Genomic DNA, 236,627 nt, shown 5'->3' on the forward strand with positions numbered 1-236,627 from the left:
AATTACTAGAAAAGTCTACATTACCCAAGGACAGAGACAGATCGGGTTAGTATAAATACCTGCTCATCTGCTGCAATACAGGACTGGGGCTGGTTTACACGCAGTTGGGATTTTGCTGTGTTGGTGCATAACCAGATTTAGAACTAGACCGACTTTGTGTGACATGCAGCACAAAGACACACGCACCTAAAAGCCGCATTTCCTTGGGCGTCTCTTGAAGTAGGAGTTTCTGCTTTAGGAGCTTCACAGGGCCCACAGGAAAAAAAAAAAAAAAAAGTAGCAGAATTTCAGCTGTGAAAATGAGAGATTTCACCCTGAATTAATTTCTTCACTGTCAGATTTCCTATCAAATTCACAGAGCAAGCAGCCTGGGAAAAGCCACTATGCAGAAACACGAGATCTACTGTAGGGCTGCACTTGTGTAGCTGAAATGTGGCGGCTCCTGCGCCAAGATCGCGCTTGTTACGCCCCGGGGCTGGGCAGCCTCACCCTCCGCACTGCTGCGACCAGGCTGCGCGCTCGGGCTGCTGCGCTCTGCAAACCAGGGAGTCACCCAAACCTCGTGGTCCAAAAAAACTCTTGCCAAAAACTAAAGTAAATAAAATGCCTCCAGGCAACAGTCAGTTTCCATGTAACCTCCTTTAAAGTTTTACAGGAAAAGGTTTTAAGACAATTGCAATAATTTTTGCAAACACCCACTTGCTGCCTGGCGCGCAGAGAGACCTGGAAACGGGGGCGTGAAAGTCAGTCAAAGTATTTATATTATTTCTAAAGCATCTCTATAGCAGTACTTCTAACGCAGGCAGCTGCATTCGTGTTTTTACATGACATTGCAAAGGCATAATCGGTCTGAAATCTAATTAGTTTACCACAGAAAACCGCACAACACTTATTTTAGTCCTGCATCCCTGTGAATGAAACGGTGACGAAGGAAACTTGCCCCCATGGGAAGGGAAAGATGGAAAACGCCAGAGCAGAGTACGCAAACTGCAAATAGGTGGAAACCCGAGATAAACTTGTCCGCAGCCTCTTCAGTTGTTCCTCGGGGTAAGTAACACAGCGAGCCTGTGTTGCTTTGCCCCGTTTTTAGAAAGACCTCGCCCCTTGTGTCCCCGGCCGCCTTCCCCCCCGGCGGGTGAACCCGGCTTCCCACCGCCTCGGGGCGACCCAACACCGCGACCGGGAGGACCTTGCGGTCCCCGGCCCGGGGACGAACTTACCGCTCCCGCCCGGAGCAGCCGCAGCCGCCACCGCCGCCACCGCCGCCGCCGCCACCGCCACCGCCGCCACCGCCGCCGCCGCCTCCTGGCCCGGCCCGGCCCGGCCCGGCCCGCGGCGCCGCTTATAAAACGGCGCGGCCGGTGGCTTCGGCGGTCGCGGGTCGCACCTGCCCGCCCGGCTCCCCCCGCCAGCCCAGGCAGCAGCGACCGCCCCTTTCCGGGCGGGCGGGCGGGAGGGTCATTAATCACGGAGCTGTCGGGGGGCGGCATCGGCTCACGCTTTCCCCAGACACCCCCCGGCACTGGCAGCGCGGGGAGACCCCGCCGCGCCCTTCGCACCCCACCCCCCCGCGCTGTGTTTTTTGGGCTACAGGGACGGTTTCGCTGGTGGGGAGCGATTCAGGCGCTGGGCTGGGAGCGCGGGCGGCGGCGTGTCCGAAGAGGGTCCCTGCCTCCCCCTCGGGGGTTCCCGGGGCGGGCGAGGCCCCGTCCCGCAGCGGCGGGGGGTGTGGGGGGGTCGCGGCTCCGGCGGGGACAGAGCGACGCGCGGGTCCAAACGCGGGTGGGAAACACGAGGGGGGAGAGGCGCGAGCCGGCGGGCAGAGGGGCGATCGAACAGTGAGCGGGGAGCAACGGAAAATCAGTAACGTTAATGAGAACGGGCAGTCAAAATAAATACCGGGGGTATAGGGTTAGCCCAGGAAAACATTTTAGACGAAGTCTGACCGCGCGATAACAGAGGAGCAATAAATCAAGCCCCGGGAGCGGCAAACAAACACCGTCTGGGCGATTCGTTACCGGGTTTGCAGCCAAGAAAAGTGAACCCTCAGTGATACCTGTGAGACCCGGGAAGGTGCGGTTTGGGGGCGCGAGGGACGAGCCCGGTGAGGGCGCGGCGGGAGGCAGCTGGGCTGGGGGAGCCGGGGGCACCCGCCTTCGGCCCGTCCCGCGGGGCTGCTGCGGCCTCCGCCGCTGCGCGGCCCCGGCCCCGGTTCCGACGCCATCTCCGACCCCGGCTCCGCCTTAAACCCATCCGGTGAGCGGCCGCTGCAGCCGCTGTCCCTCGCGGGCGGCACGAAGCGGCCGAGCTCGTCCCAGCGGAAGGCTCCGGTGCCGGCATTTCGCAGCCCGCTCTGAGGGGGACGAGGGGGAGCCGCCCGTGGGCGGGAGCCCCAGTCCGTCCACCCGTCCCCGCCGAGGCCCCACCGGCCTTTCTGCCCTCAGGCTGGTGCCCGTGGAGTCGCCTCCGCCAAGGTGACGAGGGCTGGACGGCAAAGGATGCTATCGGGCTGCTTTAAGGGAGATTAGTTTAGTCGCTGAAACTGAAACACTGCCTCAACATTCACCTTTGCCTAGCGCTGGCAGCTTCCATAGGGGTTTCCCTTCTTCCATCAGGAGCTACTCTGACAAAAGCTGCTCTGTCAGTATTTACAAGGCCATGATTACGGGCTTCACCTGCACCACGGACCATCCTTTAGCCTCCGGCCTGCAGCTCTCTGGAGGCATCTCCAAGCGGCCCTGTGGAACCAGCCTTGCATCCCGGCGCATGTTTCAGCTGTGAGGTTTCCAGGTCTGCCTCCAGCGCAAGTGAGCATTGCCCAAACCTTTCTCCAGCTAAAAAGTCCTAGAAATTCACTCGACAGACACATCTCTGCTCAGCCAGCCTCTGGGGTTTAAGCTTGCATTGAAAGCATCCTTGCTGATGCCATGGCATGATACAGCAGAACAGACCCCGGACTCTGGGGAGCAGGGAGAGTTGCCTTCCAGCCCCGGTTCCCCTGGGGCTCCTCTTCCATTCTGTAATTGCCAAACATGCGCTGACTGGGTCCAGCACACAAGTCTGGGGATCAGCATTCCCATACCCCAAGGAGGTATCCCAGGTCTGCCTGCCTGGGAAATGTCTGCTTCAAAAGCACATTTGACTATGGGACCTTCAGTCATGTTAACGTGGGTCTGTGGTAGACAGAGGACTTAAATGCAGGTGTCCCAATTGCCTGAGACTCCCAGCCACCCTAAATTAGTAGATCATGAGTGCTGTCCTCATCTTCTCTGCTCTAATGTAACTAAGGACACAAAGTTATGTATTCTTTTGACTTTCCCATTGTACACATGCTGAGTTCAGCCCCAGTGCAGGAAATGCAGCAGAAGGAGTTGGAAGAGAAGAGGTGGAACTCTGATCACCATCTTTTGACAACTCCAAATCCAGCTTGCTGCGGAGCATGGTTAGAGAGACTGTGGAGTGAGATTTGTGAGCAGGGTTTGGAGAGAGCACCTTGGCTGCTGACACTGTTACCAAAGAAGGAGTGCTTTAGATATATTTAAAAAAAACCCCAAACAGATACAAAGGTAGAGATAGTTGATCTTTACCTCTCAAGACTTTCTCCCACTGGAAGACTCCTCCTCCGTTGTAACCACAAAGAGATCCAGTGATTATTTTCTTCTATCAACCCACTATTTAAGTCTAAATCTTCACAAGCTGCCACAGCTGTTTCTTCTTCTTCTTTCCCAGATAAATGTCTGAGAATTACTTTCCTGCCTTACCTTCCACTGTGTATTTCAAATCTGAGAAATGCCAGAGTCACAGAAGAGCCAGATTTCCAGTGTGATTTAGGTAAGAAAAAGTTCTCCCAGAGACAGAGTGATGTTTTTCCAGGTACACTTTGCTCCCTTCATGTCAAATTATTTTCTGATTTTACAGCTACAATTCAGCATGAATATTCATGGTACTTCTTTCCAATTTGTTCATTTTCCTCCATCCCCATTTCTGTATAAGGATTTAAGAAGCATGTGTCTCTGCTGTTTAGGGGAACTGTGGCTCTGGGTGCTGCTGACAGGCCAGCAGAAATGTCGCTTGTCTGAGTAGAACAGTTGCGGCACGAAGCCACCCATGGGCCATGTCTGGTCAGGTTCCGCCAATTCCAGCTTGGGAGCAAATCAAAGGTGAGACATAGCCATGGGGGAGTCAAAATAGGTTGAAATTCAGAAGTTCGGCTTCATGGGGAAATCACAACATTTCACAGTGGGAGTGTACCACAAACCCAAACAAGTATTTTGAAAATTTCCAATTAAATACTTTTTTTTACTTGCTTCCAATGCCATGTTGTTAGTGTGTTGTAGGACTACAGCATATTCTGCAGTTATGTCAAATATGTTATACTGCAGTGTAGCAAAATAATTTTTACTGTATTTTCTAAATTACTCAACGTAGAACTTCTTAATACTGGAATACTAGAACACATCAGTGCCTCTCCAATACCTGTAAGAAAGATTTAACATTGAAAAAGAAAAGAAAACAAATATTTTTGATTTCATCTCTCCTTCCAAATTTGCTGATCAAAGTCGTTTAGCTTCCAAAAATGTCTTAATCAAAATTCCAATTTAAATTATAAAGTCTTTTGATGAAAATTTTCGTTAATAACCCTAAAACAATAAAAAAGTTTAAAATTTGCTCTCCAACCCCCCCCTTTAAAATTGTCCTCTCTCTAGATTTTTCCATCCAGAGTCATAAATCCAGATATTTAAAAATACATGTGAGGTTTTTTAAAATAACAAAATTCTCAGAGGCAAGTTGCGACAAGGTCACTTAAGCGAGTTTACTATTCCAGTCTCCCAGATGCCACCAAGAAGCAGACATCCACTTTTCTCAGTAATAATTACTTTAAAAATCTACCTAAAATAGATATCTGAATGGCTTCATTCTAGTGTGTGTACAGAAGTGTTAATGTATAATATTAAGACTTAGTCTTACATTATTTGGAAAGACTTAAGTCATTTTAAAGACTTAAATACTGAGATCCTGCCGTAATTCCATTTCACACCCACAGGTATTTAAGGAAATATTTCAAAACGATTCCATTCTAGATTTCAAGAAAGATGTCCAACTTGGAAGGGTCTCTGTTAGCTCAGCCACTCTCTCCCTAGTAGAAGAGAAAGGAAAACCAGGGTGAAGGCTGAGAGGCCCTGGAGATCTGGCTCATGGGTTCACCTCACTAGCAGGCACGTGAGAAGAGCCGTGTTGCAGCCAGCATGGGTGAGCAGGATTGGAGCTGGGCAGGGCAAGGGCTGGCTTTGCTGGAGATAATGTGTGAATATTTATGCATCAAATGACACCATGAATGATTGCATTCAAGGGGACTTGAAATGAAGGAGTTTAGAGCAGACCAAAGAATGGGACTGAACAGACACGTATGCAGCTGGGATGTAGCCAAACTATTACAGAATGTATGTGGTGTTTGACCCTGGCTAGATGCCAGGTGCCCAGCAAAGCTACTCTATCACACTCCCCCTCCTCAGCTGGACAGGGGAGAGAAAAATGTAACAGGCTCAGGGGTCAAGATAAGGACAGGGAGATCACTCAGCAATCACCGTCATGGACAAAAGACACTCAACTTGGGGAAATTAGCTTAATTTATTACCAATCAAATCAGAGAAGGGTAATGAGAAATAAAACCAAATCCTAGAACACCTTCCCCCCACCTGTCTGTTCTTCCTGGGCTCACCTTCACTCTGCATTTCTCTCCCTCCTCCCCCTGAGCAGTGCAGGGGGACAGAGAATGGGGGTTGTGGTCAGTTTGTCACACATTGTCTCTGCCACTCCTTCCTTCTCAGGGGCAGGACTCTTCACACTCTTCCCCTGCTCCAGCATGGGGTCCTTCCCAGGGGAGACAGTCCTCCATGAACTTTTCCAACGTGACTCCTTCCCATGGGCTGCAGTTCTTCACCAGCTGCTCCAGCGTGGGTCCCTTCCATGGGGTGCAGCCCCTCGGGAACAGACTGCTCCAGTGTAGGTACCCCGTGGGGTCACAAGCCGTGTCAGCAAACCTGCTCCAGCCTGGGCTCCTCTCTCAAGGGATCCACAGGTCCTGCCAGGAGCCTGCTCCAGCACGGGTTCCCATGGGGCCACAGCCTCCTTCGGGGGCATCCAACTGCTCCAGCGTGGAGTGCTCCATGGGCTGTAGACAGATATCTGCTCCACTGTTAACCTCCATGGGCTGCAGGGGGACAGCCTGCCTCAGCATGGTCTTCACCATGGGATGCAGGGGAATCGCTGCTCTGGCTCCTGGAGCATCTCCTCCACCTCCTTCTGCACTGACCTTGGTGTCTGCGGAAATGCTTCTCTCACATGTTCTCACTCCTCTCTTTGGCTGCTGTTGCACAGATTTTTTCCCCCATCTTAAATACGTTATCCCAGAGACACTACCACCATCACTGAGGGGCTCAGCCTTGGCCAGCAGTAGGTCCATCTGGAGCCGGCTGGCATTGGCTCTGTTGGACATGGGGGAAGCTTCTAGCAGCTTCTCACAGAAGCCACCCCTGTATCCCCCCCACTACCAAAATCTTGCCACGCAAGCCCAATACAATATAGAAAGTCAGAGGGAGATTAGATCCAGAGAAAGCGAGACCCCTTTGCTGTTTCAGCAGTGGAAGGTTTTGATAGGGGTTTGCTGGACGTGAGTTGCTTGGATGCAGGATTCTCTGTGTGAGACCCCATGGCCTATGCTGTACTGGGAATAATTCATTCAGGCCTCAAATGTTTTATTTATTGTACAATAAATTAAAATCTTATAACCAGAAATAGAATGTATGATAAATAAGTCACACTCCAGATGGCTTACACAGCATAACCCACACTGAGAAATACTAAAAAACTATTAAATGTTTTTAAATGGGTGTGTGCAAAGCGGAGGGGAGCATCAGGGTGGAAAGGCAATGCTATAAAAATCAGGAGTTGACTTTCTAATGTGCTGCACTGTGTCAGTAATCCAGCAGCTGCCACTTCAAACATGTTCACCAAAAGTATTGACATTCTTCTCTGGGAATTGTCTAAAGAAGAAGCGACTTTTTTAATGTATGCTTTTCTGTCTTCCTCGACCTGAACGTCATTGATGGTGACAGCTAAAACATGCTTGGTTAATATTATTTTTGGTAAGGGACTAATAATGAGAGCTACACATCAGGGCTTTATTTGTTTTGTATTTTCTTATTCTGATGGCAAATCACTCATTAGCTTCACCAGAAGCAAGTGGCACCTCAAGTTTATAATACCACTCATTTACTACCTTAGTTTTGGAAATACATTTCTTTTATGGTGAAGATAAATATCTTGTTCAAGGGGAGAATGCATGCAGGAGTTAAATTTATTTGAATTAGCTTTACCAAAGGGCAATATAATCTAAACAATAACAAAACACACAAAACATTGAATGTAAAAGGACAGATCCTGATTTCCTTATTCAGGAAAAATTCCTTTCTTATTTCAGAGAGGGTCTCAAGCATAAGATGCTGAGCTGACATCCATACAGAGAAACTCCATTAGGAAAGGTTTTATTCCAGGGGCAATTTGCAATCTGGGCTTTCCTTTTCTCATCTGTATGTTTGGCATTTTCCTATATCTGAAGTCTTGAGTGTTCATTTAATTACTTGAACTACAGCAAAGCAGCCAAACTCAAGTCCCAGTTGCTTAAAGCAGAATTTGAAGTAAAATTAACGTGTAATATTCCAAATCCAAAAATTAATCAGCAGAGGTATCATCAATCTTCTTGTGCCTTCTTTCCTAACTATGCCACTTTATTCACCAGAACATGGAAAAATCGAAATAATGGAAATTATTTTTTAGGACTACAGATCTCAAAAATCATATGCTAATAGCTCCTTTCTTCTTGAGATGCTTGGCTACTCAGGTCAAAAACTAGGAAAGATGCGGGCTAAAACCCACTCCTTTCTTGAGGAAGTTTAAGAACAAGGCAACCAGTTTAGTCTACCACACGCTGATGTTTTTATATGCTTTTAATACAAAGCATTGCTTCTAAATAAACAGGCAGACCCCTTATTTTTGTGAACGTTCTTAAAAGGCAGTGTTATGTTCAACATACTTCATTTTGTCTGGTTTTGAGATTACAAAGATGCAGATAATCTAGCCAAAGAAATGCCAGTACCTTTATTTGTAAGCTTTGAGGGGGAAAAAACCCAAAACAATAATGGCCAAATCTTCATATCCTGTAACTTCTGGCTTTTAAAATTCAACTTACGTCTGCTGTTATGTCAGACTCCTCCTCAACCTACATCAGAGAAGTCAGAGAAGACAGGTGAGATCTTCATGTCAGAACCACACCAAAGCCCCTATGTCTCCTGTCCTCATTAACACAACATTTCTACAAAAGTTATAAGCAGTGTTAGCAAAAGCTGCAGACGGACAAAACCAGTCCTTGCCTATGGCAAGGATATCGACTGATGCTGTGAAAGCCTTTTTCTTTGTCCTGGTGCCGAACCAGGGCCCGGACTAGTCTGAGTTGACATAATCTGATTCCTTTGTTAGAAAATCGACCAACTTTTTCCACACACAAAAGTGGGGGATACATTTTTTCCACACAGATTTATATCAAATACTGATAATTTCCAAGGTCCATAAGAAACAAAGTCTTAGTAATAATCAAAGCAATCTCTCATCTAAATGACATCAGATGAGACCCAGTCTTTTATTCCAAAGCATTTTTCTACAAACTATGTGTAACTGATTATACCCAGCTTTACTGGACATGCAAGTAGTGATTACTATGACAGTCTAATGTATTAACACTCCAAGAAAGGAAGATCTTATTGCTCCAAATCTCTTTTTGAATTGAAGTATTAGTCTATTACATGGATCATTTCACAGCTAGTTCTGACTTATCTTGGGTTTTACACAGCAATTAATTCTGCTCAGAATTAAGAGAACAAAAAGATGTAGTCAGTCATTGAGGTAGTCTCTGGTTACAGTGTTATTTGATTGAAGAGGTAAAGTTCAAATACACAGTTTTTTAGCAGTGAACTCCTAGAATCCTTCAAGGCCACATGACAAAGTAAAAACTCACTGGTTTGTTTTTTTTTTTTCTTCCTAACAAAGTAAAATTTGTTTGTTACAGTCACACTATATAACATTCATGACTTGGTGACTGTCAGTAAGCAGGTTCACATATTAACCGATTCGTCTCAGAGTTGTTAGTCAGGATAGCTACTTTGCACGGTACACCAAGATAAAAAATCGTAAGAAAACCAAGGGAGAGCCTTTTAAATCCCTTTATTTTCATCACCCTCTGAATTATAGTTGCATACTTTCCGATACTAACAGATCATGTGTCTGAATCCTCACCCTGAAAAATCAACGGGCGCATCTTGAACACTGACTCAATTTTTGGCTATTTATTTCCCTTTCTGCCCCAATCTCAAGACTTTTGGCTTCTGTGGCTTTTATAGTTGTATCACAGGCAGTTCTACGCACTGCTTTACACCTGCATATATAAAGAAATAATATAGCATTAAAGCAACTTACACCTTGCACTGTTTTTAATGTGAAAATTAAGAAAAATAGGAATTTTTCACTAGTTACTGATCTAAAGTTCAAATACGAACTTTAGATCAGTAGCTCAAACACTCTGTGTGTACACAGCCATTACAAAGTTTATGGCTCCATGCATACGTTCTCATTATGGTCAGAGCGGTACCAAGGGGAGGTGTTCAGGCACTGATGCCTTATTATTTTTTTCCCTTTTGGTACTTCCAACTGTCCTGGGTTTGGCTAGGGTAGGGTTAATTTTCACAAGAAGCTGCGAGGGGCACAGCCAGGACAGCCAGCCCAAACTAGCCGAGGAGTATTCCGTACCATACTGAAGCCATGCTCAGTATATAAAGGGGAGCGGCCGGGGGAGCATGCATGGCTGAGAAGGTGGGCGGCAGGGTGCAGGTGGTGAGCCATTGTGCTCTGTTCCATGTCACTTGCTGTATATATTATTTCATTAGTATCATTGTTGTTACCATTATTTCTTCTTTCCTTGTGTTGTTCCATTAAACTGTTCTTATCTCAACCCATGAGGCTTTACCTTTTTCTCCCGACTCTGTTCCCCACCCCACTGCAGTGGGGGGGGAGGGTGTGAGCGAGTGGCCGCATGGTGCTTTGTTGATGGCTGGGACTAAACCATGACACCAATACACCAAAAAGCTCCAACAGTACTGTGGATTGCTCCGAAAGCATCAGAACCTTTACTGGCAAGGCCTGCTCTCACACCTCCTAGGTCCTAGGAACAGGTTTTTTTGTGGGGAGAAATACTACCAGCAGTAGACATTAATCGATTCAGGAACCACTAAGATAAATCTGACATATCAAAGTCTTTGCAATTGGATAGGATGCGTCCCAGGGTACTGGAGGTGAATTTGAGGAGCTATAGCTGTAACTAAAGAATTAATGATTGGAATGCTGTCCTCCAAAATGCAGCATCTCATCTTGCTATATGAGGGCACAATGACCGCATTTTCACCTCAAGGTTGTTCGGGCAGCGGCATGCTGCATCTGGAGCCCGTGGCTGGTGTATTTGTCATGCCCACGCTCACAGTCTGCGGGTTGAAGATGTTGATCTTGAGGAAGTTGCTGGGTGCCAGCTGCTGAAGCCAGTTCAAGTGCCATCACCACTGCCCCTTGCTCGGTTTCATCAAAGTCCATACTTCAGTGATCTGAGTGATTCTTACTGTACTGTTGATATGACACACAGCAACTGCGGTAGTGATAACATACAGTGGCAGAGTTAGTTAGGAAATAACAATACAGTTTAATTCACTGGCTGTTCTTACACAAAATTAAATCCCCTTGACGTACGCATCAAACTTCCCCACCCTTCTGCATCACCCACCAAGTAGACGCAGGTCCTTGGGCAAAAGCAATCCCATGGATGGGTTTGCTTTTGCCAGAGGCAGGAATAGCCCAGACTGTCTTACCCAGCATATTCTTCATGTGCACTATGGGGACTTTATCCCCCACTACAGTAAGTAGGAGGTTTGATTGGGCAGGGCCAGCTCGATTGGCAGATCCTCTAGTGTTTACTAACCAGGCAGCTTCTGCTAAATGTGTATCCCAGTGCTTGAAGGTGTCGTGTGTCCCGTCCCCCCCCCCATTGCTCTCAGTGTGGTTTTTAGCAGACCATTGTATCGTTCAGTCTTCCCGGAGGCTGGTGCATGACAGGAGATGTGACACACCCACTCAATGCCATGCTCTTTGACCCAGGTGTCTATGAGGTTGTTTTGGAAATGAGTCCCATTGTCTGACTCAATTCTTTCTGGGGTGCCATGTCACCTTAAGATTTGCTTTTCAAGGCCCAGGATACCGTTCTGCACAGTGGCACAGGGCACGGCATGTATTTCCAGCCATCTGGTGGTTGCTTCCACCATTGTGAGCACATGGCACTTGCTTTGGTGTGTTTGTGGGAGCGTGATATAGTCAATCTGCCAGGCCTCCCAATATTTGCATTTCAGCCATCACCCTCCGTACCACAGGGTCTTCAATCACTTGGCTTGCTTGATCGCAGCACATGTTTCACATTCAGGGATAACCTGTGTGATAGCATTCTCAGTTAAATCCACCCCTCAATCCTGAGCCCATCTGTATGTTGCATCCCTTCCTTGATGGCCTGAGCTGTCATGGGCCCATAGAGCCATGAATAATTCACCCTTATATTGCCCATCCAGATCCACCTAAGCCACTCTAATCTTAGCAACCTGATCTACCTGCTGGTTGTTTTGGTGTTCTTCAGTGGCCCTGCTCTTGGGTACATGGGCATCTACATGAGGTACTTTCACAGCCAGATTCTCTACCCGAGCAGCAATATCTTGCCATAATTCAGCAGCCCAGATGGGTTTATGTCTGTGCTGCCAGTTGCTCTGCTTCCACTGCTGTAACCACCCCCACAGAGCATTTGCCACCACCCATGAGTCGGTATAGAGATAAAGCAGTGGCCACCTTTCTCGCTCAGCAATATCTAAAGCCAGTTGGATGGCTTTCACCTCTGACTCAATTCACCTTTTCATTCAGCAGCTTCAGTGACTTGTCATGCACAACTTCACACTGCGGCCTTCCACCTTCGATGTTTTCCCACAATGCAAGCGACAGGACCCATTGGTGAACAGGGCATACCGCTTCTCATTATCTGCTAGTTTATTACATGGTGGGGCCTCTTCAGCACGTGTCACTTCCTCCTCCGGCAACATTCTGAAATCTTTGCCTTCTGGCCAGTTTGTGATCACTTCAGAAATTCCTGGGTTGCCAGGGCTCCCTGTTCAAGCCCGTTGTGTTGTCAACGCCACCCACTTACTCCATGTGGCATCAGTTGCATGGTATGTAGAGGAGACTCTCCCTTTGAACATCCAGCCCAGCACCAGCAGCTGAGGTGCCAGGAGGAGCTCTGCTTCAGTACAAAACACTTCTAAGGCAGCCCGAACTCCTTCATAGGCTGCCAGTATCTCTTTTTCAGTTGGAACATAGCGGGCCTCAGATCCTCTGTATCCCTGACTCCCAAACCCTAAGGGTTGGTCTCAGGTCTCCCCAGATACTTTCTGCCAGAGACTCCAGGTAAGGCCATTTTCCCTGGCTGTGGTGTAGAGCACATTCCTAACATCTTGTCCTGTCCAGACTGGCCCAAGGGCTACTGCATGAAGAATCTCCCGTTTAATTTGTTCCAAGGCTTGTCCATTGTTCAGGGCCCCATCTGAAATCATTCTTCTTCCATGTCACTTGATAGAGAGGGCTTACAATCAGACTGTAGTCTGGGATATGCATCCTCCAAAAACCCACAATGCCTAAGAAAGCTTGTGTTTCCTTTTTACTGGTTGGTGGGGACACGGCTGCTATCTTGTTGATCACATCCATTGGGATCAGCGATGCCCATCTTGCCATTTTATTCCTAAAAACTGGATCCCCTGTGCAGGTCCCTTAAGCTAACTTTGTTTTATGGCAAAACTGACATTCAGAAGGATTTGAACTATTTTCTTCCCTTTCTTGAAAACTTCTGTTGTGTTGCCCCATACAATGATGTCATCAATGTATTGCAGGTGTTCTGGAGTTTGTATTGAAGTTCTAGCATGTCTGGCATGGCAGCACTCAGCAGTGGGGTGACTTAATTCAGGCCACGATAGTCTACTGTTAGTCTCCACACCCCATCAGATTTTTGCACTGGCCATATGGGGCTGTTAAAGGGTGAGTGAGTTTTGCTGATCACCCCTTGACTCTCCAGTTGACAAATCAGCTTATGGATGGGAATCAGAGAGTGTCGGTTGGCGCGATACTGCCACCGATGTACTGCCGTGGTAGCAATTGGCAGCTGTTGTTCTTCAACCTTCAGCAACCCGATCACAGAAGGGTCCTCCAAGAGACCAGGAAAAGTGGACAACTGTTCCATTTCCTCCATCTCCAAGGCAGCTATACCAAAGGCACACCGGTACCCTTTTGGGTCCTTTAAATACCCCCTCCTGAGGTAGTCTATGCCAAGGATTGACACTTAACTTCAAATTACATTTTAAATCTCCTGTAGAGAGAGCGCAAAGTTAATCCCAAAGTCTGAGTCACGTACACCATGTAGCTGCATGCCTGGAAGCATGAAATTCAGCACTGGGGGAAGTGGCAAGCACTGGGCAGGAGGCAACCATCACTAAATCGATATCTGGTGTTACGTGGATTGCTGGGAGGAGTGTGAGATGAGGCGGAGGCCACGTGGTCCCAGTCGCCCATTCTCTTTGCCCTGAACAAAAGGAGCCACTACCTCCGCCCATGCAGGTGTAAATTGACAGATTTTGTGGCATTAACTTAAGTGATAAGATTGTCTATAGTCATCCCCACCTGCATGTATAACCTGGTGATGTAATGTAAAAATCAGAGTATAAATATCACCCCAATTTTGGCCCCAAAATCAGGACAGGATCAACTCGGAACCATACCGACGACCGGACAGGTTGATGAATTCACTCCTTCTCCATCCCCCCACCTTGGGATGCCATGTGGGTAATATTATTTGCCTCAGCTAATGCTGAGAGATATACTTTTCCTCCCCGGCTGTATTTCACATTTTCTCCTCAGGTCCGTTTCTGTGCTTCCCTGAGTGTATCTTTGATTCTTGTTTGTTGCGACTTTACTGTCTCTTGTTCCACTGTATCCCTGTTATACAGGCTTGTCTGTTTGCCAAGCGGCTGGGCCTACAGCGGGCAAGTTGTTATTGTCGTTGGTGAGTATGTGTGCATATAGTGTGTGTTGTTGTTGTTATATTAGTGATAAACCTTGTGTTATACCTGTAGCTTTTAATTTATCACCGGCAATCCAAAAGAACCTGTAAATGGTGCTGTAAATAAACGATTACTATTTTGTCTCCCGATTTGCATCTGTCGCATATTTGGTGCCGGCCGCACAAGACCGGATTGACTTTCCCGTTTTCGCAACATCTCCCATGAAGGTATCTGTTCTAAAAAAACCTGAAAACACAGCATTATTTCTTTACTTTGTTATTTGATTAATACTTTGTGTATATAAAAGTGATTTTTATAATTTTGTAAATTCCACAATAAAAAATGTGCAATGCTAATGCAGCAGACTAAAAATGCTATGAAGTTTTGAGTTTTTATCTCAACAGTAGTCTGTAAAAGTACTGGCAACAAAGATCTAAGGATAGGAAAAAAGTAAACACTGTATACTGGATGTCTGTTTCATTTATCTAATAACTATTATAGTGAACACGTAACACCTGAAAAATAGATAGGAAAATATTTGAGTTTGCTTTTTGTTTATTTTACCATCCTAAAGTAGTACTTCACTCCTGATACAGTTTTGATGGAGCCATTTACAATGTGCAACTCACTCTAAAGTCACTGAATAGCTCTCTTTTTATATGCATTCTGTTTAAAATGTTATTGACCTACAGATTCGATGATCCATTAGGTTTCCAACCTAAATAATTCTAAACATTCATATATTTTATGTAGAAGATTTCAGTCAGGGTTTCAACGTTCTTGGAAGTGTATTACAGCCTGCAGATCCAGATGTGCCCCAGTAATTTTTTGACCTACTGCTGGCTAACAAGTGTCACATGCCATTTGGTCTTCTAAAGGTCTAGGAAATAGCACGTATCCCCTGGAAGAGGTAGCAGACTAATGCAAGCAAACGTGCTCCTGCCAGCTTGCCAATCAGCAGGCACATACCTCCCTACAAGAATGGATCTATATGATACCTGTTCTTCCAGACACATAGGAGTACATGCAGTGTAGCTGCCAATCTGCTCATCAGGAGATGCGCGATCTCTCTCAGCAATTTGAAAAAGTATTTATTCTTTTTAAGGGCACAGGGAGTCTATCAGTGCATGTGTTCTGTTAGTGTATTTTGGATCCTTTCTCTTTCCCAGTTTTGGGTACAGCCAGCAGCACAGAGAACTAGAGTTGGGAGGCATGGGCACGGCCAAAACGGGATGTCTTTTATCACTGTCTTTAGGACACTGATGTGGCAGCCTTAAGTACTGAGATTTGGCACACATTAAAACTACTTTTTTATTTTTAATTACCGCTACTGAAATTTAAGTTTAGACAGAAGATAATGCCATTTGTATATTGTCTTACATGTTTGTAATGACAGGGAAATGACAATTTTCCCTTCTAAACAGATTACGCATTATCATGGTCAGAGTCATTCAGCACCACATTCCCCAAGGTTGTAAACATGGATACAGAAAATACTGTGAGGGTACACATTATTGTAATGTTAATTATGGTCCTACAAAAGCACTTACACTCACCTTTGCAGGCAGTGCACATCCTCCAGAAAAAAAGAGAACCAGCCACTAAATTGGCTGAGTTTAGTGCTGAAACCTTACATGGGCCACAGTAACCAGTAACTGCTAATACCTGACCTCCATTCAAATGCCTCTGCTTCAGCCGCACTGTTTAATTTCAAAACTTCATCTCTTCATCCTTACAGTTTATCTAGCATTACAGTGACTCTTTTCATATCCTATATTATGGCTGAGCAATTCAATGGCACGTAAATTCCTTACATTTCTCTTCCGCGGCCTTCATCACTAATTGCCGATCGATACTTTCCAGACCTCACTGAGGAGATATTTACATTTTTCCTTCAACACCATTGCCAAAGAAAGGCAGGGAGATGGGCTATAGCTGCTGGAAAAGGCACTCCAGGTCTGTTCAAAACATGCTCTCAGCTCTGCCAAAGTGCTCCAGCAGGTGTCTCCAAGTATTGAATGCACCTAATTCTGAACAGTCAGAGTGCTTGTAGGCTTTTCAGTGGCTAAAACCAGCTCTAGGGTGCACGGCTAAAACTGCACTGGTTTGTATCTTAACTCTGTATTTCTCATTTTCCCAAAAGCCAAGGCTTAAAATATTTTTTACTTTAGAATTTTCAGAAGTTTGCTGAAATTGATATTCAGTAGGAGAACAAGATTTAGGTGACCTGGAAATAACATACTCCCCCCCCCCCAGCCCTCTCATATAAGAGAACTATATTCTGTAATACAAAATAAACCAGATGATTGTAAAAGTTATGTTTTGGGTATACAATCATTATAATCTCAGTATCAGTGCTCCCCCCAAAACCATCATATAATAGGCCTTAACAATTCTATTTATTATAATGCCAGTCAGATTCATATAAACAAAAGCCCAGTATACATGCGGAACAGGGACATTCTTACCTGTTATCAAATATACATTACTCTATATAGATTTCAGGCCACATGAGTCACCTCAATTCAAGACATTTATAAATATTCAATAAAAGAAACAAATAAATACAATGCTGGTAAGAGCACCTGCAGAAGAGCTTAGAAGAGGGAGAACTAACATTGCTCACTGCAAGTTTCTTCCATTTGCACTACAGCTTGAACTATGCAGGATGTGCATGGTGGCTAGGAGAGCGGCTTACAATTACTTGGCACAATCCAAGGTACTTATTATATGCTGACTGCATAATTTAAAATTATTACCATATTGCTAATCATGTAACATACATTGGAGAGAAAAAAGTGACTTTCTCACCAAATTCTGAATTTCTACCATATTGCTACAAATAACTACTACAATATTTAATTCCATAAGTAAGGAAATGTGGGCAGAAACTCCTGCTTACAGGTTGAGTTTACAACATCAAAATTTCAACAACTCCTCTACTCAGGGAAAATTAATAATAGTGTATCCCACTGGAAGGTACTAAGTATCTTTAAAATAGTTAAGTGATTTGCTTTCTTTTAATTACTTCCTGCCAGTATCCATAATTCTCTCTAAATGTTCAAAACAAACTTAAAATCCAATATAAAATTGATATTGTTTTTATATCATGAAAAAAGAAAGATTAATGACATATTTCAGTAATCTAGTAATAACTGGCTTCTTTCATTGTTCAAGTGGTATGTAATCCTCAGCGGATCTTAGATGTAGGTTAAAAAAGGTATTTAATGCCTGCTTTTCGGTTGCCAAGGTCAAACATCACTTAGCATGTATAGGGAAAAAGGAAACATCTGTTGGAATAATTTATTTGACTAACACAGAGGGTAGGACTAAAATTCACTTATTTCTTTGGTCTGATACTGAATTTCAGTGAAACAATACAGGTATTTGTTCAGTTTGACAAAATTTCCTTGCTTTATATGTGGTCATATTTATGCATATCCCTAATTACTGGAACTGGCAAGGGAATACTGTGATTTGTCATTATTTCATATCTGCATACACTCTGAGAATGAATATTTCTGTATTTTGAGTTATTTTTTGCCTTTCTAGTGTCAAAAGGGATTTCAACAGGGCCAGGATTGTACTCCAGCTTTTTAATACTGGGGAAATTTTTGTCAAGCAAAGCAGCTCAACAATTGGACAGCTTTTTTAACACAGTAGACTAGAATGAGAATGCTTTATCTCAAAGGAGAAAGCAGAAGATCTTACACTGAAGAAAACAACTTTTTCTTCACTGCTGCACACGCATGTTCCATCCTTTATTAGGACTAAGGGGAATTGCAAATGAAAAGCAAAACTGGGAGGAGTGGCTGACACACCAGACGGCTGTGCTGCCATTCAGCGAGACCTGGACAGGCTGGAGAGCTGGGCGAGGAGAAATTTAATGAAATACAACAAGGGCAAGTGTAGAGTCTTGCATGTGGGAAAGAACAACCCCATGTACCAGTACAGGTCGGGGACTGAGCTGTTAGAGAGCAGTGTAGGGGAAAAGGACCTGGGGGTCCTGGTGGGCAGCAGGATGACCATGAGCCAGCAATGTGCCCTCGTGGCCAAGAAGGCCAATGGCATCCTGGGCTGTATTAGAAGGGGTGTGGTCAGTAGGTCGAGAGAGGTTCTCCTCCCCCTCTACTCTGCCCTGGTGAGACCCCATCTGGAATAGTGTGCCCAGTTCTGGGCCCCTCAGTTCAAGAAGGACAGGGAACTGCTTGACAGAGTCCAGCGCAGAGCCACAAAGGTGATTAAGGGGGTGGAACATCTCCCTTATGATGAAAGGCTGAGGGAGCTGGGTCTCTTTAGCTTGGAGAAGAGAAGGCTGAGGGGTGACTTCATTAATACTTATAAATATGTAAAGGGCGAGTGTCAGGAGGATGGAGCCAGGCTCTTCTCGGTGATGTCCAATGACAGGACAAGGTGCAAGTTGGAGCATAGGAGGTTCCACATTAACATAAGGAAAAACTTTTTCACTGTGAGGGTGACAGAGCACTGGAACAGGCTGCCCAGAGAGGTTGTGGAGTCTCCTTCTCTGGAGACATACAAAACTCACCTGGATGTGTTCCTGTGTGACCTATTGTAGGTGGTCCTGCTCTGGCAGGGGGGTTGGACTAGATGATTTTCGAGGTCCCTTCCAACTCCCAACATTCTGTGATTCTGTGATTCAGTCAGGCCCAAAAGACAGAATGCTAATAAAGATGAAATGCAAGCTGACAGAACACTGAGCATGCAGACAAACTCATTTTACAATGGAATTAAAAAGAAAAAAATGCATGTTTGTATGGCATGAGTATTAGCCTGTACCCCTCTAAATTTCACAAACCTGGACTATTCACTGCAAAATAATAGTGTAGTAGTACTATTTTGTGATAACTAGTGCATTGTTCCTGCAGTTCTTGTTTTTAAACTTCTCCACTGCTATGTGCCTCCTGCAGCAGGAAAAAAATTCAAGAATGGCACATACAGGATGAGTCCAGTTTCTTTTTAGGTCAGAATATATCCATTGTCATATGAAGAACAAGAATGATACTTTGGAAGAAAGCAGCTCTGTGATTTGTAGTTCTTCTTCCTGTCTCAAGGGAATGGACGCTATTTTTAACCAGAACAAATAATCAATAGGAACAAAACTGTTGGAATGGAAAGTGGCAAGTTGTCAAGAATAAAATAAATTAAATGTTGCTCAGTTAAATTTACAAAAATACTAATAAATTATGATTTGAATGTAAAATAAAACACTTCATTCAGTAATACAGTTACAAAAGAATACCTGTATCAGTTGAATTTATTTATTTATCTACAGCATTGCATAAATGATGATTTTTTTTTGTTGGCCAGTACAGCTGATAAATAATAAAACAGTTACGTTAAAAGTAGCAGTAAAAATCTGGAAGGAGTGATATTAGGGCCCAAATACTGAACTAAACTATTGCTAGAGGTAAAACTGGAAAAAATATGGGTCCCAAACTGCAGATCCCTGTGAGCAGATTTTATTTCCACAGACAGTTGCATTAGAGTTCACAAGGCTGATTATATGAGTAAGGAATCCATATGCTAAACTCTGAATTGTTTAAATTCATCTAATATCTAAACATCTGTAAGGCACACACATCAGATTTTCTTTTTTTATTATCTTGGTGGTGTTGAGCTGATGGTACAGGAAAATGCTAATCAAGTATATGATACACTGGAACATGTCTACTAGCAGCAAGCTATAATGATGAAAAGTGATTGTTTCTACTTCTGCGTATTACTGTGTGCACAGGATCAACCTTCAGCAATGTTTTTGACAGTAACTGTACTTCCAAGAATTAACTTTGATATTGTTTTCCTTTGTGGAAGACTACAGTCAAATGCATATGACAGAAATTAGTAACACTGGAGTAAAGTTATTACTATTAGCTAACCTACTGATTGATAATCAGAAACTGAAATCTATTATCCTGTCCTTCAAAGAAATAAAGACAATAAATATAACATGGTTAAAAAAAACCCTGAAACTGATTTCAGATTAAATTCCTCCTTCGTGTACTCGTTTTCCAACTGATTCAGCAGGAGCTGTACAAGCAATAACCAACAGAACTAAGAGGAACACACCTGAGTTTTCACTGACTTATTTTTTTCCAAGATTCTTGGCAGAAGTTTTAACTTTGTGAATCTTGGACAAAACTAAAAAAATTTTTTTTTTTTTCCACAGAGTGACTGTAGTGGAAACGAAGACTAGGATAAGGTGATTCAAAGTCAGCTGTAGAAAACAAAGAAAAAAGGATTAATTCAATATCTATTTTAATATTCAGTATGATTGATCAAAGGTTACAATATACCTTGTATAGAAAACAGTGTAATAAGCCTTAGGGTAAAATGCCCCAAATCTGATAACTGAGAATGGAAAAGTTTGTATGAAAGTATGGAAAGTGCTGCAAACACTGATGAAAGGGGATATTAAAGCAGGTATTCCCATCCAGGTAGAGTTATTTGAAATGCAGTAAATTCAATTACATAGCACCTCCTTGTATCAATAGCTATTCAGAAGACAGAATATTACTTTCAGAAACATTGCTAGTCACATACGGCTTTCAAACACTGAGCAGACTGCAACTTTCTTGGGACTGAGGCTGACAGGCTGAGTGCTTTTCACTTCATGTCTTCAAAAATAACTGATCTTCCTGAGATTTCATGAATTAATAATTTGAGATAGTATGGCTATAAGAACATGTTCTTTCCCAAAGTTACATATCACTGATTATTTTCTGAAAGCAACAGCGTAACTCCCACCAATTTTCTTTTATAAATATGGTCATTCAAACCATTTTGAGTAATTTAAAGTCTAATGTCTGTTTCCAAATCCTGCAAGATGGCAAGACATGCTGTTAAATCATTTACGTTTTAATCTGCAGTCAACTCTATAACAACAACAACCTCCACTCCACCATTTTTTAAAAACCTCCAAGTTTATTTCAGGTTTTGCTTGAGTTTCAAAACTATTTTGTTTTCCTGCTTCAAGAACATGTTGCCTTTTCTTTTAGGTTTAAGGCTTTTTTCCCTCCAAGACTTTTTTTTCCCTTCCCAAATTTAAAACTTTTACCTTTGCTAGACAGGTATCTTGTGAAGGCCTTTAAAAGGACTGGCAATTTACACTGCTCAAATAAGTATTCACAAATAAATTGTAAGTGTCTGAGGTATGTCATCCCTATTTATTCTAGCATGCCCAACACTTTTTCTTTTTTCTTTTTTATATGGAAAGTAATCATAAGTATTTACAAGCATTCAAAGTGTACTAGCTACTCCTCTCCATAATTCTGGATGGGAGGAAAAAACCACCACATGAACTAGTGCTAAAATTAAATTTTATATTGGAAAAGTTCAATTTCTACTCCTGTGTTTTGGTCTCACCACCAATACAAACCTCATTCTTAGTATATTTACTGTTAGCTGCTATTTTATTGTTTCTACAATATTGCAAATAAGCATGAAATCATTGATTAGTTTGCTTACAAATATGTAGATAGGCTGCATGTTCATTTGTCATTCTTTCTTGGTTTGGGTTTTTTTTTTTGTTTCCTGGCAGCTTTGGAGGCTTTCCAATTCATTAGGAACTGTCTTTCCATTTCTTTAATTTCTTTCCCATCAAGGGACTCTGTCAAAGAGAAGAGAACATTTTCTGTGATACCCGAAGTTAACTAAAAGGCTGTACAAAGCTGTGTGTAAAGTGTACTGGTTCTATAGTTGCTCTCTTCAAATGTTTTTTGCTCTTTTTAGTCTTTTGGTAAAAAAAAAAATACCCAATACAGCTTGATATTCATATTCAAGCTGCAAGAGTGAGCTGAGACATCTTAATTACAAAAAAAAAAAGCATCTATTATTTTTATAACTTTCAAAGGAAATATATATATTTCACATTTAGTTAATGTTCAATGCCTTGTAGAAAGTTCTGAAGAAAAGCTAATGCTATTACACAAGATATAGATAGATGCAGAAATTCAGGTTAACAGAGAAACTGAATGTCCTAGCAATCAATGAATCCTACTGATCATGAAGACGCAGACACATTTGGATCTTTAAGGTTAACTTTACTCACTTAGGTGCCATAAAGCTTATGCTCTGTTTCCTTGGTTGCATCTGCATTTTTGAGTCAAACCAAACGAAACACCTTATTTGGACACAAATTTAGGTTGTGTTAGAACTGTCCTAAGGCACTGTTATTTTCATTGTGCAGATAGGCTTTTTCTTTCTCTTAATGTCCAATATTTTGTACTCAGAAAAAAGAAAAACAAATTCTGTAATTATAACTTTTAACATAATATACAAAAATGTAAAAAATGAGCAGATGTCATAAGAATCATGGAATGGTTGGGGTTGGAAGGGACCTTAAAGACCATCCAGTTCCAACCCTCTGCCATGGGCAGGAACACCTTCCACTAGATCACGCTGCTCCAAGCCCCATCCAGCCTGGCCTTGAACACTGCCAGGGAGGGGCAGCCACAGGTTCTCTGGGCAGCCTGTGCCAGTGCCTCACCACCCTCACAGTGAAGAACTTCTTCCTAATAGTTAATCTAAATTGATTCCCTTTCAGTTTGAAACCGTTACCCCTTGTCCTGTCACTACATGCCCTGATCAAGAGTCCCTCCTCACCTTTCCCATAGCCCCCTTTAAGTACTGGAAGGACACTAGAAGGTCTCCCTGGAGCTTTCTCTTCTCCAGGCTGAACAACCCTAACCCTCTCAGCCTGTCCTCACAGGGGACGTGCCCCAGCCCCCTGAGCATCTTCATGGGCCTCCTCTGGACCTGCTCCAACAGGTCCATGTCTGTCTTGCTCTGGGGGTCCCAGAGCTGGACACAGCACTGCAGGTGGGGTCTCACCAGAGTGGACGAGATGGGAAGAATCACCTCCCCTCACCAGCTGGCCACACTGCTTTTGATGCAGCTCAACATACGATTGGCTTTCTGGGCTGCAAGCGCACATTGCTGGCTCACATTCAGTTTTTCACCCACCAGCACCCCTAGGTCCTTCTCTGCAGGGCTGCTCTCGATCCACATACTGCCCCCAGCCTGTGTCTGTGCTTGGGATTGCCCCGACCCAGGTGCAGGACCTTGCACTTGGCCTTGTTGAACCTCATAAGTTTCACACAGGCCCACTTCTCAGGCTTGTCAAGGTCCCTCTGGATGGTCTCCCTTCCCTCCAGCATGCTGACTGCTTGGTGTCATCGGCAAACTTGCTGAGGGTGCGCTCAGTCCCACTGTCCCTGTCGCCAACAAAGATGTTAAACAGCGCCGGTCCCAGTACTGACCCTTAAGGAACACCACTTGTCACTGGTCTCCACTTGGACATCGAGGCATTGACTGTGACTCTTTGAGTGTGGTCCAGCCAGCCAATGCTTGTTTCTACAGTATGAATACTTATGTATAGAGGACCAAGTTGCTTCTTGTTATGCTAAAATTATCTCAAAATAATAATGCAAACTGCATCACAGTGAGGTTAAGATTAACAAGTACATTCATAACGTAAGTGTAAACTGCTTTTAAGGACAAATGTTGTATAACAAATTCAAACACGGTAAGGTATGACCTGTACAACTAAAACACCTAAGCAACTACGTCAGGCAGATACAGGAGTAGACTAAGTGTATGTTTGAAAGTCAGTTTCACAACATCTGGAATACAAACACAAAATGTCTTACTGTCTCATAACAATCTCATGAATCATCTATTATAAAACGAATTATTACTACTACTAAAAGCAAAAGTTAAGCAACACGGTTTGTGCAGTTGATTACATAAACAATTTTAGATACACTACCTGTACAAAAATTAAAAATTTATCATTTGACATAAATATCTATGGCAGTAATTGTGTTTGCATACATACTGCAATTCAAGAACAATTAACGTATCTGTTATTTTCTAAAACAGTGAGGGTTATGGGTGAGTTGGGGCTGGCTATTGGTTTTATTTTTTTACCTAAAGCTTGTGACTGTACTACAATCCTGTCCCTGTACTTTGGTTTGTGGCAGATGGGGTTTCCTGTAAGATCCATTCTGCGCAGCATTGTCCATTTGTTTAATACAACCTCCAAATCCTGCAATTGATACAAGAACAGAACATTGTGATTATTTTGACCCCTCCAGAGTAAAATTCAATAGTAATGTGATTTGTTCAGCCAGGCCCAAATCCTGCACACAGAAACAACTTCAGTGAGACTATTCATGTAGTAGTAACAGGCACATTAAGAATGTGCATTTTCAAATACAGTGGTGCACAGCATTCCCTGCATATATCATAATTGCACAGAAGAAATGCTGATGCAGTTGGAAAATTCTGGATTTTTAAGGACACATTAATGCTTTCAGCACCTAAAGCTGAGGAACTACCAGCCAAAAGATTTGTATGATATGTATTGTCTGTTAATGCAGCCCCATGGTCTCACAGAGCCCTTAGATTATCAATGTCTGATTAGATTTAGAAAAATTTGTGGAAGAATAAATACTTTACAGAGAAAGACCAGAATAATAAAAGCTAAAAATTGTGCAAACCACAGTAGACTGCGTCTCTTTTTATATATATGTAAAACTGTATTTTACATATATATAAACATACCAGAACTGTGGGTGGTCAGTTATCATATTGGCCCAAAAAGTGAAATTTTTTAAATACACCTTTCTGTGTCTGGGTTTCTGACTGGTTACTGAAGGGCAGTATGACCTAGATAGAACTTCTGTCTTTTAAATACAATAAATTCAAGTTAAAAGGATACAAAGCTTAGCAGATTGGTCCTTTCTTCTCAGATACCCTACTGTCTGAAATACTCTTTTCAAAATTTCACCTAACTCATTCTGGATAGGCTTACTTGTATGTGTGAAAAGCTTAAGGGATTCAAAGCAATCTGTATGAATACAAGAGGAGAGAGAATTTATGTTGTACAGTTGTAATAATTTGGGGAAAATATACTAATCACGATGTGACAGATTCTAAACTGCAAAGCCTGTAGAATTTTGTAGCTTGATGCCAATAATGAAGTATCTAGTGATGTAGATATCTCTTAGCTCTTTCAAATTTAGAAAATCACCTGGGTAATGCAAGGAGGGAGAAATCTGGTTTTGCAGGCTCTACTCCCTTGATAGAAACTACTCCTGGTAATATTCTATGGGTTATACAGTACAGGTTTAAAAAATCCCATGGAAAAGGAAGTGGCAGCACAGCCTCACACCTCCAAACCATATCATTTTTTTGTCTATTAATGTTGATGGTGATATCTTCTATCGTGCACTGTTATTCAGTGATGATAACGTCTTTTTCGAAAAATAGAGAGCAAAAGTCTGGTTCTGTGAGGAGCAAGACTGATAAAACAATGCAAGACACTGAGGACCAGTCCACATGAAGAAATGTTGATAAATCTCATAATGTTACACAGCAAAGCTTTAGCAGCATGTATCAGAATAGCAATATGATAACCCCCCAGTTTAGGTGCTAACAATCACAAACACAACAATTTATGGGAAAAATATTTTAGGCTAGGCTTATTAAAAAAGAAGTAGCATTTAGCAAGTGTATTTATTTATTCTTACCTGAGCATTCAGGCATTGTCACTGAAATCTGTAACGTGTTCTAGATTTCACTAGAAAGAACCTTTTCAAGTAACAGTTTTGCAACACAGAATTGTCTATTACTGAAATAACGTATATACAGTTTAACTCTGATGAATGTATACAAAGAGTCCTGTAGATTTTTGTTAGCTGTTACTTACTTGATAAATGACCCAGAACATGCTTACTCCAGTGTATGTTTATGTAAGAGCACACTAATTCTGTGCTGAAATATGATTACCCTTTCGATACGCTCTAGTTGTTCATTGCCTTCCTGTCTCTAATAAAGTGCTTTCACTTCCCAGCCTTCCCCCCCTGTACTAAAGGGACCAGACACTCTTCTGGGCAGTCTCCGTTTGATAAATGATCATGTCATGCTATCACTTTGAGGTCTGCTACAAAATACTGACGAGCAAATTATATTCCATTGGGGGGGGTGGAGAGGGGGAAGGGCAAGTGCCTTAGTAGGCAGCTGTAGTGCTGGCAGTAACATTCTTACCAATTAACGATGGCCATTTAAGAATTGGTATTTGACCAGTATGCTCCAGTTTTTATTGGAAACGTCTAGTCCAACTGCCCTAACTACATCTACAGACAGCAATTTGTCACCATTTTGATTACCTGTCATAATCTATTTGAGAAAATCTATACTTTTTCTCTTGTTCCTGACTCAATTCTGAAGTGAATGAATTCATCTTTTGTGATATCCTCTTGTCATAATCAATACCAGGCAGAGGTTGAATAAATTAAAGACTTAGGAATTACAGATTTTTTAGGTATTTCTAGCTATATTTTCTCTATCTATCCAAATACTCATGCAAGTCATAATCTTTCCAAAATGAATGTAATTAATAAATAATATTGTGGCTTTTTGTAAACAGGAATATTTGTGGGGTTTTTTTACTAGGCATAATGTTTTTTAAAAAGTCCCTTAGTATTCCAACGCAAATACACTGCAGCCTAGAAGTCCTTGTGAACCTGCCTAAAGTAAACCAGAAGCTCAATAGGATAAATAAATGAAGTAGCAAGCAATGGAAAACAAAGAAAAGCCAATTCTATTAAAATCAATTCTATTCTTGATAATTTACCCAAGACATGCTTTTTACATGTGGCAGCTAGTCATAGTAAGTTATTTTGCATGAATTGAGATAAAGTACTTAATTTTGTTCTGTTTGCTGTTCAGACTGCATTATATAAACTTCAGTCATGTGAAACAAGGTCATATGCCTTGATATCTGTTAATTATTCTAACAATGCCCTGAATTAGCCAGAACCTTAAGTGCTGGAATTTACTAGCCCTAATTTTCAACTACGCTGAAGTCAACATGGAATTGTTTAAAGGCAAGGGAGTATGGGTTTTCATAACATGAAAAAACTGAGATAAATCTTTAGCTATAAAATAATTATCCTAATTATACAAAAGTGAGAAAAGTCTACATGAGAAGATTGTATTTCTTGTATTTCTTATGCCTTTCACATTCCTCTCTTTTACAAAGACTCCACAATATTCCTGCTGCCATCTACACAGATCACTGCTGTTGACCAGCTCTGCTCAGCCGTGAGTAGCTCCTCTACAGCTTCTCTTCCCACTGGGTGAGGCAGAGCTGGGTACCGAGCCCTCTGACACTTCTCCGTCAGGCAGCACAGCCACCGTCTCTGATCAGTACCAGACATTCCTGGGGATGTTCTTGATGGCAGTGATGGGGAAGCAGGAGTGGGAAAACAGGGGACATCATAGAGCTTTTGGCATGAAAAAGAGGTGTACATCAGAATTTTGAAAACAGAGGGGAAAGAGGGAGGAGAATGGAGGCAGCTAGTGTGGGAATGAAAGAGCCTTTGCCGTGTATACGAAGTTCAGCCAGCAGAAGCAATTACATATACGTAAGGCATTTGCATACTCCCTAAAATTCTTTCAGCTATCACAGTTGTAGAAGAATGCAAGCCAAGGAATTATGAAATTCAGGGTTGCAAAAAAAAATGAAGCATACTCAAAACTTCCCTCAGCTATTTTTTTTTAAGTTACTGGATGTATAAGATTGTTCTCCTGCTAGACACTCACTGTAAGTTAAAGCCTCTTAAATAGAGCTAAAACTGACTTTTTTATATATATACATTGCATGGCCTACTGCTTTTTCAATAGTATTTTTAAATATTTATTTAAATAAGAATTTATATTAGTGATAAGCAAAGTCTACTAAAATGTAATCTCTAAAACACAGTAATTGTCACTGGAAAGCTGGATATCCAGCTGTATTACACTGTATGTTAGACACATTCAATATGGTCATTAATTTTACAGGTCTGCAAAGACATGAACAGAAATACCCTGTCCACTCCATATTTTCCAAACTTGGGAGACTGTTTAGAAAACACACAGGACAGTCAGTTTCAAAATTTACCACAGCGTGATGCAAGTGTAACTGATAGCAGCAGCAGCTAACTCAAATGCTAAGCACATAATTTTTCAAAAGCTGTGACTGGGTAACATGAAAATTGAAATGTCTAATTGTTTTGGGTAAATATTAACGCTGGTCTTCCTGATGATGAAATAATGCAATTTAATAACGATTAAATAATATATACACATTTACTGAATAACGCAGTCTTTTTGTCCTCTCCTTATTCTATTTCAGAAGATAATGTTTTTTCCTCCGAGACACTGAAAATGCTGTCTCTGAAGTAGCATCCTCATTCTATAAAATAACTGGTTCTTTGGCTATCACACTTTTCATCACAATGAAGTCTTTTTATATTTATAATAAAGAAAAAAAGACAAAAGAATCACTGTGATATGTTTTATTTAGAAAAGAAATAATTTTCAAAGGAGAAGCTTTGGAGACACTACCTATTTAAAAAAGCTTACTGTTATTTTGATATTACCAACACATTCCATATGGTTTTAATTACCCAGCAAAAGCCTCCATGAATTGTATTTCGATACAAATTCAGTCACAACTGCCAGCCAGAAACACAGTTGAAATACATTAATAATCCTCTAGTAAAAAAGAAATGCATCATTCAACATTTTTTAATATTAAAATGTAAAAAATTAAGAGTCCAAGTAAAGTATATTGACCTAGAGAATTGGTAGATTATGCACATAAAATCCTTATTAGTAAACAGAACTGCCAAGTTTAACGTAGAAGATAATAAGTGTTCTAAGAAGTAATAAGAATAGTTATTTTAATAATTACTAACCAATGAAAGTTAACTTTTCTAAGGAAATAGAACATATATGCAAACTGCTAATGAAAGAGTTGATTTTAATCAAGGCTTTGTCTTAGTGATTTGGGTTACGATTTAAGCCGATTCATTTTACTATTTATTAATAAAAATATAAATTTTAAAAAAAGCAGAACACTAATGCTAGATGATCTGATATCCAAGAAGCAGCTTTTATTTATTTAAAACAGAATTAAAAACTGCAAGTTAATTAAGAAACAACGGGCACATCATCTCTGCAAATTAAGCCACTGATATTCACTCAGACGGCCAAAACGTACACATCAACTCTACATTTTGGACATATTGTGTTATAGTTACAACTTCCATGCATTTATTACTCAGCTGACAGATGCATACACAATTGCCACCTTACTAGGATTAAAGGCCATTTGGACACCCTAGATAAACAGTCCTCCGTTTTTAATCTCAACAAGATTTTTGGATGAGAAAAGACAGCATGCTTGGAAAATCAGAGGTTCAGTAACTGCAGAAGTAAAGTTTATTTTTACTCACCTATTTAGTGATAAAGATGAATTTGACTAATTTCTTATCACCCATACTAAATAGAACAAATATTTATTTTAATACCTTCATATGTTCAAGTTGATTGTCAATTGCTCTAAGATAACAAAGATTTTCCAAAACTGCCAGTTCTTCTAATTCATCAATGTTGTTATTGCTGATATTCAACACAGACAAAGATTTCTGGAGGAAGAAAAGCAGAAAAAGAACATTTTTTTTCCATGTCATGCATGAGTCAAGTTGTACAGAAATTCTCTTAAAGAAATAACAAGCATATGAAACAGAAACATGCAAATACAACTACCACATACCTCACACATTTTATGTTGGCTTTCCCTCTTGTCCTAAAATGCTCTTTATTTTGGTTTTGATGTCAAATCAAAGTAAGATTATTTCTCAGTTATTTCAGGGATTCTTAGTAAACACAGGATTTTTGTTTTTCTCTAAATATGTTCAAATGCTTTCCAGAGTTCTCCAAGTGCTACTAACTCTACGTTTGAAGGATGAAAGTGTTGGCCTATGCTGTTTTTCTTTCAGGCTTGATCCCACAAACCTGTCAGTATACATACCTCTATGCCTTGTCCCTTCTTTGGAACTCTAGTGAGTCACAAAATGCACTTTGCCTTTTGTAACAGACAATAGAGAGATCTTTGCATTCTAGATAAAAAAGTTAATGTGTTTCAGGAGTTTATCTCAGGAAATACTTAATGTAGTTTCATACAAGAAGCTTGTACCTCTAGAAAATGATGTCTTGGATTACTTAGTCTCAAAACTAGGTCAAAAGTTTATGACATACACATGAACAAAAGAACTCACTTTTCAGTGAGCTCATCTTCACAAAAAAAGATGCTCAAGCCCTGACTACACATTGGGAGATACAGCAAGATGAATTAGTAAGATCCATTAGCAAATAAAGTCTATTTTTTTTTGACCGCTTCAACAATACATTTGATGTTTACTGAGCAATTAACGTGTTGAAAGAAAATTTCTAAAGATTACTTTCATGAAATCTTGACATACCACAACACAGAAAAATTGCAGAACTAAAACTGTGTTATTCTTAATATCCAGAAAAAAAGCTGTTTGCACCTTTTTTTTGCCATTGCATTCTCTAGAGAAATACAAAAGGCAGTAAATAAACTAATGTAACAATCGAATCAGAGAAATACTAACAAACTAATTCACTACAAACTAAATTGACTAAGACAACTAACAGTGATAACTTCTACCCTTTTTTTATCTTATTCACATTCTGTTGGTATAGGACATCCACACATTTGCTTACTTCCTCTCTCTCTTTGTTCTCATTTCCATCCTTCACAGAAAAATAAATGAAAAAGTAGAATCTGCTGGATTCCTTGCTTATATAAGAACTGGAACGGGAGTCCCTTGATAGAACTTGAAGAATGCCACCAATTGTCAGAAAAGGAAAACATAGTGATCTAGTCCTAATCACTTCTCTTAAAAATACTGATCTACTGATTAATGGCTCATTAAAATTCTCAGAATGCACTTACTGCCAGGGACCTAAGAGATCTTGGATCAAACAGAAGCTTTTCACCAAGAAGGAGATGCTGATTTTCAATGTGTAGCTCCCTTATTTTTTCTATTTTGTCCAAACCCTCTACTACAGTGATGCAGTTGCCCCCCAAATATCTGCAGAATAGAGCACAAAATAGATTTTATATCCTTTGAAAGTAAAAGCAAACACAAGGCCTCAATATATTAAAGGGGTTTTTAAGTATTATTGAATAATACTTAAAAATCATAATAGAAAAAGTAAATAACCTAGAATGCAAGTAGAACGTATCCAAGGGTTTTTTAAGTGGTTTTATATATTACTATTATTATTATTAAATGGCTGAAAAAATAATTTAAATGCAAACAAACATATTAAGATATGTCATTACTTATATCACAGAATACTTCATCAAACAAAATCATAAGAACTTATTTTTATTTGAAAAGCAAAATTTAAGAGCTGAAAGGACCTTAATGGCTACATATTGCTCTCTACAACTACCTGAGAGGAGGTTGTAGTGAGATGAGGGTCGGTCTCTTCTCCCAAGTAACAAGCGATAGGACAAGAGGAAATGGCCTCAAGTTGCTCCAGGGGATGTTTAGATTGGATATTAGGAAAAATTTCTTTACCGAAAGGGTAGTCAAACACTGGAACAGGCTGCCCAGGGGAGCGGTGGAGTCACCGTCCCTGGAGGCGTTCAAGAAATGTGTAGATGTGGCACTTTGGGACATGGTTTAGTGGGCATGGTGGTGTTAGCTCAACGGTTGGACTTGATGATCTCAGAGATCTATTCCATCCTAATGAGTCTATGATTCTATGGTATTTTTTTTTAATTTCTTAGTGTAGTAATTATTCTTTTACTAGTAAAGTAAATACATTATTTTCAACTTACAGTTTTTCAAGGTTTTTCAGTGATGAGAGATTTTCTATACATGAAATACAATTGTTCTGAAGGTAAAGGTGCGTTATATTTGAAGCAAAGTCCAAGTTCTGGATTTGTCCGATTTGGTTATCATATAAATATAGAACTCTAAGATTTTTGAACAAAGAGAGGTCACCCTGAAATAAACAATAACAAATTAATGCCACATAGAGTTCATTCACTGTCTGCTTCTGGAAGCTGTTGATTGTTTTTATATTGAAGTTCTGCTACATGATTTATACATTTTCACCTTTAACAAATACTTTTAACAACTATTTTTCCTAGAAAAACTGAGTTAGTGTCAGTAATCACCAGATTTAAGACTGAAAACTGTCATTTGTGCTGTAGAGAAGATGAAGACTACAGCCATCAGCAGCAGGTGCATCACATCCTGTGTGACTTCATTCCCTTCCCTGCCTCCATCAGGTGGATTTCAGAAAAGCGCTATTGTTAGTGCAGTTGCCTCCATCAAACCTCAGTGATGTAATGGAAACCAGTTCTTGGCAAAGGAATATCGATTTATACAAAAACTTGCACTTCAGTGTATTTTAACACACTTCCGAGTCTAAGATACCACACAAATGTCAAGTTTCTTTGAATGTATTCCTCTTAAATACCTGAAAGGTCACATGTTCTTATGAGGGTTTCTGTAAAACTTCTCTGTGGCATCTGATGAACCAGTCCTAACCAAGCGGACTGATCAAAGTAGTGACTTGCTATGGCCATGCACCTTCCTAGGGCTGAGTAAACCCATTTGCTTGCATGGATCTGTTCAGATAGAGCTGATCTTCTCAACTGAAATCACACTTTTAAAGCAGAAAATGACCTTACAAAACAATTCAGTTGTTCAGGGCTCAGCAATTCAAAATGTGCTCAGTATCTTGGGGGGATTTGAATTAACTCATGACTTCCTGAAACCTATACAAATTTCCTATTATTAAACTCAAAGGAAGGACTGGGTTAAGTTTGCAGGTTTAGTCTTTGAGAATTAAAAGGTCATGCATTATTTTTTAAATTAATAAGCCCCAGGGAGCAATTTTAAAAACAAATGTAGATGTTAACCTGATTAATTTGAAAAAGCCACTACGGCAGGCCAAATTTGTTAACCTTACTTGGCTTATACCCTGTTCTTGAACACCCTTTTCCTTTCTCAGACTTCCTCTGAAATCTAAGGAATAAATCACAGATAGATTGAAAAGATTGTACCGTGAGTTAAACTCTTTGTAAAATTCCCAAGACTAGAAAAATATCGCATTAACGAGAATAAAATAAGTGTTGCACTTAACAGTATGTAATGTCATTACTACTTCCTTTAAAAAAACATCTGATCTGCAAAACTACTAGTTCCTTACATCATCTTCTATTCCACAGTTGCATTTTTGTAAAGGTAACCATTGATAAACACAAGCCTTTAAGCAGAAAACAAAACTGCTGCTGAAATATGAACTTCGTCTTTTAACCTCGGACCTAAAGTCTCCAGAACACTACAGCTGGATTTCAACAGGGCTGCCAAAGCCCTGCCCCTACTGACCCAATAGCAACAGCCTGGCTATGTTCTATAGGAAAAGCATCAGGTCTAAATGATTAATTTAAAATATTCTCTTTCTTAAGTGGCTATACAGATAAGCAAGTGGAGTTATTTCCATTCTGGTCACTTCCTGAAAGCTCCTTTACAATGTAGCAACTGAATAAAATAATCAAAACACAAATTGTTTTGATTTTTTTTTTTTGAGAGCTGCAGATTTCTCTAAGAATTTGTGAAATACTGTGAAAAATACTTCACTTTTATGCTTCAGTTCATCTCTCTTGTGTAATTGCTTACATGGATTTTCTGTTTTAATTAATTAATAGCAAAAATAGTTAGCGTACTGATAATATCTTTCTTGTCTGCTACACAGATGATATACATTTCCACAGTTTCAGGTAAAATACTTCAATAAGATTTTTTACCCCATAAAGAAAACAGCGTCAGATTGATAATAAGAAACCCTACAGACTGCTGGAGTTACAAGCACCTGCTTTGATGTTTTATATGTAAAGTTACAGTTGAAAGATTGTTTTCACATTTCAAATGCCACACATTTAAAATCCATTTAAACACATTTATGGACAAGCAGCATTCCACACAATAACGGCAGGGAATGCTGAAGCATGTTTTCAAAAAGGTGTTATTAAGGCTTAATTGCAAGTCAACAGAAATGTTAAAGTGTAATATAGCTGTTATAAAACAGAAACTTGGCTTTCCTCGTTTGTCTCCCCAACTACAAACAACTCATCATAACAGTATCTACAAAACATTTGAGCAGCCAGGTTAAAAGGAATAAAGAAAAATAAATCTTACAATTGTATCTATACTTTTATCTGACAAATTCAGATGAGTTATTTTTCGCAGATACTGTCCAAAGTCCTCTTCATTGCGATTCTTGTGACCGACACTTTTAGCAATTAGGTCCATCGTTAGTTGAACCATAACTCTGTAACAGGCCAAACTGCTCTACTGCTTCTTTTACCAGAGTATTCCATGTGCTCGTGTAAGTAGTTCTAAAAAATGCCTTTAACAAAAAGGAAAATGTTATACTATTTGTATCCCAGATTGTCAACAAAGCTTACATGTATACTTCAGATTTGATGCTTCCCCACCAATTCCTTGTCGGCCATCAGTGACACGTTTATGTATAGCCTTTGCTGCTTATAAAAACTTACCCCTTTCTTGCTGTCATTTTTCCAAACTTTGATTTGTTGGTTCAGTGTTGGAAATGTTGTTTTCACCTTTTTGATACAGAAATATGAACACAATGGTCCACAGCAGAAGTAAGTCTCACACATAAATAACTAATTGATGGCAGCTCATAACCTAATTATTAGTAAAAAAACCTGCAGGTTTTACAGGCTGTGAGAAGTGGTATAAAGCAACAGTGCTCTTTATACCTTTGCAGAGCCCTTTTGCCATGCACACAAGTGCATGTGCATTTGTTCAGTGCAGTGAAAACCTGTGGGTTTTGCACTGAGGTATACTGTAGAGGCTCTCACAACAATACCAACTTGCTTTTTTAAACTCTGGCCATTGTTCCAAGTGAGCTCATAAATCGGGGAATGACAGGGAGAGAAGGCAGCAAGACACATTATTTCGAACTGGATGTGTAAATGGTCTGTGGATAAAAATACCCTAACAAATATAACTTAACGACTCCAAATACAAAGGTTGTTTTTTTAGCAAGTACATAATACAATGTACATTATGTATTTTAGCCAATAGGTAATACCCCCACATCAGTGCATCAAAACACTTGAGACAGCAAAAAGCATTCCCACACTAACACTTGTGCAGCCACATGAACCAGGGCACGGAGAACCCTCCTGGCCAGTACCACATCTATGAGAAACTGCAGAAAAGCAAAGATTGAAACGGTGAAGACAGAAAAAACTTCCTTACTTAGGAAGGAAACTCTCTTGTCTAAGCAAGGCTGAAGCTCAGAAGCTTGCCCTTATCAATGTGGGTTTTGTTTTCTGCCTTTTTTTCAGAAGGTGCGGGAAGAAGGAAAGCTGAAAGGACGTTGTTTTTACTGAGAAACGTTTCTTTCTTGCCTTTAAATAAAAATACCTTTCAGAGCCCCTTCTTACACCTTCTTCCAAAGCAAGCAGTAACGGCAAAGGAAAAGCCAGGCTGCCAGCGCAGGGGCTTTGTGTGAGGCAGATCCCCTCGATCCCCAGCTCCCGGAGCCGTGTGATTCCACACTACCGTCCCCGTCCCGCCCCGCCCCGCCCCGCACACAGCAGAGGGCCTCACGACGCCGGGGTCCAGCCGCCACCGGGTGCTGGGTGTCGGTGCCCGCGAGAGGAGAGCGACACACCAGGGACAAGCCCCGCTCCCAACGCCCACCCCCGCGGCCCGCCCCGCCCCCGCTCTCCCTTCACCTCCGGCCGCGGCCGCGGGACGGCAGGCAGAGAGGCGGCGCGAGCGCCGCCACCGCCCCTCGTTGCCACGGCAACCACCACGCCAACGGCCGCGAAGGCACAACGCTCCCGCCGCCGCCTGCGGCTCGCGCGTCGCCCACCCAATCAGCGTTGAGGAGAGAGCACAGGCCGGGAGGTGTGGGTATTAGGGGGGTGGGGTGTTGCATTTACGCCTGCGCAGCGCGGGTGAGTGGTCGGGGCCGTTCGACGCCTTCGGGGCGATGGCTGTGAGGAAAGGGTTGCTGGGCCTCACCGGTGGCCGTGCCTCCCCCGGCTAGAGCCCTTCTGTGCCCGCCAGGGTGAGCTTGGGCGGGTGGGGCGGGCGGGTGTTGCCTTTCACCCTGCGGTCGTGGGCCTGGCCACGCCTGTGAGGCGAAGGAGCGTCGCTGTGCCACAGGCCGGGGCACCGGCGCGTCCGGCAGCCAGGGCGGCCCCTTGGCGCGCCGGGGTCTGCCAGCCCGCCTCAGAGGGCTGTGGAAGAGGAAATGCAGCAGGGGCGTTTCCCAGAAGAAAACTTTGAACCCTGCAAACGGACTTTGAACGTTTCCCCTATGAAGAGTTCGTTGCCTTCACCTTAATGCTGTGTGTTCTTAAACTTTGTTTACCTCTAGGTTTTCCATCTGGCGTTACTTCTTCGTGCATGGCAGGCGTTCTTGTGAGCATGAATTACTGGCAAAACCAAAATTACGTGCTTCATTTCCTCCACGCCTAAATTAGAAAGGTTAATAGTTTACTAAATTGAATGTATTTACGGATACTGTATTTAACAGCATTATTCTATAAAAAAAGGTTAGCAAATGTTTAATAAATTTTTCCTATGATGAAACTATTCCAATTTGGAGTTGTTTGGTTGGGGTTTTTAAATAATTTTTATATCAACCTTTTTGGTGCATTTTAAAATGAATCAGTTAATAGCTGATGACACAAAATTGGGGGAAGTGGCTGATACACTAGAGGGTTGTGCTGCCATTCAGTGAATCTGGAAAGGCTGGAGAAACGGGGTGAGAGGAACATCATGAAGTTCAACAAAAGGAAGTGCAAAGCCCTGGCCCTGGGGAGGAACACCCCCAGGCACCAGCAGAGGCTGGGGGCCCACCAGCTGGAAAGCAGCTTGGTAGAGAAGGCCCTGGGAGTCCTGGTGGACACCAGTTTGGGCATGAACCACCCATGTGCTCTTGTGGCAAAGGCTAATGGGCTGCATTTAGGAGGAGTGGTGCCAGCAGGTGGAGGGAGGTGATCCTGCCCCTCTACTCAGCACTACCGAGGCAACGTTGCCTCGGGTACTCTGTCCAGGTCTGGGCTCCACAGTACACAAGAGAGAGGTGAACATACCAGAGAGAGTTCAGCTGAAGGCCATTAAGATGATTGAAGGACTGGAGCATCTCTCTTTTGAGGAGAGGATGAGAGAGCTGGGACTGTCCAGCTTGGAGAAGAGAAGGCTCAGTGGGGATCTTATCAATGTATGTGAACACCTGAAGGGAGGGTGCAAAGAGGACAGAGCCAGGCTCTTTCCAGTGGTGCCCGGTGCCAGGACCAGAGGCAACGGGCACACACTGATATACAGGGGGTTCCCTCTGAACGTCAGGAAACGCTTTTTCACTGTGAGGGTGACCGAGCACTGGCACAGGTTGCCCAAGGAGGCTGTGGAGTCTCCATACTTTGAGACGCTTAAGAGTCCTCTGGACATGTTCCTGGGCAATTGGCTGTAGGGGGCCGTGCGCGAGTGGGGATGCTGGACCAGATGACCTCCAGAGGTCCCTTCCCACCTTGACCGTTCTGTGATTCTATCAGTTAAGCACATGAAAAACTCACTAAAGTTAATAAAACTTTACATGTTATGTGCTTGCTGTGTTGAAACATAAAAGTGCATCAGCTGGCCTGTGACAAAATATATTGCTTCCAATGAAACCAAGATTAGGACTTTATTTCTCTCACAGGAAAAATGACACAAAATGTTGTTATGAGCAAGCATGTTCCACTTTGACCTTTGTTAGAAGTGCAGACAAGATATAAAGAATCCATCCTTCCAACCTCAAATTTCCTATATCCTTCTCTTTGAGGACATGAAAGATCATAAGATGTCCTTCTTTCTGTGGTGGAATCCAAACTGAGCATGCCCTGGAGCTGCTTGTTCTTGGAAATGTTTCTGTTAAAAAAGTATGTTAATATTCTAAAGTTAATTTTGGATTTAGTTTAGTTTATTCTCCCTCATGGCTGTAGATTTTGCAGGTGTCTAGGGCTGTCTGTTAGTAATTTGATTTAAAGGCACAAAAAGCTATGAGGAGTTTCAGAGAGAGTATTTATTCATTAAAATTTGAAATAGGATTCTCATCTGGTGGCACAGAGTCTTAAACACTCATCTGTGTACTCTCCTGGATGGCAGTAATTTGGCCAAGTACAAAAAGTCCTTGTCTTCAAAAAAGCTTTTGGAAATACCTGTGTAAGATCACTGATGGCTGTATTTCTTACAGTTCCAGGTTGGAACACTGACCTGAAATTTACTTCTAAGGACATAAAACACCTTAAGAGCCCCACTTGCATAACAAGCACTACCATGCATTTTGCATAGGGCTAGTTCTGCGCATATGGGTTCTATATGTGAGGTGTGTCACACAATGAACAGGACCATCCTGAGATGATACACTTCTAATTGTAAAACATTAAATTCAAGCCTAACAATTTCTGACAAACTTTTTCAGGGTCAAGTTTCAAACTTTTTATTTAGCCAAGCTTTTTCCTGAGCGTCTCTTGCCTTCCTCTTTTTGTGGCTAGACAGCCATATAAAAGGGAATCAACATAGTTGCTTCAGTATAGTTGCTTTAATATGTGAAACAACTTTTTCCACTGAATTTAGATTTGTTTGGGGTTTATGTTTTCAAAGGTAGCAAATATAAGGTTCTCAAAAACATGGTTGTATTTCTGTTCTGGAAGTGGTTTGGGTGGGACCAGTACATGGAATAATTATTTATGTAAAGCCTTAACCTTGTGCGCAGTGCTTCAGGTTCTTGGACTTGTTCTGTTGCATGACAACACCTCTCGATTTTTGATTTTATTTGAGCAGGATCTCATGCACGTGTGAGTAACAGATTAAGCATTCAAAGCTAAGATACTGCCCTGTGCTGGGGAAGCACTGAACTGGAGTTCTGTCCCTGCAGTGCCACCTTCTCACTGACCATGCACAGCTCATGTCTCATGCTATTGCTGTTTCTCTGGTTATACTTTATCCCTTCTTCTGTGATTGGATTAACAGCTATGCTCGTACAGACCGCTGAGCCCAACAGGACTGTGCAAGCCTAAGCAAAACCAGAGCTAAGGCAGAAAACCACTAATATGATTAAAATAAGATCGGTAACAGGCTGGCTGTTACAAAAGTTCATAACATTATTTCTGCAAATACAACTAAAATCAAGTTAAAATATGTCCAACACCAGACAAAACCTGATGCCCAATATGTATAATTATTATGATAAAACATTAAGATCTGTTATTAGTACAAAATTGTTATCATCATTAATATTATTGGAGGATGCCAAAAAGTGAAATGGCCTTTCTGCATCTCCCAGCTTTAAAATCTGTTCGAGCCTGGAAGTAAAGGTGAAGTTATTAGAAAACTATCTGTTTGTTAGGACAAGCATTTTAACTTTATAGTGTTTATAATGTTTTTTATGAACATTGTATCTTACCTCCAGCAGAAGCTATGATGTTGATTTGGGAAATGCAAAATTCTGTCTCCAAATATGAGCGATCAGAAATAATTAAAAATGCACTTTTACAATTTTCACCATAGAGAAAATAACAGCTTTCCAAATACTGCAGTGAAGTTTGACAGATGAACCAAGAAGAGAAAGTAAAAATTACTATATGCTGCTACTATTCAGAAATGGAAGAGGTACTGGTATCTCAGTGTTATTTTGTCAAACATTGTAGAAAGCAAATCCGAGTATTCCCACAGTCATTCTTCTTTGTTCTTAAATAGATGTAAGATGTTATTTACGTGTTTTTTGTCCCTGGCTCATGTTTTACCTAACTATTTGTGTTAAACCATTTTTGCCACTTTCAGAATTTTACCCAGTTGTCATAAGAAGATTTTTTAAAGTGGAAAAGGAGCATGTACCACAAAAATTTGGTATAATGAGGAGCTAGTTTGGAGTTTGTGTCACTGTATAGAATACGTATATCTTGTTTAAGTTGGAAGAGTATCTGCCATTTTAGTACCTCTAGGTTTCTCCAGTTACATGTCCAGCTTTGTGGAACTCAGACTGAAAATGCCTCCTTTAGAAACAGATTAAAAATACAAGCTTATTTCTAAGTTCAAATGATATAGCAAGTGAATTCAACGTCCTCAGATGGAGAAGAAAGTTCAGATGGTTGTAATTACTAAAGATTGCATGTCGTTAGATGCAGGCACTTAATTTCCTTTTATAATAAAGTAATGCCACTGCAGTTATATGCAAGCCCTAAGGTAATCGGGTCTAACGCAAACAGAGACATTCACACAGGAAATGATGGACAAATTACAGAGGAGTTGAATGCGTGTTTCAGTTGAAAATTAAAGAGTTCTTAAACCAATATATTTATAATCCCCTTAAAGGGCTTAGGCAATTCCTATCTGTGATGATCTAACCAGACAAACTACGCAAAACAGAGTAAACACTCTTTGCTAACAGCATTATTAAGAATGTCTATTTAAGGTGGTAACATCTGACAAACTGGAGGTGCAGGAAAATGGTAATACTTACACATCCATCTGTATGTTTAAAAGGCCAATGATCGATCTTACTATTTCATAGAGGAAAACAGACACTAGCTCTGGCAAAAACGCCTTGCTTAAGTGTATGCACTCCTGGTTTGTGAAAAGTCAGGAAGAAAACCCAGTTCTCCTGGGGTGCATGACCTGTCCACTGGACCATGCTACTTCCCAGAGTAATGTAGTTTTCAGAAAGCCCTGTATGAAGCAATTTTTCATAATTAAAACCAAACCAAATGTCACAGCAAATATTTCATATGTTAGAAGTTTCATCTGAGGGTCAAAATTAACTTTCCCAAATTACATATTTCCTTGTGGATATTATTCCAAGGCTCTGAAAAGTAAAACTACAGCTCATAAAAAATACACCCTGAGGAACAATATACTTCATTAATTCCTTAAAGGTTTAGCACAATTGTTTTTAACTCCAGAAAAATCCTTCAACTACCTGGAGACTCTCTGATGTCAGTTCTTCAGGATTTGACACAAGAAAAAAATTCTACGTGCATGCAATTAATCTTATATATTATCACTCCATATTTTAATCATTTTCACCTCTTAGGGACTTGCACCCTTAAAATGATGCTAGCTCAACTCTGCAGTATTTAAATTTTGTCTGGTTTTGTACTTTTGAAAGTATTTGTTTTTATCATTTTATCTTAACGTAGTTTATGGTATAATAATCAAAATCTTTCATATTGGGATTTAAAAAAATACTTTAACTATTGTATTTAAACATATTATGTTAACTATATGTTAGTAGTATAATGAGAGTCCAATTCTGAGTTGGACTTTTGGGGCATGGCAATAAAAATGGATAAAATAAATAGTGTGCTTATCAAAGAGAAAGTAACATGCCAACCTTATTTTAAAACACTGACCTAACATAAAAATATCTCCAAAATGTAGCAAAGGGGAGAAAAAAAAGTAAGATAATTAATGTTTAATTATATTTAGTACATTTTTAACCTTATAAATAAAACAGTAACATGTCAGTAATTAGCTTTACATCTTGGGTTCTTGGATTTTTAATATTCAACATTAAATAATCAACTGGCATTACACCTCATAATGAAGAGAGGAGGACTATAGAGATGCTGTATGCCTTGGAGCAGTGTATGCCGCCGCGCAGGAGTGATCCAGTACCCAAGTTCATGACAACCTTATACCTTCTAAAGCTACTCTATCTGCGGGAACAGCCTGCCTTGCTGAAGCTTCATGCAGCATGAGACAGGTTAAGGTAAAAACAAAACATCCAAAACCAGATGCAGTCGAAGCCTCTATAAAGGCACAAGTGATAGGAATGCAAGAAAATTACGCTTCATTTACTAAATAGAAAGTTTAAAAGAGTTCCTTCTACTTAATCTGAGCTCCTGTGCTCAAACTGCCACCAAAGGCAAGGGAAGCAAGAGGGTCCCATGTAAAATAGGGTCTGAACACAGACTTTGTGTGTCAAGATTATTGCTTAAAACAATTAGAGCTAATCCTTCAGAAAGGCTGTTTCCAGTAGACATCTAATCTAAGAGACCTAGGGAAACACTTAACGTCTAGTAACTCCCATTTTCCCTCTGAATAAGTGCTGAGTTTTCAGAAATCTGGGTGTTCAGTGGATGCAGAAAAAAATTGGCCCTAATAGCTTGATCACCTAATTTAGCTTTTTACGGTTTTGTTAAACACTATCCACGAACATTGCTACAGCAAATGCAATCAGAGTGAAGATGTTACATTTTACAGATCAGTTAAGAGTGTATCTACTGAATAGGCAATGTAATTGTTTGTGGGGGTCTTCAAAGCAAAATTTCGCTACCTTTAGTGTCTTGGCTACATATAAAATCTGAGAAATAGAAGTATTCCTGCTTTATATAACTAGATACCTCAGATATACCATATACACATAAATCTGAAATGTTTCTATTGCTGTTAGTTACTTTTAAAATAATCCAGGAATACAACTTTGCAAATTTCTGAAGCGCTCATTTTCAGTTCCAGATATATATATATATGGCAGTCGGATACAGCGCCGGCATAGGCAAGATAAATGAATAATGACGCATGCATGAGTCCTACATCTACACCTCATCATTCATGCATTAGTCCTGAAACCATCTCCTCCAGGGTACAGTCTTTAGAGAGCAAAACATTCTTCCCCATAGTCTGTGCAATTCAATGTTTGTCCTCCAATGTGTTTATTTTCAAAACTTCATCCTACAGCTGAGTTACTATCCTCTTTGCAGCATTCTGGATATTCAGAATATGAAACATTTTCTGAATTATAAAGACAACCCAAGCTTGAATTTTGTTCTAGACAGCACAATATTTTGCATTTGACTTTACTATCCCAAAGTACAGCAATACATGGTAAAATACAGTCAGTATCGCTAGGGTAAACTCCTCTCTGAAACGAGCACATCAGTCATATGAAACCCCAAAGAGTTCAAGGTATCTTGAAGTTTTCATCTGGTAACTTGGCTCTTCTGAGTAGTCAAATACCACAGTGATGGTGAGGAACTCCGAAAGAATCTCACAAAACTGTGCGAGCAAAGATGTGGCAGATGAGCTTCGATGTAGATCAATGCATCTTGGGAAAATCTGAACCACACCTGCACAATGCTTTCCAGAGTTGTACCTATCAATTCAAACTTCTGCAGTTTTTGAGATTTTTGAAATCATCAGCTTGATGTGCAGCAGCAACCAAATAAGCCACGGAAACACTAGGTGTCACCAGGAAGGGTACTGAGAACAAAGGAAAACGATTTTGCCTCTCTATAAAACTTTGGTGCACCCAAACCTTGAGTACAGTGCAGTTCTGGGCTCTGCATGTCAAGGACAAAGCAGGATGAGACATGTTATGAAGAGCAACTGTCTTGGTTTGAAAGACAGATGTCTGCTGAGGAAGGCAGGAACCTCCCTTGAAATGGAAAGTGCAACCCCCTTCCCTCCAAATTATTATAATTTTGAAATTAAGGGGCCTTCAGGCAAAGATATGGGGAATAGGAATAACAGTTCTTTACTAATAGATATGGATGGATAGATAGATAGATAGATAGATAGATAGATAGATAGATAGATAGATAGATAGATAACACGAGGCAGAAAAAACCAACCCACTGGTTTACACTGACAGAGTCAGAAATACAACCTGACACCCTGTTAGGGTGGCAGTAGCAGTCCGATCAGATGCTGGCTGCAGTCCTCCTGAAGCGATGGATGTAGTGCTGTGGAAGCAGCAATCAGGTAAAAGAGTCTGGTCTTCCTCCGAAGGTCCAGTGGTAGGTAGGTAGCTCTTGTCCTCTGGAACTCCAGTGGGGGGAAAAACTCCTCTGGGAATCCAGTGGAAGAAGGCTGCTAGGGTGTTCGAGATCTCAGTTTTTATTTAGCATGGACTGCTTGGCTCCTTCCCCCCGGGCGGAGCATCTCACCATGGGATGGGGAGTCGTGAGGCAGTTCCTTGATGGGCCATTAACAGGAGATAGCCCAGGAGCGAGTTATCGATGGGTCAGGCGATAAGGCATTGTTGTGCCCAGTAACAGGAGATAGTCCGGAGGGGGGAGGCAGGGAGCACCGCCCCACCTGGTCTCAACAGCTCATGAAGATGGTAATAGAATACTTTTTGGGCACATCTTACACTGTAACCTAGGACAGCAACTAAAATGATCAAGCAGGTAAAGTGGCAGCTTTGTAACAACAGCATGAAAAAGCTGACACTTCTCAATCTGGAGAGAAGGCTGAGGTGCCAATATGATAAAAGCTAATAAATTATAAAGGTGGAGGGTAAGGCAAACAAAACTTAATTTGCATGTGCCATGCTATTAGCTCTCTGTAAAAGCTACTAGATCCATTCAAAACAGGTAAAAGAGTGGCCAGGTTCACATGCTCCTCCCCAGCAGCACTCCTGCAGCTATGGTTAGAGATGGCCAACCACAGGGCGCTTCCCATAACCCCTCACCAACTCTTGCCTGCTTGCATTTTATGTAGACTGGAAGACCGGGCAACAGGTGAACAGAAAGAGAAGCCAGTCTCTCAGAGCTGCATTACTCCACTCACTAGATTTAAAAAAAAGCAAGAAAAATGATGTCTTTTTCCTGGTTCCGTACAGCAACAGAAGCACAACCATTCAATCCTCAGGCAAGAAACTAAATTTACAGGAGCTGCCACTCCAGTTCTTAGCAAACATTTGAAGAGAATGAGGTCTGATAGAACACTGAAGCATATTTGACTGTCTCAGTAACCACAGAACAAATGTGAAATGCTCTTCTTAAAGCCTGTGCACAACAAAGGCAAACTGGTACTCCAGCAGGAATTACAGCTTAGTCCTTGGTATTTCTTTGGATTTTGTTGAGATTAGAATGTAGAAACTGTTTAAAAATGCAACTTGCATACATGAGAAAGGTGAGCATACAGGACAACTTGAAAAAAGAAAAACAGAAGAACAGGAGAGGGAAGCAGTTCAAACACAATTCAGCATTTTCAGCATTCCATAATTTTAATGTCTGTTGGCAAATACTGTTAGATAAAGAAACTGATTGTGGTCACTGAATTAGATTTTTATTTATTAAAATGTCAAAGGCACTCAGAATTTTTGTATGCATGCTTGTCTCAGAAATCTAAATAAAGAAAACCTTGTACTGAATTCCTTCAGCTGTCAAAATAATGACCTGATATGTGGCACTCATTTGCATAAATTTAATTTCTAAATAAAAAGCGGGTGCAAACGAGGAAGAACAAAAATCACACATTTGTTGATATACAACATGTATGGTTCTCAAGAATACCTTTATTCCTAATATTTTTGAAGTCTCAAAACCATTTGGTAGAATTAAGGCATAGTTAATTACTGTTTATTACATACTGTTCCTTAATGATTCTCCATTGTTTAGGATACACTTGTGTGCATGTACATATGGGATGACTCCTTTGTGGTAATCACCTGCAACACATGGAATTCTGACCTCAGTAAAGGCAGAGTTTGGAATAACACTAGCATCAAAAATGGTTGATGAAAGACAAGCACGTTGTTATTTTGGTTCCTAGACCATCAGAAAGGATCCTAACAGGCCACACGTACAGCCACACTACATGTACAACTTCAAATTGAGTTGTAACACTATATGCTCAGCAAATAACAACACACGTAACTCAATGGACAACTGTTTATGTCAGCATTCATATTGCTATAGTTTATAAAACCACTTGGAATTTTGAAGCCAACTGTGACTAAAAACATTCAGTCTGAGCCTATGTGCACAAAATTTCAGCTCATTGCTTTCACAAATAAGGACAGTTTAAATACGCTAAATAGATGAGTATGAGATTAAACTATCATTTTATATTTCAGGTAGACACAAAATGTCCAAACCTTTTGGATCACGTTTTCCAAAGAGAATTCTATGAAGTGGCAACATAGGTTATATTTCCCAGTATGTATTTCTTTCACAAAAGCAGTGTACTTTGTGTAAACACATACTGAGTGAGACAATGGCTGTGCGCTAAAATTTAAAGTCTTGCAAACACCTGCAGGAGAAAACAGGTAGGAAAAGTTGCTGTGTCTTCCTTGAACTTAAAAGGTACTGCTGTGGGCTTATGTATGGTGCTTGCTTATACAGAAGTCTGTCGTTGCCATTTCGAAGAAAATGAATAGCTTTGAATATTAAAATAACACAGCTTTCTTCTCCTGCCTCCCCACCACTACTGCCATGCTGGAAGAAGCATAAAATTGTTCTATCAAACTGCACATCCGGTAATTATCTCAACTTTACCACCTCTGACTAAATATATTTTTCCTATACTGTTGGATGCTGCTGCTTTCAAACTCTTGCTGAATTTCTGCTTCAGGGTTTCTGCATTTCCCAGCTAAATGATAACTTTCCATTGTGGAATTTGCACCTTACCTTCAAATACACTGGAATCTATTTGGATGAAAAGCCCCAAATGAGTAATGGCTATTAACATTTCCAGACCAAAACAAAACCAAAACACACATCAAGGCAGAGTTAAGGTTGAAAAGGAGTATCAGTTACTTAAGGTATAAAGCATAATGGCATACTGTATAAAGCATAAATGATCCCAAAAGTAAACATTCCAAACCCCCCAGGAAACTCAGGATTAAGGATAAAAACTTAAAAGAAATCCAAACATCTTGAATTATTGAAATGCAGTATGAAAGCCTCCAAACCAAACTCAGATAAGTCCTGCAGCAGCACCATGTTGTAAGCCAGCAATTATGATTAATGCATTTTAGTATCTGTGGCCCTAAATCAGCCTAATGTGTATTTCAGAGATAATAATTTTTCATTATGTTCCTTTACATGCAACAAGTGACTATGACAAGCAATAGAAGGTGAACAGGAGAAAAATAATGGTATATAACCATATTATTAGTTTCACTACTCTGGAACTGGTTGTTACTTGACTCTGTAGAAATCTAAAATGTCCATCATAAGGGTGAAGCTACAAGCAAAGCACTGTTGTATCATGCGTGAATGTTTCATCACTGTGAGAAGAAACCATTTCTGGCTGGACCAGTACAACTAGATCAGGAAAGGCTCTGCTAGATTTAATAACTTGTTAAAAGATAAGCAAATGTGATTTCAATTCTTAAAATTAAACACAGAAATGAAAATCTGAGAAACAAACTTCTTACACCGTGTAGGTTACCTATCTAATCTAACTGAGTGGACAGAACTTCTCCAGAGAACAGTAAGAACGAGTAAGAGGAGATGAACATTTGCCAAAAAATGCAAACCCCAAAACACTCACTCATTTTCAAAATTGTTTTATTGCAGTTGGATAATAGAGATAAATACCTAAAGGCAAAATCCAGTAAGTCACATTTATTTTTCTTTTGGAACAATTCTCCAAACTGGTTATGTTTTATGATAAAGAACAAAAAGTTGTACTACATTTCAGAACATTTTGTCCTTTAAAACTGGTCAGACAGGTGGGAAATATTAAAGTACTACAAATTAAATGAACAATTTTCCACTCCAGCTTCATTTCCCAAATTGAACAAGTCCAAGCGAAAGAAACCATGACTTTTTCTGCTTTGGAGATGCATATCAGCTGGTGATCCACTTCAAGCTATATTAATTTGATTAAAAAGTTTATCCTTAATAACCTGAGACATCAATCCATGTATAGCTTCTATGGTGGTCTTGCAGCTGAAAAACAAGCATAAATTCAACGTTAGCCAAACACTGAACTGAACTGTCATTTTATTTGAAGTTATTCAGCTGTTTGGAAGTTCAGGGTGCCCATAACCCCATGAATCTTAACAACTGTCCAGAAAGGAAGAGTCACACACAGCAATTTAGCCATTGTTGCCAATGGCTTTTTGTTACTTAAAAAGCAAACTGACAAACACATACACACAAAGACCAATTCCAGAAAACTTCTCTGTCTGGCAATTTACAACGTCTTACACTAACGATACCAAGTAAGCCCTGTGGTCACCTGAACCAAAAAAACCCCACAACCCCAAAATCCCTGGGCGAATGGAGGTACCGGCTGTTATCAATACCTGAAGGCTCTCCCTGTTCTTTACCTTACCTCCTTTGCCCAACCCCAGGCCAGCAGTGCACAGTAACCATAGCTCCTCTGAGAAACTTTAGAGAACATGAAATGAAGAGTTTATAGAGCTAAGCAGTAATTAGTCAAAATATTAACATGTGCAAAACCCCTAAACAGCTGAGAACATGCCTATTGATCCAAGTTTCATCCACTGTACCTGGCTTAGGGGTGATGTAGTGTCAAACAAACAAAAATGTCTCAAAACAGAATATACAAATGCAAAAGATGAATCAGCCCTGAAGGCATAGAGAATAGAAACAAATAACTACTAGGCAGATATAAGGAAGCCTAGGCAAAGGAAGCTGGCTTGGAGCACAGTTTGGCTAATGCATACATACTCTTAGAAAATGGCTCTTAGCGATGTGTACATACAGTAACAGAAGATATCATATAGCCAAGCGTCAGCACCTTTATGCTAATGTCTTATGGTACTGTTTTTCCTACCAACAATCCTTTAGCAAACTTTGTAACCTTATTTCTTGAAAGTAATTTAGGTGCTACTGAATCAATGGTCCTGGGTGTCTGCATGAGTCTTCTACTGTTTTTTCTCTTTTCTTAGGAAAGCTTATCAGTTGAAATACGCATCTATAAGTGTTACAGTCCATTTTGTGAACTACAGTAGCCTCTGTTACACAGGAAAGCATAACTGACGACAACAACAATCCCATCCAGTCTTACAATTTATAAACTAACTATTCATGATGACTGAATAGAAAAGCCTCTAGAAACACTGCAAGAAATAATACAGTAGGATGATCAGAGAAGGGTTTATTTCTTAGAGTAACTGTAAGCATGAGAGTAATGTGAAAATAAGATGTGGTCAGTATTATGGGACACCAGACAACGATCAAAATCAAGGCAAACTTGTCAGCAACTCCATCCTTCTCATGCCTTTAAAGCATTGCTATTTTAACTGTTTCACTACAGGAACTGGGAGGTATCCCTTAACTTGGCTGTTGTGAGTTAGCCTTAACTCCATTGCAAATGTATTCTGCAACTGAAATGGTCTAAATGAGTATTAACTTCTATAAAGTCAACCCCCACAACTCGATCCTGTTTGCTAGAAAACTCGTAAGAGCTTTTAACTTTCCATAACGAGGAAACAAATGCAGAGAAGACACTAGGACAACAGCAACTCTGATTCTACTTAGCAATGATCATGTTGCATTTGCAGGTATTCCCCCACCGCTTACTGTGGAAGCACAAGCCGACTCCTCTCTTTATTAACGCAAAGCACGTGTTCACCCGAGTCATACTGACCAAGATGTAAATAAAGGAATTTATAAATAAATCAGACTCTTCACACAAGGCTTCTTTTTTGTCTCTTGACTTTTTAACCTATCATTAAACTCACCATTTGTCTAGTATCTTGAAAATCAGTTCCTTAGTAAAGTTTGTACTACAACACACATTGCTAATGGTGGGGGGGAGAATACACAGAAAACTGTTCTACATAGTAAATAAATAAAATGAGGAAGAGGACCAGAAAACCTCCAAAAGCAGAACATCCCACTTTTTATTCAATTTTTTGCAGTCTGTTCCAAGGGATTCTGCAGAATTGTTCCTTATTAAGTGGAATGCATCTCATCCAGAATGCTCCTAGGGTGCATGCAAGTGAGTCCTGTCTTCTCCACAGGTGGACCTGAGTTGTACCAGCATGTGCAGTGCAGTACTGCTTGGTTTTCAAAGTCTGGAATTTGCCAAACACAAAGTTCTTGAACAGCCCAAGGTACTGTTTGACTTGGATACTATTACCCTTTGTCAAAGATTTTACTTGGAAAAATCTATACTATAACATTACATAGTCAGTTTATGCACACATATAATTCTTAAGACTAATGGGAGAGAGATGTGAGTATTACTGAGAAGCAACTTTTGTACTTCAAAGCTCAGAAAAGAAAAGAGCTGATTACCAACAAACATATCAGGAACACTGAGGGAAAGCACTGCAACTTCTCTGAAATTATGCTGTGTACCCAGCCATGGTAAGTTCAGTAACCGATAAGAGCCAGTATGTGCTGTCAGGCAGGGTAGCTAGATCTAAAGGCCAGAATGTCTGTAGCCTACTTCTTAAAAACAAAACAAAACAACAAAAAAAACCCCATCCTCATTTGTGGAAAAAGGATGTATTAATTAAGAAATATGAAAAAAGGCAGGTTTTAATTTTTAAGTGAGTGAAAGTATTACGCAGGTGTAAATTAAACTTACAGGACTGTTAGCACTAGTTCCTAAAATCATGTTCTATATAATAATTTATTTACTGTTAAGTTTAAACCTGATTAACCACATAAAACATGGTATTTTCTAGCAATGCTATAATTTTGCATGTGACAGAAAACATTTTTTGGTTTGCCATATACTGATGGAATTTAACAGGGATTTTTTGTTTAGTAAATTGTAAACTAGAGTTGAATTTATTCCAGAAACAAAGATTGAAAAGCCATTGTAGGTTTAAAGGCAAAATTTTCTTAAACTTTCAAAAATAACTAGTGACATTTAGAGTCTCTCATTCCAATCTATAATCTAGTAATTCTGATCTATAATCTCAGTAGGTTACCATTTAATTGGTAGGTTACAACTAAAGGCATGATAAAAGTTTAAAACAAAGTAACACTTTACAGGGAAGAACACAAGTATGGGTTATCTTACCTGTCTCTTGTGGCTTTTGCAAGTTTGTCTTCTGATTTCTTATCATGAGTCTCTAAACCCAGCATGAAACTGCCCCTTCCAAGCTGAGCTTCTGACTGTTCTAATTTTTCAGACAAATCGAAGACTTGGCCGGTGGTGTAGTCAGCATTCTTAGGAGAAAGAAGGCAATAAATGAATTGAATTCTAAGATATAAATTCAAACATTTATATACAAAAGAGACAAAATCTGAAGGGCCTTTAACACTCTGGTACTGCACATTTTAACCTGTATCTGCAACTGCAGTAATACAGAACGTAAGTGGCACAAGTGGTGGTTGAGAGAACGAAAGCTGAACATCTGACAAATGCTCAATACCTAAAGCCTGAAAATTTCTGCCTGAAGTTATGAAACAGTAAGTAAAACTCACTTGGTTTTGACCAAGAGAAGTATAAAATTGGCTCTTGCAGAAGGAAGTGTTTGATGCAGAGCTGTTACATTGAATGTCTACCTGCAGGATTCTGTTGCATCCTCATTTTAACAGTTCCATTGGGGTTTTTGTTTTGTTTTTTAAAGTGTTTAATCATTCAATACTGTTATTTTAAGCCACAATATTCATTACAGTGCTGTAAAAAGATATAAGGTTAAAAGGTGTTTAAGACATAATCTAAGCATATAGAGAACTCAGTAAAATTAAACATAAGTTATTCCCACCTTCTAGTTTTACAGAGCAGATGTAAGGAACATTTCAGTATTTATGATTAGGAGACTCCGCCTTTCTTGTTTAATCTGACAAACAGATTCTTAATGTGGGATCTATATCTATCAGTGTCCCATTAAGCATTTTACCGGAGAGGGTCTGGCTTTCAGCACTAATAAATTAATATACGCACATGATAGTGTACTATGGTACTTACAGTAAGCAAACTAGAAGAACTCAGAGTGTTCACCCAGTACTTGTTCCACAAGAGCTCAAGCAATTTACGATCCAAAGATGATTTAAAGTACGAGACTTCTAAAGCATAATACCTTTAAAAACAAACATGCAAACAAAACAAGCTTCCATCTAAATATGTCCTGTTCAGCTGTGACACCCAAAGTACATGCACCTCAAAAAAATCCTTATCGATTGCAAGCATCTTAAAAAATTCAAAGCACTAAACAATAAAAAAGTAAGCCCCAGTTCCAATTCTAACTCTAAAAGACTTTCCGTAAGTATTTCACATATATCTTTAATACAAGTATACAGAGTCCCCACACATACTGCTATGTTCTATTTAATGAGATTGCAAGGTTTTTCAAATTTTTCTCCTAACAACTTCTTGTGCAATGCAATGATGCCCTGTTCCATGCTTGGGTCCTTCAATACTGCAATAATTGTTACATATGACTGTAGTAGTGCATATATCACCTCTAATTCAATTAGGAATGTTTGACAGCAGTAAATGTTACAAACAGGAAAACAACCTTACCTTCTACCACACCTATTTTGAAAGCCAGACTTTAGCAGTGCTACAGAATTCCCAAGAGATGATAAAGCAGATAGAAAGCTGAGCTATGCAAAGTCATTACTGTATGTGAATTACATCAACATTAAAGAACTATATTAAACTTTATTTTGGTCAGAAAATCCTTGAGCAGGTTATAAATAACCCTATTATCTCTTGATTTCTCTGGAAAGTTATTTTGCTTGGCATTTCTGTAAGAAATTCCATCCGAGATAACAACGTTTCAGAATCTACCAACACACCACACCTTATTATTTCCATGGTAGAACAAATACCCTTATTTCACATATGCTAAGAAAAAAGAGGTACTAAGTCAGTTCTTCAAAGAGATGCGTGGCAGATGCAAAATTACAAATTCAAGTTGCTTGAGGAACAGTGTAATAAATACTTAAGACGACTAAATGGAAGCGGTTTCACACTGGGCATTGAACTCCAATTAAATGAGAGAAGTTTGACTAAGATTATCCAGACTGCTACCATAAAGCATTAGTAGTCACTGGAATTCCAAAGAGACAGGATCATTAATGGTCTAGAGCACAAGTCTGATGAGGAGCGGCTGAGAGAACTGCGGTTGTTCAGCCTGGAGAAGAGGAGGCTGGGGGGAGACCTTATCGCTCTCTACAACTACCTGAAAGGAGGTTGTAGTGAGGTGGGGGTCGGTCTCTTCTCCCAAGTAACAAGTGATAGGACAAGAGGAAATGGCCTCAAGTTGCATCAGGGGAGGTTTAGATTGGACATTAGAAAAAAATTTCTTCACTGAAAGGGTTGTTAAGCATTGGAACAGGCCACCCAGAGAAGTGGTTAATTCACCATCCCTGGAGGTATTTAAAAGACGTGTACATGTGGTGCTGAGGGACATGGTTTAGTGGTGGACTTGGCAGTGCGAGGTTAACAGCTGGACTCAATGATTTTAAGGGTCTTTTCCATCCTAAATGATTCTATGATCATCATTCAAGTTCCCTGAACTTTTAATTCTTAGTCAGACTACCCATACTGAGAGGACACTACCACTCTAGTCTTTTGTGTTATCAGTAACACGACAAATTTCCCATTTTAATTCCCTCTTTGCCTAACTGCTGTTTCCTTCTAGGAAAGACTGGAAAATATTTTCTTAGTTTGGATGGAAAGAAATGGCTTGTGCAAGAAACCAAATTCCTGAGACGGAGACTATAATGATAACTATATTAAGCACTTCCAACTTAAAAAAAACCATCAAATGAACTCTCCCAAATTGACCACCTCTGAAACAGAGAGGATAAAACGTATCTTCCTTTCACGCTTAAAAGCATGGGTCTATGGCCAATGCCAGACTTATAAGGACTGAAATGACTCTGAAATGACAGGAACATTACAGTTCCACAAAGATTTCTGTGTAGCTACTGTTCTGGATTTTTCCTTGAGCTGGAAGACCAGTTCCAATTGTTTTAATTTCTTCATCTCTTCAGGGACAGCCACTGCATGCAACTATAAATGCACTGAAGAACAGATATCTATACATCAAAAACATGAAAAAACTATGCAACAGCCTACAGGACACTGGTGTCAAAGAGATCTTCAAGTTCTCTGTACACAGATGCTTAAGCTGTAGTGCTTGTCAAACACCTGAAGGTAGAATTGAAACCAGGCCGTTACCGAAAGAAGTAGTCCTATCTTTCCTTAGCCGTTCTTTGCAAACACTGTGTCTCCAACATCTGTCTCTACTTCCCGTGCCACCTTAGCTTTACCAACAAAGACGTGTGTGGTCCCACAAGTTGGACCAGATTAGGGGACTGACCCAGCAAAACAATTGCCTCACCAAATAAGTAAACGTAGGTATAAGGTGAGGAACATGTGGCTGGGGACAGAACAGTTAAAGAAAGAAAGAACGGTTAAAACTAAACTATCTTTCTAATTTATGGAAAGCAAACTAGCAGGAGAGAAAAACAGTAATTCTTCTCGTTGCTGATGTTATCCTTGAAGCAGCTCCACTTCCCAATCCTACCAAAGAGAAACAATCTTAACATGCCCAGCGATGCAGGACAGAGCTGCACAGCACTTGCCACTACTCAGACAAGCAGACAGATTACAGTCTCTCTAGCCCTGCTGCTACATTTACGTCTGACCCTTTCCCCTCTGCCTTAAGAAAGCACCACTACTTAAAGGTGTTTGGGAATCAACTGCTAAAGCTTTTAAACCAGGTTCATCATCACCTTTGCAACAGTTCTGCTTAAAGTATCTCCTGATAAATGACAGTAACACTTTTTTACAAAACCAACAGTGCTAAAGCAACAAAGAACTTAAATATTTGAAGCACTCCAAGAAATGTATTTTTCCATACTGAATCACTAATCTAAACACAAAAACTGAACTTGTGCTACTTACTGTTTACAATGTACACCAAAGTCTTCTATTTTATTAAGCGGAATAGTCTGGTATTCAGAGGGACCTTCATCCGGTGGTTTATAGCCCTAAAAATTCAACAAAGGGAAAAAGATTACACAGTAATCTTGGGACTTTTAAAAATGCCTAAACCCCTTGAAAGCACTTCACAAAAATTCTAGTTTACGCAATTCTAGAGTATTTTTCCTAGGGAAAATGAACTTTCCCCCAGTAGCCTGAAATTTGAAATTTTCTTGTATCTCAGATTTACACTTGGATTTACCAGCAGCCATTACATTTGCAGGTCTATCAAAAAGCATGTTGGAAGCAACCTAGTGGTCACAGTTGAGATTTTTCAAAGCAGTAAGATGGCAAGCTACGATTAGATGAGTTCTTGGATCAAAGAAAGTGAGCTTCTTCTAAGATAACAGTTCTGTACCTATTCTTGGAAGTGACTTCAATCTTCTTTTGAGGGAAGATAGGAGGCGTGAGAAGAGGGAAGAAACATCCATGCCTTGAATATGCCTTATGCATACCTAAAACTTCAGTTACTTATTTAGCCAAGATGGTGCCCACTCACAGCTACTCACTAGACCAGAACTGCCCACAGACCATTGTGAGGACGCCCTAAAAGTACACTTCTAACATGCATTTTCTATATACAGTTTAGTTTTCAGGCACGGGATTCTTCTTCCCGTCGAAAATTCTGAAAGTATTTATCTGTCAACACAAAAACAGTGCTTGACTGCAACTGGGAACCTCTCACAAACATTTTTGTAATTACACTTTTACTGGATGTCAGCCTGAAGTTCTTGATGTGTTAGTAACAACTGGAAATTTCAAGGGAATACCTGAACTTTATTAGATTGAAATTAAACAGCAGGGTTAAATCTCTGCCAGAAATGAAAGCCTGCATTTGGAGATCTGCATCTCCAATACTTACGCAATCTTCTAGTTTTTAGCCTAACCCTTCCATCTTGTTTAATTAACTTCGGGTTTTGTACATTATTTTGTGCAGATTCATAATATTTATTTGAAAGAGTTAAGTAGATAGTTTTGAATCTTCCTTTTCTAACACGAAAGCAGTTTACAACGTATTTAAACACTCTACTAGCACTTGGTTTTAGGTTTAAAAAAATGATAGAGAAGAATTAAGATAAATCTGTTTTGATGAACGCTACCTACAACATCCATTAAAAAATGGCCATATGGAGCTATATGATTTTAGAACAGCTCCATTATCTAGACAGTCTATTTGATTTAACACTGCCAAAAATCTATGAAAAATAAACTAGCAGTCAACCTTTGTAAACATAATCAATATGCAAAGGCATGCAAAAACCAGTGTATCAGCACGTCCTTCTTTTAAAACGAACAATGACATAAAGTACAGCACAGCAGATCAAACTGTCAGATGATCAAACTGCAGTAATGTTTAGAACCAATCTATTACTTAAAGATGGTTTAGTGATTTTGCACTAGATAATCTTAACTATTTACCTTAGGATATGTCCTAAATGCTCCAAGATTTACTTTTCCTGCAGATATTGTTCTCGTTGGATCAATCTGTAGAAATACAGGTCATGCTTGTTATATGCACTTTATATATTATTACAGGCATAAATTAACTTCACAGTAACTGTATTTCAGAAACATAATTAGTGCAAATTGTATTAGTTTTGTCATAAACAGTACTTTTCCAGTTGGCATCCATTGGTATGAGACTCTAAAAAGACAGGAATATCAATAGCCTTCTAGAGACCATTTTTTGAAACTCATTTTCCTTATTTCTCAAATACTTTAAAGAAATTGTACTTAAGAGCAACCAACAAACCCTAATAAAAATCTGCATTTTAATCTTACAATCACTAGAGATAAGACAAAGTATTGTGATCTGCTGTATTTTGGTGGAAAATACAAGAAACTATGAAGGAATCTCCTTGCTAACATATGTACTAATGCCTTGCTTAATTTTAAAAGTAATTAAAAAAAAAAAAAAAAGAGAAAAAAAAATTAAGCAGTCCCAAGAAAGTGTTCTGAACCTGTGAAATTATAACATAGGAGAACCCACATGGTAGAAATAATTCTTAAGGGTCATTTATCTTCTTCTAATGTAATTCTTCCATCAGAGTTATACTCCTCCTTTCTGACTAATTTCAGGCTTTTTTTCCTTTATTTCCTTCAGTAGCAATGGTTATACAAGTAGTATCTAAAATAAGGTTTACTTTTGATTTCAAATGTGATCTCAAGCCTGGAAGACCCTAAAGGGCCCAGAAAGTTTCTTCAGATTTCTTCTTCAAAGATAGATTTCCTAGGGTCTTCTACCTTGTGCTATGCTGTTAATTTAATTTAAAAGGCATTTTAGATTCACAGTAACAGAACTCTGAGAACATGCTTTGCTCCTTTTCGACAGAAAAAGCAACAAAGTGAACAAAACAAACAGATTTTTGTTGTGTTGCAGGAGGTTGAATACGGATTGCTCAATGCATTTTTTCCACAAAAGGACCAAGTAGAGCTTTTAGACTAACATATGGGTTTGTACAGAGCGACCATACCTAGAACAACACAGTGAAAATTGCCTCGATACACACTACTACTCGTCTGACCAGTATGTGGCCAGCAAAGCAAAAGGAGCAAAACCAATTTAAAGTCTGGATCTAACACTTCCATCATGCAAAATACACACTACTAGAATGTTAACAGGCAGAAATCTAAAAATTATTTCCTACCTCCCCCAACTTGTTATGCAGCTTTATCAACAATCAGCCAGTACTTACAACCACTGCTACGAAGGGTTCCTGAAATTGCTGATTAAGCATCTGGGTGCTGACGTCGATCCCAGAGAGCCAGCAGCCATAGCCAGGGTGACTGTGATACCAGCCAATTGCATTTTCTAGACGGCCAACCTAAAAGCAGTGAAGGAAAACAAACGCAGTGCTACTCTCCATTTCGAAAGGATCAGCTGCCCTCTGTGGGGCCTTCCAGCATACTACAGCACCAGGAAAGGGTAAAAAAGAATACACACATAGCCTGCGATGCTAACCTACTACTAAATACTAAACATACACCTTATTTTGCTAAACTATTTTCCAGCAACCATACAACCTGCAGTATTAGCATTCTCTAGTACAGCTACTACCACAGAACAGAGAACTTCAAGGAGCCAGGAGCTCCTTCTTCAATGACAGCTAAAGTATGGAAGAGATTCTGCATGGTGAGATGGTAGGTAAGGTGAGACTCTTCAGCATGGAAGAGAAATTTCTTAGGGTAGATATGACATAAGTATATATAATCTCATATGGTATGTCAGTAGAGAACCAATGTTCATTACTTAGCACAGTAACACATCTCAGAGGCATACAGAGAGATTACTGTGAGGTTAAAAACAACTTCAAGGAAGCATGTTTTTGAACACCAGAAGTGACAGAAATCATTGCCAGAACATCCTGTGAAAGCCGAAAGATGAATTTTTGAGATTTTTAGGATCAGAAAAACTCAAAATAGGAGTTTCCAAATAATACAGCTGGCTACCTCTACAAATACTGGAAGAAAAACAAACAAACAAAAAACCCCAGGAGAACGAACACTCATTGCACCTAATGTTGTAATCCTCTCTCAAGAGTTACTTACTGGCTGCTCCACGCTGAGTTCAGGAATATTGGTATGACCCTATATGCAGTTCTTAACTGAGAATTCTGTGTTTGGATGTATCGCCTGCTTGGTTTTGCCAAATACTGAATATGTCAGGGAGGTTAAATCAGAAAAATGTTAAGATGAAAGGAACACTTATTTTACTTCTGAATTGGTGAATAATATCTGTGTTTTCTTTACATCTCCCATAATACAGAAGGAGAGACAAACAAAACACTAAAGAACATGTGTTATTTTTCAAAGCCAAAGAACATAGTTCAACTGCATCAACACCAGATACTGCCCGTGGAGAAGCAAATAACTGGAATGTTGGCATCTGTAAAGTACTTATGCAGTGGAATATATCAACTTGCAATCTAATATCAAAGAGTTATTCCAGGAACAACTGCTTGCCAAAATCAAATGTGGAACAGCCAGCAAACTCTGCCAGAGCCCCAGTAAAGCAAAGTTATTGTATTTGCACAGAAGTTCAATTTCAATATCGTGAAACCAACTATAAACAAACCGGTACAATATAAACAACTAGAAAAAACATTATCTATTGTATGATTACTACTACATAAACCTGGACTGTTTTAAACATAAGACAAACTATCTGTACTGTACATAAAGAATTCTAATTTTATGCTATATACTTACTATATTGAAACTCATTATTCCTACCCAGGAACTGGATATTACGAACATATCTTCAGGTAAAGACATCTTTTCAAGTTACCTACTTTTCTGCAACAGTATTAGCATCATGACATTAATATTTTCCAGGTAAAAGGAACCAGATTAAATAAATTATTTCTAATTTTTCTCATAAACATGGATGAATTATTTTTAAAAGTCCCAGAATGCACCTACTTCTGGATTATGTTTACTCTTTTCTGATGTTATAATCCAGCCTAATTCACGTCTATTTAAATACCTCTAACCATACATAAGGCTGTAAATATAACTCTTCAAAATAACCCAAAACCTGATCTGTTATCTCCAGTGAGTAAGTAAGGTGCCTCTAATTTTAACTGTTTTAAAATACTTTGAGGATGAAAGAAAAATCGAATGATAAACTGAGCCTCAAAACTATTTGAGTATGGGGAGCCAGAGTCATTTCAATGCTTATTTGTAGTATAAGATTGTCCTGTGTTGGAAATGCATGTCAGCGGGTGCTCTGACGTGCCGTGCTGGTTTCTACGTCAGCCACAGAGCAGTTCCATATTTCTGGTATCCTTCTGCATGTGAGAATTTTACTGCATAGTCAGGCTTAATATGACATGGATCTCTGAATACAGCGTGACAAAGAGGGGGAAGAGACATCTGAATCAGTTCCTCTACATTTCTAAATTATAAATATGAATAATTAAGTTGCACTGATTGGCATTTTCTTCACAAATGTCTTTATTTTTATGGAAAACAGCAGCATGGCTATGCAGTAAGACTTCAGAAAGCAAGAAGGTAAGAATAAATATCATATTCCTGATCTACAAACAGTAAGTCTCTCTGACACAAATATATTGTATATTTAATTTTGAATACTGTTTTTAGAAACACATAGTATATCAGTTATTTTAGAAACACACTCCCTCCTTGTTCCATCCACAAGCCACCAGCTGTGGCTACAAAAACACTTCCCAAGCAATGAAAACAATTTATAAAGGAGAATCCAGTACTTGATGACCTACATGGAAATATATAAGTGAAAATGTTTAAAGGAGTCTGTGTTCTTCGCTGCTGACACAGCTCTCATCCACTTTTGGAAAGAAGCAGGGCAACTGGACAGCTACTTTCTCACTGGGGGCGGCAGAGAGGCCTGCGAACCCCACAACACGCTCCCGCGCAATTAGCTGACAAGACACACAGCCACACCACGGAGGGAGAGAAACACTCTCCACTACCTCTCCTTACCTGCTTGGCATTTTCGATGTATGCGGCCATGTACTCGTAGGCGGCTGCCTGAGCGTTAACACGAGTCTCTGTGCCCTCCACCGGTAGGGCGAAGCTGTCCATGATAATCATAGTTTCGCCGTCCACCTTGCCCAGCATGAGCCCCATCACCTCCAGGTTTCCCCCGGACCTGGCGTGCATCACCATCTTCAGGAGCGCCAGCGCCGAGATCTTGCAGTACTTGAAGTAATGGTGGCTGCAAGAGAGGCCGCGGAAGCCATCAGGGACACCCCGCGCCCGGCCCGGCCCCGCCGCCCGGCCCGGCCCCACTTTCACTCACTCCTTGGTCCAGGGCTTGGCCGCCAGGATCTCCTGCTGCTGCTTGCGATCGTACTTGTAGATCTCGTCGATGCTCTGCGCCTCCTGCATGTTGTTGGCCAACTCCCACGTCTTCTGTGCCATCCCGCTCCCAGACGCGCCGCTCCCCGCCGCCGCCATCGCCCCCCGCACCAGACCCTGGCCCGCCTCACTGGGCCGCTGGCGGAACTAAGCGAAACGGGGCGGGGGGGGGCGGGGGGCGCTGCGGGGCAGGCGGTACGGCCCGCGCAGGCCCGGGGCCTGCGGCGCGGCGCCCCCGGCGGGGAAGCTAGACTCTGCGGCGGGCTAGAGGCCGCTCAGCGGGCTCCGGCTGGGGAGTACGGCGGGCTGGTGAAAGCGCTCGGGGGCCACAGCGCGTTCTCCCCCCTCGTCGCCGCCCGGCGTTTCCCGGGGAGCGGCGCGGAAGGTCCCGCCTCTTCCTGCTCCCGTCCGCCGACTACAGCCGCGCTGGCGCGGCACAGCCCCGCTCTCTCTCGGAGAGGAGACGAGTCGCGAGTGGCTGCGCGCCGGAAGGGCCGCAGCACATCCCCTTCCGCAGCAGCAGGGGGCGCTGCTGGGCGCCGCCCACCCATTTCCGGGGAGGCGGTAAGGCGCGGGACGCGGAGAGCGGTGCGGCGGCGGGTGAGCGGTGCGGCCGGGACAGCGGTGCGGCCGGGACAGCGCCCGGCTCGCTGCCCCGGCCGCGGCTGTCCTCTTCGCAGCCTGGGGCGGGCCCTCCTGTTCTCCTATACGGCGGATGGGATGGGACGGGACGGGACGGGACGGGACGGGACGGGACGGGACGGGCGGTTCGCTGCGGAGCGTGACAGGCCCGGGTGGGCAGCGCAGGGAGCGGGCCGGGGCCGGGGCGCGCCGGTCTGGGCCGCGGTCACGGTGCTGGGCGTGGGCGTCCCCGTGTGGGGGTAGCGGGGCTCCGCGAGGCCTTTCTCCGGGAGCGTGTGTTGTGCGGCCGTTGCCTGACAACGGCGCCGTGCTCCTTAAAGGGGCCGAGCCCCGGGTGCCGCCGCCCCTTCGGGTGGGCGGCAGCGCTGCACCCCTGGCCCGGGGGAGGGGGCGTGTCGATGCCTCCAGGACTGCCTGAGAAGGGAAGGAGGGAGGTGAGGCGGGCGCTGTAGGCCGGGGCTAGGGGAGAGGCGCTTCCCCGAGCTGCCCCGCTGGGAGAAGTAAACTTCATCTCCTGGCTCTTAAGGTTTGTTTTCCGAAATCGATGTATTTTTGGATCAGAGTAGGTGTTCTGGAAAAGTAGATAAGCCCTTATGGGGAGCGGGAGTAACGCCCGAAACTTGTTGGTTCGTTGTTTTAAGAGTTAATTGCCTTCACAGTTACAAAAAAAAAGTCGTGTTGGCTTAGTCGGAGTTTATAAATTGTGAGCGTCCAGACCCTGGATTTTTTTTGTGCTTTTTCAGATTAGAATTTGAAAGAAACGAAGGTGAAAGGTACGGGAAGCATGTCTGATAGCAAGAGTTTCTCTCTGCTCTTCACAGGGGCAGAGAAGCAGCCAGGACTGGCTGTTCTGAGAGCTTAGGAAGTTTGAATGGAACTTTGAAACATATTTCTTAATGACACAATTATGTGACCGTATATTCGGTAAGTACAATTACTAAGCATGGCATATAGTTGCTTTTTTAAAGCACTTCCCTCCTTGCTACCTTTTCTGCTGTTCATATGGATGGAAACTGCCATTTTGCTAGTTTTCTTGATGTTATTTTAATATTATGGTAGCACAGAAGAGATGAAGCCTGTCTGCTTTCACATACTGATTTCAATTTTTTTCCCCAGTTTTCCTGAGCAAATAGGAGGGGACGGGAAAGAATGAAAAGGAGTGCATTAAACGCTGCTTTACAGAATAAAGTAGATACACAATGCACAGCTAGATGTAGTACATATGATACAGTACATATGCACACAGATGTTTTGAATATGTTGAATAGAGAGACATGCATTATTAAATCTGGGCATATATTCAATAAAAATCTCGTGTTCAAATTTGACATACTGTCTTGAATATCTGTATGCTTTCTCCTGCCTGGTATATCTGCTTAAATTGAGGTCTGCCTAGCTGATTCCGTAATTATTCATAGTTCCTTTGGCAAAAACTTCCTGTTTAAAAGGAAGAAAAGATTATGAAAAACTAAAATCTTACTGAAAGTAGAAATATATGGGATATTTTCAGACAGCAGTTGAGTGTGTAGCAGCGATATGTTTAATGGAATTTCACTTTGACTAATACAATGTTTTGGAAGTGTGAATGCATCCAAGATTTAAAGATGCAAGAATTAAAGGAAGAGCTGATATATCTGTGCTATCAAACATTTTCTTTAAATAGTTATTTACAAAATACTCTGTTTTTCCAAAAAACATGAAAAATGTGTTGTTTGCACCTCATACTTCTTGAGACGTATGGTTTATCCTTGGGTTTTCAGATATTTACAGCATGTTCTGACTTTCCTTTTTGCTTTATGCATATGCCCACAGAGCAACATCTCCAAGCTTAGTTTTGAATCTACCGCTTTCATTGCTAATGACAAGGCTCTGGAAATGTACTAAATGCATTCAACACATTGCTGAACTGAAAATAGATTATTTTGGTTTGAATTGAGGTGGTTTTATAGTGGCAGGCTTTACCTCAGTGCGTTTGTGCAGTCATGAAGTTTGAAGGGAGCTGTTTGCTGTGAGTTTAGTGCTGTCAACTCCGAGATAGTTCACTGTGTAACTGGGCACTGTGGTAGCACTCTCTTCAGATAGAAATGTATTGTTTCTATATTTTTATTGTGGTTGGTCATGATCTCCTCACTTTAGTAGATGATAAAATTGATTAATATTCAGTAAGATATTTGTTTACATACTGATGTGTTTTCTGAACTTAGTGTATGTCACATACAAATTGTCAGTCTTTTGCTTAGAATATGTAAGAATATTTGATTTTGATATTTCTCTTTCAGTATAATATACTCTTTTCACCTCATAAAGTTTGCACTCATGCATATTTTAAGAAGATCAACTCGGGCAGAAGGATGTAAGACATAAAATGTCTAGCTGTTTTATAAGAGGCATTTGGCCACTTTTCCTGGTTATTTCTCTGTATTAAAAGCATGCTAAATGAATGCTGCAGTAACATTAGTTGTCTTAGTGTTCTACCAGGCCTGGAGTTGTGAGCTTTCTTCATACCAATTGAATTGCCTGTGAAGTTCAGCTGTAACTGTTTTGTATTTGTTTTTTAATTTGTTATATTGCTCTTTTGAGCAATAAGGTAGGAGTGCAGAATGCTGGATTATTCATTGTGTTCCTCATACTAGATAGAAAATAGACTGCAAATATTCCTTTCCTTATAGCATCTCTCAGAATAGGTTTGGTACCATTGCAATACAGTGATTTGGAAACAGTTCTAGAGTTTATAAATGATATTGTAAACAGAGGTAAGAAACACAGATGTTACAGTCCGTGAGCTTTTGGAAAGGCTTCCCACAGTGTCGCCTCCTACGTGTGGTAATTTTCCTCTTGATGGCTATGCAGCACCGGATAGGTGATGACACTAACTTTTAAATTCTTTAGAAAGACAAGTTGTTTCAGCCATTCAGAACAGTATTTTCATTATTCTTATGTAACCTAATAAGCTAAATAAAATTTATCAATGCCTGGAAACTTGCTGTCTTTTAGATTTCTGTTATCCTTTATCAGTGTGCAAAACTAATGAGATTAAAGATTTAGGTCAAATCAGATGGGGGAACTTATTTTTGGAATTGATTGACCTGTATTAGCACTAGGAATTGTAAATAGGTTGTCCTAATTCTACCTCCTTTGTAACAGTAGTATAATTTTATATTATGAATCAAAAAATGGCATTAATGTAAGAGGAAAAAGCTTAAAGGAGTACATTTCAAGGACTATGCCAAGCAGATGTATTCCTTAAGTTAGCATGCAATTGCTTGAATTTATCTGATGGAATTTTGAGATTTTTTTCTTTTCTCTCTTTTTCTTACTTCTAGTAAGCATTTGTCTTAGTCTCTCTGGACACATTATTTTATGTTTACCTATGTAGTATCTTATTCCACTGGTCTTTGAGGTGATTTTTTGGTGTGGGTGGTTGTTTTTTTTTTTTTTAATTCTTTGATCCTCTTCCTTGAACGTGTTTTCTAGTACACTTTTATCATTGACCTGTTGTTTACTTCATACAATCTGTAGGCTTTAGAAAGATGCTGAATTAGCCTCCATAAAACTGCTGTACAGTCTGAATTTCGATACCAGATGCGATGAATTGCTTAGGAACCTGCATAAACAATCCTATTGCTTAAGTTGTGTGGGCAGTATTAGAGGGGTTGGAGGGTCATAATTTTTTTGTCAGTGTCATGCTTCCTTTAAGCACAGAACATAACATTTGGGGTTTTTATCTGTAGGCTTGGTTTTGTAAAACTCCAGTGGAGTTGGTGAAAGTGCTGAGTGGAGATTAGCATGAGTAGGCTTGTATGCAGTCATTCTTTTTGTTTTTGTCTTTCTTCTTGCTGTGGTTACTTAGTATGCAGCTTTGCAGTATTTTTAGTTCTAATAAGACTATCCTAACAAAGAATATTCAAAGTCTGAGTCTGTGCCTTAACTTCTGTACAGTACCATTGGCATGATCTTAATTTTTATTACGAGGTTATGTAGGAGCAGCAATATAGAATAAATTGCACAAAGAAGATGCTAAAATTTCTGCTCTGAAGGACTTTCAGTTAAATAGGCCAGATGCACAACTAATGGAAGGTAATCTGTTGCTCCTCAGTATGTGCTTTCTTACAGATGAGTGGCTTGTCTGATTGCAAGTCAATGCTGCCTGATCTCCACGATCTTACAATTATTATAGAATTGTAGCTGTTCTTGTTGCCTCTGCTGTTTTATTGGTACAGGAAGTTGTGATACATAGTTGGCTCCAGCTCCAGAAACACTATGCATATATTTTGTGTTTTGTGGAGGTTTTCATTTGGGTTTTGTTTGGTTATTTTGTTTGTTATTTTATGTGTCTTTTTTTTGTTTTGAATAAGCTTAATGATTTTTAAGACTTCTTGTGATAGTCAGTTAAGCACAGACTTGATTGTATGATTTGGTCCTTATTTTAGAGTAGACGTGTATTTTGTACTTTTAGTACTTTTTTTTGTCTAATAATTCCTTTATTCTGTTTGGTTTTTTAATGCTGTCTAATTTTGATTTTATAACTTACTAACAATAAGCTTGTGCTAGTGTGTAGTGAAGGGCCATTGGTAGACTTTCAGTTAAAAAAACCAACCCCAAACCACTTTAATCATGTTTGAAGATACTTCTCTAATCTTTTTTTCTGTCTTATAATCTGGAATCTTTGAATTTTCTCTCTGGTGAAACATCAAGTAATCTCCTCCATGGATGGGTTTCCCAAGTCAAGTGTTTTGTTGACCCTGCAAACATCTTAAGGCTTGTAGTTCTGAGGGAGAAATTTGAATATTACTTAACTACTGTCTTAAGCAACTGTACTTGAGCGTTAAACTTTTGAGGTTCTGATGTAGAGATGTTCTTTGTCTTTTCTGTAACCTTAGAAATGATGGCGGATGATTTAGACAAATTTATTGAAGATCAGAAGGCCAGGTTGGCACAAGATAAGGCAGAACTTGAAGATGATCCCCCTTACATGGAAATGAGGGTAAGAGTATCAAATAGTTTTCCTGAATTTAAACACTTCTGTTGCCAGGATCTTGATTTAAACTTGCTTTTGCTGTGCTCTTAAACCTGTGTTCGTTATTAAAGTATATAGATATATATATAAAGATTTATCTATTCAAAGTAATTTCTAACTTAAATACTTTGTGTCTGTATTTATATAGATTTTTAAAGATTTGTTTGCCGCCAAGCATACGCAGTAATGTATTTTACAAGTGTTTTCCCACTTGTAAATGGTTATCATTGTTCCTTACCCCCTCCCTAGGGAAGCTGCCTAGCAGCTATCTGCTCTCTGCCTACTCCAGAGCATGGGTGTTGGGGTGGGAATGAAAGGCATAAATATCCTCAATTTCTGTTACGGAAACTAGGAAATATAAAAGGCAAATCACTCAATCCAATCAGTTAAACAAAATCTGTTCTTATTGCAATTTTCCTATTAGCAATTTTGGTACCTAATGCTAAAGCTATAAAGATTTTATAATTTGCAGATCACCGTTGTTTAACATTGCCAGTACCTGGCAGAAAGCTGTATCTGAATAACTCAAGCTAGCTAAGTGTTATGGTAACTAAATAAAGTCCCCAGTTAAAAAAAAGTTTTGATTTGTCTGGTTTTTGACTTACAAAGCCCCAAACAGCTTGAGCTTTTAACAGCAATTATAATATTGAGTTTTCACTCCCTTTTTTGTTTCATCAGAAGGTTATGGGAATTCATCTTTCCCCTTCTGTGGGTGATATAAGTATTTTTACCTAGTTACAGTCATTCTCTCCAGAAAATTTCATTAGTTCACTCTAGAAAGTTAATTCTTGAGGAGCTGTGAGGAGTTTGGCTTCCTTTCTTTTTGCCTCCTCTGCTGAAAGCGAGCTTGAAGAGGAGGAGAATGGTTCCAGCCTATAGTTGGATAAAGCCCTAAGCTGTATGGTGAAAGGGTAGTCACAGGGAACAGATGTGTTAAACTTGCCTTGTAATACCACCCTGTGATTCTTTCATTGTTTCAAGCAGGGTGCAGTATGTCAAATCAGCCCCCATAAAAAAACAGAGAGGATATGTGTAAACTATGAAACAATTGTGGATTATGTCATAAATCACAATATATATTGTCAACATATTTCATGGCATGAAATATATTGACTATGTTGAAATATATTGAACTAATAATTCCTGTATTGTAGAGGAGAACTACTTTTTTGGTAGTATTAGTGAAATGTATAACTTGCTTAGTGTGTTAGTCCAGCATTACTTTCAATCTCTCTGTTCTCCAGTGCTAATGATTATGTTAATAATGTTGTTCTTCTATGTGATATTTCTTTTACCTTGTGATGCAGCAAGGCTTTTTGTTTTGTTTTCAGAATACGGAGTCGGAGAAGTTTTCTGAGAAGAGCAAAATGTTAATCTCCATGGCTAAAGAAAATATACCTCCAAATAGTCAACAGAACTATCCTTTAGGTATAGTATATTTTTAAAAAATGTCTTCTAGATTTAAGTAGCATTTAATTACCTTTGAAAGTTTTTGGAAGGGAATTACTGCTTTGGATTTTTAATTATAAGATTATCATTATAATTCAAATGCATACCAATTTGTTTTCCAAACATCTTGGGATTGTGTGGAATTTTTTTTTTGTAGTTATGCTTTTTTTTTGAGCAAGGAGAATATGCGATGCACTTTCTTCTTGTAAAGGTAGCTCCTTTAAAAACAAACCAGCAAACAAATCCCCCAAACAAACAAAACCCAAAGCCAAAAAAAACAAACCAAAAAGCTGCTTGCCAGTCCTTGATAGATGATCTGTCCTTTCCTCTTGTATTTGAGTGGAGCAAAAGCTTTGGAAGTCCATCTTTCATTGATGGTTGTTGATGCTATTGGCTGGTTCTGCTTTAAAGCACTGTAATTCCCTTTGGATTAAATTAGACAGGGACTTGATCCTTGGTAGCTGCTAAGTATGTTCCGTAGTTCTAGCAGTAGTGTTGAAAATCAGGCTGAGTGAAGTTACAGTTAGTTCTCAACATATTACATGCATGCAAACTTCTATGTAAAAATGCATTTAAAATATGTTTTTCCAAATAAATAAATAAATAAGAGAAGTTTTCAATGTGATTGTGTGTAATTAACAGAATGTGAAATGGAGAAGCAGCTCCCATGCAGATTTTGGTTAGTAGTTGAACTCAGCAAGCTGTTTCAAAATAGCATATGACATATATAACCTGGTATTAGGTCCTTTGGTTCTACAGAACGGCAGGCTGACTCCTCTCTTGGCTCATGAGGGTATATTCTCACTTATCTGAAACTTCTCAAGCAAAGCCAGCTAAGTGTATTTTTACTAAGTATATTTCAACCTTTTATCTGTTTCAGTAGCAGAGTGATTCCCAAGTTAGCAATTTGCAGCATTTGTATGTCATTTTTACTGTACAGAAACCAATTAATGCCCTAAACATTTAAAATACTGGAGTCAAACAAAGTACCATGCAATACATTTGGACTGATGTAAATCTTGAATATCCCTCTCTTCCCTCATACTCCTTGCTACTCATTTTACATAGACCACAAGATGTAGAAGGGCTTTCAGAGAAACAATAGGAAACAAAGAAACGGAAACAATTGCAATCTGTGTCCCTTGTTGTGTGGTTTTGTGGAATTCACTAGTTCTCTGTGGAGAGTGGTGAAAGTGGCTGCAGAGGTGGGCTTCTGGGGTGGAGGATATATCTTATGAAGTACTTTAAAATGTATTTTGGGAACAACAAACAGCTTGCATAGAATTGTATTCTAAGAGTGCAGTTGTTATGAGACCTGACAGTAATCTTGGAAAAGTACTATATGTGTGTGTTGGGTCTACTACAATTAAAAACACTGAGGTGGAAAGAAAAAATTGTTATTGTATGGGCAGATTCCTTCTAGTTGTGTCGAAGCCAAAATATTTTTCACGTGCTTCATGCTAAACATAGGTTGTTGCTTTGTAGTTGGGAGGTATGTTTTCTCTTGTGTGATAAGCGCAGCTTAAAGTATCAGAGTAATTTAGAAACTAACATGTCAAAGGAAATTTCCTTTGGAACATACATTGTCAAAAGAAGTATTTACAACGTTTATGTTATTTTATACTATTGGTCAAACAGTCCAAATAAATTCAGTTTATGTTGCATTTTTTTTCTAGCGGGGGAGAAAAAGCACAAGGACTAGAGGAAGACTAACATCCAAAACCCATCCATTTTTCTGTGCTTTCCACCCAACTACTCAGACAGAGAGGGTTTTTATTTCAGCTGTTTTGTAATTACTGGTTGCATAGTCGTTGGGTTTTTTTCTTGCTGATGTCTAATGAAAATCCAGATGTAGCTTTTGCAGGATGTGCTTTATATTGATACAAAATAGTAGAATAATAATATTTAATGGTGTTAAACTTTCAGGTGGTTATGGCTTGAGTTTACCTCTTGGAGAAGAATATGAACGAAAAAAGCATAAACTCAAAGAGGAGCTTCGACAAGATTATAGGCGATATCTTTCTCAGGTGAATCTTCTTGTCTGGCTGCCAGAGTTTAGTGAGTCTTTTAAAGTGCCTCTTGTTTTGATTGAATGAAAATTAATAAAATCTGTGGAAAATCTTTATAAGATTATAAAGCCATCGCATTATGAGTGATGACTGATTTCAAAGACTGGGGTAAAAGTAATTTCAAAATGTCACTGCTAGGAAGGGTTATATATTTTAGGCTTCTACAGATTTCTTTGCCGTGAGAGTAATATTACTTAGTACATTTTATTTTGAATACTTTTATTTATTTGTCTCTACTTCTTTCTTAGTTTCTTCTTAAGAATTTAAAGTATGATCTGTTACTTCCTTAAGTACTTATATATTCTGAGGTCTATAATTCGGGTGAGAATATTCCTGTAATTAGCGTGACTTTATTGGACAGCTTCTTTTCAACATTAGAAATAAAAAAACCTTTGATGTTCTGTTAAGCATGACTTATTAAATGTGACAGTAAATTTAAAATTAAAATGGTATGTATGAAATGTCATAATCTTGGGAATGTCTTCTTAGTCAAACAGGAAAAAAAAATCACGAACCAAATAATTGCTGTGGTCTGAAAATGCTACTTGTTATTGTCTTTAGTTCTTAAAATGGAAGAATGGATTGGCTGTAAGAAAAGCAGTCCTTTTTTGTGAAGTCAAATATTTTTGAATGAAAGACTCTCTTTGAATAGTATCTTTTCCCTGACTTTTAGGGTATTTCACAGGCAAAAAGAAAGGTAGGGTGCCTGCAATATAATTTTTTTTTTCTTCAAATTAGTTGCTTTTTGCTTTGTTTGAAAGCTTTGTGCTCTTTGAATTTTAAAAAAAATCATTACTTTTTTGTGCTGTGTGTTTGTGCATGCTGTAGTGATTAGTTGTGATTAACAATATTGCTTTGTGCAAAATGATTGCTTATATTTATTATTTTCCATCAATAAGATTTTAAAACACTTGTTGATTTCTTTTCCTTTGCAATTGCTATTGTTGCTGTCTAATGCTGACTCTACGAAAATTTTACTTTTAGTAGACATTTGCTTCAAGTCTTACGAGTTACATAGATGGTATGAGTGCAGATTTTTTTCTTCATATACATACATTATAAAGCTGGAATAAAATTGTAAACTCTGCAGTATTATCATATGTCATTGAAATCAGAGTTGGGGCTTTTTTTCTTCCCTTTCACTGTGAAATCTCATCAGTGGTGCTTAGAAAAGCAGTAGTGCCAGTTATTTAGCACCTACTGGCCAGAGCGCATGAATACAAGTATTGTGAGGGGAAAAAAAAAAAAAAATCAGGGGCACATTTTTACAAGCTTTGTTCAATTACAGTAATTTTTAATTATTAATATCATTATACTGTCATGTATATATACTTCTCAAATTTAACGCTGTTCATCCAGGTTGTTCAAATTAAGCAACTTCAGTAGAGGACTGGGAGGTAATATGGTAGAAGCACACCCTTCTGTTCTTTGAGGCTTTCAATAACATGCATATGATACAAATTAACTATATTAGCATACACTAGAATTCCTGAAGAATGATTGCAACAGCAGAATTAATGGGCTTCTTAACCTCTAACCAAAATGATGCTTATATAATTGTTGCTTCTTGTTTAGTCTTAAACTTCAGATTATTTTCAAAGTTAGATTGTGTTAAAACTTAATGTTTCATAATTCTTGCTGAAGTACTCGAATGATTTAATTTGTACATTAACTGCTAGTTTTATTCTCAATTGAATTTCAGTTTTACAAATCTAGGTTTATGAGTGTTTGTTTTTTTTTTTAATGTAGTACATGTTAACTATGTTAAGCTTGTAAAGCCTGAGGAAGAGATAGGGTAACAATCTCTCATTTCTTTTCACCACATAAAAAGATAGTGCATCTTTTAGCAGCTCTCATAGCAATAATATTTTGGTTAATAACTTGTTCAGTCTCGCTTAGGTAGAGAATGCAGTTTCCATATCAGCTTCTGATTTTTGGCAAATACCTTTTTAAGATCAGAGATAACCTCTACAGATGTGTTCAAAGTGTGAAAAGGATTACTTAATCATGAGGATTACAATTTATTTACTTTTTCTAGTAAAAATATCTTGGTTCTCCATATTAATTTAGTTGTCTCAGTGCTTGAATATTTGCATGGTTGTTAAATACCTTAAATCTTTTAATGTGTAGTTGTGCAATATAATTGATAATGTTGTGGGTTTGTACTGGAACAGGTAGTGCTCTTACCTGTTGACGTGCCTCCAAGCTTTTAAGCTACATTGACATAGATAATGGAAGGAACCAATGCTAGTGAAATACTGTATCTAACCCATTCCCCTTATCACAAATAGATGATCTTTTTATTAAAGATAATTGGATTTATAAAATGTAGGTGATTGACTGAGAATGGCCTGGGGATGCTTTTAGTAAATGAATGATGTGTGAAGATGACATTAGACCTGGAAGCTAAGGAGCTGTTCCAGCATTGGTGTTTGATTTGAAACGCTGATACTTCAACTTGCTGCACTGCCCAGTTTCCAAGCGGTGGCCCAGGGACCAGTATGGAGCAACAACACAGTGCTTTCAGTGGAGAGCTCTGTTCTGAAAGTGACTGATGGTCTGTAAGGAATTACAAGAGTTGGTGATGGGTTATAATCCTGAAAAGTTCAGGGACTGCGGTTGAAGAAAACAGTAGTGTTGAGATGCAGAGTGTTAGCATGGATTCCTTCTGTTAAAATAAGAGGTAGACATACGTTTTCTGCAGTTAGAAAAAGCAATTTTTCATCTTAAATAAGGTAGTGTCTTGGAAAATTCCTCTTATGCTTGTGCGGATGTTTGTGCTTATGCTACTTGTTTACTGGAGAATTGAGCAATGGTGGAGTATTTTGAATAAAAATATTTTTTTTAATATACGGAGACTAACTTATGTAAACCTTGAAATAGTGTAACGGGGAAGAACCGTTCAAACTCAAGCTTAAAGCTTGACAAAGCCCATTACTTTCCGCATTCCTTGACTTCACTTTATTTATGTGTTCCAAGAACATCCTACATTTTCAAAACATGAAGGTTGTCCTCAGTCTCTATTTCATTACATTGATCAGATTTATTTCAGGAAATACAATTCCTAGAAACTATCTAGCAAGTAAGATTTGGTATTTTAAAATATACTGAATGAATTTTTTTTTTAATGTAGAAAAATTATCTGACTACTGGTGAAGTAGATCCATATACTCAGGGATTGTCTCTTCCTATTGATGAGAGAAGATCTGCCAAGGTAAATATCTGGCGGAAATTAAGTGGTGTGTAACTTAAAAATGAATCTGGATGTTTAAGCTGTTGTGTAAAAATTATTTCCTTAAGATTTTTTGTTTGGTTGGGTTTTTTTACACTGTTTACAAATAAAATTTTTGGAGGTGGTCATTAGAATGATTTCCAGAAAAGTAGTCTTTGAAGTTTGTTGTTGATACTAAATTTTTAATCCTAGGTTACCTGTAGTCTTAATTTTTAGATAATTAGATGTGTAATTCTATACTGACACTCATTTGAGGTTTGCTACTTCTGATTCATGCTTGGTGTGTTCAAAAGCTTCTAGTGGTTGTGCTTGGGTTTTGTTCAGCAATAAATAATTGATCTAATAAAGAACATTGGTTTTCCTATAATTATATATATATACACTTTTCTAATTTATTACTCTTATTACTGCAGCCTGGGGATAATTTTAAAAATATTTGATTGTAGTTGTTTCTACAGCGATATTCATCAGTTTGTCAGAACTAAAGGAAGTGTACTTTCTGCTGGATGCAATTTGGTTTGTCTTTGTGTATGCTTGACCTACCTGCTTATCCTCGTGTGATTTTTTTTTTTTTTTTTTTTTTTTTTTACAGCTAAATCCAGGAATCTAAATAAAAGCTGATCTGCTATTTCACGTATTGCCTGCTGTTAATATAGGAATCTTCCCAATTTCCAGTCTTTCTTTGAGAGTACAGATACTAATGTGTTTTGTGAAAGGCATACACATTCTTTCTCTGCATTTAGCCCCTTTGGTCTCCCTGAGTTTTCTTATCAGTTTATGGTCTTACTTTCATATGTTGGAGAAAGATACCAGCCATAACAGTCTCTGTACTCTTGGAGGTTCACAGAGGTTAGAATATGAAGGTGCAACATGCATTTGTGGATTTTCTTAACCTCTGATACATATTTCTGATGCATGGTACGATTCTGTGAAAACCTCAGTCAGGCTTACGGGGTCACCTCTCCTCCTGCCCTCACACTGTTGGCCTTATATTCCCAATTAGTTTCTTGTGTTTGCTTATGAATTGATCCAGGAAGTTGAATCAGCAGAAACATTGTAATTTAGCAAATATTCTTGCTGACTTAACAAACGCCACTGGTTGGTTGGTAGGATGGATCAAACCCCAGTGGAGATGCAAGGTAGAAAGAGAAATGGTGTTGCTGGAGGAGGACTGGACTGTTGCACTCTTGGAGTTTTTATTTGGTTTTGGTTTTTTAGCCTATGTTGCCTTGGAGTTGCATTGTTGCTCTGTGTATGGGCCTATGCTGTCACTGTAATCTGGCACAAGACTTCTGCGATGGAATGTCTTGGTCTTGGTCTTGCCCTTGCTTTGCTTACTTATGCTTTCTGCCTCTCTTCTGCTGCTGGTAATGTTTGGCTATATTTCATGAGGAACCAGGTGAGAACTCATAAGTGAAAATTGCTGTTATGAAAAAGCCCCAAGCTCTAGATTATACTAGTGTTAAAAAAAGGGAGGAAGCAAGAATGAAATGCCCAGTAAGGGGAGTGGACTTCTCAGAGACAGCATGCACTTGTGCTAACTTTGTTAGCTTCAAGTTCTCGTGGGCATTGCGTTAACCCTTGTGAGATGTGTGCTGAAACAGTGAAAGATAAAGTATCTTTCATTAATTCTGTGGAAATTAAAGACTTATCTGAACTGGGAACATGTCTAATCATTGATGGGTTTATATCATAGCAGCTCAAACTTAGCTGAGATTTTTCTGTACAAGTGCATTGTATCCTTTTTACTCATTTATTGCTATTGTGGAACCTAAAAGCTGCCAGAAGATGTCACACTGTGCCTTGCTAAACAGTTAGCCTCTGGACAGATAATGATTAGAGGTCAACATTTGCATTTTGCTTTCCTCTATTAGGGAAAATGTATGGCCACACAGCATATTGAATCTTCTGCTGAGTGTTTTGCTACCTGTTAAAGACAATGCTAGTTTTCTCAGCTTTGGAAAATATCCCTCAGGCAGCTTTCATAGCTGTCTGCAGGTTTTGTAACGTCACTGTCAGAAAAGCTGTAGACACAAATTCTGGAAAAAAACCTCACAATTTTGCGCAGCATTGGTCTCGTTTGCAAAACTATTACTAAGCTGGTATTTCTATGGTGATTGAGGTATAAGTTATTTTTGTTTGAAATTTGTTAATGGGAAAGTAAATATATATAACATTCAGATATTTCAATACCTTTTGGTTTTTTTTATTGGAAAATACTGCAGTGGCTAAAAGCATGATTTGTAATGTTTTGGTTTTTTTTTTTTTTCCCTTTATATAATGGTTGGAATGAGATACTATAAGAGATGCCCCATGCCTTAACCATAAGGTACTAATATCAGGAAATAATCAAATTGGAGTTTGCTTTTCCTGGAAACTTATGTATTTCATGTTATATTATTAGGCTATTGATGTACAATTCCTGCTTATTTTAGACCTGAGCAAGCTGGTTATAAATGTTGTCACCTTGCAAAAGCAGCTAGGACAAGGTGGATAGAGCATGTTTTTCTCGGTTTTCCTGGCATTCTTTGCGCTCTTGACTCATTTTGCTGTTGGCTTAACTGTGTGTTTGAATTTGACAGGTCAAGTTATATCCTAAGCTATAGCTGACACATCTTGTCCATACATGGGTTTGCTGTCTTCTTTTAATTATGAGTGGGGCAAGTCGCAACTAACCTTAATGTAAAAAAAATTGTACGTTTAAAAATCATCTGTAAATACATTCAGATTGGAGATTAGAAGGTGATTTCTAGTTGTCAGAGGAGTGAGACTTTGGAACAGATTTAGCAGGAGGAAATCTGACTGATTTTAAGATGGAACTGGATATACAGAAGTGTTACTGGGGACTGGACTGAATGCCCAAGAAGCTGACTTCTACTTGCAGATTTCAGATGAAGAGAAAGTAGTATGTTTGAGAGAGAACAAAAACCTCAAAGCAATTCAAGCCCTACTTGTACATCACAAAGAAGGGAGAGGGCAAACACACAGCTTGCATGTATTCATAGAAATGCAGTATGCAACGTTTCATTTTGAAGTTGAAAGCTACTCAGAAGTGCAAAATTATGATGCCCTTTTAAATGCCTGTTTTAGGAGAAACTACGGCTTGAAAGAAACAAGGATTACAATCAATATCTCAGAGATAAAGAAGAATGGAATGAAAGGCTGAGGAAATTAGGGAAGAAAAACACAGAGGTAATACAGTTTTACTGAAGCTGATACAAAGAAGAACATAAATAATCTTGTCAACTGTTTTATCATTGTCTAAGACATACAAAGTAAGACAAAATAAGCAGTGTTGCTCAGTTAGGCCACAGTTTTATTAATATATCTAGCAAGTCCTGGTTATAAGTGGTACGCTACAGTTCTTGATTCTTACTTCAGTCATGTCTCCCTGGTAGAAGGATGCTTTCATTCTTCTGTGTGTCTGAAGCAAGTCCGTGAATTGTTAACAGTGATAGAAGTGGTGGCAAAAAAAGCTGTCTCTTTGCACAAAATACTGAGCACCACACAGTGTTCCTTAGCTTTTATTTGTAGATGCTTTTTCCTCAGTTTGTGTCCAGTTCATGAGAAAGCAAGGCAAGTGCTGACAGTTGTCCAATATATGGTGCTGGGTATTTGCAAATCAAAAAAAAAAAAAGAGTCTTTGTTACTGAAAGGGAGCTAAACACATGCATAATTGAACTAAGATTCTGAGCTGAGGCCTCTGATTTCTATGGTGGTAGGCAGCTAAGCACCATGCAGCTGCTCACTTGCTCTCTGCCCCTCCCTGTGTGAAGGTGGGGGGCAGAATCAGAAAGGTGAAAGTGAGAGAACTTGTAGATTGAGTTAAAGACAATTTAATAGGTAAAGCAAAAGCTGCAGGCACAAGCAAAGCCAAACAAGGAATTCATTCACCACTTCCGATTGGCAGGCAGGTGTTCAGCCACCTCCAGGAAAGCAGGGGTCCGTCATGCGTAACGGTTACCTGGGAAGACAAGTGCCATAACCCTGAACATCCACACCCTTCCTTCTTCTTCGGCCAGCTTTATATGCCGAGTGTGTCACATAGTAAGGGATATGCTGTTGGTCAGCTGGGGTCAGCTGTCCTAGCTGTGTCCCCTCCCAGCTCCTTGTGCATCCGCAGCTTCCTTGCTGGGGGGTGAGGAGCAGAAAAGGCCTTGATGCTGTGTGAGCACTGCTAAGCTATAGCTGAAATATCTCTCTGTTATCAACACTGTTTTCATCACATAAAAACATGTACTATGGAGATATTTAACTCTATCCCAACCAATACCAGTATGACACTCAACAGGGGATTTTTAGATCTAACTGGCATTTTTGTGAGGCCTTTTGTTTCAGCGATTTGGAAACAATATATTGTTCTAAGAAAGCCTCTACTGCTTGTTAATTGTAAAATCTTGTGGAGACTGGGTAAATTCTCTTTTTAAAATATTGTTGCCTTAGTTTAGCGATGGATGCAATAGTTTGGAACTCTCATCTAATGCAGGTTTGTTTTAAGAAGGCCTTCCACTTTGAGTATGGAAGTTCTTAAGCATACAGTAGTGTGAGCACTAGGCCGTTCTATGAAGGGGCTTGTATTTGTACTCACAACAGCTGAAGTTTATTGTCTTTCTTACAGCAGTCAGCAAGTGCAAATACCCATGTATTTGTGAGTTCTATCTAGAAGAATGTTTCTTGTTTGTCTCCAGAAACATTGTTTTCTTATGAGAAGGATCTTTTCCTCCAAGTGTATTTGAGTGTGATAGAGTTGAAAACTGTTTTAATATCTGAAGACAGCTATAAGGCATGATTCAGGCATTGTTTACATGTTGGGATTCAATATCTGATTCTTCTTGACTTCTTCAAGAGTTGGACCACTACACAACAGTGATCCCTAGGAAATATGTGGCAAAAATGTGTTAGCTTGTGTTTGTGTAACTGAGTCTATAAATCTCTAAAGATTTTTCTACATACTTGGGCATTTATGTTTCCTCAGCTGACTTACCTAATCAAATCTATTTAGACAGTCAAGGGTTTTTTTCTTTCTGCTTTGTTTGTCATCTGGTTGGACCTTTACACTATATTTTTATTATTCTTGTGTAGAAACAATTTTGCTGTCATAAAAGAACAAACAGGAAAAAAACCTGATGAGGATTTGTTGAGGTTCTTTCATCTCTGAGGGATGTTTGACTTGCAGTGACAGTCAAATGAATGGGTCTCATGATTAACATATGTGACCTCAAAAGTTTGTTTTGATCCAATGATTTAGATAATCCTAGGCTAAACTTAAGGGACCTCTGGAAGTCATATAGTTTAATACCCTGCTCAGAGCAGGGTTAACTTCACAGTTGGATCAAGTTGGTCAGGCCTTATCTGGTTGAGTTTTGAAAGGATGGAGAACCCGCAGTTCCTCTGGGCAACCTGTTCCACTGCTTTAACTGCTTGATCTGAACTTCCTTACATCCATATCCCATTGGAATTTCCTTTGCTGCAACTTGTGACCATTGGTTCTTTGAAAACCATGATTCTGGCATCTCTGTATCTACCCGTTAGAGACTGCAATTACTAGTTCCTCCTGCCCCCATACATACCGTCCTTAACCTTCTTTTTCCAGGCTGAACAAACCCAGCTCTGTCAGCTTCTCCTTTACTGGATGGTCAAGTGCCTTAACCATCTCAGTAGCCATCCTCTGCACTTTCTCCAGTTCAGAGAAAGTGAAAGAATTCTCAGTATCCATGGGGAAAGGGTGAAACTGGGCACACTACACTAGAACCTGAATAATTAATAAATACTGAGTTCAGGAGAAGGGTCGTTTCCCTTGACCTGCTGATGACACTCTTGCTAATGCAGCCCAGGGGGTGGTTGGCTGTCATCACTGCCAGGGTGATGACACAAGGCCTTTTTCTGCAAAACTGCTTTCTGGACAGTCAGTGCCCAGCCTGTACTGGTGCATGGCATTACTCTGTCTCAGATGCAGAATTTTGCATTTAAATTTGTTGAATTTAGTGAGCTTTTTGTCAGCATATTTCTCCAGTTTGTCAAGACCCTTCTGAGTGGCAGTCATACTCTCTAGTATATTGATCCCTCTTCCCAGTTTGGTGTCATTTACATCTTTATTTTTCATTACATTTTGTAGAGAAGGAGTTACTGTTAGCCTCGTTCCACAGATGAAAGACTAGTGCACAAAAATACTACAGAATTTATCCAAAACCATGTGGTTTACTAGAACTGTGCATTGAACACTGGTCCAGTGTGTCATAGGGTAGTTAATCCACTACGCGAGCCTTTCTCATAGTGACATCTCCTGGGGAGCTAAGAACTAGATTAATAAATTGTCAGGTTAAAAGGTTGTGCTCATAGGTAAGAAGTATTACAGACTTGCCTGAATATGGATAGAATAAAGACATCTAGTCTCTTGATAAGGTATAAAGTTCAGTGTGTTTTGATTCTTTGCACCTCTGAACATCAAATTGGAGTTTTTAAAAGGCCCATCCAGGACTGATAGGTATTCTTCTGAAAAACATTAGATAACAGGAAGAGTGCTTTTTTTTTTTTTCCCTCAAGAAAAAGAAAATAATTCCTAGCTTTTAAGCCCTCCTTGAAGTTTTTCTTGCTCACCTCCTACCTTTTCTCCAATACCTGTTTAGGGATTGTTTGAAGAAATACAAATCCCAAGTTTTTGCTCAGTGCAATTTGTTCATATTCAGATGTTTTAATTTTTTTTTAATTAAACAGAATGAGATGGACAGGAATAAAAAACCTACTGCTGTTACCAGGCTCCAGCCAGAACTACGTACAGAAGTACAGTCCTGTAATACAGGTGCAGAACCTCCCAAGAAGGATGCCTTTACTTCTACAGAAGCTTATGAAGAGCTGCTAAATAAGAGATGGCTGGAGGAAGACAGGTATCATGGGTTAGATGATGAGGTTGAATTAAGAAGTCGACTATTAAATAAAAGACTTGATGAAGATTTGGATGTTCCCAATAGAAGACATCGTGGATTTGCTAGCCAATCTGTAATTCCTATTAGGAAGCATCATGGACTTGATGAGGATCATGATTTGGGTAGAAGATACTACAGAATGGACTATGATACTGAGATAAGTGAAGAAGTAGACCCTAGATTGAGATGTGAAAGTGCTTACGACAGAAAACTTCCCCGTGTTTCTTATGCTGAAAGGTATTCTTAATTCTGTTTTCTCCTTTACTTCTGTAGTGCTTGTTGACAGCCATGGTTTGCTCTCACTGAAAATTAGACAAGATTCCCATGTGAAAGCAGGATTTTTATACTTACTTTAAAAAGGAGCTTTGCAATAATTTTTAGAAAAAATATTTTAAAATTGGACCAGTACCTAAGACTATACATCATACACTGGGGAGCACAGGGTGTTTTAGATGAATCATTCAGGAGGAAAACTGATTATGTACTGTTTGTTATTAAATAGTCCTTACTGTGTTAACTGATAAATCTGTTTGGTTACTTTGTCATAAATTGTTAATGTTTTCTGACTCAGTCATTTAAAAGAAAATAAAACCCCCATAACCTTCCCAATCATTCAGGGTTTGGCAGTCTGGCCACCTTCGGTTATTCCAGTGCAAGAACTGATTGCTTTCAGAAACAGATGGGTTGTGGTGTGAAATAATACCAAACTTGAAACGGATGTGTTTTATACAGCTAAACTCAAATGAAATAAAGCAGTAAAGTTTCTTCTAAATAGATTTTTAAAGAGGTGCTCTAAGGGTGTTCATTTGTTCACTCTACAGATCTTGGGAACATGAGTGTTGTAGGTGTGTGGCTTTTTGGGTTTTTTTTTTGTGGTGTTTTTTTTTTTTTTTTAAAGCCTGGTGCTAGAATTATTTTCCTACGGTTGTTCCAGTGAAGGAAACACCACTGGCTTTCCCTTGTTAGGCAAAATAACCACCTTTTTTTCTAGAACTAACACTTCTGGAAAAAACAGAAGACCAATTGTACCACTCTCAACAGCGTTAAATATTACAATCAAGTTTCATTGTTAATTGCTTGTGGACTGGATCTTTTGAGTTGTTTGTAAATTTTGGCATAATTTTCTGGCTAGTGCTGCAGATTAATACCTGGGGAAAAACAAAGCTTAAAATGCTCTAAAATACTGCAGAAGCATTTTCTAAGTTGAACGAAATCATGCTTTTCCAGTTTCAAATGCCAATAGAGTTAAAATAACTTCTCTACAAAAATAGCTTTTGGTATTCTTTTGCAGCCTTTAAAAAAAAAAATCATAAAAGAGTTAAGTAATTATGGAGAAAATGAAATGTCTGGAAGCATTTGGGAGATGCGGACTAAATAAATAGCTTATTTCAGAGTTTCAGGCTAAATTCGGATGTGTTTCTAAAAGCATGTGCTTATTCATACAATGTTTCTGAAAAAGTCTAGCGAATGGAAACAGTGGTTAAATAGATAGCAGGAAAAGGATTGCCCATTTTTTGCTGAATGGAAATCGGAGAAGAGAATGTGAAATACGAAAATTGTTCCATCCTGTAGTGTAATATTGGTAGGAATGAATAAAGGAAGTTTTAATGTAGGGTCGTCTTGTCCTACAACTTTTCAGAAAGTAAAATATCAGAAGCTTGACTTGGTCTAACAAAGATAACTGAAATGTCCTTATTTTTGAGACTAACAGCAATGTTAATCTTCTGTGTTAATTACCACCCAGAAGGAGGGATGTCCTCCTTTCACTGGGTAGCTGTTTGCCACTGTCTAATGCAATTGGTCACAGATTCTAATATTTAAATAGTGATGACCGTTATGTAAAGTTTGAGGATTTACTTTGTTTCTTAAAGAATATATACAGAATTATGTGTGTAAAATATCAGCAAGGATAGTGCTTGAAGTATACTAGTTCTTAGTTATTCCAGAAACCACTGATGGTGCTGATATAAATCTGTGTCATCAATATATCACTAGGCAATTCATTGCTTATTTGGAGAGGCCTCCAAAACAGTTTTAGTTCCAGTTTTCTTTTTAAAAGAAGGTACAGAAGATAGTCTTATCTTTGTTATTGGTAGACTTGGTGCATCTTCTTAAAAGAAGTTGCTGGACTATCACCTGAATTTCCTGAACTTAAATTTGTACATAACATTAATTTTTGAGTGTTTTGGTGTGCATTTTCTGCTTTGGTGAATTTTTATTGAAAATTACTTTACTTTTTTTTTTAAATTAAATGTGCTTTGTAATCTAGTACTTTTTTTCTCCTTCACAAGGAGCTCTGCTTAACCTTTTATGAACTATATTCAGTCTCTCTTCAAGAAGGAGAAGCATCTATTAGTTACTGACAGCTCAGCTTCTGAAGAGTTAGCAATTTTTTTCTACATTTCAGGAAAAGTCAGCTTTTCCAGAACACATTTGATTCATGACAGAATCTAAATTCATAAGGAGGAATATTTTTATTTAACTGAACAAAAGTTTTTGTTTTTTAAATGGGCTTTATTACTTTGGAGAGGCAGGTGTTTGTAACGGGACTTTTCAGAAAGAATTCTGTTTTGATGGAGGCACAAGGACTGTGGCATGTTTCACAAACAGAAATGGTGACAGGAAGGTGAAAGGAAGCGCAAAATGTTTTGGTTCTTGAGAGGAATGCTTTAGTCCAGCTCCAGCAGCCAGGTCTGTCCTATAAATAGGATAGAACAGTTTCTTGATTGAATTGGGCCAACATGTCTGGGACTGCCATGCTAAGCTTGCTGCTTTTTACAAAAAAAGATTGCCCCTTGAATGCCAGGGTTTGTTTCTTTGCTTCCTCCCTGCATCTTTTCATCACACTATGGACTAGGCTTTCTATTTCCAGACTGTGTTTCAGTCTTGCATGGCCAGCCTTCTAAGCAGGAAGTTGATCATTATCAAAAAGACGGTCTTGACCATGAGAGAAGATCATGTTATGCCAAGAGGATGGATATTGTTCTTTCATGTTGTTCTGAGTTGTTAAGATGCCAAATAAATGTTAATAATCTGCTTGCATCCTTTTGCCTTTGGTTATTGGCTTTTACTTAAATTACAGAGAGGGGCAGAGCTGTGCGTCTTTTTACATAAGAGAATAAGATGTGGTATTTTTTCTATGTTTATGTAGTATTTTTTTTGGCTTCCTTAATAGGAAGTCCATGGCTCTGTCCAGCTCTGGAAAATATATAACTTTGTTAGCATCTATTGACAACTTTATTTTTCATTGAATACTTATTTTTATCAAGATAATTTGAAATCCTCATTAAAGAGTAGTTAATTTGCAAGACAGGAAAAGCCTGTAAATCCAGCTACCCCACATCTCTTCAGGAAAAGCTCCCTTGTGTCCATACGTTTTTTTGGCATCTTTGGAATTATTTGAAGTTTCAATTATATTACTTTATATGTAGATGATTCAAATTTTCATTCCTGAATTTTTGTGTTCACAATTTTACCTGTCTTTTATCTTGATCAGAAGTCACCTCTCTGTTTTAAATGGTATCAGGTGCATAGTGAGAGGGAGGTTGTCATTAAAGATGGTTTTTCATATCTGAATTAACTGTTTCACCAGACTTGCCCAACAGCTGTGTGCTGAAATCTGTTGTAGACTTTGTTGGCTCCTGAGGATTAAGGGTAGTGAGATCTGTTTCAAGGAATGCAGTGTGAATGCTGAATGCTCTTCAGCTCTCAAAACTCTTAACCAGGCTCAATAGATAAAGGTTGCATGAAAGCAGGCTTGGCAATAGAAACTGCAGAGAGCGCTGCCTTGATGATCCTAGCAAAGTGAATTATTTCTAGAAACTTTGTGTGATATTTTCAGAACTGGTTCTGCTGTCATGTGGAACCAGGCTGAGGATACATTTGCATGGAAGTGCTGGACCTTCCATTTCAGGTTGGATGTTTTTAGACAAGCATAGCTGAATATTTTCTATTTCTTTAAGGCCCTATCTGGATGGAATAGTAAGAGATCTACCTGCAGATTATGAAGATGAATTAAAGGAGAGGGCACATATGCAGCAGATCTCAAGGAATTCTAGGTGTGGTGTGCAGTGTATTTTTCTTATAATTGCACTACAAAATCATGGTGAGAGGAAATTGTTTATCTGAAATCCCTGATATGTTGTCTGAAATGGCCGATAGTTTTTCCTGCAGTTAGGTTATAGTAGAACAAGAAAAATGTGGTTCCTTTGAGAACCGCTAGGGAACTTTGTATGCCAGTTTCCTTTTTGAAACAATAGATAACCCATTTTCCCACTGAAGACTTTTAATGATCAGAATAACATGAAATCCTTTTTTCATAGTAGTTTTAAAATTCCTTTTTATTTCCTCTTGTCTTGGTTTTGCAAGTCCTGAAGTGATCTAAGTGGATGAGGCAGAAGCAGAACATTTGTAAAGCCTATATATAAACTCTTGACTGGCACTACTTGGTCTGTCAACATTGTTGAAGTGCTCAGCTGAGTCAGTGTTTCTGATGCCTTCAGAAATGGCAGGCAAATGAGAACTGTGAGAAATGCCTTTTTACCAGGCAGTTTCTTCTTTTGCTTATGATACCTCATCGGATTTTAGGAAGGCTGTTTGTCATGAATGTATCACATAGTGATGTAACTGCATCTATTATGTTTCACGCAGACTGCAGGTAAACTCTTGAGTTTGATCTTTCCGTTTTCTCTTTTGTCTTTGTCAGAAATCAGGTACAAATTAGTTCTTCAGCTAATGAACAGGCCAAGTCTGCAGCTGAAATGCCATATGCAACAGGCCTTGTTCTTGGTATGTATAAAAACCTAACTGATGACTCTGAGTTTGCCTTTCTTTGCATATTTTATTTTTCTTTGGGAATAATTAAAAACTAGAAAAAAGTTTTTTCTCTGTGCAGGTTGTCCCCAAGACCGGTAAATAAATATTATTTACATAGAGAAAAATAAAAAAAGGAAACATGTTCCTTTTCCCCCTTAATGTAACAGTGCTTTCTAATTAATTTTGAAGAGCCCAAGTTTCTTCTTAGATTTCATTAACAGTTTAAGGCCCAGATAGATTCTGAAGTTTTTTTAATGAAATGACATATAGGAGAAATATTAACCTCAGTATCGTCAAAGAGATGACTTGGTATTGAATTTTAATTGCAGAAATATGGGATATGGTAGTGTTCACAACCTTCTGCAAGAACAAATGATTCGGATCATTTCTTACTGCTTAAATGTAGCGACAAAGAGAGAAATACTGTTGAAAGCATAGTCTTCCTAGCTAAAGTCAGAAAACTATAAGGCAAGAATAAAACAACTGTAGTAGTTCTTCAGATGAGAGCCTTTGAAGATCAGCTAGCTGATTTGTGGAAAAATTGACTAACAGTTGTCAGAATAACTCCTATTTATTTTTACGTTTGAACTTACCTGGTCTTCAGTGCTATATGTGGCAGGTCAGTTTTTTTGGAACTGTTTAAAGGCAGCATTAAAACAATGGTGTTGTAATGGTCAGTCTCTCTGATCTGCTCAGTCATCTCATTTGTAGTAACTTGAGTACACAAAGTCGTGAATTTGTGTTCCTGGCGGTCCTGGCTAGGAGAAGAATATTGTTAACTACGTTGTATAAAGGTTAAGTGTATTAAAACTTGAAATTTTTGAAATGAGAAGTGATTTTGGACTCCCCCAAAAAATCGCAAACCATGAGGTTATCTTGCACATTTTGGTCACTTTACAGTCCCAGCACAGTAGTTGAATAAAAAATTCAGTCAGTTGTGCATCATGGGTTTTTGTTGTTGTTCTTGTTTTGTTTTGTTTTGTTTTTTTTGTGTGTGTGTTTGTTTCAGTTTCTTTGCAACTTCCTTCACTTTGTGGTTCAGTTCTGCTTCACTGGAGACCCATAGTGGGTTTGTGTATGGAAATATGTTAGGACTCCTAATGTCTGATAGTCACACTATACAGAAAGTGATGATGATGGGTTTTTGTTTTGTTTTTAAAATAATAGAGGACTCCACGCTTACTGTGGGGGAACCATCACAGGTTGGAAGTTTTTTGGGTTCCTTAAAATCCATATGAAATGTTAGCACTCTTTTCTTTTACATATACATATCTGCTAATACTTTGCTAATTCTTAGTAGTCATGGAAACCATGCTAAAAGTGGAGCAATTTGCTTTCCTTCCTGTGGGTCTTCAGTTTTAACTTACATTTTTATCCAGAGCAGTGTCTCGTAATTTTGGAGTAGAGTACCGTAGTGTATCTTCCTTAGTTGAGCATTAGGGGGGAAAAAAAAATACAAAATTTTAGTAACTTTTTTAGTTGCTGTTGTTTCACATGGCTTTGAAATATGCAGCTTCCTGACTATAGAAACCCAGGCAAACTAGGAAAATGAGTATTTTAGTAGTCTTGATCATCATACTTCAAACAAACTGCATATTAAAACTAGGTTTTATTTTTGTCAGTAAAGATCCAATATTCTCATGCACATTCCCAGATCGTATGCTCTGCTGTGTTTCATATTTTAAATTGACTGAAGAGCACTGTTTTTGTCCAGTACCTTTTGTGTGTTTTGTGGGGCATTTACACGAATGTGTGCTCATTTCCATTAGGTGGTCAGAACCCAGAACTTCTCCAAAGGAAAAAAGAGAAATACAGGCAAGAACTTATAGAACAGATGGCTGAGCAACAGCGAAATAAGAGACGGTAATGGAAAGTTACTATATTTTTAAAAGATAATGGCTGAAATATAAAGGAATTTAGTGAATTCGGTGTGGTAAGAATAATTTTCACAACTAAGGAATTCTAGCTAGCTAGGTAGTATTGCATCTAATTAAACTCCTTGGCATGAGAGCTTTTGTTTTTAATAAACAAATTCACCAGCTTTCAATGGAACAAAGAAATAACCAGATTTTTTTATTATTATTTTTTAAAAATGTTTTTCAGGTTCTTAAGGTAAACAAGCTCTAACTGAAGTTATCTTTTTTGCTGGTAGGGAAGTGTCTAATTACTTTGCAGAGTTGAAAATTAATCTTATTTTGCCCTCCAATTTAGGAAGGTAGTCTTTCACTTTCAAAGCAGTTGACCATCTGACTTATGCAGAATAATAAAATACAAATTTCTTGCTTACCTATTAGTAGCTGTCTGCTGAATGATAGTATGGATACATTAAAACACACTGTGATAAGGGATAAGGAATTAAGTTACTGTTGATGGATTCACTGTGATGAAAAGTTGTACATGCTAAACAGGCCTGAGCTGTTGGAATTACAATATACTACTTACTGCTGTACTTTTGAATCATTCATTACAATGTTTATTACAAACTTCTTGCTGTAATGTTAATAAAGATAATTTTTTAAGAAATGTTCTGAAAGGTTGTAGTAAAAAGCAATGTAGTGGTTTGTCCTTTTATGGTAGTTGGATTTTTATACGGTGAAATAAACAATAGCCAGATACTTCTTGAGAGTTCTGTTTCTTTACAAATAATATGCAGTACCCTTCTTCCCTGACTCAGAAGAAATCAAGTGGAATCATGTCTTCTGTTACCCTGTATTTTTGTTTATTTTAACTGCAGAGTTGAGGTCTGTGCTTTGAAAGAATGAGTATATGGTTGTTACTGCTTTCTGATTTGATCCTGTTTTTTTTTTTTTTTTCTTTTTTAAAACAAAAACAGTGAGAAGGAACTTGAGCTCTCAGTTGCTGCTTCTGGAGCTCAAGACCCAGAAAAGAATGTAAGGAACTTGGATTTTTTTTTTTTTTTTCCTTACCTATATAGACTTCTTTTTTATTACATATACACTCTGGTTGCTCTGTCACAAAACTCTGTAGGGCTTTTATAGCGTAATAAATGTGGGTTTTTTCTAATTGTGCATTAGCATAGAATAAAATTGAAGTTAAGGGTGATAAAGCTGTAGCTTATTACACACGCTTTCAGCTTAAGAGGAAAATATTTTCACAGAAGTTATTGAACATTTTCTTTTGCTGTGACCAAGTGGAAATTTTGTACAAGCAGTGGGTATCACAGAAAAAAAGTACTTAGTGTCCAGTGATAGGCTGTACATGCACACATTAATAACCTTTCTTTGGGAATGTAAAGTATGCTGCAGAACGTTTTTATTCTTTTCCAAATAAAAAAACCTCCAAACCAGTTGTTTTGCAGCTGAGTTGATTTCACTGTAGCAATTTTCAATTTCAGATTTGTAATTTTTTTTTAAACTATCAATTGTAGTGTTCAGGATTACAAGCATTTTTACAGGATTTTGTAAGCAGCAAGATGTTTAATGTGTTGCTTGTAAGACTTAATGAAGAGTTACTACTGTCTCCATTTCCTCAGTAAGGTGATTGTTGTACTTTGATTAGCGTATGTGAAGGAGTAGATTGCCAGCACTAGTAAATTTAGTAGCAGGCTGGTTGTCACAGAACTAGTCTGATTTGCATGTGTGTTTGCTGAGTGCAGAAAGCCATTGCATCTTGGGTGCATTAGAGATCTGCTGTTGGAGATACAGGATGGGTAACTTTCTCAAGCAAGAGTAAACTGGCTTTTAATTTAACTGGTTACCAGTTTAAATGATCAATGGTGCTGGTTTTTGAAGGAGGCTACAACACAGAAAGAAACTTGTGCCATTTCTGGAGAGTTGAGCAGATGTGAAAGGTGCTCTTATTTTCTAGAAAATGAAGAGGAGTGAATAGCTGTAAGATGCTGTTAGTCAGCACATGAGGCAGGAGACTGAGAATGTGTGTAGATAAGCAATGAAGCTGAATAAAAATTCTTACTCCTAAATGGGGAGGGAGAACACTGACAAGTGGTCTGGCTGCATGTTCCTGCCCTCTCTGCTTCAAGGATCTGTGATGCCCATTTGATCACTTTTGTGAACGGATTCAGCTTGGTTAGCTGGCCAAAACGGGAATCTTTTTTTGCTGCTTTAGTTGCCTTAGAGAGGTCAGTTGGTTGATCAGGGATTCAGATGGTGAAAGGGGGAGGGATGGAGTGTACAGCTGGGAGCAAGGCAGGAAAAGAGGGAAAACTGAGCAGAGGCACAGCGGGCTGTAAGGGCAGTGTAAACAGTTTTGTCTAATCAAAGCTGACCAGGCAGAAGCATGCTGTGCTGCAGCACTCTATATACCGTAAGTATCTCGGTCAGAGACTGAAAAGTGCCTGTTGTAGAAACAAAATTATATCCAGAGCAAGTCCAGGGCATGTATAGTGTTTTAAAACCATTAATTTAGCTGAAAGCCTTCAATTAAGGAGAATTGCTACATTCATTAAGCATCAGTCACTGTTAGCTTTAAATTGCCTCTTGGGGAGATATTGTAATTAGGTGGATTTCTTGATTAATTACAGGTTGGTTAAATAGCAATGCCTGATTAAGGATCTAGAAATGTAAACTGTGGTACATACTGCTTGTTTAAAATAAAATGATCCCCATGATGAACTGAGTACCATAGTCACATCTGAAATTAGCTACAGAGCTGAAATCTGGGGCACTTGGGGAGCAGTTCATGTTAAACTTGCTAGTAAGAAAGGCTGTTTTAAATGTTTTCCTGCACAAGACACTGGATTTGAAAAGACAAGTTACCAAAAAAGTCTGTAGGCTGCTTTATAATTTTCTCTTGCTGTAGCTCGTATCTAATTTCATATTAACATATAGAAATGTGATGTTAAATGTTATAAACAAATATTCATGTCTAGTAGATTTTGAGAATTTTAACCTTAATGCTGTCGTTTGTGACTGGTGAGTACTAAATGCCTTGTATATACTGTCTTGCAGCTAAGTGAGGAGGAGGTAAACATTTAATATTTTGCTGAAATACTTCTATATTGTAGGGTATATGGTTTGCTTTTATAGAATAGCTGGTTGCTGGTGTTACTTTGCACGTTAATTGAAGCACTACAATGTTAGAACTAGTAAATTCAGAAACAAAATCTGTTTTACTTAGACAATGCATGAATTTTTTTTGGTCTTCTATTGTATTGACTCATTTAAACAAACATTAAAATACTTAAGCATGGCAGCTGGTGTAAGGGCTTTCTGGGTGTGATAGAATAGTTCTGAAACTAACTGACCTGCATGCCTTCGCGTTATTTGCATGTTTCCTTTGACTTTTTTCTGAGGCTGCCAGTTACCAATAAACATTTGATACTTTTATTTTAAAAAGAAAACCCCCAAAATTTTGTAGTTGTTGTGGCTGAAAAATTTAAGAAGATCAAAGGAACTTAAAAAATAAAATATTGGTATTGCAAGGAATTGTTTATTGGAAAAAGTCTTAGTATGTGCTTGTTTTTAGTTTTTACTGATTATGAGCTATTTTCACCTTGGGGCAGCAGGGAGGGATTTCAGAAATTTTTCTTAGACATAATATGAGAATACTGTCTGTGTAGGAAACTGGCAGCTGTAGGTAACCTGGCCTATAGACAACTGTGGAAATATTTTTTCTGGACAATAACTAGAACCATATACTTCCTGAAACCTGCCACAGAGGTTGGTTTTTATAAATCTGTGATAAACATGCTAGATTTATTTGTAGTATTGATTTCCAGTGATTCCTTGGGAGAAAAAAATGCAATTACTGGAAATTTAAACAGCTAGTTGGGACCCAGTGAAGTGTTTAATGCAAGCTGGATGGAGGTTCAGAATATTAGTAATAACAAGGTAACTGTTTTGGTTTCTTTTTTTCTCTCTCTATTATTTTTGTTTTCCCCTTCAGCCAAATAGATTGAAGCAGTTTGGCTTGACAGCGAGAGCTTCTGAAGAGAAAGTACCTCCTGAAAGGCCTAGGGTGGCTTTCCAAACTCCAGTGCCTGTCCCTTCAGCCTCTCCAGTGAATGAAGACTTTCACAGGGGGCTAGCAAGCACTCTTGGTGAAATAGTAGCTCCCAGGTGCTTCACCATCACGTTAATTTTGTGTATTAATTAAGATTGTTGTTAAGCATGTTATTGCTGCTAAGGTGGAACTCGGTGGTCCTATCAGTCTTCCAAGGAACTGATCAAGGTCAAAATAATACTTTGACAATTAACAGAAAACTAAACTACTTTGCACTGAAATAAACTGTGAAGAAATAGACATTAAAAGTCTAATTTGAAAAATCGGGAGAGGCTGGATTATCTGTGAAGACAGCTTTCTCTTAGTGGATGTCAAAAAACCTGTAGATATGGCACTTCAGGACATGGTTTAGTGGGCGTGGTGGTATTAGGTCGACAGCTGGACTTGATGATCTCAGAGGTCTGTTCCAACCTTATGATTCTATGTCTGTGTAGAATAAGGGTCCTACTGTAGAAACGATGCCCGTGCCTGTGGTACTGAACCATTTGCAAGGGTGCTTAGGCCCATGCCTAGCAGTGTCCATAGTGTTGGAAGGCTGGTATGCCATGAGTTAGGCCCTTACCAATTAATCGATCTCAGCTTCCACTAGATGCTGTGACTGAGACTAAACTGTTTAGGAAGAGAGAAGGAGCTTCAGGCATGTGGCTGAAGCTGTGCTGTGCCACTTGCCCTTTGACCAGAGACTAATCCTTGGCTTGTTTTATTTACTGTTACTGAGTTAACCAGTAAGTATCATTAACTGAACCAGTTAAAGAAAGCATGCTTGTTTTATGTTCTTTAGATCTCTGGAATAGTCTGTGTTCATGTAGTACTCCCTAAGGGAAGGTTAATTCCCTATTGGGGCTTATTGTATCTTATTCCTGCATGGCACTAATGAGAGGTCTTGGGCTCAGCTTAATCTTGAATTTTCCTACAGTGAATTCTCTTTCTCTCTCTCTCTCTCTTTTCCCTTTCTTTCTTCTTTTGATAATCTCTTTTCAGTTGTACAACAAAACAAAAAATTGTGTTCCTTTTTTCTCTAAGACTTGCACCAATGCCACCGCCTCCACCACCACTTTTGACAGACAACTATAGAACGCCTTATGATGACGCATATTACTTTTATGGGGTTAGGAATCCTTTGGATCCCAATCTTGCATATTGTAAGTTGATGATTTTAGGTGGATTAGAGTGATTCAGGTGACTGCTTTTAATCTAGTTTAGTGATGAATAGTGTAGAATTAGTAACAGCAATTTAAACCGCTTTCTTAGATGTGTACTGAATGAAAACAGGCTTTTTTTCAACACTGGTTTTGAATGAAGTAATTGTCTCCAACTGCAGAAGGGGCTATGGCTCCCAGAAATCTTGTTCATTGCTTGAACAAGCCCTAATCTCAGCTACTTAGCCATTACTCCTCCCAGATAATTTTCATTATAGTTTTGATAATCAAAACATTATTTTCCAAAATTGCTTAAATCCATATTATAATTGATTACAAGTTTAGTTGTTACAGTTTCAGATATAATTTTAAATGTTTTTAAAGGAACTGTATGAAGTAATCAAACTTTTTATTTTAAGAACTCCTTTTTTTTTTATCTGTTGACTGCCTCATGATGATTTCATGAGTGAAACGACTGTGTGTGCGGGGAGGGACTAGATTGTGTGTTTGGTTTTTTCTTTTCTTTCCTTTTTTAGAGGAAAAAACATAAATACTTTTAAAAAGTTAAAATAAAGGAGAAGAAAAACCTTACAGTAATAAGTCTTTTACTGGTTGATTTGAATGAGATTTGTATTCACTGGATAATTTCAGAAATACTAGAGATTTAATAGCAAAATATTTTAGATTTTTTTTTTCTCTAGTATAAATTACTCCCTAACTTGAAATGTAATCACTTATGATTTGAAAGATTTTTAAGTTCCAGGTGTGTTTTTTACCTTTTCCTTGTAATCTTATTTTCAGACCACAGTTTTAACTCTCAGAAGTTTTGAAGTTTTTTGGGAGTTTGTTTTGTGTGTGTGTGTTGTTTTGTTTTTGTTTTTTTTATATATGTTTTGTTGTTTGGGGTGGTGTTGTTGTGTTTTGTTTTTTTTTCCCCTTGTATCAGTATGACCTCTAGGGTAGAACGGCTTACAGTTTAGGGTATTTAATACTTAAAATTCACATATGAGAGTTAGGTTGTCTTAAAGCTTGTTTTCACAAACTGGAATATTGCTAGTGCTTAAAATTTGAAAGTGTGAAATTGTGTTACGTTAAGTGGGTTATTTCTTTTTGTTAGTTCGTTGTAGATTATGTTAATGAAGACACTTGTACATTTAAAAGGGATTTAGTTGAATTTAAGAAATGGATTTGTACCTTGGCATTGTATGTCTTGCTTTAGAGGCCATTAAGGATTAGCTTAGTTTGTTATAGTAGTTGAGAGTCCTGTTTGTAATTCTGTAGTTACAGGGTTTGAGCAGTAATGAAAAATGTTTGTATCTGAGCATTTAGAATTTAAAACAGTATTTTTTTTTTTTTACTGTGTAGATGGTACAGGTATGATGGGAATGCAACCCACACCTATTCTGGATCCTCCTTTAGGCCAAGCCCCAGTAGAGCAATCTGTGTAAGTATTATTTGTTTGTATTTATCTGTATTGATACCCTCTTCATGTTGGGAGTATTTTGCTGACAATGGATATGCCTTTGAGATAAACGGTGTTAAAGACAACTCTTCAGACTTCTAATTAAGAATTTCTATCTAAACAATAATTTGGTGAACTCCCTTTTTTTTTTTTTTTTTTTTTTTTTTTTTTTTTTTTTTTAATGGATTTATGAAAATGTTTGAGATTACATGCTTCCAGGCTGTGGAAAACAATAGTTCTTAAATATTTCAGGCAGGGATTATTTATTCATTTAATTAATTCCCTCCCCTCTGGACCCTATGATGTTTTCCTTTTTATATGTGTGGTTTTCTAATTCAGAAGTAACATTGGACAGAGGAATACAGGAGACAGACAAAGAAGCATAGGAGTAATTTCTGAAGAAAAAACAAAGCCTTCCAAAGAGGCAACATTATCTTATCAACAAGAATTACAACAGCAGGTACTGAGTGATAAAGCTTCTGACACTTTCTTTTACTTTTTAACATATGATGGTTGTAACTGTAGTAGTCTTTCAAACATATTTATTTAGTTCACAAGTAAAAAGCTTTAACTCTTCCTCCCTTCATCACTTCCTTCCTCCCATTTCTCTGACCCTGCTTTAGCTCATTTTAGCTCTTCAGGTAGACAGTAAGCTCTTCAATTTTTTTTTTTTTTTTTTTTTTGTCAGAGGCAGAGAGAATGTTAAGACTGACAGCAAACAGACAGATTAGTTCCAGGCATGGAGTTTTATATAATTGTTTTCATAAACATAAGAACCTGCATCTTAAAAGCAGTGGGTTGTATTGCTCTGATACTCCTATTGAAAGATTGCTTTTGAACACTATTGCTATAATTATTAGGAACACTCTAATTTCAATCATTTCTTCATATAATACACTAATTGAAAAGCTTCCCTAATGTTTACTTCCAGTGTTCGTAGGTGATGTCTTATCTCTTGTCTAGTCTATCAAAAAGGAAGCTGAAAAGTTTCTTGTCTCCTGTCTTCCAGTAGATGTCCTAGTCCCCTACTCATTTTCATGACCTTTCGCTGCTGCACCTTGTGGGAGTTTCTTTATAAAATGTATTTGACCTGATAAGACATGTTGTTTCAGAAGAGATTTTGCTAGAACCCAGTTTAGTGGCGCTAACTTTTTCTTATCTTATTCTTCTTTATGTATTTCTTCAATGGAGGTAAATAATTGCTATAAAATATTCTAGTTTCAATTATGATTGTACATAGGGATAAAGGAGAGGCTGCCAATCAAGGTCAAACTAAGAATAAAATAAACATTTAGGAGTAGTGTCTGGTATAGCACTAATGCTTCTCTGAAGACATTTTCTCACTATCTTCTTAAGAAGTAAATTTTATCTTGCCATATGAGAGACTGCTCAATTTGGCATAAAGGTCTAATGAACGTGCCGTGATACAGTTTTTCAAAGCTGTTACACTGTTTATGGCTGAAAGCGAACAGAATGTATTCTGCTTTTTTTGCCCTATAGACAAGCCTGACTGGCCATCTTTGTAAACAGTTGAAGGGGCTAGATGCATCTTTGTGTTGACTCATACTGCTTGTGAAATTGTCTGACTACTTGATAAAGGGAAATGTTTATCTAATGCACAGAAGAAACAAACTTGAGAAAAATACATTGATATATTTCAGCTACATAAATAGTAGCTGATGTTTTAAAAGCTCTGAGTGGATGGACTTTTTTGAACAGCTGTTCTCTTTATAAATGCTACATAAAGTTATTAGGAGACTTAGTTATATAAATTTAACCTGATTTGAAGAAAAGGAAGAACAAACCATATGAACAGTTTGCGTTATTTGCGTGCATCATCATGTATTGCTGCAGAAAGCTATTTAATGAATGGTTGTAGAATTGTGTAGCATTCTATTAAGGCATTTATTGTCAGGAGTCTTTCTTTATCTCATGTCATCTCTAGTCTCAGTTTTAATTGAACAACATATACCAGATTGAGAGAAGTGAGCGCTGTAGTATATTTAGTATTTGCGAAATTGTAGAATTTTGCCTGTTTCATTTTCAGCCAGTATGAACTTCTGTATCAAAGATCCAAACATATGGGATTTTTGATCTACTGCAAGTGTCAGATGTGACCATTTCTGGAACTTGGAAGTCTTATAATGTGTATTTGTATGTTTCTCTGGTTATGCACAGCTGGACATGCACGTTTTGACAGTGATATTCAATGCAGTCTGCAGTATGGGCAGTGAAATGTTTGCAGTTGGTTTGATATAGATGGGGGAATGGATAATGATAGCATTCAGCTTGCTCTGTTAACTTTTTATTAAAATTATACTTAATGTGATATTTTTATGCAACTGACTTTGATTTGTTTGTTTTTAGATAAGAGAGAGGGAGGAACGGCGCAGACAAGAGAGAGAGGAGAAGGAACGCTATGAAGCCAAGTTAGAAGCAGAAATGAGGAATTACAACCCCTGGGGAAAAGGTGGTGGTGGTGCTCCCCTCAGAGATGCAAAAGGAAATCTGATAAGTATGTTTGCCAAAATTATGGCTTGTCTTTTCAAGATGGATGTTTTCTTGCTTTTGCAAGGGCTCTATTCAGATATGCTGTTCCTTGTTTTGTAACACTGGTAGCGCTTTATTGACAAATAGATGTACTTGTTTCAAGTAGATGCGCTCTAGGAATATTTAAGTGAGTAATTATTTTGATTTCTGTAGAATTGTTCAATGAGTACAATTTGAACAAAATGGGAAACGCAGGGTATGTCAACTATAAGTGAAGACACAATGCAATAGTAAAGGGAGAAGGGGGAAAACAAGCTGTTAGAATCAACTGCAACACAAATGTGCTAAAGTCTTTTGTGAAGACTTTTATTTAAACATTTTCCAGGAACAGCGTTTTTAATTGTTTTTCTTTTTTCAAGCAATTTCTAAGCTTAGAAAGCTCTGCTTGTGACATGGAATATGAAAGCATATTCGAATAAATATGTAAAGCTAAGTGGGATGTTTAAATGTCCTGAAGTAACACTGCTTGTAAATGGCTATATAAATAGCAGTCAGCAGTAGTGTTTTTTTTCCAAGTGCTGTTTTATACAAGATGGTAGTAGTGAGCTGGGAGATAGCTATGATGTGGGCAATTTGTTCATCTGTCTCTCCAGTAAATCAGAGATAGATGTAAGATTAAAACTCAAATTCCTGATCCTGGTTCCTAGTGAACACTACAGGAATATTTTCTCTAAAATAAAAATAGTACTCAATAGGCAGAATTAGATATGTATATTTAAAAAATCTTGGCCTGTGCTAGCTCTCTTCATTCTTGCCTTTAGCATCTGAGTGAGCAAGCCTTACAATTTTATAACTATTGATTTCTAATTGGAAAAAATGTCTTCTTACTGGAATATGAAGTTGAGTTCTAATTAGATTTTTAAAATATGTCTTCTGGTAATAAAATATGAGACTTTTCAAAGCATGGAACACTTACTGGATAGCAGTTTATATAGAGACAATTAGTTTCAGTTTCATGACACCTGAGTTGACATATAGCTAAACTCAGAGTGTAGTTTGAGGGTAGGGGGTAAAGTTTAAATGCTTTTTGAAGATTGTGTACCCAAATAATAAGTTTAGAAGCTTGTGTTGAGGATCCAAGCTTGTGTTTATCCCCAGAGCAGACAGAGGTGTTCACACTAACTAACTTTAGGCACTACATTTAAGTGTTTGGCTACTTTTCTCAGGCTTTACGATGGTGTGAGTAGAGTGGGTCAAAGGAAAATGTAGCTAGTGGTGTTCCCCAGGGTCAGTACTGGGTCCAGTCTTGTTCAATGTACTCATCAGTGACCTGGATGAAGGGACAGAGTGTACCCTCAGCAAGTTTGCTGACGATACAAAAGTGGGAGGAGTGGCTGACACACCAGCAGGCTGTGCTGCCATTCAACGAGACCTGGACAGGCTGGAGAGCTGGGCGGGGAGGAACCTAATGAGGTTCAATAAGGACAAGTGTAGGGTCCTGCACCTGGGGAGGAATAACCCCATGCACCAGTACAGGTTAGGGGCTGACCTGCTGGAGAGCAGCTCTATGGAGAAGGACCTGGGAATCCTGGTAGACATAAGTTACCCGTGAGCCAGCAATGTGCTCTTGTGACCAAGAAGGCCAATGGTATCCTGGGGTGCACTAAGAAGAGTGTGGCCAGCAGGTTGAGGGAGGTTCTCCTCCCCGTCTACTCTGCCCTGGTGAGGCCACATCTGGAGCACTATGTCCAGTTCTGGGCCCCCCAATTCAAGAGGGACAGGGAACTACTGAAGAGAGTCCAGCAGAGGGCTACCAAGGTGATGAGGGGACTGGAGCATCTCTCCTATGAGGAAAGGCTGAGAGACCTGGGTCTGCTTAGCCTGGAGAAGAGAAGACTGAGAGGGGACCTTATCAATGCTTATAAATATCTGAAGGGTGGGTGTCAAGAGGATGGAGCCAGGCTCTTTTCCATGGTGCCCAGTGACAGGACAAGGGGCAATGGGCACAAGCTGGAGCACGGGAATTTCCACCTGAACATGAGGAAAAACTTCTTTACTCCGAGAGTGACAGAGCACTGGAACAGGCTGCCCAGGGGGTTGTGGAGTCCCCTTTCCTGGAGATATTCAAAACTTGCCTGGACATGGTCTTGTGTAACCTGCTTTATGTGAACCTGCTTTATGTGAACCTGCTTTATGTGAACCTGCTTTAGCAGGGGGATTGGACTAGATGATCTCCGGAGGTCCCTTCCAACCCCTACCATTCTGTGATTCTGTAGGTCTCTCATATTAGCCTGAGCTCTGCATGTACCTGCTGAGAAGCTTATCTCTGTCAGTAAATGAGGAACCAAGAGAAAGAAGTTTCTTAGCCTGTTTTCATGAATTACACATGTAAAGTTTTTTTTCCCACCATAGTTTAGCAGCATGATGGATAAGCTGAGTCAAATGTTGTGAAACATAATGTGCTGGTTTTGCCATGCATCTTTTTTTATGCAGTGTGAGTAGTCTTTTGATCATCTTGAAAATGTCTGTAAATAGCTTTTGAGACTCCGATGTATGCAAAGGCTGTTTTAGAGAGGGATGTAATTTAAAGTTCTTGGAATCTGTGTGCTTAAATGACTACAGTAATTAATAGTTATCAGAAACACTATTTAAAAAGATAATCTGAAAACTGTGTAGTACTCTTTTTTGTTTTGAAACAAGCCTTCTAGTTATAGTATGGTGAGTTCTTCAAAATGAGCTGAAAGTAATGTCTTTGATCAGGATTTTTATGGTAACTGAGGCACGCTGTAAATCTTGGTGAAAATGTTGCAGACATTGTTTTGCTCCCATACAGAAATCTGCACCTGGGTTATTAGTAAAGGCGTGAAGAGCAAAATACACTTTAATGGTTTAATTGTGCTTATTGCCCTTAATAGTAATCAAATAGAGATTCAGTACTTAAAATACCAATACTAAGCTCAAAACTATTTTGCAGCTTTAAGGAAATAGAAGAAGGGGTGGTTTGTAAATACATGCTTGTCAACACAGACTTGTCAGTCATTTTTGTCTTTGAGCTCTTTATCTTTCAATTTCATAGCATTTTTGGGTGAGGGGAGGTTTTCTGTGAAGAATCACTCCTGGCAACAGAAAACCAGCAAAATAAATCTTTTAATCAGTGAATTACAAATGACTAGTATTTCACCTATAGCTTCTATATTCTTGTCTTTACTTAAATTTTTTAGTCCCATAGTTGATATGCCCAGGAAGAGTGGAGTCTGCTCAAAAATCCCTTTATTTTTGAGAATCTATGGTGAATGTGCTTTTTATGAGAATAAAATATTTTAAACAGTTATTTCCCCTTTTGTTTAGCGGACTTGAATATGATGCACAAGCAAAATGAAGATGCCTATCATAATCCAGAGGCAAGACTATATGAAGATAAAAGGGCTGTTGTAGCTGTTGACCTAAGTTTGGCCTCGCCAAGACCTGAGAACACAGAAGCATCTACAAATAAAATAGCAGGTTTTTAAGAATACTGTATTACAGCTCTAATTATTTTTAGGTCGTAGTGATCAAAATTCTCTAGTTTCTTTACTCCTTTCTAGTAGTCCTATGGTAGTGTTAGTGCTCTCTACCTGTGAAATCAGTATGATGCTTCTTTCCCAAACTTCATTGCTGTCACTGTGTGCAATGAACATATATTTTCTTATCTGTCTTGTCAGTAATGATAACTAATAACTGGTTTAGCACAGAACAGTCAGGATCATTATAGTGGTTTTCCAGGGTCAATGTTAACTAATCATATCTTTGAACGTATTTGTTTTACCTTTAAATGACAGCAAAATACAATTGTATAGTAGGAGAGAAAATGGAATAAAAGGAGGAGAAGGGTCTGCAGATGTATGATTTACAGGTTAAGATGAAATTGGTACAGTAACTAGGTTAACAGGTTCTAAAAAGTTACAGGCAAATTGAGTACATATCCAGCCCTGTCCACTGCCTCCAAGTTTTAGGGATTTTATTTTCTTGTCCTATTTAAAATCTAATGCATCATTCTCTTATGTTTTGTGACACATCTAATGAGAGCGCTGTGGTACTCCGGAGCCATCACTAGTCAGGGATGGGCAAAGGCCAGGATCGACAGTGATCTCCTCAAGTCAGCTTTGATGCTGCTTTTCTTTCTCCTGTCTGAACTGTTGCGCTTCTGTATAAAGAAGTTAGATGATGTTTCGGGTATAGATCTACTTCCCCAGATTCCGATTCAGTGTCCTGACCGCTGGCTGTAGAGTCAATATTTTTGTTGTTCCTTCTGGCCCTCCTGTTGCTCTTTCTTTCTAATACAGTGTATATTTAATGATTTAGTAAGAAGTGAAACACATGAGGCCAATATAGTAATAATGCAGAATTGCAAAGAGCCCCCTGGTTAGATCACTTTGGGATCGGGAGGTGGTGCAGGATAGTAACTGGTAGACAGTAAGTTCATTCCTTGCTACTTTCCGTGGTAGCTTGTCTGTCCTGTGTCCATGCCTTTTAAGGGATGTATAAACTTTATTCTGCTTTTTTGCATGGAATATGTCTGCGTGAAGTAAATCCATCCTGAAAGAGCCACATGTAAATTTAGTTATATTTTGGAAGGATTCAAACAGTGATTCCATGTAAGGAAAAATAGTACTAAGCTCAAAGTGTACTACTTGGTTATGCAAGCATGTGCTCCTGAGGCTAGACTGTCGCAGTAAGCATGTGCATTCCTATGGGAAAAAGTCTGTGTGTTATTTCTGCTTTCATCTGACATGGGTGGTACATCACCATATAGGGAGATGTGAGGGGGGACACATTACAACAGCTACAGCTGTGTTTGTCTCATCTCAGTGGAGCTGTGGCATTTGCACATCCTTGAGCACTGTCCTTTGGAGCAAACATGATACGAAGAACATGCTGTGTCAGCTGAAAAGTTAACACAACTTACTCTACTTTTCCTTTACTTACTTTCTTTCCCCTCTGCTTCCTGTAGGGATCCTCTTTTGCAAAACTTGTTTATGTGGTATCTGAGTTAATCCTCCTATCTAGAGCTTTTGGGACTGTATGGTTATGACACATTTGTAACTCAGAGCTAAAGGAGACCTGACACTTTGAACTTCATAGTACAGAAGACACCTTATACTGGCAGAATTAAATTTTCTGACTGCTTAGAAATTTTATTTGCCAGTTTTGGGCTTTGTTTTTTGTAGCATCCATGGCTATTTTACCTAAATATGTATTCTGTTAGCATGTTTTGTTTTTAAAGAGTGAATAAACCTAAGGAACTGAACTACATGTGCTTCAGAATAATTTTAAGCAGTAAAGTTATGAGATGGAAAGTCTTTGCTATTCTAATTAACTTACAGGTAACATTTTAAGATACTAAAGTCCTGATTGGACAGTAGAATGTCTGGCTTTTATAGGTGTTATTTTGTAAAAAGACAACTCACTTGGACGTTATTAATTGAGCAGTTAAAACCTGATGGTATTCTAGGCAGACTACATAAGAACTTTTGCTATTGTTTTCAGCTATAGCCTTGAGTTATGGCTGTCATAAAATACCTTTTGAAACAAATGTCTCTGATTCCTGCTTCTTTACTCTGGCTTACTGTCTTAAATTTGCATTGATTTTTACCTGGAACTTTCTCCCCACCCCTTAGGTTTTACATTTGCACAGACCTCTCCTTTTGCTCGAGGTAATGTGTTTGGTGAACCACCATCTCCACAGCATCTTAAGCGACAAGAGTCGTACAAGAACTTTCTTCGTCTACAGGTGAATGCACACACCAGTTATCATCTGGTTAAATATGTTTTAAAAAGAGGGATTGCAGTCAAAGTAAATCATCACTGCTGACCAAAGACCGTATCCAATCATAGTCAATTCTGTGCACAAGAGGTGTACTGAGAGCTCTACGCTACTGAGTCTCTCTGATTTTGCCTTGCGTAAGAAATGCTTATAAAAGCGATGCTATTAATAATTGGCTTCGTTAATCTAGATTTTTGTCTTTCTTTTTTGTTTTGAAATACAGGTCTTTAAATAAGCATTGAGTTCTCGAACTGTACAAGTTTGTGTACATAAATATGTAAAGCAACAAAGATATTTGCCCTTGGAAATCTATGTGATACAAATGCATGTTCATCAAAATAATCAATGAGACAATAATAGTGTAGTTATTTATTAACGGGTATAATTGTGGCAGATCAAGGATTTTTCCATGTATAGTGCTGTCAAAAAGAATAAAGAATGGGGGGACCTTTGGCTTCAGTTGGTCAGCACTGTGTCTGAAAATATTATAATGGTGGAAAGGAAAAAGATAGTTGCTATGTCTTTTTTGTTTTGGTTTCCCGTCTTCCGTTATTTAATCAGTGAAGACAAGTGTTATTCCAGCACATTTGGAGTAGAGTGTTAGGAAATATTCAGGTTTTATTAGTAGTATTTATAATTAGTTCTGTAGGTATTGTCAAAGTCCATAGAAGCTCATGGTGGTGAATGTTGTTCATCAGATTATTGCTGGCCATTGACAGTTGAAATTTTCTTTGCTGTATTTTCTAGATTGAAGAAAAGAGATGTAGGGAAGAAGCAGAGAGAGAAAAACTCAGAATGGAAGAAGAAAAAGAAGAAAAACGACTGGCTGAACAGAGGATGAGAATTCAAAAAGCATATGAAGATGAACAAGAAGAGAAAAGAAAGAAAGAGGAGGAGGTATAGTATTTTGATACCTTGATTTTTTTTTTTCCCATCCTAAACTAACCCTTTGTAATATTTGTCCTCTAAATTAAGAAGGTAAACTGAGAAGTGTCCTGTGAATTGGTCTTTGTTTTTAAAAGAATCTACATTAGACAGAGGAGAAGTAGAAAATTGTATGAACTAGCACATTCTTCTCACTCTTTATGGTATGCTACCACTTGAAGTGCTGTTAATTCTTTTAGGAAAAATTGTATCATTTTATAATTGACAGTGGTGGTCTCCTTTATAGAAGAAATTGTTTGTGAGGGCAACAAAAAGCTTTGTTAAACTGGTGAATTTAAAAACAAAACAAAACTTTTTTTTGTTAGCCTTTTAAATCTAGTTCTTGTGGAATTATTTGTATTCTGAATGTAGCTATACAGGAAGATTTTGTAAAGTTTTTTTTTTAATTGGTCAGGATGTAGCTTTGAAGTAAGAATACTACTTGTTTTCGAAGAATGCCAAGCCAATCTAATATATTTCATGGAGGTAAACTTGTGATTTCGTTCAAACCCAAAAGCTTTATTTATCAGGCTTGGAAAATTGAATGAATTTGCATAATTTAGAATCTCATAAATAATTGTAGGAAAAGGACACAAGGCCATCAGGGATGGGGAAAAAAAAAATCTTTCAGTACCTTGCAGGATTGTGAAAGATCAGTTCAGAATCAGTAGAACTTCAAGATTTCTGAGACAGAACACTTAGCTTATATTCTAAATTCGCTTCTCTAGTATGAGCAGGTTAGTTGGATGAGTCTTGTCTTCTAGATAGTAGAGCTGGTCTAGTATGGAGTAGGAAGCAAACTAGTATCATAGCTTTTCACAGACACAAGACTAAAATTCAGACTGCATGATAATTTTCCCTGTGGGCTTGTGATAGTGGTGTGTGTGTGCAGTATGTTTTGTTTGAATTTGAATTTTTGGAAACGACTCCTACAGTTTAGCCTTAACTGGCAGCAGATCTGGGCACACAAACTGGTGTTTATGGAAGTTATTAGGAATTCTGTTAAATGATCTTAGCAGAACCGGGACTGCAGGTGTTTAATATTTGCATGGCATAGTTTTTAATTTGAATGTTTGAAGTCAGCCTAATGAAATATGCTTTTTGTTTCATACTAATTACTTTGATGTGTAATTTCAACTTCTCAAAGACAAAGCAAAGCTTTAATCATGTGGAGTGTTTCTCATGTACTAATGATGTTTATGTTACAGCGAAGATTGAAAAGTAAAGAAATAATTCGATTAGATGAAGAGAGGCAAAAAGAGGCAGAGAAAAGAAGAAAAGAAAAAGAAAAGGAAAAGCAAGATGAACAACTTAGACAATATTCTGAGAAAGAAAAGATGAAAGAGGAAAAGATGGTATGCTTCAGTGACTTTCTAAGATGGAAATACTTCTTCCTAACTTTAAAAAAATAACTGGATTTTAAAGAAAGTGCATGATTTCTTAGACCTTTGCTGTCAGCGTTGTTCCCTCTTAGTTTATCAAGCTACGGTGTACTTGGCGCACACCCAGAGAACAGCTGGCTGAAAAATCAGACATGCTACAGTGGAAACTTATCTTGCTGATCAAATTAGCGTTAAAAAATAGTAAAAACAAGATGAATAAGCGCAAGCTGCACTCTACAGTGGTTTTTTTATAGCTGCTGTGAAGTACTGTGGCTTGCTTTTGCTCAGGTCCAAATACAAATAAAAATAAAGTTATGTAATTTAGAGAACTGGAGGACTGTTCATCTTTAGCAATGAAGTTCTTTGCAATTTAGGTATTTTCCTTTGACCGGGATGACATAAGAAGACCATCATGTAGAATTCTGGTGGACAAAATCTGAGTAAATTACAGAACTGTTTCTCTTCTAGAAATTTCTACATGTAATTTCTCTAAAATGGACACATACAATGGCAGTGCCTAGGGGAAAAAAAGATATGTAACTTAACCATAAATTAGAAAAACCTACATCCTAGAAAAAAAGTATTAAAATTACTATAGGTAGAAAATAAAATCACACGAAATAATTTTGGCAATAATTTCATGCAGTTAAGAGTAGAAAGCAAATTAAATACAAAAATAAGTGAATTAAGATAAGTGAATGAAAAATATTAGCCAAGCTTTTCCTGTCCAAAATAATACTTTATTCAGAACCTATAGGAATGTAATTTGTCTTGCTTTCCTCCTTGCAGTTTTCAAGGCAGCCTTCTCCTATCATTCCTGCTCTTCAGAACAAATCAGTAAGAAAAGAAGAAAGGATTCCTTCTGCGGAGAGTCATATATCTTACTATACACAAGTATGGTTTTTATAGTCAACATTTACTGATATAAGACAATGCAGTGTATGAAATCCTACCAGCTTTATAATGTTTGCCAGTTATTACTGGAATACCACAGATAACTGGAGACAGTCTTTATGTTAGCCAGTCTTGTGGGTCTGAAATTTAATGCTCAATTTTATTCAAAGTATTGAAGAAATTTTGTTGGGGCATGCTATTTTAATTTTTTTTTCTGCGTGCACATTTGCTGAGATGAGCACCTCATTTTTGGGTGTAGATACTCTGTCCAGCTTACCAAGGGTCTAGCAATCTCAAGGATAATGGTAGGATGTCTCACATCTAATCTAGCAACTCATTGTGTTCACTCAGAGAAGAACTTAGCTCAGGCGTGAAGTTTAATGTTGATTCCTAGCTACAGACATCATTATTTTATCATTATGTGTTTGAAGGTACAAAAAGATTATAACTCCTAATACACTTCCCTTTCTTATTTGCATCATGAATGAGTCACAGTAGTGGTCCTGAGTGCATTCATTTCTTTCACTTGATTTAATGTTCCCTGGGACAATTTTTTTGAAAAAAAAATTTCTGCTGTGAAGAGTAGCTTAAATAATTGTCTATGATATTGGGAGTCTCAGGCTCTGACTTTTTGTTGGAATCGCTGGAATTTTTAATCTCTGACTTCTTATTGGAAATGTTTGTTGTTTTTTTTTTTACCAACTGTCTATATGAATTGGACTAAAAAATTTAAAAAATCAATTTGTCACAAAACTGATAATTTGGCAAAATACTTTTTAGTGCAATTTCAGAAAATGTTGTACGTAAGACTTTAAACCTTATTTAAAACTGTTGCTTTCCCAAAATGTTAAGAGTGCTCTGGAGGAAGGTCAGTTTATTTCTGTGTCTTTGCAGTACTTGGTATCGTTTTGTCTAGATCTTCGAATAGTGCATTATAGGTATTACCGTAGTAATTTGGATTATGCATTTAAAGATCAGATTTAAAAAAACCTTAGGCATTAACAACCTGTAAGGTTACTATTCTGTCTTCCAGTAGAATGATAGTTCATGTAAATTGGACACAAAATGAGGAAATAAAATGTACTAGTGTCTGCTACATTGTCTTCCTTTGACATATTAACATTTCATGTTCTTTATGATCACTAGGATCCTCCACAACCAAGGATTCCTTCTCCACCTGTCCCTGCTAGAAGAAATCAGTTGCGTGCATTTGGTAGGTATTGTCTTTACTGCAAGCTCACAAAATTGTTCTCAGTTACAGTTCCCTTTCTTGCCTGCAACGGAATAGTCTCACAAAATTTTCACTTCTGTGTGGCTGTTCTCTCTTCTTAGTATTATCAGTGTATTAGTATGGTATGTCTGACGTATTAATACACAATAAAAAATGCATTTCTTATGTGTCGTCTTCAGGAATTTTTTTTTCTAAAAACTCTGATAATGGAATAGTCTGCATGGGAGGTGCTGAATCTTTCAGTCAGAACAGTGGTGACCACTGTGACCAGCACATTACAAAATGGGAGAGTTTTGGATTGGCTGAGTGGTGGATTAGGCTAACAATGTGTAGAGCATTGCAGTCCTAACTTGTAATTAATTCTAGTTTCCTTTGTCACGCTGCCTAATCCTCTGCTCATTCCTCTTAAATTTCACTGATGGTTTTAAAATTCAGACATACTGGGAGCATCTTGGCAATATGTGGGTGGAAAGCACTATTTTTCTTCTGATTCTTTTTTACAAGTATAAAAGAAGCAACACGTGGAATGTAACAGTAAATAATGTCCTACAAATGCTACCCCCGCGCAGTCAGTACCTGAGCTCATTCTGGGGAGATGGGCTCTTCCCCTAAGTGGAAGGCAGAGTGGTTCTCAATGCAGCTCTTTGAAGTCAATTGACTCAGACATGTCATGAGAGAAACAGACACATAAATTAAATCTTGTGTTTGAGAATTTAATCTAGTAAAACTTCTTTGCTTGCTAGGTTCTGGACTCAGATTAAAAGTCAGTAAAATATCAAATTATTAAGCGTCTTATTTGGAAAATAAGGAATTTATGAAACTGTTTTAGCTTGTGGAGGAATGCTGTCCTGACCACAAAAAACAAGCTTAGACACAAAATAGGTCTAAAAAGTCAACGTAAGCACATACTAAAAATAAGCGTTGAGGTTAGAATGCTTGAACCTTAAGAGAGACTGTGCTGAGCAGACATCCCACTTCTGAGTCAGGAAAGAGAAATGAAGTTGTGTGCTTACTGATACCACCTCAATTCCTGTCGTCTGCCTCTGGAACTCTGAGGACTGTGTAGATCTGCAAATTTCAAAATAAGGCTACGTACTGGCAGTGTCCACTTTATGGTACTTCATAGCTCTTCCTTTTTTAAATACAACAGAACTTTTTCATTGAAGTTTGTATGCTTTTTGTTGTTCAGGTGATCTGGTTCTTGTGCTGTCTCAAAGTACAAGCTCTGACCTAATTTCTAGTGTATGAAATGCTGAGATTCATGTGCTTGTATAGTCCTTGTTTTAATTAACAGTTCATTATCTTTTTTTTACCTTACATTTATGAGGTAGGCAGAAAAGTGCCTCTGACACTCTATTTTTGAATTTATTTGTGTTAAATTCCAGAGGAAAGAAAGAATGTGATAAATGAATTATCAGAGATGAGGAAACAGCTTCGTAGTGAAGAGAGGCGACTGCAGGAACAGTTGCTAAATGTGGTCAGTGATGATGATGTACCAATTACACGGTAAGAATTTAATCTTCAGTTTTAAAAGTTAGATTTTGCATGGGAGCTCAAAGCTGCTGTGTATTAGTAGCTAGTATTAGTTGGCTAATATACATGAGTGAAATGAAAATACAAAAATAGAACTTGTATATAATGTTTTCTTAATTTTTTCTAATGTATATGATTTTTTTCCAAGAATCTTGCTGAAGTTTAGTGTAAGAATGGCTCTACCGGTAAGACTGGAAGTTGCAATATTGTGTTTTGGAGAGTGGTCCAAAACAGATGTCTAAGAGTTTTATCTCATTACCTTTTACAAGGAGTCCCATGGAAAAGGTGAGGGGTGATGGGTACAAGTTACTCCTGAAGAGATTCCAATTGGACACGAGGAAAATTTTTTGCAGTGAGAACAGTTAGCCACTGGAATAATTTCCCTAGGGAAGTGGTGGATTCCCCAGCATTGGACACTTTTAAGATTCAGACGGACAGGGTGCTGGGCCCTCTTGTCTAGACCATGCTTTTGCCAAGAAAGTTTGGACCAGAGGATCCTTGAGGTCCCTTCCAACCTGGTATTCTGTGATTCTATGATAATTTGTGCTTGTAAACTGCAGTATTACTGCTGATGAGTATGCTTATGAATAGCACAGTGCTGTGGTTGTACTTTCTTTCTTACTGAAAATCATACCCTTTTTATTTTAAAAATTTGGTTTACCTCCATAATGTATTTGTTAATCATACCAATTAGTTCGAAAAGACTCATCAGATCATCAGTCTTAGTTCCACCTCATAAAGTATGAGGGGTTTTTTTGATTAAGTAGATTGTCCATTTTTATAACACAATATGCAGTGTCATTGTTTTCAAATTTATTTTCCGTTTCAGTAGCTTTGTTTAAGCATGAAAGATGTGAGCTTTATCAATATTTTGTTTCCATCCAACTCATTAATATTACAGTGTTAAATTATATTCTGCTTGTTTTACAAACTTTTCAAGTGGGAGGAGAGAGAAGAATCCAAAGGACATATTTGAGATGGCCAGGCTTCGTCTGCAGGCTCCAGTAAGGCAGCCTTCATCAAAGGAGTCACAAGATCCTGTCAAGATACAGAATATCTGGGATTTTAATGAACTTAAATACAAAGGCAGGTAGATCTTCTTGTTATTGGTGGCGAAAGGTAGTGAAATGTCTGTTTTCCTCCATCTTCCATGCCACGCAGGATTTAAAGACGACAATAAAAACCAGCCTCTTTACAGCTGCTGCCCAACCACAGCACACCCTGTCGACAGCATTTTGTATCTGTGTATATCTCTGTGTGGCCATTTCTACAAGTGCACACAATTCATGGCACTGTAATGCTGGGTTATCGCTCGGAGCACTCATCTAGCTTCCAGTCCTTGCTGCTTAAAATTCTTAAACTTCCTGTGCATTTGCTATTAAGATGCTACCGAAAGTAGAGTGGATTTGATTTTTTTTTTTTTTAACCCACCGACAAAATACAATTCTGTGTAACTTTCTGTTTTTCCTTTACCAGGAAAAATATTTTTAGCATATTAAAATTGTAAAGTCATTGCTGAAGTGGCTCATCCTCTTGGTCATTGTCATAATTATTTTTAATATTTTTATGACTTTGTATCTGTAGCTAGTTCTTTAAAAATGTTTTTCAGAAATGTTAGTTTAGGGAAAAATTTAAATTTCATATCTCTGCTGTAGATTCTGAAACACGTATGGGCTTGAGGCACATGTATCCCGATCCTCCAAAAGATGACCAAACTCTAGAGATTCAACAGCAGGCGCTGTTGAGGGAGCAGCAGAAGAAACTTGACAGAATGAGAATGAGGAGAGAAATAGAAGGTAAGGAATGAACAATCTGAGCTAGTGTACTTGATTTTTATTTGGTTTGTATTTGATAAGAATTAAAACCCACCAGCTCTAGTTTTACTTCTTTCAAGTTCAAGTACAAAACAGTAAAACATCAGGATGCTGAAATTCTATCATAATGTAAAGCATAAACAAATTGACTGCTCTTTTTTTTAATTACTGGGACTGTTTCTCTTTGGTTCCCTGAAAGTAATTTAGCTAGTGCTTCATAATTCAGAAAAATGCAAGGGAAAAGTAGTTTGGTTACTGTTTCTTAAAGAAAACTACAGAACAGTAAAACTCTTCAGCTGATTTGTGATAAAAGCATTAGCAGGCAAGTTCCTTGTGGCATTTCTTCAGTCCTCACTGAGGAAGTAGATGGCTTTGGCTGTGAATTGGTTAAATTGCAGCTGGTGTGTCTTCATCTTGATCTCTTATTAATGGATTAAATGTCTTTTATTTCCATAGTCTTGAGTTGACTATTTCAAAGTTTCAGAAATCTGTATCCATAAACAGGCTTTGCTTTAGAAACCACATGTAAGATAACATAGCCAGTTTGAGAATGAAAATGTTGCTTGCATCGCTTAATAGAGATCATACTAACGTAGTAAAATATTTTAGCTGCATATTGCAAAGCAGTGAAAAGTAAATGTAATGCCCCTTTTTTGCATGCTGCACTTAACTCCAAATGTGGCGTTCATTCAGATATCTTTTATGAACCGTTATGAAAGAGCAGTATCTCAAGTTATTTTAGGTATTATTTAAAAATATCATGAGAGTTGCTTCCACCTTTCCAAAAAGTTACAGTTGCAAATATACAAATTAACTCAGTTTTTTAGTACCAGATACAAATTTCTCAGAAAAGTGTTTGTCTCTGTAATTCAGACTGGCCTAGCTAAATTTTTTAAGAAAAAGTAACTGTATTTCTGTGGTGGGTTAGCCTTGGCTAGCAGCCAGACTCCCATCCAGTTGCTTGCCTGCTTGTGTCCCCCCATTCATGCCCCTTGGTGAGACAGTAGGGGAAAGAGGAAGAAGAAAGGTTATTGGCTGAGGTATAGACAGGGAGTTTGCTTACCAATTGCTGTTGCGGGCAAAACAGACTCGATTTGGCGAAAAGCAGCCTAATTATTATCAATTTAAATAAATAATTACTGATTTTGAGTAGTGGGCAACAAAGACAAACATTGAAACCACACCTTTTCTGCTCCTTCCCTGTGCCCAGCTGCTTTACTCTGACACCCCTGCTCCCGTTCCTTGGTACCACCTCAGGTTGTGCTCAGTTGCTTTGATGCAATAAATGGTATCAGGCCAGGATGGGAGGGAATTATGGTCAGTCCACAGCAGGTTCTGTCTGCTGCTCCTGTCGTCTTGCTCCTTTCCATCTGTTCCACCATGGTTTGCTCCAGAGGCTGCAGGGGAATCGCTGCTCTGGCACCTGTAGCGCCTCTTCCCCCTCCTTCTCTGACCTTGGTGTCTGCAGGGTTGCTTCTCACACTTTTGTCCTCACTCCTCACTGCCATGCTTTGTTTTGCCCTTTCTTAAGTAGTTTTCACAGAGGTACCGCAAGTTTGACTGGTGGGCTCTGCTGTGTCCTGCAGTGGGTCTGTTGTGGTACCAGTTGTGCCTGGCACAGGACAGCCCCTGGCATCTTCTCACTGCAGCCCCTTCCTTGCCACAGACACCCAGTACAATTTCAGATTGCTCCTTAGACGACTTCTAGCCTTAGAGATGAGGTGAAAGTTTAGCATAAAAAATCCAAACACGTATGAAAGGAAAATAGTTGCACCTTTCCATACTGCTTTAGAAAAACAGGATGTCTTTTTTTACCACTGGTTGTGCTTTGAGGCTTGTTTGTATTACCTGTTAATAGACCCATATGTGAGTAACATCAGCAAAGTTGATATCAAGATGTGAAGGGTGACAGTTACTTGCAGGGTGTTTTGTTTGGTATCCTGCTGAGTGTTAAAGATGATTCCTATTCCATGTTGGACAGGTGTGCTGGTGTTCAAGCAATGTGTGCAATATTGCTTATGGATAACATAACATCGGAGTTGCAAATAAGCACATCTGTACCACTTCTGTGTTAATTACAAGCTCTTGAATATAAGTGAGTGCCTAAATGGAATGTGAGGTTGATGGAAAAGGTGAAAAATAATTCGCTATCTTCAGCTGAGATCTGTGTGGGGTTTGGTTTTGTTTTTCTGCCATTAGAATATTTTTTTTTTTTTAATCAGCCAGTCTGAGAAGGCTTTAATTTAGTGTTGTCTGGAGAGGAACCTTCATCATCTAGAAAGCATATTTGCCTTTTTCATTGATTTTTAAGGCCAAGCAGTCATTTTAGACATATGCTAGTGCTAAATAGATAATGCAGGCTTACATGGTGACACCTAAAGAGGCATTTCGTTGGACAATTTAGGTTAGTTGGTAGACAAGCAGCTGATTTTTAAAACAGTTTTCCACTGATGCTTATAGAGGATCCTTAAGCGGCTTTTCCTCTCTTTCTCCCTCCTACTGCTTTACAACATAATTTAACTCTATAGTCTGTCACTGTGTACTGAGCAAGAGAGTTAATTAGTTGCCATATATCTCTCTCTTTCCAGTTTATTTTCGTCAGTGGCAGGTTCATCATCTTCCCCTCACTGAAAATAGATAGGTTGTTTTTATTGACTGATTTAACGCAAAAGAAAAATGAATTAAAGCAATATGTATTTTTGGACTGTGGACAAAATGTTGTATTATAGGCTGTTGTGGCAAAGGCTAACCTGTTTGCCCACACTATATGTAAGTGTTCTTTACCTTACATGCTTTATATACTGTTTAAAATATATCTGATATTGTTTTTCTTTCTTCTTTTTCCCCTCTTTATATAAAAGAGAAGTATGTGAACCATTAGTGGAACAATAACCTGAGAAATTTGGGTTGGACTAGATGGCCTTTAAAGGCGCCTTCCAACCCAAACTATTCTGTGATTCTATGAAATTAATGATGTTTTAAAGTGTCCCAAATTTTTTTTAATGCTTGCGGTGTCCCTGCAAGTAAGGCATTCTTTTGCAGACTTATGGATGATTGTTATTTTGGGGGATAGGAGGGAAAGGCACAGGAGCAGGTTTGATGTGGTTGTGCTGTGGTGCGGGGCTCTTCTTGACTGGAGTAGCACATTGGGAACAGGCTTGCTGTCACTCCAGGAGAGTGACAGCCCATGGGCTGTGTTTTTTAATGCTAGACAGAGTGTCAGCATGTAGCTAGTTTGCTAGACAGAGATGCAAGAAATAAAAAATGCCTTCAAATAAAATATTTAATAAGATGAACCAAATAAGAAGCAAAACTTCAGTTTTGCTTCTTTGTATTTCCAGCTTGCATGAGGTCAATCATTAGATTAAGGATGGTTCTGTGCTCTCAGGAGCTGAGGTTTTATCCTTAGTCAGGTACTTTCCTCTGTGAAATGATTGTTGTCTAGTTCAACCTCTCTTTGAAAGGTGCAAACACCATGTGCTCAGCATGTTGAGTGTACGTTCACTCTTGGGGCTTTCTGCAGTCTCCTGCTCTGATTGTTACACTCTGATAGAAGCCAAGAGAACTGATCTCGTCTAATGCAGTTTGTGACACAGTGTACTTCTTGCTAGTCAGATTGGTTGTTGAGATGTCCCACCTAGGGGAGAACATCATTAGTCTTGAGTTCTGTTGATAAAAATATGACTGTTTAGCTACTCAAAATGCCTATTCCTGGGAAGCAGATATCTGGAATATAGAATAAGTGTTTTTTGAGTATCCATGAGCTTTAACCACAAAACTGTTGTAGTGTTTAGCTTCACTATAAAGGAGACTCCTGACTCCCTTGGTCTAGCTCTTGATAGACCACTAAAAATAATGGCAAAATACAAACTGGAGTCAGGAAATACGTGGTTCAGGTGATCCCTCATTATGGAAGAAATAATTCATCTTTGGTTCTCTAATTTTTGAAATTTGATACAGTATTGGTTTGTTTTTCTACTTGGTTCATAGCAAGTTTAAACAAAAACTGATAAATTAGAGAGATTTCTCTCCATTATCGGGTTTTTTGTGTCCTAGCTGTGAAGTTCAGATGGAACTTAAAATTAGCACTAGCAATGATGGGGATGTTGAATACAATTAACTTTCCTTTTTTTTTTTTAATTCACAGGTTTTTTTAATATAAGAAAAATCTGATGTATAAAATTTAATATGTGAAGGTGATGGCAAGAAAATTAAAACACAAATGCTAGGTGTCTTGGTTTGAAAGACAGGTGTCTGTGGAGGAAGGCAGGAGCCTCCCTTGAAATGGAAAGTGCAACCCCCTTCCCTCCAAATTATTATAATTTTGAAATTAACGGGCCTTCAGGCAAAGGTATGGGGAATAGGAATAACAGTTCTTTACTAATATATATATATATATATATATATATAAAAAAACACAAGGCAGGGAAAAAACAAACAACCCACTGGTTTACACTGACAGAGTCAGAAATACAACCTGACACCCTGTTAGGGTGGCAGTAGCAGTCCGATCAGATGCTGGCTGCAGTCCTCCTGAAGCGATGGATGTAGTGCTGTGGAAGCAGCAATCAGGTAAAAGAGTCTGGTCTTCCTCCGAAGGTCCAGCGGTAGGTAGGTAGCTCTTGTCCTCTGGAACTCCAGTGGGGGTAAAAGCTCCTCTGGGAATCCAGTGGAAGAAGGCTGCTAGGGTGTTCAAAATCTCCGTTTTTATTTAGCATGGACTGCTTGTCTCCTTCCCCCCCCTCCCCCGGGCGGAGCATCTCACCATGGGATGGGGAGTCGTGAGGCAGTTCCTTGATGGGCCATTAACAGGAGATAGCCCAGGAGCGAGTTATCTATGGGTCAGGCGATAAGGCATTGTTGTGCCCAGTAACAGGAGATAGTCCAGAGGGGGGAGGCAGGGAGCACCGCCCCACCTGGTCTCAACAGCTCATGAAGATGGTAATAGAATATTTTTTTTTTCCTTTTGGCACATTTTACACTGTAACCCAGGACACTAGGGAAGGAAGGATAATCCTTATTATAGCAAGGTGGCCATCAACTTTGAGTTCTTGGGTACACTTTGGAAAGTAGGTTTCTGTTTAAAATATTTTTCATCTGAAGTTACTTGGTGTGTTTTCTCAGTACCGTGTTCCAGTTGCATTAGGATTCAGCAGTGAGCAGAACATATAATGAAGAAAACCTGTCTTGCTAGCTGTGTGACTGTTTAAGATGCAGTAATTCAAATAATAAAGGTCCTAAGGTATCAACAAACAGAACGTAAGAGGGTAAAAGAGAGAAACTAAGTTTTCATGCAGCAACCTTTTGTGCTCTAATGTGTGCTTTGATGGCTTAACCCATGCTGCCTTCCCACAAATTGATGGTTTTTAGGTTACTCGTTCAACACTTGGAGGACATGACCTTTCTCTAATAAGTGTTTACAATATTGTTGTAAACAGCACAAAAGTAGTTCTGACTGTTGCAGTGTAGAGAACTTTTTTTCAGAATTCAGCACGATTTAATGCTATTTTAGCATTTCATAAAGTGCGATTATATCTTCTTAAAAAGAATAATGGTTTTCAGTAGCCACAAAAATGGTTATGTTTCCTTTTACTGGAAACCAAATCAGGTTTTGAACAAGATGGGAAACGGCTGATTTTTATTAGCAATAAACGATATAGTTCTAGTGTGAAAAGTGTTTGCTCTTTGGGAAAGACTGGTGAATCCAGCCTTTAAGAAGGGCTCGCACATGCTCAACATTCTTAGAAGTAGTATACTACTGAGTTTGATTTCTCTGATGCTACTTAAATTGACATCAGGAGAATAACATTGCATTCAAATGTTTTAAAAATATTCATTACAGTGTGTGTAATTTTAAAGAAGTAATGCGTAGTGTCTTCAGTTTTGTAAAAATATGCTGATAAAACTTTTAATACGTTTAGTACTAACTGCTTTATGTCAATGCTGTTGTTTTGTCCTTTGTGTGGTTTTTGTTGATCAAGATGATTCTGCTTCTGGCGGTAACACACAAACCATGGGACTGGTAAGAATAAAACTTTTTTTTTAAATATATTGCTTTGCCTTTTTCAAGTGTGAGAAAAACTATGTCTTTCACAGATTTGGGGAAAGGAATTACACTTAAGTAACAAGACAGCAAGCTTATTTACTGTTCTTGCTTGTCAATACAATGACTAACAGCTGCTTCAAACTTGATATATGCGTTGTTTATCGTTATATATAGAGACAGTTTGATTCTTTAACTCCCTTCTTTTTATATTCATTGGTACTTATTCATATGATGTTAGATTGCTGCTGGGTGTGGAAATTAGTAGAAAAAGCCAAGCCAGAAGGAGTTGCTCTGAACATGGTGGCTTAAGTGATGCACATGCCAGTTAATAATTAGATTTGTTCTCTCAAACTGGACGTTTATTTTCTGACTTGGTGAAAAGAGTGAAATAAAGTGCTATCAAATTGGAATTCTGCACTAACGCAAATTACAGAATAACAGGGTTCAGTTGTGTCTCGTGGGAATGTAAACAGTACAAAATGGAAGACTGGGCAAGACCAAAGCCATTAGCCTCAAGGATAATATTGTAACGATTTTTATTAAAGAAAAATCGCCTTAGTGCGTTTTATAGCTGTAATTTATTGCCTGAAATTCTTCTTTTGTGCAATGCTTTGTAGCTAAAAAAAAAAAATAATCTGTTTTCTCTTGTTCTATTTCCTCTGATAGTTTCTACTGCTTTGATTTCAGAGTAGTTTTCAACATAAATTATTTCATAGTAGAATTTCTGTAACGAGTGGTTGCAACTGCAGTGGTCTATAACTCCTACTCCTAGTACTTGTTATTACTATGAAGGAATTTGTTATTCTAGTGCTTTAATATCAAAGATTGTATGTGGTAGGATAAGTGAAATGTAAGGAATCATTCTTTGTTTAATACTTAATATGAACCTTAGGTGCAAAGCTGACTTCTAGTACTGACTCCTCTGAAACAGAGTGATGAGGATCTATTTTGTGATGGACAAGTCTGTGTTACACAAATTGCCACAACGCTTGCCATGTGTAGGCAATTTCAGCAAATGGGATTAGTACAGAAAAGTAAAAAAAAAAAAAAACAAAAAAACAAAAAACAAAAACCACAAAACCCTAATGCTTAGAGAACATGAGTTGTTTAAAGAGGTATGGGTTTTTTTATAGCCATAAAGTAAGGAATAGTGCAGAACACTGTAGAGGTGCTGTTTGCTTTGTAAGTTTGGCAGTTAACTTACGTTAATTATCATTTGGCCCCATATCGAGGCATCTGAATTTGCATGTCTTCTGTTTCACTTTTGTAGTTCAGGAATGAATCTAATGAATTCTTGAAAAATTCACTGTTGGAATCGGATAGCGCTTTTATTGGTGAGTTTATACCTCCCTTTAACTGTGTTATGAATGCACAAACATGTCATTTAATTTAATGATGTGTCTCTAAAATGATTATTCCTGTTTTAAAAGTTGCAGTGGGTGTAGCTATGGTGATTGTTTTAAAGTATCAGAAAATTATACATCCAAATTAAAATACAGATCTTTATGGAATTGTACTGCAATAAATTTGTGTAGGTCACACCTAAAATTAATGATGCTGCTCACTTGCCTTGTACTACTTCACGTCTTTTCATGAGGAAGTATCTTTCTGTGCTCATTGTGCTCTGGGACGTTAACCTTGTCCAGGAGCTTTTTTGGACATCATCTCAGCTTTGGATAAGGAAAAGCTAATATTTGTGCAGCAAATGTGTTACAATGGTAGAATACGCAATGCTTGTCTACTGTTCTGCAGCAAATGAAATAATTCATTAGCAATCACAGCTTACAATTATGAGCTGTCCATAGTGAGATATAAAAGCTTTGGGCAGCCAATGTTTCTTTTCATTTTTATTCTTTTGTTTTACAGGCATGCTTGATTTTAAGTATGGTTATGTGGGTATAAAATAGTGATTCATTCTAAATTACTGACTTTGTTGCTGTTCATACATTACTTCATTTCACATAACTTGCAACATCATACTTGTAGACATTGTCCGTTCTTCATCACATGAGTAGATGACTTTTTAGTTTTCTAAAGATTTTTGTATAGAGGACTGTCTCACATTGTCTTATATCTCTTTATTCAACCTTTATATGCATGTATGGAAAAGTGCTGTTTCAGATGTGTTTTGTTTCCAGTCACTAGAAATAATAAGGCTAGAAATTATCTTCTGGTTCTTTAAAAAACCCAACCAGCTCAGACCTCTACATGTTATTTTCAGGCGGTACCTTGGGAATGGGAAATAATCTTACAAGGTTGTATTCCTTGCTGTAGGGGAGATCATAGAATCATAGAATGGCTTAGGTTGGAAGGGACCCTAGAGATCATCTAATCCAACCTCCTGCCATGGGCAGGGGCACCTCTCAACTAGACCAGGTTGCTCAAGGCCTCATCTAACCCAGCCTTGAACACCTCCAGGGAGGGGGCATCCACAACCTCTCCAGGCAATCTATTCCAGAGTCTCACCACCCTTGTACTGAAGAACTTCTTCCTAGGATCTAGTCTAAACCTACTCTCCTTCAGTTTAAAACCATTTCCTCTTGTCCTGTCACTGGACACTCTTGTAAAAAGTCCCTCACCAGCCTTCATGTAGGTTTCCTTCAGGAATTAGAAGGCAGCTATAAGGTCCCCCCGGAGTCTTCTCCAGGCTGAATGATTCCAATGCCCTCAGCATATCCTCATAGCAGAGATGCTCCGGCCCCTGGATCATCTTTGTGGCCCTCCTCTGGACTTGTTCCAACAGATCTATGTCCCATATTATGGTGAGGACACCAGAACTGGAAGCAGTATTCGAAGTGGGCTCTCACAAGAGCACAGTAAAGGGGGAGAATCACCTCTCTTGATCTGCTGGCCAGTAGCTTCCTGCAAATGCTTTTTAAAGAAACTAGCTATGTTTCTGTATGCTGACCGTCATTATCTCTGGCTTTGATTATAAGCAGAATTTTTCATTTGAAGTGTATTCAAGCTTCTGTTAAAATGCAAGTCCTGGAGTACAGGATAGAACCTGGCACCAGGAAGGGCACAGGATGGGGCTTTCCAGCTTGTTCAATTAATTTGGTACTCTCTGTCATCTGCTATGCATTCTTCTTCAGGTTAGGAAATACTATTTATTAGTTACAGCTCAAACAATGAAAGGATGCTGTAGGAGAGCCCATCAGATAAATTTCCACACCATGCCTTCCGTGAGCTATCGCCTTTCATCTGCTCTGAATCTGCTGCCTGTGTAATGGGGCGTGCCTTGGGTTTAGTCACCACTTTCTCAAGGTTCTTGCTATTTATAATCCTCTCTCCTATTTCCTCCTTCTCCCTATCCAGCTGGTTCTGGCAGCTTAGGTGATGGAGTTAACTTGTGATACTATTCATCCCCTCTTTTTTTTTTTTTTCTTTTTTTTCTTTTTTCCCCAGAGCATTTGTGGCTGGGGTGAAAATCATGTTCCCAGTACTGAGCTGTAGGCACTAACTAGAACCTTGTTACCCTTTACATTATCAGGGCGTTAGGAATACCTATTCATATTCAGAATTTTAATCCGGTGACTTCCATCCCTGAAACGAAAAAATAAAAACTCTCATTATCTCATTGTGCTGCTCACATTGTCTGAGGGTCATTTGTGAAATAATTGTGGTGTGTATTAACAATGTGTTTCATTTCCTAAGAAGAGCATAATACCACCCGCCGGTTTGGGTGTTTTTTTTGGCATGGCTTTAAAATCTAATTAAATTTTGTACTAGATGTCAGCATTACAAATGAATTTGTCTTTATCTCCTAGGGCTCAGAAATCTGAGGCAGTTAGGAATAAAGAGGTTTATCAATTTCTTTTTCTCTTTCTTTGCCTCACTTGAAACCCTAGAATTCAGTAGTGTTAATGCAGGGATTTGAAAGCATGTCTGCATAGCAGTGTCTGAATGATAGATAAAGAAACAGGTGAAACACCAAGAGTACAAATAAATTGTTCTTTAGCATGTATTTTTCTTCTGTTGTGATCATATCATTAAACCATTTTTTGTCTTCTGAGTAATAGCACTATTTTGAATGTAATGAAGTTCAACTGATCGTGTAACTAAAACACTGATAAGTGGATTGTTAGCCATGTACCATTCAAAATTATGCTTTGATTTTTTTTTTTTTTACTTGAAATATTTGTGGTGAGAGCATGAGTACCTTTGGTGAAACTGGGGGAGGGAAAAGAGGAGGGAAATAAAATTTTTGTTTCTGGGGAAAAAACAATTGGTAATATGAAAGAATTTTTAAAAATATCTGTCTTTGTTTCTCTGAATTTCCTTGTTATCAATCAATTTTATTTTTCAAACCAAATTTCAGTTTTCAACCAAAATAATTGTTACTTTTGAAATTCCATTTGAAGAGCTTTGAAACTCCTGAATGATATAAAATATTTCATTAAAATTTATTTTCAAATTGCTAGGAAATGAAAATCCCACTCTTTCCACAGTTGTGGTTTATTGTTAATGTCACAGTATGTCATTTCAGGCAAGTGCTGCAGAGTTGTTCAGCACTCTGTGTGTTTTGTGTGTGTGTATGTACATATTTACCTTTTTTATTTTTATTTTTTTTAATTTTTTTTTTACTTAATGTGTCATACTAGACTTAAGAGCCTTTACAGAAGGTGACTCCATTGTCACAGAGTGTAATTTGTGGTAATGGATTCTGTACTGGTTTTGTTAAGCAGAGTCCTTTATTTTTCTGGGGAGCTCTGTTCTTGGAGGGAGTGAACTACAACCCAGAGCCCACTGTGAGCACCAAGCAGCGACAAAGCCAGACACCAGCCCCCAAGCAGTGGTTATTTGGCCTGGAGAGAAAAAAAGTCTCTCTTTGAAACAGTTTGTATGTGAAGTAGTTTCCAGAATCTGCAAAGAAAGGGGAAACAGACAAAACAAGTGGGAAGCAGAGACATCACTTCAGGGTTCTTTTATATTATGAAAATAGATCAAACTCTCCCCACTGTAATGTGATAGAGATATGATCCAAAATTTATGTAGTTATTTATATTGGTGTGGACAGATTCTGACACTTTATTACATGAAGAGGCTGAGATAGGACTAAGGATATGTGATTAAGGCATGGATTATGTTACCATATTCCATGTAACATATTTACATACATAATTTATTATGTGATTGTATCTTTTTAGATATCCAATTTGCCTAGTGTTGTGTCTTTCAAGTAGAGATACTGTACTCATTTGAGTACTAGTTTTCTTTAAAGGTCTAGGTCTAAACAAGAGAAGATGAGGTAAGGTGGGTTTGCAGGGTATGAAATGCCTACATAAGAGAGATAATGATTTATATCTCAAGCTATTCCTTGCCTTTGCTTGAAGTTTGTCTCTTGCTGCTGTTGTGGTATCTTGTTCTTTTGTCTGCATCTGGATTATCCCTCACTTCATGCAATATGTCCTCATGAATACATTCCTTTGATTCCTGTGATTAAATCAAGTACAACATACTGGCTTGTTTCAAAACGTAAGGTTTGAACGCTGTCTATTATTTTGATTTCTTTGAAAACTATTTCACCTTTTTTTTCCAGGTGCTAATGGGGAAACGTTTCCTGCCTTAGGAGAAGTTAACTTGTCACCACAGCTTCCACTTTCTGCAAGGGAGAGAAGACGAATAAAGCAGAAAGCTTTGGAATGTGCTGTATGTACGATAACCAGACTGGCTTAAATGTTAGATCTGTGGTCCTCCTTCACATCAGACAGTTCCTGTGGTTCTTTAGGGGCTACATGATATGGATACTCAGAGTGTGCATGTATTTTTTTCCCTTTTAAAAAGGATGCTACTTAACTGAAGGATTTGTGCATTTCTGGATTCTCTGCAGGAGGATGTTCCACCAGATCCGATGGTGTTGCTGCAGCCTGACAGCTTTTCTTTGCACTCGGACTTTAGCTTCGATGTTGATCATTTGAAAGGCAAGAATGAAGAACGATTGCACAGACTGACTGAGCTCCAGCAGAAATCTGCTTACTTAGGTATGCTCTGTGTAGTAGAGATGATGCCGTGAATACTAAGTAGTTACAATAATTAAAGGAACAAATATTAATAGGCTGCCTGTAGTTGAACAGTGAGCAGCTGTCTTAGACATAGGAAGGAGCTCATCTAGAGCTCTGTAGCTGGTGAGAGGTTCCCCAGCAAACTTCAATGCAGCTTTTTAGAGTAAGTTTGCAGGAGGGTGATAGGAAAAGATGCTCTAATTCCTGTCTGATCAGCCACTCCTACATGTCCAGTCTTTACCACTTCTAGTACTGCAGCGTATCACTGCCTGCAGTACGATGTGGATATCCAGCTGCATAGCTGAAACGCTAGTGGGAAGAAATTAACATCCTGACCAATTAATGTTGATGGGGTGCCTGTGTGAGCTGATTGGCATTCCAAGGAATTGGATGCCTGTGGTCCAACCAGCATGAAGATATGCTAAAAAACTGCCTGTAAGGAAGTCCTTCAGTTTCTAGTTAATTTGAATTCTCTGTTGGTTTGTTAACATACACGATCAATCAGTATTTGAGGCTGATGCTGATTCTCTTTCATTGTACACGTGCTTGAATTATGTGTTGTGACCATACAATACACCAGATGCTGGGGATTATCTCTGAGCTTCTCCATAGGCTGCTTGCCTGGTGTAGATCCACTTTGTGTATGAGGTACCAATTATGGCAACCATTAATGGCCTTTAATTTCTCACACGGATTATGACCCAGTTTATACACTTTGTGCTAATGATTCTTTCATATGAGTTTGAAATCTCCCCTTTTTTAGGAGGCGGTTGCTATGCTGCCTAGGCAATTACAGTATCAGTGTCCTTTTTATATACTTAATGAGAGTATAGATGCTGACAGTCTTTCTGATTCTGTTGTTATGGGTACTCTTACAAGCACTTCATCCTTTTTTGTTTTAACCATCTCACTGTGATTTTTAAGTCACTAAAAAAAAAAAAAAACAACCCCGTTTGTATTAATTTCTTCCATAATCTAAACAAATGCTTTACTAATTTTACTCCACCCATTTTTTCTATGTGAACTTCTTTTACTTCTCTGCCCTTGTTGTATCTCACCTGTTTGATAATTTCACCTCCTATTGTGTGAACTACACTTTTTATTCTGTTTTTCATGGTTTCCAGAGCTTCAGCCTTTAGATAGATACTATTTTTATATATGTGTGTGTGTGTGTGTATGTGTATGTATATGTATATACTTACATAGAATCATGAAATGGTTTGGGCTGGAAAGGACCTTAAAGACCATCCAGTTCCAACCCCCCTGCTATGGGCAGGGTCACCTTCCACTAGACCAGGTTGCTCCAAGCCCCATCCAGCCTGGCCTTGAACACTGCCAGGGAGGGGCAGCCACAGCTTCTCTGGGCAACTTGTTCCAGTGTCTCATAGGAAAGAATTTCTCTTAATATCTAATCTAAATCTCGCCTCTTTCAGTTTGAAACCATTACCCCTCGTCCCATCGCTACCCTCCCTGGTAAATAGTCCTTCCCCACCTTCCCCGTTGGCCCCCTTTAAGTACTGGAAGGACGCTAGAAGGTCTCCCCGGAGCCTTCTCTTCTCCAGGCTGAACAACCCCAACCCTCTCAGCCTGTCGTCTATGGGAGTTGCTTCAGCCCCCTGAGCATTTTCATGGCCTTTGTCTGAACTCACTCCAACAGGCCCATGTCTTTTCTGTGCTGGGCGCCCCAGAGCTGGATGCAGCACTATAGGTGGGGCATCAACAGAGCAGAGGGGGAGAATCACCTCCCTTGACCTGCTGGGCACACTGCTCTTGATGCAGCCCAGGATGCGATTGGCTGAGCTGTGAGCACACATTGCTGGCTCACATTCAGATTTTACCCACCACCACCCCCAAGTCCTCCTCCACAGGGCTGCTCTTGATCCTCTCATCACCCAGCCTGTGTCTGTGCTTGGGATTGCCCCGACCCAGGTGCAGGACCTTGCACTTGGCCTTGTAGAACTTCATGAGGTTCACACGGGCCCACCTTTCCAGCCTGTCCAGGTCCCTCTGGATGGCCTCCCTGCCCTCCAGTGTGTCAACCGCACCACACAGCTTGGTGTCATCGGCAAACTTGCTGAGGGTGCACTCAGTCCCACTGTCCGTGTCACTGACAGAAACGTTAAACAGCACAGGACCCAATATTGACCCCTGAGGAATGCCACTTGTCACTGGTCTCCACTTGAACATCGAGCTGTTGACCTTGACTCTTTGAGTGTGACTGTCCAGCCAGTTCTTCATCTACTGAACAGTCCATCCATCAAATCCATGTCTCTCCAAGTTAGAGACAAGGATATATCTGTATGTAGCTTGTTCTTTGGAACACATGCGGATCGTCACACTCCTTAGTGCATGTTCCTCTTGGGAATGTGACAAGATCCTTTTGCTCAGCTGTGGTCGTTAGGGCTGCGCTGATGCCCATGCTCCTGTTCCCTCCTTGCACTTAGGGACGTTACAAAAAAATAAGTGAAGCCAAGTGGTTTCACTCCTTTTCCCTAGCAGTTTGGTAGAACCCCTGTGGCATCCTCTTGCTTTCGTAACAGCTAGAACTGTTACTTCTCCAACATCAGTGACGCTGCTGGGAGAAAACAACAGTCAAATTTATAACTAAGGAACTCCAACTTTTCGTCTTCCCTTTAAATGACCGGGAGATGGCAGTTTACAGGCTTTGAGAAATTTTAAGAGCTGATCCTGTTGGCACTGTAAGGAGGCGCTGTTCACAGCAGTTCACTTTCCCTTATGGGACTGATGTGGTGATCCTAAAGCCACCCTAGAATTGTTTTCTGAATTGGAAAATGAGTGCCTATTGCAATAGCCAGGCCTCCCCTGTTTTCACCCATCAAAAAAAATCCATTCCCATCAACATAGATTTGTTAAGTACTTTGGGCAGTGAAGCCTCCACAAGCCAGCAGCTGCTTTCTCCAGCAGGCAATGTATGCGTGGTCCGAACTGCATAAACAAGAGCAGACTCAGATGCCCAAGAGAGAATTCTCACAGCTTGGAGCACATTAGATATGTGGCTGAGACCCTGCTGTTGTATATAAGAGAAGTTGCCTAAATTGCTCGAGGCTTTTTAGGCATTCCTCTGTGCCTTTAAAGGAATGCTGGAGCCTTTGATGACCTACAGCAGGCAGCAGCACCTATTCCTGGTAAGCGCAGGCTGGCAGAGGACACACAGGAATATCCACTGCAGGGCGCTGAAGGAATTTGTTCTCATCTAGGGGCAGGGTGTGCTGCAATTGGTGTTTAGCGGGAGTCCAGACACCACTCAACTCCTAAATCACTATTTCATGTGAAGGAAAGAGGTTTGCTTATCCCCAGCCTCCAGGTACAAACTGTGAATTATCAAGTGGCAACTCCAAAGAAAATTCTTTGTATGTGGGCAAATTATGAACAGTTTTTTACAGAGTATACAAAACGTTGAAGTTGATGATGAAGCAAGTTTTGTACTGTAGCTGATCTGTTGTGCTTTCTAAAAGCAGCACGAAAGGAGTGTGATAGTGATGTGCGCTATGGGCTTATTGCTGACAAAACAGTTGTTCTTACCTCTGACTCCTGGAAGATCTAATGGCTCTGTCTTTGAAGGCAGTAATAGTTAAGCTTGGGGAAATGCAGCCTTCTGGCCTGAAAGTCCAGAGTTTGTTTGTCTCTAAACAAATACATTACCTTATTTATTTGTATCATTTCTAAATATCATAAATACTCTTTAAAAAGTAGTGAAGAGAAAATTAATTTTCTTTAGGTATTATTTTTTCCTGCCATGTACTGCCATTAACCCCACAGTAACTTCTCTATGTAAGAACTGCAGCCCACAGGGGAGTTCATCTGAGCCAGGATTTAGGAGAAAGAGGTTCCTCTGCCAGCCTTAAACCCAGGGCCAGGCAAAGGAGATGGCAGGCCCTGGAGAAAGGGAGGCTGTTTGCACTTCCAGTGTTACAGAGAAGTCTCATTTTGGTCAGACTGAGAAGGCTTGGGGGCTGATCAGATCTCTGTCTGTATGATGTGACAGAAGTAGTGGATTCACTGCCAAGTTCTTTTTGAACAAAAAGTATTGGCATTTTAGTTTAGAACCTGCATCCCACCTTATGCACTAAGAAGAAAACTGAGCTTTCACTCCCCACACACATAGGACTGTGTGGTTTCTGACCTTCCCTTCACACCCACACACCTGGCTGTCGCTTCAGCAGGGCTTGGGTTCTCACACCTATGCTTAGACCGTCCCCTTTCAAGTTCTAATGAGAAGCTTCAGAGAAGTTTTTGTTTAAAATCAAATTTTAAAAGGTCAAGGATAAAATACCGGCGTTTGGAAAAATCATCCAAATATGTAAATTACATGACACTTATGAATTGCTTAAATGAAATAGATCATCACTAAAGAATCACAGAATCACAGAATGGTGGAGGTTGGAAGGGACCTCTGGAGATCATCTGGTCCAAGTCCCCCACCAAAGCAGGTCGCCCAGGACTGCATTCAGCCGAGTACTGAATATCTCCAGGGAAGGAGACTCCACAACCTCCCTGGACAGCCTGTTCCAGTGCTCTGTCACCCTCGGAGTAAAGAAGTTTTTCCTCATGTTCAAGCAGAACTTCCTGTGCTCCAGCTTGTGCACATTGCCCCTTGTCCTGTCACTGGGCACCACTGGGAAGAGCCTGGCCCCATCCTCTTGGCACCCACCCTTTAGATATCATAAGTGTTGATAGGGTCCCCTCTCAGCCTTCTCTTCTCCAGGCTAAAGAGCCCCAGGTCTCTCAGCCTTTCTTCACAGAGAGATGCTCCAGTCCCCTTATCGCCCTCTGCTGGACTGTCTCCAGTAGCTCCCTGACCCTCTTGAACTGGGGGGCCCAGAACTGGACACGGTGCTCCAGATGTGGCCCCAGAGTAGAGTGGGAGGAGAACCGCCCTCGACCTGCTGGCCACACTCTTCTTAGTGCACCTGAGGGTACCATTGGCCTTCTGTTACGTTTTATTGGAATTAGTATGTTTCTGAAAAAACTTCTTTTCCTAATCCAAAGTCTTAAAAAATTTTTCTGCCCAGCTTAAAAAGAACTCCAGCAAACCAGTGGCTCTTCATTTACATAACTCAACTTTAAAGAGGAAAACATTGCTATTTTCAGTCGTCATAGGTGTGGGGGTTTTGCATTATTTTTTCATTTATATGTGTAAAAATTAAATATTGTGAATCCCCAAAAATGAACAGGCCAGGGAGATGATACATTTGTATCTCTTTATATTTATATATATAGTGAAGATGTGTGTTGTTTGATAATTCACACTAAAAGCTCTCTGATTAAGGTATTAGGTATGTATATGGCCGACTGAACTGAAACAAGTGATGATAGAGTTCAGAGTGATAACAACTCAAGTTCAAAGGCAAGGCTGTCTTGGCTTTGGGGTTTTGTTTTTTTGGGTGGTTTTTTTTTTTTGTGTGTGTGGTTTGTAGCTGGAAGAGGATGATTTACACAGCGTGCATTTCAGAATGACATCATACTAAGGTTAATCATGTGTAATAGAGTGTCTGTACAGGAGTGGTGCCCTCTGGTTGATCTGGCAGGGGAGGAGCTGTTGACATTAGACATCAAAGACTCTGAGTCTTTAGCTGTTGACTCCAGATGGGCCTAGGACCCTAGCACATCAAAAATGTGTGTTAAGTAGAATCAAATGTAATTTAAAAGCATTATTTATGCCTTTATTGCAGACAAATAAGCCTGCTGAACGTAACGAAATGTGGTAAGATGCGATAGGCTTTTGTGCTCTTTAAAGTAAGTACCTTGCTCTCCTTCTCTCACAGGTGACACCTTTTCCTTAGGAGAAGTGGATGACCTTTTGAAGCATGGTCCAGCTGATGCTGGCAGACGGCCCCGTTCCATTGATACAGTTGCGACAGAGCCCTGGCTCCGACCAGGAACTTCAGAGACGTTCCAAAGATTCATGGCTGAACAGTCCAGCCCAGCAAAGCTTTCCCCTGACAACCCCTTCCCGCTCAGTTGGCACGGCCTCTCGACGGCACATGGCTGAGTGCAGCCCCGGGGGTGGGAACTGGCAGGGCCGGAGGGACTGGTCAGTGCTACTGCACTTCCCGCGGTCACTTGGAGGGGTAGTTCTCTTCCATGTACATAGCGTGGAGCTGTACGTGTAATTTAAAATGGCAATAATGAGGTAACAAGCTGGGGTGTGATGGGGAGGTGGAGCAGGGATGTCTTGACTGACATGATGTGGGAAGTGGAGGAAGAGCTTGGCGTTTTTTGCACTTTTTATACAAGTTAAGTTTCAGCCTCAGAGCTGGACTTACCACAAAACCAGTGTGTGTGTGTGTGTATGAATTTGATATTAAAGTCAATTTTTAGCTTTGTTTCTAGCCAAACTCCAAAACAGTCTGGAAGTAGAGGTGCATTTTAAGCTTTTTCCAAAAGAGTAACTTGGAGAAAGGCATAGAGTGGTGGGTGCAATCCTGCATGAAAGCTCAGCAGTTTCATAGAAAAACTACTATTAGTAATATATCTCATGTTCGCTAACCTGTTATGTGCTGGAAATAGGAACATTGTTGCATATATTTAATTTATGGTTCTGAATTAAGAGTTAATAAATTATTTTGTTACTAAAACTGTGAAAGCAGACTTCAATTTTCTTAATTTATCATTTGCTTCAGCTTACATTTACTTGTGAACAAACTAGAAGGTTAAAGCTGTCTTCAAAGAAGCAGGAAAAACATATGGAGAAGGTGCTGAATAAAGGCCCAGAGCTTTAGCAATAAGGATGTGTAGATGGAAGCAAGACTTTAGGTATTCAGTGAACTGAAACACCAAGATGCAGCAAGGGTAAGGCTGTGACTTTCCTTTTGGTCAGGTATTCCTACCCAGAGGCCAAAGCTTGACCAGCAGGGAAAAACAAATGATGAAACTAAAAGAATTTGTAAAAATATCTGGTTTTACTAAAATGCTGCCTTCAAGCACCTGTCTCCCCTCTTGAAGGCCACAGCAGGCAAGAGATGCTCGCTGAGTGAGATGTGCCTCAGCATGGTGGTGCATGTAGCTGCTTCATGGGTTTAAAATGTTTCTTCCCAGAAAGGAAGTGCCCAATCTGGCTCATTCCTACCATGAATTTCTGGCTCATCATGTTCATCAGTTCAACTGTGACAGCACTGGCTAGTCAGTGATGCAGGGAGCTGAGCGTAATACCAGACCTAGGCTACAGCATGTAGTATAGGCCTCAGGGCTGCTTGATTCTGAATTTCCCAGAGGCAGTAATTCCAAAATAATTTTAAGCAGCTAAGGGAAAAATGTTTTATAACAAAACAATCGCCCTACCTCAGCGCCTCTCGCACTGAAGCCCACCTTATGTATTATTTCATACTTTTCTTCCATTTGGTACCTGCCAGCCTACCCCTTGTTTTTGGTGCTTGATGACTCTCTTCAGTTGCTTCACGAGTTCAGCTCTCTGCTACATTCACTAAAACTCCAGGCAAACCACAGAACTTGTCTTCTTCCTCATCTAGTGGCCTGCATAGTTTATTTTTTTCTTTATTCCCTGAACTCCCTGACCCTGCTGGAAGCGCATAGTTACCGTTACCCTGAAAAGCCAGCCTCCTTCAACTGCAACACTTGTAACTGTCACTGGCCCTCAGGTCGGTATTCCCTTCCTCCAGTTCAAGTCCAGGACACAGTCCAGTCCCCCCTTGCAGTTGCTCCCTTCACCTCTGCAGTGACCCAAAACCACTGAACTTCCTTCAGCCTTGCTGACCAACACCGTGTAACCCAGTGAACTCTGCTCCTCCTTACAGCAATCCCCCCAGCAGCCCAGCTGCTCGTCACAGCACTCTTGGTCCTTCCCACCTTTCCAAATCTTTTCTTCAGCTTTCTTCGCATATCCCAAGTTGTGCTGTTTCTGCCTCCCTCCTGAAAGTCTTTTACTTTTTATCACTATGGTCTTATCCACAAAATAAATGTAGCTGCAATCCACCATCCTGAGCTCAAAAGCTGAGATGAGTAAGGCAGAACCCCTGCTGTTCCTGCCCCTGCTTCTGGCCACTGTTGGAGACATAAGCACGCAGAGAGCTGCAAGGTCGAGGGGATACCCAGAGCACAGCTTGTGCAGCTCAAGCATTACGAGAATGATGGTGAGGGACAGAAAAGACAATACAGGAGTTCTGTTTCCTGTGAACCATGAATAAACCACTCTTGGGCCTTTTCCACAAAAGCAATAAGTAAGGTACAGCATGAGACATTCACACTGTAAAAAAAAGTAATTAAAAATAGAGGTGCACAAAACAGCAATGAAGCAATAGGGTTTAAAACAAACAAGCAAAAAGCCAACCCAAACTACCAAACTTTTTTTAGATAATCTATTGCACTCACTCACCAAATGCTGAATCTTGAACCCAGACATTTAAAAAGGAACTGGGCAGATACATGGATAACAGAGCCATGAACGGCTCTTGAAACACTGCCCTGGGTAACAGCGTCACACCCCCTCAATGACGGTCCCTAGAACACTGTATGCGACAGGCATGGGGTAGAGTGCGACATCAATAGGGAGGGGACATGTTGTACTCACTCTAGGCATTACTGATCCCCATAAAACAGACAAGACCTGAGCTCTGGCCTAGGACAGTGGTTTAAGATTTAAACATTACACAAGAAAGCAAAAAAATAAAATACAGCCCAAGAGGAAATTACAATCAACTAAAATAACCTCACTTCTCCCCCTTCTGACTTGGAGAAACACCATTTGGATTTGCTCCACCCCAACGACCATCCTGACAGAATGCCTAGTCAGAGATCACATGCTTTAATGCCCCCCGCCCCGGTTCTACCACAGCGATTTCAGTGAGCTGCTTACACTTACAGGTGGAGTCTGCAGTGAACAGTCACAGGGAGAGTCATTCCTCGGTGAGATCAGGCTCCCTCAGCCCCTGTCCCACTCCTCCCACTTCTCTCCTTTGCTATGCATGGGTTTGTGAGGACACACCAGAGAACAACTCAATTCCACTTTTGCTTACAAAACCAGAGACTCTGACAAGGCCCAGCTGGCTGCTGTGCTCCCAGCCTTTGCCTCCCACCCGCTCTCACCCTTTTATATTTTAACCCCCAGAGAGCAAAACGCAGTACTTTTGACTTTCGATCTGTGCAGCACTAAGGGTGCAGCTGACTAGTCCACCTCCAAACAAACAAGTTTATTCTTCCTTTTTTATGGTTCTGTTTCATTTTCACCCTGTACTTTCTCCCTAACAGGGAGAAGACACATCCTAGTCAACGAAAGGGCCCCCCTCTTTCTGCCCTCAGAGGCCTGGGGTTTGTTCCTGCAAATTGAGAGCATGAGAGCAAAGGAAACTGTGTAAAACAAGTAGCGGGGGATTAGACGGGGTTTGATTGCACTGATGAAAGAGTTCAAAAACTTTATTGACCTATAACCTGATTAGAATATGCCAGATGAGAACCAAATATTGTACAGAAAGTTGTACAGAATTTTTTTTTACATAGAAAACTTTACATATCTGTACCATATACATTTTGTCCATCTGAAAAAAATTTCTACATCCATTGTAATACAGAATGCTTGACAATCTTCTCTTTCAACCATCAGAGCACAATTCACAGTTATGAATACATTTCCAATAAAATTAACCATCCCCAAACCATGCCAGATTTGTTACTTGAGTATATTCAACATTAAATTCTGTACATAAGAGTGAAATCTACATCAAACAAAAAACATCTGACAGCAGACACAACCTAGACTTGTTTGCAGTGATTCAAGTTCCAGTCCTTGAAGGATCATCATTTCAATGGCTCGTTATATTTAAAAGCCCTAAAACAAGTATAGTACCGGTAGTTATGTCAGTTGTGATATTTCTACCTCTGTTCTTGACAAAAGTCAGCAAAGCTAATTTCTGGGCTAAAACAAACCAAAACAAACCAAAACAAAAAAAGAAAAAAAGAAAAAAAAAAATCACAACCCAAACAAAGAAACCCAAACTTCTAGTGCATTTGGTAAACAGTGAAGTGTTATGGGTTTTCAGCAAAACAGTAACACAGAAATAAAACAACCCAGGAAGAACTGTAGAGTGTTAAAGAGTGTATATTACAGACCTGCATCTCTGTACATTTTTCACAAAAGGATGATTACCAATGTCTCAGGCAGCCTGAGTGTGCAAAAGTCTTTGAAGAATATCAGACAGAGTTGCTAAATATCTTTTACCATGAACAATAATCTCCATTTTTTTTTCACTATAAACATTTTATCCTTCAGCATACAGCTCTCCTGAGTTGTACTTCTTGCAGAAGCTCAAAACTTTACATATATAGTTCTTTGGGTACGTTTTACTCTGACACCTGCCATACACGCCTGTTGCTATACTGCTGTCTAGGACAGTGAAGGGTATTGCAGCCCGTGCTGACAAGAGGACTGTGCTAAAAACTGGCTCTGTGCTCAGCGCGAGCCAGGTCAAGGAAACCGGTAGAGACAATCCGTCAGGAAATAAAGGGACTAGAGTGTTGCAAGCCTTAATTACAGTTGTAAGTGTCCGTACCGTTAACCCTTGGATACACATCGCCATACAAAGAAACCATTTTCATGGATAGCTGGACAGAACAGCTCAGCCACCTGGTCCTTTTATTTAGCCGAGGAATATAAACCTTTAAGTGGAGCGATACTCAGTCCCTATCTGCTACTGCTTGCTTATTCCAGACTCCTGTTCTGGTGGATGGGATATTTGGAAAACCACACCAATCCGCAGGAAAAACCTTCGTAGGACAGCTCGAAGTTCAGGAATAAGGTCAAACTGCATAATTTCACACAACAAAGGATAGTAGAATGAGGCGTGAGCCTTGAACTGAGGAGAAAACAGAAGAAATTATTATGCATCAATACACCTCAGAAAGCATGTTGCAAGTGACAAATCTTAAATATTCTCTCCCAAGTCAAGGTGAGAAACCCACAAAGCGACAAGCAGAATGGCCTCTGATAACGGAAGCTGGCAGCGCTAGAATCAGGCTTAGACAGCTGCAATGTACTCTGACGGACGCTCACTAGCCTACACACAGCTCCTTGCCAATGCTTACGCTTCAGGAGGAAGAATTCTTCTATTACCAGTTAAGTTTTTTGTTGTAATTGGCCCCTTTCACTCAATACTTCAGGCAAGTTTTGTTAGAAACAGAGGGAGATCTAAATATGGATTTATTTACTGCAAAATTGCTTTGGAGAAGATCAAGGTGAGGTACACACAGCACTGGAAGCAGAAACAGGAGTTATTTCTTCGAGTAGTCTATCAGCCACTAATCCTGCTCCTCAGTAGGAGAGGGGCAGTAAGAGCTACTTAACACACACTTCTAAAGGATTTTAGCATCTTTTCAATTTTCTCAGGCACATTTTGTTCCACCAGTCGCTGCACCCTCACTCCGCATCACTACTGTCAGGATCCGTCAAACGCAGAGTGCCCACAGAGCAGCAGGCGCTTTTGAAGTCAAGTACAGAAATGCGCAGGAGTCTGGGATGACTTCTTACCTGTGAATGTTGTCTTAAATACCATTCCAAACAGCAACTTACCCTTTCATCACTTATCTTCAGAACTTTAGTCAAAAATAAAAGTAACAGATTAGTCCAGGCTTCCCGATGACTTTCTGATGTGAGAGTGAGGAAATACCTCAGAGCCTCACTGCAGACACTAGAGAGAAAACACACAAAAACTAGTAACTAACATCTTATTTTGGGCTCTACTGCAGAGAGGGAGCTTTGGCTTTGCAACTACACCAGTGCAGAGCCCTGGGGTAGACAGCGTTGTTTTATGAAAGCTACTGTAGGCCTGATCAGTAACAGCGCACGGTGATTTTGTTTAAGTCAAACCCAAAGTCACAGGACTTCAGTATCAAATACGCTGACAAAACAGGATTGTGCTGCTTGTGCGTATGTTTGAAGTGTGTCAAGTGCCCTTTGCGAGGTATTAAAATGCATGTGACAAAATTATAGGTAGACTTCAAAAATTAATCTCATGCTGACATAACAAGGTAGTTTTCAGCTCTGTTCCCTGGTATATAAGCCTTAGAATACCTTTGCTGTGTTACTGCCATGGTTTTAAGCCCTCTGTTATTCCAACCCTTGCTTGAACAACTTTGTAAACTAAAAACATTCAGGTGAACCTTAGTATTCACAGTAACGAATAACCAAAAAGCCAAAAGCTTCTGCATGCCCACAAGCTCCTCAAGTCCAGTATTCATTTCTGCATCAGTTCCCAAAAATATCCGAGGTTACTGAATGAAAAAAGCAGGGTTTAGGTGATAGTTCCTTTTCTTTTTAAAGAGGAGCTGTAACAATCCCCCACCTACCCACATTCTGAAAAACAAAAAAAAGGTGACAAAACCTTTGTTCTCTTCTGAAAAGCATGTCATGAGGACAAAAAGCAGAAGCAGTGTTAGTAGCTGGAGGCACAGCACTCTACACACTATTTAGCTGCCACTGCCACCATACTGTGTTAGCTCTAGGAGGTTTACTGCAAAGAGAGGAGGTGTATGCTTTTAAATAAAAATAAATATTCTCTGACATCAGAAATAACACCAACAGGTTCAGCTACATGGACCTTACTTTAGTAGTCTTTGCTGGACTTCCTCCCACGCACTGGTACGGCTTTCATCCATGTACATTCGGAACAGAATGCGCAACCCACAGGCAAGACTACTGGTCTCCTGTTTCAGAAGATTAGGCTTTGATTTGCCTTTGAAACCTAGAGAAATTCCAAGCACCCATTTAGATTTTTCTTTGACCTGACATTTTTTGTCACATCTCCTTCTACAGATCTTCTGCACATAGACAGAACAACCACCTTCGGTAATTAGTTTCTCAGCATTTAGTATAATGGAGCAGTGCTAAAGATTAACCTTTGTATACAACACCACAATTGCATTTGGCCCCCATTTTTATATAAGCTTCCGAGTAATGTGAACCCAGGGTGTATGACTAAAGGCCATTCTAACCACCTGAACAACGGCCCATTTTGTTTCAATCATGTATCTACACTGTACACTGGTTTATTGCTTGGTTTTGATAAAAATGTCTACAATACTACTGTTTCCAAAGCTGTTACTGTATAATTAAAACTCAGCTTGCTAGGGGAGGTCCAGACTAGCAAAAAGCATACCCATAAATACTATCAATACACACCAGCTGAAGTGGTTCTGTGTGTCCACACATTAAGGCACAAACCAGCTTGCTGCATATTCACAGTACGCATCCACTGTCACAAATGTTAACACAGATAACTTGGGTGCAAGCGACAGATTAAACTCAGTGCTACACAGAGTCCATCTGCCATCTGTTTCAGAAAATGACATGCATTTCACTTATATGCTGGTAAGTAAAACAATCCCCCTAACAAGTTTTGGTGTTTTGTGCCTGCAGCTTCCAAGCATGGGACTCTGTGATGGTTTGGTGTCTGGCGGAGATATGGTAGGGGTTTTGGTAGTGGGGATGGGGCTACAGAGGTGGCTCCTGTAAGAGGCTTCCAGAAGCTCCCCTGGCTCCAATTTCGGACCCGCCTCTGGCCAAGGCCAGGGCAATGGCACCTCTGTGAATAACTATTTAAGAGTGAAAGAAGCGGTTGATTGTCTGCTTTTGTTTGTCTGTCTGTGTTGGTGAGGGGAAGAGAGGAGGGGGATGGGAGAGAGACAGCCCTGCGGACACCCCGTCAGTGAGGAAGGAGAGGGGCAGCTGTGCCGGAGCAGAGGTTCCCCTGCGGCCCACGGTGGGGTGGCGGCTGAGCCCCTGCAGCCCCTGGAGATCAGCGGTGGCCCAGAGGTTGCCCTGCAGCCCGCGGAGGGCCCCGGGCCGGAGGAGCAGGGACCAGCCCGAAGCAGACCGCACTGGAGCAGCCCGTCGGTGGAAGGGCGGCAGCCCCGGGAGGGACCCGCGCTGCGGTGGTTTGTGGGAAGCTGCACCCCCGAGGGCTGTCTGCCGTGAGAGGGACCCCACGGTGGGGCAGGGGAGGGCTGCGAGGCCCCCTCTCCCTGAGGAGGAAGGAGCAGCGGAGACACCTTGTGCTGGACTGACTGTAACCCCCATTCCCTGCCCCCTGCGGTGCCAGGGGGGAAGAGGGAGCAGAGCTGAGCCCGGGGAGACCAGAGGGGAAGGAAAAAGGTGTGTTTTTAAGACCTGGTTGTATTTCTCATTATCCTTGATGGTGGCGGTTGGTCATTAAATGTGTGTTGTTATCCCCAAGTTGAGTCTGTCTTTTGCCCGTGACCATAACTGGTGAGTGAGCCCTCCCTGTCCTGTGTCTCGATCCTCAAGCCCTTTTGGTTGTACCTTCTCTTCCTTACCCCTCAGGGGATGAGTGAGCGGCTTCGTGGGGCTTTGTTGCTGGCTGGGTGGGCTCAAACCACGACAGACTCACACCTACACCAGGGATCAGCTCGGCAGCCACAACCCAGTGAAACTTTGAATTTTACAAAAAGATATTTGTGTCTGCACAGATGAGGTCTGCTCCCCTTAGGGATTCTAGGGTTATAAAGTTACAGCCTGATAGCCTATTTTACATTCAGCATCAAAGTACTTTTGACCTTTTTGGGTCAATTCAAAGCACAGCAACCCATTCTCACAAAGTATTTCTCCAAGGTGACTGACTCACCTGCTTTCCAGAGTGCAGTTCTTTGCTCATTGTTTGAATTAAATGCTTTAGCGAATCTGTGAGATTCCAGCAGACAATCGAGAAGTTTGAAAAGCTGCTGTGAGGTTAGAAAACGATACATCCCTTGATCTTGTGTATCCACGTGGACATCAAAGTCTACTGCATCTCTCTATTAAAAAAAAAAAATAAAAATTTTCAAGTAAAAATTCACAGTGTCTTCAGCAAGCTCCTGTGATAACTCAATCCTACCCTGTTTTCATCTGTACTTGTATTTAAACTTAAAACTGTGCTAAAAGCTGTACCCACACCCCAGTTACATAAATCCCTTTGAACAACACGTTTTAATCCCTATTGTGTGCTGACCCAGGACAGCAAAGACAATTTAATGCAAGATGTAAAAGACCTCAACAGTCTGCTGCAAGTTCTCAAGTGCTTCTAAAAATTGTAAATGAGAAGATGTTACAGAAGTTCATGAAACTTTATCTGCTGCAGAAAAAGAGAGAGATATCCTTCAGTTCTACTTACCTGTGCTGCTGCTAGATTCTCTGCATCCTCTTTTTTGCTAGTTGCTGGGAAGAAGACAATATTGTCGATAGTCTGAATGAGTTCCAGTTGTACAACGCATTTGATCAAAAGAGCAGCAAATAACTTCTGTTCTGGAAATTCTTCAAAGGAAAGAAAAAGAAAATTGACGGTTAACTAAAGAACGGCAATACTTTTTTTCTTTTTGAGCTATTTTGGGGGATAAGTGGAAGAACAGCTTAACTTCAAGCACATTGATAAACCAAACTCGGAATCCACCCATCTGAATTACTCTTCTAAAACCATAACTGATCGCCATGTTAACAACTGGCAGGTTTTAAAAAACTGTTTCCTAACTTTAAAGTCGCCTGGCATATATTGGACAGATACTCAATGTTACCCAAAAATCACAAAAATTAGCAGCCTTGTTGTTAGCATCAGTGCAACGGCAAGAACCAGAGGCTGAGGCTGTCCACAAGCAGGGGAGTCTGAGGGCAGCACTGACAGCACTGCTTATACTTGTGGCAAGTACTAATAAAACTAGACATGAGCATTTTAAGCACCAACACGTAACTCTGCACAAATACCTTAAGGGTTTGATATACTCTCTTCAAATCAGTCTAAATACACTTTTTTTTTTTTTTTCAGCTATTGCTTCTGTTGCATTCTGCACAGAATGAAATTTGCTCTTTAGAAAAAAAAAAAAAATCACTCATTTACATTGCATTATAAGGAGAGTACTATTGTCAGGATTTTGCTTTGGGTAAAATGACTGCAAGTTAGCAGCTGTGTCCTAGATTTTTAAAGCACAGGTCAAAAATACGGAGCTACAAGAGTCCCAACAGAATTCTGTCATACTATATGAAGACAAAAATGTAATTTTCTTCACATCATGTTTCTAAAGTTACAGCTGGGGCTACCACTGAAGTTACCAAACATCTGCTAAATACTACTCTTAACAGATATAAAATGCCGAAACACTAAAAACACGCACTTGCTGTTGGCCTGGGTTTACTCATTTCTTCACCTACTGTGGACCCCGCGCAGGGTTGGTACGGACGTCCATCTGAAGATCTAGGCTGAATTGAATCATGAATATCTACTGACTTCTGTGAGACTGTATCCTGAAAAGAAAGCCCCCCCCAAAAAATTAACTTAGAGAAAACTTCTGTGAGCTAATTGTCAATATGCTGTGCTCTTCATAGCTTAAGATGTTTGCTGTTTCAACACTGCACTTCTTAATTCACTTTAGTCATATTTGGTATTAGCATTCACGAAAGATGTACTAAAAAGATGATGTACTAAGATAGAATTGAAAATTTAACAAATACTTAATTACACAGCAAAGTCCACGAGTAGTATTTTGATGGGTTTTTGTACACCATCCAAACATGTAGTGTGTCAGCCAACAGCTAGTTTGGCTTTTACCAGATTAAGCGTATGAGGTTTGCTGCAAGGTTCCGATACCAAGAAATGCAGTATCTACCTTGATCTACAATAAAAACCTCTAACAGCTTCTGTGAGAATTGCATTCCTTTTCTAACGGGTGAAAAAGCAAACACACAGCTTTTCAATATCAAGTCCAAAGAACACGAGGTGTCATCAAACTTTAATCTTTACTTGCCTTTACTCCCTTGAATGATCTGAATTATAAGCTCCTACTAACACATTTGTAGGTGCTACAGGAATTTAAGACAGTAAAACAATGAAGGTGGAGAATATATGCTCTAGTTTACAATCCTTTTGCCAGAGAGATGCTTCAGCAGACTTCTGCAGTGTGTTCTGATTCTCCATGTTGTATTGTGCTATCCTGTGAGCTAGGACTCAATGACTTGGGAAGATGAATTGTTTGGTTTATGTTTCATTTTATTTTCTAAGAAATATCTTCCTTCTTGAGCAGTTGAATGTAAAGTATTAAAATTGCCATTGATAAAAATACCTATTGTTTTCACTTCAGAAAGCATTAATTGAAAGAAGGAAATGCAATTAACGTAATTAATAACAAACATGTTATCATCAACTGCAAAGCAGTTATATATAGCGATTACTGTCCTATTCAATAACCCAGCATGTCTGCTGGCGTTTGTTCTGTAAGAGCCACTGGAGACTACACATTGATTCCCTGCACTGTGGTGTTAGCAAGATTTAAATCTATACATACAGTTCCTATAAAGAACATATCAACTTCTCATGTCAGCAAATAACCAAGGTTTTAATCTCTTTAAGTATAAATACACTTGTAATAGGTGATATGTCTAGAGATAGTACAACGCTTCGTTGTATTTGAACTACATGAAGAAAAATTAGATGGAAATATCTAAAGCCTGTAAAAATTATATCCTACCCAAAGAAAGGATCCAAAATCTATCTCCTATTTATTATACATGTTGTGTTAATTTTGAAGCTGTGAAGTGTCTTTTTACAGCGGAGACAAGATTTTTGAAAACATTTATGTTAGAACTATTTGAAAGAGAAGACATCTTTCAATTTATTCATGAATAAGACATGTAATATATTTGCCATTTTTGCATGTTATTATATTTGACATAAATGGATCAAAAGCATAGCCAATATTTAGATCAAACATTTTATACATCAAACATTTTACACATCCAGTCACACGTATGTGAAATATAATGAGGACTGGCCATCACAAACATTTACACTCTGTTGTAAGCAAATTCCGTTGACACTCCATAAAGATAAATGGAGGGAATCGGTCTCTTTTAGTAGAGCACATTTGGGACCAGATACTTGAACAATTTTTATCAAATGCTTCGTAAGTCTATAAAGCACTTCATGCAGCAATCTTGTGAGAATGTCCAAAGGCTAAACTAATTCTCATCAGTAGTAAAGTAGCTACAGGGCTGCCACTTGTAGGAAAATCCAAATTTTACATCAGTTTATTCAATCAGTGATGGTTGGATCTATTTTCTATTTTAAACACTGACATTTAAGTTATTACCAGAGAGAAGATTTGAAGGGAAAAAAAAGAGTCAATCCTAACTGGCAATCTTTCCACCTCCAGCATTTTCTCATCATGCCAATATATCAAAGAAAATATTAAGCAAAATGAAACAAAACCCACATCCCAAATCAGGAAACAACTCAAACCCTAAATACAGTGTTACAGAGACCTACCAGACACAGGACATTACCTAAAACAGACACAGAGAATGACTTACAGACAACCTCTGGAAGTCAGCTTTGCTGTAAACAAATACATACTTCTACTTCTCAATTAATTCCTTGCCATTTTTAAGCATTAAGTAGTACTCTTTCTGGAAAAAACTTTTCAAGTAAATAAGAATCGACAAATGGGTTTAAACTAAGTATACATTTAACTTATTCTACATCACGACACAGATGCACCAAACTCTTGCAAGCTTTCAAAACATTTATTTCAGTGGCTTACCAGTTTTTCTTTTGCATCAGAGGGAGGTCCAGAGCCAAACTCCCCACTGACTGGTCGCCAAGTCAGCAGCCTTGAAAAGACAAAACCAGTACCAAATTTAAGCAGTTTGAAATACAAATCAGAACCAATATTCTAAATGTCCACTTCAATATGGTGGGGTTTTGCTTGTTTTAATATAAATTAATGGATGCAAAAAATGGAAAGAGTCAGATATAGATACTTCTATCAACCAACAAATTAATTTCACTTTTAAGTATATTTTATTCTTTCACAGATACCAAAAAATTTTCAGTATTGTGTTTTTTGAACTTCAGTGTTTCTGCCCATTGCCTTGGATAGACAACTGGATTATGTGGAGGTGGATTAAATTTAATCAGAAATACTGGATTTGTCTTTAGGCAGTGCTACAGTGCCTTGTTCTCTCACTCTGCCTTAACCTTTACCTGGAGTAAGGAATGAATCTACCCCAGGACAAACCAGCATGAATGCCTGGAGGTGTTTCGCATTCTCTGTTTAGGCTACGTTCCAGCATTGTCGTTCTATTTCTGCTCAGAATTCAACACTTTCACTTAGGACTCATTGCAGTTATGAGGTACCAAGTTACTGATAATACTTCTCATCTCTTCCCTGCTGTCTTCCTATAGCATGTTCCTGTCTTGCAGATCTTCGCCTTAAGCCCTAAAAAATTTCTACATTAATTGTAACTTATTGAGGCTGTCTGTGCCGGCCAAGAATTGAGGAAAATTGGATTAAATAACTTAAGCGAGCCCATCATCTCTTGTTCTATCAAATCTATTGCTACAAAGTTAAGAGTAAAGTTATTTGTCATTGTTAAGGTCTCAAACTATTTGGCCTCAATCTATGTGAGGCAATGCTTGATGGACATACGTGTTTGCATATTCTAAGTGAGACTTTGTGCTTCCCATTGTGTCAAGGATCCTAAATTAACCTATCACTGATCTCCTTATAACTAAAGATCATGTAACTAAAAAGACAAATCAAAGATAAGAAAAGATAAAATCTTGAGGCATGCAATAAGACAACACATAGAGCAGAGAACTGAATTCTTGAAAGCTACCAGGACACAAATTGCAGATTATTAGAGGCTGTTAAATACAGCGTAATTTATTTTGGGCTATAAATCTTAAGCTTCCATGTGCCAAAGGAGGTACTGGAATAACGAGCCATTATGAGTCAGTAGAGGCCAGATCATCGTAATTCGTGCAAGGAACCACAGTGTCGGTAGGGTATGGGAAAAAACTCCTTCATCTTTGGTATAATGCTGGACGTGATTTCTTGTTATTCTGCTCTATGATTGTCCTAGTTTTGGCTGGGATAGAGCTAATTTTCTTTTCCCTGCTTAGTGGCTCACTTCTTAGTAGCTAGAATAGTGTTGTGTTTTGGATTCAGCGTGGGATTTGGTAAGAGAACAATGCTGATAATTTACTGATGTTTTCAGCTGTTGCTAGGAAATCAAGGACTTCCCCTGTCTTGCTAGTGAGCAGGCCTTGTTCCAAGAAACCTCACATAGAGTTACAACTCAAAGGGAAAGATAGTTACCAAATATACAAGATAATTTTCATAAAAATATTAGGATTCATAGAAACATAGGATGGAAGTTAACCGTCAACCACAGAGACTTAAACCTGTAAGACCGTTGCAGTATTTTGTGGAAAAAGCTTCACATGTAATTACAAGTCTGACTATCAACAGCATTCTTCTGTTACAAAAAGAAAATGACCAAAAATTCAGACAGTACTTCTCAAAAAGTCCAACAATTTAAAAATGAATCAGGTTACAGTTTTGGGTTGGTTTGTGGGTTTTGATTTTTTGTTTGTTTGTTTGTTTATCTCCCATATGGTATTTCTAGTTTTTAACAGTTCATCATTTACAACACAAAAGTAGGCTATCTAGCACCTAATTTATCATTATGTTCCAAGAAAGTCTGCTTCCACTTAGTCCACATCTAACAGCTTTTTGTTCACCCCACCTATTAGATATCTAACAGTTCAAAACCAGTAAGTCATCTAGCTAAACTATTTTACAAAGTGTAAATATTAAGTCATCTTACGCATGAGGGATTGTAGTTTTGAAAATATCCAGCATGCAAGTACAAGTTTTATCCCAGATTTCTAGGGTAAACTTTTCACCGTTTAGGATGACAACATTCTCCAAACAGTTTGTACCAGATCGTGCCAGTTGTTCATTGTCTGGAAAAGACAAACCGTGCGTTTGTTTATTCACATTCACCACAGTAAAATGTTAACATTGTTTAACACAATTTGGTACAGTCCTACCTTGCTGCACACACCAGTACAGCTGTGCAAATATATCATCCAAAAGAACATCACTAAGTACTTCTAAATACTGTGTGAATACATCACATATTGCGTAAAGTGCATGGTTGCAAGTAGTTGTCATCCATTCAGCTTTCTAGGAGGGGAAAAAAAAAGGTTATGACTTTATTTAAGCTGAAACATTTAGGATACACATCCCTGTAGGCAGATGGATATATGTACTTTGTCAATTTGAATTGTTTTATAGTGACATGCAACTCCTTTCTATGCCTCAAAAGCCCAAAAACTTGGAGCCCCAGCTTTTGCTTTGCTAACTAGCAGGTTTAAAAAAACTACAGAAACAGAAAAACAACTATTCTTGGAGACAAGACTATAGGACTGACAAGCTCTTACCATCATGAGACACTGAGTTTGACATTAACCTCAGTGGCTAACCTTAGCTGCACAGTTTAGCACCAAGCTAAGTTTTCTGCATTTCTTCTAAATATTTTCCAGGGAATAAAAATTTAGGAAGTGAGACATATCCTTCTACTAGCCAGACAAAGCCTCCCGAACAGTGGACAATTTTGATCAAAACTTCTAGTAATTTATGCATACTTTACATCAGTAAGCCCATCTCTGTTTCACTACCTTGTCAAGACAGTACCTGGTCCTGGTTTGGCAGGTCAAAACCTGTGTGGCTGGTCAAAACGGTGCAGTGAAGGCACAGTGCTGCTTTTTGGGTTTTTTTGTTGGTTTGTTTTTCCCTAGTTATCGAAAAGTTTTGAACAAGCAAAACTTATTTCTTCTAATTGTGACTTCACTGCCGATTACAAGCCTCATTCCATTGAGCATGCTGCCATGAACTGACGTGTGTCTCAGATGCCAGACATCATGTGTAAAAGCTGCAGTTCTTCTTACAAACCCTAGATATGTTGCATTTGATTCTATTGTTCTATTGTTCATCGTGTAAACTACTAGGCCCCTTACACACATGGTTAAAAAAAAAAAAGAAAAAAAAAAAAGAAAAAAAAAAAGAGGACAGTGACAATAGCTCCAACAGAATTTTAATAAAACAAAATAAGGCTACTACCACCACAGGTCAAGCATGCAAGTTCGGAGGCTTGCCTTACGTTACTTGATAAGCTGTATTACTAATCAGGTTTTCTACTGTAAATACAGATCTTGGGTAAATTGTCTTCCCCCACTTTTTTCACCTCAGTCTGTTGTTCTGGCAGTTTCATGTTGTCAAATATCCTGAAGACAATCCGAAACAAATCTTGCCACCAGTGTTTTTCATAAGTATGGCCGTATGTCTTCATTATTTCAAACATTACTGTTAAACCCCTGCAACGAAGAAAGAACAACATACATTACGAGTTACAAAAAGACACGCACTAGACCTAATATGTCCAACTGCAACAGCAATAACAAACTCAAATACTGTTAAGAACATTGCACATTCATCTGATGTGGATTGGTCCCACTAGTACACTAAATTAAGTAGAAAATCATCTCATTTAAAAAGCACTTACACAGGCACAGGCAACAGCCAGAAAATACTTCTGAGAACTACAGTAATTTCAAATTAAAATAGGAAAACAACTTGTTTACAAAGGACCACAAAAACAAAGGAACAAGCATTTCCCAGTAAGAAATACAAAGGTCTAGAAACAAGTATTAGTCTTCATCAGCTATAAAGAGTCCAGATGCACAGCTCACATGTAGATGTTTAAATTTAAAATGATAAATTAAAAATATAAATTTACAATATATACACATATTACAACCTCTCATATTTAGAGTCAGAATTGCAACAAAATACACTTTATAAGGAAAAAGCCATATTCAATAAGCAGGTTTTACATGTAATCATCGAGTACAGCTTTGCTTTTTCAATTGTGTCTGCAATCCTCAACCAGTTAATTAAACATGGTATAGAACCCGTTTTAAAAACCTCAAAGTAAGTATGATGGGCAAGAAGGCAGGCAGGACTGGGATCATGAGTTCTAATTAAAAACAAAAAAAGATTGAAAAAGAATTTTGCTGTTGGTGTCCACTAAAGTAACACCTACTTATTGCACGTATCCTTTTAAATTTGTTCACAGCAAAGCAGAAGCGTGAACATGACACGAGGCTTACCCAAGTCAACTATGACAAATCACTAAAACGGAGTAAGTAACAGGGGCATATACCACAGCATCAAAAATAATGCATTTATATTTACTAATGAATAGGGAGGATCAGTATTGCCACTGGAAAAATGCAGGTTTGGATATTAATCTCATGTAATATCTTACTTAAAAAAATACCGGATGGGAATTTAATGCATATTGATCATTTAGAGTTGACCCTCCGCATTAAAAGAACGCTTGCTTGTTACACGTTAGGAAAGTTAAAAGCCGACTTCCACATTTTACTGTGTTCTATGCATAAACTGCCTCAGTTGCATCTGACTGGAAGCTGAGCTAAGCTGTTTTAAGTAGTTTACGGATTCTATAATAAACAGAACACAGTCATTATATTTTAATTTACTTAAGCATTAACTTATTTTCAAACGAACTATTTAAATAGTTCTTATCTTTGTGATTTCATGGCTGTTCATCCAAAACAGATACTATTTGAATATTTAACTTCAAGGAAATGTAATACTTATCTATTTAACATAATGCAATCACAACCATACAACTTCCTCATTTATTCTAACGGAAAAAAAATATTTCAAGAACACAGACTTAACCTCTACATTCCAGCATCTATTTAAAAGGTGTTTCTAAAAGTCTGGTGTTCCCACAGTGATATCACCTAAATTAAATATGTGAGTCATTTTACAAAAGTTGCCTTTACTTAGTTGTTTCTATTTTAAAAGTGTACAGTAAGCCTTTAAAAATTTGTATTACAAATACTGATTGTTACCTGGTTCTTACATCTAATTTGCATCTATTGATGATACAGGACAACTCAAACAGAATTGGGAACCATCCTCGCACCCACACTCTGTCTTCGGGAGCTACATTCATATCATCACTTGTGTATTCCTTGAATGCCTTTAGAAAAAAACCACAGAGTTTTAAGGGTTAGATTCTTCAAAATAAAACACAATTTGGACTATAAATAACAATCTCTGCTGTACTAGTACTACAACCTGATACCTCAGGGGAGTTGGCTATCAAAATAATACTACTGAGAAGGTGAAGTGTTTTTCAAAGTAGTGCTTAGTATATTATGAAAAATAAACTAAAGAAAAAGTGACACAATACATTCAACCATCAGTTTTTGCTTGCAGTTCAGTCTGAGTCTCTTACGCCCTTTCTATAGAAACAGAACTGAAAGCGAGGATCTACCGTAACATTTTGGAGATATTAAACATTTTTCCTTGTGCATTACTATCCATTCTCCACAACATTTCTCAATAGAGAGCAGATCCCGAGATACGTTAACTTCCAGCAGCTCTCGGGAAAGCTAGCCTCCAGCTGAACTGAGTGGATGGGGATGGGCAGGGGGGAATAAAAGAAAACAAACAAACAAACAAACAAAAAACCCCCAAAACAACAACATTGCTGATACTTTTGAAGCCTGTGGCATTTTATACTCCTATCACTTCTGAATAAAGTACAAGTCTCATTAATCTCTGAAACTTGAAGGGAAGCCAATAAGGTTAGCGTGAGTGTTCTTCTCTTTACAAAAGCACTACTGATTAAAGCACTCATCATTTAGTTAATACAGACTATACCTGAGGTCTATCAGATACGTATTTTGCACAGTGGCGAATGAGGCGGATCGCTTCCATACTGGTATCTGGAAACGCTGCATTGCAGGCAAATTCAGACAAGCACTTTACTGCATCCTGGAAAGAATCTATGGTGGCTGGGAAGTGTTTTTCAAACACAATTGCTGGGAGAAAAGTGCAAACAGAAGAGAAGTGTCATGCTTTAAAATCTATTAATTCTAATAGAACTGACTGTAACAGAAGTCACGAGAGACTGGTTCATTGACTGACTGGTGCTGTCAAATGCTTGAGTAGTAATAAAAAATAAAAAATGAATGCTCAACCAAAAAAGAAGCACCTAGAGGGCACTCTATTTTGACAGGAAGTTAAGTGTCTAAAATAAATCAAGGTAGAATTTAGTCTAAAGAAGGGAAATTTAACAGTTAAGCAAGAACAGAACCAATAGCTTTACTGCTTAACACTAGCCTGTGTGCTCAGAGCTTCCAAGGGCTACATAAAGCACAGAGTTGCATCTACAAAAGGACTTCTCTCAGCAATACGGTCCTATTGCCTTGATTTTAAATTGCCATTTTTGAGGAAAAAAAAACCCTTTTCTTCATCAATGCTGAAGAAGTTTTATGAACTTGCAGAGGTTGGGACAGAATATGGCACTTGAAGCCTGAGATCTAGATTAGAAGGGGAAGAAAAAAAAAAAAAAACATAACCCAAAAAACCCACCCCCACCACACTGACACCTAGCTCAGCACTTTCTCCTAAACAAGGCCACAGACAAGCACAAGTCGATTTGGAAACCAGGAAAAAGATAAGCAAACAACGTAATAGTAAAATAATTACACAATTTCTTTCGGGGGTGGGAAAGAGGAATTCTTCACGGCTCGACTAGAATGCTACAAACACATAATTTATTTTTTAAAAAGGCTTAAAGGTAGACAGAGAATCTTACCAAATTATTTTCATAAGTATTTTCCCAGAGGATTTGTTAAAAAGTGTAAAACATTTGTCCTAAAGCATGAAGTGGGCTATACTATGCAGACTATAGAGCCAACAGGTAACACAGCCTCTCAGTCTCTGGAGTCACATACACTTTCATGACGTCTAAATATCGTCAATACTCACTGACAATGTGTCCTGTGGTCTGGAATGCAAGTTCCACTATACTTTCATCCTGATCTGAGGCTGCCAGATGAAATACCGAAAAAATGTTTTTCCACCCAGAACGAATGTTAGCAGCCTGGGAATTTACCATCTGTGCAATGCACCGTACAACCATGTCTCGGATAGTAGGAGACCTAAATTAAGATAATAAACAATAGTTGTTTAACTAAATCACATAATTAGAATAGTGTAATTCTCCAGCAACCGATTTTACAAAAGCAATTTGAAACATTAATTGCAAAAGTTGGTGCTTATGATCCCAGGTGATTCAGTTAATTCTACGTTATTACCTGTTTCTCTTCATGATATGTTCAAACGGTCTTAGGAAGTCCTTCTGGAATCGGAAATTAGCAAGTTCTCCTTTTTCTAAAAACTTCATTGATAATTGCCTTAACGAGTCTACTGCAAAAATAGCTACATCTTCATTGGGATTGCAGCCAACCTGATAATGTAGAATAGAAATACGTATGAAGGTTGCATCAGAATTCTTACGGATTTACCCCAAGCTGCCTTTTACATTTGATAATGGAGAACAAAGCAGTACCAGAAAAATAACAAAATTAAACAGTAGCCGATTCCATAAACCGCATTGTTAATGCAATTCAATAATGCCTAACCAATCCCAGCTATTTTCCACATTATACATCCTACTAGCATTTAAAACTTTCTAAAAAAATAAGCAAGCTGTCTAGAAATACTTCAACAAGCTGTACTAAAAATGCATGTCAGACATTCACTTCATAAACAGTCAACTTAGACATGAACAGAAAACAATCTCTTATCCCAAGCTTCATAAAACACCCCCAAAAATTACAACACATAACTACAGGCAGCCAGTTCTAGACCCAGGTCGTGATAAATAACTTCACATACACTCCTGCTTTTACATTTACTATACTGTGTACCTCTGCCTTCCTGCAGGCCCTTCTACAATTTTACAATTTTTGTTGTGTTTTAAGCTACTTATATAGAAGAAAATAAAAACCAATGTAATTCAAATAAGCACATGCTTTTCCAACAAATCTCTAAATAAAATTTATTTGTATCAATAATTCAAGGAGCATGTAGTATAATCACTCACAAGGATACCTTATTAAAATGATCTCCAATAACTTCCCAGATTCTAGACCACTGTAGCCTTATCCGGCCCATGTTGTAGTAGGAAATCTCAACTATCTTCTGCAGACTAAACATTCGAGGGTGGGTAGCAGATAGCAGCTCATCCATAGATACAGCACAAAGCCAGCGAACGAAATCCACTGTTAAATGACCACATATTTTAATGCAGTATTTTTCCAAGGTTTGAGACAAAGCTGCTTTGTAGTTTATGGGGCTGGGGAGGAGAGGAATAAAACCTACCAATAGCATTTCCATCCAACCTTGTAGATCCCGTAAATATTCTGTAAAGTGCAGTTTAAGACATTGTTACAATTTCTTGAAAAGCATCTATTAAACACATACTCAAGATTTTTTTAAAAATACATATAGACACCACCTGACTAATTTTATTTATTAAAAAACAAACAGCTATTTTGGAAAAACACTGAGCTTTGAAAATAAAATCAGAAATACTTCAATTATTTCTAATATTTAAGAGTAACTTCTGTAAGCATGCAGGGAGATTGTGAGGTGAGCAGTGTTTCTAATACTGCCTGCTCATTGACAATGACTGATGAATAATGTCAGTAGTTTAGAAACTATTCAGCCCTGCTCCAAACACAGAAGTCAAACTTCTCCAGAGTTGAGGTGGCAACAGCAAATTTAATACAATACCTGTCTACAGCAACAACAACACTTTGGGAGCTGGTTTCACCAATGGATTCCTGAATACTTGCTATCTGCTTCCAATCCACGTTTCCACCAACTACAGAAAACAAAATTGAAAAATGCGTCAGAGAGAACACAGAAAGGGCTGGGAAGAAAGAAAAGTTTTGCCACTACCAGTATAATTAAATATATTTTTAATTCACAAAAAAAGGAAGAACATTATTAATTTCCCTTGCCTGAGTTGGGTATCACTGAACAGCTGCATGTTGGCCTAAGTCCTAATTCTATAGATTCTCTAACGACGTGTAAACTATGTTAGTCCAGAAAACTGTCCACAGTTTTTTCTCTCCATCTTTCAACAGATCTTTGGTAATTCTGGTGAAAACACACAACATATGATAGAGGATACTGCACAGAGGAGAACTTTTCACAGTTGATTAGTAGCTAGTAAATCCATCCTGATAGGTTTTCTTTTTAATCATTCACAGAGGAGAGCTCCCTCCAAACTCCATCTTAAAGCTACATCTCAAGCGCAACAAAATTATCACTTAACAACAGTGAGAAAAATCTGTAAATAAAAATAGCAATAATTATTTTGGAGGCTAGAAACTGTATCCCACATCTGGGAAAGCTGATGTTAAGAAAATTCTAACTTCACATATTTCTGATCATATTTCTGAAATTTCTGGCAATCTATCTAAGCCACTCTCCACACCCTATCAAAAAAAGAGCAGATATCTTACGACCATTCTGGGTAATTCCACATACCCTGTAGTTAGGTTTTTTCCCTAGACAGCCTATCAGAAAGATAGTGGAGAACAAAACTGAAAGAAGTCCAGCAGTTCTGTTCTCAGAGCTTTGTAAAGATGGAAAGTGCTCTGTTTCAGACTGCCTCCAAAAAGTCTGCCTCTGAGTCTTGCTGTGCTCCACACTGCAAGGTGGCTGGAAACAGCTGGCTGTATAATCTACATAAACTGACCCATCTGAGGTATTTTCCTAGGGCATTTATGGAGTAACCTTTCTGTACATACAGGCATACATACATAACCTCACATGAGTATTTCAGCAATTACAATACTGCTGGGTCTGATCATGACTTCTCTTGCATGCCCACAAGCTGCCAGTATCAATTAGCTTGAATCTTGGTACATCAGCTAAGAAACATATCAAACAAGCAGCCGTGTGAAGTGAATTTTAAGGGCTATTTCCCAGAAATCAGGTACCCTAACCAGCTCTGCAAGTTTATATGAGAATTCCTTATTATCGTACGATTATAATCCATCCTGGAAAACCTAAACAGAGAGCAGATTTATATTCCAACAGTTACGAGATCTTTTATGATGAAACATAGTCACCTATGTAATTCTGCTTTATGAAAAAAGGATTCCTCAGATTCCCATTGTCCAAAGAGGATTTCTGGTCACCTAGGAAGTACACTTTGGCTACGACCTACTCACAGCAGCAAGTTTTGTCTTCCAACACTGCGAGTAGAAACTAGAGTAGAAGAAAGCTGAACTTCACAGTTACAACTCCAAGTAAGACAACATTCCTACCAAAGCAGCAAAGGAATACATGCTTACTCGTTTACTTTTACAACCCACATGCTTGTGATGACTTGAATTTTCAAGTCGAACAAAAAACGGGCCACAGCAGGAAGACAATGCAAGTGTGATGAAGACATTCAAATGTAGATGCCTGAAGAGTGCAAACCTGAATTCTCGTTCAGGCAGTAAATGAGCAAAGGGGGTTTAGGTTGTTGGTTTTTGTTGTGGTGTTTGGGGTTTTTTTTTAATTTTTTTTTGTTTTGTTTTTTATTTTTTTTAAATACACACTTTAACTTCAGCAAGAAGACTGAATGCTGCTGCTTATGCATGTCTGATTTTGCAAGCAGGTTTGAAAGACAAAGCTTCTGTGTCACCAGACTGCAACTTCACTAATTAAAGTCAGTCACTAATTAAAGTCACTAATTAAAGACTGCAACTACTCTAATTAAACAACTATTTTCCTGTAAAATATGTGTCTGTATATATGGACATAGGCATTATGGGTACTTCAGAGGAATTTAGGTTTATAGGAATGTTGCTCAAAAGCCATAGTTCCAAAGGATACTTCAGAGTGATCACAGAAAGAAATGTATCTACTACACGAGACTTGTGGAGAAGGGTGAAAAAACTACAACAGTTGAGAAAAGGACTGTGCTCTAACAGCCTCTAGGTGCATGAAAACCAAATTCCTTTGAGTTTGGCATTTTCATATGATTGATGTGATAGTATTAAAAAATTTTTTTTTAGAAAGAAAATGGTTAAGCCTCCATATGTGCACTGTAACAGGCATTCCAGAAATTAAATTCAGAGAGAAATATTTTATGCATTTGGGCATAGACTATTTTCCTTAGAAATGTAGTTGACAGAGGGGAAAGAAGTCTTTATGAGCTAGATCTACACCAGCGACTAGCAAGTATAATTTAGAGACACCTGACTACGGTTTACGTTCTGGAGCTACAAGGCCTCAAAATTTTTCAAGTTCAGTCACTTCAGTGTAGACAAAACACCAGCATTTGGAAACAGTAAGTTGGATAGGCCATCAGGGAATGCTAAACAGGAGGACATGTATTAGAAGGGCAGGAAGAAGCTCAGTATATAAGATGTTGGCAGATGCATTAATTTCCAGGCATAAGGTCTCCCTTCGGCAACTCTTGGCAAGGTGAGAGGAGTACAGAGAGGCAGGCCAAAAGCGAGTGCAATGGAAAGAAAAGGTCTGCCTGCAGAATAAGAAAAACTGTCTAAGGAGACAAAGCCAGACAATTAGGACTAGTTGTAGGCCAAGATCAAGGAAATTAGTAAAATAATCATTACCCCTTAAAAAAATAAGTTACATGAAAAATTGAGGGAACACAAAGCTTTTGCTTGGCTATGGATGGAATTGTTCAGAAGGCAGGAGACGCTGAGCGTTGTAAGAAAATCGAAACTTTCTAACAGTCCTTGATGCTTCAATAATTTCCTAATACCCTACACTTGTATGTATGCAACTGTATTTCCATTTTTAAAAAAATTCCACTTTTTTAAGGTAATTTAAGGTAAGACAGGTATACTTTTCTCGGAGGACAGGAAATAACACCTCATTTATGGAGTAAATTTTGGTTCTCAGGCCAACCTAAGAAAATACACTTAATCAGTACCAAAGTAACCAAAAAAGGAGGAAACAGAATTTCAGAATTTAAGCTAAACTAATCTCCCACTTGGTTTGAATACTGCGTATTTCTTGCAAAGTTTCATAACAGGATGCTTAACCTACGCATACTAAACTTGTGTGTTTGGTAAAATACCTGGTGCACTAATGTTGCAAAATTAAATCCGGTCATACCATCAGCAATCCTTTCTTACTTGGTCAGCTATATTTTAATAGAAAGTAATAATGCATCATTTTCTTACATTTCCCACTCTCCTATCCTAGCAATAATACTTAGGAGTAAAACAAATATTCCAGAAATAAGAATAGGTCTATTCAGTTTTACAAGGACTACTTCATGGTCTCATCTCCAAACCTCATACTCAAGAATAATGAAAACAAAGCACAAACTTTAATACCTGTCTGAACACAGACAGTTAAATGAAATACTTCGTATCTGCTTTACTCACCCAGTCCCAGCCCCACAAATTCATCAGGCGCCTGATCTTTTGTTCCAGTAAAAGAACCTTCCCTGCCACGCACTGTCCCTGAGATGTAGCGAGGTTTTACTCCAGTTCCTATTAACTGTGCCAGTTCAAGTTGACTGATGCATTTCAGAATCTATTCCAGAAAATAAAGAAGTTGTCTATCAACAATATGCATTTTGAAATAGTAAAAAAAAAAAAAAAAAAAAATCTTTAGGCAGATTGTTAGAAGAAAAAATTCTAAATACTCAAGGTCGGACAAGTACTTCTGTTCTAAAATGAATATTAATTTAAATACTACTGGATTAGTCTCTCAATTTTGTTTTTCACTTGGACATGTTTTGCTACTTTAATTGGTTGCATAATGTGCAATTCTACATTATTTATGTACAGAAATATATACTTGGCACTTATCTAAAACCCACTGTATTTCTGCACAAACAAGTACACTACCGTGTTCAAAATCAGTACACGCGCTTTCTTACAGTTCAAGTACAAATTACTCTTGTACCTCATGCCAGGAATTTCCCAAATAGTTTCCATCTGTATGAGCCACTGTGATGAGAGTTTTAATTGTGTCGATATTCTTCTGCTTCATTTCAGTAATACCAGAACTCACTGTAAGTAAAGTAAATCTTGCTAATGCTTGGACATAGGCATCTCTTTCAAGCTACAAATAGGAGGGAAAAAAAATTGTCTTGTAAGTATTTTCTGTTTCTTGTTCTTAGTACAATCTGTGAGATTTCGGCAACTATATTGTTTACATTTCTCTTCCTAGAACTGAATTTCCAAAGCATTCTACATAGTGAAAACATCCCATGCTCTTCTGTAGTAAAGCTGTAGGATAAAATTTGGCTCTCTCTATTCAGGAACATGAGGTGTAATGTCTGACAGCATAGAACACATAGGTTACTGTTAGCTTTGTGGGCTTGGTCTTTTGGGATTTTTGCGTGGCTTTTTTTGGGAAAAAGGATGCTGTTTCAGAAGAAACATAGCTTCTTCACTACGCTTTTGACATTCTTATATTATACTTGGACCTACTCTGAGAATGCTGCTTTAGCAGACTCTCTCAAGCTGTAGGATTTTTTTTGGCAACAGAATCTAAACAATGTATCTAAAGGTAAGTTTTGCCTATTCCACAAAACTGCTCAAAATGTATTTGACTTAATCTACACCGTTTGGAGCACCTCAGAAGCTTGTGAGGTGAGACTGTCATGGGTGGGTAAACTGCAAGTGACCTATAATCTAGGCAGATGAAATCAAGTCTCACAAAAAAGAATGTTCCATATATATATGTACCAAATTTTTATGTACAGGGTATATCTATAAGCACCAAAGGAAACTTCTCAGATCTCATATGAACTGATTACAGTGTTAAAAAGCGGGTTAAGTTGAGCTCAAGTGCATTTTACCCTCTGGTTATGTATGATCTGAAGGCCACAAAGCGAAATGGTTGTATGTCAGAGGAACAAATGACAACTATGTAATATATTTGTTTGGATGTTTACAACTACTTCAAAAAAAAAAAAAAAAACAAAACCACAACACTAAGCACAAAATAAAACGAAATATAAAGTATTTCCAAAAGAGTCCCAGGAAGAATGTTTGTTTCATAGAGAAAAGATGAACACCACAACAGCGGGCAATGATACAAGGGACTGGTTCTCACAGAGCCACGTAGCATGGATGCCACAGGGTACGCTGGCAAAGGCAAAGCAAATGACATATAAGCACAGAAAAATGGAAGTTTAATGGAAAGAGTACTAAGCAAAGAAGCTTTAGAGTCTACAAATGGTGTACCTTCTGTAAAAGGCAAATGTTTTCAGTCCTACCTTCCCTCTCTGTTCCATATTCCCTCTCTGCCCCTTTTTCTAAGCCATCAAAATAGGAGAAAAACAACTGAATGGTGTGTCCATCAACCAGAAAGTAAAAACAGATGATGTAAGGACAAATCAAGGACATCTTTTTGATGCATGTCTTGTCCCAGATGCTTAAAGACAAAAGCCGGTGTGACGGTGTGACAGTCCAAGATTAAGCATAAATAAGTAAACCAGAATCTTTAATTGAGGTTTTAGAGGTGAACATGCATAGCTTAAACTATATTATGTACTTTGGGAATTTTCTTAGAACTAAAAGCGTCCAGCTCCCTCTATTATCTCTCAAGGTGTGTAAACTAACGTTAACTGTTCTCAGACACTAGTCTTAACTTCCATATGTTTATTCAATGAAACAGAAAAGTTGCCAGCATCAGTTAAGCAGAAGTGGATAAACTTGCTTCCAGTCAGCTTGAGTATAGCTTTGCCAGGCTCCTTCAAACCACCACAGCTATCTGGTGTCTGAAGTCAGACAATATTGCCATTTAATCAGGATCTTATGCAATGGAATCATCCTGTAACGTACTGAAAACATCAACAAACCACTATCATTTTTAACAATATCAACAAAACAGAATTCCCATTGGAAACCACGAAGGAACATCACTTATATTGAAATTAAACCCCAAGTTTTTAAATTTCAGCAAATGAGGTGTTTTTGAAACACCTCCAGTTCAATCAAGTTTGTCCCAAGCCAACAGAAGGGTACGACTGATTCTGGTCCACTCTTGGGGCATGGGAATCTTAGAGGGAACATGTCCTTGCACTCTCCATTCAAGGCAGACCACTGCAGGACTAGGAGCTAACCTCCAGGGCTGCCAAAATGGGTATTTGTACCAGTTTCACCTTTGCAGCTTCGAAACAAAAGTACAGGAATATGAATTCCACTGAACAGCTGCAGGCTCCAGGGAAGGCTTTGTTAATCAAATTTTTAAGTCTGTTCCGTTTGGGGGGGGGGGGGGGGGGTGGAGCATGGATAAAATGAAGTGGAAAGACAGAAGAAGGAAAACTTATATGATCTCAAACTTTCTTTTTTTAAGCAGCTGTATCAGAGGTCCCAATGTGCCTTTCCACATTAGTGAATGTAGACCAGCACTCCATTTATTAACTGTCTACAATAACATAACAGTATGTCCCTCACCAATGATTTTAAAATGCAAAAAACCAACCAAACAAAAAACCAACCAAAAACCAAAAAAGCAGCACCTGAGTTTAATCACAATTACCCTCTGAAGCCAGAGAGTCTGGAATTCTTGGCATTGTGCTTAATGCAAGATACATTCACGCATTACATCAGGAATGACATTTCCAGTGCGATAACTGTTAAAATGGTTATCAATTATAGAAGTCTCAGATTAATATAATCTCTCCGAAGTTGAGAACAGTATTTCAAACACAGTTCACAGATACTATTTTACTTATGAAACAGGATAGAAAGACTCATTTTATGAAACATCAAAACAAAGCTAAACAGCTTTGGAATAAAGCTAGAAAGAAAGTACTTTGACATAAAAGTAGGCAACTTGCAGGGAAACAAAAATTCAGTACATAGGCATGGCAGCACTTACCACAAAATACCAGGAAAAATAAAGGTCACTTTATTTAAAACACTTCCAGTAAAATATCAGATGAAGTAGTAACTGCAGAAGCAGGTAGCCTCTGGGTACTGCAGTACATAGCTTCAGCAACAAGCACTCTTAGAACCCGCTAACATTTTGCCAGTACATAAAGTATTGTCTCAATCTTAACTTTTTTACCTGAATGTTGAAAATGCAAGCAATCCTGATTGCACATCGTATACCCTCCAAACAAAGGGAGGCAACTTCTGTGTCATCACAGTCCTGTAGACCCACACTGAATGCAGCTAGAAAAGGTGTCCATGCCAACTGGAAGGTATGAAAAATAAAAGTTACATTAGCAACTATTATACTAGAAGAGAATGTTACAGTTTCAACATCTTGCTAAAGTGTAAATTCTGCCCTTAACTCACATTATTAACCTTGAAGTTGCCTTTTGCCAAAAAGGAAACAGAATACAATAGACATGAGGCACAGAATAGAAGTAACGCAGACTGTCACTCTCCTCAGAAACACTCTCCCTCAGCAACCTACACACACAACCACCTTCAGATAGCTCGAAAAAACAACCCCCAAAGCTATATCAGTTAGATGTCTACTGGAGTTTTGGTATTCCCAGGATAATCTTTATCTTTGCACACTGAGAAATAAAGACAGAGTCAATAATTACTGCAAGACCAACACAGTGTATAATAGACTCCTTTATGATGAAAAGCATGTACTTAAACAAGGCAAGTTTGTCCTGGTAACACCAGAAGGGGGAAAAAAAAAGGCTAGGGTAAAATAGGGCAGCAAACCTTATTAATTCCACTAAAATTACAGTAAGAGAACAACAAAAGACAGGACACCACTCTTCCTTGATCGCTCAGCTCTTAATTTTGTTTCCCTCAGCCCTCCATCTTTTTGTACTTAAGCCACTGTTGATGTTTCCCATTCCTCTTGCCTTAAGTGGGAATGAGAGTGCAATACACTCAACTACAAGTTATTGCAGGAGAGTCCACATGGCCTGTCCTTGGGGTCAAGGCTCCCTCTCCCACAGGCAGAAAAACCAATCAGAAGATGCAGAGGATCCTGCTGTAACTACATGTGGTTATGGAGAGGAAACCCTAGGGTACTCAGAGCAATTTTAGAAATAATTTTACCTGAAGTCACCCCAGATGAAACACAGAGTCAACAGGCACAGCAGGGAGCAACAGATTTCACACTTAATTTCATAATAAAATGATGCACCAAAGAGCTTTGATTTCATTTAAGCAAGCAATTCCAAAAGCACTACCTCAGAAAAGCATTTAACACTTGCACACACTAAACCTCTCGGACAGTAGTAAAGGCACCAGATGAATTCCTAGATGCAGGATTTCATTTCCCCCATGTTTCTCCCTCTGACAGCCCTTTTCTAATTTTTCTTTCCTATTGAAACCAAAACTAATTTTAAAAATCACAAAACTGAAATACTTTAACAACTATCTAGAGATCCGTATAGTACCTCTTTCCTGTAGCAAGTTAAATAACTTACAAAACATAGCAGACACAAATCTTTAGTATTTTCAACAAACCCTGTCAGTCAGTATTTTGTACTAAGAAACCATGTGATGTTCTAGGTAAATATCTAAACATGTATCTCACCTTAAACATGGGTCTCACATGCTCCAGGTGTGTTGCACTAGTAAAAGGTGCCTGAACGTGGCTCACTGCCTCCATAAGAGCTTTAGCTGTTTTAGCCATTTGTTCCATTTCCAAATTATACAGGAGTCTTCTCTGCTTTTCACTAGCAACACCTGTAAACACATGTTTTCCTCTCATTTGTACATCTTTAGCAGTGGTGTCTTCAGGAACATAGCAAGTTTAAATTTTTCATTAAGCGCCATACTCAGATGCATTTCTTGTATTATCTTTCTTTACTTTTTGAAATTACCACACCAGCAAGGTATTTCTTTTACAATATAAATAAAATTTAACTTAAGGCACACTTATGTATGAAATACAACCTAACAATAAACGTTTATGGAATTTTAAGATTTGCACAACAAACATTTTTTCTCCATCGCCTCAACTGACAGCATAAATATTACACACACTAAGCTAAATTCTAAGTGAACAGAAGTTTCACAGCAATCCATCAGCACAGAAAATAACAGTAAAAATAAATGGACATCCTTTTTCTGAGGGAGAACTACCTTAATCACCTTTTCATTTCAGTAATGGAACCTCCATCTCATCAAGAAAGTGAAACCCAAGTAGAATGTAATAATCAGCTTCTTTAAAATTAAAATAAAAACATTATGTTGAATTGAATGAATACTGACAATAAGAGGGATTCTTTTTTCCAGACGCAAATTTCCTGTAAGCAATCTGTTCATAAGGCTAACCTAGGGCTTAAAAGTATACAAATCCGACTACGTTATGAAAATAGAAAAGTCTCTCTTAAGGTTCTCTGTAGAAAAGCTAGAACAAATAACATCTGAATCTTCACACTGTGCAAAACACAAAAGAGTTCTTCTGGTATTTGAGAGCGGAAAAGATAATGAATTTTTAAAGTGCATAAATTAGGGCCCTACAAACCAAATGATAAGAAATTTTCGAAGATGACAGACTGGTTATTGTAGGAAAACACAACTGTTACCTTAGAAATAGAAGGCACAACTACCGTGGTTGTTCTGCACTATGCCTATCAGCAACACTGTTACTTCATAAAGCCCTCAAACGCATTTCCCTATGTTGCTGTTCAACAGCAAAACCTGTTTTCTCCATGGTCAATGCACTGAATAGCAGGAATTCAGATGCGAAGGGAAGTGAAAACAAGCAGTTGCATTTAACACAGTTTTGAAGGTAGCATCATGCATTTTTCCTTCTGGAAAAGGATATGAAATTAGAAGTCAGGACTCATTTTGAGTTAAGTAAGTGGTGCTTGCTTTATTCATCTCTCATTTTAAGAAGGAGATAGCTTCATGAAACCGAAACTTTCTTCACTTTGAAGAAAGCTAACATTGCAACTACTTACTTTGTTTACTGGATTTTGTCGGTATTGTTAATTCTTTTGTTTCTTTCATTGAAATCTTCTTTCCAGCTATTTCATTATAGATAGCAGACAAATATTCTTCAGGGAGATCTTTACTGTCATTGATACCTCTATTCATTTTAATATACTGTTCTTTTGTCATTTTATTCTTAACCTGAAACCCAGAAAGAAGCTATTAGTATCAACAAATGAGGCAAGTTCATAGCAGTTACAATGCCGCCTATAAAGCAGCCAAACAGATGAAAAGTTACCATCAAGGACAAAGCTGCTGATTCAGAAGACATTTCTAAGTATCCAACATAGGCAAGACTACACTGTCAAATCTACAAAATAACATCCAGTAACGTTGGACATTACAACACTTGTAAATATTCAGAAGTATCCGCAGATCAATTAGATATGCACTAAGGAAAAAAAAGTGTTATATCTTGTCATACAGACCAAGCGATCTATTTTAAACATAATCCCATAATCTCATAAGAGTTCAATACTCATTCCAGAATTTGCTTAAATAAATGATGATGGTTACTCACTGCTACTTTGAATATTATACAGTGCAGAAGTAAGCTGTACAAAACTAAGCTGCATTATTTTTTCAAACTGACCGAAATCAGGAGCCCATTTGTGTTAAAATCAATGGGTAAGCAATTACACAAGTTCTGGCTTTGACTTTAGGTTAGGTCACTACTGTGAGCGCCATAATATGAAAGCAAATCCGCACTATTCCTATTCAACACAGAGTAGGGAAATGATACCTAGAAAGGTCTAATCAAAACAACCTAAAAATCTCAACATCCATAAAAGATAATACTGTTGCTTAGAAGACACACAAACTAAAGATATCATATTTCTTACACACATACGGTGTTAAACTGAACATCAAGCTTTTACAACTACATTGTCACAAAGCCTGGAAGTTAGCCATGGATTACACAAATATTTTTCTAGCAACATACCTGTGGACTGTGAAGATCTGTTGTCAACATGATAATTGAGTAAGCTAAAACATATGCAGTATCTGCACTAGCAAAAAGAGTCTGCCTGAAAGGGGAAAGGAGAAAAAGAACAGCAAGTTTAACATACCAGGATTTTGTACTTATTATTCAGCTTTCCAAAGTTCTGAAGACAAAGTATGGCTTACCCTTGGTTACATTCTAAATATCTAGCAGCAAATTTCTCCATTAGGCGATCAATTTTTTGAGCCTCCCCTGGAAGACGAAATCCCTCTAGAAACATGCGCAGAGCTGAAACAAAATCCTTTCCTGAAAAGTCGTGTTGGTCTACATATGCATACATGACTTCTTTGTTAAATTTATCATTGTCTCCAAGGAACTCCCCAACCTGAGTCTAAAATAAGAATAGAAAAGACAAACTACTGCATTTGCACTGGAATAAAATAAAGTAAGTAAGAACAACAGAGCCATTCTGCTCATAATGTCTCACAGAGAGAGGCCTGAATGCAGTTAACTAAGACATATGCCTGCTTCTCCTCTACTCTCTAAAGCAAAGTATTCTGGCCATATATTCCATCATAATGCTCTTACATGTTCATATATATCTGTCTACTTTCCTCCTCTGTTTTTACTCATAGACATTTTTTTTTCTATTAGATGAATTCCACATGTGCACAAGACAAAGTTAATATTAGCAATGATTGATTGTTCTCTGCTGTAATGATTTTTGTAGTTAGGAAACTCACTACAGGAATGAAAAGCTTACTAAACTCGACATTATTCCCAATAGAGCACATATCTCAAATAGATGCAAGTGATGCTCAAATATAAATAGCTGGTACTCAAATACATCCAAGTTGATCGCTGTCAACACAGCACTGTACAGTGAAAAATACCACACGTTCAGATAAAGATGTCTGTATATGTAAACTGAGGTTAAAAATTTGTTTTAATGGCTGATTCTAAGTTCTAATACTGAAATTTGTGACTTCAGTGATAGCTGCAAGCATGGGCACATGCAAACCTTTCCTCAGAAAACAATGGGGGTGGCTATGAAGTACAATGGTGCAGACTGCTGTCTCAGAAAGCTAAGTTTCTCATGACATTGCTAACACGAGATATTCCCACCCTCCTCAGATAGATATTCCAGGCCCTTCCAAGTCCAGCAACAGTTGCAAGCTGTAAATAAAATCAAAGAACTAGCCTTAAACAAAATCAAAGAACGAATCTAGATCAAATAGATCCTTTGGGAGGCAGCAAAAAAATGCTTTTCATGTTGTTGCACCATGTTATTCGTTAGCCATCCCTGAAGGACAGTTACTTCTGGCAGTCCCTCGTAGGACTAAAGTACCTACAGTTTAGTACGTTGATTCTAGCTATACTAGCAACTAAGTTCAAGTTTTCAGTCAGCTCAAGTAGGTCAGTCTTTTCCTTTACAGTTCGCTGAACTGCAAGGTGCATATAGTACATGGTATAGCTCCGATGCATACTCCAATATAAATTCACTGAGCTTACAAATTCTAGAAGAGAAGCCTCCTTTTCTTCATTGTACAATAACGTTATACACTTTAAAACACTATCACATGATTTGCAAATAGCATGAAATCATCAGCACGAGCAAAAACAATCATCAGGAAAAGAGTTTTCTTACCGAATCTAATCTTTCCTCTTGATGCAAGAACTGAGCAATATCTTCAGGGGTAGTGCCAAGCATTCCTTGTTCTTGCAGGTACTGAATCCCCCTCTTTGGTTTCTTATTGAATCTGTACAATCAAGATCAGGATGGAGAGTTAACCCTTTTATCCATGCAGCAAGCCTTACCAGCTTAAGTAAAAAGATTCAGTAATTTCAGATGAGGTACTGAAAATCTATGTATTAAATATTTTTCTTTGATCAAACTGTGCATTAGATAGGAATGAGCTCTTTGCTTCTAAGATTTCCTTCAATCATTGGATGATTTTATGGGCTTTTTCCCCTGTAAACAGCCTCTTCTTTCTCTTTGCTCATAGCATTCAAGCAGCTTTCAGTAAAGAGAGCAAAACACTATCATTTCATCTGGCACTCGTAAGGAAAAAAAATATTCCACAGAAATAGCAAACTCTTGTCTCAGAAAGGAACAATTATGCTCTGTCGCCTTCCCCCCCCCCCCCCCCCAATCTGTATGAAACAATCAAGAAATCCATGAGTTACCTCTAAGAATGGAAATGTACAAGATAAAGAAGAAGGTAGCTGAAAGAAACTGAAACCCAAAAGGACTAAGGCATGTTTGTTCAGGGTCTGAGAGCTACACTACAGAAAACTTTTATTTTTTGCATGAAATGATCTAGCTGAGGAGGTAAGACGATAAGGCTGAAATCACACAGCAGATTCATGTCAGACTGCACTCAGAAATTATACTGTCCTCCAGGTCTAATTATGACAAGTTAATTAATCAGAACGAAGCATCAGCTTAAGGCACTTTCATCAGTAATGTGTACACTAAAACGGGTCGTATTCAACTGATCACATCAGTTCAATGTTCTTTTTATCCAAATATAAAAATTTTATTTTTAGACAAGCAGGTCTGGAGAAAAAAGAACAAACATTCAAGAGTACTCATCTTCTAGCTGTGAGGAATTAGGTTAACACAAAACACTGTTGACAGGCTCCAAAGGGGACACCATTCAGCACTCTTTCACCAGAGGAAGTGCTGTTACATCCAGAGTTTTTTTCCTAACACAAGATGAGTATCTATGAGGAGAAGGAAGAAAAACCCAGGAATCTTCATAGCTCCAAAAGAATCCACCCTCCCATGGGTGATAAAAGGGCACTCACAAGTCAATTCCTTGTTCTATTATTTCCTTTTGTTGCTTTAGGACCTCAAACTGCTCTGGGTTGTCAGTGCCAGACATCTGTGTGCTGTAACTGCCAATTCCTGATGAAGCAGTAGAATCCAAGGAATTTAAGCTTCCATATCTGTTAATCGTCTCAGGGTGCTTGGTTTCATTGCTGTCCTGTTCTGCGGGTTTTTCTTGGCCTATAAATTGGAAAGGGTTACACACATACAAAATACATACAATGAAAAGAAACTAAAATCACAGGTTATTATTCAAAACCTCTCTGAAGGCTTCTAAAACTTACTAGGGTTATCTTCAATGATCTATTTTTATATAAATATTCTGGTTTTATTTTGGTTGGGAAAACAACAACAACAAATCACTACAACGTAAGAAGGAGGATTCTTTCGGTCCATCGCATACCTGAAATTTAAGCCTTAAATTACAAGTATAATTTGTAGGGACTCGGAAAAAAACATACAACACCTTAGAAACCCAGTTACAGATCATTCCTTTTATTTTCAAGTCTGATGTCACTTTTGACCTGCAATGAATCACACTATTCTAAGTTTTTGAAACAGAGTGTCTAAGGGGTTTACGATCAGACATGCCAAGGAGCTGGTGCTCTCAGTTCACAAAGACAGCCATGCTAACCACCTCTAAAAAGGTTAATACTGCACCTACCAACTTTAAGCATCTGATCTGAAAATTCCAGCATAACCTTAGTACTTTTCATCTGAGGTCAGATGGAAACAAGATTAAAACAAGTAATGATTTAGTTACTTCATTGCTTACAACATTGGAAGTTCTATAGCTATATATTAATAAACAAAAAATGCTCTCCCATCCAGTTTGCTTCAGTAGTAATCTAATCAACATGAAGTTAGATGAAATGAGAGGAGCTTCAAGGTAAGTTTTGTGATCCTTTTAAAATTAGAAATACAGAAAATAATAGGATTTAGTATAATTTTCAGCGTAGTAGCTTTTCAGGAATTCATATAATTAAGAAAAGACAGACAACTTGTTCAAATAACACCAATCCAAACTTAACAATATTTCTACCAAAGGAAAAAAAAAAGTTCATTCTGTCTTTTTGATGCAAGATGTTTTAGAAATCTGGACACTAACAGCACCAAAATACTGGAAAAATGCACTACACTCCTACAGCACCTCTTTGCTAAATCCAGAAGAAACACATCTCTGTCTTACCAAGTGTTGTCTGAGAATTGGGATTCACATACTGATCCTTACTCCACTCCACCATGCACTTCAAGATCGATACCAAGCATTCCAATCCTTTTTTTCTCAAACTTAATTCCTAGAAAATATTTCAAAGGCAATACATCAGTGGAGAGTTTACTCTTAACCTATCATGCCAAGAAACATGAAGCTTCGTAAAGTTTGGTGGAATTTTTACCTGAACATTGGACATGCCAAGTTCTTGGCTACCCCTTCCTTGAGCAATCTTTGACAGGTCATTAACCAGCCTTTCAAATATATTTGCTGCATTTAAATCACAATCATAGTTCACGTAGATGTCCACTACGCTCTGGGCATCTATAAAAAACAAGGCGACTTTGTCAAACCTGGAACAAAAACTAGATCATTCAATGAAAGACAAGTACAGTTTTGTTCTTTAGCATAAAAATGTAAAAACTAGAACCAAACGGTCCTTAATACCTGCACATATCCTTGTCAGTGTTTGTATAACCATCCATTTATGATCAAACGAGCTAGTAGAAGTTTCCAAGATATACAGAAAAATTTCTTTGAAGAAAACCTAATAAATATTCCAGGAAGAGGGAGGAAAAAAATAATCGATTACAAACACAGTCACTAACTTTGATGGCCAATATTCTGACATATTCTGAAAGCAGCACGTTAGAGATACAAGAGATAAGAGAAAAAAAGGAGGAAAGGAAGAAATGCAACTTATGCTTGATTTATTCAAATTAGGAATTCAAATTGTTACTTATGTATTTCTAGAATTTTTATCCAGCTGAAAAATTTCATTTATATTCCACAGAAGAAACGGGAATGATACGAAGTCCTGAAGGACAATTTAGCCTAACAAGAAGTCTATGCTGCTGTTAAGAGTTCATTTGGGATTTTGAAGGGAGAGGTATTATCTCACCACAAACTATTTTCTTTACGAGATGATGATATTATGGCACAAACATAACAAACAGCCACTTAGGCCAATTTAAAGTATCAGACCTTCATTAGAAGGGAAACATCTTGACACAAAAGAATCACTCTATGGTATTAGATTATTGGAAGAAGGGTACTGGTCAGGCACAGTATACAGCAGATCCACTAACAGGAAAGTTACTCTTTCCTGAAAGAGATATTAGTTTTCCCCGAAATCGCTTCTGTTTGGAACCAACTATTTTATCCTCTCTCAATGAGTTTCTCACCAGATCCATTAGTACTATAGGATGACTATTTCAGCTGAGTGCGCTTAGCAGCTAGAGCAGGCTTTTTCTCACTTCTTCCCCAATCAACAGCAACTGCTGTAACAGCATATGAACTCAAATGTGAACTGCTACATAGCATTACATCATCATCCTACAGAGCATTACATCACCATTCTGCACTTCGGAGAGCTCACCGTTTCATAGCCAGTTGTGGCTACCAAACCCACCAACATATGTTTTTCCTAGAACGCTGCCAATAGTGTCAAGCCATTAAGCTCCTCTTCTCAGACAGAAGTACACAAATATCCAAATATATAACTACCCTTGATTTTAATATTAGATATTCCCTTATACCACAGAATTTTTACAGAGATTTTTATGCTATTAGCCAGGTAGAGATAAGCGTAAGGCTAACTTCACTTTAAGTCATATGTTTGGGGACAACCAGCAACATCGCTTTTTAAGCAGCATTGATGGCAAGCTATTTCCTCAAGCAAAATGAGCTAACAATATTTCCATTTTATTGGCCTTTTTAGAGGAAGAGAGGCACACAGCACAATCCCAGTTACTAGTCTCAATAAGGAAAGTATCCCTACAAAACATAAGGAGTTCAACACATATCAGATTAAAGACTTCAAGCACTTAAATATACTCGAGAGTACTAGACTGATTTTAGCCATAGCTTTATGTAACCCAAACAGAGGAAGACATAAAATTTTAATAGAGGTCATGCTATGAGCAACCCTTAGTTACATATTTGTTGTTTTCTGATTTTTTTACTGAAAGACAGTAGTGTTATATACCCTCTGGAACCAGGAATTTTTTTTTTCTGTTAGAGAATTTACAGAAAGAAGTCACTGATGGAGCAGAGAAAAAAAGTTTCAAGTACAAAAATGACACCCAAGTCTACGGTAGAAATTAGCTGGAAGGTCTGCAAACTATGAAGACACTTTAGATCTCCATGCTTCTGAGACAAAGCTCACTTCTTGCTTCTGGTGTCAACTTTGGACAAGCGGATCTTGAACAGCTTCTCAAAACCGTAATGATTATTTACACTTCAGGTACCTAAAAATGCTAACTATCTCTATGGTACTTATTGTAATTCATGTCACAGAGTTGAGACTATTCCTAGCACATTGGAAAAGCCAGAGAAGAACAAATTATTTCATTTGGTCAACCAAAAGTAAGAGTTTTAAGACAGCTTATTCACAGTTATGAAAGGGTGGTAACGGCAAGTATAGGTAAATGACACCCCAAATCCCCTGATATCTATGATTTGATTTGCTGCAAACATATTCATTGATCCATTTAGAAATACAGTTACAATATAATTAAGGTACGACTCAAACTGTTTTAACTGTCAGAGGGTAGTGTTAGCTGAATATTTAAGTCAAATGACCAAAGGGGTCGCTTTCAACAGAATCTGAAACTATTATGCCAAAAAAATTCCTACACAGATGAAGAATGCAGCCTCAATCCCAAAATACATAGATTTTGCATATTATAAATCAAAGCATATGGCTCTCCTTACAGCTCCAAGACACAAACTGAATGTGAAGTTATCTACTTGTCTACCCACATCTTCTGAATAACCTTTAGGAGCAGCAGCTGAAAGAAGAGGAATTCTTAGCTCTCAACCAGGAAAAAGACTAAGTTTCTAGAAATTGCTGTCCCCTGTACTTTGTAATAGATAGATACTTTGGCAGCATCAAGCTTTTGGCTTTCATATTTGTGAGGTGGAAATGCAGCCCTGCTGTGCGGTGGTGGTCCTCATTTAGCATATTCTAGAAGCTGCTATAGTAGTGTAGGGTATCCTATATCCAGTCTTCCTCAGATATGTCTTAATTTTCTGTTTGAAATTTGGGGAAAGGATGGCAGTGATCAATTTCTGTCAGGGAAGCTGGATTCCAACACATTTACCACCTACACGCTGACTTGTAAGCTCTGTGAACAGATAGCAAGTCCAACACTTTCTGGGAAGCATGCTGTGCGACTGAAGAGCAGCTCAGCCCAGTCTGATGTGCTGAACGCTGCACATGCGCTACAGGCTTGTCGAGCACATGGGGTTTGCCTTGAAAGTCTTCAAAATGCATCATATTTTCAAGGCACATTCAATCAATCACCAAACCTGTATTTCTATCCAAGCTATGCTCAAGGAAATCCTATTGTTTCTTCCCCAAAAAGGCATCAAAATAACCTGGTAAGCACTCAGAACTCGACACCCTTCCAACACAGCACTGGCAAAATGAGGTTCTTCCTCCAAAACTGCCACAACATACCAACTTATAAAATTACATCCATAGATGAAGAAATCCCTGAATTCAAGGTCCTTATAATGGCAACATCATCAATGTTTCTCAGCGTATTTCACATATTTAACCTCCACACTCACGGGGCAATCTGCAGGCTTCAGTATTCACACTGACTCCCAAAACCTACAATTACCAAAATGAACAGTAGGAACACACTGTGCACACTACTACTTTATTCACCATGGAATTAAGATCTTTAACACATGGGACAAGAGAGTATCTGTGCGGTTCAACTGGACATAATTGTCTCAAGAAGCTGCTCATACCCTATGGCACAAGAATTAGAAGTCAAGAACGAAGCCTCTGCATATGTCTCCCTTTCCCCTACGACTTAGAATATATCCATCCAGTGAGAAAATTCGCAATGTCTGTCAGGACTGATAACTCTTATTTCTGAGAATATGGACTCATGCCTACTTATGGCCCAAGGAGTGAAGTTGTGCGTACACCTTTTGAGACCTGAGGAAATTATATTATCTTATTGATGTAGGCTCTGATATACAAAGGGAAGTGGCTACAATAATCAAATAGCTGGGATTTCCCTAGAGAAAGAAATCTGTTCAAGTGACCTCAAAGAGACTCCATAATGCACTTCAAGCCATTAATTTTTATTCCAAAATTCCTTTGCAAAACCATATATTACAGTTTTTTCCTGAGTGCATTCATTTTCTTAATTTGTACTATGTAATGCAGAGCTGAAACTTCCTAATTGCATTATTGAACATGGTTGACCAAGCTTATCCACAAACCTACTAATTTCTGAGCTTCAGCATCATTCTGTGATAATACCATGCCACAGACAACAGAGAACTCTGCTTTTAAATAAAGGAAACTAACTCATGTAGTAAGAGTAGTGAGTATGGGCATAAGTGATGATTGTAGAAAATTCATCTCTGTCTCAGAGTAAATCAAAGAATGTTTTGCACGGCAAAATTTCTTAGTTTATGTTAACGTCTAGTATTAAGTGATGATACGGCCTACTTCTTTGTTAGGTACTTGATTTCATGTTCTAGTTAAAATATAATCAAATTTTTTTTAAACAGCCCTACAAAAGTTTTCCCATCACTTTCCACTTCACCAAACAATTTAACACTACCACAGGTGTTACATTACTTCTGGTGTTACAGAGCAAATCTTATTTAATCTGTAAGCATTCCAATGGAAACTCTGCTATTTTATTGAAAGAGGGTTTCAAGGGCATTGTTGCAAGTCCATTGCCACTGGGTGAAAAAGAGCTTCTATGCATGGGAAGATCTGGCAAGTCTTACACAAAAGCTGACATTCAGAAAGGAAAACAAATTTATCTAAGCAAGACCAAACTATGCACAAATATAAACAAATGTTCACTTACCACCCCGACCCTTAAATTAGGAATTCATGTAACATACCTCGATCTGCATCTTTAGATGAGTCTTAAAGTTTGAGAGGAGGGTAAGAAATATGGAAAGCGAAAGTTCAAAAACTTCTGGAACTGACGAGACTCCATTTTTTGACAGTGCAACACAAAGGTACTGCTTAATAGCGTTAATAAACATCTCATTTGTCCTGAAGACAGGTCCTGCATTTTGCAGAATGGACAGAAGCAACTGCAATGAAAGAATCTTTGATCGCAGTTCATGAGATCTAGAATAAAACAATGCAGCATATCAGCTCAGCGTAAATCACTGAAAAGTCAATGCACACCACAATGATTTTCTGTGTGGAATCTTCATGGAATACACTCAAATACACAGAACCTGGTATAGAAAGAGTGATAAAAAGATGCTGATCTTTTTTGTTGAGGTGGTCACTCTTCAGACAAGAAGGTGGGCAATAACCTTTTCCAGTTACTGTTTCTCTCCATTACTATCCAGCCACTCTCCGCAGCACAGAACCACAGAACAGCAACAACGGTAGGCAATGCTGCCCATCTTAGGCAGAGGATGAAGGCAGCATTATTTCCTTTTAATGGATTTTGGAAGATCCCAACTAAAATACCCAGCCCATCTACAGAACCCTGACTACCAAAAGGTGGAAATTCCTCCTCCTCCTCTACTTCCACCAGCATGGAAAGAGAGTCGGAGGACCATCAAGACAACAGCTGTACTGCCTGACCTGACCTACTTCCACCCAACATTGAAATATCTTTTCTCAAATACAGTATTTTATATTGTTTATCAGTCACTGGCCCAATCCCACTCCAAAAGCAGCCAAGATATGTAATGTGCCTATTTTAAGCATGTCAATAGCAAAGTCAGGCAACTGCAGTGTTGTCAAGTGCTCCACCGTAACATCGCACTTCTTACTGACCAAAGTAAGCTAGAACTCATGTCAGAACAGTGCTACTAGTTACGCTTTTAAAAAACAAAACAAAACAAAACCCCTAAACCACACAAAATCAAACAAAGTGTAAAGGAAATCTGCATCTATGACAATATAACCCAATTTAAATAGCATTCTGGATGAAAGCTTTCTCCCTCAGAATTCTGATGCTCCTTCCCACTTCTGATCATCTCAAAAAAAGACTATAGCTCTTCTGAAGAGCAGGTGCAGGCACAAATGGCTTTGCCGACATGACAGACCACAACTTCTGTTAAACAACTACGCATCGACAGAGGATAGTTATGAAACATAAGCAATAATGACAGGAAATTTTTCATACAGTACAGACACGGTAAGGAGCACTTCAAGTCAACACGTGTCACACATAATAGTTGGATATTTGCTGTATACTGAAAAAAATATGAGCTTAAAGAAAAAAAAGTAACTGCAGTCTAGCTAAAAACAAAAACGAAATTAATAACAAATATGTTGCAAATAAACTCAATTATTTCTGCACGCTGGCAAACAAAGTGAGATGGGGTGAAATTAATCTGCAAACACTTCAAACTCATAGAATATAATCCCAAGCTTTGACTTTTTGTCTGAAGACACTTTTAAGAAGCAAAACATGGCCAGTCAAATTGAACTTGTTCCTCCCATTCCTCCTAACAGGCTGCAGGTCCAAGTAAATCCCCCAAAACAGCTCTTTGTAGAAGTTCTTCAAGAAAATGCCTGGCTCTGGACACTACACAACTGCATGGAACCTAACATAACAATCTCCTTTGATGCAAAATGCTTGATTTTTACATCACATTGTATCAAGTGTGCAGACAGCACATGAACAGACTAGACCTTGCTATGAAATGTAAGAATTTAAATATCAAGAGAATTTCAAGTCATAAATAAAATATTAAATGTTGTCTACTTCCAGCACGTGTCAGCTCATAGCTGAAGTCCTAACCTGCTGGCCTTACCAATTCTGTATTACGTGTAAAGCTCACTTAATTTAAAACAAGTCTCAGGACTAAAATCTAATTAAGTGAATCTTCAAGACATTTTTCCCCCATCTTATTTTATTCCAGGGAAAAAGGAGATGAAGACTTTAAGCAGGTTCCCAGGAAGCATAACCTTGATCCCAACTCCCAGTCTTGTGATTTTAAACTAAAAGCTCCATGTCCAGTTACCTAAAATTCAAAAATATATTCATTAAAGACTTCATAGCTAATTTCTCTGGAATGAAGTTTCTTAAAGAAGCAGATAAGACTTTCTAAAAAATGCTGCAGACATCCTACGCCTCCTCTTCCAACTACAGCATGTTTGGAGTAGTTCAAAAAGCCATCAATGCCTCAGAACCACTGATAAATTCTGGGCACTTCTCCAAACACAGGATGCCTTTGAATGCCTTTGCAGCTAATTCTTGTTGCCTTAAATGCCATTTCCTCTGATAGGTTCTATATGAAGAGCTTAATCAGTTCTAACAGGAATGTCCATGGATTCAGATGAGATGCTCCAAGTGCCTCAATAGCTATTGGTGCTTTTCCAGAGGAAGTTAATCCATTAAAGCCTTTGATAAATGGACAGCCTTAGTCTCAGAGTGAGAGTGACTAATTGACTAAAACTGCAGCAATTGCATGGCATTTTCTGGAAGACAAATTCTCAAAAATAGTGAGGAAAAACCTCATGCCTGTCTTCATTCTTGAATGTCCTGACCTTCCATAGCACATCACTAGATAACAAGTTGAAAATGGTTCTAGACTAACCCTTCAAAACCCTTTCTACTATGTATTTTTTTTCAGATTAAATCCATGACACATACCAGTGATTAAACTGTCTTAAAGTTACCTGCTTTAAAAGATAGACCTCAGAACAGTAAAGCTAGTTTTATTTTGAAGAATACTGGGCCTTTGACTGTCATCAGAAGTCATACTACAGTTTTAATATCTTAGGAACATAAAAAAAAGCATTCTGCTTGAAAATTACTAACAATTGTTCCTAACGTGCAAAAAAAGATGCATACAAACTCTATCCAAGATCAGAAAAGCAAAGTTCTTTGCCAATACTCACAACTAATACTGGCAAGCACGTATAGAGGAGAACTTTTTTGTTTGTTTACAATGAACAATTCTCCAAGCCAAACTGAAAACACAGTATCTTCAGTCTGAGGAGAAGTTTTCCAAAACAGTCAAACACAGACTTTGTTTTCAAACATTTGTGTTTTGATTAGGGAGGCTGTCAAAAGTGTCCAACCTTAGCAAAAGGTGAAACACTGTATCACTAGTTTATTACAACCAGTACCAGCTCAAAGCGAGGGGCTTATATTGAGATGAAATGGAGTCAGGTACATGTATCGGATAACCACTATGCAAGAGATGTAAGAAATTGTGGGGCATCAACAGCAATGGTAACGAACTTACTATTACTTAAAAGCAGAGCAAGACTAGCCGAGACCAAAAACACCTGAAGACCTTCTTTAGAAACCCTTCTGAAAAGCATTATAACAAGCAACTAGGAAGAACATGATGTACTTACAATGAAGCATAGGTGGTGTTAAGAAACTTCTAACAGGTAGATGGGTAGCAGCAGTTGCTTTCATTTAACATACAAAAGATGCATTAAAACATAAAAGTACCTTTTCAAAGTTTCTAGGTTCTTCTTACCATACTGTTAATTTCTCAGTAACTGAGGACTCTCAAAAACATTTAAACAATTTATTTTTATTTTCAAATAAAAAAGATTAATTATGAGAAGTCTTAATTCTACTTACTTTGGATCTGGCGGTCCATCTGACAGGGGCTTCATGGAGAGTTTACACAGTGACCTGAATACAAGGAAGGCATCCTTTTGTAAAATGTGGGAAAACTTAGCACCAGGGGTAGGTCCTGAAGAATTTCCAGATTCCTAAAGAAGTTAACATATTTCAGTATTCCATTTTGCACTAACAGGGTGTGTAGGGAAATCCCCACATCCTAGCAACAAGTTAACATATTATACAAATATAACCAATTCACTATAGCTTTATGGTCTCAAGACTAAACTAAAACAAACCAAAATATTCTGAAGTCTAGTTAAAATGAACAAACTCACTAATAAAAATTGCCAAGTCGGTAAAAAGTCAGAATTAATTAAAGACTCTCATGAAATTAGGTGGGTCAAGTTTAAGTAAAGTAAGTGGCAGTAAATTGCCTTCAGACATTTTCAGTAGACAACTAGTTTAAAAAAACCCAACTTGACATTTTAATAGAATGTGAGTAAATACTTACCTGTGGCAAGATACATTTGGTAAAATTTCCATGGTACAACAACCACCCGTGTTACTATGTTCTTTCAATACCGTATAGTTGCTCCTTATATAAGGAACACGTTTAATGATAATCTTCTATTTGTATGGCATATATGACTGTAGCAGTTTAAGCTTAATATGTATGATTTCCAACCCTAACTACTCAGTACACTTTGACAGCAGACACCCTCTGTCAGTTGATAGTGCATACATGCTGATACAATTGAGGGAGTATATTTTCACATCTTTTTTGTTAATGAAAACCAAATCCTCTCAGACACGAAACTATTTATCTGAAATGATTGCAGTAAGGTCATACTGTAGGCCTGAAATTTTTTGTTTAGTATTTGAAAAGAGCACACTGGAATTACACAAGTCTAAAATTGGCTATAGCCTATGCTGAATGCTAGTTCTATAGTTTCTCAGGAGCACTTCAAAAAATTGAGGGAACTGAGTTCTCTGATCTTGGAACAGTGTACTCTGGCAGCTAACAACATCCTAGGATAAAAAAGACATCGCATGCAAAATTTACTTACAAAAATTTAATTTAAATAATGCATTAGAATAATGCTTAGAACATTACTTAATACTTGAAATTCATCTGAGTAACTTACTTTATGGAATTATATCAAACACTCTCTGCACAAGTGTTGGGTAACACTTAAAACATACTACTTTTTCTAGTATTTCCTAATTTATAACCGTCTGTACCTGAGTATCATTGGAAGAGACTGATAATCTGTCATCAGGTAAAGATGGTGTATAAGCAACAGAAATTGGAGTCCCTGGAATTCCATTTGCCTGAATGTTTTCACTGTCACTGCCATCCTCTAATGTTACAATTGTGCCATCACCACCTGCAATTTCAGCAGTCCCTTCCATATCTATCAGAAAAGATGTAAAAATTATAAACGTTAACATAAGAATGCAAATTAAGAAGAGCTTTTAAATCTAACTTTTAAATCCTAAAACAATGATAAGCAAATTACTGTAAGGAGGTGTTTAAGGCAGAATATACATGGCATTACATAACTAAAAAAATTCCAAATACTCTTAACTTCCAGTAATGAAAATTACAATAAAACAATTACTTGCAACTTTATATTGCCAGGTTCACCATTCTACCAACTTTTCAAGAAGTACTGGGGGAAAAAAAGAAGTAACCGATTTGACACACACTTTCCAACAAACTGACAAATGCAGTGCCACACTGCTACTACAGAGACAGGGCCATTTGTGAAGAGTTTTACGTTGAAATAAAACAGAAAAAAAAAAAAAGGAACAAGAATTTGTATTTTAAGAAGAACATTAGTCTCCAATATAGAGTGTAAATTAATGTACGAATTCTTGTCCATTTAACTATTAAATAATGCACAGCTAAGGTCAGACAACTGAAATTGCTTTCTTCAGCACGTTTTACTTAAATAATGACATATATTAGTTAAATATTCAGAAGCGTTAAAAAAATTCTTAAATGTCAAGATTCAGACTGCAGTCGATGTTGACTAGACAGATATTAATATAATACCTCCAACTACTATGTTCACCATTTCCTGCACAATACTTTCTACAATTTCTTGCGCCTTCTCTTCACACTCATTGCTTTCGCCATCGTACGTTCCTCCATCAGCTTTAGAAAGATCTTGAAAAAGAAAAATGAACCCAAACAAATATTAATGAGAAACTCAGAAATTAAGGAGATATTTTACTTGCATTTGATATTTAAAAATTCAATTACAAATCTATTAATAGGAGAGTATATGTTTAAAAAAGCCATGTTTGGATACTTTGAAAATAGCATTAGCAGAACATAAGCATTCCAGTGTTTAAGCTGTAAATGGTAATTAATCCACAGGCCTATACCACAAAAAAGACATCAATTTCATATTTTCATGTACATTAAACACTGAAAACTTCCTAGTTTTGAGATGTTATTCTCAAAAACTTTCACAATATTACAAAGGTGCAAAAAAGAATCTTTGCTACAGTGACCACAACAGAGCGTAGGACTAAAGTATACTCATGATAAAGTTTAACAGTGATAACAAGAACAACAGGTATTTTGCATTAGTCAACTATTTGAAAATATATGCCGGACTCCAGATTTGGGAGAGGTGAAAAACCAGATAATCCTCAAGGCTTTCTTTTTACAGACCTTTTCCCTCCCTCCATGAAACAGAAATACACACTGATTACTTTCTGCTGCTGTTGCTTGGTCAGCTTCCGTCTGTTCGTTTTCAGCACTAGAAATATCAGATCCATTTTCTGCCTCTGTATCTTCTTGAACGTTCTTGTCCACATCATTTGTGCTGTGGTCAAGCTCTCTCTCATGTTCTTTGGACAGCTGATCAGTCTGTGTTGGAATATGTCTCAACTGAGGTGACTCAGGCTCATGATGGCTTACTGGAGACTGCTGTAGATGGTGTTGCTGTCTTTGTCTTTCCTTTTCCATCTGTTTGGCTTCCTGAAGCTACAAAAGCATCACAATCACACAAGAATTTCACTATCAAAACAAAACAATGAGCTGTATACCTATTGTATACATTATTTTACAAACATGAAATCCCTACTGTCTCTGCTTACACAGTGCCCTCATAAAGCTGTAACACTTTAAGAAAATGCACCCTTTGTATTATCATAAATAATTTTAATATAATGGGATGAACTTTTGCAAGACGACTGCTTTCCAACTATACATATTACACTTAACTATACCTTCACTGTGGAAGAGGGATGACTAAACTACACATAGACCACAAGCTCTCTGCCTGCCCTATAAGTTCAGCCAGCAGATGTGACAATATACAAGGACTGCATGAAGAAACATCAAAGCAGATTTTATTCTTTTTTTGAAAGCTCTCTCAAGGAGAAATACATTGGAAGACTTAAGAGTCTTCTGTTATCCTACAAGCACGTGGTATTAAGACTAAAAAGGCAACTGGCTAAACATCCAGGGGAAGAAAAAAAAAAAAAACAACAACCACAACAAAACGGGACTTAAAATTGAGAAGAACAGCACTTCCAAAACACTACAGAACACAGATCCTCAGGAAGAAATCATCATACTTAAAACTGTAAGGCAAAGGCTATTTTAGTTTTGTGGTTCCTGTAATTCCCAGAAAGGTAAGAATTTCTGTAACTTGTCTAATGGATTAAGACAAAAGTCATTAAAGCCAATCCAAAGCACAGTGTCTTTGAGGCAATGCTCTAAGGACTGGCTTTCTATCCCTGCAGAGCCTAGCATCGACCAAAGTTTTGTAACTTTTTACACTATTCTTTTGGCGACTATGATCTCAGCCCTTTACTTTTCCACTTTAAAGTATTCTATGCTGCACCTTTTGGGGTGCTATTGATCCCCAGGTAAATACTACCTTTCAAATTACAGCTCAAATAATTCCTTCCAGCATTTGTTAGCTATCTTGTTAAAATAACTGCCCTGAGTGTGCAAAACAAGCAGAACTGCTAATCAACTTGCATAAAGACTGGACCTGTAGTCCAGCAAGAATGAAGACTTCCATTGTGGAACAAGAATAACAATCCTCTTGACAGCCTGACAATAGAAACTGAAGTTGCATACACCCATTAAATATAGAGGACTACCATGAGAAGTTTAAATCCTATACACCACCCCCCACTGCTCAAAAACATATTTCACACCTCTTTCAGAGTGCAAAACGCAAAAAGAACAATATAAGATACTTTTTTTTTCAAAAATACGTTAAGTTAGGAAAGCCAAAAAACTTTAATAATAATGACAAAACAAATCTCTCAAGCTGGTTTGCTTTCAAGAGCTAGTTTCTATATAAAGATACTCACTGCTTGATTTTCCATACGTGCAAAAATGACATTCAGCATTTGTGTTAGAGTGGCCTTGGCTGTGGTTTGATTTATGAGATTTTTGCTTGCTAGATAGATATTGTAACATGTTCTTACAGCCTGTAGCACTGTTCCTTCGTGGATTTCTATGTGTTGAGATGTTACTGCAGTAAGCAAAGCCTAAATAAACAAACACACACACATATTTTCCAGTCAAAACTTTTCTTGTCCCCCAAATAGTTTGCAAATGAACAAGTATCAAAATACTGCAGTTTAATTAGTCTCCTATGTACTCTTGCAGCCATATTTGAACATCATACATACCAGTTATATTAAATGAGTGTTTTTAATCAACGTATCTAGGAAATACATGTTTCACAGTGTATAACAGCAAGAGGTAACCAATAGAGTTATCAGACCTGCAGTTAGTAAGTCATCCTAGAATTTTCTACACACAAAACATGAATAACAGACTACCTGTTAAAATCTGGAAAGCAAACCAAAGGGTCCAAAAGTTGTTTTACAAGTAAACGTAAATGTGAAGAACAAAGTCTAAGTATGAGATTAGGCAGTTGTAAGTGGGACAATTACCCTTTCTAAACACTGTCTTTGGGTAGATGCTAGAATATTGCATTGTCCTCTGTAGAAACTCACTTCTTTCCTTCCATTTAAGCTAGTATCTGCTTCTCTTTTTTTTACCAAAAAAATACACAAATAAGCCTCTAAAAGATCAGGTAACACAGAGGTAAGGAACACATTGTCTTTATGGGAGGTAGAGGCAGGCTGGATTAAAGAGCAGAAATAGAGGCAGATGAAAGCTGAGGACAGGGTGTGAAGACACTGTCAGAGGTGTTTGTTGGAGAGTGGAAGGAAAGTGAAGGAGCTTGGTCCACAGTAGAACACACATGTTTATACTGATCATTGTACCCCAGTAGAGGAAATCAGGGAATTTTATGCATTAAAGTTTTTGACAGTTAGCGATTTAAAGGGACATTTAGGGTAAGAAAGAACTGGAAGCACTGGAAAGCTCATTCTTTTATAAGTTTATCACAGATAAAAACAAAAGTTATCTTAAGTGTTGTGTAATTTACTCCTCAAACTGTACCTCATTTCTCTTACTGACATTGTCAGTACCTCTGCCCACACATGGCACCAACAAATGGACAAAGAGTATCCATTGCTCACTCAATCCCTTTGAAAATCACTGTACAGCTTAACGGGAAAATCAAAGACCCACCTCACTGAGCAGCTGCTGAAGAGACCCAAATTCTGCTCCTAGATGAGCAGTCCACTTAAGGTCCCTTCTATATTCTGCCCGTGGTGCCTCAGTTCTCTCATTAGTGCCCATAGGGAGGCACATGTATGGATGACTGTACTTACACTTCCTACGGGAGAATATACATTCTTATCTGCGTGACCACTAAACAGCATCTCATGCTACAAAGCAGTATTGCCTAAATGCCCACTAGAATCAAATGAAAAAACATTCACAAAACACCCAACCAACTGAAGAAATCCTAGAGGTAGACAAACTGTAGATAATGGTGCTTGTTAAAGGAACTTAAGTCTCCGAGCACTGGTACTGTTCTTTTTTTCATACCAAAATTCAGTTTACATGTCACCGGCCTTCTAAAAACCAAGAAGTGCTAAGCTGAAACTCATACCACTATCCTTAATTCTTACCCTCTCTGTGCAACAATTCAATACCTCCACAAAATTTATCAATCCCTGCTTCTGCTAATGTAAAAACCATTCAGGGAACAGGTCATATAAAAGCCTTAACAAAACCTAGTGCCTTATCTGGATGGAGATCAGTGATAAGTGGTGTCCCTCAGGGGTCCATATTGGGACCAGTACACTGTTTAATATCTTCAGCAATGACACAGACGGTGGGATTGAGTGCACCCTCAGCAAGTCTGCAGACGACACCAAGCTGTGTGGTGCAGTTCGCACACCTGAGGGACGGGATGCCATCCAGAGGGACCTGAACAAGCTCGAGAAGTAGGCCCTTGTGAATCTCATGAGGTACAACAAGGCCAAGTGCAAAGTCCTGGACTCAGGTCGGGGCAACTCCTGGTAGCAACACAGGCTGGGCTATGAAGGGTTAGAAACCAGACCTGCAGAGAAGGACTTAGGTGTGCTGGTGGACAAAAAGTTGGACATGAGCCAACAATGTGAGCTTGAAGAACCATATCCTGGGTTGCATCAACAGAAGTGTGGGCAGCAGGTCAAGGGAGGTGATTCTCCCCCTCTCCTCCGCTCTGGTGAGACCTCACCTGCAGTGCTGCATCCAGCTCTGGAGCCCTTGGTACAGCAAAGACACAGACCCATTGGAGTGAGTCCACAGGAGGGCCGCAAAGACGACCAGAGAGATGGAACACCTTTATGAGCAAAGGCTGAGAGAGTTGGGGCTGCTCAGCCTGGAGAAGAGAAGGCTCCAGGGAGACCGTATTGCAGCCTTTCAATACTTAAAAGGGGCTTACAAGAAAGATGGGGACAGACTTTTTAGCAGAGCTCTTTGCAATAGGACAAGGGGTAACAGTTTTAAACTAAAAGAGGGTAGACTCAGGCTAGTTATAAGGAAGAATTTTTTGACAACGAGGGTGGTGAAACACTGGCACAGGCTGCCCAGAGAGGTGGCAGATGCCCCATCCCTGGAAACATTCAAGGTCAGGTTGGACGGGACTCCGAGCAACTTGATCCAGCTAAAGATGTCCTTGCTCACTGCAGGGGGGTTGGACTAGATGGCCTTTAAAGCTGCCTTCCAATCCAAACCATTCTATGATCTCTAAATCAATGAGTCTGCCACGAAAAACCTATTTATACATTTAAACCATTCACCACCTGTCCCTTCCCCTCTCCCCTTAATACAAGGACCTTCCACACTGGCCTACACATGTGATTCCATGTGTCGTATTTTCATGTATCTTTCATTGAGTGTTGCGCTGTTCCACCTCTACCTTACTGCTAGAAATTCTCGTGGGGGGGGGGGGGGGGGGTGAGACTTGCAGATAGTGAGTTAAAACACACTGAACCTCATTAATTAGAGCTGCACATCTCCTCTGATCAAGTAACATATCTATATCCCCTACACCACAGTACTCTCAGACTCCAAAATTTATTCCTAAAGCTACTCAGATCAATTACAGCTCTGCTGACTTCTCCAACTCTTTCCTACATGTTTCAGGAGCAAATGCCATCACCACGAAGGCAGGTACAGTGATTAGAATCTGCACTCTCCAATTTGGCTGGAAAGGCTGCGCACCTGTACGGACTTTAGTATTCTTTCAAGTTTTGTGCATCAAAGTCCAAAAGGCCAAAACCGAAAGCTCCCTTAATCTTTCACTAGTAATTCTGTAACAGAATTAACCTTGAAGAACTGTGTCTATGCTAGTTTAAAAAAATAAAATCAGTAACTCTTGAAAACAAGACAAACAGGTGGAGCCCTGGCATAAACAGACAGCTATTTTTTCCAAAGCACTCCTGTTTGGGTCCAATACACCAAGTATTTAGTTTTAGTTCAGATTTCTTTCACCCAATTCCAACGGATAACACCAAGAGAAACACACTTACAATATGCCAGTTTAAGAACCACCTACAACTTCTCACTTGGAATATAAGGAATGTGGCTGCCTAGGACTTGGGACACTAACAAAAAGGTGCAGGGGAATCAAATCTCCACCTCTTTCGTTCTAGCTGTCATTCATAAAGTTACTCCTTTGTGTAACCTTCTGCCTCCTTGTTAAGTTCAGGTGATTAAGAATCTGATATTTGAAAGTCCAATTCTAACTTTCATCTCAGGACAGTAAAGTCTTTTCCCAACTTTTAAGAATAGGAGACAATGCCTGCTAGTAGAAAAAGATGACAAGGCTACAGTGGATTATGTGCTCTTTTGTTTGAATTGGCTTAACAGCCTAAATTTCCTAAGTTTCTTCAGCATGCTTGTTATGACTACTAGAGCTTGGTTCTTTACACACCACCTGAAAAGGGCATGTGGAGGCAAACAAATGTTTACACCCACACAAAGACACACCTCCTTAATATATTAAATCTGTCTTTCCAGCAAGGCATCTCCTTGCAGGTATCTACCTATTAAAGAGTTCACCTTGACTACAGAGGTCCTGACAGTCACTTCTTTCAGTTTCTTTCCTTCTCAGGCACAGGAAACAATGAAAGCTAATGATTAACGTACAGGTTTGCAAACTGATAAGCATTTTTAACTTTGATCATTTGCTAGTATCTTTCATATTCCTGTGAAGTTAGAGCCATCCTCAAGCTATCAGTCACACTTACTGCATGTCTCAATGCCTTTCCTTTTCCTCTACTATCACAATCTAGCAGAAACGAGAGAACAAACATGAGACAGGAAATATTTTACAATCACTTTCTGACAACATCCTCCCCTCTTGGGAGATTTCATTTAGGGCTCAATTTCACTGCATGCCCCAAACAATGTCACCTCATTCTGTATCATAAAAAGAGTACATCATTACCACAGCCAGCGTGACAAAGAACCCCGAGAAACCACCCAGGTTGCAATCAGGACCACCATTCCTGCTTCTCTGAAACCCTCATCAACTGAGATGTTAGAAAACTAATCCTTCCCTTTCTTGCTTTAACAGTTTTCATCAGATTACTCCCCAACCTTACTTGTGGCCAAATGACTACTAGGTCCAACGCAAGGAGGAAGACAGGAGACAGACGAGTAGAACACAACCACCTCAGCAACAGTCCCCAGTTAAGCAGGATTACGCAAAATCTCAAACTGCTACATAGCAACGCATGTCCTTGAGAGGTGAACAACAAAAGCTCTGCCTTCCTCCCAGCCATGCACTCGTACTGCTTACTCTGCAAGAGGTCTGGGGCATGAAGCCATCTTTGCTATTTTAATGGCAATGCATTAATACAATTAAAACCAAAACAGAACAGGAAAACCTACACATCCTTTTCTGGTGTTTGGGTTTTTTTGTTTGTTTATTTTAAAAGTGATTTTACTTGTTTCAGAGTATTAAATGCATGATAGGACAAGGCATGGGGGAGGACAACATCTGGGACCAAAGCCTGTACAACAGAAAAATGCCTCTCTGCAGAGGTCAGAACAGCAAAGCTCCTGCAGTGGCTCCGCCGACTATGGCGCTGCAGCATCAGGTTGACATTTTCTATCATGGTAAAGATTTGCTGCTCAAGGCTTTTTGCAGCCCAGTTCCTACTCCTTCTGGTCACACTTAACTCATCTGTTTTCATCCAAGTATCTCCAGTGTGAGCTACAGAGAGACAATAATAAAATAAAAAAAAAAGGCTACTTTACTGTACTCCACCCCTTTGCTGTTCATTAGGCATGGAAGGAAATCTTTGTAAAAACATTGTTAGCACCATCTCATTATGCTTCAGGTCCTTCCACAGAAAGCCTTCTTTGCCACAAACCCTGCAAAAATATCAGCAGCCGTCAAGTTCTTGTCCTGAAACTGCTGCCATCCTGACTTTGAGACTGTTCTCTTAAGCCTTCCTTCCAGTCGTTCATATCTATTGTTCTGTATTTGAGAAAGAACCTATTCTTCTCTGCCTCTACCTAATAGCTAGAAATAAAGCTTGTTAATTTTTATAAACCACCATCAGATGGGTTTGATAAAGGAGAAAAAAACTTCAGGATAGTTCCTTGAGTTAAACAGTATCGATTTTTGCATGACACCTTTTTTTTTAAAAAAAAAAACTTTAGCCTGAAGCATGTTTGCCTATTTAGTGATTTTCCTATTATGTAAAATGAGTGTATTAGAACAGTACAGAAGTATTGTCATTTGTGAGGCAAAGCTAATGTAGTTTAAAAAGTAAACTAAATTAACACTATTTCTCTGCTAAAAATGTCCAGCAAGTCTCTGTACCTGTACACTCACACTGAACATTCTGCAAGAACAGAATGGTTAAGGCACAAGAAAGTAACTACAAACAGGAGGAACAACTTAAGAACACACAAGAGGCAGATGCACCTACATATAGAATGCCAGGAAGCCTAGTTTTCAACTCAGGGTCATCCTTTTCTTCCTCTTAGCCAACTCTAATCATCTAATCTTTGGAAGTTTTACGACACAGTACAGGCATCATCTGATCAGCACAGGCTTACTTTGGGTAAAATACCCCTAATTCAGTTGTCTGTGGACTCTTGAGTACTTGAGACAGGGGCCTTAGCCCCTCTCTCTACTGTAATTAGCATCTGGAACCACTTAATTCTGTTTTCTTTGAGAACAGCTATAGGGTTATTTTCAATAATGAATTTTTAAAACATAACTTGAAGTCTAAACATTAATTTATAATGAAATAATGTGTTACTATGGGCTGACTTTTATAAAAATGCAGGAGGCTTAAGTCCTTAAACCACAAAGCAACAAATACATCAAATAACCTTTACAGATAAGTCATTCTTTGTGTACGAGCAACACTAAATAAAAACCAAAAAAACCCCCCTGATACAGAGTGCAGTAATACAACATTTTCTTTGTGAGCAAGTGATAAGATTATCTGTTGCTTTTTACCATTTCTGAATTATTCAGTCATTTATGTTACATATTCACCGTACCTTTAAAAGACTTATGTTTACCTAACTCAGTTTACCAACTTTAAAGACCTATGGAAACACACTTATATAAGGGTATGAAAAATAGAAAAATAGTGTTTGCTTCCAGTGCGATTTCACAGTCAAGACAGTAATTTAAATCAAGTGTAATATCCTAGATTCTACACCAGATTTCAGTAATAATGGATCACTAAGGGTCTTCTCAATTTGTAATGTGTTTTCACACAAGTTACGTTAATATTCTTTCAAATCTATCATCATTCTCCTTATTCCTCAGAATTAGTCAGCTTTTACCGTTTTCCCATTCTGTAAGCAAACAATGAGTTGTTCTTTATTTTTAGCTACGTTTCAAAAGGCAACTTCTGCAAGCAATGCTTGATTCAACTTTCCTTCCTCCCTTAACACTGATCATACTGATAGTGTGACTAGCTGTAAAAAGACATATACAGGAGTTGACCTTATGAACAGTCTATTGCACACGTTAGACTCAGAAAGCAGTCACTCAAGTAACATTCAACTTTTCAAACTACAGCTATCAAGCACGCACAAAAATTTTTCTCTGCCAAACATGAGCAAGTTAAGCTGTAGCAGTATCTAAATAATTACAAATACCCACTACACAGCAGACCAAGGAAAGAAAACACAGATGAGGATAAACAGCTGATCTCATGTCCCACCCTTCTTCCTCATCCCCGTTCCTTCTTTATAGACTTTTGGAAAAAAAAAAAATGTTTCTCATACATTGTAGTTTGTCAGAAACAAAAAGGCCTGACAGAAATGTAAACAAGAACTTCAACTGAAACCTTGCAGTCAACAGGAATTCTGCACACGCACACCCCACAAATGCCACAGGAGGCACAGACGAGCAAGCCTGAAGGCAAAAGGGTTCAATCAAGAGAGACTGTTTTAAACATAATTTCAATAGATGATTTTCAATGGCAGCACTAGCCTAATTACTTGCTTTCCTTCTGCCCCAGCAATCCCCACGATAACAACTGAACAAAAATTTGCAGTGTTTCACATCAAAATTACACCAAATCAAACTAGAGAAGGCAAGCAAAAGGCCAGTTTCCCAGTTTGGTTCATCACGGGAGTCTGCAGATGAGGAAGGATTCTTCAGATGAGGCGGGGATTACAGAGATAAAACTGCAAGCAGAAACAGCGGCAGAAAAGGTAAAGTGGCCACCAGCTGTCAGACCTGCTGCCAGATAGGTCCCTTTTTTTGGTATCTAAGCTTAGAGGTAAAGTACACTCCACAGTCTCAGCAAGATTATTTCCCTGGTAGTCAGCAGAAACATATTTTTGGAATGTCTAAGTGGCTCTGGTAGTTCAGAACCTGCTTAAGACGACTCCACCACTGGAAAGCCACTCAGCAACTAGCAAACAGCACCGCGTATGAACTCTTATCCAACCCCAGCTCCCAGATCTCAGACTGAGAGCAGCACGCTATGTAAGGGCCCTTCATTCAGCATGCAGAACCAAGGTCACCCTCCAGGAAGGAAGGTGCCCAAGTGATCACAGTTCTCAGATTTTACCGTGGTGTTGGTGACGCAGCTGTCCCGCAGGAGCACTACTCATGTTGTGCATAACAGCCTGGGAGCACTGGCACAAAAGCAGGAGACCCAGGTCCCCTGCCTTCTGTCTCCCTGACTGAACAAAAATTCTTCAGAGAACATACGAATCACCAGGACCACAGAAGAGTTTGAAAAGACACGTGATCCATCCTTCAAATTATACTGGAGAAGCGGGGTTCACACTCAGCCCTAAACCAAATAGTTATGAAGCCTAAGAGAACGCGACTGACTTATCAGTTTCGTAATTCATCCAAAAAGGAAGTCAAAAGTCCTGGTCTTTGCTAAGGTTATTCTAATGTTGATGCTTTTTAGTGTCCAGTGTACTGGACAAACATGGAGTCAAAGCCAAAACAGCACTCTCCACTTTCCCAAGCATTCTAACACAGCAATTAGTTGAGTGTAAACAGTCAAAAAATTAAGGCATTAAGTGAATTTACACACTTACTGCATTTTACAATTGTTGAAGAATTTACTTTCTCCATTATTTCTTTGGACAGAAGTATCAGCTCACAGATAACCCCGTTCAGGCTGGGATGACCAGAATAAGAAAGCATTCAGAGAGAAGGTATAACAGCGAGAGGGAGATATAATGGTTTCAGCCACATAAGCTTCCCTTTGCAAGATGAAAAATGTCATATATGCTTGGGCAAAACAACACAACAAATCTAGACAACAGCAGCGTACACCAACATTTGTATTAGCTATCTGCTGGAGAAGTGGAGCATCAAGAAAAAGGAAGATTCGAGCTACGAAAAGGAGTAGGAAAACAAACTACATTTCCTTTAGTAAAACAAGTAAATACAATCTGCAAGAAATGTTAACACCTCAGGATACATATACACAAGAATACAAGGTAACAAACACTCCATTCCTCATAACTAACTTTAATTGTACTCTGCATGACTGCTTATCATCACAACCATTCAAAGCCTACTGTTCCAGGAGTAGGGTATGGTATTTGCACTAGGTAGAAACAACTATTAGTTGGCATAATTTCCCATAATAAATACCCATAATTAACAGGAGCAACCAGAAAACTGCTAAGGTTCCCCAGAAACACTTGTTTGTACAAACTCTACATGCAACATTTACATAAGCTATGGAAAGAAACCCTGGACCTCCTTCAAGCAAAAGTCTATGAGACAGCAGCACAAAGCTACCATGGTAACGGCTGACTGCCAGGTTTAATTGCATTTCATAAAATAATTCCAAAATGGATTTAAAAATCTGCTGCTTAATTACCATCTTCCCCACTGGGAGTGCAGGATTATTTGATAGTTAATTCCTCACCATTAGAAAGCTACACTGATATGCTGTGAATGAAATTTCACCCAGTGGTATGCGCACAAGACTTCAGGTCACAATCATGAATTCACCCAAAATGCAATGGAAGAAAGTAGGGAAAGGAGCGTAAGACAGGGAGCTCCCATCTCAAACAAACAGGATCAAGAAAATATTTCAAAGTTACCATTACATTTACAAATCAAACACTCCTGCTTTTCAACTTTGAGTCCATGAATGTCTTCCTGCTGTCACCACTATAAATACTGGAAGTATTAACCATATTACCTTTATTATTTGTAGCTGAACCCCTTCGTCTGTTTGAGGGCCTTGAAAACAGCCACATATTGTCTCAATAATTCTATCAATTAATTTTTTGCCTGGCGCTGTACTGTCTGGAGCATTCCCTGTCAAGTGCCCATAAGCTATAAGTTTCTGGAAAGAAGAAAAAAACCCACAAAAATAAGAGCTTAAAAAATAAGTCAGGTTTTCGTCATAATAAAGAAATTCACTTCATAGCTCTAACTTGCACAGAATAATTAAAACAGTACATTTTACCCCAAGTCTCATAAAACATCAAGGATTTATTTTTTTTAAAAATGTCCTCCAGATTTATTCAATTTTCACTCAGCAACCGCAATACAAAGTTTGTCAGCAAGCTTAACATTAAGGCTTTTGTTCATCAGTTAACAATGTTTTAAAACAAACATGATTCTCAAAACTAACTCATATCACACAAGTCTTCGTATATAGTCAACACACAAATGTTTTTAATACCATATAAACCAGCTGCAGATGTTTTCTATCTAAGCTACTAGCTAGTCTTCTGGTTTTAACTATTATCCCTTTCTCTCTCTAGATCTTCAATACTTTGAAATGGAATTTACCACAAAATTAACAAAATCCTCTTCCAAACGCTTCAGACATAAGAGTATTTGTAAATCTCCACGGCCTGCCAACCTAAAAATACACAGAGTAGCAAGGCTTCACAGTGCAACAGCATGCCAGGCATGCATGTGCCCGTCAACGTAAATCTATCAACTGAGTTCACTGTTGGGCTACTAAGGAGAAGCGAATGGCTGAATTCCATGCTGTAGAATTTGTTCTGAAAACATTATAGGAGCCTCTGAATTTTGAGAGGCTAAATATCTCAAATTGTAATTATTTTACTGCAATTATAAATAGCATTAAATGAATTTAATAATGCTATACCTGCTGTGTTAGTTCAACACACATATACACATGAAAACAGGTAGTTGTACACTAACATAACAAAACTGATCCAAACTTGTAACTCTGGTAATGCATATATACACAAATAAACAAATACATGCACTACATTAACACATAAGACACACACTCACCTTTTGTGAGAAATATTCAATTTAGTTGTGTGTGCAACAAAGTAAAATAATAGAAAAACAATGACATTACTTGTAACATACAACTGTACTTCCCTTCCAAACTACCAGAATTTTATAGCTGACAGTTAAAGCTCATCTTCATACAGACCTGTAAACAATCTAGAGATGTGCTGACGATCCTGGGGCACTTTGACTGGCATGCCAGTTCAAATGGTAGGAAGTATTTGTCTGCTTCAATGAAGCTTGTCTTTGATTTCACAGGTGGAAGAGTGCTTGAACCAGGCTTTGCTTCTCCATGAGGGGGACTAAACAGAACAATTGCATTAGAATGCTGTAAGTGATCACACAGATAAGTTCTCACCACCGCAATGTTTATGAATGAAATAAAATATCAATAAAATTAACATTAGGAAAGAGTAACTTCTATGAAGTTAACACAACAGTAATATGGCCATATAAATATTCTTAACAGCTTTTATACTTCATCTGTCTCCTTTATGGACCAGGCAAATTGACCCATTTGCACACTAAGAGGATATTCAGTGGTCCCTGCTGGTTTGAAGGCATAAAGACTTGCTTCCTCTGCAAACAGGAAAAGATTCCCCTTGGTTGGTGAAGGCAGAAGGGAAGAAGGGAAATCTATTCAGTATCATTGCCACATTAAATGATAATTCTGAGAGAAGCCTGGTCTGTTACTACTACAACAGATAAAAATACAACTTGCCAAAAAATGAACTACTCAACTACTGTATTACGATACAAGTTTGGTTCAGTACTTTAGAGATAAAGTACATCTGTTTTGGAGATTAAATCATACCTCAACTTCAATCCTGAACATACTCAGGGGAAAAAAAACAACCAACCAAACAAAAAACCACCAAAAATAACCCCAAAACTTTGCCCTATCAGTGCTTCAGATGACACCACAGAACGTAAAAGTTCAGTGGTTAGCAATATATCTCACTTGGGCAAAATTTGAGAAAATTATTAGCTATTGAAGTCTTACTGCTTACAGTCCCTTTAGAAAGGGCATGCTCATTAATACTTAGCTAAAAAGGACAATTAAGAATGGGTCATTTTTCACTAGTTTGTGTGCATCAACGCAATCTGCCTTTCACTTCAAGCAAAAAGTTCGGATTTTTCATTTCACGGAATAGCTCATCGCCTTTACATAAACCATTCCTGACCTTTTTCATGCATAAATACGTACCTTTACATAAAAGGTAAACTACACTCTTTTACACAGACTTAGTAAGTGTCATAAAAAAAGAGCATAACTTCATATTCTGTAGTGAAGGATTACAAAATTCTTGCCATAATTCAAATAGAACTTTACAAAACAACTAATTTCAAATCCAGGCCTCATGCATCTGTCGCAAAGTAAATCAGATGCTTCAAGGAATGCAGATGGTAGAAAACACACATTTTTCATGTTGCTAAAGTAGAAGAATGAACTGCTAAGCATTTATTATAAATCCAAAGAATGAATGCATTCCCATGAAGAGCGCCTTAATGTAACCAATATGATAAATTATTAATTTCAGTTTTTCAAGGAGCAAGCTGGATTGTCCTTGAGAAGGTATTTGGTACTGCATTCAAACAGTCCTCCTTATTTAGGCTGCTTAAAAAAAGGCACCTAAATTTTAAGTATTAATAATGAGTAATTAGTACTAAGATTCTACTTTCTACTAAATAACTTTTATTTTGAAAGTTTAAGGATTTACCCCTACATATTTTTTTCCTGAAGAAGAGCAGAGGTTTGCTTTTCTGTTGGATGCATAACTTTATTTATTGCCCAATATTGTTTAGCTGGAAACAGAGCTGTTTTGGACAAAATCTAAATCAGATAAATTGCAGAGGAAGTACATGATTCTTCTACATTCTTAAGCCTCTCTGAAATTCCTGTAAAAGCTCTTCTCTGAGGAATGGAAGGGTGGTATCTGTTGCTCATGTCTTATGACAAGACTGTTCTTCGTCTGGTGATTATGTCTACTGAAATCATTAAAATTAGGTTAAAAGAACATTCCAGAAATAAAAACAGAATTTTCCAGAAACAAGGAGCAGGCCATGATGAGATTCTGAAAATTAAGAGCCCGTGCCACAACAAGCTACTGCAGAAGCCTGAAGCTTCTCTTAATTGAAAGCTATTTAAAAATGCCCATAATAATAAACATGGAAAATTATACTCCATTTGCCTCTGGAGAAATTAACTCAATAAGGTCATCACTCTGCTGATGATGGACGGGAAGGCGATAGCAGGGAGAGGGGACAAGAGAAACCCAAAAGGTCTTTTCTTCTTAATGTCAGTGAAGAAATTACTTCAGCTGTTTTTTCCCAGCAGATCGTGAGACCAGAAACTGTCCCCAACAAAACTTTCTTCCACCAAGAGATGTACTAAGCCTGAGGATTATGAAATATGCTGATATTCATGTATTAGCCACAGGCAAGATAACATGTGATATCGTAACTGTGAGACCAGTTTTCCTGAACAGGGACTGGAAAAATTTATAGAATTATCATTAGAAGTCCCTTGTTAGGATATTCAAATCTTAATTACAGAAAGAGGAAGCTGAAAATAATTGGATAAACTAAGAGGTTTCTCTGTTCTAAGGCCTAGAAAAATAGTATCTTCTACATCATCTAAAAAAATTGACTCTACAGTAAGAATAGGGCAAATCCATTCACAGTTTCCAAGGCCAGGAATGACTTCATAGCAGCAAAAGTCTACTGTGAAAATAAAGATGGTATTGAAGACATAAAAATCTATTCAGAAAATGTACATAGGCAGGTTAGACATACACACTATACTGAAAACACCCACCACTTCAGATATTAATGGGCCAGAATTTAAGTTTCCAAAGTTCAGAAATGGCTGAACCATACTTTTATAAATCATTATAATTCAGTGCTCTCATTAGTTTTAGCATGGTATTTAACTACAGGATCAGATACTACTTCTCCTTATGCAGTGCCCAGAACAAATATTCCTCACTGATACTTTAAGCATTTTTTTCTTTGCATGCTTCACAACGTGGATTTCTGCTTTACTCATACTACTTTAAGTAAGTAAAATCTATTCTAAAACCACATTATTACTTTCTGTCTGAGACTGTCTTGTGGTGCTTGGCGCAACATTTTCTGAACAGTACACAAATATTAAATTTATTTGTACAACCTTACTATGAGCTGATAGTATTGACTTTATTTTGACGGTTGAAACTGAAGCACAGTGACTCAGATGTATCCACTAATTTCTAAATGCCCAATCTGATAAGCTGCAAGACTAAATTTTTCAGCATACATTATATATTAAATTGTCCTTTACATCTTCTGGAAGTTCCCACTGGCTTCCTTTCCAGCTAGAAGTGCTTACATTTTTCAGCTCAAAACTTGTAGTTTTTGGCTCAAATACCCAGGAGATGAAGCAGAAATCATCAGCAGCGAATTTGGACAGCTGTGGTTTAAATGATTTGCCTAAACCAGAAATTCAGTTACAGGGCAGAACACAGGTCCTCAAGCAGCACTCATCAGCTTAAGCCATAATAACACTTTCATCATCAGTTTCACCCACTGAGCCGATGCTTTCAACAAGTGGTATAAACAGTCTTCACCACACAGGCCTGACTCACAGTTAGTAACATACATTGAATGAGGAAGAAGTTCCTGTGGAACACATAATTAAATACTAATAATGGATTCCACAGTTTCACAATACTTGAAAATTTACTTGTTGAAAGCAGAAGAGTACTGAATATCAATTTTGGCTTTTACCTTCACTTGTAGAGGAACTGCCTCCAAAAATCTACACCTGTTCTCTAACAAGGTCCTTTCCAGACACTGTTTTCAAATCACATTGGTTTTCTCTACCCATTCCCACTTCCTCACCCCAACCTCCTCCCCTTGCTCACTAACAGTTCAAGTCTCTTATTTGCATTCCAGGCTCTTCCTCCTCCTCTGAACTCACTTCAAGAACCTTTTAAGCTCATGCCCCTCCACCAACACTTTCTCTCTGTGCCACCCACAAAGACCTTTTGTAACCTTGATCCCCATTCCTACCCTCCCTGGCCAGACAGTGCCAAGCCTGCTCCCTCCAAGCCATGTTCCGCCTTTACTCCCAAGCCCTGTGCCTTGCACTGGAGCAGCCGGTTACAGAAGCAGCACTTTTAGCACATTTCCAGGTACCGCCAACCTTATAAAATACATTGAAAAGGCTTTTCAGAGAGGGCCCATACTCCCAAATGCAGAATAAGTATGGTACGCATTTTACAAAGTTAAAAGAACTCTCACTCAATACAACGAACTATCACATACCTTTGCTTTTCTGTTTCAGCCTTTATTTCCTCTGTAAAATGAAACAAAGGCATAGTTATGGACATAGTATCATAACCACGCACACAAAATTAAATAACTGAAAATGACTGGAAAGCAAAACTATTTAGGCAAACATTTGAAACCAGGATTACTTTAAAACAGAAAATACGTGTTTATAAGCAGTTTCATAAAAGCTTCTACTCTTCACCTGCATTGGTTGCAAACTGTATCAACATTACTTTACAAATCTATATTCGAAACTTAATACTTAAATTTGTACCCAGTCATGCCAGCTAAACACCACATCCCTAGAATGTTTCTGACAAGACATTGGCAAGCTCTTTTCACAGCTCATGTATATAGAAGTAACAAGGAAAATGCAAATATTATTAAAACTATTAATCTATCCATAAAGGCTATATTGCTTGTTCAATGCAGATTACACAGAAAAACAATAAAGAAACCACCACTGCCGATTCTTACATGAAACCTTGACAACTAACAATTATCTTTGGTTTTAAACAGTTTTAGACACCACAGTAATGACTATGGGGAGGAAAAAAAGTCTCTAGCACCTCAATTTCATACTACTTTAAAATGTATTAAAACAGAAGGGCTAATAGTTTAATGCTATTGACAAGACACTCTAAGTAACTTTTTACAACACATTCTAAAAGTAATTTTAAATTACTGAAATTAATTTCGGGAAACATCTTCCATTTCAAGAGTACTTCCATCTGTATTCTCTAGTTACTTAGCACATAACATATTTAGCACATTTAAATCATAGGAAATTCCATAAAGACTAGGATTTCCAATGCTTGAAATAAAATGTACAGGATCAAGTATGAATATACACAGGTTTTAAGAAATTATCTCAGGAAATTATTCTAACGTCAAGTCCTGCTCAAACATCCAAAACCACAATCAACTAAACCCAACGCTTTGTCTATGTCCTATCCTTCATTTACCATTTCACACAGTCACACTGATTCACATACATAACACAGGTTCCTAAGTTTGATTTTTATCACAGATCACCAGTATAAAATATGTTTACTTTCTCAACATCAAGAAAAGCAAACATAAGAAGTGCAAGTCAACCTAAAATCTAAGTCTCATATGACTGATGCTCCTGTTTACCCCCAGTAAAACCTAGAGGTTAGCAGGTCAGTGGTTCATCTGAGAAACAGCTAGTCCAAAAGTAGTTCAGATCTGTGTTACCCAAGACTAGACAAAAGCATGACAATCATTCCATATTCCAGATATTCAATATTCCTGAACTAGTATCAGCAACAAGCCTTAGAGTCAGCAATGTTTCAGGAAAGTGTGTGCCTTCCTACCAGGTTATGATGCTTGATCCATTTACTCACTTGAAGACAAACACCTGACTAACAGGAAAGAGAAAAAACTCTCTTCCTCCCTTCCAGCATCTTCACACCTTTCATTATTTTACCTCCCACCTTAGTGTTCACACCCAGGAACTCCTCCCTGAGATGCTCTGAAGTCTGTCCAACAAGCAACATTATCAACCCACAGATACAACTGCAGAATGGTTTCTGAATTTGGAGTTCCCAACTAAAGCAACAAAACTGAGCAGATTCTCTCCCAACACCCAACCATTCTGAACACAGAAGAAAACATAGTAGTCAACAGAAACCAGGTGAATCTTAATGCTCTGCTTGGATAGTAATCTAATTAATAATGGCAATGAAATATTAACAAACTTTTCCTTAAAATGACACAAGGTGTTAAGAGTAGTGTCATTAAAAAGGTGGGGGGCACAAAAGTAGAAATCATGTCTTACTGAACTTGAATTAATTTGAGTGACTAAAGAGAGTAACACTACCACTCCTTTAAACTTTTCTTTTTTGTATTAAGCTCTTGTATAAAATGATCAACACACAAATTCTATGATCTATAGATCTTCTATAGAAAACAAAAGTTCGAGAAACTTTCTTTTCTTAAAAGAGAGAAGTGGTAGAAGGAAAAAAAGCAATGAGAGGAAAAATAAAAACAGAAAGGCTGAGTCATTTAAAAAGGATAAATGAAATTAAAAAAAAAAAAAAAAGGCAACCTCACAAGAAATCAAGCGCTCTTCATCCTGTTCCAAAAACACCAGAATGTGAAGCTCTGCTTCATGTCCAATTCTGGTTGCCCTTTTGAGCTCACACCGCGCCTCTGGAACGCTAAACCCCTTAGACTAAGTGCTTGCCCATAGGGAAGTGGCAAATTACGGTGGAACTTGTTCATTTTCCAGAATAGAAGCAGTTATGATTATTGAATTAGTGTGAAAATTGGCTAAGGAAGTACAAGTAAGCCAGTTCTCAGCTCCCCACCCTCTCCCTTTCCCCATGAACAACAGTATTTTTCCAGTAAAAGACAGCACATGTCCGAAGCACAAATATTCTTCCAGCACTATTTAAGGCAGATATGACAGCAGGTGAGTGTTCAGGCATGCTAGTCAGCTTTCCAAGTTCCAAAACAGTGGCTAAACTGCATGCTTAACTAAATTTCTTCAGCTGAAAGCACTGCATGAACAAAGACAGACCCAGGCAAACAGACAAACCTAAAATAACATTCAGGAAAAAAAAAAGATCAGAAACAGCAGTTTCGGTTTGCACTAATTCATTTTATTCCTGAACTAAAAGAATGTCTCAAACCCAGCTAGCTGTCATCCTGGCACTACATCAGATTATCTCTGAATTTCTTCTCTGCCTTGTAAACTCTAACAGTACTTGCAAAGATTACCAAGGTAATAATAACAACAAAAAAAAAATCCTATCAGAGCTGCTTAGAGCCTTCATTGTGATGTTCTAATCAATTATCACTATTCTTTCTTAAAATACTACAAGAGACTGTCTTCAGAATAGGTCGCAACAATTCACATCAGAAAATAGACTTTTCTGTCATTGAAGGAAGTATACTGCAGTTACAAGGAAAGAGCTTATGCAAGTGTCAATCTAATTACACATTACTACCATTTCGAGCAGCACTGCATCAGCCTATTAATGTGAAAGTATGGACTTTATAACCTTTGTTAAATAAAAAGAAAGGTTCTCACAGTGGCCAACATAAATTATTTTAGGAGACTAAAACACTTTAAATGGCAAATAAACATATGAAATGATACCATTACTACAAATGAGGTAGCAGACTTAAACCCCTGAGAACAGAGAAAACCTATTTCCTTCACTGTCTGATTGCTCCCTCTGCTCTCCACACCAAAACACAAGTTAATCACAGTACACTTTCATGGTCATGTAACAACATCCAGTAGGAAGCATACAAAAATTCAAGAAGCATCATCAGCAGAAAAATATATTATCATAAAGGCAACTAACAATTCTCACACTGCATAAACAATCTCTTAAAGACAGATGAATCAAAACACTGACTGACATATTTTTTCAAATGAGAAAAAGTAATCCCAGCAAAACTAAAGATTGGCTAGAGAAGGGAAATGAAACCAGGCTTGAAAACATTGGCTGCTTTCTTGTTTTGCTCTTCCCCTTTCCAAGACACACACCCAAAACCACAAAGGAGAGGATCCAAGAGCTGAAAAGCTTATCATCTCAGCATCACCACTCAAGGAAGAGTAAGAGAAGACATAAGATGCTGGAAGAGGGCAAGAAGACTGGAGAAATGGACTACAGCTTCCAGAGTCTTTCTCTGCATTATCTGGGATGTAAACATAGAATTACTATGGAAAATAGCTCAAATTATTTTGTGGCATTGAAAGGATGATGTATCCTAAAATGGAACTAACTGGAATACAAACAATATTTAGCAAATACAGCAGGAATAACAAAGTCAGTCCCTCCCGAACTCTAACTTTCATACACAGCTCTAGAGAATTAATGGAATTATATGTGGCTTTTCTACACAGAAGCTAGAGCTGATCAAAGAGATGCGTTATTTTATAGATTTATAATGGCATGCATCAACTGTTTCACAAAATACGTAATGAGTCATGTACATGGTTCCAATATAATTTTCCATTTCATCTATGCTTGTACAGACCACCATCATTTCAAATAAATCTCTGAAAAGGTCTAAGACCTTTTACACAGGTGTACTGAGTTTCGCTGGGATAGAGTTTATTTCCTTCGTAGTAGCTTGTAGGGCACTGTGTTCTGGATTTGTGCTAGAAACAGTGTGGATAACAGAGGGACGTTTCAGCTACAGCTGAACAGTGCTCACTCAGCATCAAGGCCTTTTCTGCTCCTCACCCCACTTCACTAGCGAGCAGGCTGGGGGTGTACAAAGAGTTGGGAGGGGACACAGCTGGGACAGCTGACCCCAACTGACCAAAGGAATATTCCAGACCGTATGACGTCATGCGCAGCATATAAAGCTGGGAGCAGGGTGGGGAGAGGGGACTTTACCTGCCATTGCTTGAGGACTGGCTGGGCATCAGTCACCTGGTTATAAGCTGTTGCTCTTTTTGCATCACTTGTGTTTCCTGGTTTTGTTTTCCTTTGTTCTTGCCTCCCTCCCCTGTCATGCCTTCCCCTCCCCCCCCTTATTAAACTGTCTTTATCTCAACACAAAGTTTTTGCACTTTTACCCTTTCAATTCTCTCCCCAATACCAGCCACTGAGTGGCTGTGTGTGGCTTAGCTGCTGGCCAGAGGTAAACCACCACAATAGGTATCTGTAATTCCATTCTCCCCTCTCCAACTTTAATTCACCATTTCAGCATATCATTTGAACACTTTTCCTTACACTCTTTAGACTGCTCGCAGTTTCTACAACAAAAAAAAAAAACCAAACTAGTTTCTGGTTTTCTTTTTCTCTCTTTAACACTTAACAACCAGCTTATCTCATTTGCAACTATAAATTTAACAACTCACTCTATAATGACAAACCCTAAGCACCAATGTCAAAATTGGCCAAGTAGGTCAAGCAGGTGTTGCAGACAATACTGTCTTAAGTGGTCTATAATGCTGATCAAACTCCAACTTAGAATTAATTCACCGTTTGCCCAACTAATCCGATTCAAAGGAAGATTTAAACCTTAACTACACTGAAGGGTGTCTTTAATTCCCATTTGAAATTTGTTTATGACTGGATTATTCCCTTGGTTCCAACATCCCCCTACATCTGAAACAGACCCTCTCCTCTAGGTTATCTTTAGGTAATATTTCCTTCTGCTTACCTAAATATGCCAGAACATCACATAAAGAATAAATATTCTATGGTTATACTTTGGCAGAAGTCAAGGATAATGTTCTGATCAAGTAAGGGACAAGTAAATGTTTATCTTTAGGAATGGTACACAGTATCAGCTCAACATCGAGTTCTACATTAGATTACAGGGAAACGAACTGTTACAGAACTTGTTATTGGGAAGTGAAACTACTTACCATAAAATGCAAAAATACTTTAAAAGTTCATTACAACATACGATGTTCAGAAAACCCCATACCCTTAAGAGCATTTAATACATATTTCACATTATATTTTTCCATTTTTGCATCAGAACTGTATTCAAAACCAAGAGCATATTACATTCCCACAACACTGTATCCCAAAAAAATCATGTGGCCTGCCAGAGAAGCACATGCATGAGTCTCAATTCTACACGGACCTGCACATCTAAAGACTAATATTCAGTGTAAACATCAGAATTAAAGTTTATTTACCTAACTGAAAGTAAACCCATTAGAACAGAAAATATACTGCATTTTCACTTGAAAAAAACAATTTCCTCATAAAAATGACATCTAAAAGGTATATATGCCTGTTCCACTGCCCACTGGGGGAGAGGCAGAAGGAGCTATTCTTCCATCTACTACTGAAAAAAAAATTTCCCACTCTTCTTAATGCCAAAAATGTACACAGATGACAAAATCATAACAATAATACAACTGAAAAAAAAAAGGAGGGGTCTTAAAAATAGCTTGAATCCAAGATTAGTAAGCAGAGGCATTGTAAAGCATTGTAACCGTCCTGTGTAATCATAAGGTAGAAGCAGCCAGAGCAGCACAGGCTGCAATACTCCAAGGAAAACAAGTCAATGTTCGGAGCTGACATTACTTATACCATATAAGACTACTGTGAGAAGGAAGCAACTTGAATTCAGTTCTTTGAAGTCAAAGCAAGTGGATAAGATCCAAGGAACATACAGTGAAGAGGAACTTAAAGTGTACCAGTATCTATATGAAAAAAAGTGAAATCCTATTAGAACATTAAAGGCTTTGCTGGAATTGACTTCCTTCCATCTAAGTATTCTAGTGACTGTCTCCAACATCACACAGAATATTGTGGCAACCAAGGGATTAAAAAAACCCAAATTTTTCATCATTAACAATGCTGAACCTGTCCTTCTCTGTGTCAAGGTATACAGAGACCCTCAAAGACCTAGCAGGCTAAAGGTACTTGTCAATTTAAAACTGTACAATAAATTTAGCTAGATAGTAAGTAATATAAACCTAGAAATTCAATATTTACTTGAAGAGAACTTTAATTAACTATATTCCCAACTATGTAACAAGATTATTACATATATGGCGACAGTTTAATTAAAAGAAAAAATTACTAAGTTTGAACTCACAGTAGTAAAGCCATATAAACATGAGGAATAAAAAACATCCCACAATCTCTCCCTTAAAGAGATAAAATTCCAAGCAGATTACACTGAGTAAGTTTTCCCCCCAAAAGGGGTTCTTAGCATGTATTTCTAAATAAATATCCCAGACTTGTTTCTTTTCTTGATATCTGCTATCCATCAGCTTCAAGCAGCATCAAAAAGTCTCTCGTCTATTCAGCTAAAGTAAGGAAGTATTAACACCCAGAATTCAGTAAGACTTCAGAAAAAAACTAAAATAACTAGGTCTAAGGAGCTCAAACAGTAGAACTGGAGAAACACATAGGCATTTGCAACTCAAGGTCCAGTGCATTCAGACAACGATAATCCAGAGATGAACTCTGTCACTACATCTAATAAAAACCAGCAAGTTTATATAAAAATACACGGTGCAAATTTGGCACTTGCTCTTACCTAAACATTGTTCCTAACATCTAAACCCCTTACATGTCTTCTGAAAAGCTGAGGATTTGCTAAAAGACAGCGTCAAAGCACACACACTGCATAGGAATTTTTTCAAGGCTTCCAGCTGACCACTCTTCTTGCTGTCACAGAGCCTCTACCTCACTAGTTCTACACTCTGAACTACTCCAGTTTCAGTAACTGTTCTCTTATGCTGAAGCTGTATGGAGAACAGTAACTAGCAAACTCAGATTATGGTATTTTCCTCTCCCATCTCTTTTTCAACTGTAGCTGTGTAATTAACTTTCAGTAATTTTTAATACATCTATCTTCAATGTTAATCCGTATCAGTGTATGTAAATAGCAAACAGACAAAAAATGAAAGCTTTATAAAAAGCCTCACTGGGATCTCAAATTATCATAGAATAATTAAACCATTTAGTACAATACTATTATTCCCCTAGATTATCAAATCAGGTTGGCTTGCCTGAAACTGGTAATAGTGTATGCAAATTCACTATAGGAAGATAGTACTGAAATTATCTGTATTTTCAGTAGCATGCAGAACAAACCACTCACTATGAATTCGAATGGAATATCATAGCACTGTATCTTCCTGTAAATCCTAGAAACAGCTCTCTCCATCATACCTTCTAGGATGCACAGAGATCTCTCCTCCCTTCCCTAAAATCCTTCTGGAACACAGTGACCACAAGATGGACAAAAAAAAATCCTATTTGTGGGAGTTCCAGAAGAGACTGACAGCAGCAATGGGCCTTTAGGAGTACTGTTTTTGTTTTACTTCAGGAAGCTAACCTAAAGAGAAATGAGATTGGAAGTACAGATGCAAGCACAAGCACATAGAGCATCAAAGTGCATGCTTCATCTGTGTACATTCTCCCCATTGTAGAACACCATGGGCATTTCCTTCCCCTCAAAGTTCCTGAGCCCACACTTTAGCATAGACCCTCAGCTACAGTTTATTTACACATCTGTTCTTATGACTGCTGTTTGCTGGGGCCAATTAATCTTTTGTTCTACTTAGTTCCCTCTGTCTGCAACATTACAGCTCACACAGCTATGGCACACGGATGGAAGAGCAAAGCTCCATGCAGATTTACGAAAGTCACTGCTATGGTCTCCATCTTGCATTTAATAGCTAATAATTCCTATACAAACAAAACAACCTTAAGAGTATATCTGAACACTTCCACTAGCTTTTCATTCCATTGTATCACGCTGCCACAAATTCATGTTTATGAGTATTGGAGGAGTAACTAAGGAAGCACAGATTAAACACACTATTTAAGAATCAGCATTCCAAACAAACAGCAGCTATATTTTGAGTCTGACAACTCTTGACGAAATTTTGTGTAGATTCTCCTTGTTGCACTCTACAAAATCCTGAAACCTTCTAATCAACCGAAATACTAAGTCATATCTCATTAGCTTAGAAAAAACGCAAAAAGTAACCTTTGAAGTGTATATAGCAGTATTTATGTGCACACAGACACAAAGTAAAAACCAAGAGCCACGAATACAAACTTTGTACAGGTGAGGTGCTTCAATTTACAGATGACACTAAATCCTCTGAAGAAAGTGCTAATATAAGAAAGGAACATTTTCTGTTGTTACTTCCTGTGCCATATTTTCTGATATGTTAAAGGTTTGCAGCAAATCCTATTGAAGTACTTCTCTATTTTTATATCCGCAACTCAAAAGACAGTATGTCTGATGGTCCTTATTGGACTTTTTATCTGTGAAGCAATCTCCACACTTGATCTTATTTTTCTTTTCAGACAGTCATTCATACAGAGCTACAGCTTCTCCCCACCCCTGCTCACAATATAGTTATCATTCAGGAATATGAAACTCTGGTGTAAATTCAGAAACTTGAATGCACAACCTGTCTCTACTCAGCCAACCTTACTACCTGCTCCTTCAGCTCATTAGGTATGACATTTTCAAACAGAGAACCACTGGCAAATCTACTCAAAAGAAGAAACTACTCTAGTGGCCTCATTCTGCTTGCAATTAATTAAGCAGCATTCAATTCAATGGGCTTTTATGACTAGATTTTCTGTAATAATCTTTCTAATTGCTAAACCAAATCAAGACTACTGTCAAGTTGCTTCACTGACAAGTTGGGAAGAAGAGGAGGGGTCACACATACAGGTCACACATTGCCAAGAATAACTGAATTGTAGTCATTATTAGTAGCAGTTATATTCTAACATGTAGCTGAAAAGCTCATTTTCTGCAGCAGTAAATCCCTCTGCTTCCCCTCAATACTATATGGGTCTCCATTCTTTACTAAATCTACAGCAAATTCCCACCAGTATCCAAACTTGTGTCTTCAGCCCTTAAAGAAATTTCTTATACTTAGATCAAAATCAAAGAATAAACTTTTTATTTACATCTTTAAAACACAGTTACAAGAAGAGGACAGCCATGTACATTTATTTTGATCAAGCAGGGCATACCTTTCAAATACCTTGTTCCAGTCTTTTTTGATACCTCCTCCCACAGAACTGCCCATTGCTGTGGATGCCTGCAGGTGCACTGGAATAATTGCACTGCAAAACCATATGACGTTTACCCACTATGTTTCATCAGCATCAGTACTTTTTGTAATGAAGTTTTGCAAGGACAAGAATGCTTCTTTATCAGGTAAGGGGGGGAAGCCTGCAGCTGTATATTCCTCTTCAGAGTCAAAATGAGTATAGCATTTTCTGACCCTTCTTTCTCATGTCCTATGTTAGAATTCTGGCGAGTTGTGCAAATCCTGATTCTAGAGGCTAGAACCCCAGCATATAAACACAGCAATAGCTATCCAAATAAAGAGGCAGCTAGCAAAACATTTTGAAAACATCATAAACTAACTTCACTCAGGTATTTTTATTACTTTTTTGTACTTTTTGCTGCTTAAAGAAAGTAAGTAGTGTATATATCCTATGCAGACAGATGAGTCAACTACTACTCGGAACAAAGAAAGACTAGTCAGCAAGAAGAATGTAGAATACTGTTCAATGTGTTAAACAGCACAAACCTTTTTGCTACGCACATCCCTTTCCTCCTGACTGCATCCTCTATCTATATTATGCCAGTGCACACCTGCTATAAAACTGCATAGGGACCCTCACCTCAGTTGAAAGTAGCAAAGTAACACTGGATTAAGGAAGTAAATGTTGATGGTTTTAACCTCAATTTCAAAATATTTAAAAAAAAAATATGGACCAGTTCCTTCATCTGGTTTTACCATGTGGCTTACAGCAGGACAGGGAAGAAAACAAAATGGCTTAGCCAGTATTACTGATAATGGGGTGTTAATTATAATAGACTGGAATCACAGAAAGAACAGAAAATTAAATTCAACACGGAAACATGAAAATTTGTGTAAAGGGAGGTAATTTTATTTCTTTGCTAAAGAATATGAGAGCCAAAACACTGCAGAGAAACAACCAGATTAAGACAGACCTCCTAGAAGAGTCTGATCAAAGGATATACTACAATTATTTTTGTCAGAATAACTGTAATTTACAGAAAAAGCAACTTTACCAACCGAGTGCAATGGTATACAGAATACAGATCAGTATACAAAAAGGTTCTTACCAACAGTCTCTCATGAAAATACCAACATGCTGGACTAAGAAAAGCACTGCAAGTCTTTGGAGACACAAAAAAAAAAAAAAAAAAAAAAGAAGCAGTAGCTTCTCTGCCTAAGTGATTTTTCCAATATTCATGCCAAGAATTGAAGAATTGTAACTGCCATCTAAGCAACCCATAACTAGGTGAAAGAAACTAATTACCAACTATAAATTCCATAAAATTGGGATTATAATCGCATAAGGGAGACTATATTTACATTCCTAGCTGGGTGGTATTACAGTTCTGCAGAGGTTCATACTGTTTGGGGGTGAACTGTGAGGTGACAAAGTTGACAAAAGAAAATATTTAAGAGTGAAAACAATCTGTTAAAAAGTCCACATGGATTGCAGGAAGTTAAGCCTTGAAGGATGATAGAATGTAATGGTTTGAAATAGTATGTAACTCCTCCGGTTTCTTTAGAAATGGTTGGTGCAAGATAACCTGATTTCCCTGCTCCCCCCCTCCCCATTTACCTGATTCAACTGACGGATACATTACTTTCTCAGCATATTCACCAAAGAGAAAACAGAGTGAAAAATCAGGACAGAAACAGAAATTGTTAATAGACTGTACTGAGAAGAGACTCAATACATCCAGCCCTCCTCTCTATCAATTTTGTCAAATATTCACTAGTTCATTTGAACGAATATTTGCTTCAGCCAGCAGAACTGGAGCTTGTATTGCATGTAAGAGCAAGACTGCAGACACTCTCTGAGCGTGATTGGTTTACACTTCCTCAAAGCCACAAGGAAACCAGTAGCTCTGTTTAAAATCGTGAAACCTGTTTGCCTAGTTCTAGAGACAATGAATCACCAATAACTCTTCATTTGTCACAGCAGCTTGATATGTTGCCCTCTGAAATTTAGAGAAGTCAAAAGCAGCCTCAGTTCTACTGCTTCAGCCCTTAAGAAACTAACTTCAATCTAGGTCTTTATATTTTTCCCTTTGAGCACTGAACATGACAGAGCTATTTTGGATTCATAGCAGAAAACAGAAATTTAAGACTATATATCTCTCAAAATATATTTTTTTTTATTATACATATATGTAAGCGCACACATACAGAGTGTCTCCATATATAATGTGATGTTTACTCCCTAGATCTAGTCTATAACTTGAAGAGGAAGTTTTAATCCAGCAGAACACAGGAAACACCACAAGCATTTAACTAATAGTTTGAATCAGACAACAGATCATGACTGAAACTGCAGTCAGAATACGTTTCTAGCCTCTACCACTGTTTCAGACAACCCGATAAACCTTTCACAAAAAGTACTCATATCTACTCAAACATAACATGGATTCTTCTTTTTTATTTTGAGAAGTTAAAATTGAAACTCAGGAATACAGGTGAATATAAGAATTGATTATGTATGATATTTCTGGTGAAAACTATCAGATATGAAAGAAGTGTAGCATCATTCCTTACAAAAAAGGCAAGCCTGTGGTAATGCACATTGTGCCTTGTCATGTCAAGCTGGGCTTCCCCCACCCCCACCTTAACTAACCTTTAGGTTAGCTTCCTTCATTTTTAAAATCAGAAACTCAAGCACATCCCTCATACTCTGCTTGGAAAAGTGTGAGTTTCTGCCAAAACACAAAGATGACAGAGGCAGAAATAATTTTTGCAGACAAAAAATTACATTTGAAATAGGGAAAGCATTTTCAACCAAATAATTTCCATCTGTCTGAAAAATCGTATCTGAGATTAACTATATCCAGAACAAAATCCCGCAATTTGTAACTCATCTGAATGGACACAACAAGCTTCTCTCTGAAGATCATCTTTAAGTCTAACATTTAAGTTCAAAGCAGACAAACATGAGCAGCCCATCCCAAAAAAACCACAAACACCCGATAGGAAGAAATTATATCACCCCTCTGCAATATAACTGCTGGATTATTCCTTTATATCCATCCCTCTAAGGGAGAAATTTCTGCAGAATCTGATATGCTGCTGCCTATTTATTACCTTTGGCAGCGAACATGCCACCCAGAGAAGTGGTGCTCCAGTGGAATGACTCACACTACTACTCGACAGGGCTCTCAACCTCATTGAGGCCCTGCTTTCAAAAGGTGATCTCCATAGGCCCCCTTCAGGCTAGACTTCTCTGAGTTGACTCCATACATTTCCAAAAGATTTCTGTTACTCAAGAACATCTCCTCAGTACTCACTTGCAGTCAAACAACGTGATAAATAAAAGGCTTAACAGAAACAAGTCTCTTATGTACCTGAGTAACTTGAAACTTAATTGACATCTTTAATTGTTTGCACTGACAACTGAAAAATCATCCCAAACATTCAACAGAACCTACATCTGGAAACACAAAACATCACATTCAAGGTAGGGTTCGATTTGACATTAAGATGTGTCAACTTGCATGTTTTCATGCATGCTGCCTTGTATGTGCAAGTTGTCAACAGCTGAGGAAGCTGTGCAGCAGTCCAGGCATGCTTCAGGACTTGTCCAAGCATTCTCCAAAGCCAGCAGAAAGATGAGCAATACAATCAGTGGAACATGAGAGATTTGATGTATATGAAACCCCTAACCTTAGGCATTTTACTCTTTGAGTTTATGCTCCCATGACAGAATCAACAACCTAGAACAGAAGAACAAGTGGCATATAGCATGAATTTAAGTGACAAAGACAGTTTCTCAATTTTTCCTCAGCACTAACAGTCTAGTATTTTAACAACAGTATTTCAGTTGTAAATAATAAAGCGCTGTACTTACATAAATTATGACAGACTCAAACAAAGAAAAAATACTACTACATTTTTCACCCGTGCACTTAGCTTATTTATGAATCAAATTAAGGCCTAACCAAATATAAGCTGGAAAATCAAGCTGCAGCACATTTTGCAGCAGTTCTGCTCTCCTTGTGTTATACAAGCATTCTGTTCTTCCTACTTCAGATACAACACAGCTTTTTACACCTACATGCGAAGCACAATTCCAGAATTAGTGTATCTTCAGGTCATGATGCCATTCCCAGAAAACTGGTATTTACATTGTAATTTCATGTCATAAGACAAGATTCAGTAGCTCTAGTCCATTTAGGTAAGAAAACAAATTTCTTTTTCCTTTGTAGTTAAACATGCATTTTAACACATAAATTTAAAAAAAAAAGAAACCCAAAGATAATTTAGCATAAACATTTTTGAACTTTCGCACTACCCAGCTCAAAAGCTATTTCCCCACAGACTGGAGACATAAGGGAACTAAATGGAAATAAATTTCAAGCAAGAGGCATGAAGGCAACTAATCAAGCTTGACAGACAACAAAGGTCTCATGAAATACATAAGCAGATCACTGTCCAAAGATGCAAACAAAAACAGAGCATCCCTATCCCAGATATTTAAATAAGTTCATGTAAAATTTGAGAACTAGGGAACAAACCCAAAAAATCAAACCTAAAACCAGACTGAACTGGACAAAAAGATCCAAGAATGACAATTTTTTCTTAAACCCTTGATATCTACCCTATATTTTGCTTCCATGAGTGGCCAACAGCATATGCTTAAGCAAATGCAGATTATAAAAGCAGGTCATGAATGCTCCAATAGTCCCCTCCTACCATCATCTACCCATCTGTGGCTTATACTCTTCCTGCACAAAGACTGTGTCTTCAGGTTTGGCAACGCTTGCTCAACTTTCATTTAATCACTGTTTAAACTGTTCACACTTTGGGGATCAATGTAATCACAAGCTGCAGGAAAGAATATTTTTTTGCTTTAAATAAGCTGAGTTCCTTCCAGGATCTCCAGATCTGCATTACAAGCAACTACAATCAATTATTCTCCCTTCATGTCTATGCCACTTACAGTCTCATAAACCTCCTTTACCATCTGCTTGATCTCTTCTGGAAGATACTCCATACTTAGTCATCATTGTTGACTTCCAGTGCACCTGTTCTGAAGTCCACCACCTCTTTGGGAGGCAGCAGCGAGCAGAACTACACAGGACATACACTGCTTTATAAAGATAACATGTAACAGTTTCCTTTTTTTTCCCCCCTCTATCGTTTTCCTATTTGTCTTTTTGACAAAGGATGCAGTATTTTCATGGAATCATTCACAGCAACTCCAAATTTTCCCCCTCCCAAGCCCATGTTTGTGCATACACAGTTTAGATCTGTTTCATCCTCCACCTCTGCCTTCCCACCGTATGGATTAGCTTGCATTTATCAACACTTAACTTCTGCCACTGTATTAACAAGTGGTTCAGTATAACACAACCGATGGCTTTTTAACAGGTTGTTTTCACCCTTAAATATTTTCTTTTGTCAACCTTTGTTAACTCACAATTCACCCCAAAACAGTACGAACCTCTACAGAACCATAATACCACTAAGCTGGGAAAACAGAATGTTTACCCCTTGACAAGTCAGTACCTGCAGGAACCTTGGGTGAGCAACCTGGTTGAGGTTTACTGTAAAATTGGATTACCATGCATTCATCCACACATTCATTGACACTGCCTGACAGATTTGCGATGGTACATTTCCCCTCTGCAAAGTCTGTACCCATTCTTCCTCACCACAGCACACGCATCCATTCTGTTCTCAGCCAGCTTCATTCTTTGCTACTGTTCAGACTTGCCAGTCTAAAGTTTTCAAGACTTCTCCATCCCTTATATCCTTGATACATCTTTTCTTTATTAAAAAAAAACCACCAAAAAACCCACCAAAAAAAACCCAAAACAAACAAAAAACACCCCAAACAAAATGCTAGTCACATTTAGTATGTGCCATTCCTCTGTTTGCAATCTATGAAATTTTAATATTACATACTTTACTAAACAGTTCAGTAATTTCAGATTCCTAAACCTAACAACTTTAATATGAACTATGTTTTAAACTTCCAACTGGGAATTTTTTTCTGACTCATTCCTTGTAATCCCACTATAGGAAACTTCCTCAGCTTCCATATAAAATAAGGCAAATATTGACATCTTGGACCCTTCAATATGTTTATATTCCCAAAATGCTTCTGTGATATACAGTCACAGAATACTAGGTTGGAAAGGACATCAAAGATCAACTGGTCCAATCTTTCCCAGCAAAATCACAGTCTAGACAAGATGGCCCAGCACCCTGTCCAGCTGAATCTTAAAAGCATCACAGAATGTTAGGGGTTGGAAGGCACCTCAAAAGATCATCTAGTCCAACTCCCCTGCCAGAGCAGGACCACCTACAGTAGGTCATACAGGAATGTGTCCAGGCGGGTTTTGAATGTCTCCAGAGAAGGAGACTCCACAACCTCTGGGCAGCCTGTTCCAGTGCTCTGTCACCCTCACGGTGAAAAAGTTTTTCCTTATGTTAAGGTGGAACCTCCTATGCTCCAGCTTGCACCTGTTGCCCCTTGTCCTGTCATTGTACCACACTGAGAAGAGCCTGGCTTCATCCTCCTGACACTTGCCTTTTATATATTTGGGACTCCACCACCTCCCTGGGGAGATTACTCCAATGGCTGATTGTTCTCATTGTGAAAAATTCTCTTTCTGTCTAGTTGGAATCTCCCCAGGAGTAACCTGTACCCATCACCCCTTTTCTTTTCCATGAGACTCCTTGTAAAAAGGCAGTCTCCATCTTCTTTGTAGCCACCCTGTAAATATTGGAATATGCTGATAAGGTCTCCCCTAATCCTTATTTCCTCAAGGCTGAAAAAAACCCAGTTACCTCACGCTTTCCTCATATTGCAGGCTTCCCAGTCCTTTGACCATCTTTGTGGCCCTTCTCTGCACCTTCTCCAGCTTGTCCACACCTTTACAATCTAGAAGCCATACAGATATGGGTATATTTTCTTCTCTGCTATTTGTTCACATCAACCTTATCTTTTCGCAAGCTTTTATCGATAGCTGGTGTACAATATTAAGCGTTAAAAAAAACACATGACAAGGACCAGGTTGCTCTAAGCATTTTCCTCCTTTGAAAGTGTCCTCAATCCTTTATTACTCTTTTTGAAATAAAAAAACTCCACGTGCTTTAATGAGTCTTTTTCATGCCTACTACAAAGCTGAATTTGAGCACATTCTAGATTATGTTCATGCACGTTAACGATGAGAACGCTCACTATTACAGACCACCTCTTCAGTTGCTACATCTTAAAACAATTCGTGGGTACTGGTCAAGAAGGACTCAAGAGATCGTAGAATCACTAGGTTAGAAGAGACCTCTAAGATCATCAAGTCCAACCATTGACCTACCACCACCATGTCCACTAAACCATGTCCATGTGTCACATCTACACATTTTTTTAACACCTCCAGGGATGGTGACTCCACCACTTCCCTGGGCAGCCTGTTCCAAAGATTGACAACCCTTTCATTGAAGAAATTCTTCCTAATGTCCAATCTAAACCTCCTCTGGCACAACTTGAGGCCATTTCCTCTTGTCCTATCGCTTGTTACTTGGGAGAAGAGACCGACACCCACCTCACTACAACCTCCTTTCAGGTAGCTGTAGAGAGCAATAAGGTCTCCCCCCAGCCTCCTCTTCTCCAAAATAAACAGCCCCAGTTCCCTTGCCGCTCCTCATAAGACCTGTTCTCCAGGCCCTTCACCAGCTTCGTTGCCCTTATCTGGGCACACTCCAGCACCTCAATGTCCTTCTTGTAGTGAGGGGCCCAAAACTGGACACAGTATTAAAGACCATCTAGTTCCAACCCCCCTGCCACGGGCAGGGACACTTTCCATTAGACCACGCTGCTCCAAGCCCCATCCAGCCTGGCCGTCAACGCTCCCAGGGAGGGGGCAGCCACAGCTTCTCTGGGCAACCTGCGTTAGTGTGTCATCACTCTCACAGTAAAGAACTTCTTCCTAACAGCTAATCTAAATGGATCCCCTTTCAGTTTGAAACCATTACCCCCATCCTGTCACTACACTCCCTGATCCACCTTCCCTGTAGGCCCCCTTTAAGTACTGGAAGGACGCTAGAAGGTCTCCCTGGAGCCTTCTTTTCTCCAGGCTGAACAACCCCAACTCTCTCAGCCTGTCCTCATAGGGGATGTGCTCCAGCCCCCAATCATCTTTGTGGCCTCCTCTAGACCCGCTCCAACAGGTCCATGTCTTTTTTTACAGTGGGGGTCCCAGAGCTCGATGCAGCACTGCAGGTGGGGTGTCACCAGAGTGGAGGAGAAGGGGAGAATCAACTTCCTCAATGTGCTGGCCATGCTTCTTTTGATGCAGCCCAAGATGCAATTGCTTTCTGGGCTGCAAGTGCACATTGCTGGCTCATAATCAGTTTTTCACCCACCAGCACACCCAAGTCCCTCTCTGCAGGGCTGTTCTTGATCCACTGGCCTGGATTGTGATGGCACAGCCTGTATCTGTGCTTGGGACTGGCCCAAGCCAGGTGCAGGACCCTGCACTTGGCCTTCCTGAACTTATGGAGGTTTGCACGGGCCCACCTCTCCAGCCTGTCCAGGTCCCTCTGGATGGCCTCCTGTCCCTCCAGTGAGTCGACCGCACCACAGAGCTTGGTGTCATCAGTAAACTTGCTGAGGGTGCACTCAGTCCCACTGTCCACGTCAGTGACAAAGACGTTAAACAGCACTGGTCCCAATACTAACCCCTGAGGAACGCCACTTGTCACTGGCCTCCACTCGGATATTGAGCTGTTGACCTTGACTCTTTGAGAGCGACCATCCATGCAATTCTTTATCCACGGAGTGGTCCATCCATCAAACCCATGTCTCTCCAGTTCAGAGGCAAGGATGTCATGCAGGACAGCATTAAATGCTTTGCACAACTCCAGGAAGATGACATCAGTTGTTCTTCCCTTATTCACCAATGCTGTAACCCCGCAGAAGGCCACCAAATTTGTCAGACACAATTTGCCCTTAGGGGGGCCATGCTGTCTGTCACCAATCACCTCCTTATTTTCCATGTGCCCTAGCACAGTTTCCGGGAGGATCCATTCCACAATCTTGCTGGGCACAGAGGTGAGTGACTGGCCTATAGTCCCCTGGGTCTTCCTTTTTTCCCTTTTTGAAAACAGGGGTTATGTTTCCGCTTTTCCAGTTCAGCAGGAACTTCACCAGACTGCCATGATTTCTCACATATGCTAAATGGTGGTTTAGCCACTTCATTCACTAGTTCCCTCAGGACCTACAAATACATCTTTTCAGGACCCATGGACTTGTGCACCTTCAGGTTCCTTAGATGGTCTTGAACCTCATCTTCTCCTATAGTGGGCGGTTCTTCATTTTCACAGTCCCTGCCTTTGCCTTCTGCAACTCAGGTGGTATGGCTGGAGCACTTGCCCATTGAAGATTGAGGCAAAAAAGTGACTGAGTACCTCAGCCTTCTCCATATCCTCGGTAACCAGGTCTCCCATTTCCTACTGGAGAGGGCCCACATTTTCCCTAGTCTTCCTTTTATCACCGACATTTTTCTTGTTGCCTTTGACATCCCTGATGAGATTTAATTCTATCAGGGCTTTGGCATTTCTAACTTGATCCCTGGCTGCTCGGACAGTTTCTCTGTTATCCTCTCAGGCTACCTGTCCTTGCTTCCACCCTCTGTAGGCTTTCTTTTTGTGTTTCAGTTTGTCCAGGAGCTCCTTGTTCATCCACATAGGTCTCCTAGCATTTCTGCCTGACTTCCTCTTTGTTGGGATGCATCACTTCTGAGCTTCATACCTATGTAATTAATGCTACAGAAGTAAGATTTTTCCACAGATTATCCCTCCTCATTCCTGGCCTGTTAAGACAGCATCCTCATCTTAAAACCACTGACATTTCAGCTGACCATTTTTAAAGACTTCTGGCATTCATATATAAGCAAGCATTTGTTTTTGACATAGTTACCTATCAATGAAATCATTTCTTAAGACTTCTCTTTAATTTTCTTCTATGTTCTACTTGCTCATTTGCTTGGCTGGTAACAACTGAAGACTGAAATAAAAGTTTTACTAATGCTTTGTATTTATTCTGCCAAGGACAGGCTGCTGCCGCAGAACAAGACCATGATTATGTTTCTCAGTCTTGTTTCTGGATCATTTGGCAGCACGAACAAAAGCTACACATCCACTTTTTTGTGGGTTTGGTTTTTTTTTGTTTGGTTTGGTTTTTGTTTTTTTGTGGGTTTATTTTTTGTTTGTTTTGTTTGTTTGTCTGTTTGTTTTTTCTTTTTACACACAGCCCCCTTCCTCAGTAATACTTTGTCATGTAACGCAAACCTTCAAACATTCTTATTTATTCTTAAAAGTTTTTTTTTCAGCAGTAAGCATACATACATAGCAATGATGACACACCCTTATTGCATATTTTTAGAGTACAACCAGCTACTACAAACTACTATTACATACATGGAAGTTACTCAAGGTAAGAAAAGCAATTAGACCTCTGCTGTCCCCTCCATGAACACAAGCATACAATACATTAAATGAGTATAACACACATACAGAACAGACTCATGTAATAAAACAAAACCTGGCATATAATGATTATTATTCTAAGCCAGGCATGTGAGCACATTTATCTCAAAGTAGGTGTTTATTTTGACAGCTAGAATTAATTTTTTTTTCCCCAAATAAAATCCAGAGTTAAAACTGATGGAACTATCTATGTAGTAACCCTTCCCACATCGTGCAAAAAGGGAACCTTCATGGTTTTTTATTATCATCCTGATAACAGGGGCAATCATTGCTATAAAATTTTCAATGTTTATGAGAAGGCTTCATATACCTTTCTGTCAAGCAATCAGTACTGAAAATTGTCAAAATCTAGACACAACCAAATACAATAAGCTCTTGTGCAGTGTGAAGTTCGAAGAACAGCTAGAATCAAATTAAAAGATCCCTTTGTAATACGGTAAAAATCTACATTTTTAACCTCCGCCCTTGCTGTAGATATCTGACTGCAATTATTTTTTGTCCTTTTGGAAATGGGTAGTTTAAAAGGTAATTTAGAAGTTGGAAATTACTAAGCTTTATTTCAGACTTAAATACAAGACCCTTATTAGTTCATGATACTTTGAGAAATGTCAAAAAACCCCCGCGTATTCCTATTAAAGTAGCCTGCTCACTACAGTAACTTCAAAAGCAATTTGCAAGTAGGGATGAAAAAACAAGAAGCAAAACCACATGACACTGCAAGATTCTTACCCATTTCAAGCACTAAAACTTTAAAGGTCACATGTAAGTCTATACATGAATTATAATACTGGTAACCTTGCAGCACTGTGCCACTTCCCTCCTGCCTTAACTCTGAATCATAAGAAAATCATCATCTTTTCCAGATACAAGAAGATAGCCAGGAGGCTACAAATTAATGACTGTCTCAAACTCATCTAGCTACATTTGTCAGAGAAAAAAACCATACTGGATAGCAAAAAAGTATGGACTTAAGTTTATTTTTATGTCTATGGTAATGCCCCCCCAAAATGTTACAACCATATCAACTTTGTAATTTTCACTCAAACAAAAATTTGTATTTGTAATAGAAACACATTAAATCAAACATGTAATAGAAACACATTAAATCAAACATTAAATCAGAAGTCCTGAAGTAAGATCTTTCAAACGAAGCTTTCAAAGTGATCACGCTCATTAAAGTCCTGATTTCTTTATTACATTCTGACATAGGAAGCAGCTCAGACTAAGATGTTCAAATGAACACAAGAAGTAAGAATATGAGTATTATAGCACTCTGAAAGCTCCAATGTAGCCACCTTCAGTAAAGCACACACACATTAGTTTATTAATATAATGAAACTTTTATTTTCCATCTCCATCTTTTATTTACATCCAAAAGAAGTATTTTTGAAAGTTCAGACTGCTTAAATTAAGCTGAACTACTCATATGACAGCTACTCTTTCTTTTCTCAGATGCTGATCAGGAGTCGAATACTACTTAAAAAGGTCACCACTGCACAATATTGTTAACTCTACCCACATTGCACACTGTTACAAGGAAGTGCTTCTTTTACCATTGCTTACCAAAGGTGTGAAGAACAAGATAATTAAGGTATTCAGTATTTACCGGATCCATGAGTTCATAATAAACTATTATGAAACAGTGTACTTGCATTGACTACACAAATGGGTTTACATATATATATATAAAATTTTTATTAGGCAGCAATTACTTACGCTTTCTACTGCACTGAGACTGTGGCCCTTCTACTCATTCTTTAAGAGCATTTTAGGACACGTGATTAAATAAATGCTGTTATAAACAAAAGCTGTTTATAAACTACAACAGCCAGTCAAAGAACTTTCAAAATCACCTTCTCTGTTATAAAAGGATACTTGGTCTTTCTATGTGGTGTTACCAAAATAATGGAAGTTTCTTCATATTTCAGAAGCCAGTATATAACTCCATGGCTATTTCTAGGCAACCTATTTGTGATCAAATGCAAACATCTTCCACCACCAGCTAGTGCTCATCAGGCATCTATTAGATTACATCTAATCTGTTCTACCCAAGGATTTTTAAATTATTTTTATTACTTTTAAGTCATTGATAGATAAAACTATTTTGGCCATTTCTACCTCTAAGGAGGTAGAAATCTCTTACATAAGTTAGAGTTATGAATCATTAATGCACGTACTGCCACAGGTACAAGCTGAGTACGAAAATAAATCTCAAGTTATACATATCCTTTAAGTTTTACAGATATTGACAATAAATAGTAAAAGAATCTCTAACTTTTTAAAACAAAGTCCTCAAAATTACACGTTACTGTTCGTTAAAAAGACATTTAAACCCCTTCCTTTCCTTGTGAGAGTATTTCACTCTGACCCAGCTCTCCCTCTGGTCCAGTTTCAGAGCAGCTTTGTGCAGGGGAGAAGGGGGATTTTTGGTTTGGAGAGGGAGGTGGGAGATATTATTAAACTGAACTCCTGCACAGGAGCATAAGAGAAACAATTGCCCAACGGGCAGAGGTAAGAAACATCTCAGTGCCATGCCACCTGCCTCCAGTTCATCACTGAAAGGCCTGCAGAGCAACCACACAGACAAATAGCAGCTTCTGCTTTCATGTGAAAGGGAGGTGATCGAGGAAAGGAAGGCCCAAGTGCTGTTTTACCTTCAATGTAAAAGACACCATTAATAATTCAAATGCAGAATTTTGTCTCAAGCCTAAGAATATAACATAAGGCTCAGGGATGGAGGTCAAACTTATCTCCCTCTTTTCTTTCCTTCTGCACCTAAAACACAAAACTAACACTCCTCCAAACACTGCTAACCATCGCAGTCTATTTTCCCCATAGTGTTAGATACAATTTTAAAGAAGAAAATTATTTCTCTTTACAGCAAAATCTCAAGCATTTGAGATCTATTTATATGCATAATTATGCACACATAGTCACACAAAATAAAGCGTCATGTCTTAAATCGCAAGTGGAAAACATCTAAGTGTCTCATTTCACTGTAAGTGAGGAAAATTTTAATTATATTTCTCAGGCACTTAGGCAGTCTTTACCCAGCTTTCAAACTTTCATGTAAAGGCAGCTGCTCTATTCCAGCAACTTTACTTACAGCAGTTATAAAGTTCTGTTTCCATTTCAAGATAATTAAAACAGGTTAATTTATTCCTATCCACTTTCCCGCACACATTCTTGCAGATGTCACAGTCCATTAGCCAAATGAAGCTAGCCAAGTTAAGACTCTGCATTTTCCAGCTCTCCTGAGTTGCAGAAAAAACCCTGATTTTATGCCAGCTGCTGCACTCTCAGTCCATGCAATAGTACCACCCAGACCTTTATACACACTGCTACAACCTGCAAGGTTGCGTCCCAGGCATGCACATGTGTGTTAGTTTTACTCACAACAGAACAACACCTCTGCAAAAAACATCTTCATTTGAAAGGGAATTCCCACTAGTTTACGCTTATTACCTGCATTAGAAGTACACCATTTTGTGCAACTATACCTGTGTTTATTTGTAGCACAGTTTTAAAATTAAAATCTGATGGGAAGCTATCAAAGAAATCAAACCAGTGCTACACTACTTAAAATTAATTTACAGATTTGAAACTTTGTAAGCGTACCTCATACTATTCAACTGGACAGCTGAGCCTTGTAGTATAAAATACTACTTAACATCATTAGTAAGCCCCAACGTTTTTATCTCAATTTGAAAGTCTAAAAATATCTTCTCTCCGGTTTCTCTCAAACTGCAAAGCTGCACATTGCAATGTCGAAGCACATTGGTCATTCAAGCATTTCCGACAACTGCAATGCAAATTGATGCTCAAGAGTCAACAATTACACCAAGTAAAACCACAAAGCAGTAAAACACCTTTGTATCCAGCATTGACTAAAATTTCTTGACATGAAATATTTACAAACCTAATTATACTTTTATTTCTAAATTAAAAGAAGGAATAACATTACAAAACCTCTTAAGATTACTAGAACAGCAAGTGCTAAAGACAGTGGAACCAGAACTTGCATTATCAATGGATCATCTTTTTTAAACCTGTCTCCCTCTGTGTTTAAGAGCAGATGCAAAAGGGAGCTTGAATAAACATTGACACTTATGTCAAGGTTGGGTATGTTCAATTATCTTAAAAATATCTTGGTTTTTTTTCTAACATGAGAAATACATGAAATGAAAAAAGATTGATGAGCACTGGACAGCAGACATTACCCGTTTGGACAAAAACAAGTATTAAACAGCGTAAGATCAATAACCATGTAATTTTGTACCACATTAGCATACATGATACAGAGAGTGCCAGAAATGGCGGGGGGGGGGGGGGGGCAGAAGAAAAACAAGACTCTCTTGATTTTGGCAAAATCTAATTAAGCTGTTAGAGTGCGTACACAATTCTAAAATAAAAACCTGGGCTAAAAGTAAAACACCCAAGCATGACAAAACACCTAGGTAGATAATACAACTAGAATGAAACCTTATCAGCAGCGAAAATTAAATAATATTAGAACAGAACAAGAAGAGCATACCTGCAAAAACCAGAATCTGCACCGGTGAAACAGGCAGCCATGTGAGTTTATGAAAGTAGATGGGGGCTACTGTCCACTCCTTTGGTCTAGTGTAAATCTGCTTTTCAGGGTTGGGTTTGTCTTTTTATTTTAAAACCTCCTGAGATGCTACTGAAAAACTGTTCTTTGTTCAAGCTCAAAAAAACCCCAACAAACCAAACCCACACAAAAAAACCCCAAGCAAACAACCGAAAAACCAAAAAAACCCAGAGGAGAAAAAGACGATTAAAACAACTGAGCAGAAAGGTATTTTGGGAATCTAATCAAATGTTGCAAGCAAATACATTACTCTTTTGGGATCCTCCACTAGCAAGAGTACATTTGATCATGGCTTAGAGAAGAGTAAAAGCTACAAGTAGCCACTTCAGAGAAGAAACACCATCAGAAAGCAGCAATGATCACTCATATCAGGAAGTTTTGGCGATTTGTTATTCCTGAAGAAGCAAAATTTTAAAAAATAATTAATTAATTAAAAATCGGTGGGCAGGTGACCAAGGCAGAGGAAGCAAAATTCCCGCCCAGAATGAAAGCTCTACTTGCCATTTCTGGGTTTCACACACACACACACACAAATAGGACTTCCACAACACACTTAAGTACACCAGGTTCTTGGTATAATGTTTAAAAGTACAAGCATAGTTTCACTTACAATTCCCATAAAATCAAGTGTGACTTTTTTTATTAGAGAAAGGAGTTTCCAAAACAGAAAATGATCCTTTTTGCCTTTTAAGAGGAAGTATCCAGTGTGACTGCCTTTTACAAACTCATGAAAAGCACAGCCAGATGTAAGCCATCTCTGAAACAGTTTTTGCTTGAATTAAAACACATTTTTGAGAAAAAATGAGTGATATGATTTGCAACATCAGAGAATAAAACCAGCCCACTGTTTTCCTACCTGTGTCTAAACAGAAGCCGCAGACTTCATCTCGATTCTTGCGCTATTTTTCTCATTCTCGAATTCGTATGGCTCTTCAAGCATGTCTGATAACAAAACCCATGCACTGCTGAAACCAGGGGTAACATTACTCTAAAAGTTGTATCAGGTACAGTTAGTATAACCTCCACATTCCCTACCCAAGCTTCAAAGCTGCTCTTGACCACAGCATCACACTAAGAGTTCAAATTCCTCAAGACTTCCAAGTTCTTTTAAGAGCTCCCGCTTCCCACCTGAAACCTCACCATCTACAAATACTTCCACACTGAAAATTAAAAGATAAAACTTCAAATTAAAGAAAAAACAACAAACAAAGTCAAACACAGAAATCCCCAAAGAAACCCAAGCAAAATCTCCAACACCAAGAAGAATACCTAAAAACTAAGACCATGGATACAGTAGAAAGAAATAACACGAAAAATAGGGGGAAAACCCCCCAAATTTGTTAATACTTATCAATTCAAACGAAATTTTAATCAAGCCTTTTTCCTACCAGTTTGGCAATTTTTACTTCTAATCATGCAGAATTAAGAACTGAAGAACATGGGAGTTACAGAAGACTAAGATGTGGGGAAGATGCCTTATAAAGTATAGCCAAAACTTCCAATGGGTAGAGGGCCCAATTTATTATTTTTTTAAAATCATTTTCAAATCCTTGCTAACTAGCATTTTTGTTCTCACATCATGTATCAGCTACTCCACTACCTTGCCTGCGATCAGCATCAGGCCAATACACTAGTAATTACCAAGGTCATCCTAGTAACAACGTTGGCAGTGTCTTCCAGTCCTTGGGAATTTTCTCAGTGTACTAAGACTGATTAGAAATCAATAAGGGACTTCTGCCAGGTACTTCAAACTCCTGGAACCTGACAGGCCTATTTTTAGCAGCTCTTTTACATTTATACTCAAAATGGGAAGTACCATATAACAAGTATCTTCTACCTTATTCCTCAAAACAGATATTTTTATGTAACATTCCCCTGCATTCCATTAAGATATCTATAAAGCATACAGGCTGGGGGCAGAGGGGTTGGGTTTTTTCGTTTTGGTTTGGTTTTTGATTTTTTTTTTAATTTTAAGTCCTGACACTAGGTGTTTTTCATAGAAACAAAACATACTAGCTACCTTTTGTTCAATTGTCCCTGTACAATATTCTCTTTCTATAAAAGCCCACAGAAGGATTTTGTGTTTTCTGTGGCTGGTTGGAGACTGTTTGTATGCATGCGATTTTTCTTACAGGTTTGGTTTGCCTAACAGAAACCTATAGTTTCTTCTATTATTTACTCATAGAAAGGACATGGTAATAACTGCCAGCTACGCACAGAATACTTCTTGGTCTGTATCCATCTGACTAGCACAGCTACATCACCTATTTTTGGGTTTCGGATACACACAGTAGAGTTCTGTGTCCTCTACAAATCAAAAATTATCAAGCCTCTTACTCAATTCCATCCATTTCCTTGATATCTCCCTCCATTGAAATCAGCAACTTCATAAACATATCAACACCAGTGAAAAACCCAAAACTGATGGGTAGGTGCCCCAAAAGATGACAAGGCTTCCTCATCTACCTCTTTGTGAGTTTGTGATTTCAGCTAGGAGTTTTGGGAAGAGAGACCAACTTAACCATCACTAGCTGATGTCATGAACACCCATGTAACAATCCTCCCTGACAGCTAAACAAGTTAGTGTACATAACAACGTATTATCAAAATACTAGCTCAATACCAATTATTCTCTGAAGGACTCCAGAAAAGGTCTGGAATGTACATCTGACATCAATGTCCAAGATAATTTTTTTGTCAATTCAATATGAACAAAACGCACAAGAATGGATACTGTTGTCATCCCGAAAAATAGTAACAGTGATTAATTGAAGACAATAACCAAGAGAAGACAGGAAAAGATAACAATTAGAGGAATAATATACTGGAAGAGGATACAGAAAAAGATCAACTAGAGCAAAACCCCACAAAACAGTAAAGATATTTCATTAAAGAAATAGATGCACTCTGGTCACAAGGCAACAACTTTTCATTTTAAGCTTCAACATTCCAATTAGTGCTCTAAAATACACAGTAGACCAGAGTTTGAAAGTATTTAAAAGCTGCCCTCTGTCACAAAGATGTGTTGAAGTCCTTCAAGATTAATTTTTAAAAGATACTGAAAATCAATGTTAAAACTTTCAAAACATCAAAGGCTTTAACTGAAGACGTATTTCAGGATAAAGTCAAAGTTCACCTAAAAAAAACCCCCACCATTATTTTCCTTCCAAGACAAAAAGCAAGTATTTGATACTGATTCTCCATTAATATTTTTCTAACACAAATACAATCTACTTTATTTTCTATAAAAGTGTTTTTATGTGCACCCTGCCAACCATCCCCTTTCTCAAGGGAGATTAACACTCGCCAGCACTGCTGTTCTACACAGCCAAGAGCTGATTTAATTTAAAACAATAAAAATTCCCACTATACACAACTTTTCTCAAATTAGCCCCATAAATTCGACATAAACGGCACTTTATACCTCAAAATGCAGAAGGCAACCTGGAATGCAGTTTATGGGGCCAATCAAACCTTACTGTTATCAAGCCAAGTTTCAGACCTTTGCAAAAGTAGACAAGATTTAACCACACCGAAACACTGCCAGTTAAAGCCCAAGCTTAGATAATCCAGAGGGCGGCTGCAACTTTTAGGGATTTTGTGGGGGGTTTTTTTTTAAATATACATCTTGGGTTGTACTAGCAAAAAAAAAATCTCCATTTATCCTGCTTGCTTACTTCAAAGTAAGTGTTTCAGAAGAACAGTTAGGACCAAAACATAAATTCTGTATGAACAATGGTGACTTGTATATTGTGAAAATAAATGCCTATAGCACACGCAGACAACAGACAATGGTACAATAATGACCTCCTTATATTCAGCACAGAAAAGACTCAAAAAATTCTAGGTTTTGGCTTCTAAAACAGGACAACTAATTTTGATGAAAGATGGAAGGTAGTCTACTGAGAAAAGCATAATCCAAAATACAGAAATTCAGTTCGCCCCACACTTCCCCAGTAAAATTCATTCCAGAAGAATAACACGATAACCATCTCCAAAATGCATTTTCAACTGTTTGTGCTAGTTTAGGAAGGGTTTTTTCAATGCAACCAGCATTTGCAAAGCATACATACATCCTGTTAACCTAGCTTACTCTTGAAACAGAACATGATTATCTGTATAAGCAAAGAACATGAGGAAATGAAACTAGGAAGGATAAAAAAAGAGAGAAAAATTCCCAGGTCATTTACAAATCCGTATAGGTAAAGATACAGATGAATCTTTCCATCTCTGGGGTGAGTTCTACTCCAAATATTATCTGTTTTCAGAAAAAAGAAGATGCAGTGCTTAATTATATCCTGCTGCTTCATCATCCTACGATTGCATGGAATAGCAGCACAAACTGAATGGAGTTGTTACTTTCACATTGCACAAGACCTACACCATCCAGCCAGATCTTTGCATGACAGACTACATAATCCAAGGATCGCTGAAGAACCTCTAAAAACTAAGTTTCAGCACTCTTCAGTCAGACCTTCCAGAAATCCAGAAAGCCTTCTTTTCTCCAGGCTGAACAACCCTGACTCTCTCAGCCTGTCCTCATAGGGGATGTGCTCCAGCCCCCTGATCATCTTTGTGGCCTTCTCTGGACCCGCTCAAGCAGGTCCATGTCTGTCTTCTGCTGGAGGTCCCAGAGCTGGATGCAGCACTGCAGGTGGGGTCTCACCAGAGCAATCTGCTCCCTCAATGTGCTGGCCATGCTTCTTTTAATGCAGCCCAAGATGCAATTGCTTTCTGGGCTGTGAGCATACATATGGCTCATATTCAGTTTTTCATCTACCAGCACCCCCAAGTCCTTCTCAGCAGGACTGCTCTCAATCCACTCATTACCCAGCCTGTGTCTGTGCTGGGGATTGCCCTGACCCAGGTGTAGCACCTTCCACTTGGCCTTGTTGAGCCTCACAGGTTCACACGGGCCCACTTGCCCAGTCTGTCCAGGTCCCTCTGGATGGTCTCCCTGCCCTCCAGCGTGTCATCCCCACCACACAGCTTGATGTCATCACCAAACTTGTGAGGGTGCACTCAGTCCCACTGTCCATGTCACCGACAAATACGTTAAATTTGCAGTTTGGAGTTTTACAGAAGAGTTGCTTGACTCCTGATTTGCAGTTGAACTAGCAGCCTTATACAAGCAGGGAATTCTGGTTTGCTCAGCTCAGTCCTTCTATAAACCACCTTTCCAGGCAGACAAACCCACACCCCAGATTCTGACAAAAAAAGGTTTTGTTTAGTCTATTAAAAACTACATTGAGCTGAGAATTTTTTTTTCCCCAAGACCTTTTATGGACTATGCATAATGCAGTATGTTTACTGTGAAGTTTCCTAGACTGCAATATGGCTGAAAACCAATACAGAAACAGCAGTGCAGGGATCTGACTGCGAAGGGAACCTCTAAATCTAATCCTGCTGTCAGCTTGCTGCCTGATGCTCTCTGCAAGTGGACAATTTTAAAGATAAACTCATGCCTTACATAGATTAAGAGTAGCTGCTATGCAGGTAAACAATAGAAAGTTCTAAATTCACTGTTTCATTGAGTGACTACAGAAAGAAATGTTACATTTTTCACATACAGAGAATGTCTTTTAGAAAGGACAATGTTACATGAAAAAACACATTAAACTCGGAGTCATCTATTCTGTATTAATCCAGACACAACCTATCTCATTAGATATAGGATGCAAGTATCAGGCTTAATTTCATCCATGTTAAAAAAACCAAAGAACTTTTATAATTCAAGTGGCAATATTTAATTCATATCTTGCTTTCTTACCTTCTAATAGCCCAGAAAAATGGTCATACTAGAAGGACCTCAACTTCACACCTGTTCAGAGGTCAGACTGCCACAGTAACAAGTACCAAGAATGCTGCGGTTTTTCTCCTTCAGAAATCACAAATCAAAAATAGATGAAGTATAATCTTAATGGAATGCAACAGCACGGGTTTATAAGAAAATATATAGGGATTAAAAAAACAAAGGCATATTCTTAAAGATTCCTAAATTACTGCTTGTCAATCTCAATCTAAAAAGCAGAGTTTTAATTTATTTGCCTATTGTATAGGAATACCTGCTTAATATTTCTGGTCATAGTTTGCTTGTTTCTGAAATACTTCAACAGCAGCTCATCTTACACAAACAATGTAAAACATTGTAAATAGTGGATTTAGGAGGAAAAAAGAAAACATTTCAAAAAATTAAACAAAAAAAGACTCTGGATTAGTATCAACTACTAGTTAGAATATCTGATATACTGATAGCAGCCAACATTTTATTACAGTCATGCAGTTGGGAAAAAAGATCTTAATGGCAGAGTTTTGTATTGCATCAGATAGTTTCAGTGAAGACTAATCAATTAAATATTCAGACTGAAAAAACCATGATGTTGATGTGAGGATATGTAATTATTGCCATGATTTTTAAAAGATCCAATAAAACTTTAGACTTCGTCAGAGTTAACTCCAAATTTAATTTACCTCTAAATTACTATTTTAGTTAATGTTTTATCATTAATGCTGTTGCTCTCTAAAATCAAGCAATTTCTCAGGAATACGAAGTCTGTACTCCCTGCAAAAGGCGGCAAAGAAGTGTCCAGTTGAAGAGTACTCTCCAAGAGATGAAGAGCTATATGGAGAGGGTCAACACGTGCATACTTTCTCCAATTCTGCTATGAAAATCACAGCTCAGCTTTACTACCCAGTTGCCCCACACGTGAAATAAGGATATTTACTTTTCTTTGAAAAGCTTTCTGTAGTTACAACAGGAGCAGTACTCTATTCAAGAGTTATATATTGCCACTTTTGAATTAGTCTATCACACACAAAACCAGACAATGGACCATGCTACATTTACAATCACCAACTATATTTCATTGTGCCACAACTTAAATCAAACTGATTTCAGTAAGACCTTATGGTAATTAATATAACTTCTGATATTTCTCAAGTTTATAAAGCCCTTCTGTATACATTAGCTAACACACAACCTTCTGTTTCTTTTTTCCTGCTTCAGCAGCTTTTATACCCCCACAACATATCGTTTTCCTACTTAAGCCCCAATCATGCAATCAGATCCGCAGCAGAAGGTTTCAGTGAAGCTGTAGCACAGAAATCACTGGGATGTGTGCTTGGGGGTCTCCTTGCACAAATCCATTTAGATGCAGACTGTAGAGACTAGAGGCTTGCTTTATAATCTGCATAACACAACGGAGCCGTGCTTGGAGGGATCTGGATGACACTTAAGATAGATCAAGCTACTGAAATGAAGTACAGCAGAAACACAAGATTAATACCAGTGTCTAATTCTATAGAAGACACACAGGCTGGATATAAATTCAGTTTAATAATAAGAAAACATTTGTCTGTTTTATTTATTTAGATTCCACATTAACATAAGGAAAAACTTCTTCACTGTGAGGGCGACAGAGCACTGAAACAGGCTACCCAGAGAGGCTGTGGAGTCTCCTTCTCTGGAGACATTCAAAATCTGCCTGGACACGTTCCTGTGTGACCTACTGTAGGTGGTCCTGCTCTGGCAGGGGGGTTGGACTAGATGATCTTTCGAGGTGCCTTCCAACCCCTAACATTCTGTGATTCTCACTTGAATGCGAAGTCTAAAGTCAATGGAAAGGCCAAAGGGTTACCAGTTTAATCCCATCTGCCTAAATCATAAGATTACTACTAATAATTCTAGTGATGAGAAATATAATTAAAAACTCTTTCCCATCTATTTGAATTATTAAGAAATAGTTGAACTACTGCCATTTCTCCCCCTTCATTAGTCAGGGTCTTTCACAAAGAAAACAAGAAAGGGATTGTCTGTGTTTTTTTCTTAATTTTAAAGTATTATAAAAGAAAATCAATAGAGTGACAAAATAACAGCTTGAAATTACTTATATTCACTTTTAAAACAACCAGTTTCAGTTTCATATTATGCCCTTAAACAAATCCTTTTAAACAGGTATTATTACTGTACAAAATCAAGATCACTATCTCCAAAACCAGAAACAATTACACAAGAATGGGAGGCACATAATCCGTTTATGTATTATTTAAATAAAGTAGGCCTTTCTCCAGAAGTCTTTCAGTAAATACATCAATATTTTGCCACACAGGTTCAAACCCTGCCTGTATCCATCATGCCAGAATTTTGAAGCCCGAGCCCTCCTTTCACGCTGCCAGTTCCTGAGGGTGTCCGTCTGTCTGCTTTGTGCCATCCAGCCCCGGTACTTCTACCACGCTCCCAGAGAGGTGGTGTCGGCACAGCTGCACCACCAACCCAACAGCCCTGCTCAGCCCGAGGCACGTAAACGTTCCCACACCTTCCGCGGCTGCACCAGCTCTGTCCTCCATGAAAGAAGCCCCCTTCCCCATCATCTGTTTCTCCACCAGTAACGGCACGGCTAATGCTCTCCCTCGCACGTCCTGGGCCCTCCTCTCCCACTCTAGCCCTCCTCCCTAGAGGGCAGCGTCCCGACTCCGAAGGGCCACCAGCTCCAGACGTGGCCTGGTGTCATTGTCTCTCGGCTTCCGCCACCCCCGCTTCCTCCCCCGTCCCTCCTCCCTCCCCACTGCCTGTCACCTGCTCCCTCCCCGCCGGCCGTCTGCTTCCAGGTCAGCTCGGCGCCTCCGTCTCTCTGCCTATTCATGCTGCGAGCGGGGAGAAGAGCCCGCCGGGCGCCGCAGCGCCCGCGCCGCCACTGCCAGCGAGGGGCAGGGCGCGGAGGAGCCGCTCTCGGCCGGGGCGAAGCTCTCCCCTCGCCCAGGAGCACCCGCACTGCCAGAGGGCTTTGTAGTAAGACGGCGAGAGGCCTCGGCCTCTCTGCATATCCAGGCCGAGTCTCGCACAACTCACCAGATGCTCCACTCGATCCCAACACCTGTGCCACGGCTCAGCCCGCAGCCCCACCCCCCCGGCCCTTCCCCTCCAGGCAGTCCCCTCTGCCTTATTTCCCCAGGGCCCCAAAGCGCCTCTTCTCCCTCCCTCTCCGCCCCCCCCCCCCCCCCCCCCCCGCAACACAAACACACACCAGGCAAGAGGGGGGAAGGGGGCCCCGGAGCGCACCCCAACCCCTGGCCGCCCCGGGCCAGTCCCCGCCGGCCGCCCCTTCCCGCCCTGGGCTGCGCCTCACCTAGAGCCACCTCGCAGGCTTTGCGCAGCTGGGAGTGATGCGCCTTCTTCACCTCTTTGTCGGCCAGGATTTTCTCCAGGGCCCGGGTCAGAAACATGTTTTTCGTCTTCTTCCCTTCATACATGGGCGCGATCGAGCCGGGAGAGGAGGCGTAGGAGGAGGGGTGGGGTGGTAAGGCAGAGCGGGGCACCGGCCGCTCCCGCCGGGGGAGGGCTGCGAGTGGTCGGGGCAAGCGGCGAGGCCGCGGGGCCGGGCCGAGGCAGGCGCGGGGGAAGGGCTCCCTCAGAGGGAGGGCCGCGGCGTCCCGACGCCCGGTCAGAGGCTTCCCGCGAGGGGAGGCTGGGGTGGGCCCGGACGGCGACGACGACAGCCAACCCCTGCAGCTGAGGGAAGGCGAAGCCTTCTCCTTCCCCCCCGCCCCCGCTGCGTGTGTGCGCGGACGGCGCCCGCGACGCGCTCAGGCCCGGAGCCGCCCGCGGCCGGCACCCGCCTCCATTAGCGGCGGCGGCAGCAGCAATAACCTGCCCTCGCCATGTTGGAAGGAAGCGACGTCAGGGCCGCCGCCGCACGGCTGCGGAGCGGGAGGAAGCGGCGGCCGTGCCCCGGCCGGGATGCGCTCGCCTTCTGCCCGTCCCGCGGGTGCGCTACAGGTGGAGCAGACCCGTGGGAGGCAGCGGAGAGGGAGGTACGGAGATGGCTGCTGCCACCTGGGAACTGGCGGAGGAGGAGGAGGGGCAGGGCTTCCCTTCCGGGCCACCAGCGCTAGGAGGAGGAGGAAGAAGAAGGCTCCCGTGGGAAGCGCCACCTGCCCCTGAGGCGTGGGCTCCGCTGGGGGTAGGGCAAGAGGCTCCCTCGGAGAGGAGGTCCCTCCTTCCCCCGGCCGTGGCGTCCCCTGAGGAGTATCCCCCGGGGCTGTGCCTCACAGGAGGAGCGAGCGGAGGGAGAAGGAAGCGCGTTAGGGTGCGGGACGTGACCGGGCTCCACGCGCTCCTTCCTGGGGAGACGGGGAGTGCGGTGCCCGCCCCGAGGGCGCGCCCTCAGCCCCCTCTCTGCCTGGCTGCGGTGGGGCGCGCCGGGCCTCGCCTCGGCCGTGCGGGGGCAGCGCTTCCCGCCGGAGCCTCCGGCGCGGCCTCTCCAGCCGCCTACACCCACCTCGCTGCTGCCGGCGCTCTTGGGCGCTGGGTGAAGGCTGTACCCCCCTGTTGTCATGGTGCCCTTTCTGCTCGGGTGCCCTTTCCCGGTCGCCTTCATCCTCTGTCTTTAAAATACAGACATCCCGCAGTTCTTCCCCATTGTACCTGCACTACGAGTACAAAGCATTAAAAAAAAATAAATTGCACCTTCACTCATAACTAAACAGTGACTGTTTTGTTTTGTTATTTTATTAAATTGTTAGAAAACTTGGTAAAATTGTGGGGTTTTTTCGCTTGTGTTCTTTGGCCTTTTTCCCTCCCAGAGTGCTAAGGGGTAATTTCCTCATGCTTGGTTCAGGGCCAAGAAAAGCTGTGGTTGACTCTGGCTGACTGATAAGCAGCAGAAGCATAATAGGGCAAGTTTTTGCACTCAGAGGTGGTACACCAGTATTTGAAAGTAGAATATGGCACTAACTGAAGTCAGGTGTGTTTTAGAAAATTATTACCTTAAACAAAAAATATTAGTTAGAAATTAATCTGGAAATAAAAGGACTGAATTCCTAGCTTTCAGGCAGAGTGGGACAAGGCTCTAGCATCAGCATGCAGAAAGCAGAGAGGGTTGTGGAAACTCAGGGCCGTCTCTCACCTTGGAGGATGGAGAGCCAGCACACAGCAAGGAGGTTATCCCCAGCTAACTTTATCTGTCCTCTGTTCCTGCTTCATCAGTCAGGACAACAGCTTTCCAAAGAAGTTAATCCTGATCCCTTCCTCATGGAGAATTTGAGAGAGCCTGCCCAGGCTATCATGCCACCATGCCAAGGCCTCACAAGCAGTCTTGCATTCTTTACTGAAAGCTTATTTGAGCACCTCTGTTTCTTTTTCTACAATGAAGTGGCTATAGTTGCATTAGTAAAGGTACAGTGATCCCAGTCACCTTAATGAAGAGGGAGCTAATGCTGCCCAGTATTGCTTTAACCAGTTTCCCAAATGAAAAATTAATTGGGCCAAAACAACTTGTTGCTTTATAGGTATCTATATTTGGACTTTTTATGGAATACCCTGGCATGGGGAAATTCTGCTAAAGCTATAGGTGAATGCCAGGCCTGACTATTAGAGCAAAACACGTATTTTGCTGAAATGACTTGGTCTGCATCAGGGGCTTTTTCTAATCACTGTCAGTTAGAACCTGCAGGCTATTTTATTACCCAGCTGATAAACTACACTGAAAACATTAAGACAGTAGACCTGATTTTAGCCTTATAACAGCTTTGTGAGAGAGTTAGAAGTCACATCACCAAGCATATTGTTTCCTGAAAAAAATACAGAAGTTTTTTTTAATGACCATATTCAGGTTTGGTTGGTTTATTCAAAAGACTGTGTCTTCAGCATCACAATCATTTATTTAGGGAAAACCTTTTGCCTGTTGGTTAAATCTCAGGGGTTTTTTATACGCAAGTGCAAGTTCAGATTCTGATGTCAAAATGACTTCGGTCTTTCAAAGCTGCCTGCTAGTGACCACATGGCAAGAGTAAGAATTTCCATGGAGTTCTTGCTGGTAGCTTTGCACAAGCCACCCAAGTCCAAATTTCCTTAGCCGAGTCAGAGCTTGCAAGCGTTATTTAGCAAATTGAGTTTGCTATTGATTTTCACAGTCCATTTGGCAGCAATAGACTTGCAATATCACGGAGACAGTGGGGATCTGTATGTAAAGAGCACTGAGGACTGGAGTTACCGGTTCTGTTCATATTAATGTCTATTTTCATATGCTGTACAAAAGATGATTTTACATGTAAAATAGGTTTTATTGAGCATATAGAATTGCTGCTGAAACATCAAGCTACTGGAGGAAAAGGCCTGTAAAAAGATGCTTAGTTCCATGTCTTTCATTCCCGCTCTAATACGAATACAGCAACCTTCTTGCTTTGTTTTATTATGGTTTGTTTTTTTTTCATGTGGTTTGAATATCCAGTTTCACTTCCCAGGTTCAAATAACTGCTGCTCAGTTCACTCAATTTATAGCTTGGCACAGCTGGTACTCTACATCTACATGCCAGTCAGAAGGCAACCCCTGCTGAAACCATGCAACAGCGTAGAGCCTGTATGTTACCAAAGGACTGCTTCTGAAATTGCACAGGGAGATTATTGGAAATCATCTTGTCTAGCAGGTTGACATCTAGTTTCCTTCCAAGAGCAGAGTAAATAAGGATGGAAGTCACAGGGGAACTATGATATAAGCATTGGAGTTAAAAAGACAGTCCAGTGTCCTCCTTTAGGGCCAGGATATGAATGGTTGTCAGCTTGTGTGCTGGGTCCCAGTGCTTTGAATAGAGACAGCTGTTATGACAGCTTTATTTACTAAGGAAGCCATGTATTAAAAAAATGTTTGGCCAATTATGAAGAATTATATGGACTTTGAGGAAGTGTTTTGAGGGTAGATCTTGTTACAGAGACTATAGACCATAAGGAATATTTTTAGCTCTTTGACGATTACTTTAAAAGCTAGGGGTTTGTCTCTATTGAAAGGAGAATAAGAAACCTCAAAGGGGTGAAGATCTAGAGTATTTCTGTCTTACATGGGCTCCTAACTGAAGATAGACTTGTGGAATCATTTAGTTTGGAAAAGACCCTTAAAATCATCAAGTCCAACTGTTAACGTAACACTACCAAGTCCACCACTAAACCATGTCCCTAAGCGCCATGTCTACATGTCTTTTAAATACCTGCAGGGATGGTGACTCCCTGGGCAGCCTGTTCCAAAGTTTGACAACCCTTTCGTTGAAGAAATTTTTCCTAATGTCCAATCTAAACCTCCTCTGGCACAACTTGAGGCCATTTCCTCTTGTCCTATCGCTTGTTACTTGGGAGAAGAGACCGACCCCCACCTCAGTACAACCTCCTTTCAGGTAGTAGTAGAGAGCGATAAGGTCTCCCCTCAGCCTTCTCTTCTCTAGACTAAACAACCCCAGTTCCCTCAGCCGCTCCTCACAAGACCTGTTCTCCAAGCCCTTCACCAGCTTCGTTGCCCTCCTCTGGACACGCTCCAGCACCTCAATGTCTTTTCTTGTAGTGAGGGGCCCAAAACTGCACACAGTATTGGAGGTGCGGTCTCAGCAGTGCCGAGTACAGGGGCATGATCACCTCCCTACTCCTGCTGGCCACACTGTTTCTGACACAGGCCAGGATGCTGTTGGGCTTCTTGGCCACCTGAGCACCCTGCTGGCTCATGTTCAGTGGCTGTCAACCAGTACCCCCAGTTTTCCAGCCACCCATCCCCAAGCCTGTAGCATTACATGGGGTTGTTGTGACCCAAGTGCAGGACCTGGCACTTGTCCTTGTTGAACCTCATACAATTGACCTCAGCCCATCGATCCAGCCTGTCCAGATCCCTCTGCAGAGCCTTCCTACCCTCGAGCAGATCAACACTCCCACACAATTTAGTGTCATCTGCAAACTTACTAAGGGTGCACTCGATCCCCTCATCCAGATCATTGATAAAGACATTAAACAGAACTGGCCCCAATACTGAGCCCTGGGGAACAGATAGTGCCGTAAAACAGCAGTGCCTTGCAAAGAATTCCTAAATGCTTGTAGATACAGTGATTCCAATGTCTGTATTGTTTTGGTTTCAGCATGCAGATTTCTGCTTTACTGGTAATTGGCATCAGTCAATGGCTGACCCAAGGACTGTGATCCTTGTAGCTGCAGAGATACCCATTTGGTTGCTGGTGAAGTCTTGAAAATGTGGAAAAGGGCTAATAATTGTTTTTTCTGCTCAAACTGCTAAGTCTGCAGGCAACTGGTACGAAATATTATAGTTGTGCTATCTAACCTGAGAAATGTTTTAAAAAACTGTAGAGAACTTTCTGTGAAAGGAAACAATTAGCACCTGCTTCTGATTGTTTTATGTGCAACGATTGTATGTGGTGCTTGTTTGAAAATGCTGAAAAGGTAGGACTTTTAAGCCTTTGCTTCTGATGGACAGAAAAAGTTGATAGTAAAAGTGCAGTTTCATGCTTGGAACAAGGTGATGGTGTATGGCTGTACTGCCTCCCAAAGGGAACTCTTGCACTTGTATGAGCTCTCGCCCTCTTTCTTGTGTTGGTGCAGTCATGCAGCTGTGCAGTGGGTGAGTTCAGGTCAGTGGTCCAGCCAAAAATCAGCCTTACAAGAAAGTTAGTTTTCAGTGGGATCAGTGAATTGATCAGACTTACCTGAACGTTCAGTAATTCTTACACAAGAAAGGGAGTGGGGAAGTGTGGTCTGGGGTGGTGAGGATGGACAGTCTACTGCTCATGGTGGCACTGTCTTCTTAAATGATCTTGATGAGCTTTGAAACAGCACAGTAATAGTTAGCCTGTGATCACTCTGAGCTAGATTAAGACAGAACTGACACTAAAAGTAGCAATCCTTCTTCCTGCCTCTACCTATATGTTTCTTGCTTCCTTGGTCAGCGTAAGCATTTGCATTGTCATGTTGTGAATGATGTGGTGAATTATATTCAGAATTTAATTAGGTTGAAATGAACCTGACAAGAAACAGAGGATGTTTAATCCAGATATATTCCATATCCTGATTCATCACGCAACCTCACAAATGTTTGTGTTAGCTCAAGGGAGGGGATAACACAAGGACAGGAACAAGAAAATGGGCAAGAAGAGGGCAGGCTTGCATATTTTGGCAATAGTACAGGTTTATGCCAATTTAAAGTATTGTTTAAACTACTGCTTTTAATATAAATTTTCTTCAGTATTTCCATTGTGCAAGGGACCACTCAGCCCTCTCTCTGTATGTGACCCCATATATAGGATGGATGGGTCAATAGATGGGACCGGTGTATTAGTGCCAGTGTGTATGATCCTTTAATGGTGGTGGCTCACTTGGCACCTTCTTTAGCTGCAGTATAGTACTTTGCATTTGCTCCTGTTCTGTTTTCATGTACCAGATGCAGATAATCAGTGCGTGATGGATCAGGGTCCAGATGGATCCAGCAGATGGGAACCTGGAACAGGAGAGAAACTGTGACTCTCTTCTGCAACTGCAGGCACCTTGGTGGAGAAGTTTCCAAGTCTGTTACTGAATGTATAAGATTTACCAGGTCTGCTGGTGGTGATTGGTTATGTAATACTGAGGTGCAAAGAAGAGATTTCTTTGTGTCCCTTTGTGGAGTCCTAGGCCTGCCACCCTTGTAAAAATAAGCATAATTCAAACTATCCACTGTATCCATTAGGCAAAGGATCGCAATTTGTCAACAAAACTGCAAGAGATCCACTCACTATAAATGTCCTTTAATATTTTTAAGGGGGCTTTTTTTTTTTTTAGATAAATTCAGAAGCTGAAATTAAAGAGTTCGTAGCTTGTTCGTAGAGTGAGTATTGTAAGAGATTAAGACAGGCTGCAGTATACCCACTGCTGCACTGAAAGAACAAAAAGCAAATGTTTTTTTAGCACAGGGAATATTAATCAATAGTTAATTCCTAGGTTGCTTCCAAATATTTGTACAAAAGCGTATTTACACCCTGGAGTGACTGTTAATGAAATAAACCTGTGAGGAGGCTCTTGCAAGGTGGCAAATGTATTCCTTAAAGCCAAAAAGAACAGGCTTTTGCTGTATTGAAATACATTCTCAATACTACAGTTAAGTGAGGATACATACTCCTAGTAAAGCATGATATTTGTTAGTTTGTGACAGCTGCAGGGAAAATATCAGATAGCAGTGAAAATAAAACCCCACTTCTTTTGGTTGATGGAATAAAGTTTTGAATTGTGGCTGAAAACTGTGGATAGCAAATGATCCCGGCTGTAGCTTGCATTTATGTCCTGGAGGCTTGTACCACTGCATTTGCTAGAATGTGATCCCTTTTTCCTAGGACTTTTTCTGTGGGAGTACATTTTCTTCCAGCCTACCAATAGGAGTTTTCAACAACTTCTTTCTTCAGCATTTTTCTCCTGCTAATAGATGAAGAATTCAGCTCCCAGCTTCCACAGCACCTCAGCAAACCATTCCTTAATAATGAAGAAGTGTCCTGGTTTCATTTGGAATAAAGTTAATTTACTGGTACAGTGCTGTGTTTTGGATTTAGGATGAGAATAGTGTTGACAACACACTGATGTTTTAGTTGTAGCTAAGCAGTGTTTATACTAAGTCAAGGATTTTGCAACTTCTCATATTGCCCTGCCAGTGGAGGCTGGGGCTGCGCAAGGAGGAGCTGGGAGGGGACACAGCCAGGACAGCTGACCCAAATAAGCCAAAGGGGTTTTCCAGACCATATGATGTAATGCCCAGTGTATAAACTGGGGGAAGTTGGCGGGGGGACACCACGGCTTGGGGATTGGCTGGGCATTGGTCAGCGGGTGGTGAAAAATTGTATTGTGCATCACTTGTTTTGTATATTATTATTATTTTTATTTTTATTTTCCTTTCCTTTTCTCTCCTGTTCCAGGGAAGGAATACAAGCCCCCGTCTTAAAGACAGAAGGAAATACATTTTTTAAAAGTGGTTATATAGCAGGTTTTCTTAAAGTTTCTTTAGTAGTTTTTCACACTTGAGGGCCTGATAATGGTTCTATCAGCTGTCTGAGAAGGTGATTTTCTGAGATACCCTCTTTGAAAAAAAAGATAGAGTGTTTCTTTTTGGGAACTTGGAAATGAATAGCACATCTACACCCTGAACCAGGAACCTACTGTACAGTTATTGTTGTATGTGATGCTATGCAAATGCAAAAGTAAATCCATGCCAGTACAGTGACTCTCTCACAATGGCATGAATCATCTCTCTGAATGCCTGGAATACAAAGTTCTGGCAATTTCCTAAGCGACTTGCACTGCAGAAGACGACATGGGGAGGACGTATGGCAAAGGTAGCAATAAGATCCTCTGGTTCTCCTTGCCAACTCCAGCAGATAAAATTGCTAGTGGATTTTAAGGAGAAGCTATTGAAGAGGTGGAACCATAACATGATTGCCCTCTTTTTTGGGAGGTGCCATCCCTACCCTTATTGCTTTCCTGAATACTCTGTTGGTGTGAGCCTGGTTAATTAGTTATCTCCCCAAACAGCTGTCATAGGAAGGACTACCATACTGTATCATTATCCTGAATTCTTAATCTCCAGTTTCAGTTTACAAAATGGGAATATTCTAGTTTGTAACAAATTAGAAAAGTAACAAATTTACTGAAAATGATGATTCTCCTACCTTTAACTAGTCCTACCTCCCTTCAGACTCCTGCAGGTCTTTGTAACTGATGTGACGTGATCAGTGCAATGCATGCTAAGTTGTCTTACAGATTAGGCATTAAGTAGCCTAGATATTGGGAGCATGAAGCATTAGTTTTAACCTAATTTTACATGCTGAATGGCTGATAAAAAAAAAAAGGGTTGAGAATGAAAAGGAACTGAGAAAAGTTGAATGAAATTCAGCTGGAGAAAAATATCCCTTTAATCTCTGGGTAGGGTAAGTCCAGTGAATAACAAGGATGGTTATTTTAATATCCATGTTGAAAAGCTTCAAGAGAGAGGTCCTGAGAGTCATGTGAATTGAGGTAAGAAGCAATGAGAATGGAGCAATAACCACTTTTAACTGCCACAAAGTGATCTTTGAATCTGCCTGATTGTTTCCTCCAGCAACTGCAGTGGGTTATTTCCTGTCAAAAATGCAATAGCTGATATTTCAGCATCTACATTATAAATGGTAGGCTTCATGGCAAGAATGAAAGATTTTGAAAATGAATAACCAGAAAGATAAAATAGAATGGGAGTTATGGATATTCTTGCCTACAATAAAGACATTAAAGAAGCACTGTAGTGAATTCATTCTAATATCTGAATTATCTCACTAAGTATTTACTAGATGTGTATTCACTCAAACATCTTTACAAGACATTTTATATGTCTATGTCTATTTGTACCTATGACAGTTTTGATGAGACTTCAAGGATGTTTCTAGTTTCAAGTCAAGTGTCAGGGCTGATGTACAATCTGGACTATTAAAAACTGGACTGACTGGTTCATAGCATATATGATGGATGGTTTCTCGTGATATTTAAAGCTGCTGCTGTCTGGGTTCAGATCCAGGCAGACCTAGAGTGTTTAGTTTTGATATCTAAGGGGTGTATAGTGTGCTGTTCTTGCTAAAAGCTTTATCATTTTAGTTCTCCTTATACAGGAGTAGGAACAGTGGCTATCAGAAAATGTTGCTGTGCCACTGATGGGACTGTTGAGGTGCAATTTCTAATTGTTCGTAGCTGAGAAGGCCAAACAAACAAATGTTGTTGGACTGATAAAATCTCACTTGTCATAGTTTGTGAGACATGCAGCAGGTAATTCTACACGGCCAAGTTCCTCCAAATCCATAGACCCATTACTGATTTTCATGACTGCTTCTTTTCTCTGTTCCCGACAAATGTGATTTGAGGTAAGTTGTGCTTACCAGTACTGCAACCCTTGCTTAAAATACAGGGTCTGTAAAGAGGAGGCTTTGTGCAGGGCCTTTGTAATAGATACATAATGTCGCAAGTCAACAATAATAATAATTTTTATGGTGTTTTATGCTTGGATCAAACTCGCTTTCTTGGCTAGCACTGGGACTATATACATTTTGCAATAAAAGCTTACTTACATTAATTTAGTAGTGGGTTATGGCAGTGCAGCTTGAATTGGTCTACTTGTGTATGCCACGGGATATAGGTCACAGCTCTGGATAGCCGCAGGTGTTGTCCTTAAAATGCTCACTTGACAAACCACTTCTGTACCTTAGTTTGTTCTTCTTTAACTTTTCTTGGATTAAACTCTTGTCAGCACATTGCTTTTCCTTTGCTCACAATTTTAGAACAGAAATAATGTGTGGGGTATTATCACATGCGAATGGCATGAACATAGATCTAAGAAGGAAATGATATGGTTCAGTTTTTCAAAACAAGTGTGCTGGCAGTAAGGTTTGTCACATGGATGAGGGCTAACCAAATCTGGATCTTTAGAAACCAGAACACTCAGCATGGGCAACGGCAATTTCTGCCTTTTTTGATTCAGTATGGCACCTGCAAGATAGATTCCTTAATCTTAAGTCATAATAGTCCATGGAGAAATACGTAAAGGAGGGCAGGCAATTATGCATCATTTAAAAATAGTAATTTGAAGCATTCATGTCACAAAATGTGAGACCCCACCAGAATTTTCCCCAAGTTTGTGGAGGATTAAATTCATGGTTTCACTTCTTTTCATTGTAGTGCTGGATCAAAGGTAAAATCCAAATGGACTTTAAATTCGCAGTCTACCATATAAGAACAAGGTTGTGTCCTTCGAAATAGGTACGAGCCCTCTATGGAAGCTGACTGTGCTCTGTTTTAAAAATCCAAGAGATAACAGCAATGTCTTATAACCAGGCTTTGCGTATTTGTGCACATTTGGTAAATGTGGTCACTGTGTGAAATATAATATTAAAACATTTTGGTGTATCTGCAAACCTACATGTTGTTGCAATAACTGCAAACATTCAGTTATTTAAAAAAAATCACAAAACACAGAAATCTGTAGTCACCTTTTCTATGCATAAATTCTGAGGTTATTTTTACAATGTCATTTACTAGAAAGCATTTCGTTTACCTGTACAGTTCTAATAAATGTTTT

General features: G+C 39.1%; 4 protein-coding genes across 10 annotated transcripts; 1 reads left to right on the forward strand and 3 right to left on the reverse strand.

Annotated features, from left to right (window-relative positions):
• Nucleotides 1-19,586: 19,586 nt before the first annotated feature.
• Nucleotides 19,587-34,465, reverse strand: PPP1R42 (protein phosphatase 1 regulatory subunit 42). Its single transcript, XM_086466007.1, has 7 exons — nt 34,337-34,465; nt 31,966-32,132; nt 31,069-31,207; nt 29,618-29,734; nt 24,183-24,300; nt 21,747-21,861; nt 19,587-19,662 (listed from the first exon to the last, which is right to left on the reverse strand). Exons 1-7 carry the CDS (start codon nt 34,463-34,465, stop codon nt 19,587-19,589), a joined length of 861 nt encoding a protein of 286 aa, XP_086322133.1.
• A 12,987-nt stretch (nt 34,466-47,452) lies between these two features.
• Nucleotides 47,453-60,777, reverse strand: COPS5 (COP9 signalosome subunit 5). The gene is made up of 8 exons (XM_009958763.2): nt 60,618-60,777; nt 60,299-60,533; nt 57,532-57,660; nt 56,255-56,320; nt 54,758-54,843; nt 51,806-51,917; nt 50,912-51,060; nt 47,453-47,853 (listed from the first exon to the last, which is right to left on the reverse strand). The coding sequence occupies exons 1-8, from the start codon at nt 60,773-60,775 to the stop codon at nt 47,769-47,771; spliced, it is 1,020 nt and encodes a 339-aa protein (XP_009957065.2). The 5' UTR covers nt 60,776-60,777; the 3' UTR covers nt 47,453-47,768.
• A 5,393-nt stretch (nt 60,778-66,170) lies between these two features.
• Nucleotides 66,171-128,132, forward strand: CSPP1 (centrosome and spindle pole associated protein 1). Of its 3 annotated transcripts, none has more exons than XM_086465146.1 (31): nt 66,171-66,302; nt 67,667-67,763; nt 69,711-69,811; nt 70,527-70,550; nt 72,987-73,067; nt 76,176-76,277; nt 79,800-80,245; nt 83,971-84,066; nt 84,714-84,796; nt 86,593-86,686; nt 87,657-87,714; nt 89,752-89,766; nt 90,689-90,861; nt 91,829-91,947; nt 93,310-93,388; nt 93,746-93,866; nt 95,774-95,921; nt 99,245-99,397; nt 101,554-101,666; nt 102,447-102,596; nt 103,832-103,978; nt 104,795-104,899; nt 106,046-106,112; nt 107,516-107,636; nt 108,565-108,749; nt 109,319-109,459; nt 115,459-115,499; nt 116,794-116,857; nt 121,063-121,172; nt 121,354-121,504; nt 127,312-128,132. In XM_086465146.1, the coding sequence occupies exons 1-31, from the start codon at nt 66,171-66,173 to the stop codon at nt 127,536-127,538; spliced, it is 3,744 nt and encodes a 1,247-aa protein (XP_086321272.1). In that variant the 3' UTR covers nt 127,539-128,132. The 3 variants fall into 3 exon arrangements, with proteins under 3 accessions (XP_086321272.1, XP_086321273.1, XP_086321274.1); XM_086465147.1 differs by having other exon boundaries at nt 66,201-66,302; nt 108,604-108,749; XM_086465148.1 differs by lacking the exons at nt 83,971-84,066; nt 89,752-89,766 and having other exon boundaries at nt 66,201-66,302; nt 108,604-108,749; nt 109,319-109,457; nt 115,442-115,499.
• Nucleotides 128,133-130,936: 2,804 nt separating this feature from the next.
• Nucleotides 130,937-225,999, reverse strand: ARFGEF1 (ARF guanine nucleotide exchange factor 1). 5 transcript variants are annotated; one of them, XM_086465452.1, is made up of 39 exons: nt 225,876-225,999; nt 192,116-192,146; nt 187,953-188,109; nt 186,729-186,875; nt 177,018-177,197; nt 175,398-175,671; nt 174,730-174,843; nt 173,913-174,085; nt 172,686-172,819; nt 169,009-169,243; nt 164,572-164,671; nt 164,309-164,448; nt 164,101-164,209; nt 162,890-163,091; nt 161,727-161,838; nt 160,264-160,469; nt 160,079-160,163; nt 159,105-159,276; nt 157,730-157,881; nt 156,284-156,412; nt 153,164-153,322; nt 152,638-152,788; nt 149,006-149,096; nt 148,592-148,632; nt 148,322-148,491; nt 147,523-147,674; nt 147,194-147,366; nt 146,081-146,241; nt 145,264-145,394; nt 143,565-143,694; nt 142,369-142,504; nt 142,143-142,281; nt 140,087-140,141; nt 137,651-137,780; nt 136,660-136,703; nt 136,135-136,303; nt 134,097-134,235; nt 133,065-133,182; nt 130,937-132,351 (listed from the first exon to the last, which is right to left on the reverse strand). In XM_086465452.1, the coding sequence occupies exons 1-39, from the start codon at nt 225,997-225,999 to the stop codon at nt 132,187-132,189; spliced, it is 5,430 nt and encodes a 1,809-aa protein (XP_086321578.1). In that variant the 3' UTR covers nt 130,937-132,186. The 5 variants fall into 5 exon arrangements, with proteins under 5 accessions (XP_086321578.1, XP_086321576.1, XP_086321577.1 ...); XM_086465450.1 differs by having other exon boundaries at nt 136,660-136,799; XM_086465451.1 differs by having other exon boundaries at nt 140,072-140,141.
• Nucleotides 226,000-236,627: the final 10,628 nt, after the last annotated feature.

This window comes from Leptosomus discolor, chromosome 5 (genome assembly GCF_034619465.1).
Source record: "Leptosomus discolor isolate bLepDis1 chromosome 5, bLepDis1.hap2, whole genome shotgun sequence".
NCBI classification, from domain to species: Eukaryota; Metazoa; Chordata; class Aves; order Leptosomiformes; family Leptosomidae; genus Leptosomus; species Leptosomus discolor.

Bases quoted from the DNA above. Each gene is read 5' to 3' on its own strand.
- PPP1R42 (XM_086466007.1), bottom strand. From the start codon at position 34,465: ATGGTTCAACTAACGATGGACCTAATTGCTAAAAGTGTCGGTCACAAG. The intron at 31,208-31,965 runs GTAAGTTGAAAA...TCTATTCTGCAG, and splicing joins CTGAAAAACCTTGAAAAACT to ATATTTGGGGGGCAACTGCA. The intron at 21,862-24,182 runs GTAAAAAAATAA...TCTCTTTGACAG, and splicing joins AGTACAGTCACAAGCTTTAG to AGTCCCTTGATGGGAAAGAA.
- ARFGEF1 (XM_086465448.1), bottom strand. From the start codon at position 225,999: ATGTATGAAGGGAAGAAGACGAAAAACATGTTTCTGACCCGGGCCCTG. The intron at 186,876-187,952 runs GTCTGTATGAAG...TCTTCTTTCCAG, and splicing joins CATCTCTAGATTGTTTACAG to AAACTTATAGCTTATGGGCA. The intron at 175,672-177,017 runs GTGAGTATCTTT...ATGCTTTTGTAG, and splicing joins CACGTATGGAAAATCAAGCA to CTTCAGGAAGCCAAACAGAT.
- COPS5 (XM_009958763.2), bottom strand. From the start codon at position 60,775: ATGGCGGCGGCGGGGAGCGGCGCGTCTGGGAGCGGGATGGCACAGAAG. The intron at 60,534-60,617 runs GTGAGTGAAAGT...CCTCTCTTGCAG, and splicing joins GCCAAGCCCTGGACCAAGGA to CCACCATTACTTCAAGTACT. The intron at 51,918-54,757 runs GTAAGTAGCACA...TTGTTTTTAAAG, and splicing joins TTTGGTGTACATTGTAAACA to GTATTATGCTTTAGAAGTCT.
- CSPP1 (XM_086465146.1), top strand. From the start codon at position 66,171: ATGTTCTTTGTCTTTTCTGTAACCTTAGAAATGATGGCGGATGATTTA. The intron at 84,797-86,592 runs GTATGTATAAAA...CATTTCCATTAG, and splicing joins TGCAACAGGCCTTGTTCTTG to GTGGTCAGAACCCAGAACTT. The intron at 101,667-102,446 runs GTGAATGCACAC...TGTATTTTCTAG, and splicing joins AGAACTTTCTTCGTCTACAG to ATTGAAGAAAAGAGATGTAG.